The sequence below is a fragment of the Tenrec ecaudatus genome, unplaced genomic scaffold (assembly GCF_050624435.1).
Source record: "Tenrec ecaudatus isolate mTenEca1 unplaced genomic scaffold, mTenEca1.hap1 Scaffold_121, whole genome shotgun sequence".
NCBI classification, from domain to species: domain Eukaryota; kingdom Metazoa; phylum Chordata; class Mammalia; order Afrosoricida; family Tenrecidae; genus Tenrec; species Tenrec ecaudatus.
The window spans coordinates 290722-579079 of record NW_027457771.1 but is presented as its reverse complement, the minus strand read 5'-3'; positions in this window follow the sequence as shown (position 1 = coordinate 579079).

The following is a 288358-nucleotide window of genomic DNA, read 5'->3' as shown; positions in this document are numbered from 1 at the left end:
TCCTGCGTATGCCAGGGAGGCATCTCACTGCAGATCCTGTCCAGAGCCCGGTCCCGAGAGCAGCCCCACAGCCCAGAGGACCCTCTGCATAGCTCACTATCAGGGCCATCCCATCTTGGTGAATGATATAGAGGTGGCTCCTGCTCCTTTAGAGACATGGGTGATCTATGCTATCCCCTAGAGGGGCAAGGCCCATGTTCCTGGAGAAACCCGTACCTTTGGCTAGCAGCCTTGCTGGTCAGAAGCAAAGATCATCTGAGCAGCAGGAGTCCAAAGCCACAGAGCAGCCCTCACTGGACATGGCTGGACACAAGCTGCCCCTCTAGGAGCCTCTGTGTCTTGGAAGGTGAGCATGGGGTAGGGACCACTAGGACAGGACAGCAGAAATTAGAAGCTGCTGTACCGATAACAGAAGGTAGAAACTGTGCTGGAGAGAGAAAAGAATGACATGAAAACCAGGCTCCTACAGCTGGAAGATAAGCTTCTGGCTAGGGAGAAAGAAGCAGACTCGAGAGAGAATAACAGGTTTGCCCTCTATCCATTCTTAAACAAGTGGAACTGAGTCATCTCAGTCCCTGATGACTTGATTGCATAACCCCCTTTCCTCCTAGCAGGCTGGTAGACTCGGCACCAGGAGAATACCACGTAGCCCAGGTGTGCCCAAGCTTACAAGCCCAGTCTGGCCTGTACTCGGGCCGTGGTGTTGCTAGGTGCTGTGTGAATGCGAAAAGAGAAATTTTCCATACAGAAACCCCCAGAACTTCACCAAGAGGACTGCTGTGGCTTAGACTCAGGTTTTCACTATCTCTGTCGGCAGGAAATCTGTGCTTGTCTCACGGGGCCCACGAAAGACTGCCCTGAACCCCATTTCATTCCTTTGGGGTCTCTGAAGGTCTCTGCCTGCCAGCTCCAAGCACCTTCCTTTAGTCCCACTGTGTGTATTTATTGAAAGTGTCCTTGGCGCAGATCTACTGCTTCGTGAATTCTGTGAGAGCCCCAAGAACTGACTGGGACACTCGGATGTTGGCCGCAGAAGCCAATGCCTTCTAGAGAAAGCTGAGCTGAGAGGGAGTTCTTAATTCCACCAGCTGGGCAGGCTGCTTGAAAGGCCACAGGTGGAACTGGCCTTCTCGCTTGAGGACTTTGGCTGGCAAATGCTCTATCTCAAAAGCCTGGGATATAGGAAGGCCTTTCCCAATATTTTCCATAGATGGACCCCTGTCCCTGAGTGGCTTAAAACAACACAGATTTAATATCTTACAGTTCTAGACGCTATAGGTCAGAAATAGGTTAAAATTTAGCTAATTTCTTGACAGCTTAGTTGCATGTTAGCTAGAACTGAGTGCTAAATTGTACTCTAATCGAGGAGTCATCAGGGTTGTGCCCCTTCCAAGGGGTTCTAAGGAGAACCCATGTACTTACTTTTTCCACCTTCTAGAAGCCACTCACATTTCTTGACTCGTGGCCTCTTCCACTTTTCAAAGCGTCCAATGGCTGGCTGAATCTAAGGCTGTGCCTCTTCTGCCTCTTTCATTTAAAAGGACCCTAGTCTGTACAATAGGCCCACTAGAATAGTCCAGAATAATCTCATTATCTCACAGTCAGCTGATCAGCAGACTTAATTTCATCTTCAACTGTAATTCCCCTTAGCCATGTAACATAATATTCACAATCGGGAATTAGAACATGAATAATGTTTTGCCAACTGCCATCGAGTTAATTCTGACTCATATCCACCCCAAAGGGCAGAGTAAAACTGATCCCTAGGGTTTGTGAGGCTATAAATCTTGATAGAAGCAGAAAGCCCCATCGTTCTCCTTTAGAGCAGTGAGTGGGTGGGTCTTTTAGCTGCTGGCTTTCCAGTTAGCAACCTAGAGTGAAATGCAGATGAATACAATACCAACTGCACCACCATGGCTTCCCAGAACAGTCTTTAGGAGGTCATTAATCTGCCAACCACAGCAGTGATCTGGATGTTTTTTATCTCTGATACATTCATGATCACATATCTTTGGTGTATTTAGGTGTGTATTTTTAAAAATATTCTTATGTTATATGCAATAAAAAAGTGTACTGCTATGATTTTATAAGAAATTGATCAGATCGTTTTACCAGCACCCAAAACAAGAAATAGAACCCTCCTGGATTCCCCACACATAGCCAGTATCCTGACTTCTAACTCCTTAATTTTGCCTGTTTTTGCACTTTATATAAAAGAAGCATACCATCCGTCCTTTCTTACCATATGTTGTTTGTGAGATTCTTCCATATTGTTGCTTAGAGCTATAGTTATTTCATTTGCACTTTATTTTTCGTTCTCTTGCCTGCATTTTTCTACTGCTATGAAAGTTCTGGGTCAATGCAATATGTTTGTATGGAATGGAATTTTTTAGATTTTAAGATATAATAATGTTTACCTTTTTATTGACATAAGAAACAATGTGTCTTGTGCAAAACTCAACTACAACTCTTTTTTTAATGAAGTTTTTATTGTGAATTAAGGTTTACAGAGCAGATCATACTTTAACACTCTGCAATTCATACATATTTTGATGCCATTCATTCATTCCAGTCCCCTAAATATGCCCTCCCTTAGTCCACGACTTCCCTGTTTTCTATGTCCTTTTCTCCTCCTTTCCTAGCCTTCTGTCTTTGGTTGAATGCTCCCCATCTCATTTTAACGGTTGACTTTTCTAACACAGTAGTGAGTTGAAGTCCAGACCCAAGGGAGCACGGTCTTAGGGGCCCTACCAGACGCTGTCTGACCAGTAAGCCTGGTTTCTTTTAGCATTTTGATTGACAGGTTCTTCTTCTCTTTCCAGGACTCTCTAGTGTGATTTTATGCAGAGCTGGTGGTGGTGGCGCCAGGTATCACCCCGTTCTTCTGGGCCCAGGATTGTGGAGACCGGTGTTCTCACTGTCCCTTCGACTAAGTGTTTTCCCTGTGTATGTTTAACTGCCACCCCGCTGCTCTGCTCTGGACAGGGAGAGATCAGTCCTTGCACCCTAGACGGCTGCTCAGAGACCTTTAAGACCGCTGCTACTTACCAGATTAGAATGTAGAGCACTGTCTTTGTGAACTATGATATGCTAATGGATCATTTTGTCCCCTGCAACTATTGTGATACCACTCCCCCAAAGCCCAGTACCTTATTCCTTCAGAGTATCTGCTTATATTTAAGAAGTTGTCATAATTTTGTCCTCTGTTCGCCCCACCACATTCATGGATATATTTGCAGTAAAAGTAAATATACAAATACCCTCTTTTAAACACACACACACACACACACATATATATATGTATATATATATATATATATATATATATATATATATATATATATTCATATATATATATATGTTTGTAAAAGTCTCCTATCTGTTCAGCCTGTGTGTATGTCCAAGTACTCACTTGTAGATTCCCCAATCCCCCACTGTTGTAGGACTTTGAATCTAACAGTGTTTGCGTCTGTAGTTTCTCACTCTTGCAAACTACCGGTGTACTCACCTGCCTGCCTCCATCGTTTCTCCTGTGTGTTGCATTCCCCTCCGCCCAGGCTATCACTTGCCTGTGTTCTAGCCGCACCTCCCCCCCCCTCCTTTCCATCCTCTGCAACCATCAAAGAATGTTTTTATTTCCATAAGAAAACTTACTGTTGATTTTTATAGTGGTGGTCTCATACAATATCTGTCCTTTTTGTTTTTGACTAATTCCACTCGGCGTACTGTCCTCCGTGTCCATCCCTCTGTGAGGGCTTTGCAGGTGCATCGTTATTCTTCGACGTTGCATAGCATTTCATTGTGTGTTTATTGCACCCAAGTTTGTTCATCCATTCTTCCACTGCAGGGCATTTAGATTGTTCCTGTTTTTTGCTATTGTGAATAATGCTATCATGAACATGGGTCTGTATCTATTTATTTGTGTCATAGTTTTTATTTCTCGAAGACACATACCAAGTAGAGGGATTGATGTGTCATGGTATTTCTCTTCCCAACTTTCTCAGGGTGCACCATACTGCCTGCCACAGTGGCTGCACCATTTCCCAGTTCCTCCGGCAGTGTATGAAAGTGCCAGTCTTTCCACACCCTCACCATCATTTGTTGTTATCTGTTGTTTTTTTTTTAACCTTCCAGTTAATTTGGGGGGTGAAGTCGTATCTCATTTTGATGTGTATTTCTCTAATGGCTAATGATTAAGAGCATTTCTTCATATATTTTTGCCCCCCTGAATGTCTTCTTTGGTGAAGGATCTGTTCACATCCTTTGACCATTTTTTAAATTAGATTGCCTATCTCTTTCTGTTGAGATACTCAATTTTCTGTAAATTTTAGAGATGAGTCTCTTGTCCAGTATGTCATTGTCCAATATGAAATTCCACAGCCTTTGGCTGCTCTTTTGACTCTTGGTGGAATCTCTTGACACACACAATTGTCTACGTTTTCGGAGCCCCTAGTCATCCATTGTCTTCTGCTCTGAGTGTGTTCTCCATTACTTCTGTGAGGGCAGTTACATACTTGGCTTCACATAGTCTCTTAATTGTTCAGCAGATAGGATGAGCAATCTTCAGTGTATCTGCGCTCCAAGCAGCCAAAAGTAGAATTCCACCTCCACCTAACACAGTGTACACACCTAGAATCAGTCTGTTTCCCATACTAGAGCCAGAGTGACCATTTCAAATTTCATGTCCCATTTATTTGACAGCCCTACTCTAAACCCTTTGCTGCTTTTAAAGTTCCCATGACTTCTTTTTCTCTATTTTTCCCTTAGTGCCCCATGAGATCAAATGAAGTCAGATGAGACATACTTGTGCTTGATACTAGAACATAATGCATAAGATAAGCATGGCAAGGTTATATAGTACCTTGATTACTTAGATTGGGAAAATTAGAATCTAACAAGATGCCAGACAAAGACGTAGTTGGGGGGATAAATATCGACATGTGTTCAGGACAGAAAGTATGGGTTCAAAGCTCATTAGGGATTTTTTTGTTGGTAAAAATACTTGCCTGTCATAAATCACTTGTGTTGTCTTGGCAGAGATTCTTTAAGAATTGTTTGTCAGGAAATAATGTGGCCCAGGGTAGCCTTGGTCATGGAGTAGATAGTGACACCTGCCTTTCTCTGCTGAGGTATTCACTGTGCATCAGGCCGCTCCATAAATCAATATGTATTCTTCCTCAGTTTTTCCTTCCAGTGATGACCTTGGAGTATAGCAGGTGACAGTCTCACTAAAGAGGAAAATGTGTGCATATATTTTAAGCTCTGGTCATTCTTGTTTCTTAGATCCCTGCCGGGATTCACTAGCAGGGAATAGTTTTTGGAATGCCCCAAGGTCTCACATTCAGTATTACGCATTGATACCAACCATGGGCACATGGTTCCCAACTTACTTCTGATTGTCAATTGTGCTTGCAGAGCCGAGCTACAGAGGCTTTCTGAAGAAAACACATCGTTGACAAATGAATTGGGAAGGATTCAGCAAGAACTTAAAGTTGCAGAAAGAACAAATGATGTACAGAGGTAAAGGCTTGTCCAGGTTCAACTTAGGACCTTTGAGCTTGTGACCCAGTTTTCACATAGCAGAATGAGTGGTTTCCTCTCAGTAAAGTGAGTGTAGAAGTTACTGAGATAGAAAGTGGGGCGTATTCTCAAATCAACCTCACTTTCCAGAAAGCCAAGAGTGGATGAACCTAATTGGTCTCTGACCATGACATGACACATATGTAAAGGGCCCTGGCCTACCTCCACATGCAGGCAGCCCCTCTTATACCTGAATGCCTGGTCTCAGACGTAAAAGGTAGAACACGTATGTATGTGGCAGCATTGCCCACCCCACAGTGAGCAGCTGCTACACCCATCCTTCTTACTTCTGCCATCGTGGCATACCACCTTATTCCCTGTATGAAAGTACTCCGCATCACACCTGATGGTGAGGACAGGTGGACATAGTTTAGTACAGTGAAATGATCCTAGGGCCTTCCTAGACAAATACAATATCTATGTTCATGACTCAGTAATAATTTCAGGTGGACTTTTCACCACGGTTTATATTTGTATGTAGATATCGGCATTAGGGGTAGGTCTGGGCCCTAGGACACTGAGGCAGGAACAAGGGACAGGGAGTGGAGTGCTAACACTGGTCAGTGAGTTTTCACTGCTGTAGCCATATCCAAGGGCAGTCTGCCTTTTGATTTTTCTTCCAAATAAGAAGTTCAAGATAAAGTCAACTGACCTGCTGCGAGCATGGAGCATAGTTGATGGAGTAGCCATGACGGTCAGAATATGGATGGCAGGGGAAGGGACCAGCGGGGATTTGCATCATTACAGTTCTGAAATCCAGGAGGTCTTCCCTTGAAACCATTTTCTCCTAAGTTTACTACCAGACTCCATTCCCAGCAGATCGCAGTGAGGGTAAGATGGTTTGTGTTTGTGTTGCTGGGTGGCTAGTTCAATACTTTGCTAAATCCGTAGTAATTTGCTTGACTAAGGATTGCCACGGAGAATGCTCCTTTTGTACAATCTGGCAAAATCTTGCAAGCGAAAACTAAACCCACTCTCATTGAGTCTGTAGAGGGTTTCTAAGACTGAATCGTTAAGGGGTGTGGGAGGCTATACCATTGACCTTGGCAGTTACCAGCACAAACCAAGGTGACACCTGGCTTTGGTTTCACCCTCCCTGCTGAAAATTTTCATTTCCGCCTCAAAAAGAGTCACCTGACGAATCCCATCTGACCCTAGACCAAGGATGGGACCAGCCTTGTTCTCATGTAAAATGCATTGGAAAGGGGATTATTGGAGATGCAGTTAGTTTAAAATTTGGCACCTTGTCTTTTGATCTCTCTTAAGTTCCATTTTTAATTTGTTCCAGTTTTTAATACTTTCTGCTTTCTTTTCTAAAGGTTCTTGTCTGTTTTACTTTGTTATTGTTAGTTGTTTCTGTTGTTTTTAAAGTATGTTTTCCTATAGATGAAGTCCAGAATAGGTGCATCTATACAGACCCTAACTGGATTAATGGTTCTTTGGGAGTTTCACACAGTTGGTTAGAAGGAAATGGGAAGCTAATAACGACGAGTACAAGAATGAAGAAAATGTTCCAAAACTGATTGTGGTGATGATTATACAATCTTGATATGATTGAACTATTGAATTGTATATATGTGAATTATGTATCAATAGAACTTTTTTAAAAATTAAAGAATCGCCTGAGAACTTTGCTAAAATATTGATTGTGATTCAGTATATTTAGGTCAAAAATTCAAATTATCAACAGGGGTTGGAACTGGAATGAATCGGTTTGAAGTCCTAAGGGTAAACTTTCCTAAATTATTCTGGCTTTAGGAGCTTGGGATCAAGATTGAACCATCACCACTATTATCAATCATAGCAGTAGCAGTAGTGTAGAGGGATCTGGGCCGTAGAATATGAGGGGAGGTAGGGGTGGGCCTTTTTGTCCAAGCCATGGTGGACTGTTACTAGAAGAAGAAAACTCATTAATTGGCAATGATATTGTTAATTTTGCTTTTTCAACAGGAAAGAAATTGATATTTTAAAGAAAGAGAAATATCAGGCCTGCCTTGAAATGGAAATGATCAACAGTCAGGTTTAGTATTACCACCTGATGTGAAGCTAATGAACTTTTCTTTCTCTCTTTCTTTCTTTCTTTAAAAACTATTTTCGAATATTATAGAGGACTTTGTTCCTCAACGATTTCAGAATGCAGTAACTACCTCCCTTGTCAAAAATCAGAAAGTTCGTGTGGATACATTACTGCCGTCAGGGACATCCCATTTTGGTGCTGCCAGCCATCCTGATAATTCTTAGAATCACATGTGGCATTTATATCATGTCTTCTTGTCTCTTTCTCTCGGTCTATTCTTTATTTTGGAGACCATGGCACTTTTGAATATTACATGCAATTGTTTTGTTCCGTGTCTTGAAGTTTGGGTTTGTCTAGTCATTGATAATAATTAGATTGAGATGAGGCTTCTTTGGCAGAAGTACAAGAGTAAGAGTTGTGCAGTCATCAGCACCATCAATGTCAGAACTCTTCCTTCTTCCACTCATTGTTAGCTTCCCACTTCCCGCATCCTCCCTGCCATGCCCCTAGCCAACTATCACTCCAGTTACTGTCTCTAGAGATTTACATAGCCTGGATTTCATACACAGAAAATCACACAAAGCACAAACAATGACAAAGCAAAACAGAGAAAAACCTCAGCCAAAAGAAAATATAAAATGTTAGAAACTGCCACCAGTTAGAACCTCCTTGGGAATTCAGCCAGTCTCAGCCAGAATCTTAACAGTGAGACACACTTTCACATAAACTAACAAGTACTAGCAGACCCCTTAAAATCCCCTTTTTTAATTTATCAGAAAACCACTATAACCAGAACACCACTTATGATTATTTCTGTCACCTAAATCCTACTCATGTATTCCTATCTCCTATTCCTTCTACCCAGTCAGCTCTATCATTTCTTCCTCATCTCAACAGAATACATTTCCAGCCCCTATCTGAACTTTCTCCACTAACCCAAAGAGCAAGTCCTGTCCCTCCCTCCTCCACCTACTCACACACAATCCAGAACCTTACATACCATCTACAGTTGGATCACTATGCCATGCAAACAACAGTCAGCAGTAGTAACCACAAAAAATCAAGATAAACAAAAGTCAACAACTGAAGATTACGCAACTTCATTGGAATACACAGAAAGTGAAGACCTTAAATTACCAGAAAGAGAATACAGGTGAATGATGTTTGTGACCATACAAGAGATTTGGGGATCAATTCTGAAAAAAGGAAGAAAGTGTGATACTAAAAACCTCACACCCCAAAGAAACCGAGAAACAAAACAATGAGATAACAGAATTAAAAAACATTGTATGAGAACTGAGCAATACCGGTGTTCATCGCAGCACAGTTTACAATTGCAAGGAGTTGGAAACAACCCAAATTTCCATCAACAGATGAATGGATTAAAAACCTATGGTACAGATGTGCTTTACATAATTGATGTATGTATGGATTGTGCTAAGAGTTGTATGAGCCTCTAATAAAATGATTTAAATAAAAACTATGGTACATACATACACTGGAGTACTACACATCACTAAAAAGCAGTGATGAATGCATGAAGCACCTTGCCACATGGGAAAAACTGGAGAAAATGATGCTAAACAAAGTAAGCCAAGCACAAAACACAAATACAACATGAGTCCGCTGAGGTAAACTTAAAAAAAATATGCAAAAGAGACATAAGGAAAAAGCTACTGTATACAAACATACCTGGGGTGAGGTCCAGGTAGTATGGCAGGGGCCAGACCAAATCCAGGGATACATATGGTAGACAATTAAAAAGGTTGGGGGGTGGGGGATGAAAATGAAATAAATGGGTAGCTGGGGAACAGGGAACTAACCCATCCAAGGGGAGGGTCTTGTTCATATCGTCGCCGGGAAAGAAGGACCAGACTTCTACCCCATGCTCCAAGATGTGAATGCAACATACTGGCATGAAGCAAGGAACCAGTAGAGAGGTCTGAGGGGTTGGCCCCAATCCCAACTACATGGACAGCAGCCCTTGCCCCCAGAAGAAAGTACTTCAGAGGATAGCATTGAAGCTACATCTCCGAGAGAGGGACATGTCTGATCAGAGCAAATCGAAGCAAATGAAGGGGGAGGAAGAGAGACTGGAGCACATCCTGGCCCACCAAGCCTTAAGGACAATATCCCCACTAAGAACAGCCAATGCACAGAGAGGACCATATGGCTGGTCCCACTATGAGACAGGACATCCCCCACTGACCCATAGCCCTATAGGGGACAACACTGGAGACACAGTGTGGGAATTAGACCGATCTGACCCCACCACACTGAGGCAAAACATGAAGGGCATGCAACAGAACAGCAAGGGGAGCAGAGCAAGGAAGTCCCGAGGCATTATCAAAAATAGACTTTGGGTTCAGAGCATGGCACCCCATCAGGCTCAATCAGCAAACACTCGCAAATGTCAACAAACAGACCTTGAACTATTGACAGGCTTTTCTTTTTTGTGTCATTTGTTTTTTGGTGGTGTTGTTTTGTTTTCTTTTGTTGCTTTGTTTTGTTCTGTCTTGTTTTTGTGTATATTATTATCTCTGCAGGTCTATCTAGATAAAATAGGTGGGATAAACAATCTGGAGGAGAAAACAATGGGACTGACAGTTCCGGGGGGACATGAGAGAGGGGAAGGTTGGGGGAAAAGAAGTGGTTAACAAACCAAGGGACAAGAGAACAACAAGTGATCCAAAATCAGTGGTGAGGAGCGTGTAAGAGGCCTGGTAGGGCTTGATCATGGGTAATGTAACCGAGAGGAATTACTGAAACCCTAATGAAGGCTGAACATGAACAAGAGCAAAGTAAAAGGAAATAGAGGAAAGAACTGCAAGGCACATAGCATTTATAGAGCTCTAAATATAGGCATGTACATATGTAAATATATTTATATATGATGATGGAGGAATAGAACTATGCATATATTTATAGGTTTAGTATTAAAGTAGCAGATGGACATTTGGCCCCTACTCAAGTACTCTCTCAATGTAAGAACACTTGTTCTATTAAACTGGCATTCCATGATGCTCACCTTCCAGACACAATCACTGAAGGCAAATGTGGTGAAGAAAGTCAATGGTGTCGGCTATCAAAAGATATAGCATCTAGAGTCTTAAAGGTTTGAAGGTAAACAAGTGGCCTTCTAGGCCAACCAAAGCCCACATGGAAGAAGCACACCAGCCTGTGTGATCATGAAGTGTCAAAGGGATCAGGTATCAGGCATCAAAGAACAAAAAATAATATCATTGTGAATGAGGGGAGTGCAGATTGGGGACCCAAAGCCCATCTGTAGGCAACTGGACACCCCCTTACAGAAGGGTCACGGGGAGGAGATGGGCCAGTCAGGGTGCAGTGTAGCAATGATGAACATACAACTTTCCTCTATTTCTTAAATGTTTCCTCCCCACCACTATCATGATCCCAATTCTATCTTACAAATCTGGCTAGACCGGAGGATGTACACTGGTACAGATAGGAACTGAAAACACAGGGAATCCAGGATAGATGAACCCTTCAGGACCAGTGGTGGGAGTGGCAATACTGGGAGGGTGGAGGGAAGGTGGGGGTAGAAAGAGAGAACCAATTACAATGAGCTACATATAACCCCCTCCCTGGGGGATGTACAACTGAAAAGTGGGTGAAGAGAGACGTTGAACAGTGTAAGACATGACTAATAATAATTTATAAATTATTAAGTGTTCATGAGAAAGGGGGGCAGGGAGGGAGGGTAAAAAATGAGCTCATACCAAGGACTCAAGTAGAAAGCAATGTTTTGAGAATGATGAGGGCAACAAATGTACAAATGTGCTGACACAATGGATGTATGAATGGATTGTGATAAAAGTAGTATGAGCCCCCAATAAAATAATTACCCCCAAAAAAGAACTGAACAATAGAATGGAAGAAAATGAAAATTGAATCTATGAACTTGAAGACAACCATGCAGACTTCAGCAAATGAGAGAAACAAACAAAAAAGTAAAATAATCTGAAGTAAACCTGAGGATGATGTGAGAAACCATGAACAGAAGTAATGAATGTCTTGTTTGGAATACTGGAACGGGAAGAAACAAACAAATCTACATATAAATTAGTAAGAGAATTTGTGGAGGAAATTTTCCCCAGTACTATAAAGGAGGAGATAATATCCATTCAGGAGACAGAGAGAACTCCAAGGAGGTTAGACCCGGGGGGTGGGGGTAGGGGACATGTATAGGAGGGCATCAGGACATATGATAGTCAAAATATTCAACTTCAAGGAAAAGGAGAGAATCTTGAGAGCAGCTAGAGAGGGAAAAAGTCACCTTCAGAGGTAATCAGATTGGAATAAGCTCAGAGCTCTCAGCAGAAAATATGCAGGAAATAAGAAAATGGAGCAACATAGATCAAACTTTCAAAGTAAAAACCTGCCAACCAAAATCCTGTATCCAGCAAAGCGATATATCACATATAAAGAAGAAATAAAGGTATTCCCAAACAAGGGAATAGTTAGAGAATTCATAAAAACAAAACCAGCATTGCCGAAAACACTAACCATATCTCTATGGTCAGAAAATCAACAGCACAAAAACATTATGAGATCGCCACAGTCCGTGCTACTATCCAGAAGTCAACACACTAAAACAACACCCAAAACAGTAGATCTAGACGGGAAACAAGGACATGAATAGATTCCTCCCTCCCAAACACAGATAATACAATATGATAGTAACTCACCTGCATTTGGAATTAATACCAATGAAAATCAATGGGCTAACTACCCCAGTCAAAAGACAGAGTAGCAGACTGGATTAGGAAACAAGATCCATCAATCTGCTGCCTTCAAGAAACACACCTCAAACTCACAGACAAAAACAGACTGAGAGTCAAAAGATGGAGAAAAATTTACTAAACCAATGACAATGAAAGGAAGACCTCACACAAATAGAAAACTACAAGCCAATATCTCTCATGAACATAGATTCTCAACAAAATCCTGGCCAGTAGAATTCAACAACATATCAAAATAATAATAATACTTCATGCCCAAATGGGATTCATACCACCATATAAACAAAATATAGAAGAACCAGATGATCATATTGATGGATGTAGAAAAAGCATTTGACAATATCCAACACCCATTCCTAATAAAAACAATAATTAAATATAAGGAAATTCTTCAATATACTAAAGTCCATATCTTAATATCCAACAGCCAGTATCATACTGGATGGAGAAAAGCTGAAATCATTGCAATTGAAAATGGGAACCAGACAAAGATGCCCATTATCCCCACTTTTATTCAGCATTGTGCTAGATCCTAGCCAGAATCAAAAGGCAACAAGAGATTAAGGGAGTGCAATTGGGCAAAGAGAAATTAAGCTCTAGTTATTTGCAGATGGTATGATTTTATAGAGAGAGAAAAACCCAAGGTCTCCACAAAACCCTGTTGGAAATAATTGGAGCTTGTTTCAAATAAGCACCCATCTAAGTGAGATGTCAGTAAACTCACCTGGAAGAAGCACACGATCATCGATGATCCAAGGATTATCAATTATATAAACCAGATCTGAAGAAGGGAGTGCTGTCAGAGCTGAAATTTGTGACATTCTGGTGTTCACAAAGCTATGGCTGACAGTGGGAGCCCAAAATACATGTTCAGGTTCTCCACAGGGAATAAGCCTCCAGTGGCCCCCCTCTGACTATCACTGAGAGATAGGAATAACCTGGTTATCAGGCAGCTGGTATTGGAAAGACGATTATAGTAAATTAAAATGATAAATAGGGCTTGAATGGTTAAAATCTTGTTATTTGAGCTCCCTTTAGATACACTTTGACTTTTATCTAGTTTTTAATATTTTCTGGGTTTTGCTGTTGTTTTCTAGATTAGGTCTTATCTCTGCTGTATTTTGTTATTTTGGTACCTTTCTTGATTCTCTGTTATGTATCTTTCTGTGTTTGGGGGTTTATCAAACCCAGATTGGGTGAATCTGTAGAGGTAATAACTGGAGTAAGAGTTCTTGGGGTGTATTGATGGGGAGGAAAGAGGTAATGGGGAGCTGACATCACGTAGTATGAAAAGGAAGAAATTGATTATATGCAGTAATTGCACAACGCTGCTTGATCTGATAGAGCTATTGGTATGATGTCTGGATTATGCCCTAATAAAATGATCTGGGAAAAACATAAATTTTAAAAAATCCATTTTCATTTACATCAGGGCTATCACATTTTTAACAAAACTCAAGTGAATATTCCCAAATTAATTAAGTTTTCCCACAAGTTTACAGGAATGCTGCTGCTCCACATAACACAATACTTTTTAGCGTTTTAATGAAGGTCGGGAAGACCTCAAAGATGAATTCAAGGCAAGTCACCTCAGAAGGCTTTGGAGACTCTCTTTCTGGGTTTCAAAGGAATCCTCTTTATATTTTCTCAAGGATGATCACAGAGACTTCTCAGGAAGACATCTGAAGAGAATGGAAAGCTGCGCTGGGGAGGAGGAAGAAGGACAGGAAAATGTACCACGGCGTGTGTTCTGTTACGGCGCCATACCTGCTCCTCCTGGAGGGTAGCAAGGACTGTCTGACGAGCTCCTCATTGGGAACGACCCATCCACCTGACGCAGCCTTATCTGCCTTCCACACTGCTCTGTGTTCCCAAGCTCAGAGGACATTTAAAACGAACATGATTTGCATCCCTTGAACATGACAAAACTCCCATTTGACATGACATAAATTGAAGAGTGAGAATTCTTTGGGAAATGAATAGAAAGATGAAAACACTTCAGAAGCATATAGGCATAGATAAAGATATGACATGAAACAGTAGCTTCATATTTTGATAGTTTTGTTTAATTAAGGTTTCTTTTTTTAATCCTTTTATTGGGGGCTCATACAACTTATCACATTCCATACATACATTCATTGTGTCAAGCACATTCATACATATGTTTCCATAATCATTTTTAACAAGTTTCTATTATACAATGCTTTGATACTTACCCTTGTGTGTGCGTATTAAACCTACAAGATAAAAATGATATGATTCTGCTCATTGCTGAACCATAGGTATTCACACCAACGTGGGAATACCTTGGAACTGTGGTTGATCTCTCCCCTGAAAACTAATTGTTGTGAGAAAAAAAGAAAGGCAATCCAACAAAAATGTAATTTGATTCTTTTAAATTGTAATTTATTGAAAGATGCTCCTGACCAGTGGTTGACAGTAACTGAAATCTCTATGGTGAAAAACTGAGAAATTTTCTAGCAACTGTTGGAACACACGGCCATTTGTGTATACACCAAGAGGACATCTGTCAGACACTCTAATTTCCTGGCCCAGTGGTACTGAGAATATCAACAACTTACTGCCAGATAGATTTGGATATCAGGGACAGGTCAGAGGTCCTTTTGAAGAGATTCATATGCTTTAAGTTTCTTCCTCCCCCCCCCCCCTTAACACGATGTTTTAAATAACTTAGATAAAAGTGGGAGGCCTTCAGAACAGTGGTTTGAATGTTCTTAATGGTCTAGATGTATTCTCACTTCTTCTCAGGAATAAAGCAGAGTTCTCAACTTCAGCATCATTGCTGTGTGAGACTGGATAAGTCTGTATAGGGGCTGTCCTATACACTGTAGGATATTTAGTAGCATTTCTACATGTCAGTAGCCACCCCTACCTACCCCAATTATGACAATGAAAAATGCCTCCAGATGTTGCCACGTCCCACAGTGAGACAAAATTACCCCTCATTAACCACTGAAAGGATCTGCTGGGGCTTCGTTTTTGTTTTCAATCATTGTTTTACCCTTTTTTGCTCTAGAGTCAGAAATACAAGGATCAGTTATCTCAGCTCAACCATAGGATCCTTCACCTGGGTGAGGAGGCCTTTGTCCACAAGGCTCAAAATGAGAAAAACCAAGTACCCGTTCAGTTGCTGACACTGAAGATGGATCGGGCTGGTCACCAGGTGAAAGAGCAGGTGAGTGGGCAGTGCAGAGTGGGAATATGAGAGCAACAACTTAAAGATATGGAGACATACACTGCCCCACACATAGCCAGGAAGCCTGGGGGAAAAGAACATGGAATATCATAGTTTTTTATAAATCTGCTTTATTTAGAAGAGTAGCATAAAGGAATTAAATCTTAAAAAGAGAGTAAATTCCTACAACCTTTCTGAAAAGACAAGTTGAAAATATAGATAGCAAGAGCCTCAAGAATTTCATTATAAGAAGTGAAACTTCACTGTTTGCAAATAATATGATTTTATATATTGAGAATCCTAAAGGGTCCACAAGAGACTAGCTGGAAGTCATAGAAGAGTTTAGTAGAGTAGCAGTATACAAGAGTAACAATTGACTTCTTCTATACCAGGGATGGGGGTACAGAAAAAGATACCAAGGAATCAGTATCCTTTGCAAAAGCTGAAATACCTGGGAATAAACTTAACCAAAAACCAAGACTTGTACGAAGAAAACTATAGAACATTACTATAAGAAGCCAACCGGGATCTACACAAATGGAAGCATATTCCGTGTTTGTGGATCAGAAGACTCAGTATTGTGAGAATGTTGATACTATCTAAAACAATCTACAAATAAAATGCATTGCCGATCCAAATTCTAACATCATTCTTCAAAGAAATGGAAACACTGATTATTAACTCCATATAAAAAGGGAAGAAACCCAGGATAAGCAAAGAACTCCCCAAGAAAAAGAACAAAGCAGGTGATCTCACATTACTTGACCCCAAAACCTACTTATACAGCCACAGTTGTCAAAACAGTCTGATACTGGTATACTGATACATGCTCCCTGTCACTAGCCACCCAGGAAATGCGAGTCAAAATGACCATAAGATCCCACCTAATGCCCATAACTAGCCCAATTAAAAAAAAACCAGAATGTGAAAGGGAGGATAGGGCGGAGGTAGGGGGAGGAATGAGGAGCTGATGCCAAGGGCTCAAGTAGAAAGAAAATATTTTGAAAATGATGATGGCAACAAATGAACAAATGTGCTTGACACAATGGAAGGATTACAATAAGTTGTACAAGTCCCCAATAAAATGATTTTTCAAAAGAAATAGAACAACAAATGTTGGAGAGTGTGTGGTGAGATAGGAACTCTTATCCCCTGCTGGTGGACTGGTAAATATGTACAGGCACTCTGGAAGGCAGTATGGCGATACCTAAAACAGATGGCAGCTGAACTACCATATGATCCAGCAATACCATTGCTGGTATGTACCCCAAAGAAATAAGAAGCAGATCACGGACAGATGTTTCCCTCCCCTATGGTCATCACAGCAGAGTTCATAGTAGCAAAAAGCTGGTGGGTGGGCAGGAAGAAGCTGGAAACAGCCTACATTACCATCAGTACAAGAGTGGATAAAAACTCTGGTACATACATACAATGGAATACATCCCTAAAAACAGCAATGAAACACCTCAAGTTGTAGAGGCATCTGGAAGATATTATGCTGAGTGAAGCTAGTCAAGCACAGAAGGATAAACACTGTGTGAGTCCACGATAATAGGAACATGCAGCAGAACGGGCACAAGTTCAAGTGTGCAGGCCATCCAGTTGTCTGGCTGGGGACCAGGCAGGCCGCTAAAGAGCCACACATCATCTGCTCAAAGTAAGTATCATGTAGGTCACTTGGCCGAAGGTCACCTCATGAGAGCTGGAATCAGATGGATGGGGTGGGGTTGATGCTGGTCCCTGAGAGGTAGCCATGTGGATTTGGGGTGAGGTCTCCCAGAGAGAGAATCAGCCCTGTCAGAGGAATGGGGCTTATTGATGCGAGGGGCAGCACAGGAAAGAAGAAAGGCAATGGTCAAATTTGGGGGAACATAGGTGCATGCCTGTTGAGGGGAGAAGAGGGAGGGCTGACATTGTGGGGGGAGGGGTGTCCAGTGAGGTTGCTCTTGGGAGGACCTGATGCAGAGGGGTTAAGTGGAGAGCAAATGCTTTGAGAGTGATTAGGGCAAAGAATGTATGGATGTGCTTTATACAATTGATGTATGTATATGTATGGATTGTGATAAGAGTTGTATGAGCCCCTAATAAATTGTTTAAAAAATAATAATAAATTTTTTTAAAGTTGTATGAGCCCCTAATAAAATGATTTTTTAAAATACTGTAAAAAAAGAAACCAAACTTGACCAACAGTTACCATGGGTGAAGGGGAAAGATCTGTTGCTTTGGGAGCATTGAGTTTCTGTCACTGTGGTCGATAGTTTGAAAAAGGATAACAATGATAGTTGTACAACATGAAGAATATTATTGAGCCTCTTCTCGCTCTGAATTATACAACTAGAAGTTGTGCAATTGGAAAATATTTCTGTATATTTGTGCCACAGTTAGAAAAAAATAAGTACATGAATTACAATGAGTACAAGGAAGAAGGAAAAGGTTTTGAATTAAATATTGTAACAATTGGACAACTTTTCTTGATCTGATTGAATTGTATGACGTGGGTGAAGTGCTAATACAACTGTTTTAAAAGATGTGATGCAAAACAATAATATGGATTATTCGGGAGAACATGATGCTGAGTGAAATTAGTCAATCACAAGAGACAGATATTGTATGAGACCACTACTGCAAACGGTTTTCATATTGAAAAATAAATAACGAGATAGAAAGAAACTCCATGTGGTTACAGATCAGATCAGGTTTTCTGGGATGTTAGAATTACAGAGTCAGATCATGACCAAGAAAGCCCCATGGAGCACTTCGACTCTGACAAATACATGTGTTGCCGTGAGTTAGAACTAACTCCACAGCATCAGTTTTCGTTATTAACTGCTGTCTCTTGTTCCCATTCAGGATGACGCTTAGGGTTGCCCGTAGGCATGCCCTGTACCCAAGATTAAAGTTTCATGCAGAATAATTTCACTGCCCTTAAAATTCTCTGCTCCACCTGTTTGTTCCTCTATTGTTCCTTGAACTCCTGCTAGTCGCTGACCTTGTTTCTGTCTCTTTAATTTTGCTTTATAATTGGAATCATGCATTATGTAGCTTTTTCAGACTGGTTTCTTGTACTTAATAAGTACTTAAGTTTCCTCCATATTTTTTTCATGGCTTGATGGCTCATTTATTTTTTTTGCTAGATAATATTTCCATGATACAGATATGCTCGTTTGTTTAGCCATTGACCTGTTGAAGGACCTCTTGATTACTTCCAGTTTGGGGCAATAATGAATAAAATTACGATAAATATTTGTATGCAAGCTTTCATGTGGATACAGATTTTCAACTCATTTGAGTAAATACCTAGGAACACAACTGCTAAAACATATGACAGGCCTTTGGAATAGTGGTTACATTACCAGATAAGTATTGGACTGCTGACAGCGAGATTGACAGTTCAAATCCACCAGATGATCCGAGGGAAAAAGATAAGCCTATCTATTCCCATAAAGAACTCCTGTCAGAAACTCTATAGAGGGACGCTGTGAGTCAAATTGGCTTGATGGCATTGTTTTTGTTTTTTTGTAAGCCTATGTAAGAAACTGCCATTGTCGGATTCCTATGCAAAACACTACGCCCTGCGCCACACCTATACTCCTGACAGAGCTTGTTAGCATCCCATGTTCAGACAGAGGCTCGTAGCTAGTAACTTGTAGATGTGTACATTTCGCCCAAATACCATTTTAAATGTCTTGAAGTTAGTTCTTTTAAAACATAATTTTTTGATTGGTAACCTCCTTTTGTCAGGAAATACATGAAAAACAACTTAATACCACAGAAAAGCAAGTGGATAAAGTGGAAATGATCTTAAAGAATATGGAAATGCTTCTACAAGAAAAAGTAGATGAGCAGAAGGACCAGGTGAGTGATAAGTTCTTGTCATTTCCTCACAAACATCTTATATCTGCACACTTCTACCTCCTGGGTATTCACACAGCTGGTGTAGTAAGAGACTGTCTGGTCACAGACTCCGAGAGGCCATGTTCATTAGTTACCCCTCAGACTGAGCCTCTGTCAACACCTTATACTTGAACATAAAGTAATTTGCCACAGGATTCATAATTAATAGCAGTCAATAAAAGATTCTATTATATATATATAACTAGCTTGTTTATTGACTTATTTTCTTTTGGGTATCATTTTAAGGTTTCTTTTTTGAGATGGCCACATAACCTCAGGAAGGTTATGGATTTATTCATGCATCCTTCATTCAGCACATTGCCTACTGAGCACCTACTGTGTAGGAAAGCATTTTTCTAGGTAGACCTGAGATAAATAAGCCCTCATGGAACTTAAATTCTAGAGCTGATGAGAGCTATTAATAAGATTGTAGTTGGCCAAGGGCTTTGAAGAAAACACATTTTCCTGGACTGTAGAGTCAGGGTGTTAGGGGAGACTATACTGCACAGATAAGGTATCTGAGCAGCCCCTTAATCATGACCTAACATATATGAGTGGGTAAAAAAGAAAAACAGGAAAACTCCATTCTGTGGAGCTTTCATAGGATGCATTGTTCCTACTAGCTGAGCATCGAGCAACTTGTTCTGAGTTAGTGCACCCAGCGGCGTCGCCTGGGAAGGTTCTCTGGTCACAGTGAATTTTTTCATGAAAGCAGTTTTGCTCACACCTTGTTTTTTTGTGATGGCTCATTTAAGAGAACTGCGTGTGGCTGTGAAAGTTTGCTTTCTGCTCCAGAAAAATGTCACAGAAACTGTTGTGATGTTGAATACAACTTACAAGGATAGCACTCTGAAAAAAACTCAAGTGTACCAGTAGTTTTCTTATTTCCAAAAAGGTAAAATGTCGATCGATAACAAACCTTATTCTGGATGTCCATCAACTTTCCAAACAGACAAAAATGTCCAAAAAATTCATCCACTTTTGCTTGAAGACCAATGATGGACCATTAAAAAGATGGGGAAGTTATCTGGACTATCTTGGAGCTTAGTTCAGTGAAGTTTAACAGAAGATTTGTGACAGGCCACCAAGAAGGAGTGTCAACTGGAAACAAGTCATTCTTGGAAAGAACAACTCTGAAGTGATCCAGACTTTTCTCAAGGTCATTACTGGTGACAAACAAACTTCAGTCAAGCCAGGGGAAGACACCATCATCACCTTGCCCAAGAAAAACTCGTCAAGTGAAATTAAAGATCAAGATTATGCTCATTTGATTTTTTTGATGTCCATAATATAGTGCATTTAGAGTTCCTTCCACTAGGTCAGACTGTTAATCAAACTTTCTATTTAGAGGTTTTGAAAATATTGTGTAACAATGTGCAACAAAAAAGACCTGATTTGTGGCAGATGGGGGACTGGTTTTACCATCATGACAATGCAACTGCTCACATGCCATCTCAGTGTGCCAATTTTTGACAAGAAACAGCATGCCTCTCTTGTCCCATGCACCTTACCTGACTTCACTCCATGCAACTTCTTTGTGTTTCCACCAATGCAGAGGAACATGAAAGGACAGCTAGTTGATGATATAGAAGAGATGAAGCAAAAAAATGAGAGAGGTGCTGTCAGCCGTCCAAACAGCTGAATTTGAAAAAAAACAATGTTTCCAAGAATGGAAGCGCAGAATTGACAAATGTATTAGGTGTAATGGAGAGTACTTTGAAGGTGATAAGGTTGTTTTGTAAAAAAATTTAAATACAAAGCTTTGAAACAAAATTCCAGGTTTTGGGGGTACCCCATCGTATACCTCAAGTAGAAAACAGATTAGCATTGGGGGAAGCATGTTGCTCACTGGTGGAATATCACATGTGTTGTACTTGAGAATCCTTCCTGACAGGTGCTAAATACCGGTAACATTTCCTGATCACCAGACAGCCATAAATAGGCACCCACACACTTACACTTCCCTGTTCGTGGTTGTGGGAAAATAGTCTCGGCCCTGTAAAAGGTTTTGCTCTACCGAGTGCCAGGCACCATGCCTGTCACTGTTCTACTGTTCCTTTACTTCCTCCTGTCCCTCCCCTACTCCTCTTAAGTCCCCTTTCTCCTCTTCTTTCCATCCTGCCTTGCTCTTTTTTATTCCCCCACTCACTGGGAGCCCTCCTTGCCATAAGTATGTAAGCCCATTGTAAAGAAGCCTGGCCCTCTGGCCTAGCCCTCAGCCCTCCTCTCTGCTCTTTAAATGCCCTTCAAAGACTCTGTGCTCACAACCCTGCTTCTCTCCCTTCCATGCTCCTCTCATGGCTCAGCCACTGTTCGTCCCCCCTGCCTGGGTCTACACCTAATTCGCAGCTCAGCTTTCAGAATGGATATAGACTCCAAGCACTCGTACCCCACTGATCTCACTCTGGTCCACACCCCCTCACTTTATGCCCTCTCTCTGGCCTTCCTGGTTCTGCCTTGCATACCGGCCTTGATTTCTTCTTAGCACAGGCGCTGCAATACCTCTGAGATCTCAGCTCGCCGCGCCTCACACCTTCCCATCTTCTTCAAAGTAAAAGTCAACCTTGTCACGGTGTCCTTTAAGGCTCTCTTAGATTTAGTGTCCACTCCTGCCCTGACTTCCTGTCTATGTTTCCTCAGGAGCACACACCTTCAGCTATGGTGGCTGCCTGCTGCTACCTAGTCACCCGAGGCCCTGACCAGCTGCAAGGTCTTTGTAATCTCTCTTCTTGCTACCTGGTGTTCACATAGCCCCTAGATTCCTAAACTTACTTGGCCTACCACCCCTTTTTACAGGAAAAAAAAATCACTCATTGTCCACCTGACCATTAAAATCTTTTGTACTATTGCCCCTAATTCAGGATACGGTTTGGGTGTCTGCTTGTGTAGCGCCCCTGGATGCTTTGAGGCCCAGACATCGTCACTGGACTGTTTCACTGCTACCCAACGGGCAGTACCGCCCCCTTTGGGAAAAACTGGGATAGTCTCTGGACTCTCATTTTACTCAGAACTCCGTTCACATGTCATCTTACAGGAACAGCCTCGGGGTTTCTGTAGACAAGCAAAACCAGTAAAACATGTATGTAAATATATTGAGAAAATTGTACTTCGTGACTCACACACATGGGGGGGTTAGCACGTCCCATATCCGTGGGTCCAGTGGCAACTTGGAGACCTCTGCTGGTTCATGGGGTAGCAGAGGAACAGATGTCTGCAGGTTTATGAACTAGAACTGCAGGCCAGGCGTTAAGCAAAAACATAACAAAGAATCGAGATGGCTAACCACGATGACAAAATACAACAGAAATAAACCCCCATAGTTTTAACTGTTCGAGATTTTAGCTATTCAAGTCAGAGTTATCATTTTAATTTCCTATAGTCATCTTCAGTACTCTCATCTGGTAACCAGGTTCTTCCCATTCCTCAGTTTCATCGGAAAATCACTGGAGACTTATTCGCTGAGTAGCTCCTGCAAATGTATTTTGGCCTTCCGCTCTCATCCATTCCCTTCTGAAAACCAGAATCTCGCCTGCTAAGCTTTGATACTATTCCCTTCTTCCGATTTGGATTATATCATTTACAATCCATGGATAACAGATGTTGGTGTGCTTCTTCCATGTGGATTAGTTGACATCTCACTTAGATGGCTGCTTGTTTGGAAACAAGCCTTTAAGATCCCAGATGCTGTTCTGTCTGATTAGTGGGGCACCATCTAATTTCTTCACCAATGCTACCCTTAAGGGACCTGATCTCATTCAAGAACTTTTTGAAGCCCCCTTGTATTCTTGACCTTGATAGCTAAAGGTACACTGCTTCTGACAGGTATCAAGAAAAAGACATTGATTAAAGCAATAGCTATGTGCTGTCTTCCAGGAAATGTACTAATGTGTTCAAGCAGTGAAACCACATCTGGATTAGCAGTTACAATCAGAGCCACCACTGGTTAAGTTTATATCAATTCACTGTCACTCTCTTAAGATCCTTTTTTTTTTTTTTTGCACAAGACAGATAGGTAAGTTGAATGAGATTGTGGTGGAAATCATCCCCCTCCATTCTTCAAGTCTTTATGGTGACATTAATCTCTGCAGGTTCTCCAGCAATGTAATACTGCTTTTGGTCTAATATTTCTTTGAGGAAAGTTCTAATGGCTTCCACTTGGCCTTTCTTACTGTAATAACCCTTTCTCCATGTGTCAGGGATCCAAAATTCTGCCAATTGCATATTCTGGACCTGGAGAGATTATTACAGGATTATTTCAGAGACCACTGTACCCACTGTTGGATAGGCATGAGCTGACATTTGGGCCTCCTAGAATGAGTGTCAGTTTAGTGCCATAGGGATCCTTTGAGAAATATTAACTATCTATATTCTGACAGTGTAGTGGATTTCTACCTCAGAGGATTCATAGGAGTTGTGGGCCTATACACTTGCTCATCTTGGAATTGATAGAGCCCTCTAAGCATCCCCTGCATGTGTGGGTATGTCCATCTTGATAAATCTACTCTAACATTCCAATTTACTTCAGCTTTTAGATCCCTTTTCCAGTATATAAAAGCAATTCAACTTCATTCAGTATAGGCCACTTCATAGTCCTCATTGTCGTCCCACAACAATGTAACTACTAGGTACTTTTCTGACGCCGTGAGCTGAAACATCGAATGAAGACTTGCCACTTGGCAGGCTCATAGCACTACACTCAGACTGACACAGTTCCCACACCTAATCCCGAGGCCTTTGTTTCTCCTTGTGTTCAGTAGGAAAAGCAAGCAGTCTCTGTCTGGAGTATGCCATACCTCCTCCTGGGCCACACTTTATGCCTCAAAGAAGTCGTGTCACGGGACAGTGGACTTCACACTAGTTATTGTTCTAAAAGCAAAAAGTGCATCTTGCAAAGCATTTGCCTCATACAAAGATTCCTGGGACACAGCTGTGGGACTATGGTCAGATGAGGATAAGAGGGCTGATTTTACTCTCGAAGGTGATTCAGGCAAAGAAGGTGGGTTAATCCCTTCAGATGGGGGCAGGAGGCTGGTCCTTCTGAAAATAAAAAAAGGTAATTCAACAATAAGGGCTCCATGTCCCTAGCTTGATCCTTTTATTGTCCACATTTTCCCATCTCAATTTTCAGGATCTCACATCTTCCCCGTCAAACCTTTCAACATAAGGGATTCAGTTGATGGTGTAATTAGCTATTCTTCAGCTAGGACTCAGGAATGATGGTGGTGTGTGGGTTACAAACTGGACTGTTAGCTAAAGGTCAGCGATTTTAAAAGCACCAGCCACGCCCCAGGTAAAAGATGAAGTTTGTGCTCCGATAAATATTTATAGCCCCCAGAGCCCTCGAGGACATTCGATTTTGGCTTATGCAGTCACTGTGCATTGCAGCCAACTCAGTGGTAGTGAGGATAAGACTCTGGATGGGTTTTCAGCAATCTCAACACTGCTACAAGAAATAAGACTTTATTTCAAGACCCAAATAGCAACTTTCAGGTCCTTTATGTACTGCTTGAGCCAGGACTTTGAAGCTCTGGACTCATCATTTTCTCTTTCCGCGTTGTGTATCTGAAAGCTGAACCAGCCAGCTTCACTATGCTTGTGGGTGTAACAAAAATGTTGAAAGATAATAATGAAATAGTAGTCACTCACAGCATTGTCTCTCACAGATGTTTGATCTAATGGTGGGGATATTATGCTTGTCTTTATTGCCACCTCATGCCATGGATTACTATGCCTCTTTACTATTGGAAGTAGAGCAATTAGTACTTTTAAATCCAGCCAGACTTGAGAATAAGTTCAGAAAGCATGCTGTAGTGGAGTTAACAAACCCAGGGACAAGAGAACAACAAGTGCTCCAAAATCAGTGACGAGGATGGTGTAAGAGGCCTAGTAGGGCTTGATCAAGGACAATGTAACTGAGAGGAATTACTGAAACTCAAATGAAGGCTGAGCATGATAGTGGGACAAGAGAAAAGTAAATGGAAATAGAGGAAAGAACTACAAGGCAAAGGGCATTTATAGAGGTCTAAGTACAGGTGTGTACATATGTAAATATATTTATATATGATGATGGGGAAATAGATCTATGTGCATATAGTTATAGATTTAGTATTAAGGTAGCAGATGGACATTGGGCCTCCACTCAAGTACTCCCTCAATGTCAGAACACTTTGTTCTATTAAGCTGGTATTCCATGAAGCTCACCTTTCCTGACATGATCGCTGAAGACAAATGGGTACATAAGCAAATGTGGTGAAGAAAGCTGATGGTGCCCAGCTATCAAAAGATATAGCATCTGGGGTCTTAAAGGCTTGAAGGTAAACAATTGGCCATCTAGCTCAGAAGCAACAAAACCCACATAGAGAAAGCACAACAACCTGTGTGATCATGAGGTGTCGAAGGGATCAGATATCAGGCATCAAAGAACAAAAAATCCTATCATGGTGAATGAGGGGAAGTGCAGAGTAGGGACACAAAGCCCATCTTTAGGCAACTGGAGATCCCCTCACAGAAGGATCATGGGGAGGAGACAAGCCAGTCAGGGTGCAGTGTAGCAATGATGAAACATACAACTTTCCTCTAGTTCTTAAATGCTTCCTCTCCCTCCCCCGCCATCATGATCCCAATGCTACCTTACAAATCTGGCCAGAGGATGTAGACTGATACAGATAGGAAATGGAAACACAGGGAATCCAGGATGGATGAACTCCTCAGGACGAGTGGTGATACCGGGAGTGTCAAGGGAATGTAGAATAGAAAGGGGGAACCAGTCACAAGGATTTACATAAAACCCCCTCCCTGGGGGAGAGACAACAGAAAAGTGGGTGAAGGAAGATGTCGGACAGTGTAAGACATGACAAAATAACAATTTATAAATTATCAAAGGTTCATAAGAGAGGGGGACTGGGGAGAGGGGGGAAACAAGGAACTGATGCCAAGGGCTCAAGTAGAAAGCAAATGTTTGAGAATGATGATGGCAACAGATGTACAAATGTGCTTGACACAATGGATGATTGTGTGGATTGTGATAAGAGATGTAAGAGTTCCCAAGGAAAGTATATAACTAAAAAAGAAAGAAAGCATTCTGTGTTGGGCCGGGTTGACTAGAGAAACAAATCCAGAGATACTCATATATGTATAAGAAAAAGTTTTATCTCAAGAAGTAATTATGGATCAATAAAACATTCCATCCCAGTCCAGCTCTTCAGTCTATAAGTCGCTCTTCAGACTCATTAAGTCACATGCAATGATGCAGAATGCAGGACAATCACAGGCCAGTGGGTGTAGTTATGTGGATCCAACTGACCGTATCGTAGTGCTTGCAGCAGCCAGGAAAGTGAAGGCACAGAGAGTGGGGGAGGTGCCCAGGACCCTGCTTATGAGAAAGTCTCGCCCACAGAGAGTCACCATCAGGGTGTGACCTGATTGACAGACTAAACTCTACCCTTACACTTTCATATATCTTCAAGTTGACATGAAATGATGTAACTACCACTTCTTCTTTGAGTTTTGTTCTTCTAGAATCACTCTTGGTGCCAAATAGCTAAGTCTGAGTTCTCGAGACGGGTGCATCAGTGAGATGTACACATACATACATATAAAGAGATTTGCTGCATGGTAGGGGTTTATGCAGTTGTAGAGGTTGGCAAGTCCCAAACCTACCGTTTGTGTCCAGTGGAAGCTAAGGATTTCTGATGACTTGTGGGGTTGTAGGACTGGTGAATCCACGACCTGCTGGTTAGGATGGAGACTTCTTCAGGTTTATAACACAGGAACTGCAGATCAGGCAACTAGAGTGCAGGTCAAGAAAGAGAGCAAACTTTGCCACAACTTCCACTTCGATAAAGGAAGCTGGCCACACTCCCGAGGCAATTTCCCTTTCAACTGATTGGCTGTTCATATCAGATCACAAAAATGAAAGTTGATTCCATTATGAAAAAGCACCTGTCAGACTGATGAGAATCACAGTCTAGTCAAATTGAGGTTTACATTAGTCGTTACAGTTCCCTCAACCAACTAGCTGCCCCCCTCTTGCTCCTTGCTTGGTTTTCTCAGCACTTCCCCCATATGGCATACTAAGTTTGGTTCTCATTAGCATATGTGGTGCACAGCCCAGAGACTACGTTCACCACTGCTTCGCTAGTGCTAGAGCAAGACCTGGCATGTGGGCGCTTACTGACTATGTTCTACAAGTGAAATTTGGTGTTGACTGAACCCCATGCTGGGATTCTTGTGCCCTTGTATTTTGAATGAGGTCATTGCTAGTGTTTCCTGTCATTCACATCTGTGAAACCGTATGGGTTTGGCAGAAAGCTCAGACCCAGGAAACAGCAGTGGGGGTCAGGGCCACAGTGATTCCTAGGGCAAGGGGCAGTAAAGAACCAAAAATTGTTGTCATTCTTTGCAATTCATTATTGTATCGTACAATAGCCTTTCTGAGAACTGTTGATTTGTGACTCTTGGGTCTTCCGGTAAAACTGATTCCCACAATTTCCCTTAAATTTTCTCCAGTACATAATTCATCACACCCTCAGTTGGAGGTCTCACTTCAGGGTAACAAGAAGTGTCATACACGCAATATTTTTGTTATATCCTTAAGAACCTAAAGTTATCATTTCAACGACCGTGGAATGAACAGGGTCGGGAGCATGTACCCCTTCCCTGCACTCACAGTAATGGGTGGCTCTATTCCCTCTCTAGTTTGAAAACAGCGTGAAGTCCAATTTGCTGCTCAAGGAGCTTTATGTGGAGAACGCACACCTGCTAAAAGCCCTCCAGGTTACTGAAGAGAAACAAAGAGGAGCTGAGAAAAACAGCCTCATCTTGGAAGAAAAACTCAGAGCTCTCAACAAATTAATCAGTAAGATTTCTCCGGCATCCCTCTGTGTGTAAAGACTGCTTGCTTTCTTGGAATTCATTCTGAAAAGAAAATCTTAAAACCTGAGCCACTGTGATGCCTTAATCACTTGCAGCTTATTGGCCATGGTCCTCAGAAACAGGGCGACTGTGGTGTCTGGCTCGTTCCAGCAGCATCTGCTCTGTGCCAGATCCTGGGAACATACACGTGTTGGACAAGAGCACATTTTTATAAAACTCCCAATTTTACCACTGGGAAAACATGATGGAAACACTTGGTCAGGCCTGACAGAGAAAGTGGGTTAAGATAATGCAGTTCCAATACTGCATTTTCGACTTAAGCTCTCATTGCCATCGAGTCAATTACAATTCGTAGTGACTTTGGCTTCAAAGATTAAAATGTAAAGTAGGGCTCTAGACAGCTTTATCATATTTTTCCTTTTAAATTTCATTTATGTTTTCTTAAGCAGACACACAACAAAACATACATCACTTCAGCAGTTTTTAATGTATACAGTTTGCTGATACGGATTATATTCCTCCGGTCTGTAGCCATTTTCAGCTTTTTTGAGTTGTTGCTCATCTGTTAGCATAAATTCACTCCCCTTAGAGTTCCAGGGGAGTCCAGGTGGCATGGTGATGACAGCGCTGGGCTGCTAGCCACAAAAGCAGCACTTTAAATCCAACAGACTTGGGAGAAAGACATGGCTGTCTGCTCCCATGAAGAGTTGCGGTCTCAGAAACGCACAGGGGCAGGTCTACTCGGTCCTGTAAGGTCATTGTGAATCAGAATTGATTTCATGGCAGTGTGGTTGGCTTTGTTTTTTGTTTAAAGTCCCAGGCAAATACTTCAAATTGTTTTCCATTTTATTCCACATACATAGTTGTTAAAAGATCATCAAGCTCAAAGCAGACTTTTTTTTTACTAGTTAAGCCAAACTATTACTTGGTTTCAAGAAGACATTATGATACATTTCTGGTTTAAGGCAATAGTTTTAGGAGTTCAGCCACCCTCCATGGCTCCAGAAAGTTGGGAATTGTGAGAATTTTATATTCTTGTCTGTATTTTTGCCCCATTTTGTTCAGGATCCTTCTCTGAACTCTTTGATCAAAATGCTCAGCAGTGGTAGCCAGGCACCATGCAGTTCATTTGGACTCGTGACAAAGGAGGGCATTGTTTATGGAGGCAGCTAATTAGCCATGCATTCCAGAATCCTACTCTATTCGATTCTGTTGTTCCACATGAATCGACACCAACTGTGCCTGACAACTGAAGGAGGAGGTAGAACAGAAGCACCAAACATGTTAATAAGCCAAATAATGGTATGTCCCATGAAACCATTACCCTGAACCTAAGAGCTTTACTGTCTGGTTATTCAGCTCTGTCCTCTGTTACACTTCCCAATGGCTGCTGAGTGCAGACTTTCCAGAAGGGCTTCCCTCTGTAAGCAGAGTGTCCTCTAGACAATAAAGGGGAGGACTCTTGTTCGTTTGGAACCACTTTACCACATGTAAATATTGGTACTGTGGTTACATCTGTAGGCTTGTATTTATTGTACATTAATCTTTTTTTCATTGGAGTGTTTTTGCACTGGGAATTGAACTATATGTTAAAAAAGATAAAAATATAGTTTTATTCCAAAATTGATGGTCATTTGTTTATCTGAATGTACTACTGTAATGTGAAATGAGTCACTGTATTTGCAGTTTTTCAATTAAAAAACTTCAATTTTGTCCTTTGTTCTTCAATTATAAAATATCTCAAATAATTAGAAAATACAGTTTTAGGAGAAAACCCATATACCCATCAACTAGATACATTTAATATAATATTTTGAAATTTTTCTTTTTAAAAGATATAAAATATTTTAGATAGAGGTGAAGGTCGTATTCTATTGATTGCAACCTTTTACTCGTCCTAAAGGCACGCACTATCCCAAAGATGGTAAGTAAGTGTCCTGGTCTCTTTGTACATTTATTATATATGCATTATATAGTCTTGATTAGTGTCCACTCTTTTACTTTTGCATGTATCCATTGCAACGGCTACACAGAAACTCACAGACAAAATGCGTGATGAAAGAATTTAATAACTCAATAAGTTATAGTGCCAAGAGAAATGCTCAGGGTAGGTGTTTAACAGGACACATTACAGAGTTTCAGGTATGCTAATAAACACCCGAAGTGGCATACAACTCTGCTATGAGCCTCAACCCAAAGACATTCAGCTCAGGCTCTGGTCAAACCCAGGTCAGCAAACCCAGGTCTCCGAATTAAGTGCCCAGACTGAAGGACCAGGAAAACGTCAGTCTTCACAACCTAGAAATTGAAAACATTGTTCGGCACCCAGCTACCATGACCAAGTGTTATGAAAAGGATCACAACAGAAGGTTCTGTCTAGAGTGGGGGAGAAGTTAAGAACATAACCCTAAAGGATGCCAGGTTTACTGATCGAACAGAGATAGGCAGGACCTCCAAGATTTGCACTCTTCCCCTGCAGATCGGGAACTGAACTCAAATGGTACATTGACGGTATTGCTGCAATTATTGGGTTGAATCAGAATGCATATGAATTGTGGTAAATGATGTAAAAATATCACCTGATCTTTTGAGGGCAGGCCAGGTATGAGTGATAGGCTTTTTCACTGGGGTCAAGGAGGGGAGCCAAGCCCTTCTTTCAAAAGATATTTTTAATTAAAAGTTTCTTTTTTCATATAACACTGTTTAGGAATGAATAAAATGTAGCACAAAACCTGTCTCTTTCAGCCCTGCCATGTTCCCAAACATGCTCTGCAGTGTTCCCCTTGCTCATATGATGAATATGATTATATCTATCCATACTTGTTTTATGAAAAATGCTCACACTGTACAAGTTGTAAAGCGGTCCTTCAAAAATTAAGGACTGTAAAAATTGTCCTTCAAAAAAAAGTTAAGTATTCCAAGATAAAAGCTGAGCGTTCATAGCTATTAGACTCCCATACAAGAAAACTTAAAGCCAGTCCTCCAACGTGAGAAATGTGAAGGAATGATACTAGAAAGTCACTCAAAGTTGAACACAAAAGGGAAAATGATGAGAACAAATGTACAAATGTGCTTGAAAATTGATATATTTATGGATTGTGATAAGAGTTATACAAGCCCCCAATAAAACTATTTTTTAAGTTGTACGAGCCCCCCAAAAACTGATTTAATAAAAAAGAAAGAGCTAGATCTGGAAATGGTGGAATGTCACCTGGCTTATATTCTTTTCTTATTTTTTGTACAATGACTATATTCCTTTCTCTCTTTTTTAATCATGTTACCACAATCCATATCTACACCCATTGTGTCAAGCACATGTGTACATTTATTTCCATCATCATTCTCAAAATACTTTCTTTCTACTTGAGGCCTTGGTATCAGCTCCTCATTTTTCCCCTCCCTCCCCACCCCCTTCCCTCATGAACCCTTGACAATTTATAAATTACTATTATTTTGTTATGTCTTACACTGTCCAACATCTCCTTTCACCCACTTTTCTGTTGCCTGTTCCTCAGGGAGGGGCTTATATTGTAGATCCTTGTAATCGGTTCCTCCATTCTATCCCACCTTTCCTCCACCCTTGAATTATCGCCACTCTCACCACTAGTCCTGAGGGGTTCATCTGTCCTGGATCCCCTGTGTTTCTTTCTGTACCCGTGTACATCCTCTGGTCTAGCCAGATTTTAAGATAGAATTGGGATCATGATAGTGGTGGGGAGGAAATATTTAAGAACTAGAGGAAAGTTGACTCATCCTTCCCTGTGGTCCCTCTGTGGGGAGATTGTTCCACTATCTACAGATGAGCTTTGGATCTCTGCTCCAGCCCTCTCGTTTTTATTTGTTATGTGTCTGCTGATGCCCAGTTCCTATGACTCCTCATGATCGCACCAGCGATGTGCTTCTTCCATGTGGACTTGTTGCTTCACTGCTGAATGGCAGCTTGTGTGACATCAAGCCTTTTAGACCCCAGACACTATATCTTTTAATAACCGGGCACCATTTGCCCTCTTCACCACATTTGTTTATGCACCTATTTTGTCTTCAGCGATTGTGTCAGGAGGGTAAACATCTCATGCTGCTGACTGGTTAGAACAAAACTTTCTCTTTTTTAAAAAATTTATGTATTGGGGCTCATGCAATTCTTATCACAATCCACACATACATCAATTGTGTAAAGCACACTTATACATTCATTGCCCTCATCATTCTCAAACTTCGCATTCCGCTTTGGTTCCTGGAATAAGCTCCTCATTTTCCTTTTTTCTCTCCCTCTCCCTCCCCGCTCCCCTCTCCCTCATGAACCCTTGATAATTTATAAATTATTATTTTATCTTATCTTACACTGCCAGGCGTCTCCCTTCACCCACTTTCCTGTTGCCCATTCCCCAGAGAGGAGGTTATATATAGATCCCCGTGATTGGTTTCCCCTTTCTACCCCTCCTTCCCTCCCGGTATCACCACTCTCACTGTTGGTCCTGAGGGGGTTCATCTGTCCTAGATTCCCTGTCTCCAAATCCCAACTGTACCGCTGTGCATCCTCTGGTCTAACCAGGTTTGCAAGGTAGAAGTGGGATCATGATAGTTGGGGGGAGGAAGTGTTTAAGAACTAGAGGAAAGTTGTGAGTTTCGTTATTGCTACACTGAAGCCTGAGTGACTCATCTCCCCACTACCGCTCTGCAATGGATGTCCAGTTGTCTACAGATGGGCATTGGGTCCCCATAGAACAAAGTGTTCTTGAATGGAAGGAGGATATGAGTGGATGCCCAAAGTCCATCCCCTACCTCAGGGTATTGCCATATAAATATATGTACATGGGCCAATACCTCTATTTTTGTAGATTAATGTATTTACATATGCACACCACTATGTTTATACCTCTATCCATTGCTTTGCTTCCTTGGTCCTTCCTCTGTTGCCTTTTACCTTCCTCATGTCCCACTGCCACTTTCCCCTTATTTCTGCCTCTTGGTAACCCCCTTAGCTAGTCTGCTGTTGCTCCAACATTACCACCACCCCCACCTTGGATCCCTATATCCTCATTACTGGCTCTGACACCCCAGTTGTTCCCCTGTCCATGGCGCAGCCTGCTCAGCACCCCCTTCCTCCACCACTCTGACCTCCCAGGTCTCCCTGGAACCGTTGGTCCCAATGCTCTCACCTCAAGCATGCCTCCCATACCTATCCTATATAGGTAGGTACACCGACTATGACATAGCCCAAAATGATTTTTTAAAATAAAAATAGTAAATCAATAAGAAAAATTTTTTAAAAAGAGAAAAGAACTATACAAAAATCCTGGGTCTCTTCGCTGGCCTTCAAGACTGTCCAGGAGCTGCCTCTCCCAGCCTGGAGTGCATGTAGACCCTACTATGAAGCACCAAACCATGAGGACAGCATGGTCACATGGAAGGATGCATGAAGAGAGAGAGCTACAGGCTAGGGAGAGGAGCCAGCATGCCACACCCACACAGAGGCAGGCCAGGAGAGAGGAAGAGAAAGAGAGCGGGACTAGACCCCACGCTGGCATGCCAGGCTCGGAGGATGACGTCCCTGGGGGAAGCTAATGGGACACAGAGGGAACTGGACAACTGACAACAGCTGGTGGCATGCTGTCCCCTTGCTGGAGCAGACTGCGACAAAGTATATTTCTTGATCACAATTGAATGTAAACAGAATTTGGTAACACAATGAAACTGAAATACACAATTATATGGAAATTAAACCATTATACAAACAACCAGTGAATATTTAGAGTCAAATGAAAATGAAGATACAACACACGAAAACATTTGAGACTCTGAAACTGTTAGGGTGGGGGAAGGGAAGTATACTTATTACCAATTAAGTGAAGGTTTACAGAGAAGTTCATCAGTTTTACATCGAAAAATTCATACACATTGATTTTGCACATCCACTCCAATACCTTCCATGTGCCATCCTACTTCCCCACTGGGCTTTCTCTTACCATCACTCCTTCTTTAGTAACCCTCTGGACTTTGTCATTGGGTAAATGCTGCCCTTTGGGTTTTAAGCTGTTGATGGTTTTAAAAAAGGTCATTTCAGTTCCACGCCTAGAGGACATTGGCTATATTCTTGGGGTATGCTACTAGATTCCATTCAACCAGTAAACCCAGTCTGTTTTATGATCATGAGTTCTGTTCCACATTTTACCCCCATTCCATTGAGGACCTTCTAATGTGATTGTGTTCAGAGTAATAGGTAGCGGTAGTCAGGCACCATTTAGGTTTTCCAAGCTCAAGATTATAGAGACTAATGTTTGGGTTGTTCATCATTCTATTGTAATAATTGTATTCAACATGTCTTTTGACTTCACTCTTGTTTCCTCCGAGTGCAGAGAGACCAATAGTTACTACTGGCTGCTCATGCACAGTTTTTCTTATTTAAGTCACTTTTTTAAAAAACAAAAATTTCAAAAGAGGACCTGATGCAAGGGGCTTAAGTGGAGAGCAAATGCCTTGAGAATGATTGGGGCAGGGAATGTATGGATGTGCTTTATACAATTGATGTATGTATATGTATGGATTGTGGTAAGAGTTGTTTGAGTCCCTAATAAAATGTAAAAGAAGAAAAGAGAAAAAAATGATTAGGGCAAAGACTGTACAGATGTGCTTTATACAATTGATGTATGTATATGTATGAACTGTGAAAAGAATTGTATCAGCCCCAATAAATTGTTAAAAAATAAATTTAAAAAAATTCCTTTTATTTTTTTTGTACTGTCCGACGTCTCCCTTCACCAACTTTTCTGTTCTGTTTTAATGTAATTTTTATCATTAAACTGTGAGTCTAATGGTAACAAAATAGAACGTGTGTGTCTGTGTTAAAACAGTCATTAAAGAATAGAATTCAGAGACAGAGAATTTTTTTAAGTTTTTAAAAATATTTTCTATTGTTACTTAGGTGAAGGTTTAAAGAGCAGACATCAGTTTTACATTAAATAAGTCGTTAAATCTACCATTGTCTTTTCATTTCCAATATTTTTGCCAATCTCTTGTTTTATATTGTCTTCCCTTCACAAAAATAACACCTGTCTACCCTCTAGCTTCCACAGACAGAGAACTTATTGTTGACAAAGGCCTAAAAAACATTAAATGGGAAGCAGACACCTCTTCAATAAATGCTATTGGAAATACTGGCTATCCACTTGCAGAAGAACAAAAAAAAGACGACTGCCTCACCCATGCACAGAAACAAACTCAAGATGGATCAAATTCCTAAATGTAAAACCCAAAGCTCTCAGGATCAGAAAACTGGGACAAAACTAGGAACCCTAGTGCAGTAGATGGGCTATCAGAAATAACAAAGCTGACACAATCCATAGAAAACAAAATAGTGGGACATATTAAAAAATAAAAAACTTGCATACATTAAAAGACTTCATTGAAAGAGTAAAAAGACCCATAGACTGGGAAAAGATATTTAGTAATGACATAACAAAGGACTAATTACTAAAATCTACAGAATTTACAAGGTGGCAAGAAAAACAAACTAGTAGCCCTATGAAAAAGTGGGCAAAGGACCGGAGCAGATGATTCACAAAGGATGATACGTGAATAACTAATAAACATATGAGTAAGTTCTCTCAGTCATTAGCTATCCAGGAAATGCAAGTCAAAGCAACCATGAGATACCACCTAACACCCATAACTGTAGCCCAGTTAAAGTAAAAAAGCTGAGAACAGCAAATGTTGGAGAGTGTGTGGTGAGATAGGAACTCTTATCCTCTGCTGGTGGACTTGTAAATATGTACAGACACTCAGGAAGGCAATATGGCGATACCTAGAACAGATGGCAACTGAACTACCATATGATCCAGCAATACCATTACTGAACATATACCCCAAAGAAATAAAAAACATCATAAGCAGACATTTGCTCCCCCATGTTCATCACAGCACAGCTCACAATTGCTAGAAGCGGCCTCCATTCCCAACAATGGATAAAAAACCTCTGGTACATAAACATGATGAGTACTGCGCATGCCTGAAGAACAGCAATGAGACCCCTCACGTCGTGGAGGGCTCTGGAAGACATGCTGAGGGAAGCGAGTGAAGCACGAAAGGACAAGCACTGTGTGAGTCCAGAGCAGCAGGAACAAGCAGCAGAAGGGGCGCAAGCTCAAGCGTGCAGGCCATGCAGTCGTCTGGCTGGGGTCAGACAGGCCGCTAACGAGCTGGACCAGTGCCAATGACCTACACATCATCTGCTCCTGGTGAGTATAGTGTAGGTCACTTGGCCGGAGGTCACCTCACGACAGCTGGGATCAAATGGAGGGTGCGAGGGGGTAGTGGCTGTTCGCTGAATAGTAGCCATTTAGATCTGTGGTGAGGTCTCCCAGAGAGGGAGGTAGCCCCGTCGGAGGAATGGGGTTTACTGATGAGAGGTGCCGCACAGGAGATGAAAGGGAATGGTCAAATTTGGGGGTACATAGGTGCATGCCTGTTGAAGGGAGGGGAGGGAGAGCTAACCTCCAGGTGGGGGACAAAAGACTGAGGATGCTCTTGGCAACAATAAATGGGAGGTGTCTTCAGTGGCATGCAATGGGTGGGCAGAACTGGTGTAGGGCATCTGGGGGGGGGTATCCCAGGAAAGCAGACCAGGTGCCATAAAATGCTGGGACAACAAATCCTGGATCTTTGGGGTGCATGCATGCTCCAGAGGCTACATCAGTGAGCCCCATATGGGAATCCCACTGGGTGAACTAGACTCTACCTCAGACACACTTGTAACATGAGGACTTAAGCGGGAAATACATGGTGCCTGAGGAAGCAGAAAACAGCTGTACCAAGAGTGGTGTACTGATGGTTGGTGGACAAATAAGGTCATGTTACATCAACCCCCTTTATGCTGGGTTAAGATATCTAGTATTCTGGAAATCTTGTGACAGCCCCTCTACTGTGTGTTGCATGTGCTTGGGTATATTAAGGTGTGTCTCAGGGGTGCAGCACCATGGGGGTCACTTTCTTGAAGCTGTTATTTGTTTCTGCTTTTTAGTAAATGAGACCCAGAGACTTTGAGAAAGAAAATATAACAATAGTTTGGGGGGGCGAGGATAAAGAGGGTCGGGGGAAGTAAGAGGGAGATGATGTCAAGTAGTCTAGGAGGGAAATGTATGTGTGGAGACTGATTGTGGCAGCAATTTTACAATTCTGTTTGATGTGATTGAACTATGGAATAATATGACATTTGTATTAACTCCTAAGTTAGCAAATTTTTTAAAAAGCATAGATTCAGGAATGGTTTGGGGGCTCACACTTAAAAAGAATTATCATGGCCCTGCTCAGTACTCACCTTCATGAAATGGTCACTGAAGATAAAGGTACTACAGCGAAGTGTCGCAAAAAAGTAGATAGTAGCACTCCCTCAATGTATGAATACTTTCTTTTATTAAATTGGCACTCTGTGATGCTCACCCTCCCGACACAACTGCTGAAGCCAAAGCGGGTGAACAAGTAAATGTGAAGAAAGCTGATGGTGCCCGGCTATCAAAAGAGATAGTGTCTGGGGTCTTAAAGGCTTGAAGATATACAAGCGGCCATCTAGCTCAGAAGCAACAAAGCCCACATGGAAGAACACACCAGCCTGTGTGATTGCATGGTCCCGAAGGGAACAGATATCAAAGAACAAAAACTCAAATCATTGGCTGCACACCTCCATGATACAATCACCGAAGACAAACAGGTGCATAAGCAAATGTGGCGAAGAAAGCTGATGGTGCCCGACTATCGAAAGAGATAGTGTCTGGGGTCTTAAAGGCTTGAAGGTGAACAAGCGGCCATCTAGCTCAGAAGCAATAAAGGCCACATGGAAGAAGCACACCAGCCTGTGCAATCACGAGGTGCCAAAGGGACCAGGTATAAGGCATCATGCAATATATATATATATATATATACACACACACACACACACACACACACACCATAGTGAATGAAGGGGGAAGTGCAGAGTGGAGACCCAAAGCCCACTTGTCGGCCACTGGAGATCCCCTCATAGAGGGGTTTAGGAGAGGAGATGGGTCAGTCAGGGTGCGATGTAGTACCGATGAAGAACACAGCTTTCCCCCAGATCCTGGATGCTTCCTCCCGCCACCTACCATGATCCGAATTCTACCTTGCAGGACTGGATAGGGCAGAGGTTGTACACTGGTGCATATGGGAGCTGGAGGCACAGGGAATCCAGGGTGGATGATACCTTCAGGACTAGGGGTGTGAGGGCCGATGCTGGGAGAGTGGAGGGTGAGTGGGTTGGAAAGGGGGAACTGATTACAAGGATCCACATGTGACCTCCTCCCTGGGAGATGGACGGCAGAGAAGGGGGGGGGGCGGTAGACTCTGGATAGGGCAAGATATGACAAAATAACAATCTATAAATTATCAAGGGCTCATGAGGGATGGAGGAGCGGGGATGGAGGGGGGAAAAAAAGAGAACCTGATGCAGAGGGCTTAAGTGGAGAGCAAATGCTTTGAAAATGATTAGGGCAAATAATGTATAGATGTGCTTTATACAATTGATGTATGTATATGTATGGGTTGTGATAAGAGTTGTATGAACCCCTAATAAAATGTTTTTTTAAAAAGTACTAAATCTAAAAAAAAAAAAGAGTGGCTGAATTACAACACTAACTGAACCCTCTACTTAGAATGATTTCTGATGTTAATAGGAGAGCATGGATTGGGACTAAATGGGAACCTGAAAGTTACGGTGGAGAGGACTGTGCTACGCTGAGTTTTCTAGAGAAATAAATCAAACTACACTCAAATAACTTTATAGCAAAAATCAATTTACATCAGGAAGCCCAGCCCAGTTCAACTCAAGTCCATGGGTCAGATGCTAGATGAAGTCCCCTTTAGACTCACCCAGCTTCCAGCCAATGAAGCAAAGGCAAAGCAGGAATCGGGAAAATCACAGGCCAGTAGGGGCAAGAGCATCTGGATGTAAGGTCAGCAGGAAGAGGGCAGGGCACTGCAGCTCCTATGATCAGCAGGCCGGCTCGGCCATGAATCCTAGAGATGCAGAATCAAGGTAAGCAGGATGGAGGGAGAGGGAAGGAAAGTTGTCCATAGAATCTCTCTAAATTGGGCACCTCCTCCAAGGAGAGGGCCTTATTGAGATTGAACTCTACCCATACTTTCACAGAGATGCATCAAACTGATATAAAATCGAACCATCATAGGGACACACGGAAAGATTATTCTCAGAAATATCAGAACATGGATCCTTGACATGCCATTGAGTTACTTCAGCCAACAACACTACCACTCACATCTGAAGAGTTTAATCCATCATTAGTAAAGCCATTGTCCCCTCCACCTGCACTTGAGCTTAGCCCAACTTTCCCTGCTGATAGGGAACCTCGAGTTGTATCTGGAGCATTCCCTGCAGCAGATGCCTTGCAAGATAATGCTGACACTTGCTGGGAAACACCTTCGACACTCATGCCTGCTTCGACACTGCCTCTAAACTTGTCTCAGTAATCCCAAAGGTGACCTCCAAATATTGATCCAGAAAGAGCTGTGCTATCCTCTTAAAGGACTGCTAGCATTTTCTAGTATGTACAGGCAGAGACCCGAGGAATGTGTGCGGGAGTGAGATGATGATGCAAGGAGCGAACGGTTGCATCAGTCTGAATGTGTTGACGTGGACCAACTAAGCACTGATCCTTCAGTCAGTGTTTCAGCACCAGACGTTAGGACAGAATCTAATAGTTTATCTGTTTGGTTTACTGAAGCAAAGCTTCTGCAGTGGCTTAGAGCAAGTTAAGTTGAAGTACCAGACCTAGCTTGGTATACTTTAGAGGATTAAGGGAATGGGCGTGTTTCAGGGCAGACCCATAGACTCACAAATGGAATGCACTGAGGACACACCTTTTCTCTCAGTGGGAAACAAATTTCTGAAGGGATCATAAGTATCTCTAAAGACTGCTGTGATTGATATTTTATTTTGAGCCAGTTTTGACAGTGGAAAATACCCTAATTAAGACGTTTGCACATAACATGGCTGATTGGGTCCCATGGTAGTAGGCGGTAAGCAGTAGCATTTAACAGAGACAAGGTGGGTGTGGTTGCCAAATGGTTAGCAGAGTCAAAGTAGTAACAGAATAGCCTGATTTGTATGGCATTGGATACCTAAGCAGAGTGTCCCTAGGAGTGAAATAAATGAGAAACCTACCAAATCTATCATTGATCTGTACAAGTTGAAAAATTCTAGGCCAGTTGAATAGCAGTCTAATTCAAATAGCCAGATATAGAGTCGCAAATGCTCGATCAATTCCCAAAAATTGAGCCAGTTCACAAACCCTTCATTTACGGGGAAGCCAGGTCCCTTTGAGGAAGGCACCCACTACACTAATAAAAAAAATGCATAGTTAGCCTTTCTCCCAGGCCTGCCCAGTGGAAACTGCGCCTTTTATAAGTGACAATTCATTGGAGAAAGGAAATAATCAGACGTTGGGGATGGTTACTGGACATTGGCTCCAAACTGACATTAATCTAAGTGACCCTAAATTTTAAGGTCCCACAATCAGACTAGGAGCATATAAAGGTCAAGTTATAATGGAGTCTTAGCTCAGGTTGATCTCACAGGGGATCCAGTATGAGCCCAAACCTATCCTATAGTAATTTCCCTGTTCTAGAACACATAAATGGAATAGACAGACTCACTGACTGCCAGTACCCCATATGGCTACCTGACTCTAGAACATGGACTACTATGGCAGGGGCAGGAGTGGAAGCTAGTAAAGCTACCTCTACTTAGGAAAATGGTAAAGCCAACGCAATTATGTTTTCCTGGAGGGATTGCAAAGATCAGGGTGCAAAGATTGCACCATCAAGGAATTGAAGAATATAGGGCTGGAGACCATTACTTCCGAACTGAGCTGTTGTCTATGGGGGGACTAGCAAACTCTAGACCTATGTGGTTTGTAAGGGTCCAGGTATAAGCTGTGCTTACACACACACAAGCACCAGCAGCGGTTAAGCCAGTTTTTAGTGTGGGGTTTTTTAATCACTTTATTAGGGGCTCTTACATCTCTTTTATAACAATCCATACATCAGTGGAGTCAAGCATATTTGTACATATGTTGCCATCATCATTTTCAAAACATTTTCTTTCTACTTGAGCCCTTGATATCAGCTCCTTTTTTCCCTCCCTCACCCACCCTCCCACCCTCAAGATCCTTGATAAATTATTATCGTTTTCCTATCTTACACCATCTTCTGTCTCCCTTCACCCACATTGCTGTTGTTTGTCCCCCTCAGGGTGTGGGGGTTATGTCTACATCATCATTGTAATCAATTCTCTGTTTCTCCCCCTTCTCCCCCTACATTCCCCCTAAGTGGCCTACGCTGATAGTATTGCTACTCCCATTACTGTTCCTGATGTGTTTATCTGTCCTGGATCCCGTGTGACAAGAGCTCTTATCTGTACCATCTGGTCTAGCTAGATTTGTAAGCTAGAACTGGGATTTGTAAAGTAGAAGTGGGGTCATGATAGGTGGGTGGGGTGGGGTGCGGGAAGCACTAAAGAACTAAAGAAATGTGTGTCTCGTTGGTGCTGTACTGCACTCTGGCTGACTTGTCCCTCCTGTGAGGGATGTCCAATTGTCTACAGATGGGCTTTGAGTCTCCATCCGACTCCCTTCATTCACATCATATGATGGTTTGGGGTCTCCTGATGTCTGATACTGTTAGATTCCTCAGGTGGAAATACCTGGGTCATTGGCTTCCCATGAGAATGAATTCACACCGAAGCCTGGTTTGTGATCCAAGTGAATTTTTATAAAGGATAGAAGTGTAAAGGTGAAACTGAGGTACAGGGAGGAAGACAGACATAACTGACAGGACAAGGAAAGCAGAAACAGAAATAGCTTTATTAGGTGGGGCAGTAGGGCGGCTCCTGCGGCTCCCTGCCGAGGTTTCGTGACCTAGGCGGACAGGTCAGGGAAGTCCCATTCAGCAGCTGGGGGCGAGGGTTTTTACAGGGGTAGTGAGGAATGTATGGCGATTAGCATATGGGGTCTGGAGATCTGGAGAATTGCTTGTCATCTCCTTGCAATTCTGACTTTTCAGGGCCCTCCACTGGGAGGCGTGGTTGACAGTACTGGTTGACTCCATTGACTCAATTAAGCTCACCTGGCCTAGATTGAGGTCCTCCCAAGAGTACTGGCTTCATCTCAACTGCCTGAATTTATTCATGCCATCCAGCCTGGAGCAGCTTCCCACAGTCTGTAAGGGTGGAGGGAGGCCTTGGCAGGTAGAGGTAGAGGTTTCTGCCTCTAGCTCCCTAACACTTTCTGATCCCATCTACACCTTGTGATCACACAGGCTGGGCAACAATTTTATTAAAGCATAGATAGAATCATTTCCAAAGAAAGTATGTGAGTCCTTCTGGCATGGTGAAAAGGATACCTTAAGCATAGATAAAATATGCTTTGCTCCCGGAATGTAGTGGGGGCCCCTTTCACAAATTAAGAAGGGTCATTCATTGTCTAGGGGAAGACTCCTAGTTTCTAAAAGACAGTTTTAAAGGGGAGGAGTTTGCCACTCCACAGATGTACAATTAGCTTTCTAATTAGTTATTTAGACCACCCTTGAGGCTCTTTAAATTGCAATCTCAGCTTTTGTCTCTGGATCAGTGTGCTGTCAGATTTATCTCCAGCAGCACTGCTGTGTGAGGACATTCATTAGGGCCTAGCTTCAAGGTTGACCTGCTTACTAACCTGTTCTCACAAGGTCTTCTGTTAATTCACATATTGCATGCAGAAAATGCCTCTTCTGTCCCTGTCAATTTGGTCAGTGCAAAAAACAGGTGGATCTTTGAGAATGGCAGGGGGTGCCTGGAAACTTATCCAGGTGGTGACTCCAATTGCAGCTGCTGTCCCAGAAATGGTTTTGTTGCTTGAGTAGATTAATATCTCTTCTAGTATCTGATAGCAGCTACTAACTGGGCAAATGTGTTTTTCTCAATTCCAGTTTTAAAGGAGCAGCACAAGCAGTTTGCCTTTAGCTGTTGTGGCAGTTAGATGTTATGTCAACGTGACCCTGTGGGAAACTGTAGCACTAGTCCCACCTATCAAACAGGTTACAGCCTGATGACTCCTCCTAGGGGATATGAACTTTCAAATAAGAAAGACAATGAGAGCAGCAAGAGGAGATAAGCAGCACTTGAGAGGGGATTGAGGGGCAGCTGGGAGGAGGAGGATGACCAAGCAGCACACACTGCAGAGAACAGCGCAAAAGAGTTACTGAAAGGGATAGCACTTCCAGACCACAGGATTGTCACCATAAAGATAGGTAGACACAAATAGACTACAACGAGAGAGCAGAAACACCAGCCAATTAGAACCGCTTAGGGCATCTCCTCGGCCGCCTGAGGGGAGATTCCCGGGTCTTTGAATTGGGAAGCTAGCTGAGGGGGTGGGGGATACGTGCCAGTGGGGTGTGATGGAGCAAAAGGATCATAATTCGAAGTGACCAGACTGGGACCAGGGAAAATAAAAATATAAATTTCTTTGGCTTCCTGCCAAGACCAGAAGACTGCCAGTGGAGATCCCCCATCTAGGACTCACTCCTAGTAGTGGGTACTTCACAGCTTACTGAGCCTCACAGGGCTGAGAACAGGGCAGCTGAAAGCAGGTGTTAAGTGATTAACACCAAGAGCTCCAGCCCCCTCCTGAGGTACCACTCAGCACAACCCCTGATCGGAAGACACCCCAAAGGCCTGGTACCTTAAATAATTGGGCCACTCTGAGGATTTATTTTCATATTACTTGTTACACATACCTGGATTGCATACAACTGACTCATTGACTAAGTATTTGCATCACAAAACAAGAAGCTGGAGCAGGTTTGGCAGGCAGAACAGGTTTTACAAGCCCAGGCAAGGAATTTATATAAGGGAGTTTATATATATCATTTGTATGATATGTTACTTTACGTTTTTTCCTTCCGATCTCATTGGTTTATTTCCTAGACCCCTAACACCCCATCTACCTACTAGTTCGCACCCACAACAGAGACTAAGCTCTGTGTGAAGCTTAGTGTCCCGGACAAACATACATTAACAGCTCTCCTGCATCTTATGCTAGTATGATTTTTCCTATTACTATTATTAAAACTGTCATCTCTTACCCCTTTTCTTTCATTTTCCTTTCTTTAGTCTAAATATCCAAAGTTTTACTTCACAACATCATTAACCTGTCTTTTAGTTTCACTGTACTGATCATCAAAATTTGTCTTACATTTTCAGACTCATAAAACCAAAGACTAATACTACTATCACAATATTTAAAATTGTTTTTGCTCTCAAATACTAGCACCCATTGATCCATCGTTGCAAATGAAGCATTTCAGGCCCAAATACCCCTTCCTTTAACCTACTATATAACACTACCTGATCCTCCACCCTCTTTTTTAACCTACTGCTTCCTTCACTCTCCCAACACTCATAACATTTCCTCCCCAAATTTCATATGACTCCCTTAACACATAAATTAGCAACCTCCCTCAGACACTTAATACAAACTATCCATTAGCCCTCTACTGCACCACCTAATAGAGTTAACCAGTTCCAAATAACATCGCCTACATAACACTCCCAATAGACTCCAAGATGACAAGGAAACAACAGAAGATATTAGTCACACACACACACACACACACACACACACACACACACAACAAGAGAAACATAAACAAATAACCAAATAGCAATCAGACTTAAATGTAATACCTGAAACTGTACAAGTTATGGATTTCCCAGAAAAAGAATGTAAAGAATGATGTTTGTGCTCATGCAACAGCTGAAAGAAGTCTGAAAGGAAAAATAAAACAATAGAAAAGCTATAACCTCATTAGAGAAACAGAAACACAAAAATCAAACACTATAATAGCAGAATTATAAAGCAGCGGTGTCAAACTCAATTAAAAAGCGGGCCATTTGGTGCAACAGGCAAGATTCACATGGGCCACATCACATTTACAAATTTTGTTCAATTTCTATTTTGAAGTGAGGATTCAGGAATATGGATAGGATAATTAAAATACTATAATAGCTTTTATTTAATGTATTTATAAAACTAAAATTATTGTTTTACCCTTAACTTGACAGTGCTTTCCTTCTACTAGTTTTCACTACGTCTTATGTTGTGACCGGAAAATATAACAAGGTAACTAATAAAAAACACCAAGATTTGGGCAGCTGACAAACGTGATGCACAATTGTAATGGTTTCCCTCTAAAAATGTTCACTAGCACTGCTGCTAGGTATGATCATAACAGCACAACCCAGAGTGCTATTTTTCACCTTTTCACTATTGGGATCTCTTTACATTATGTGACACTGAGAATGGCAGACAGATCGCTTCCAATCATCACTGGAACTAGGTCAGTGCATTTATACACATCCACAGGCCCCCCAGAAAGCACTGGGCCACATGTATACTCATCTTCAGATAAAGGGTTAACGAGGGAATTGTGTGTACGGTATTGCCTCGATCTCCCCTAAGTGCTATTTTCTTCATAACAATTTTTTCTATTTTCATTTTATTTCAGAGCATCGCAGGCCACAAAAAAAGCTCCTCAGGGGCTACATGCGGCCGACAGGGCCAGTTTGACACCCCTGCTATAAAGGAAAAGCGGGAGGCTGTAAAAAAAATAGAGATACAGAATTGAAGAGATAGAAACCCAAATTAGTGAACTGAAAGACAAATCTATAGATTCCAATCAAAAGGAAGGACAAATAACCAAAAAATGCAAAAGAGACTGAGAAAAGCTTGATAATAATGTGGGACACCATTAAGAGGAACAACCTGCATCTTGTAAGAATTCCAGAAGAGGAAGAAACAAACAAAGTTACATCCACACAGAGAATAGTCCAAGAGCGCCAGCCAAAGAACTTTGCTCAATGTCTAAAAGAGAAAAAGACGATTGTTTAGGAAGCCAAAAGAACCCCAGCCAGGAGAGATTCTAAAAGGCAAACTCCACGGCATATTGTAGTCAAGATGTCGAACATCAGAACGGAAACAACAAACAATCTAAAAGCACCTAGAGAAAAAGATCAATTACACACAAAGGTTCAGCAACTAAATATGGTGGTATAATACAATTATTTCAAGACAAGAAAAGCCAAAAGCAAGACCACCATTACAAAAAATACTCAATGAAGTACTGTGGCCAAAAAAACCAACAGCAACAACACACAAACCTGAAACCAACATTCAAGACAATTCCTCACAAAAACCAGCACACACAGAACAACACCCAGAGCAAGGGAACGACACAGGAAGAACAAAGAAACTGAACACAATACACATCCAAACACACAACACACGCATATATAAACCAAAATGGTGGAAACAAATACACATACATGTCAATAATTTCACTGAATGTTAATGTACTAAATACACCAGTACAGAGACAGAGAGAAGCTGAATGGATAAGAAAGCAAGCCCCATCAATATGCTGCCTACAAGAAAAACACCTCACAAACAGAGACTTGAAGACATTAAAAATCAGAGGTGGAACAAAAGCATACCCAGCAAACAGCAACAAAACTCAGCAGGGGTAACAATATTAATCTCCAAGAAGATAAACTTCAAGGTAAACAACATAACGAGAAAAGATTGAATACTACATAATGATAAAGGGAAAAATAGCTCAGAAAACCATAACTTTAATAGTCATCTATGCACTCAATGAAATACCTTTGAAATACATCAGATCCTCATAGAATTGAAAAAGGACCAAGACACATCGACAGTAAGAACAGAAGACTTCAATACACCACTCTCAAAGAAAAAAAAATGTCAAGAAAAAAGGCAATGAAGACCAAAAAAAGTTTAATAACACAATCAATAAAAACTATCTTGGATGTATGAGCCCCTAATAAAATGTTTTTTAAAAAAACTATCTTGGAGGGAAGATGGTGACTGAGTAACACATACCAGAGGGACTCCACAGAAATCAACCCAGGAGAGCTACTAAGAGGGAAATTCAACACTGCTGGGTCACAGGAGGCGCATCATAAAGATAAGTAGGCACAGATCCACAAGGTTTGAAGGGACTGGCGGGCCCTCAAAGTTTAGTATTAAGGTAGTAGATAGACATTGGGCCTCCATTCAAGTACTGCCTCAATGCAACACTGTGTTCTATTAAACTGGCATTCCATGATGCTCACCTTCCCAACACAATCGATGAAGACAAATGAGTGCATAAGCAAATGTGGTGAAGAAAACTAATGGTGGCAAAAGATATAGTGTCTAAGGTCTTAAAGGCTCAAGGTAAACAAGCGACCATGTAGCTGAGGAGCAACAAAGCCCACATGGAAGAAGCACACCAGCCTGTGGGATTATGAGGTGTCAAAGGGATGAGGTAGGAGCCATCAAAGAACAAAAAATATTATCATTGTGAACGAGGGGGGTGCAGATTAGGGAACCAAGAGAGACTCATCTGTAGACAACTGGACATCCCCTTACAGAAGGGTTGGGCGAGACAGCCAATCAGGGTGCATTGTAGCAACAATGAAACTTACAACTTTCTTCTAGTTCTTTAATGCTTCCTTCCCCACCACTATCATGATCCCAATTCTAATTTACAAATTGGCTAGATGAGAGGATGTACACTGGTACAGATAGGAACTGGAAAAACAGGGAATCCAGGACAGATGATCCCTTCAGGACCAGTGGCGAGAGTGGGGATACCAGGAGGGTGGAAGGAGGGGGGGGAGGGGAAACCGATTACAAGGATGTACATATAACCTCATCCCTGGGGAATGGACAACAGAAAAGTTGGTGGAGGGCGATGTTGGACAGTGCAAGATATTACAAAATAATACATTGCCAAGGGTTAATGAGAGAGAGGGCAGCGACGGGTGGGGGGGGGGGAATGAGGAGCTGATGCCAAGGGCTTAAGTGGAGAGCAAATGTTTTGAGAATGATGTGGGCAACGAATGTACAAATGTGCTTGACACAATTGATGTGCTATGGATTGTGATAAGAGTTGTATGAGCCCCCAATAAAATGATTTAAAAAAATAAAGATTTATTTGAACATAAAAAATAGATATAACTGATGGCATATATTCAATCTTGTTTTGTTAGGTGCCACCCAGTCAGTTCAGACTCGGTGACCCTATCGACAACATAAGGAAACAGTGCTTGTTTCTTGTGTCATCCTTACACACGTTTTCTCTTTGAGCCTATGATTTCAGTCATGTCAATCCATCTTTTTTGCTGTGCCTTTTCTGTAACAAGCATTCTTTCAGGGACTGGTCTCTCCTGAAAACCTGTCCAATGTCCAACATCTTGCCATCCTTGTATCTAAGGAGCATTGGGGCTGTACTTCTTCCAAGACAGATTTGTTGTTGTTTTTTGGCAGTCCAATTACTTCCAATATTTTTCACAAGCACCATAATTCAAATACATCGATTCTACATTGATCTTCCTTAATCAATGTCCAATTTTTACATGTGAATGAGATGATTAAAAATGCCATGGCCCCCAAAAGACTGGACTGGAAAACGCTCCTAAGGGCCAGCAAACGATCCCTGAACTAACTACAAGCTTTTCTCTTGTGAACTGTTTTGTTCTGTTCTTTGTCAGTGGTTTGTTTTTGTTGTTTTTTTGCCTGGTTGTATACTGTTGCTTTGTTTTCCTCTGTCTTGTTTTCATGCATGTTAGTGTCTCCACAGGTCTGTTTGAATAGGACAGGCTGGATGAACTATCTGGAGGAAAAACAACGGGACCGACAGTTCCGGGGGGACTTGGGGTGGGGGGTAGAGGGGTATAAGGAAGTGGTGTTAACAAACCCAGGGACAAGGGAAAAACATGGGACCCCAAATGGTAGAGAAGGGGGAGTGGCAGGCCTGGTGGGAAATGATCAAGGGTAAGGTTGATTAGAGAAGAGGTATACTCTAGCCCAGGTGGCGATGAAGCATGGTAGTAGGGCAGGAGGAAGGTCAAGGGAGATGGAGGAAAGAGCTAGGAGTCAAAGGGCATTCATGGAGGTCTAGACAAAGACAGGTACATGCAAATATATATAGGAGGATGGGGAAATAGATCTATGTGTCTATATTTATAGGTCAAGTATTAAGGTGGCGGAAGGACCTTGGGCCTCTACTCAAACACTCCCTCAATGTATGAATACCTTCTTTTATTAAATTGGAACTCTATGATGCTCACTCTCCCAACACAACGGCTGGAGCCAAAGTGGGTGAACAAGTAAATGTGGTGAAGAAATCGGATGGTGCCCGGCTATTAAAAGAGATAGTGACTGGGGTCTTAAAGGCTTGAAGATAAACAAGCAGCCATCTAGCTCAGAAGAAACAAAGTCCACATGGAAGAACACACCAGCCTGTGTGATCGAGTGGTCCCAAAGGGATCAGTTACCAGGCATCAAAGAACAAAAAATCATATCATTGACTGCACACCTCCATGATAGGATCGCTGAAGACAAATGGGTGCATAAGCAAATGTGGTGAAGAAAGCTGATGGTGCCCGGCTACCAAAAGAGATAGTGTCTGGGGTCTTAAAGGCTTGAAGGTGAACAAGCGGCCATCTAGCTCAGAAGCAAATAAGCCCACATGGAAGAAGCACATCGGCCAATGCGATCCCGAGGTGCCCAAGGGACCAGGTATAAGGCATCATGCAAAAAAAAAAACATAAGTGTGTGTATGTATGTGTATATATGTGTATATGTATATATGTATGTATATATGTATATATATATCATAATAAATGAAGGGGGAAGTGCAGAGTGGAGACCCAAGGCCCAAGTGTCGACCAATGGAGATCCCCTCATAGAGGGGTTTAGGAGAGGAGATGGGTTAATTAGGGTGTGAGGTAGTATCGATGAAGAACACAGCTTTCCCCCAGATCCTGGATGCTTCCTCCCCCCAACTACCATGATCCGAATTCTACCTTGCAGGGCTGGATAGGACAGAGGCTGTACACGGGTACATATGAGGGTTGGAGGTACAGGGAATCCAGGGTGGATGATACCTTCAGGACCAAGGGTGTGAGGGAAGATGCTGGGAGAGTGGAGGGTGAGTGGGTTGGAAAGGGGGAACTGATTACAAGGATCCACATGTGACCTCTTCCCTGGGAGAGGGACAGCAGAGAAGGGGGGAAGGGAGACTGGATAGGGCAAGATATGACAAAATAACGAGGTATAAATTACCAAGGGCATACGAGGGAGGGGGGAATGGGGACGGAGGGGGGTGGAAAAAAGAGGACCTTATGCAAGGGGCTTAAGTGGAGAGCAAATGCCTTGAGAATGATTGGGGCAGGGAATGTATGGATGTGCTTTATACAATTGATGTATGTATATGTATGGATTGTGGTAAGAGTTGCTTGAGTCCCTAATAAAATGTAAAAGAAGAAAAGAGAAAAAAATGATTAGGGCAAAGACTGTACAGATGTGCTTTATACAATTGATGTATGTATATGTATGAACTGTGAAAAGAATTGTATCAGCCCCAATAAATTTTTAAAATAAAAAAATTTTTAAAAAAAGCAAAAAAAAAGATGTAAGTGTGTGTATGTATGTGTATATATGTGTATATATATGTGTATATATGTATATATATGCCATATTAAATGAAGGGGGAAGTGCAGAGTGGAGACCCAAGGCCCAAGGGTCGGCCAATGGAGATCCCCTCTAGAGGCATTTAGGCGAGGAGATGGGTTAATTAGGGTGTGAGGTAGTACCGATGAAGAACACAGCTTTCCCCCAGATCCTGGATGCTTCCTCACCCCAACTACCATGATCCGAATTCTACCTTGCAGGCCTGGATAGGACAGAGGCTGTACACTGGTACATATGAGGGCTGGAGGCACAGGGAATCCAGGGTGGATGATACCTTCAGGACCAAGGGTGTGAGGGAAGATGCTGGGAGAGTGGAGGGTGAGTGGGTTGGAAAGGGGGAACTGATTACAAGGATCCACATGTGACCTCTTCCCTGGGAGAGGGACAGCAGAGAAGGGGGGAAGGGAGACTGGATAGGGCAAGATATGACAAAATAACGAGGTATAAATTACCAAGGGCATACGAGGGAGGGGGGAATGGGGACGGAGGGGGGTGGAAAAAAGAGGACCTTATGCAAGGGGCTTAAGTGGAGAGCAAATGCCTTGAGAATGATTGGGGCAGGGAATGTATGGATGTGCTTTATACAATTGATGTATGTATATGTATGGATTGTGGTAAGAGTTGCTTGAGTCCCTAATAAAATGTAAAAGAAGAAAAGAGAAAAAAATGATTAGGGCAAAGACTGTACAGATGTGCTTTATACAATTGATGTATGTATATGTATGAACTGTGAAAAGAATTGTATCAGCCCCAATAAATTTTTAAAATAAAAAAATTTTTAAAAAAAGCAAAAAAAAAGATGTAAGTGTGTGTATGTATGTGTATATATGTGTATATATATGTGTATATATGTATATATATGCCATATTAAATGAAGGGGGAAGTGCAGAGTGGAGACCCAAGGCCCAAGGGTCGGCCAATGGAGATCCCCTCTAGAGGCATTTAGGCGAGGAGATGGGTTAATTAGGGTGTGAGGTAGTACCGATGAAGAACACAGCTTTCCCCCAGATCCTGGATGCTTCCTCACCCCAACTACCATGATCCGAATTCTACCTTGCAGGCCTGGATAGGACAGAGGCTGTACACTGGTACATATGAGGGCTGGAGGCACAGGGAATCCAGGGTGGATGATACCTTCAGGACCAAGGGTGTGAGGGAAGATGCTGGGAGAGTGGAGGGTGAGTGGGTTGGAAAGGGGGAACTGATTACAAGCATCCACATGTGACCTCTTCCTTGGGAGAGGGACAGCAGAGAAGTGGGGAAGGGAGACTCCTGATAGGGCAAGATATGAGAACATAACGATGTATAAATTACCAAGGGCACATGAGGGAGGGGAGAAAAGGGAGGGAGTGGGGAAAAAAAAAGAGGACCTGATGCAAGGGGCTTAAGTGGAGAGCAAATGCCTTGAGAATGATTGGGGCAGGGAATGTATGGATGTGCTTTATACAATTGATGTATGTATATGTATGGATGGTGATAAGAGTTGTATGAGTCCCTAATAAAATGTAAAAAAAGAAAAAAAAATGCCACGGCATGGTCAGGCGCAACTTGGTACTCAAAATATTGTTACCCAAATACATGTCTTCTGATTTCTTTGACTGCTGCATCCATGAGCATTGATTGTGGATCCAATCAAGACAAAATCCTTGACAACTTCAACCTTTTCTCCATTTATCATGCTGTTACCTACTGGTCCAGTTGTATTTTGGTTTACCTTATAGAGTAGTAACCCATACTGAAGGCTGCAATCCTTGACCTTCATCAGCAAGTGCTTCCATTTCTCTTCATTTTCAGCAAGCAAGGTTGTGACATCCGCATATTGCAGTTTGTTAATATGCCTTCCTCCGATTCTGGTGTCACATTCTTCATATACTCGAGCTAATCATACAGATTGAGTAAGTATGGTAAGACAATATAAACCTGACTAACACCTTTCATGATTTTAAACTATGCAGTATTCCCATGTTTGATAAATTACAGAATGGAGACATAGGTACATAGGTAGAAATTTTCAATTTCTGTATCACTAGCTTGAATGGTTGGTATGTAAATTTGAATAATCACAATTGTTTGGATTTCCTTATATGAGGATAGATTTTGCATCACAGACAGCATTATTCTCTAGATCTTGAAATGTCCTTTTTGACAATGCATGAAACACTATTCCTCTTGAATCTATCATTCTCAGCAAGCTACATTTAGATTCAGAATGGCCAATGCTAGTCCATTTTGGTTCACTAACACCACGAATATCTATTTCTATCTTCCATTTCATTTTTTACAACTCTCAATTTTCCTAAATCCCTACATTCTAAGTTCCATTACTGTATATACTCAAGTATATGACCTGAATATCTGCTGAAGCACCTAATTTTAACACAAAAATTACATTAAAATGTGCTGAAAAACGTGCCTTACCCACATGGAAGAAGCACACCGGCCAGTGCGATCACGAGGTGCCAAGGGACCAGGTATAAGGCATCATGCAAAAAAAAACAAACTACGATATAAGTGTGTGTATGTATGTGTATATATGTGTATATGTATATGTATATATATGCCATATTAAATGAAGGGGGAAGTGCAGAGTGGAGACCCAAGGCCCAAGTGTCGGCCAATGGAGATCCCCTCATAGAGGCGTTTAGGAGAGGAGATGGGTTAATTAGGGTGCGAGGTAGTACCGATGAAGAACACAGCTTTCCCCCAGATCCTGGATGCTTCCCCCCCCCCAACTACCATGATCCAAATTCTAACTTGCAGGCCTGGATAGGACAGAGGCTGTACACTGGTACATATGAGGGCTGGAGGTACAGGGAATCCAGGGTGGATGATACCTTCAGGACCAAGGGTGTGAGGGACGATGCTGGGAGAGTGGAGGGTGAGTGGGTTGGAAAGGGGGAACTGATTACAAGGATCCACATATGACCTCTTCCCTGGGAGAGGGACAGCAGAGAAGGGGGGAAGGGAGACTCCGGATAGGGCAAGATATGACAAAATAACGATGTATAAATTACCAAGGGCACATGAGGGAGGGGAGAAAGGGGAGGGAGGGGGAAAAAAAAAGAGGACCTGATGCAAGGGGCTTAAGTGGAGAGCAAATGCCTTGAGAATGATTGGGGCAGGGAATGTATGGATGTGCTTTATACAATTGATGTATGTATATGTATGGATGGTGATAAGAGTTGTATGAGTCCCTAATAAAATGTAAAAAAAGAGGAGAAAAAATGATTAGGGCAAAGACTGTACAGATGTGCTTTATACAATTGATTTATGTATATGTATGAACTGTGATAAGAATTGTATGAGCCCCTAATAAATTGTTAAAATTAAAAAACAAAAAACAAAAAACGTGGCTTACACTCAACATATATGGTAATTGGTGTTTTCAGCTATCTCTTCTCCTTTTGAGTCATGTCCCATCAGTAAATGAAGGTCCTGAAGGCTTTACTCATGTAGGGTGTATTCCACCCACATCACAATAGACTCTACTTTGTGAAGGCAGTTCTCCTGGAGTCATACTGAGTGTCTTCTGGACTGAAGGCTCATCTTCTGGCACCATCTCTGACAATGTTGTTTCTACTCTTAAGGTTTTCTGTATCTGATTCACTCTGTTTGTCTCCCTGTGAGACATTCCTGTTGACAAGCCACTGGGAGCTACACTGATGGAGCCAGGGCCCTGGAGATGGAGGAGTCATATGGAGACCCATGACATCGCTCAGATGCTTCCACCACCACTGGATCCGGATTTTTCACCCACTGGCCTGTGATTTTCCTCATTCAACATCATTGCATGTGTTGCTTGAGTCTGAAGAGGAATTTATAGACTGGTATTGGACATATGGACTAATATCAGACTTATGGACTTGATCTGGACTGGGCAGGGATGTTTTCTCAATATACAGTTGCTCTTTTATATAAAGTTCTTTTTTATACACGAGTGTCTCCCTGGATCTCTCTACCTGGACTAACACACACAACCACCACAGTAAACCTGAGTCATGAATATCCCCGGGAGAAGCAGCTAGATTATGGGCCCCAAATGAACTCTAGCTCCAGCCCAAGAATAGTCAGTTCTGAAAACATGGCCCTGCTCAATACTCACTCACATGAAAAGATCACTGAAGAGTGTCCTACGCATTGTGGTGAGAAAGCAGATGGTGCCTGGCTCTCAAGTGGAATCGTGTTTGTGGTTTTAAGGTGTGTATTCAAATAAAAAGCCATCTAAGTAAGGAGTCCACTAAGCCAACATGGAAGAAAACCAGCTCGTATGAGTCAAAGATGACAATAAACTCAAATATGATGAAAGAAGTAATATCAGACCTAAAATTATGAACACCCAATTTGTGGAAGGCTATGGAGGACAGTGGGAGCCCAAAATCCATCTGCAGAATATCAAGACAAATTAAGCCACTGGCAGATCTCTAGTTACAGGCAAAGGTCTGAAATACTTACTACCAAACAAAAATCATTGTCATCCTGATTATGCTGGATCAAACTTGGGATTTGATCAGTTGACCTTCTAGATCCATCCTGAATTTGTTCTAGGTGTAAGGATCTCTTGCTTACTCCATGATAAAAACTTCTTCCCTGGCCTTTAAAATATTGATGGTGGTGGGTTAGGAAAAAAAAAAATGATGGTGGTGCTTTTTATTTGTCTTTATATATTATTGTCTTATCCATATCATTTTATTTTTTGTTATTATTTCTGTTGGATTTACCAGTTGAAGCACAGCAGTGGATAAATATAGTTAACTGATGAAAGGGTTTCTAGGAGATATAGGGGTGGGTGAGCAGGGATTGGGGAGGGTGAGGCTATTTCGGGAGTAAACAATGAAGGTGGGAGGGGGAGTGAGTACTAGGACTCAAGGTGATTACACAACTCAATTTAAAGATGATTTAACCATGGGAGTGGGGGGGTATAGAGAAAATATTCTGAAATTGTGGTAATGATTGTACAATTCTTCTTGATATGACTGAACTATTGAATTGTGTGAATGTGGATTAAAGAGAATTTCAAAACTTAAAGTACAATGCTTTCTGTAATATGAAAATATCTATATACCTACAAGGAAGCCCAATTAGTATGACTATTATTCTAATTTAAGAATAAAGAAATTGAATTCTACCAACTTCAGTCTGAACTGATCACAAATATAATCAAGATGCATTATTGATAATTGGAATGAGAGCTGGAACAAAGAGGGACAATAGTTTGAAACTATGGCTTCAGAGAAACAAAAGTTGCTGATTGCATGATAGAATTTTCTGAGATGGACTTAAATGCAATACCTTTTTCAACAACATAATGTGTACTTGGATAGACAGCATACAGAATGTATAGATAGGTCTCATACTGACTACCTCCATGGGAAGAGATGACAGAGAAGCTCAGTAATAGCAGCCAAAAGGCTGACTGTGAAACAGAACATCAATTGCTCACATAAAAGTTCAGGTTGATGTTGAAAATTAAAACATGCCCACAAAAGCCCCAATATGACCTTGCATATATCCCACCTCAATTTTATAGACACATCAAGAACAGCATTAAATATTAACAACACTGATGACAACTGATATGCTGTGGGATGAAATAAATGACAAGGTTATATAATAAGAAAGCAATATGCCAATAAAAAGAAAATAAAGCAGATATCAGAAGAGACCCTAAAACTTGCAGTTGATCATAGATCAACTGTAATAAATTTAAGAAATGAAGTTCACAGAAAATCACAAAGGGCAGATTAATGAGACAAAGTATCAAATATGCAGACTTGAAGTTAGAAAACCAAAAAGGAAGAACACACTCAACATATCTCATGCTGAAGGACTGAAAAAAAAAAAATCCAAGCATTGAGTTAAACATTAAGGATTCCTATGGGCAAAATATTGAACAAAGCAGGAAGTACCCAAAGATGATGGGAAGAACACTCACTGTACTGAAAAGTACATTCAGCTATTTTAAGAGGTAACTTCTGATCACAAACCAATGGTATTGAAGGAAGAAGTCCAAGCCCTATCAAAGGCATTCGCAAAAAATAAAGTTCCTGCAATTGGTCAATGGAAATGTTTCTTCAGCGAAGTAATATACAGGCTCGTCTATGCCTAAGAAATTTGGCACAAGGTTACAAGGCCAACTGAAAATCTGTGCCTACGTCAAAGAAAGGTGACACAACAGACTGCAGAAGTTATCAAACTTCTTATATTAATATCTGTTAAATCAACTTTTGCTGAAAAAAATTCATCAATGGTTACAATCAACAGAGTGCTGCCAGAAATTCAAGTCAGATTCAGGAGAGGATGTGGAACAAAGGATTTATCATTGATTATATGAGATGGATCTTGGCTGAACAAAGATAACAACTGTTGCTACTTGCGTTGTAAAGGTAACAGGGTACATAGATCATAACTATTGATCACATTTGGAAAAATGGGAATTCCTCAACCCTTGATCATCCCTGTACAAACCAAGTGGTATTTGAGGCATTCATTGGAGTAGAACAATATGGGGCTGTTTAAAAGGAGCTAATATTCATGTCAGAGCTGCTTTCTTTCGCCATATTTAATCAAAATATATGGTGAAGTAATAATCTAAGAACATATGAAGACAGGCCCAGGATTGGAGAGAGTGTTTATTAACAACTTACAATATACAGATGACACCTCAACTGCTACAGGTGAGGACCTGAAACACTTGCTGATGAAGATCAAGGGTTGCAATCTTCAGTATGGAATACAACTCAATGCAAAGGAAACCAAAACCCTTATAATCAGTAGTCAACATTATGGTAAAGACTAATATTATCTAAAATGTCATTCTGCTTGGATTGACAAGCAATGCCCATGGAAGGAGCAGTCAAGAAAACAAACAGTATTGCACTGGACAAATCTGCTGCACAAGACATTTTAGTGTTGAAGAGCAAGGGAGTCACTTTGAGACTGAGACCTGTCTGACCCAAGAGAGTGTGGCATTTGGGCATTAAGACCAGAGAAGAATGGATACATTTGAATCATGGTATTGATGAAGAACAGTGAGAAGACCAGGGACAGGCAGAACAAGTAGTCTAGAACAAATACAGCTAGAATGATCCTTAATGGTAAAGATGACAAGATTTCATTTCACATACTTTGAGCATATTGTCTCAAGATGTTGGACATCAGACTTGTTAAAATAGGGTAGTAAAAAAGATTCTCACAATGGACTGATAAAATGGTTACAAGTTCAAACCTAATTGTGAAGAGGCACAGGACGGTAGTATTTTGCTCTTTTGTACACTGGGTTGCTATGAGGAACCAACTAAATAGCACCTAAAAATGATCAGCTTAATGAGCTTGGTCTTCTCTTGATGAATGTTTCTTCTTGATTACATTTCATTGACCTACCTTCAATGCTACCTACTTCTGTAATCTTTTGGATTTTCATTTGCTGTGTTGGTATAATTTCTAATGTTTCATTTATTTTGTTATTGTAGTCGTCCCTGAATTTTCCCAAAGTTTTGTTTGCCTTGCAATATTCTCTATGTAAAATGCCCAATTATTAACTATTAGGAAGTTCCCATGACATTTCTTCCTTAGAAAGGGTTTCTAGATCTTTATTTTGGTGAATTGTTTCTTTGGGTGAAATGAAATTGAATTCTTCAGTGTACTGTAATGGTACTATTTGTACTTAATTGGTGATTATATGTTGTTAGGTGCTAAGCACCTGTCTCCTTATGGGTGTGACACAGAACGGGAATGACTATAATTCTCTGTTCACTGCGGAGTGCAGTTGAGAACAGATTTAGAAGATGTTGGCCACTATCATTAGTCAAAAAGTGGCCCCCACCTGTAGGTAGAACTCCTATGGTAAATGGGTGGGGGGAGGGGGAGGGCTGGGCACCTGGGCTGCCAGCTATTGATATGGGGCAGTTGTCAGCTCATTGTTCTGATCAAACCCTGTTCACAAAACTTCATAATGTTCAACAGCAATGGGTACAAGAAGAAAATCTTCCAATGTTGATTATAGTGATGATTTCACATTAAACACAAATTTCATAATGGATGTGTTGTAATGTCAGTTGAGAATTTACTAGTCTCGTGTCTTCATATTTAGATTTTATTCAGCTTCTTGTAGTCAGCATTCAAATAATCTCTCTATCCTCTCCTCTAAAACTGAGGGTCCCTGGATTTTCATTCGTGTTTTATTTGGTCTTTCACATATTTCTTGTACAGGATCTTGGTAGTGTGTCTGTTTGGGCCAGGTCCGGACCAGGCAGCCCCTTGCACCAGCCTCTCAAGAAGACAAATGACCTGCTGAACTTCAAAGCAGCTGCCTCCAGCATGTCACAAAGCTTACCCCCGGGCAGAACACAGACTCCCCCCCAGCGTGCCAGGAAGCAAGTTTGCTGAGAACAAGATGATTTATGGACAGGTCATCTCCTGCTCCGAAACTTGCAGCCGCAGTACAAAGAACCTCCCTTCCCCTTACCGGCCCATATGCCTTTAAGCTCATATAATATGTATATATCCTGCCACCCTAGCACCATGCGCGACTTCCTTAACCTATTCTTGTTGGGTTGCGGAATCCATCTGGGAGTTCTTTTCCCTCAATAAAATCTTTCTCTTTCACTCATTTTTGTCTGAACCCTGCCTCTGTTCTGTGACTCTGTCTCAATCTCTCGGTGTCTATTTAATCTTGGCAGAAGTCCTTCTTGATTATCTTTTAGTTCTATTTCCACATGACTTTTTGGAAAAGCTTTACTCACTTACTTAACATTTCATCATTTCATAATTTAAAATATAGTAGAGATGACCAAAACTACAGCCCCAACAAACACTTATGGGGTTGCTGAGTTGAAAATCTTAAACAGCACCCAACATGCACAGCAACAACAATCTAATACTAAGTTTTTATTTAATTAAAGAACACTTCATCATTGTACCTGTTTACAGAATTAGTTTCGCATTCAACAATTCTTAATTTGTTTCTTTTGTGACATTAGTTGTAATCCCTTAAACATCCTTTTTGGGTTCCCATTTCACCCTCTTCCTGCCTTCTGAACTTGGCTTTTAGCAACATTTCTTCTCATATGATTGTCAGTATACTTTGTTCTCATGAGTCCTCACAAGTGTTACTATTTTACAGGTCTGTCCAGTATGGCATAAAAATGATCTCTGGGAATAGGTTCATTTTCAGGTTTGACGGATGTTTAAGGGTTATAGTCTTAGGGGGAGAGGGGATTCTCTACCTGTCTTTATCAGACCAGTGAAGCTGGTCTTTTCTCTCCTACTCTGTTCAGGATCTTCGATTTTTACTAGAGTGGTAGCCAGGAACCTTCCAGTTCTCCTCGTCTTAAGGTTAGAGAGGTTGTGGGATACAGAAAGGTTTTCCCCAGGTTGTCACAACCTTATTATGACACATGGTAAATGACTGTACACTTGGAGGTCAGCTGCTTAGAGGGTATCTTGTCACAGGTGTATCCCCAGTGTTTCCCCCTTCCTATTGTGTGTGTATTCCTAGCTCGTCCCCTTCCTGTCACGCATAAACCTATTGTACAGCCCCTTCCTGTCACGCATATGGTTACCTGTCACTAGGGGGCTTGAATGTCCTCAAAATGTATATACAGCATGATTAGAAATATGATACATTTTCTCTCTGTGTGTGGACCTGGCTGTTGAGATCATGGCCGTCCTGAAGGTGAGCAATTGTATACTTTATTTTGTCTGTTGTCTCTTTAATTTTACCCCTCAATTACACAACTGGACCCGTTTGATTGTGGGAGTTGGTACCCCTCAGGAGGTAGGAGTTCATGTGGTCCAATAGTTCTTTAACCTAATTGTTTGGGTCTTTGATTTCAACTCTTTTCCAAATGGAAAGAGACTAACAGTTGGAACTTAACTGGTCACCACGCAAGCTTATAAGACTCCCTGTAACTGCTACTCATCCAAATAAAATGCAAAACATTCGGTTTAAAGACTGTTACACCAATTGCCCTAGACAGTCTCCAAACTATGGTCTTTACCCTTCCAGTCCAGTGCCTCAGAACTTGAAGGTGTTTTTGGATATGAATAAGTTTTCATAACTTTGTACCCTGTATGCTCTATCACATACGTGGACATATTGACATATTTACAGTACAAATAAGTATATCAAAATAGTCCCTGCCACACAGGTATACTCCCACAGACCACCAGTTCAACTCATATCTACCTATATATATACATACACTTATAAATTATTATTTGCTTTCACTGTTATTTCAAAATGGTGATTGGTATCTTTAAAAGGCATTTGAATCCAAAAACACAAGTAAATAGATAATGAATGATTGACTACAAGCTAAGCAACTCTAAGAATTGCTGGCAGTTCCCAAAAGCTGAGAAAAACGATATACGGACCTCCCTTATTTCAGAGAGAGAACAAGGTGCTGTCAACACTTGCCTTCAGATTTCTGGCCTCCAGAACCGAGAATAAACTTCCCTTTGTTTTAAGCTACCTTGCTTATGGCATTTAGTTGTTGCTGATGCACAAGTTTATTGATAGTCATGTGCCAGGCTAGCCATTACTGTCTGCCTTCGCAAATCAGATGATAAACAATTGTGGTTACACATTAAATATAGCAAGAGGTCTTACACATCATCGTAACTTGCTTGTGTGAAACATTAATAAATATTCAAGAATCTTGGGCTTCTTGGCTTCACCAGGAATGCTACAGCATCCCTGCCGAATGTAAGACCCATGAGGGTCTGCCTTCTTCTTGTACAGCCAAATGCAACTGTGTTTGGGGGGAAAAGAGGAAAAAGACTCAAAGGTAATTAACAAACCACTAATATAAAATGTTATATATATGGATAGAGATTACTGCAAGGATGAGAATTCTTAGGATTCTAATAAATTCTTAGAAATGAGCACTAAAACTATGTAGTCAAGTAATTCTGGTTTTACATAAAGAATGCCTGTAATTTTAACAATTAAACAGTGGTGTCAGGTAGATGGAAAGATGTACAGATGTCTCCAAGAGCTGGACTCTGTCTAAATGTGAAGCTATGACAGCACATGTTCCAGAATTCCTTGTCTGATTAACTGTTCACACTTCCAACGAGGTAAAAAATGCTGAGGGAAAAAAGGGACACAGAAAAGAAATTATTGGAAAATAACCTCTTGGATTATATTTTACATCAATAAAAAACAAACTAATAGCTTATTTTAAAATTCCAACAGTGATAGATCATAATCAACTCAACAGCAACAAGTAGTTAATAAGGAATTAAGTTAAGTTTACTATATTTATTGCTTTATTCAAATTTTGTTAAAGCTATTGGTATTTTAATCAGAATTACTTAAATGAATTGTATAGTTTAAATTAAATTCAATAAGAAACTTGTAAACACAGAAGTGGTTTTTTGCCCAACTTTAATAAACCCTGAATTTTCCAGGAGTGTAACTAGTATATATTTTTTTTAAAAAAAGAAGAACTTATGAATTAAGGACATCAGGTATAATGAATAACTATACAGACAACTTACAACAAAGATACAAGAGATCTAGTAAAACTAGGTAATCTTGGAACCTTGAGCTTCAGAAGAAATTATAGAAAAGTGGACTGAAAACTAACTAGAAGATGAAGGGAAACAAAAGTGGTGCAAGAACAGACAGGTGAATTGTCAGCTAGCCTGACGCATTCCATCCAGACAGAAGCCTGGCACATTGGTAGCTGGCACTAAGAAAGGATCCTCACTTGTTTCCCACACCCTCCCGATATCACAATTGCCAGCCCCTACCTTCACCCATACACCAGACAGAGATATCCTTGTAAGTCCATTTCTGCTTGAAGACAAAGGTATGCCCTCATGGTTTAACATCCCCATGCCTAGAGATGGATTATCACCCCCATGCCCAGAAATGCTTGAGATTCTCCTCATAGCACTAGCAAAAAATACAATGCTGGATCCCTCGCTGCTCTTGGACACGTGGAAAGTTCCCCCATGATTAGCCATTCTGACCCAGCTGCTTCTCTACCAGAAAGATTCCCCTCAGCTATCACCTAAGCTGTAAAAACACCCTACTGGATCAGGTACGTGGACCACAGAAAACAGATAGGCCTGCCAAGCTCCATCTGGAATCAATATTCAACCCCCTAGAGGCTGTGACCTATACAAAAAGGTCCTCACCCCAAGTTTTCTCTTTGTTTTTCCTTTTCCTTCACTTCCTTTTATTTATTTTAATCACTTCTGCACTCTGCTTTCTTCTTTATTTCTGCTTCTACTTCTATTCTTTCCATTTTAATTTACTTTTCCAGTTCCCTTCCTTTCCTTTTTTATGTTTTGATTAGCTTCTCTTTTATTTTTCTCTACCTTGGTTTTTGACACACACACACACACACACACACACACACACTTCTAGTTATTAAATTCCTTTCACTTGCTCTTGTTTGTCCGCTGTCTCTTGCTGGTTTCTTTTTCAAAAATTATTTCTTCGTTGGCAATTTTTTTTGTCCCTTCCTGTTCTACCTGACAGTGGACAGCAATCGCAGGCCTAGCCACCTCTATGACTGTAGTCATACCTATACAATGACAGACACTACATACTCCTGTACCACCTGATCATCTTTACGTAAGTGAGACCACCAAACAAACCATTGCTAACTGTGCTATAATAACAACAAACAGTACCACACACATTCTCAAATTATCCTTTACAACAACCAGTAGATAGGTGGAGTGTCTGCAGTCTCAAATACTAAGATCAATTAAACACAAAAACACTAATACTACAACATCTCAGTGGCAAAGGCAATTTAAGTTTATATGAAGAAACAAGACAGAACAGCTGAAGCACATGACCAATATAGAGCTAGAAGACCTTTTTTCAGGAAGAAAAGGCATTGAAATTACCTGATAAACTATTAAAAATTATACTTTTATACTATCAATGAACCGGGAGAAAGGAAAGATTGCGAAGCTAAAGAAAAACTGAACACACACACACACACACACACACACACACATAGAGTAATTCAGGAAAGCACTAAAATAACACATCAATTGAAACTAGAAACCGTACACCACAGCAAAGAGAAATTCAGAAGATTAATACTAAGATGAGAGAAACAGATAACGCATTAGAAGAGCAAAGGACTTTGCGAGTAGAAGGAGGCAGGGGAAGGGAGTGGTAAGCAAACAACGCCAAAGACAGGGGAACAACTAAGGAATTAAAATCAACAATGAGGAGGACATAGAGATCCTGGTGGTGTTGGGGTAACAGCAATTTAGCTGAGAAGAACTACTAAGGTGGAAGAAGGGTGAGTGTGATGGTGAGGTAGAAGAAAGGTAAAAAGAAACAGGAAAGATCTAGGAAGCAAAGCTATAGATAGAGGTATAAGCATAAGTGTGTACCTATGTAAATACATTAATTCATAAAAATAGAGGTATTGGTCTATGTACATCATATATGGCAAGACATTGATGTAGTAGATGGACGTTAGGTCTCTGCTCAGGGCCTGCCTTCAATACAAGAATACTTTGTTCTAAGAACCTGGCATGTTGTGATGCTCACCCTCCTGGCATGATCGGTGAAGACAAAATGGGTGCACAAGCAAATGTGGTAAAGAAAGCTGATGGATTGCCTGCAACAATGATGCAAAAATAGAGCGATACTAGGGATGGTTCAGGACTGGATGGGGTGTGCTCTCTTGTCTAGAGGGTCACTGTGAGGTGGAGCTGGTTCGACAGCACCCGACCACAACAACAACAGAAAACTAAGACTGGCTCTGACAAGTGTCAGATGCTGCTCACCCAGGCTTGGACATTAACTTTCCATCGCATTAAATGTAATCGCTTGGTGTCAGAGTTGGAGAAGCTGCTATTCATACTCTAGTGATCAAGTGTTATGTGAGAAAATTACTTGTACATTTACTAGTTTGCTATTCATACCTTATTTCAGTTTAGCTTAATAACCCATTCCCTTGTTTTCTTTATCTCTGGGGAAAATAAGTATCACTAATTGGAGCAGGATATGTGAAAGTACTGCAAAAATAAAACACACCATGCTAATATTAAAAAAAAAAAAGAAAGCTGATGGTACCTCTTCTAGCAAAAGATATAGCATCTGGGATCTGAAAGGCTTGAGGTTAAACAAGCAGCTGTCTAGCTGATAAACAAACCCACATGGAAGAAGCACACCAGCCTGTGTGATCATGAGATGGGATCAGGTAACAGGCATCAGAAGACCCAAAACACACACACACACACACCCCAAATCCATCTGTAGATAATGGAACATCTCCTTGCAAAAGGGTCACAAGGGATGAGTCAACTAGGATGCAGTATAACACCAATGAAATATACAATATTCCTCTGGTTCCTTGAGGTTCCTCACCCCCCACTACCATGACTCCAGTCCTGCCTTTCACTGTGGGCTAGACCAGAACATGTACACAGATACAGATAAGGAATAACAATGGAAGTAGTGATACCAGGAGGGCAGGAGAAAGGTGACTCCAATGATTGACACATAACCACACCCCCACCCCAGGGGGACGATCAACAGAAACCAAGGGTGATGGGAGAGAGTGGTTGGTTAAGATATGAAAATAATAATAATTTATAATTTATCAAGGGGTCAAGGTGGGGTGGGGAGGGAGGGGAAAAAGAGGGACTGATATTTTGACCCTGGCCTCTAAACCCCTGATAAGGCCTGACCGTGGCAGCCCGCTCTCTGCTGGCTCCTCTAAGCCCCATGTCCATCACATGGCTGGTTCATTTTCTGTCAGCGCCCACGTAACTGACATATCTCCCCCACTTGCCTGAAAAGACAGCCAGGAGATCACCTCGCTAGGGTTTGGGATCAACGGTGGCCCTCTCTCCTTTGGGGACTGCCTACACCAGCGGAGCTCTTAACACTGGTCTCACTTCATGCCCTGCCTTGCCCTAGGGGCTAACTGACCCTGGGGCACAGCAAGGCCAGTATCATCACAAGGGCATAAGGACTGCACCTCTTGGCCTCCTAGTACAATCCTGCCCCTTGAGAGTCCCTGGCGTCTAATAGTAAGGGCTCAAATAGAAAGTAAATGTTTAGAAAATAATCTTGGCAACATATGTACAAATATGCTTGATACAATTGATGTATTGATTGTTATAAGAGCTCTAAGAGCCCCTTTATTAGTCTAGGTACTTTGGAGAAGTAAATCTACAGCAACTTGTGTATAAGAGAGAGTTGTATGTAAAGGTTAAGTGCGCATCAAGAAAATATCCCAACCCAGTGCTGCCCAAGCCCACAAGTCCAACATTAACCCATTAGTCCAATAACAGTCCACAAAGTCCTGCTCCATCTCACAAAACAGACACAATGATGTCGACTGCAGAGGAAAGCTGAGTCAATGAATATGTAAGCATCTCAGCGCTGGCAGGGGTCTCCACGTGGGTGCTCCAGCACCCAGGGCTGCATCGGGGTACGTTCATGTGGCTTCTCCCTGGGGATGTCTTGCAGGAAGTCTGTCTTGCAAGCTGAAGCAGGGAACTGCGAAAGCAGTTGCACCCTGGTGTGACCACAAAGCAAGAGACCCGAGAACTAGAAAGGTGAGGCTCACTGAGCCATTTATCCCTCTGCCCTTCAATTAACCCCACATGTGTTTATCGGCCAGGTTGGCACAATAAACTAACTGAGTCCCCAGTAGTATGATCTTTTAATTTTAAAAAAGAGCAAATGGACTAGAATTGAATCAGAGAGAGTTCATCAGTGAGATTAAAGAAAATCTCTCAACCTAATTTGGTAAAGGAATAATTTTTAAAATAGACAAGAAAATCTAGAGAAAATCACAGAATTCTGTGGGACAACATCAAGTACATTATGTGTGATTGGACAAAAAAACAGGAAGAAACAAACAAAACAATCAAAAGAGCAGAGAGAAGGAAACTTCCTTAATATATCATGACATGGTAACAAATGTACTCATGAAGCTAAACAAACCAAAAGCAGGGCTGAGAGAAATAAAATAATCATGACATATCATGATGAAAGTTACAAATGACAGGAATCCTGACAGCAATTGAGGAAAAATAAGTTACTTAAAAAGAGGAACTGAAAACAAAAATTGTCTTAGAAAAAGTGCATCCAGAAGGCTCTGTAGCAGAAAATGACGAGACTTGGTTTAATGTACTTTGGACATGTTGTCCAGGGAGACAGACCTTGGAGACGTGTCCCACGCATGATAAAAGTACCGGGTTTTAGAACCGAGGAAAACCTTCAACAAGATGGATTGACACAGTAGCTGCATCACTGGGCTCAAAGATAAGAACAATAGTGAGGACTGCACAGTATGGGGCAGGGTTTTGCTCTATTGTCCATAGGAACACTGAGTTGGAATAACTCCACAGCACCTTCCAATAACAGCAACAACACCACCATCTATCATACACGAACACACTGAAGCAGGAAAAGTAAACATACATATTGAAAAGAGAAACGAGTCATGCAATTAAAAACTCCCAATACATTCAAAGAAGAGTTGACACCAATTTTATTCAAACCATTGTAGGACATAATAAAAATGGAAAGTCCCCAAATTCATTTTATGAAACTTGTAAAATCATTATACCCAAATCAGACAGAAACATAGCCAGGAAAGAAAATAATACAGCAATATCCCTTATGAACATAAATGTAAAAATATCTCAACAAAACCCTACCTAATAAAGCCAACAATAAATATCTCAGTAAAGTAAATCATCATGACCAACATGAATTCATAACAAGGGTGCAATGATGGATACATATTAGAAAAACAATCAATGTTATCCACTATATAAACAAAACAACAGGAAAGAACTTTATAACCATATTAGAAAAATTCAAATCCTACAATCCTGAGAAGAAAATGGGACCGACGGTTCCAGGGGATAATAGAAAGGGAGAGCTAGGGAAGGGGGAGGGGAGCCAACAGACCCACGGACAGGGAACAACAAGAGATCTAAAATTGATGGAGAGGAAGGTGTAGAATGCCTGGTGGGGTTAGATCAAGTGCAATGTAGCTGAAAGAGGAATTACTGAGAGCCAAATGAAGGTCAAACATGATAGTGGGACAGGAGGAAAGTAAAGGGAAATAGAGGAGGAAAGGAGGCAAAAGACATTTTTTTTTACATTTTATTAGGGGCTCATACAACTCTTATCACAATCCATACAAATACATACATAAATTGTATAAAGCACACCCCTACATTCTTTGCCCTAATCATTTTCAAAGCATTTGCTCTCCACTTAAGCCCTTTGCATCAGGTCCTCTTTTTTTCCCCCTCCCTTACCGGTCCCCCCTCCCTCATGAGCCTTTGATAATTTATAGATTGTTATTTTGTCATATCTTTCCCTATCCGGAGGCTCCCTTCCTCCCTTTCTCTGCCGTCCATCTCCCAGGGAGGAGGTTACATGTGGATCCTTGTAATCGGTTCCCCCTTTCCAACCCACTCACCCTCACTCTCCTAGTATCACCCCTCAGACCCCTGGTCCTGAAGGTATCATCCACCCTGGATTCCCTGTGTCTCCAGCTCCCATATGCACCAGTGAACATACAACCTCTACCCTATCCAGTCCTGCAAGGTAGAATTCGGATCATGGTAGTTGGGGGAAGGAAGTATCCAGGATCTGGGGGAAAGCTGTGTTCTTCATCGGTACTACATCGCACCCTGACTGACCCATCTCCTCTCCTAAACCCCTCTATGAGGGGATCTCCAGTGGTTGACAAATGGGCTTTGGGTCTCCACTCTGCACTTCCCCCTTCATTCACTATGGTATATATATATATATATATATATATATATATATATATATATATATATATATATATATATTTTGCATGATGCCTTTGGCACCTGGTGATTGCACAGGCTGGTGTGCTTCTTCCATGTGGGCTTTATTGCTTCTGAGCTAGATGGCCGCTTGTTCACCTTCAAGCCTTTAAGACCCCAGACACTATCTCTTTTGATGGCCGGGTACCATCAGCTTTCTTCGCCACATTTGCTTATGCACCCGTTTGTCATTGGTGATCGTATCATGGAGGTGTGCACCCAATGATATGATTTTTTTGTTCTTTGATACCTGATAACTGATCCCTTCAGGACCACGCGATCACACAGGCTGGTGTGTTCTTCCATGTGGGCTTTGTGCCTTCTGAGTTAGATGGCCGTTTGTTTATCTTCAAGCCTTTAAGACCCCAGACACTATCTCGTTTGATAGCCGGGCACCATCAGCTTTCTTCACTACATTTACTTGTTCACGCACTTTGGCTTCAGCAGTTGTGTAGGGAGGGTGAGCATCGTAGAGTGCCAACTTAATAAAAGAAAGTATTCATGCATTGAGGGAGTGCTTGAGTAGAGGTCCAAGGTCCTTCTGCCACCTTAAAACTAAACCTATAAACACAGAAACATAGATCTATTTCCCCCATCCTCATATATATTTGCATGTACATGTCTTTTTCTAGACCTCTATAAATGCCCTTTGACTCCTAGCTCTTTCCTCCATCTCCCTTGACTTTCCTCCTGCCCTACTACCAAGCTCCATCCCCACCTGGGTTACAGCTATACCTCTTCTTTATGTAACCTTACCCTTGATCATTCCCTACCAGGCCTGCCACTCCCTCCTCACTACCATTTTGGGTCCCATGTTGTTCCCTTGTCCCTGGGTTTGTTAACATCACTTCCTAACCACCCCACTTCCCCTATCCCAAGCCCCCCCCGGAACTGTCGGTCCATTGTTTTTCCTCCAGATAGTTCATCCAGCCTGTCTTATTTAGACAGACCTGTGGAGACAATAACATGCACGAAAATAAGACAGAGGAAAACAAAGCAACAGTATACAACCAGACAACAAAACAACAACAAATCACTGACAAAGAACAAAACAAAACACATCAAGAAAGAAAACTTGTAGTTAGTTCAAGGATCGTTTGTTGGAGGCAAAAGACATTTATAGAGGTGTAAATATACACACATATATAAAAATATACTTATATAATGATAGGGATATGGGTCTATGTTCATATATTTATGTTTAATATCAAGGTTGCAGATGAATATTGGTTCTCTATTCAAGTCCTCCCGCAACGCAAGAACACTTCCTTCCAATAACCTGGCATTCTGTGATGCTCACCTTCCTGACATGATAGCTAAAGTCAAATGGGTGCATTAGCAAATGTGGTGAAGAAAGCTGATGGTGCCTAGCTATGAAAAGATACAGTGTTTGGGGTCTTAAAGGCTTGAAGTTAAACAAGCGGCCATCTAGCAGGGAAGCAATAAAACCCACATGAAAGAAGCACACAGCCTGTGTGATCACAAGGTGTCAACAGGATCAGGTATCAGATGACCCAAAACAAACCATCATATAGATATGAATTGGTGGGGGGGGTTTGGAGTGGAGACCCAAGGCCCATTTGTAAACAATTGGACATCTCCTCACAGAAGGGTCAAGTCAGTCAGGGTGAAGTTTAGCACCAACAAAATACACACTACTCTAGCTCTTTAATTGACCTTGGCACCCCACTATCCTGACCCCAGTTCTAGCTTACAAATCTGGCTTGACAGGAACATGTACCCTAGTACATATCATAGCTCTTGGTACACGGAATCCAGGACAGATAAATCCCTCAGGAACAGTAATGGGAGTAGCAATACCATGAGGGGAAGGGGAAGATGGGAGAGGAAGGGGAGAAAAGGAAAACCAGTCACAATGATCGACATATAAGCCACTCCCCACCTGCAGGGGACAAGCAACAGAGTAAAGGGAGACTGCAGACAGTGTAAAATATGAAAATAATAATAATTTATAATTTAACAAGGAGTCATGAGGGTGAGGGAGGGAGGGAAATAAAACAGGAGCTGATACCAAGGCCTCAATTAGAAAATGTTTTGAAAATAATGGTGACAACATATGTACAAATGTGCTTGATACAATTGATATATGGATTTCTATAAGAGGTGTAAGAGCCCCTAGTAAAATGATATTAAAAAATACATCTACCTCTCCGTCTCTCTGCCACCCCGAGTGTGGTGGTGCTCCGACTTCACCATGTCATCTCATAAGACTTTCAGGATCAAGAGATTCCTGGCCAAGAAACAGAAGCAGAATCTGCCCATTCCCCAATGGATTCGAATGAAAACCGGTAATAAAATCAGGTACAACTCCAAGAGAAGACATTGGAGAAGAACCAAGCTGGGTCTGTAAGGAGCCCCCTGAAGGATGGCACGCATGGCCGCATTTTCCCAGGCTCAAATCATGAATTAAGATTTTTGTCCCCATCTGAGGAATTGAACTTCAATCGGCAAATAATCTGGTTTATTCCTTGTTTTTTTGCTTCCTAATCAAGTTTAACAATAAATAATGTAAGGTTGTTGTTGTGAGAAAAAAATACATGTATACTACTATAATACCTCAAGTAGAAAAAGACAGAAAATGGGGTAAGATGGCCACCATATAACAAGCCCGGGAAGATGTGCTCAGCAACTACCAAAGAGTTTCCACTATGAGAGAGATTCTGCACTTCCTGGTAGCAAGAAATTCAACTTAAAAGCCAAGTTGACCCAAGTTTCTCAAAGTGGAAAGCAGCAAGGCCTGCTGACAGACTCCCCTTTACGGATGAGCAGCAACATGAGTTGCTTCTACAAGCATCGTGATTCTTCGTGGCCCCTGAGAAAAGACAGTCAGCCAGCCAACCCTCTACCTCCCTGGCCTCTAGGGACACAGATAGCTAGCAGATCACTTGGGCAGCTTGGTACACACATGCTCAGTACCCAAGGTACGCTTTGTACCATTTCCCCATCTTCCTCCTCTTTTCCTGCTTTGTTCTACAAGGCATTCCATCCCGTGTGCCAGCACCGTGATACCGCATACATGTACACACAGACTACTAAAAGAGCAGGAATCCCCACCCACAAGGTAGCTTTATTATATATATTTTTGGATTTTGTACTTTTGTTCTATTTTAATACTCTCTCTCTCTCTTTTTTGATCTCCTACTTCCTCTTCTGGAGTGACTCCACCCTCCTGAGAATCCACATTCCTCCCAGGAAGAGACAGGTCTGTGTATCCCAGCATACCCACTCTAGCATGGGCTTTCCAGGACCTCCTAAGTGCACAGATATGCTCACATTCATTCACATTGCCACAATAGCAGAATCTGGTACCCACAACCATACCCAAGTCTTTTTTTTTTTTTTGATCCTTGTACTTCTATCAATTATCTTTCTATTTTCTTGCTGTTCTCTCATTAAATATCTTTCCATGAAACCTATTAATTGAGATTAACTCTCTGCCCGCAAGTGTCAACTCACAGTGATCCTATAGGACAGGGTAAAACTGTCCGGTGAGTTTCTGAGACTGTAACTGTTTATGGGAATAGAAAGTCTCCTTTTTTTGGCGGAGCAGCTGGTGGTTTTAAAATGTTGACCTTTCGGATTACAACTCAATACATAACCATTATGTGACCAGAGCTCCTTATTGTGATTACCCCTCTGAAAATATTTTCCCATTATTTTTGCAAGTCTGTTGGCTTATTCACAGTCACTTATTACTATCATTACTTTATTCTTATCATTACTTTTATTTTATTCTATTTTTCCCAGCCACTATCCCCACTTAGGCACCTTTCCCCTTCTTTTCATTTCACCACTGTATGTTTTCCAGCTCCTATTAGAACTCACCTGTGTCACTAGACAAACTCTACCTCTGTATGACCAGCAGCTCACACACCACAATGCTGAAGAAACAGCACTCAAGCACAGAAAGCTTCCAAATTCAAGAAAAACAAACATGAACAACCAAGTAGCACTCAAACCAATGGAATAGTCTGAAGATGTGATTGTGAACCACCAGTAACAGAATTCAGAAGAATGATGCTTAGGTCAAGAGATCTGGGGAATGTTCATGAGAAAAACAGAAGAAACTGAGAAACTAAAATCCTTAAACCAAAGGATTCTAGAAGACAAGCAATGAGATAACTGAATTAGGCAACATAGTAAAAGGCTAGAGGAATAAAATGGAAAAGGAAAATAAAATAAATGAGCTTGAAGACAATTACCCTCACGACAGTAGACAAGAGAAGCAATCAACAAAAAACCCCGGAAGCATCCAAATAAATCCTGTAGGACACTATCATAAGAACCCATCTAAGAAAAGAAAAAAGAAAAGAAATGCTGGGAAAAGAACACCACCAAAAAAAAAAAATCTACAGAGAATAGTACAAGAAACCATGGAAGAAAATTTCAACATACTATTCAACAAGCTGAGAAGAATGGACAACCAAAGAGAAAACATCAAGACATAAAGAAAAGGAGAGAATCTGAGGGCAGCTAGAGAAAAAGGAAAAGTCATCTACAAAGGAAAGTTGAAAAGGATAAATTCAGACTTCTCAGCAAAAGACCTGCAGGCAAGAAGACAATGGAATGACATATATACAATTGTGACGGGTGGAAGGGGGGGTGGGGCGGAAGGAAGCCAGCCAAGAATATTATACTGAACAAAAATATCCCTCAAATACAAGGGAGAAATAAAGGTTATTTCCTGAGGAGGAAAAAATAAAGGAATTTTGAATTCAACAATTCATTTTCTCAGATCACAATGTTATAAAACTGGAAATCTACAACAGAAAGAAAAGGAACAAAAAGACAAACACATGGAGACTGAACAACATACCATTTCAAAATGACTGGACACTAGAGTAAACGAAAACGAGAAATTAAGAAACTCCTTAAAACAAGCAAACCTATAACACATCATACCAAAAACTCGGATACAACAAATGCAGTTATCTGAAGTCAATTTATAGCAATCAATACACACACGAAATATGAGAGAAATCCAAAACCAATACTAATAAAACACTTCCAAGAAGTAGAAAGAGGGAAACCACATAAGTCCTTCAACAATAAAGGGAAAGAACTAATAAAAATTGAAGCAGAAATAAATGAACTGAAAAATGGGGGGGAAATCAACAAGACAAAAAGTTGGTTATGAAAAGATTAACAAAATCGACAAACTGCTAGAAAACTTAACAAAGGAAAAGAAAGATGCAAATATCTAGAATTTGAGATGAAAAGGGTGCCATCACAAAAGATCCAAATGAAATAAAAAGATACATGTAGAGCAAAAGAAGAATTAGAGGTCACCAAGAGACTTCCAACCAAGAAAGAGTCTAAAGAAGTATGTATGTTGCCTTCACAGGAGAATGCTAGCAAGTATTCAGGGAAGAGCCATAACTAATTCTGTGCAGACTATTCCAAAATATAGAAACTGACAGCAAACTCCCACACGCATTCTATGAAATGAGCATAATCCTCAAAACCTGATCACGATCATTTAGAAAAAATGAAAACAGGAAGTAGATAAGAGTGTCCCTCATCAATATTCTTATTCAACATTGTACTACAATAAACATCTTAGCCAGACAGACAGCAAAAAAATTTTAAAATAAAAGGAATATAATTGGGCAAAAAATAGGTCAAGCTGTCACTATTTGCAGATAGTATGATTTTACATAGTGAGAGCCCCAAGGACTCCACAGAAAGATTGTTGGAAAGTACTAACGAATCTGTTAAAGTAATGGCATACAAGATTAATAAGCAGAAATCAATTTTAATATGCTATTGAAGAGCTCCAAAATAAAAACATCAAGAAAAAAATAAAAAAAGAGAAAACAATATCATTTATAATATCCATACAAAAGATGAATACCTGGGAATAAACTTAACCAAAGAAACAAAAGACCTGTACAAAGGAAACTACAGAAAAATCAAAATGTGAATATTACTGAAAGCAATAAATCTATAGATAGAACACAATTCTGATCAAAATCATTTTCTTGGGGGCTCATACAGCTCTTATCACAATCTATGCATCCATCCATTGTGTCTAGCACATTTGTTCATTGTTGCCATCATCATTTTCAAAACAATTTCATTCTACTTGAGCCCTTGGCATGGGCTCCTCATTTTTCCCTCTTCCCTTCTTCACGAACTCTTAATAATTCATAAATTGTTATTAATTTTTCATGTCTTACACTGTCCGAGGTCTCTCTTTACCCTCTTTTCTACTGCCCATGCCCAAGGAGGGGTTACATTGTGATCAGTGCCCCCTCTTGGTACCACTACTCTCACAGCTGTCTACAAATGGGTTTGGGGTCTCCAGTCCACCCTCCCCCTCAATCACATCAATAAGGCTTTTTGTTCTGGGTCTTTGATGCCAGATACCTGATCCCTTCGACACCTCTTTATCACACAAGCTGGTGTGCTTCTTCCATGTGGGCTTTGTTGCTTCTTAGAGAGAGTCACTTGTTCATCTTCAAGCCTTTAAGACCCCAGATGCTATATCTTTGCATTGCTGGACACCATCACCTTTCTTCATTACATTTGCTTATGCACCCATTTGTCTTCAGCAATTCTGGCGGGAAGGTTATCACAGAATGCCAGGTGACTAGAACAAAGTGTTCTTGCGTTGAGGGAGTACTTGAGTAGAGGCCCACTTAATTGGACCTTTTGGACCTACTTTCTATCCAGCTCTTGGTAATCCAGGGTGTGTGCTACAGACTCGTGGACTTAATATTGTTCTTTTGAGGCACACAATATCTTTCATAGGCCACACCAGAAAGAATCCATGTGGAAGCTACATTCACTGGAGTTTGTAAACTGGGCTTTCATTCAAACTCATCAGGAGCCCTTTGATTTAAGACTGAAATTCATCAGTGTGAGAAGATGATGACTGCTGTCCCAAGTTATGGAATTGGCAGTTATTGGACTTGGGTTTGACTCTCTGGCCTTCAGGGTGCCTAATGAATGGTGATCCAGGAATACCAAATATTTACTACTTTAATGCTCTTCTTATTTTGTTATGACATGTATTAGTCAGGTATGCAAGTTGCTACCTTTTGGAATGAATTTTGTTGAAAGTTTTGTTCCAACATCAACCCTAATTATTTGTGTAAATAGTGTCCAGCCCAGCCTGTGTGATCACGAGGTGTCAATGGGATCAGGTATCAGGCATCAAAAAACAAAAAGTCCTATCACTGTGATGAGTGGGAGTGCGAAATGGGGACACAAAACCCATCTATAGGCAACTGGACATACCCTTACAGAAGGGCCTTGGGGAGGAGACAAACCAGTCAGGGTATAGTATAGTAAAGATAAAACATACAGCTTTCCTCTAGTTCTTTAATGCTTCCTCCCTCCCACTATCATGATCCCAATTCTACCTTACAAATACGGGTAGACCAGAGGATGTACACTGGTACAGACAGGAACTAGAAACAGAGGCAATCCAGGACAGATGACCCTCTGAGGACTAGTAGTGAGAGTGGCGATACCGGGAGGGTGGAGGGAAGGTAGGGTAGAAAGGGGCAAGGGATTATAAAGATCTACATATAAACTCCTCCATGGGGGACAGACAACAGAAAAGTGGGTGAAGGGAGACGTTGGACAGTGTGAGATATGCCAAAATAATAATAATTTAGAAATAATCAAGGGTTCGTGAGGGAGGGTGGGGGAAGGAGGGTGAAAATGAGGAGCTGATACCAAGGGCTCAAGTAGAAAGAAAATGTTTTGAAAATTATATGGCAACAAATGTACAAATGTGCTTGACACAATGTATGTATGGATGAATTGTAATAAGAGCTGTATGAGTCCCCCCAGAAAAGATTTTTTAATAAATTGTTCAGAAACTGGAATTTAATCTATATAAGTCAACAATTCGAGCATGAATTGATGTCTGAAACCAGCCTATACTTCTATATGCTTTTCTCAACCGTGTTTTAAATTCTGTATCATTAGCTAAATGAATAACACTATCGTTACCTTATGTCCCAGGAAGATGGTTTGAAAAGTTTTCGTTATCATAAAATGATAATGTTGTTTCTAAAGTGAACCAGAGATATATATAAACCACAGATATGTGAATGGATTTTGTGCTCCCATTTAAATCTAGCCCCAATCTAAGAACTATGAGTTCTTAGGATGTGGCCCTCTTTAATGCTTAAAGAAGTCATTAAAGATATAGGTGCTATAGAAAAAACAAAACAAAAGAGAATGAAAAAACAACAAACAAAGCCAAAGTAATATACTCATAAAAATTATATCTGTTTGTAATTAATAGATAAAAATTTTACTAGTACATTGCTTAGAACACATGGTAGATAAATGGAATCACAGAATGGAATTTTCCCACTTTTTGCAGTCCATTGTATATTCAATATTTGTAAGTCTTAACATTTACAAAAAGTACAAAACAAGGTGATCTATATTAAACATAATGCCTGTGCTATAAATTGTCATCACAAGGTAATTATTTTACTATTGATTCGAACATTTTCTTCATTCAATACTTTTATTGAAGTTCAAAGTATACATTCTTAAGACAATAAATACCTGGCTGTTTTTTCTTAGTATCACAGAGGTACTATCATCAACTTCAAATTCTCCATAGTCTCTTAGACACCGTACCTGAAAAGAAAATCAGATATTTTATCCAAATTACCTTTTAAAATATGCAGTGATCATAACATGAAGTGGGATTATATAAATGCCCGAACAGTAAAAGTACTGTATTTTATGTGTCTGTTTCCTCCTCTGTGTACTTAGGACCCTTACTATTCCCAGATATTTACTGTGGTCCTAATCCTAAAGATCTCAATTTCCTACGTCACCGGGAAGGGAAAAATAAGCTTTGCAAATGTATACATGGATGGTATTACCAATAAGGAAACCAGGGATTTAGATAAAAGGAGACTACATAGTTGGACGTTTTCCTCTCAAACAATGCACTATATTAATCAGAAGGAATAAAAATGAGGGACATAACAGTGGCAAACAAGAAAGAAAAGAGCATTTTACCTCAACTAGATTGACCAGATCCTTCCCATAATCCATCAGGATAAAAGAACATACATCTAAAAACAAACTGTTTTTCTTTTTAACAATTTATTGGGGCTCATACAATTCTTATCACAGTTCATACATATACATACATCAATTGTAAAAAGCACATCTGTACAGTCTTTGCCCTAATCATATTTTTCTCTTTTCCTTTTTTACATTTTATTAGGGACTCATACAACTCTTATCACAATCCATACATATACATACATCAATTGTATAAAGCACATCCATACATTCCCTGCCCCAATCATTCTCAAGGCATTTGCTCTCCACTTAAGCCCCTTGCATCAGGTCCTCTTTTTTATTTTTTCCCCCTCCCTCCCCTTTCCCCCCTCCCTCGTGTGCACTTGGTAATTTATACATCGTTATTTTGTCATATCTTGCCCTATCCGGAGTCTCCCTTACCCCCCTTCTCTGCTGTCCCTCTCCCAGGGAAGAGGTCACATGTGGATCCTTGTAATCAGTACCCCCTTTCCAACCCACTCACCCTCCACTCTCCCAGCATCGTCCCTCACACCCTTGGTCCTGAAGGTATCATCCACCTTGGATTCCCTGTACCTCCAGCCCTCATATGTACCAGTGTACAGCCTCTGCCCTATCCAGCCCTGCAAGGTAGAATTCGGATCATGGTAGTTGGGGGGAGGAAGCATCCAGGATCTGGAGGAAAGTTGTGTTCTTCATCGGTACTACCTGCACCCTAATTAACCCATCTCCTCTCCTAAACCCCTCTATGAGGGGATCTCCATTGGCCGACACTTGGGCCTTGGGTCTCCACTCTGCACTTCCCCCTTCATTTAATATGGTATATATATACATATATACATATACATATATACATATACACACATGTACACATACATACACACATATCTTTTTTTTTTTGCATGATGCCTTATACCTGGTCCCTTGGCACCTCGCGATCGCACTGGCCGGTGTGCTTATTCCATGTGGGCTTTTTTGCTTCTGAGCTAGATGGCCGCTTTTTCACCTTCAAGCCTTTAAGACCCCAGACACTATCTCTTTTGATAGCCAGGCACCATCAGCTTTCTTCACCACATTTGCTTATGCACCCATTTGTCTTCAGCGATCCTATCATGGAGGTGTGCAGTCAATGATATGATTTTTTGTTCTTTGATGCCTGGTAACTGATCCCTTCGGGACCACTCGATCACACAGGCTGGTGTGTTCTTCCATGTGGACTTTGTTGCTTCTGAGCTAGATGGCCGCTTGTTTATCTTCAAGCCTTTAAGACCCCAGTCACTATCTCTTTTGATAGCCGGGCACCATCAGCTTTCTTCACCATATTTACTTGTTCACCCACTTTGGCTCCAGACGTTGTGTCGGGAGAGTGAGCATCATAGAGTTCCAATTTAATAAAAGGAGATATTCATGCATTGAGGGAGTGAACAAACTGTTTTTCAAAGGAAATCAAGTCTTCCAATCTCTTGTTTCTCAGGAATACTTAAAAATACATTTAAAAGATTCAGTTTCATGCTCTTTCATTTTGCTTACACAGTAACTTAGCAATCAATTAATTTTCATTTAGTATTTTAAAAATAAAACAAAATTTATGGAAGATGGAATGTTAGATTACATTAAGATGCTTGAAATTAAAGTGCCAACATCCAATCATTTTTGACCTATAAAATATAAGCTTAATATAGTTCAGCTCACACATCACTATTACCTTAAAAGTGTGAATCAAAGTTTGTTGCAGAGAGGGCACTATAAGTATTTCCATACTCCTGTCCCTCTATAGCAGTGTTTCCCAAAGTGGGGATACTGCAATGATCCAGGAGGAGTATAAAGCAGATAGCTACACTTTATCCTGGAGTATAGGCTATTGTATAAAAGTTTTTAATTTTACACACACACACACACACACACACACACACACACACACACACCATAGTGAATAAAGGGGTAAGTGCAGCGTGGAGACTCAAAGCCCATTTGTCGGCCACTGGAGATCCCCTCATAGAGGGGTTTAGGAGAGGAGATGGGTCAGTCAGGGTGCGATGCAGTACCGATGAAGAACACAGCTTTCTCCCAGATCCTGGATGCTTCCTCCCCCAACTACCATGATCCGAATTCTACCTTGCAGGACTGGATAGGGCAGAGGTTGTACACTGGTGCATATGGGAGCTGGAGGCACAGGGAATCCAGGGTGGATGATAACTTCAGGACCAATGGTATGAGGGGCAATGCTGGGAGAGTGGAGGGTGAGTGGGTTGGAAAGGGGGAACTGATTACAAGGATCCACATGTGACCTCCTCTCTGGGAGACAGACGGCAGAGAAGGGTGGGGGGGGGTAAGGGAGACTCCGGATAGGGAAAGATATGACAAAATAACAATGTATAAATTACCAAGGGCACATGAGGGAGGGGAGAAAAAAAAGAGGACCTGATGCAAAGGTAAAGTGAAGAGCAAATGCTTTGAGAGTGATTAGGGCAAAGAATGTAGGGATGTGCTTTATACAATTGATGTATGTATATGTGTGGATTGTGATAAGAGTTGTATGAGCCACTAATGAAATGTAAAAAAAGAAAGAAAAAAAAAAAAGAACACAGCTTTCCCCCGGATCCTGGATGCTTCCTCCCCCCAACTACCATGATCCTAATTCTACACTGGTGCATATGGGAGCTGAAAGCACAGGGAATCCAGGGTGGATGATAACTTCAGGACCAATGGTATGAGGGGCAATGCTGGGAGAGTGGAGGGTGAGTGGGTTGGAAAGGGGGAACTGATTACAAGGATCGACATGTGACCTCCTCTCTGGGAGACGGACGGCAGAGAAGGGTGGGGGGCGGGGGGTAAGGGAGACTCCGGATAGGGAAAGATATGACAAAATAACAATCTATAAATTATCAAGGGCTCATGAGGGAGGGGGGGCAAGGGAGGGAGGGGGGAAAAAAAGAGGACCTAATGCAAAGGGCTTAAGTGGAGAGCAAATGCTTTCAAAATGATTAGGGCAAAGAATGTAGGAATGTGCTTTACACAATTGATGTATGTATATGTGTGGATTGTGATAAGAATTGTATGAGCCCCTAATAAAATGTAAAAAAAATGATTAGGGCAAAGAATGTACAGATGTGCTTTATACAATTGATGTACGTGTGTATATATATGGATTGTGATAAGAGTTCTATGAGCCCCTAATAAAACAATTAGGAAAAAAAACAGGCCCAAAGAACAAAAGAAAACTGGGTTAGCAATATATATACATAAATTAAAATATCTATAAAGAGATTCTATCACCGCCCTCTAGTTGATTCTAACTCACAATGACCCTATATTGGTTTTCCAAGGCTGTAAATCCTTACAGAAACTAATAGTCTCATCTTTCTCCTGAGCAACAGTTGGTAAATTTGAACCGTAAGAACCTCAGAACCCTGGTGGTATAGCAGTTAATCACTGGGTTGCAATCTGCATGGTCGACAGTTCAAAACTACCAGTACCAGTAGGAGAAAGCCTGGGCTTTCTACTCAGAAACCCATAGGGGATCCCTAGGAATCAGCATTGACTCCATACCAGAGAGTTTGGTTCTGGAACCTTATGGTTAGCAGTCCAATCAATGCCTATCCTACAATGCCAGCAGGGATCCTAAGAAAGAGATGAAGAGATGTAGTCAATGAATAAGGCCCATCTAGCCATCATCTCTTATGCATTGTATTATCAATTCTAGCCTATATGGCTATGGTTAAAATCCCATTTTGGAGGGATGGTTATGTGGAAAAGCCATCTCAGAAGCAGGAACACAGAGAAATGCTGGACCATCAAGGTGTAAGAGGCCCTAGTGGGACATACTTGAGATCTTTGTCTGAAGTGGTAGAGACTGAGATGGAGGCATCAAAGGCTGCAGCACAGAGACCATGGGACAGAACAGAGGGACTAGGCCAAGACCAGAGGCTGAGGCAAGGCGTCCATGACATAAAACAGAGGAGCAATACTGAGACTATGATACTTTGAGGCAGAGCAGTGGGCTGCCTTTCTGGCCCAAAGAGGCAAAGGGACTATGTGACTGAGAGGCTAAGGACTAAAGACTGACATGACTGCTGGATGACAGGAGAGGTACACTTACTGTTTCCTGATGCTGACTTGTGGTAACTAGTTACCTTCCTTAATAAGCCCACTAAATTGTGAATATTGTCTGTGAGTTCTGTGAGGCCAACTGGGACCGATAATTGAACCCGACAGAAAGGCAGTGTGTGAGGGAGGAGTGGGTGGTGTCAGAATAGATATTGAAGGATGAAGGATGGAGGCATGTCTGAACTCTGCCTCATGGAAACAGTGAAGCCAGAGAAAGTCAAATACGGCCCTCTGATATGTCTTCCTACATTTAAAGAAGCCAATCCAATTACTAGCACTAACAAATAAGAGAAACAACGTTACTGGATAACTCAACAGGATATTTGAGTTGGCAGAAGAACAGAACAGCTTATTGAGTCTGAGGAACAAAAGTAAAGAAACATGATCCCAAGGAACACCATCAAGCAAATCAATGCAAATATTATGGAAGTCCCAGAAGAGGGCAAAGGGTAACTAAATAAAACTTAATAGACAACAGCAGAACATTACCAAAACTTGACAAAGGACAAGAATGTACATATCAATGACACTTAAGAATTTCCAAATCAGAAGAAAGCCTGAGAGATCCACACCAAAATATCTTATCATCAAACTCTTTAAAAAAAAGATAAAATCTTGACAATATCAAATAAAATGAAGTACCAATTTACATATATAGAAACCCTGGAAACCAGGAGGTAATAGAGTCTCATATTTAAAATAATGAAAGAAATGAACAGCCATCCAAGATTCCTATAGCCAGCAAAACTTTCCTTTACAAATGAGGATAAAATTCAAGAAAACAAATAAAACCTGAGGGAATGTTGAGACATTCCTTTAGATTGAAATACAAGGATAGTAGATTGCAAGATGAAGCAATATAGAGAAAAAGGTGTTCGGTTCCTGGATTCAGGTACCTGAAAGAATTCACACAGCAGAAGCAGGTTTGTAATCCAAGTGATTTTATGGGGAAAAGGGAAGTTTCAGGTATTACAGCCTCAAATAATACACATTGTTTTAAGAAAGCATACAAGGATCCGCAGAACTGCACATGGGTTCACTGCTGAATGGGGAAAAAACACATAGAAAGAACAGGAACACATAACCCAGCACGTGGAACCAGGAAATCCCAGGGGCCAAAAGGGCTCCCACCCCCCACTTGTGGAGAATGCTGGAATGGAAGGAAGTCAAGGCAGGGTCTTTATTCCCTCCTCTCCACAACGGCTGGGGGAAGCATGGTTGAAGGTATTGGTTGGTTCCACTGGCTTGAGTTTAGGCCCACCTGTGTGAGGTAATGTAACTGAGCCTAATCTGTGTGCCCTGGTGGACCTCCCCTCGGGGTGGAGGGAGCTCTTGTCTGAGCATGCTCAGTTTGATTGTTCTAAAATTTAATGGATGCCTGATTTCTTCCAATCCTTTTGCTTTAGCCTTATGCAGTTACTGCGGAGACAACCCCCTTGTGGTGCTTATGTAATCTGATGTCAATTTGGGACTTGAGAGGATTAAGAGTGAAGTGGTGGAGTCTAGTTGGTCAATCAGGATAGCCAGTGAGGCCTCTGTGTGGGCATTGCCTTCGCCTGAGAATTCTGGGAACTCCAGTATTTCCTCCTTAAACAGGAGACGCTTCTCTCTCTCAGCTCACTTCCTTGGAGATGCTCTACTGGCAAGACACATGGCACTACGTCCTGGTAGCTGGGAAAGCCACACGGACCTACCCTGATGCAACAGACCTCTGGAGCCAGAGAAGCTACATAGAGAAGAACCCTGCCAGCGCTGAGATGTTTACAATGCTACTGGATCCAAAAACTTTCTACTCGCTGGTTCAAGATCGTCCTGCAATCGGAGTCATTGCATGTTTCGTGAGTCTGACGAGGCCTTTACAGATTGGTATCAGACATATGGGCTAATATTGGGCTCACGGACTTGACCTGGACTGGGCTGGGACGTTTTCGCAATATTCAGTTGTTCTTCTATATAAACCTCTTTCTTATAAACATGAGTTTCTATGAATTTGTTTCTCTTGTCTACCCAGACTAACACTCCCCCTTTATGGCCCCTATTCTGGCTACCTAACATATTTAGCCAACACCTAAGTTGAATGCAAACATTTTTCTTTGGTCTTCTTTATTCAATATTCAAAAGTATACAAAAGAGGATAATAAAGATGGTTCAAAATCCAAAAATTAACTAAGCGCCAAAGTACGTGGTACTACTGGAAGAAATGAGGAGCAAAGAGAGGATAACCCACTTAACAAGTAACAAAATGACAACTATATGACAGGGACTTCAAGTGTGTGCAAATATGGAATTTAAAAACTGAAAAAAGTCCCAGAAACATTTGAAGCTCCTTGGTAAGTACTTCCTTAGTGGTAGTAACTTTCAATATGAAAGTATTAAAATGTCCAGTGTAAAAGCAGAGACCTTGTGATATGCATATGATACAACTTTGCTTATGGAAAGCTAAGAGGATTCAACACATTAATGAAGAACTGAGACTAAAGCTTTCTGTAGGGATTATGGCTCGATGGGGAAAAAAAGCCTCATGCTCGGGCCAATAAACACAATGATAAAAAGAGAAAAAAATAAATTGACACAGATTTCATTTATTTCAATGCATAATCAACATTCATGGAATTAGTGAAGAAATCAAGCCATGAGATAAATGCTGCAAAAGACTTCTTTAAAGTGTTAAAGAGCAGCAGAGTCAGCAAAATGACTGTCAGACAACAAACTCGGACAACTCTCAGCAATTATAGAGAAGGTCCACTAGGAGCGATATCCTAAACTTCATGGAAGAGAATCTCAATATGAAGTACATCCAAGCTTCTTAAACTGAGAGAGCAGTAGCAACTACTAACAGATTCCCCTCTTTGTTATAGGCTGTCCACACGCTGGGGAAGCGTCCCTCCTGCCTGGCATAGCCAATTTTTTCTGGTCCCTGAGCTAACCCAGCTGACCAAGCCTCTTGGCTTGCTGTCCTCTGGTGAAGAACAGCTTTGCAGAGTCAGCTTGGTGCAGACAGTCACTAGCCAAGCTTAACTTTTGCTTTGTTCTACAGTTCCACCAGCCCTTGCTCAACATTCCTCACCTTGCCACCCCCAAGCAGGAAATGTGTTAGCAAAACAACACAATTAGGGGGCAAGGGGGAAAGAGAAGCCTAGCACTTCCCGCACCAATCTCAAAGTAGACTTGAGAGGTTTAATTTAACCCCCCCATTGGGTGAGAAATCCACACACCTGGCCTCTAGACCTGGCAGGAACCCCATCTTATCCCTCAAGGGGTGGAGTCAAGGGACAGAGTTTTTGTGGGTTTTGAACTGCGGACCATGCTGATCGCAACCCAATGTGTAACCACTGTACCACCAGGGGTCCTTTTATCTCAGTAAAACTATGAAAACTAGTCCTCGGTTTATCTGACCCCAGCCATGCTATTTTTTAATCACCTAATATGTATATGAAAGGTGAACAATGAATAAGACAGAGGTGAATTGATAACTATGAATTATGATATCGCAGAAAAGCACTGACAAAACATCAACAGCCAGAAGAGCAAACAAAGCTATGCTGGAAGAGCTACAGCGGGAGTGCCCCTTAAAGAGGCCGACTCCGTGTATATGTCATCTGGATGGCAAGTCCCTGGATGGTCAAAAAGAGGAAGCCTCTCAGTGGTACACATTGACACCATGACTGCAATAATGGGCTCAAACAGCAATGTTTGAGAAGAGGGTGCGGGGCAAGGCAGTGTTTCATTCTGTTGTACATCTAGTTACTATGAATAGGACTTGGTGGCACCTAACAAAACTATATTCATATCTCCTTCTTACATAATAGGAGCATAATCCACACATTCAATAAAATCCATTCTCAAGAGGTAAAACTTACTTCAATATATAAGCTTTGGGGAGGCTTCATATCCTGTGTTATGTCCAAACCTTCATTTCCTCCCAATGACCTCATGTAAGTAGCAAGGGACTTCTTATAACAATTGAACCATTCTATCTGAAAACAGAAAAATGGTCTTTTTACCAAGTGACAAAGAAAACAAGCTTGCCAACATTGTGTAATCGTGACTTCAAACAGCACATACGCCCATGTAGATCATGAGTGTGGCATTCCTGTATTTATATAGCGAACATTAATGGTTGTCTTCTACGAGTCAGGAACTGTCTGTGCACTTAGGATGGAGCATTCAACCAAAACAGACAAAATTCTTGTTATCACATAGCTTACAAACCAGTAGACCTAAGCACAGATCTAAAAAAACCATTCAACCAGAAACAACACTACGAAAAACACATGATTCAGTTATGGTCGCTTTAAATACTGCACGGACTCTTTTTATAAGAATGGAACAACATGCTTGAGCAGACAATGCAAATGTCCCCAAAGAGAAGGAAGGACAAGCAAAATGAGGAGTGCACACAATAGAAGATAGTGAGGCTTACTTTGGAATTCAGTTCTAAGTTGTATCTGACAAGGGTAAACCTTTATCACACGTAAAGTGGCGCAAGAGGTCACATTATTTTACGACTGCATTTGTAGGAAAGTCAGTCATCGGAATTCTATAAATGTAAAAAAGTAGATTAAGAGTTGCCAAAGGGCTGGGGGAAGGAAATAATAATAAAAGGCATTTGTTATTTTTTAAAGTCTATTATGGTTAGGGTGAAAGTTTACAGAGAAAACTCATGTTTTATACAATAATTTATATATATTTTGTTTTGTGACATTAGTTGCAATCTCCTCAGAATCTTATTTATGTATAATTACAGAAAGGTAGGCAAAACAAAGATGTACAGGTTAATGACATTATTAAGAAACAGCCTGGTCAAGGAGTAACACATCCTCAGCCCCAAAATGGAGACTTATCATTTTGTTCCATTCTGAAAATTTTACATTATCACCCAAGAATGCATCCCTAAAACACTAGTTTAGTGCTGTTCATTATTTGTACTTTAAATAGATCCACACAGTATTTATTATTTTGTGACAAATTTCCTTCACTAAACATATTTTGGATTTCTGAAATTCTACTTTAAAGTGATGAAGAGCAAGGATGTCACACTTTGAGGACTGAGCAATGCCATGGGATTTTCCATTGACCTTAGCCATGGGATTTTCCATTGCCTCATAAGCATATGAAAGTTGGACAACAATTAATAAAGACCAAAGAATAGATGCCTTTGAATTAGCATGTTGGCAAAGAGCACCGAAAGTACCATGGACTGCTAACTGAACAAACAAATCTGTCTCGGAAGATCACAGCCAGACTGATCCTTAGAGATGAGTATGGCAAGACTTGTCTCACAAGTTTTGGGCATGTTTTCAGGAGACCAGTCCTTAGAAAACGACACAATACTTGGTACAGTGCAAAGTCAGTGGGAAAAACAAAAACAACTCAAGGAGATGAATTGATACGGTAACTCAACAATGGGTTCAAACATAACAATTGTGAGGATGCAGAGTCCAGTAGTACTTCATGCTGATCTAGACAGGGCCACTATGAGGCGGAACTGACGAGAAGGCACCCACCACTACTATGTTGGTTAGTATTGGGTTATGTGTTGGCTAAAGCCAAGGTCAACAGTTTGACTCAACCAGTTACACCTAGGGAGAAAGGGGATTTCTGCTCCTATAAAGAAATACAGCTTCAGAAACCTAAAGAGCCAGTTCTACTTTGCTCATCCTTAAGGATTGTTAAAAGTCAATGGCAGTGGGTGTTTTACACAATTAATGTATGTATGTATGGATTGTGATAATAGTTGTATGAGCCCCAATAAAATGATTTTTAAAAAAGAAATTATGACATAAGATTATCTCTCTCTAAAGTGTCTTGGAGTCTCTAACTTGTAAACTACTATTTGTCTACCTTCATGGAAAAAAATAATACACTAATCTTTGTTAAAGATGGCATCACCTATCCCTTATCGGTGAGTTCAAAGTGAAATGTTCACATATAGAAACTGAATTTCGGTTTATGCTCTGAGAAGGAAAAGGCAGAGGCAGTGATTCTCTCCATAGACTAGACCTTGTAGAGACTCTATTAACACCGAATTTGGACCCCAGCTATAAGGGATTTCCATTGAACTCAAGGTCAAAATGAAGTCTAAAGTATGGAAATCTAATCTCAAGACTAACATTATAATTCTTAATTATAATTTTCTGGTTCGAAAATCAGCATCTTGAAGTCTTACTTGTGTGCCTTGTCATGACTACCTTGTACTAAACTAAAAAAGTTTATGCACGACAAGTTCATGTATTTATGTTTAAAATAAAATCCTCATCTATTGGTTACTTAAATTTTAAGATAAAATCCTACAAGAACTATTACTCTTAAACACTCTATGTTTTTAAAAAAATACTATAGCTATTGTTATTAGAGAAAGAACATGTTCTGTTCATTTCACCATAATAAAGAGGCACCCCTCAAGTCCACTTAATGTAAGATTCCGGCACAAAGACCATGGAAAAAGAACCTGAAAAATTAACTGGTAACGTAATTATTTAGTAGTTCCCTCAAGAAGCTGAGGTACTTTGTTTCTTTCTCCAGAACATGAACAGAATAAAAATAAAGCATGGAAATGTACTTAGCAATTCAAGATCAGAGGAGGCAATGGTATTAGAGATTAAAACCTGAGCAGACTGCGGATGACAGTGGAAGCCCAAACTCCATTTGCACAGTTCCCACACAGATTAAGCCTCCAGTGAATCTCCTTAGACCATGAACAAAGAATGGAAATAGTCTTGTTATACACTGAGTGCATTGGAAAGTAGATTAACACAGATAATTTTTAACGTTATTGTTTTTCTCTCTTTTGGTCCCTTTTAAATTTGTTCTAGTTTTTATATTTTCTTTTGGATTGAGGGCTGTTTTTTTTGCATATGATTTTCTTTCTTTTTTTTTGGAGTTTTCAGTGGTTTATTGAGCATTCAATATTTTGCCATGATGACTTAGGATAGTTAGGTGTTTTTTTTTTATTTTGTGTTTTACATTTTATTAGGGGCTCATACAACTCTTATCACAATCCATACGCATATGATTTTCTTTAAATAAAATCTAGGATAGGACTTAGTTACTGTGAAGACTATAAATGGATTCAGTTTCTTTGGGTTAGGACAGGGCAGGCTGGGGCAAATGGTGAGTTTAAGACTGAAGAAAATGTTCTAAAATTGATGGAGATCATAACTGCACAGCTCTTTTTAATATATTTAAACCACTGGGTTGTGTGGTATATGAATTATGTCAATTAAACTCAAGTTAAATTTTTTAAATGCAGTTAGCAAGTAAATTGTTTATAAAACTCATGGCAAATTTACTGAATACATGCCGTGGCAATTACATTATATCCTGTCAGCCTGTCAATAAAATTGCAGCTTGATGACCTCATTTTGAGGCATGACAGAAATAAGTAGCTCAATGGAGATCAAACCCAGTCTCTCTGCCTTCCTTTTCTGCGCTGAGACAGTCAGAGAGCTGGAGGAGACCCGTGCCAACACTGAAATGCATACACTGCCACTGGATCCACAAGACCTTCTACCCACTGGCCTGCGATATTCCTGCATTTGGCATCATTACATATACTGTGAATCTAAAGAGGAATTTATCGACTAGTACCGAACATATAGGCTAATATCGGACTTATGTACTTGATCTGAACTGGGCTGAGATGTTTTCTCAATATATAATTGCTCTTTTATATAAAGTTCTTATACACATGAGTGTATGACTGTTCCTCTAGTCAACCCAGACTAACACTTTCTTTCATAAGTGATATACTATACCAAACTCACACAATAACAGCATTGATCACATTCCGTTCTATGCTATGTTCCAAATGGGCAGCCTTAATCATCCTGTAACAACCCTGTTAATACAGCAGTTCTCAACCTGTGGGTTACGACCTCTTTTGGGGTCAAAGGACCCTTTCACAGGAGTCACTTAAGACCATTGGAAAACATGTATTTCCAATGGTCTTAGGAACCAAGTCACTGCTCCTCTATCCATCTCCAGGAGGGTCTGCCCACATACGTGTACGCAGCGTAATGACATAATCGAACAACCCCATCACATTCAACTTGTACAAATAAAGGTGGATGTGACAGGGTTGGCACCACAATGTGTTTATGTGGACAAGTCACACATGCGTAGAGAGCAGCTGCTGTGTTAAAAGCAGCTACTGTGTTAAAAGCAGCGACAGTGTTAAAAGCAGCAGTATTGGTGGTAAATGACACTTCATGAATTATTATTTCTGGGTAAAATCATAAACTACTGCAAAAAATCGATATCTGTACCATGGGAACTTTATCTGGATGCTGATTGGTCTTTTTATATTCAGCTGTGGTTGATGTGAATACTGCTCCTTGTGATAGTAACAGGTATGTAAAAACACAACATAGAGAATGTTAAATCATAGGAAATTTTAATAAACTGTATTGACTAAATTGTGCCATGTATCATCTTTAGTACTATTTTTTTTTAAATAAGAAATTTAAACAAGGCGCTTGACTTGAAGGGAAAACTATCTAGGCTTCATTGAGAGTAATTTACGCCTACTTAAAGACAGATTGCCCTACATGTAATAGCTACATACAAAAATGTTATAAAACTGTCCTTGGTTTTACAATGATAAATGAAAAACATAAAAATTCTTCAATCGAACAAGGCATGCAAGGATTTTTTTCATGTCATTTTTTTTTGTTTTTGTTAAACAGTGAGAGCAAAATAACCTACTGAAATACAAAGAGAGAAGCTGAATGAGCAAGCCACTGATGGAGAAGGGGAGCTTTCACAGAACCAGTGTTTTCCCCATCCCATCTCCACCTGATGTTGATCAAAACATACCATTGGTGATTTAGTAAACGAATAAATAAACAAAGGGAAAAATTTAATATGCTTGTGTACATGCACCAGTTACTTTGTGTACAATAAAGGAATGAGGAAGGGGAAATGAAATAAAGAGAAAACTATACTGTAGTTGTCAGGAGGTGGTGGAATCAAACTGTGGTTTTCTAATCGAGAATGGATTCTTGGTCGGCTGGAAGAGAGTTCTGGAGGAAAGGAGCAGGCTCCCTTAGAAGATGCCTCCTGTCTGCTGCTGGAACACATCAATTGTATCTTCATCCTCCATTTCCAACTGTGCAGGTGTGTCTGTTTCATTGATTGGCTGTCTGTCGAATCAAATCAGATCTGACTCATTGACAAACCCTGTTCACAATAGGCTTCCATTAGCTTACTAAGTGGGTGTGCCTCTGAATCTTAATCTGCACCACAGAACCATCCTGCCCTACCACCTTCAAGTTAATCTGATCATTGTTCTCAGTCTTGACTCCTCCCTTGAGTTTTTTGTTGGCCAGGGTGAATGCTGAAGTCTTCTCAAAAGAGGTACCAGGTCCGCACCAAACGAGCACACAGGCAGCTGCAGGAACAGCAGGAGGAGGTGGCAGTGGTGGAGGAGGGAGAGCCATCTTTTGTATTATTAAAGCTATGGTTATATATTATTTTCATTAGCCAACCATCCCATGACAATGGATCATGTAGAAGAACGTTAAGAAAAGATAGTGAGGATTTTTTATGGTATGGTTTTACTTCAATGACAGCAGGAACTGAGAAACTACAATGTCTTACTTGTTGTGAAGTTCTATTAGTGGAATCTATGAAGCTGAACAAACTAATATGCCATTTTGATAGCAAATATCCGAGCTTTGCTGGCAAGGATACCAACTATTTTAAAAGCAAAGCTGATGATAAACTCAAGAAAGCCAGACTTGACACTGGTGGCAAGTACCACAAACAAAACGTAGCAGTCATTGAAGTTTCATATTTGGTGGCACTCAGAATCACCAGCGCTATGAAACCCTACACCATTGCTGAGGATTCACTGTTGCCAGGGGCCAGTAAATTGTTCGAGTTATGATCAGAGATGAATTTGTTACAAAATTGAGCGCAATTTTCTTATCAAATGACACTGCCTGCAGAAGAATAGCAGACAAGGCTGCTGATATTCTTGATCAGATAATCCAGGAAAGTAAATCTGCTCCACTTCCAATATTTAGCATCCAGCGTGATGAATCTACAGACGTTGCAAACTGTTCACAGTTACTGTTTACCTGAGGCATATTAATGATGGCGACTTTAAATATGAGTTTCTTTTTTTGCAAACCTCTTAAAATGGCAACTACTACACGTGATGTATTTGATAGTTGGTTCATTCTGAAAGAGCATAAGATCTCTTGGGAAAAGGTTTGTGGTGTTTGCAGATGATGCTCCACTATGCTAGGATGTCAATCTGAATTTCAACGTTTGGTACTGAGTCACCGAAAGTCACCGGAACTCACTGTATAACTCCTCAGAAAATATTAGCAACAAATACACGGCCAAAAGAGTTACAAGAAGTAATGAGAAGCATCATAAATTCTGTCAATTTTGTAAAGGCGAGCACTTTAAACAGTCTACTGCTTTCGCAACTGAAGTGAGACGGTTGTCCAGAGGAAAAGTTTTAAAAGGTGTTTTTGAGCATGGTGATGAACTCAAAACGTTTTTTATCAGAAAACATGACCGCAGTTCAAAGCATTTTGCAGCGATAAAAGTGAGATACAGAAAATAGTTTGATTGCCATCTTTGCCATCTTGAATGAGTTACAATTTATTACTGCAAGGACAAAATGCAACATGCCTTGATTTATCTGAAAATATCTGATCATTCCAAAGGAAACATCAGCTTTGGGGGAAAAAATTGGATGAAAATAAAATTTACCAAAAAAATAATAAAAAGAAAATAAAATTTACATGCCTACCCTATCTGTTTTCTTTGAAGAACATGACACTGAACCAGACAAAAGGATTACAATTTCTGTGAAAGAACACTTGCATATGCTTGCAGATGAAATTTCATCGTACTTTCCAAATCTACCCGACACCTCATTTGCACTTGCCAGAAGCCCATTTACAGTCAAAGTTGAAGATGTTCCTGAGATAGCACAAGAGACGTTTATTGAACTAACAGCGATGCAGCGAGAACTGATTTCTCTACAATGCCAGTTACAAAATTCTGGATCAAGTGTTTGCAGTCAGGTCCTGTTCTGTCGGAGACTGTGTTGCACCTTTTTCTTCCATTTCCAACAACTTATCTTTGTGAAACAGGGTTTTCCAGCTTGTTTGTTATCAAGTCTAAATAAAGAAGTAGATTTGTTGTGGAAGATGATCTTGTGTTCTTGCAAAGACTGTCTGGAGAATTTCTGATCTAGTGAGAAAGAAACTATCTCAACCTTCTGGCTTTTTACGCACACTGTCGCAAAATGTAGCAATGTAGTACACTATTGTTATATTAAGACTGTTACTCATGCTACACCATGCTTCAAGACAAAATTTCATTTATTTATAATTAGAAATCAGTATTTCACAAGATATAATTACCTATTTTTGTGATTAATCACTATGCTTTAAATATGTTCAATTTGTAAACTAAAAATATATCCTACATATCAGATGTTTACATTATAATTCACAACAGTAGCAAAATTACAGTTATGAAGTAGCAACAAAAATGATTTTAAGATTGGGGATCACCACAACATGAGGAACTCTATTCAAGGGTCGTGGCATTAGGAAGGTTGAGAACCAAGGCTGTAGTAGGACACACTATGACCCCATTTTGTAAATAAAGGAGTGAACACAGAGCAATGAGGTTACTTGCCCAAGATTAGAAAGCAGTGTCAGGAGTTGAAACCAAGTGTTCTGACTCTAATGTTCTATCTTGAAATACTGGTCTAGCACCCTACCTTCAGTGACAAATACTCATCTTATTCTGAATATTTATTCATGCTGACTAGAAAACTACATATCTCCTAAGAATAATGTCGGCTTTTCAACTCCACTGATGAATCACTAATAAATAAAAGAAACTCCTTTTTTTATTGTTTGTCAGTTTTCCCTGTAGCACTAGAATTACTTACTACTACTCCCTTCCAGGAGGGTACCCCAGTGGCAGTTGCTACATTTGTCACTATTAATGGAAAGGTTGGCAATTTGAATCCACTTAGCTACTCTGTAAGAGAAAAATATGGCAGTTGGTTTCCATAAAGATTGATAGTGTATATGGATTATGTGCCAAATAAGACAGTTCAAAACAAAAATAATGTATAGCCTTATAAACCTCTGAGGCAGTTTTAGTCACAATCGACTTGAGAGTAATGAGTTTGGTTTTATACTTCCCATGCCTATCGCAGTAAGTACTAACTGCTTAAAAAACGCTGAAAACTTACTGCTGAAAAGGTGATCAAATCATGGATCAAATGATAGCAACTCAAAAGATTAGCTAGGAATCTTGGAGTAGTAAGCTTATGCTAGTGAGGAATAACTCAGAAAAGTATGGTAAGAATGGTTGCTTAATTCAAAAAGTATGTGTCAATAAATTATATATACAAACTGCTGAGTTAGTAGTTTATATTTACCTCTACACATTCTCACAAACAAAATATAGAAAATTTACAGAAAACAGAGAAATACCAGTAAACATCATTGTAGAAAAAAAAAAGCCAGGATCTCAGTATTTTCCCAAAATCATTAACTTGAAAAAGTGCTAACTTACTTCTTCAGCAGACATGTGAAATCGTAAAGCATTAGGCAACACACTGCCATATTCCCACCTAAGTGCACGAATCCGTAGTAACCGGTCATACCTAGGACATTGAGAGAGTATTAGCATACAAAGAAGCAGGAAATCAGACACTGTTCTATCAGTAAGGACTCAAGAATCTTATCAACTAAACTGTCATTTGTGGATTTTTTTTTTTTTAAGATTCTGATGCAAATAGATCTACTCTAAGAAGACATCTTTGGGACTACCAGAAATCGGGAATAGGAACTGGGCTGATGCCCCTAGCACTGTTCATTGTCGTAACTGTGATGGTGACACAGCAGTAATGTGGAAAAAGATCAGAAAGGCCCTTATTTCTTAGAGATGTATCCTAAAGTATATAGTGGTAAAATGTTATCTGATGTTTAGTACTTAGTTTTAAGTAGCCTAACATACATATGTCATAAATTATGGAAAATGTATTGTTAAATTTATAAGACAACTCCAGGAGCTTCACTATATTATTCTCTCTGCTTTCAAGAATAGTGCAATCTTTTACAATACAAATTTTAAACTGGAAAAACGAAGTTAAAATGCTTACATTAAATCAAACTTAAAAGAAATAACTCACTGCCACATGGAGTTGTTTGACTCATACTGACACTGTAAGGACAGGATAGAAGCGCACCAGTGAGTTTCCGAGATTGTAACTCTTTTTTAAGAGTAGAAAGCCTCATCTTTTCCCCGCAGAACAGCTGGTGGTTTTGAAATGCTGTTTCTGGTTAACAGTCCAGCGCATAAACACTGAAAACACTCTCACTTCCATCAAGCCAATGCTGACTCATAGCAAACCCCTGTGGGTTTCCGAGATTGTAATTATTTACAGGAATAGAAACACGGCCTTTTCCCCTCGGAACTACTAGTGGTTTTGAACTGTGGACCATGTAGATCACAGCCCAACAAGTAACCATGCTACCAGGGCTCCATGCATAACCACAGAGATAAATAAATCTGAGATCTGTTGCTATCAACCAGAAACTTAATTGAGAAACCCCATGGAAAACTCTTCTTTGTTTCCTGCTACTACAAGTAAAATCACAGCAGCTTACAAGTACGCAATAGTGCAGCGTCGATTTCTTAACAAAGAACAGTGCCGAAATTTGATGGTTGGTATCAAATTGCTTCTTCCGTCTGATTTTGCTTCATTACTAGGAAGAGAATTAAAGAGAAAATGGATAAATACACTGCAGAACAACAAAAATTTTTAAGTTTTATTGACATGTAACAATTCACATCAAACAATTCAATAGTTATTAAGAATTGTACAAAAAACTGTACAATTACCACTACAATCAATTTTAGAACATTTTCTTATTTCTTGTACTCATTGTTATTAGCTTCCTCTTTCCCACCAACCACCCCTACAATCCCCACAAGAAACCATTAAATCCAGTTCCTGGCACTACAGAACCAAAAAATTAACTTTTCCATGATATTTTTCAAAGGACTGATACACGTACACATTTTTACCTATTTGTACGTAACAGTTTACCTAAGCAAATTGTGCTGCTTCTACTTCAGAACTTTTATTTACACATTACAAGATTAAAGTAAGAAAAAGCCAAGTTAACTAACTTGTCAATGCAATGATACTATAATAATTTAATCTCCTTTAACCAGTTGGTATTGTACAGTTTTGCACACTGATTGCTTTCTATTATTTCAAAAGACAAGTGTCCTATTTGTTCACTGAGGTAAGAGAAAACCTGACATCATGGCCCGAAGAAGGTGGTCTTACATGATGTTTCTATTGTATGAGCACTCCGCTTCTAGGAGCACTTCCGAATCCTCACCACACTACTGTAGCTGGACATGGAGTCAGCAGTTTATTCATTCAACAAATATTTGCTATTTCCCCATCTATATTTTTTACTATACTTTAGGGTTTTTTCATATACAGAGGAAGTAGTTTCACCCTATAAAATGCACATCTTCTTAGACACTTGATATGGATCACATTTTAAAACCAGAAGAACAAAAGGAGTAAGTATCTACTTTAGCATTTTAAAGCAATTAGATGAATATAAAAAGGGTCCACCATGCTTTGTTCCACATAATGCACTAGGCCCTGAAAACAGGAAAAATGCACACCCTGTGCTGTTAAGTTTTTATATCTGCTGTCACTCTATGGGTACCAGATTATGGTCTACATTGTACAAACTAAGCACAAATACACCTAATACCAAGTACTTAAAAACATACATCAAATGTCCTAAAAAAAATCACATTTATAGGTGGGTAAATAAAAAGATTTCTTTTGATATATAATTTAACCAGACATTGCTTACAGTGATTGTTTTCTCAGAAGGACATCAGGAAGATGGGGGACAAATTTTTAAAACAAGAATTTACAAGTGTTATGAATACAAGAAAGTAGTTCAAAGTGGAACACATCCTGGCCCACCAAGCCCTGAGGACGATATTTCCACTCAGAGAAGTCAAAGCAGAGAGGACCATATGGCCAGTCCACTATGAGACACGATGTACCTCACTGACCCATAGTGCTACCAGGGGACAACACTGGAAACACAGTGTGGGAACTGTGCCCAATCTGACCCCATCACACTGAGGCAAAACACTAAGAGCCATGCAACAGAACAGCAAAGGAAGCAGAGCAAAGAAGTCTTGAGGGAGTACAAAAAATAGACTTTGGGGCCAGAGTGTGCCACCCCATCAGACTCAACTGGAAAACACTCCTAAAGGTCAACAAACAGACCTTGAACTATTTACAGGCTTTTCTTTTTTTTTTTTGTCTTTTTTTGGTTTTCTTTTGTTGCTTCGTTTTGCTCTGTCTTGTTTTTTGTGCATATTATTATCTCTGCAATTCTATCTAGAAAAAATAGGCGGGATAAACAATCTGAAGGAGAAAACAATGGACTGCTGGTTCTGGGGAGATATGGGAGCAGGGGAGGCGGGGGTGGGGGGAAAGGAAGTGGGTGTTAACAAACCTAGGGACAAGGGAACAATAAGTGATTCAAAATCAATGGCCAGGAGGGTGCAGGAGGCCTGGTAGGGCTTGATCAAGAGCAGTATAACCTAGAGGAATTACTGAAATCCAAATGAAGACTGAGCATGATAGTGGGACAAGAAGAAAGCAAAAGGAAATAGAGGAAAGAATTAGGAGTCAAAGAGTATTTAAAGGTCTAAATACAGGTGTGTACATGCCAATATTTATATATGATGATGGAGAAGTAGATCTAATGTGCATGTATTTATAGGTTTAGTATTAAAGGACATTGGGACTCTACTCAAATACTCCCTCAATGCAAGAACACTTTGTTCTATTAAATTGGCATTCCATGATGCTCACCTTCCCTACATGATTGCTGAAGACAAAACAGGTGCATAAGCAAATGTGAAAAAGAAAGCTGATGGTACCAGCTATCAAAAGATATGGCCTCTGGGATCTTAAAGGCTTGAAGATAGAGACCCACATGGATGAAGCACACTAACCTGTGTGATCACGAGGTATCTATAGGAACAGGTACCAGTCATCAAAGAACAAAAAAAATCATCATTGTGAATGAGGGGGAGTGCGGAGTGGAGACTCAAAGTCCATCTGTAGGCAAGTAGACATCCCTTTACAGCAGGGTCACAGGGAGGAGACGAGCCAGTCAGTGTGCAGTATAACACTGATGAAACACGCAACTTTCCTCTAGTTCTTTAATGCTTCCTCCCCCAATTATCATGATCTCAATTCTACCTTACAAATCCGGGTAGACCAGAGGCTGTACACTGATACAGATAAGAGCCGGAAACACAGGGAATCCAGGGCAGATAAACCCTTCAGGATCAATGAGTGCAGCAATACCAGGAGGGTAAGGGGAAGGTGGGGGAGAAAAGAGGAACCAATGATCCACATATAACCCCCTCCCTGGGGGTGGAAAACAGAAAAGTGGGTGAAGGGAGATATTGGACAGTGTAAGACATGAAAAAATTTTTATAAATTATCAAAGTTTTGTGAGGTAGGGAGGGAGGGAGAAGAAGGGTAAAAAATGAGCGGATACCAAAGACTCAAGAAGAAAGAAAATGTTTTGAGAATGATGATGGCAACAAATGTGCTTGACATAATAGATGGATTTATGGATTGTGCAAAGAGTTAGTTATACAAGCCCCCAATAAAATGATTTAATAAAATAAATAAACCTAACCAAACTCACTACCAAAAAAAAAAAAATTTCCTGTATCCATTGCTGGTAGGAATGTAAAATGGTATCGCTAATGTAGGTAGTAGTGTCGCAGCTCAACAAAAATCTGATCTACTACACCCAGATTTGAAAAGACATGCAAACAGACTTGTACACCAACATTCCTTGCTATACTATTTGCAATGGGTGAAGATAAGAACCACCTAATGCCCATGAATAGGAAAATGTGATATATATGTGTACACACTACTGCTGCTGCTGATGTTGTTACTCAGCCAATCGGAGAAATGAAGAATTGGCACAATCTACAATATGGATGGGACTCGATGTCATTAAACTAGTGAAAGAAGTCAACCACAGCACGGGACTTGGTTTCAATCTCTTGCCACCAAGAACAGTGGCCCAGAACTACCAGTCTGTTTTAATGCTTCTTTGCTTTTTATGGCAGGTGTGGCTCTGCTGTTGTAAATATTATTGGAACGTTTGCCCTATCACCAACTCCTGTTGTTTCTGTAAATAGTGCTCAGTCACTTAAAGGTTTAATTTACACAAGTCAACAATTCATGTATTGCAGTTCACAGCTGGCCCATACTTGTATAATTTCCCTTTCTCGACAATGTTCTAAATTCTGTAACATTGGCTAAACTAATGACACCATCAAAGTGTACCGGCTACACTTTAGACTCCTAAGTGAAACATCAGCAGTTTAAAGTCACCAGCCAAGTCTGTGGGGGAAGGATGAGGCTTTTTACTCCTGTGATGATGTGCAGGCTGGGAGACTCACAGGACAGTTCTACCCTGCCCTATAAAGTTGTCATGAGTCAGCAAGGGGATGATAATTGATAATGTTCTGTAACATAAAATGACAATGATGTCTCTTAGGTGAACCAGAGTCATTTATAAACCATGAGTGGATTTTAGGCTTGTACTTAATTCTAGTCCCAATCTAAGAACAGCTAGTTCTTATGACATGGTCCTGCTTAGTGGTTGCCCTCATGAAGAAATCACTGAAGATATGAGTCTACAGCAAAATGTGGTGAAGAACCTAGATGGTGCCCAGCTATTAGAAAAAACAGTGTTGGGGATTTTAAAGGTTTGTTTTCAAACAAGCAGCCATCTAAGTGGGGTGTCACATGGAAGGAGCACATCAGCCTGTGTGAACATAATCCAAATCTAAAGGCTGGAATGATATCAAAGCTTAAATTGTGAACAATTGGTTTGTAGAAGGCTATGGTTGTCAGTGGAAGCCCAAAATCCATTTAGAGGGTCCACAAAGAGATCAAGCCTCTTGTGAATTCCCTCTCGTTATAGCTGAGGGATGTGAAGAGCTCTATTATCAGACACTGTAAATCAATATGTCAGACATAGATCAAAATGCAGTATATCTTATTTGATTTTCCTTTGGACCCATTTTAAAGCTGTTTCAATTTAAAAAAAAAGTGAAGGGAAAATACTCATGAAGCAAACCCTTGGAGCCTCACTGTGACCATGGACGAGGGGTGGAGGGCCTCGCTAGCATGCAGAGCGCAGTGGATTCCTGCGGATGCGGTTAGGTTCAAACTCAGCACCCCACCATTTGCTCTCCCTTATGAGCCATCTAAATGTGTTCTAGTTCTTAAGATACTTGTAGCTTTCTTTTGACTGAGGTTTTTGTTTTACTTTCATAGTCTTGTTAGTGTTGTTTTTATTGTTTTCACTGTTTTTCTGTATATAAAATCCAAGATAGGTGAATCAGAGGCAGTAACTGGATTCATGGTTCCTTGGGGCAGGGCAGGGGAGGTGGGGAGGAAATGGGGAGCTAATAACAATGAGTCCAAGAATGAAGAAAATATCTAAACCTGATTATGGTGATGATTCTACAACGATATGTGAATTATATACCAATAAACTGTTAAAAAGTCCATCGCAAATTATATAATTAAATGGTTCAATCATATTAAGAAGAGTTGTACAATCATTACCACAATCGAATTTAGAACATTTTCTTCCTTCTTGTACTCACTGTTATTATTGTACTCACTTCCTTCAAACCGCCCCGGCCACAACTCAGGAACCATTAATCAAGATATTGTCTCAATAGATATACCTACCCTAGATTTCATATACACTAAAACATTTAAAAACAGCAAAAAACCTACTAAAAATAACAAAGTAAAACAAAAGTATCCCAACTGAAAAGATAGAAAATATAAAAAACTAAAATCAATTTAAAATGGGTCAAAAAGGAGATCAATGGCTATGGTGCTAAATTTTAAAGGAATTGCATCTGCAATAATCCACTTTCCAATGCACTCTGCATAACAGCAAGGCTAACCACAACACTTGTCTATGCTCAGAGAGGACTCACAGAGCTTTATCCATACGTATTTCCCCTGCACTTTGTTTTTACTGAAGTAAAATGGGTCAAAACAGAGGTCAAATGATATCATGCTTTATTGTAATCATCTCTATAACACTCTCTGTCTGATAGCAAGACTACTGACATCCTTCAACTGAGTCAGAGAGGATTCACCGGAATCTTAAACCACTTGTGTGGAACTTGCAAATGATTTTGGATTTCCACTGTCATCCATATCCTTCTGCAAATCAGGTGTTCACAATTTAAGCTCTAATACTATTCCCTCCTTCATATTTGAGTTTTAATTATTCACACTCCTCTGGTCACAAAGGCTGATGTGCTTCTTCCATGTGGACTTAGGTGACATTTCACTCAGAAGGCTGCTTGTTGAAAAATAAGACCCCCATGCGCCATTCTTTCTAAAAATCATACCATCTAAATTTCTTTACTACACTTTGCTTTAGCATCCATATCTTCAGTGAGCATCAAAAAGGGCCAAGTCACAAGAACTAATTCTCATATTGGGCTAGAATTAAATGCAAGTCTAAATCCCATTCATGTTATCTATGGTTTACGTACATCTCTGGTTAATCTTAAGAGACATCATTGTAATTTTATATTAGAGAACATTATCAATCACCCCCAGGGGCACATGGCAATTCTATTGATAGTGTGAACTTTTTGATTAAAGAATCTATAAACGAATGCTGATCAAAAGGGAAAAATTCAAAATTGAATTTCAAATTACCAAGAACGCTAGACTTTCTAGAGCCACGTAAACTGGAAAAACCCAAGTCCTAAAATAATCCTTAAACCAAAAATATCCTCCAAAGTGGGTCACTCCACAAAGAGGTGGGATATGGGATAAGACCATCCACCTGAGGGTCTACACCAAGACAAGGCTGGGGCAAATCCCCACAGAAATGAAAGAACCTTGCCAGGAAATCAAGTTTAGGCCAGGGGAGAGGAACATCACTGATAGTTCTGTTGGCGAGCATGGTAGGTGATTGGGGAGAAATATCCTCACATTGGGAAGGGGTGCTAAACAATGATTGTAGGGAACCTATAGGGACAGATTTTATGTTCCTGGGTAAACACTACAAATATGTCTCTAGCCAAAGCTCAATAAAACATGCCATGGACTAAACACCAAGATGTCACTGGATGCTGACCTTGTGGTACGGTAAACCTTGTGGTCAGCATGGCATCACTCGGGCTACACAAGCGCTTAACACAGAGGCCAAGCAGAATGAACTGAGCCTGGCCTCAAAGGTGCCTGTACCCTTGGACTGAGGACTGGGGTGCTTAGATAGAAGAGGAAGCAGAGTGGCTGCCCTGGACCTGTGGAAGTGATGGTCATTGGACCTTGGGGGGAACCCCATTTGGTTGGAGTCCATCAAAAGGGACTCAGAATCACCATATATTTAGTACCTTGATGCTCCCCTCTCAGTGATATGACTGGCTTTGATCTGTTGGGCAGGGATTTAAACTTGGAAGAATTGATCCAGGATGTTTCCCCTGGCATCGATCCCCCCTGCTTAGGGTAAACAGAATTCAACTGAATATGAGATCTAACTGTGTGGAGCAACAACTCATGGGTTTCGGCTCAAGTTAGAACTGTACTTGCAGACTCCTCAAACCTACAGCAGAATGATGTGTCATCGGAAAACTTGATGGTGTTGCCAGTGCAATCATCTTATACTCCAGGGGGAATGATTGACAATGTGTTACTTTTCTGTTTCTATGGGTTTTTTTCCCTGCCTTTCATTTGCTTGTTTTGTTTGTGTTTGTCTTTAGTTGTCTGCTAGTTGTTTTGTTGCTGTTGGTGGGGTAGTTGGTCTTACAGGGTATTAATTTGTCATAGTATGGCTGTCAAAGTAAACCCGAGCTATGCATATCCCAGGGACAAGCAGATGGATTCTGGCCCCAATTTAACTTTAGTCCCAATCCAAAGACAGTTAGTTTGGATAACATGGCCTTGCCCACCTCATGTAATGATCACTGAAGATAAGGGTGCTATAACTAAGTGTGGTGAAGAAAACAAATGGTGCTCACTATCAATCGGAATAGTGTGTGGAGTCTTAAATTCAAACAAGTAGTCATCTAAACGAGGAGTGAACTATGTCCACAAAGAAGAAGCACACCAGCTTGCGTGACCCAAAGGCACGCAAAACAAAATTCAAAAATGACAAAGGGAAAAGTATCAGAGCCCAAATTTCGAAGACCCAATTTATAGAATGCTATAGAAGATAGGGGGGCCCCAAACCCATCTGCAGAGTATCTAGTCAGATTAAGCCACCAGCAGATCCCCTCTAGTCACAGGAAAGTGTCTCGAACAGCTTTTCTATCAGATAGAGATCATTGTAAGTGTGATTATGCTGGAATGAACTGGATACATGGTCAGATGACCTCCCTTCTAACCTGAACTTGTTCTTGGTCAGTGGTTTTCAACCTTCCTAATATACATTTACTACAGTCCCTCATATTGTGGTGACCCCCCCAACCATAAAATTATTTTTGTTGCTACTTCATAACTGTAATTTTGCTACTGTTATGAATCGTCATGTAAAACCTGATAAGCAGGAAGTATTTTCATTGTTACAATTTGAACATAATTAAAGCAGAGTGATTAATCACAAAAACATTTTCTATTGTGAAAGACTAATTTCTAACTACAAATGAAATTAATTTTGTTGTAAAGCATAGTGTAGCATGGGTAACAGTTTTCACGCCAGTTACTCGTATGTGGGCATATCTGCATATGGGCAGCCCTGCCTAGAGACAGCTAGAGGAACAGTGTCTTGGTTCCTAAGACCATTGGAAATGTGTTTTCAGGTCTTAGGTGACTCCTGTGAAAGGGTTGTTTGACCCCCAACGGGTCGTAACCAACAGGTTGACAACTGCTGTTTAGGTGAGAGCATTTCTTGCTTGTTCTAAGACAAGGTGGTCTTTTCTTTCTTACTCATTATTTGTAATTTTATCTCTAAAGAATTGATTGTGTTAATGATTATGTAAGTCTTCTTGATATGACTGAACTATTGAATTGTGTGATATATGTGGATTAAGTACCAATAAAACTGTTTTAAAAAAGGCTCAGAAACCCACACAGGCAGTCTATCCTGTCCCATAGAGTCACTATGAGTCGGCATTGACTCAATGGCAGTGAGCTTGGTTTGTTTTTGACCAAATCACAGGGCACTATTACTTTGTCTTACAGCTCAAATTCTTCACTGTGCCAAATCCCAGGCTGAACTTTTACTATCTGTAAATCTAGAAACCTTTTGAGCTTTCTGCAGCACTAGTTCTGTATAAACTCCACTCCAACTATGAATAATCTCTACTGCGCCGATACTCAAACCAAACTCTGCCAGTGAGTTGATTTCCACCCAAAGCAGTTCTGCCCATAGGACAGGGTAGAACTGCCCCTCTGGATTTTTAAGACTGTCACTTTATAGGAGTAGAAAGCTTCATCTTTCCTCCTCAGAGTAGCTGATGGTTCCAAACAGCTGATCTTGCAGTCAGCAGCCCAACATGTAGCTATCATGTTGTCTATTGTCTATACTGCCTACTATATATTGTCTATTCTCTTTACTCAATGCATTAAAACATCTATTAATTTTTTTAAAAAGTAAAATGTATGTATTCCACTTTGTTAGTGCTTTTATTCACTTGTATCTCAATTTGGGTCTATCCTAATTCCGTCATATCAATCAACCAACAAATATGCATTAAAGCACCCAAAATGCAGATATAACAATAAGCAATATTAAGTCCTTTAGAGCTGGGCTAAATTATATAGTTAGAATATAATCAGGTGCACAGAGATTAAAAAAAACCCAAATATGATGCAAAATCAACTAGCTAATATTATTTCTAATTAATTCTTAACTCTGATAACTTAAAAAAAATCTTATGAAAACTTACACATCGGATTGGTTTTGTTCATATAAAGCCTTCATCTCCTCCAGAATTTGTCTGAGTCCATCCTCCTGGAATATATAAACTGCTTTTGATATATATCCATGGATTCCCCAATGCATTCAATTAATCCCCTAAATCTATCTGTACTACATTTATCCTCAATTTATATATATAATTTATTTAAAATCCATAGCCATTGCATAAATTCTGGCTATTTATGTACCTATATCAAAAATAAAGGCTTAATCGAGCATGAAAGTACACATTTTCACTGCAAAAACAACAAATACAAGTTTTAAAATATTTCTCCCAATTTTTTCCCCCAAAGACACAGTTTTGGTTTGTATTGCAAGAAAAGAAAAGCCAAAGGAATTTTTCCTACCATCTACCTTAAGATAGAAATTTTTCACTTAGACAAATAAAATGTTTTAATTCTAAAATTCATAAATGTTAATAAGATAGTTGACCATTTGAAAAGAAGTGACATCACATATTCTTTCAGCCAAAATACAGTCTTGGGTTCAACCAACCCTGTAGCCAATTATATGTTGAAAATATTTGATGATGATGAATAGCCTTGTTTACTCTTGATGTCATTTATTACCCATTTCATCTCCACAATTCTAAAAGTTACAAGTCCTGCTAGTCTTCAATCACTTAAAAAACTCATTTATCAATATCTGTAGAATTGAGTTTCAATCATCCACATTTCTCACCACTAGCTCATCTCTCTGCCTCCATTAGTTCTTCTCTTCTGATGCATTTTCCATATTGCCAATAACCAAAACCACTTCCATTAAGTACATTTTGATTAAATGACCCTATAGGACGGAGAAAATTGCTCCCTATGGTTTACACAGCTGTAAATCTTTACAGAAGCGGCTATCTTTCTCCCTTAGAATGGCTGGTGTGTTTGAATTGCTGACCATTAGGCTAGCAGCCCAATGCATAACTCCAGGCCTCATTTTACTGCCAATAAGTACTCCAAAATATAAAAACATCCCGCCACACCCCTACCTGAAAACCTCTACCTGATTCCAAATGCCTGTGGAATAATGCCGAAGTTTTTCTAATCCTAGAACCCACCATTGACATCTCCATACATAACCTTTCCAGTTGTGATCATGAGTCTTAAGCCATTGTTTATCACCTGCCTGTGTGAGGGCTAATACTTCATACAAGGCTCGAACACCCACTCCCAACCCCCCAGTAGCATTTCTCTTTATGCTCCCATCTACGCAACACCAGTTTCACTTACCACATTGCATTCTATTCACTTGTGTTTCTTGGTCCTCTCACTGACATCTATCTAGTTGCTGCCCTATGATTGTTTACTACGATGCTTAAACGTACAGGCTCTTGAGCCAGACTTCCAGGGTTCAAGCTCTAGCTCTGCTCTTTACTGGCTATATCACCACTGACAAATCTCCTAACTTCAATTCTCCACTCACATGTTTGAGGTGGGGGGAGACAGCTCAGATCTCACACAATGATGAGGAGAGACAATTGCAAGCTAAGTGCTGAACATCATTCCTACTTCCATGTTATTGTAGTGGACAAATAATCATAATAGTAACAATACGACTGTTAGCACTATTATTATTTCTTGTAGAAACAGCATACAGGGACTCAGCCCTGGGTGTGTCAGGTACAGTTCCTCACTACACCAAGAGCTCTGTACCATCATCATGCCCATTTTTGTTGGTGAGAACACTGGACGCACAGAAAGCCTGAGTCCACAGTGATCGAACAGAGTATATGAATCTCAGTCTGGCACCAGAGGCCTACTTCATCATCACATTTTGCTCACTGAGTGCGTGCGCGCACACTAACGCGCATAAAACGCTAGATCCAATAAAAACGACTGGTTCTGTGGGTTTCTGAGGCTGTCAATCTTTAAAAGAACAGAAAGCTTCCAGCTTTCTTCGGCAGAATGGAGGTGGATTCGAATTTACTTTAGTTCGTATTAGGCAACCTTTTACTTGGCTAAGCAAAGGAAAAGCAACAAAGCTAAAAATGAAGCAAAACGGAAGGAAGTAGACTTTGAGGAAGCGCAATTGCTGAGTTGTACAGTAACTTCCTTCTTTCTCCCACAGTAACCTTTTGTTATGCTGTTACTTTCCCTTCGGGAACTTGGCTCACACCCTCAGGGGAATCTGAAGCAAACCGCGAAAAGAGCAGCCCAGGGGAGATCCCGCTCACCCTCCAGCCCCTTTCAGCCAAGCTCCCCGGACCTCCATCCCGCCCTCTGCCGTCCAGCCCGTCATATTAAAGGCGGGCAGCTGCCCTTCTGGCGTGTGGTGCAGTTCGCGGACCACCTCCGTCGCCTTTTCACAGAACATGGCGGGTAGACCTGGTACCGGGACCTCCTTGTCGGCCGCCCACTTGATCAAAGAGTCTGCGGGCTCCCTGCAGCCTAGTTCGCGCCGCGCTTATTAGCGCAGGTCTAGGAAATCGCCTGCGCTTTGGCGGTAAAAATCCCCAACCAATGGGAAGGCAAGGACGCAGGTTGCGTGGCTACGGTGGTTGCAAAGGGACAATTCCATACGCGGTAGAGAAATATGACCGGAAGTGGGGAGGCGGTGACCGGTGCCTTGTTCCGGTGGAACGCGGCCCTCCGGAAAGAGTCCTTGGGGTTCCATTTGACTTTATCCATGAGGTGAGACGAATTTTCCAATACTAATCTGAGCACATAGTTTAGGGAGCAGCATAGCTTGGAATAGATGTACCGCCCACACCCCCCGAAACTTCCTCTTTTCCCTTTTTTAAAAATAAAAATCATTCTATTGAGGGCTCATATAACTATCCATATGTACATACATTGTGTCACGCTCATTTGTACATTTTTGCCATCATTCTCAAAACATTTGCTTTCTCCTTACTCCCTTTATATCAGCTCCTCACTTTTTCCCCTGCTTCATGGAACCTTGATCATTTATCAATTATTTTGTCATGTCTTACAGTGCCCACATCTCCCTTCATCCACTTTTCTGTTGTGCAACTCCATGGAGGGGCTTATATGTAAATCCTTGTAATCAGTCCCCCCCCTTTTTTTTTAAATCATTTTATTGGGGGCTTGTACAACCCTTATCACAATCAATACATCATTCCATTGTGTTTAGGACATTTGTGCATTTGTTGACCTCATCATTCTCAACACATTTCCTTTCTAATTGAGCCCTTGGTATCAGCTCCTCGTTTTTCTATCTCCCTCCCTACCCCCTCCCTCCTAAACCCTTGTTAATATTGATAGGTTTAGAATTAAGGTAGCAGATGGACATTGGACCTCCACTTCTTTTCTCCCTCAATTGCAAGAACACTTTGTTCTATTGAACTGGCATGCCGTGATGCTCACCTTAAAAGCTTGAAAATAAACAATCCGCGATCTAGCTCAGAAACAGCAAAGCCCACGTGGGAGAAGCACACCAGCATGTGTGATCACGAGGTGTTGAAGGGATCAGGCATTAAAGAACAAAAAAAATCACATCATTGTGAATGAGGAAGGGTATGGAGTAGGGACGAGGCCAAAACCCATCTGAAGGAAAGTGGACATCCCCTTACAGAACGGTTGTGGGAAGAGAAGAGGTGTTCAGGGTGCAGTGGAGCAACAATGAAACATACAGCTTTGCTCTAGTTATTTTCTATTTATTTATGTATTTGTTTGTATCATTTTATCAGGAGCTTGCACATCTCTTATCACAACCCATACATACATTGTGTCGAGCACATTTCTACATTTGTTGCCATCATTATTCTCAAAACCTTTGCTTTCTACTTGAGCCCTTGGTATCAACTCCTCATTTTCTCCAACCCTCCCCGCTACCCCCTCCCTCATGAACCCTTGATAATTTATAAATTATTATTTTGTCATATCTTACACTGTCCGACATCTCCCTTCACCCACTTTTCTGTTGTCCTTCCCCCAGGGTGGAGGTTATGTAGGTCCTTGTAATCGGTCCCCCCTTAATACCCCACTTTCCCTCCACCCTCACGGTATAGCCATTCTTAGCACTGGTCCTAAAGAGAGCGTCTGACCTGGATTCCCTGTGTTTCAAGTTCCTATCTGTACCAGTGTACATCCTCTGGTCTAGCCAGATTTGTGCGGCAGAATTGGGATCATGATACAGGAGGGGGTTGGGAGAGGAAGCATTTAGGAATTAGAGGAAAGTTGTATGTTTCATCATTGCTACACTGCACCGACTGGATCATCTCCCGACAACCCTTCTGAAAGGGGATGACCACTTGCCTACACATGGTTCTTGGGTTCCCAATCTTCACTGCCCTCATTCACAATGATATAAATTTTTTGTTCTTTGATGCCTGATACCTGATCCCTTTGAAACATCATGATCACACAGGCTGGTGTGCTTCTTCCATGTTGCCTTTGTTGCTTCTGAGCTAGATGGCTGCTTGTTTACCTTCAAGTCTTTAAGAGCCCAGACGCTATCTCTTTTGACAGCCAGGATTTGTTTCACCACATTTGTTTATGCGCCCATTTGTCTTCAGCAATCATATCGGGAAGGTGAGCACACAATTATATGACTTTTTTTGTTCTTTGATGCCTGATAACTGATCCCTTTGGCACCTCATGATCACACAGGCTGGTGTGCTTCTTCCATGTGGGTTTTCTTGTTTCTGAGCTAGAGAGCTGCTTATTTACTTTGAAGTCTCTAAGACCCTATATCTTTTGATAGCCATTTGTCTTCAGTGATCAGATCATTACACACCTCTTTTTAACAAGTTTAAACTATTGTATTATATGACATCTGAATTATATGTCAATAAAACTGAAAAAATTTTAAAGATTAAAGGAATATATGGAGTCGCTATACTAAAAAGAACTAGTCAATATTGCATCATGTTAAGAGGTATCATATAAGAACCAAAGGTACTGAAAGAAGAAGTCCAAGTTGCACTGAAAGCATTAGTCAAAAACAAGGCTCCAGGAATTGTTGGAAAACCCACTGTAGGCAGTTACATAATCTAATAATAACTTGAGAAAGGGTAAAGTCTAGCCTGTCAATAGGGTCACAGCGAATGAGGCCTCTGTGGGGCCTGGCTTTCTCCAGAGGATTTTGGGTATTCCTGTATTGCTATCTTGTGGTGGAACACACTGTCTCTTTTCTACACAATCCTGTTGACAAACCACATGGAGACACACTGAGAGAGCCAGAGCCCTGGAGCTGGAGGAGCCACATAGTGACCCCTGCCAGCACCAAGATCCTTCACCGCTACTGGATCTACATGACTTTCCACCCACTGGTCTGTGATATTCTTGCATTTGGCATTATTGCATGGCTACATGAGTCTAAAGAGGAATTTATTGACCAGTATTGGACATAGGGGATAATATTGGACTTACGGACTTGATCTGGACTGGGCTGGGATGTTTCTCAATATACAATTGCTCTTTTATACAAAGCTCTTTCTTATACACATGAGTGTCTGTGAATTTGTTTCTCTGGTCTACCTGGACTAACACATTATGCTACCTGGAGTGGTGTACTAGAGAAACAAATCACAAAGATGGAGAGTGGATGCTTGTTTGACGTCTGCTCATGGTAGTACTTTTTTGGCTAGCCAGAGGTTAGATCTGGCCATTCAGTTTGCTGGGTTGTTTTATGGAAAAAATACAGGAAGTTAAACTTTTTATGATTTCCTTTGATTGCTGTCTTTGGTGATTCCTGTACTAACTGGTAAAAATGAATGTGATTAATGTATATTTGGAGCTCAGGGGTAGAAATCCAGATTGGAGACTGGAAAGTCAACTCGGTGCTCCTCAAGGGGACAGGCACTCCCCTCTCTGGATCTCACTTTTAACATCGATACACAAAGGTCGATTCTGTGAGGGTCACAGACTGGGGACTCCCATGGCCAAATGAGGACCTGTGTGGACTCTGGTTGGCCTGCTTATTCACTGCCATCTAGAAGATTCCAACTCACAGTGACCCTGTAAGACCGAGCGGAACTGCCCCTGTGGGTTTCCGAGGCTGAAATTCTATATGGACTAGAAGGTCTCATCTCTGCACAGCCCCCCACCCTATCCCCCAACCCCCGCTCCCCCAGTGTGACTGGTGGTTTCAAACTACTGACCTTCTAGTTAGCTGCCCAACACATAACCCACTGTGCCATCAGGGCTCTTTGGCCTACTTGGCTTCTATCCAATGTTATTGAATCGCCTTTGAAAAAATCAGGAGGTTTTTAAGAAAACAGGAATTTTGACTTTCTCTAGAAAAATCGATCTGGCATCACTGGAACCTAAACTAGAGGATCCACAATTCCACGTGGCTCTGGGAATCTCAACATTTCTTCCTCCTGCTCAAAGTAAAATGGTTTAAGGGGACCTTTCACAGCTGGTGGGCTGGTCTCCTTTCTAGAAAGTTGCCTCTGTAAAGAAAATGCATCTTTCTTCCCTTTTACCTAGTTGGGGGTGGTGAGGGTAGCAGGAGCTATTGGGTTAAGAAAAAACAGTCCAGGTAGCTTCAGTCTGCCCTGCCAGGGCTTTAGAGGCCAAGCCTTTTTTGCTCCAGCTGACTGACCTGCTGTTTCCAGGGCAGCCCCACCATCTGTTCCCAGATGCAGGGAGGGAGCCGACTTTCCTCCATCACACCTGCCCCAAACTCAGGCCCAGAACTACTGTCTAAACACAGAACAACTTTTGTCTGTGGCCAAATGTGGGACCCCAAATTTCTTCCCTCTTTCCCGATACTCCTTCAGTGACTTGATGACCTGGGCCAGGCTGAGATGAATTAGCTTGCTCCTCACAGCTGGCTGCTGGGTTCCAGTCAACTCCCAGAGGCCACTGGCTGTGCCCATCAGTAGAAGTGGGAGTTGAGAACCCTCAGCTCTTGGCTGAGCAGCTCTGTCAGTCTGTAGCTGTTGACTGTAGCTGCTTCTGACAGCCAGTCTAGCTGGTGCTTTAAGTCATTTCAGTCGCTCCACCTCAGCTGTGATTAGTCTAGCCTCTGTAGCCTCAGAGGGAGGAGAAAACAAAACACCTCAATGACTTTGAATCAGAGTGGGTTATCCTCTTTTAAAAGGCAGAAAGTCTGAATTGGAGGATATTTTGGGGGGGTCTCTTTTATGCATTTCACATTTATGAAATAAGAACTAACAGTATTTGTTCCAGTAAGTGGATCAGAACCACCTAAGGGCACACTCCTCCCACCAGGCCACGCCTCACTAAGAATAGAGGTCCATCACTTGTCTGGCATTTTGTGGTACTGTGGTGACTTTTGTTTTGTGAGATACTGGGAGCTATGTGATTGGCATTTCATATACCAGCAGGGTCACCCAAAGAGCTTCCAGACAAAGAACAGACAATGAAGAAGGAATTGGCTGCCTGCACGGGAAGAATGAGCCATTGAAAACCCTATGGATAGCAGCAACACTGTCAGTTACTAGACCCCCCATGAACAACAGAAGAACATTGTCAGAACGTGTGCCAGAAGATGAGCTCTTCAACTTGGAAAGTACTCAAAATACGGCTGAGGAAGAGGAAGAGCTGACTTTTCATAGGCAAGTCGACCATAATGATGCAAATCGAGTATAGCCATCAGGACCTTCATTTGCTGATGGGGCACAACTCAAAATGAGGAGAAACAGTTCAAATCGTCATTAATAATTGAAACTTGGGATGTATGAAATATGAATCTAGGGACATTGGAAGTCATTAAAAATGAAATGGAATACATAAAGATTGATATTGTAAGCATTAGTTAGCTGAAATGGACTGATATTGACCATTTTGAAACAGAAAATCTTACGGTTTACTCTGCTGGAAATGACACAATCAAGAGAAACAACATTGCATTCATCATCAAAAGGACATTTTAAGATCTATTTTAATGTACAATGCTATCTTTGATAGGATGCTATCTATGCCCCTTCAAGGAGAACCAATCAATACAACTATTGTTCAAATTTATGCACCAACCACCCAAAGCTGGTGATGCAGAAATTGAATAATTCTACCACCATATTCAGTCCCAAATTTGTCAGACTTGCTATCAAAATGCTATTGGAATGCAAAAGTTGAAAACAAAGAGGAAGGATCAGTAGTTGAAAAATATGGTCTTGGTGATAGAAACCAAGCTGGAGATCGCATGACAGAGTTTGCAAGACCAATAAATTGCTGATAGCATATACTATATTTTCCAACTTCTGTTCTTTCCTCTTTGGTTCCAACATTTGCACTCCAATCACCAATAATTACCAATTTATCTTGATTGGATGTTAGAATTTTGCATGATTAATGATTTCTTCAAACATTTGATCAACAACAAAAAAGGTGACCATAAATGTGGACTTCTCCAGATGGAATACACGGAAATCAAATTGACTACACCTGTGGGAAGAGACAATAAAAGAAGCTCAATATCAGCAACTGAAACCAGTCCAGGGACTGATTGTGGAACAGATCAGCAATTGTTCATATGTGAGCTCAAGTTGAAGTTCAAGAAAATGCAAACAAGTACACGAGAGTCAATATACAACCTTGATAATAACCAACCAAATTTTGAGAACATCTCTGAATAAAGCACAGTGTAATTATAAAAAAAAATGAAATAAAGAAAAGATACAAGTGCATGTCCAAAGAGACTCTGAAACTTACTCTTAATCAGAGAGTAGCTAAAGCAAAAGGAAGAAATGATGAAGTAAAGAGCTAAATAGAAAATTTCAAAGGACAACTCGAGAATACAAAGTAGGTTACCTAGCAGGCACTTGGACTATGTACGTTTCCTAGCGGGTACTTGGACTATCTATGTTAACTAGCGGGCACTTGGACTATGTAGATTCCCTATCGGGCACTTGGACTATGTAGGTAACCTAGTGGTCACTTGACCTGTCTAGGTTACCTAGCGGGCATTTGGACTATGTAGGTTAACTAGCGAGCTCTTGGACTATCTAGGTTAACTAGCGGGCACTTGGACTATTAGGGTCCCTAGCGGGCATTTGGACTATATAGGTTACCTAGCGGGCACTTGGACTATGTAGGTTAACTAGCGCACACTTCGACTATCTAGGTTAGCTAACGGGCAATTGGACTATCTAGGTTACCTAGCGGGCACTTGGACTATGTAGGTTCCCTAGCGGGCACTTGGACTATTTAGGTTACCTAGCAGGCACTTTGACTATCTAGGTTAACTAACGGGCACTTGGACTATGGAAAGAAGTGCCTAATGATCACCAGGACCCATGGTTAATCCAGGCGTGGTCATCTGATTCCAATCGATCAGACCTAGCTATAAATCACTTACATGTCTGGGTAATTAAAAGCAAATATAAATTTTCAAAAAAAATAACGTTGCATGGGGTAGAAAGAGAATACATAACAACATCAGACATAAATATGCCTCAAGACAAACTCATTGTGCACATCCAGAATACATAATGGCTCTTGCTAAGATGCGTTTCCCACTAGACCCTACCCCAAGCCAGTAAAAGCCAGAAACTCTACAGGAAACTGTGGATTGTACTACTCTGAAATGGGAGCTGTGTCTCTAGACCTAATTTGGGGCTGTTCGTGCTGAGGACTCACCAATACCTGCTGCAGTGACAACAGTCCAGGTGAGAATAAGGAAATCTGGATGACAGCCAGGATATAGGAGCACTGAGACCTCAAATTGCTTCTAGGCGAGCATGGCCTAATGGGCTTCCATTTATGCACCTTTGGCAGGAGGAGTTTGTTCTGGAAAGTAATGGTCTCTAAGGAAGTATTTCTTAAACTTTCACATGCATGCACTTACCCAGGTTCCTGGAAATCGGGCTGGGGGGCAGATTCTGATTTTGTGGGTTCAGGGTGGGGGGTCTAGGATCCAGCAATTCTAGAGGCCCTGGTACTCTTGGGCTGTTAACCACAAGGACAGTAGTCCTAAACCACCAGCCACTCCTTGGGAGAAATATGAGGCTGTAGACTCCGGGCAAGAGTGACAGTCTGGGAAACCCACAAGGGCAGTTCTACCCTGTCCTGTAGGGTCACTATGAGTCAGCATCAACTCGATGGCATTAGCATGGGAGAAGCTAATTCTGATGTTGCTGGTTCCTTGACCTATCATACTTTGAGTGGCAAAGTCCCAAGGGCCTTCCCGGATGTGATGGCCAAAAGCAGTAGTGTTCACCCTTGGTCATACTTTGGAATCCCTTAGGAGCTTTCAAGCCTCCCATTGGCCTGGCGCCATCCCAGACCAATGAAGCAAGACTTAGTGGAAGCAGGATTCAGGTCACGGTCAGTGAGAAAGCCCCCTTGGCAATGCCAACGTACATCCAGTGCAGAGTCGAACTGGTCGACGACTCCACATGACTCCATATACTTTGGTGAAGCCAGCTGTTTGGGCAAGGTTTTCAGAGTTACCACCCATGTAGACTTGTTGGTGATAGTGCATTAAATAGAGCACATGCAGTGCATTGCATGAGTGTCCTATGTCATGCAACCACATCAGGGGTATGTTGAGCCAATTTCTCTGGGAGACCAAGGGTGTTGGCTCCATCCTGAACGTTGGCAGGGTAATGGACTGACACAGAGGAAACTCATTCTCTTTGTGGTGGTGCACTAATGGGTTCTTCACAGAAGGCCAAGTCCATGGCTGCAGATGCTCACGGGGCTGAGGGAGCAGGTCAAATCCTAAGTCCGAGGTGGGTGTTTGCATATTTACATGTCCTCACTGCCATCAAGTCCATTCCAACTCACAGGCCCATGGGACTGAGTAAAATGGCCCCCGTGGGTTTCTGAGACTGTGATTCTTTAGAGGAGTAGAAAATCTCTTTCTCCAGAGGAGCGGTTGGTCATTCAAACTGCTGACCTTGAGATTAACAGTCCAACTCCTGACCACTCTTGCCGTCAGAATTCTATTTATTTACACAAGTATATATATATATCCTTTCCCAAAAGAACTCCACATTTTCAAATCATTCTTGACACTCATGGCCTTTTTTCCTTTATAGCCATGCCTTTGGTTGAAACACAGATATAAGAGAAATATTTATCTACTTATAGGGGTACAAAAGTAGCTTTGGTGGCATAGTGTTTGCATGTTGGGCTGCTAACACCAAAGTCAGCACTTTGAAACCACCAGCCACTCCGTGGGAAGAAGAGTCTGTCTACTCCTATAAAGAGTTACAGTCTCAGAAACTCACAGGGACAGATCTACTCTGCCTCATAGGGTCACTATGAGTCAGCATCACCTCCCTGGCAGTGAGGTAGATTTTGGTTTCATAGAGATACAAGTCAGTCCTGAGCTGCTAAAGACAAGGTTGGCAGTTTGAACCCACCAGCTGCAGAGAAAGAGGAGGCTTTCTATTCCCATAAGGAGCTACAGTTTCAGAAATACCCACAGGGGAAATTTTAACCTCTCCTGTAGGATCAATATGAGTCAGAATCGACTTATCGGTGGTGAACAAGTGGAGGGGACCCTAAACAGGTTCCGGTGGACCTTAAGAGTTCTACTAATTGTGCATGCTCTGTAAAATGTAAACCAAGATTTTACTTTTGCAAACATTATTTTTTCTAAACACGTCTAACTGTGAAACTATACTCGCATGCGGGTCTTTGAACCTGGTCAGTGGTCTGGGGAAGTGAAGGGGCCTGACATCCTTTGTTGTTGTTAGTGCTGTCCAGTCATTCTGACATCACAGGGACCTTCTTTGCAACACAAGGCAGCACTGCCCGGTCCTTTGCCAGCCTCAGGGGTAGTATGTTGGAGCCCATGGTTTCAGCTACCGTGTCCTCCAGTTCACCAAGGAGTTTCTTCTTTGTGCTGCTTACTAAACCCGTTTCTAAGGAGTCCATTCCAACTCACGGTGACGCCGTGTGGGTCAGCACCACGGGACCCCACATAATGCCTTATACCATATATATATATCCATATATATATCTATATATATCTATATATATATATATATATATATATATATATATAGTGCATAATGCCTTATACCTGGTCCCTTTGGCACCTTGTGATCGCACAGGCTGGTGTGCTTATTCCATGTGGGCTTTTTTGCTTCTGAGCCAGATGGCTGTTTGCTCACCTTCAAGCCTTTAAGACCCCAGACACTATCTCTTTTGATAGCCTCTGGCCTTTACTTCGGGGTCTTCGGTCCCTGCAGAGTGGACACATGCCTGCTGTGCGGGTATGGGACGTGTCGGAGCGCAGCCTGGTGGCGGAGCTTCAGGAGCATAAGTATGGCATGGCATGTGTGGCCTTCTCATCCAGTGCCAAGTACATTGTCTCAGTGGGCTACCAGCATGACATGATTGTCAATGTCTGGGCCTGGAAGGTGAGTGGGCTGCTGGCCTCAGGACAGGCGGGGCCGGGAGGGGAGCCAAGAAACTGCTGACCGGTGGCCTTTACTTCCGCCTGCTGGCCTCAGTCCCTTTCTAGAGAACTCTGAGCAGAAAGGAGCAACTGGGTATCTAGGATGCTGAAGAAGGGGCAGAAGGAGAGGTCAAGTTCACAGCTTGTCTAACCTTCAGTGTGTAAGTTTCTTTTCCCTCAGCTCCTAGAAGCAGAGCCTTGATTTCCCTTGACTTTCTCTCCAGAAAAACATTGTAGTGGCTTCCAACAAGGTGTCCAGTCAGGTGACAGCAGTATCCTTCTCTGAGGACTGCAGCTACTTTGTCACTGCAGGCAACCGGCACATCAAGTTCTGGTACCTCGATGACAGCAAGACCTCAAAGGTGAGGCAGCAAGTAGCCACTAGGGTGGGGTCTGCCCAGATATGTTCCACCTGCGCCCCCTTTTGCATGCTCAAAAGCCCCTTGGAAGTCTCAGCTGGGCCAGGTGCTATGTCAATATGCAAGGGAAGCCTTCTCCCTCCCTCCCCAGGGCCTGCTTTCCAGGGGGTAGCCTGCAGGGTGTGTGGGTGGCACCTGTGGTGGGTCTCCACAGGTGAATGCCACTGTACCCCTGCTGGGCCGCTCCGGGCTGCTGGGGGAACCTGCGGAACAACCTGTTCACTGATGTAGCCTGTGGCCGCGGGAAGAAGACTGACAGCACCTTCTGTATCACATCCTCAGGGCAGCTGTGCGAGTTCAGTGACCCGGAGACTGTTGGACAAGTGGGTGGAGCTGAGTGTAAGTGAATGCTTTGTCGGCACCCTCCCGTCTGTCACCTCCGGGCTCCAGGGCACCTGAGTCTGCATGCACGCTGGGGGAGGCCCCAGGCAGAGGAAGGTGTTTGGGAACCTCTCTGCTTGCTCGCCCTCTCTGTCTCTGCCTCTTCCTCTGCTTTCCTCTTCTGCTCAGCACACAGACAGCATCACAGTAAGTGTGCTGGCCCTGTCCGCTGCCTCTGCTGCCTTTCTCTGGGCCGGCCTTTTCTGGGTGTGTCTTTGCCCAAACCTCAGGTGCCTTATAAGGCTTGCTGACTCCTTCCCCCTAATTGCACGGGGCTGTGGGCCCTCTGGTCAGCTGCTTTCAGAGGGAGGGGCATTGAGGGGCTCTGCCCAGGGCAGCTGGCCTGCCTCTTGGCTCATGGCTGTTGAGGTGTCGGGTGAAGGAATGGGCAGACGCCTTTGCTGACTGGGGCTTCTGTGCTCACAGACCACAGTGGCCCACTGCATCTCGGTGAGCCAGGACTACATCTTCTGCGGCTGTGCTGACGGCACCGTGTGCCTTTTCAACCCCTTCAACCTGCACTTCCTCAGCACGCTGCCCCGGCCCCATGCCCTGGGGACAGACATTGCCAGCATCACAGAGGCCAGGTGAGCGGTGTGGGTGGGCCCCTGAGTCCTGTCAGAGCCCCACTCTGTGCCAGGCCGTCCCTGGCATGCTGCAAGGAGAGGAGGGCACACATAGACCTCTGGGAAGACCCTTGCAGTCAAGCACAGGTGGGTCTTTTAGCATTTGTTGCTCACTGTGGGCAACCGTGGTAATCTGAGTCTGCAGTGTGGTAATGCATTGTCCTGTAAACACCACAGCTAGGACAGACGGGCAGTTCCTTAGGGTTTCTGAGAGAGGCTGGAAACCTGACGGAGCAGGCCTTTCTCCCTCAGGGTGGTCCTGGGTAGCAGCTAAGGTAGGAGGGTCTTATTGTAGCCTCGGGCCTTGGGTTGGGTGATTGCAGGAAGTGAAGTTTTGCTCTGGTTTCAGTGCTGTCAGGAAGCGGGGCAGTTCTGCAGTTGGGTATATTAATTTCTCATTCAGGGAAGGAGTGGGCTAAATCTGCAAATGGCAGGAAATGATATATGACCATGACTGGTTTGCACAGTGCCCTTCCTTTTCCTCTGACGTGAGTCTAGAAGGGCCTGACATCTGCTTGGCTGCATCACGGCCACACACCGTCCCCGCCTGATGTTGGGGGCTATGAAATAGCTTGTGTTCTTTTGCAGAGCCCCATGGCAAGGAATGCCAGGCCAGCCGCTGCGTTCTTTCTCCAGTGACTGCTGGCCAACCTGCTCCTCCCTTTAGTGCCCCTTTTCATTAGCGCTAACTCACCAGTTTGCCCTGTCTGCCCTGGACACCCTGACCCCCTCTTTCCTCAGTCGCCTTTTCGCTGGAGTGGCCAATGCGAAGTATCGGGACACCATCACCTTGACCTTTGATCCTGCAAATCAGTGGCTGTCTTGTGTGTACAATGACCATAGTACTTATGTCTGGGATGTGAAGGACCCCAAGAAAGTGGGCAAGGTGTATTCAGCTCTGTATCATTCCTCCTGCGTCTGGAGTGTAGAGGTACGTGGGCCAGGTCTGCTGAGACTGACCGTGTTTCCTGGCCTACCATTAGGAGCTGGGGTTCCTCAAGTGTGGAATTTGTTTCCTCCAGCACCCTTGCTCCCCAAGCTGTGCCCCTGGGTCCCTTCGTATCTGTTAATTGGCTCTGAGGATGGGAGGGGATTTTAGTGCTGACTCATCTCAGACGTTTTTCAGTATGCCCCTGTGCAGTCTTAGCTTGGCCTCTTTGGACATGTTCCTGAACTTGACCAAACCTTAGTTTCTGCAATTGTGAAATGACATACCTGATGCATTTGATTTTTACGAACAGGAGACAATGTAAGTGGGAGATTTAGAATGCCTAGTACTTACTAGGTGCTTGGTTAATGTATATTCCTTTACTTGTTAAAGACAAGAGCTAATCATTATGACTTGCTTGCTATGGGATAAGCCGTTGCCTCCAGGGGACAGGATGGGGGAACTTTAGGCCCCCAAGGACAGAGGTTCAGGAGGGTTTAGCTGAAAAGGGTTGGGGACAAAATTTATTATCTCCAAGGGAAAGATACTAACTTGACAATGAAGAAACGGCAAAACCCACCCTTAGCCAAGTCATTAAGGTTAACATCCCGTGGCAGCAGCATGAATCTGGTGAGAGGGTACACTGAGAGGTTTCAAAATGTTCCCAGAAAATGTTATGACTCTTAAGAACTCCCAATAAAATGTTGAACAACAACAACAAACGTTGATGGAAAGTTTCTTTTAGTTCTGTTTTTCCATGCAGCCTCCTCCTAGCATTGTGTCTGGTATTCTTGACCCAAATGTATAAGGAACTTAGGATAGTCATGAGGAAACATCAGGCAACCTTCATTTGAGGTACACCTGCCAGAGTAACTTATCACACTCTCCCAGGTGTCAGGGTAGGAAAGACAAGCAAAGACTGAAAGCCGTTCTAGACTGGGACAGATGACACCCATGTGCCGTGGGGGCTCCTAGGATCCTGGAGCAGAAGAAGTACATTCGTGGGATAAACAAACAAACTCATTGGCATTGGGTTGATTCCAACTCAGAGCAACCCCCGCTGGTGACATTTAAATAAAGTCTAATAATGTTGTACCAGTGTGACCTCCGTGGTCCTTATCACTGTGTACTGTAGTGCATAAAACATTAATACGAAGGGAGACCAGGTGAGAGAGTTGAATGTGACATATCTTGACTCATTTTTCTAAAGGTTCAACCCAAAAGGTAAAGTAAAACAGCTCTTGATGGAGAGGAAAAGGTGGAAGGGGGTGGGTGATGATTCTTTCCCCCCGCTGCCTGGCACTGAACGGCCTCTCCTCTCTTCTCATTTTGCAGGGTCCACGAATTGCAGTTCCTGAGTGAAATGCTGAAGGTGGAGGCCCATGAGTCAGAGATTCTGTGCCTGGAGTACTCGAAGCCAGACACAGGTACCTGGCCCTGGCCTGGAATGGCCTTGAGTGAGCCCCTCCAGTCTGGCCAGAGCCACTGATACTTGTCCTGCCTCTTGACTATGGGGCTGATCATTCTTTTGGCTACCAAAAGAGTTAGTGATCCTTCTTGATGTCTCTGAAGGCTTCTTGTTGTTTCTGAAGGCTTTGGGGAGGACTGCATCTCAACTCTGCCCGACTCCATGGCTCATGTGGCTTAAGGATGTGGGGCTCAGTTTCTCTGGGTGCTCTTTGCTGGGCACTCATGTTGGGCTGCGATCCACAAGCTCAGCAGTTTGAAACTACCAGCCGCTCTGCAGGAGAAAGGTGGGCCTTTCTACTCCTGTAAACAGTTACAGTCTCAGAAGCCCATAGGGGGTATTCACTATGAGTCAGCATTAACTTGATAGCAGCAGATTTGATTTTTGTAAAGTCTTTTTAAAGCCAACCAAAAGCTGAATCAGTGAAGAAGATCTGCTTTAGACATTGTGCTCTTTTAAAGAATAATCTGTCTGTGATCAGATTGACACAGGAACTTGGAAGGTTAGGTGAAAAGTTTAAGGGGCAGTGAGCTTATGTGTGTAATGGAAATTTGGAATAGGAAAAGGACAGTGAGAATGGCTACATAATTTCAGAAATATAATGAATGTTAGCAAATTGTACATGTAGAAATGATCGAATTGGTATATATTTTTGTGTGCATTGTTTTAGATCAGGGAGAAGACTCGAAGTTCAAATATAATTTACAGAGACCCCCTTGTTAAATCTTGAATGGGACAAAGTCCAGAAAAAACAAATCATCTGGTTGAGGGAGACCGTAAGCATGAGGCCATAATGGGGACTGAAGGATTCACAACAGCTCGGTCACATGGAAAACAAAGGAAGCCCCTTTAAAAGTCAAGTTCCCAGCAGATCAGACCATCACAGTTGGAAATGTGACTACAGAAATGGGAAAGGGACCATGATTGGAGTAAATACATTATTGCAGATTAGAAAAGTTTACAGGACTGGTTCAGGGCCCTCCAACCATCTTGGTCAGGGCATGAACGTGCAACCTCAGTACCCCAATTCCCATCAAGGGCATACTCAGGCAAGTTCTTGAGGGCTAGACTACTCCTCACCAGGCTGGCCAGAGGAGTGGGTGGAAGCAAACAAACTCTGCCTGAGGGCAAAGCATTTTACGTTGCTAGTTCAGAGTCATGGAGCTCTAGTGCCATAGAAGGTTATGGGTTGGGCGGTTAACCACAAGGTTTCACTCTTCAAAACCACCAGCCAGCTCCAGGGAAGAAAGATGAGGCTTTCTACTCCAATAAAAATATATAGTCTGGAGATAAAAAGCCCCAATGTAAGTTAACTGGGTTGATTCCTACTAGAGGGATAATGTGTGTGGGCCAGATGCTTGCAAGGTCCCTCAAGGCAATGCTGCCAGACTGCAGTCTCTGCTCCCTGCTGGTGGAGACAATGGATTGCTTTTCTCTAAAACTTGGAACCATTAGCTTGGTTCCAGTAGGTGGAGTTCACACCCTACTGATAATGGTTCATATGGAGATCCAGAAAACAGGTCAAAGTTAAGCTGCCATTCTAAATGTAGGATCCGCCCATTTTGTCACCTGTATACCCCCAATCCCTCCTCTTCCTATTGCATGTATGCCCCTAGACCACCCCTTCTCACTGCTGTATAACATAGTCCAAGTCCTTCCTGTGATGTATGTCTTTACCCTCCCGTTTCTAATTCCCCTTGTCCTCCTTCCCTTCCCCCTCTCTCCATGTGGACCACCAAGTGGGGCTGAGGTGAGCAATGCTACCATGATATGTGTGTGACTGCATTATTGTAATATCTCTTCTATCTCTCATGCTCCCAATGACTTTAATATTTATATCTCAACCCTTTATGTTTCCAGGGCTTTCAATGACATTAGGCATCTTTTCAATGTTTATGAATCATGCTTATGAACCTCTCTTCTGTTAGTTGTCTATGTGTATGCATTGCCTGTATTAAAAACATATAGAACCGAGCAATTTGTCTGGAAAAATAATTTATAGAAACTTTATGTTAGATTGCCATGCGTTTTGCATAGCCAATTGTTCTTTTAAAACACTTTTCTTGTCATTGTGATACCATGCTAAAAGGTAAAAACATCTGTATATAGTCAAATAGCTTTATCTTTCCTTTAAAGACATGAACCTTCGTGTCTTGCTTAAAGTTTCCACCTCACTAAAGCTAAATTGCTACTCTCGAAAATAAATCCCTCTAAGTTTTTAATGCTTTGAATATTTTATCGCTCTAATCCTCCTGGAGTTTATTTTTGAATGTAGTATGCTCCTTCCTTTGATTTCTTGTAAATTCAGCCAATTCAACCACTCATTAACCAAAGTATTCCTTTACCACTGGATTGTTTTGCCACCTTTGCTTTGCATAGCATATAGTTCTAAATTATATCCCAGACTACTGAATTATTTGCCAGAGTGGCTTTACTAATTGTACACTGGCATCACAATACGCGGGAGCTTCGGAAAGATCGTGGGAGAAAGGAATGAAAAGAGAAGATAATTTCCCATGAATTTTTGAAGCTTCCTCGTACAGGTGCTTTACAGTAAAGTCGACATTAGGGTTTATAATCAATAAAAAATTCAACTGTGATCCAAGAATGAGGGGCGTGACATTTCCTGGTTGAGACAAAAGCGAACAGGCGAGCAGAATACGAAAAGAATTGGTTAACCGATGAAACTGCAGCAAAGTGTTAGCTGTTATCACAAAAATGAACACACAGAATATTCTTGAACTTGGAAGTGGGAACTTCAGCCTTTCAACGGCCATCGACGGTGCGGGGCAACATCCCCGCACTCCTACGCTCAGGAAGGGGGTTCTGGGGTCTGCGGCGCCGCGGGGCACAAGTGGGGCGAAGGGCTGCGAGGGAACGCCGAGGCAGAGGGGTCCCCGCGAGGCGGCTGCGGGCCGCTCCAGAAGGCAGGGGTCCGGGGGCTCTGCGGTCCCTCAGGACCCTCCAGGAGAGGCTCCAGAAAGGCAGCTGGAGGCCCCGGCCGGCCGTGCAGCTCGCTGGGAGGCGCGGGCGCACGTGCTCTGCCGGTCCGGGCGGCGGGGGCGGCTGAACGGGCCCTGGCCATGGGCGGCGGGCGGCGGGCGGGCGCAGTGCGGCGCCGGGCAGGCGGGAGGTGACCGCGCGGGGCGGTCGCGGCGGCTGGGGCTACTGACGGCACACCGGATCCGGAGCGCACTGCGCGGGGCGCCGCACAGGTGAGAGCGGCAGCGGGACCCGGATGCGGCGCGGCTGAGGGCGGCCGAGGGTGGGGGGGGGGGTCGCGGCGGCTAGCTCTTGGAGATCCAGGCCGGAGGCTCCGGCGCCGATGCTGCGCTTCCTGCCGGCTCGAAGAACGAGCCCGAGCCTGGCCGCCCTCGGGATGCCTTGCTGAGGCTCCGCCGGACGTCCCCAACAGGGGGGGGGGGGGCGGGGCGCGTTCGGGCGCCTCCTGAGGGCGCCTCAGCGGAGAGCGGCGTTGGCGCCATGGAGTCTACGCGGGCGGCCCAACCCGCCTGCCACTCAGGTGTCTTTTTGCACGGAAGTGAGTTTTAGGAGCGGGAAACCTGTGGTGGGCGTGACTGACGTGTTTTTAAATCATTTTCTATACATTTAAAGCTGTAAAGGCAAAACTTCATGATCCAATTAATATAGCCAAAAATTCAGGCTTGATAGAAACATTTAGAATCCAGGCACTGGGGGTAAAGTCCCCTTATTCCCATCTGTTATTGGAGGAAGGTATGAGAGAGATTGGATACTGCGGTGGGAAGAAATAGAGCCAAATAGGAATGTCTGCTTCTATAGGGAGAATGTATCAGCCATGCGCTCACTTTAAGGCAGCACAGCTTTAAGGGAGAATCTGTGGAAATGATAGATTACCGCAGGAACATGAACTTGGAGTATATCTCCAACTAACAGAGTGGTGGTCTTCCAGCCATGGAACATTAGTCTCCCAGATTCCCTCTGTACCAGTCAGGGAATAAGTCCCAGTATTATTTCCCTTGGTGCTAGTATCCCACATTTCCCCTCTCTGCATTATGTTTAAGATTCAATAGTGTCACGGAGGCAACATGGTCTCTTTTCATAGCTATTAGCTTCTTATAGAAGTGACATGAGACTGCAAGCATCACAATTATGATAAAAAACACAGTCAGACTGGAACTTAAGCTATGTGAAGTACTTTGCCCCCAAGCTCGCGGGTCCAACCCTTCCATGCTACTCATCAATTGCTTAATCACATCAGAGCCAGGAGAAGCCTCAAGCTTGTCTTTGAATGTATAGAAAATATCCTTTTTAAGCTGATCAATATCTAATGAAATGTTTCCCTTAAACCCTTGCAAATGTTTCCTAATCAAATTCCAATCATGCAATGTCTTATTATAAGGATAAGTGGTTATACAGAAATCAGTTACATTCCAATCACATTATAGCATTGGCAAATTCAAAATCTTGATCTTTCAGCAAAGCAGTCTGCAGTAATATTCCAGTCACATTGTATAAAATGTTCAGTTATGATAGCATCCCAGAGTGTCTCTTAGACAGCGTCAGCAATGGAAGAAATATCTCAGCAGTCAGCAATCGCCATTCTCAGGAATCTTCGAGGTCTTCTTGACGTTTTGAATAACTTCAATAACAGTGACCCGCTTTCTTCTGGGCCTTGCTGGCTGAAGAGAAATCCACCTATCTCCTTTGCCTGTGAAAATATAAAGAAATAGCCCCTCTCTTTGGGGTATCATTAACCTGAAAAAAGGATTTATGATTAATATTGGTTGGCCTCTCCATCTCTTCCTTGTCCATCTTTCTCCAAAGGTGGTTGCGTCCTTTTAAAGGGAGTCCATCAGTTTTATTCTTTAAAAAACATACATGCATAGCCTTTTCTCCAGGTGAATGGACCTGGATCCCAAACACAGTTTCCATCATCCTCAGATTTCTTAGGATCAATTTTCTCTGTAGAATTGAAAACGTGTTTATCTTCCCTAATTTTATTACAAGCTTTTAGTAAGGAGAAAAATTTTTTAGTTAAAATGAGTAAATGAACTTTGTCACACATAAGATTCCTCTTCTCCTCCTTCTGTTTTAACAATTTAAATAGTAAAGCATTGCTAGATCTTGAACCAGTAAAAGTACTAGTTAGATAACCTTCATTGTTATGTAAATACTGGCTCCCATCCCTCAGAGAATTAAGAGAGCTAACTAATTGGGAGAACTTCTTATCATACTTTGAAAGACTGAAAAAATTCTTAATAAATTTGTTCAGCTGATCTTGAAGTAACTTACCAAGCAGACATTTTTTCTCCAGGCTTACCAATAAGGTTATAGGCTCAATTGAGCCGTTTTGCCTTTCAGGCTTCTCACACTGTATGATTTTACCTTGCAATATTCTGTCTTGGTTAACTTCACTCATTCCCTCTATGCTGGCTTTAGGGGAAGTTAATGGGAGGGCCTTAGGCCCCCCTGAATGCCCTAAGGAAATGACCCGGCATCCACAGTTAACAAACCTTTTTCCTTCCATTTCTAATTCCATGTGGGGGCGCTGTTTCTCCACAACAGCAGTCCAGAAGACTGCTTGATTTATAGGGTGGTCAAACTTCTCAAGTACTCTTTCCTGATAGGTATAAATTTTTACTCTAGAAATGCAAGGAAGGGAAAATTGGCTTAAGCGATCCTACATTTTTACAAACCATGGTATATCAGAACTCATTACTGCCTTAATTTCTTCTTCACAATCCTGACCAATAACTCCAGCAACACATTGAGAATTTATTCAAGCTCCTGTGAAGGCTTCTGAGCCATCTCTTGGTTATTCAAACCAACTGCAGTGAGAACAGAGACTAGGTTTTTGCCTCTTTGGCTAGGTCTGTTCTCCTGCTGTGAGGCTGCTAGATAAAGGCGATTTCTCTCAAAGATCTTCTTTGCTCCAGTAGGCAGACACCTTGCCTACCACGCTCTGCTATGAGGGCTCTGCATCAAGCTTCTTCCACTATTTTCCCGCCGGGAAGTCTTTGCTAATGGCGACCCTTCACTGTTGATTTTTGAACGACATTGGCTCGCCCAATGAGTTCCCTTCCTACAATGGAGGCAGAGTTCAGGTTCGTTTAAACCCGATCTCCATGGTCCTGGCCCATGCTCTGACATTGGCCGCAGCCTGCTCTGCCTACACTCTTTTGAAGATGACTTGTCTTCCCACAACTAAAGCACTTTCTTCCAGGTCTGATATAGTTTGCCAATGAAGCTGCCATGAGGTCTGCCTTGTATTCCTCTGCCTCTACATTCCTGCATATCCTAAAATAACCCAGCAAAGTGCCCTGTTCGCTGTAGGGATGCAAGGCATTTTTACAGTGCTTATTAGAGAAATCATAAGATAGCTTGTGCACTAGGTCTCTTACTGCCTGAACATTCTTCACACATTTGGAAATAGCATCTTCCAGTCGGGACACAAAGTCAGCGTAACGCTCATCATTCTGTTGTCTTATAGCCCTGTAACGCGGCATTCTCTCTTCTGATGGAATTATCTTTTCCCAGGCCCTTAAGCAAACCTCATGTATCTGTCCTATTGTCTGTTCAGTAAACTGTAGTTGAGACTCAACTGTAATATAATTTGCATCCCCTAGCAATTGATGAATTCCTATATCTATCCCATCCTCAGCATTCTTCCCAGCTCTTGCAAGGGCTGCTTCCTTCCATAGCATTTGATATCACAAGCATTCTGAAGAGTAAAGACAAATTCTCACTAAAGCTTTCCAATCTGTAGGGGTCCAGCTGTCAGACTCTGCTAGAGCCCTTATCATGCTAATTACAAAATGGGAGTCTGGGCCCTAGTCATTGATTGCCTGCTTGAGATCTTTTAGCAACTTAAAAGGCAAAGGCACTGTGAATTCCTTTTGGTTCTAACAGGATAAGACATCTTGCATTCTAAATCTTCTTCTGCAATCCCTCTTCCTACTCTGGAGAGTAAAGGTGCTTTCCTATACTTTGCTTCTTTACATCTATTCTCTGAGCTACTCTTTTCAATCTGGATATCTTGGAGTTCCACTTCCTGAACTTCACCTTCTGTGCTAGCTCTCCTAGTTTGCATTTCTTTGGAGCTAATCTCTCTACCTTCAGGGCTGGCTTGCTTGATTGTTTTACAATCTCTGGCCTTTCTTACACTAAATTCCAGCAGGAGAGCAGTTGCTTTTACTATGTCCCCTTCTGACTCAGGCTCATTCTTTTAGCTCTGCCTAAAATCTTCTCATCTGCCTGAAACCCGTTCTCACTGCTTCTCATCTGATTTAAATTTGGGCATCTTAGACGTTGCCTGTTCTGCTTCTTGGCTTTCTCTACCTTTGAAAGCAAGGGAGCTTCCTGGGATTGTTTAATAGCCATGCTTTGGATCTTGCAATCCACTGCCTCTAGTACTGTATCACCTTTAAACCTTCGGAGTCTGCAGTCTCGCGAGAGCATACAGGCTTTGGCAATGAGGTTCTGTTCTAGAATTGGAGGCTTTAGATAACAAACCAATCCCTGCCTTTTCAGTTTTTCCTAAAGTTTCATAACCTAAATCATGCTTATTCACAGACACTTTAGCTTGCTTTTCTAGATTTGAATAGACACAAGACTTCTCACTAGACTGTTCATCCTTATTCTCTTCCTCCTGCAAAAGTTTTAAAACCATCTTAACTTGTACCCACAGAGACCACTTCTCCATAGGGATACTCTCCCCATCTCTGTGCTTCCTTTAAGTTGACAATGACCTCCTCCCAGGTCTCTAAATCAAAAGTTCCTTCCTCTGAGAACCATGAATTATACCTTTTTACTACTTTTAGAAAACATTGTATCTTTTTCTTCGTTACTTTTACACCTTGTCTTTTCAGTAAGTAGAGAGCATGGTACCATAAGTTTCAGGTTTACTTTTACCTTGCTCCCATTATCCTCTTTAAAATTCTAATTCACTATTTCCACTACTTCTCTGTCAATCCCCACACCGGATCCTCACTTCACACAATTTTCAAATTCACTCTACATACCAATGGGGCCATATAATTGTTATATGGGATATAACTCATATTGTCCCACGTTGTGCGCCATTTGTCTGGGGAAGCCCGCCTTGTGCTGGGGCTCCAGCCTCCAGCCCAGTCCTTGAGCCTCCTGCCTGGTCTCCATCCCACCTCCCTTCATCCACACTGAGCGTGGACCTGGCTGGTAAGATCATGGCCATCCAGGAGGTGAGCATGCTACCATGAATTGTGTCTGACTGCATTATTGTAATGTCTCTTCTATCGCTCATGCTCCCGGTGACTTTAATATAATATTTATATATCTCAACCATACAATTGTGCTTATTGAACCCAAGATTACTGGTGGGGGGCTGGCACCCCAACTCATACCACAGTACATACCATTTGTCTAGTTCTTCAATGCTTCCTCTCCCGCTCACTCCCTCCAACTATCATGACCTCAGCTCTACCTTACAAAGCCGGCTAGACCAGAGCATGTACACTGGTACAGATAAGAACTCTCAACACACAGAATCCAGGACAGATAAACCCTTCAGGAACAGTAATGGAAGTAGTGATAACATGAGGGTAGGGATGAGATAGAGGGAACTGATAGCAATGATTGATGTATTAACACTCACACCCCAGGGGGACAAGCAACAGAAACATTGGTGAAGTGAGACCTTGGACATTGTAAAATATGAAAGTATAATTTATCAAGGTTTCATGAGGGTGGGAGAGTGGGAGAGAAGGGGGAAAAAGGAGCTGATACCAAGGGGTCAAGTATAAAGAAAATGATGATGGTACCGTAGGTACAAATGTGCTTGATACAATTGATGTATGCATTGTTATAAGTGGTGTAAGAGCCCCCGATAAAATGACTCAATTTTTTAAAAGTGTTTAGGTAGATCTTGATGGAGGATAGATTGAGAAACAATAGTTTCAGAATTTGATAATTTTGCTTAATAATCAAACTGAAAACTCACTGCCATTGCATCTTTTGTGACTCACAGCAACCCTGACTTTCAGCAACCCTATTGGACAGGGTAGAGCAGCCCCTGTGAGTTTCTGAGACTGCAACTCTTTACAGGGGTAGAAAGCCCTAACGTTTCTCTCTCAGAGCGGGTGGTGGTTTTGAACTATGTGGGTAGCAGCCAAGTGAAAACCACTATGCCACCAGGGCTCCCTGTGCCACATAGCGGGAGCTGTTGTTTTCCCAAACATTCACTTGGCTATTTCTTTTATAAGAAGCCAAGTAATTTGGCAGCTTATTTCTGTTCCAGTTTTCTTATATAGAAAATGTGGTGACAGTGTGAACCTGTTTGTTGTAGTTTATGTGAACATAATTGAGTGATCTAGACCAAGTGAGCTAGACCAAGTGAGCTGACTGGTCAAAAATCAGACCTGTGGATTGCCAAATTGGTTCTGCTGAGATTGGGGCTTTCCTGGATCCACAGGCTTCCTCCAAGCTGTGTCCGAGAAGCTCTGCATTTTAGAGCTACATTTTATAGTTGAAAGAGAGGCCTAAGGAGGGAGGGAGTCCTTAAGCTCTAAGACCTTAATGCTGTCATTGCTGTCCTCTTTTAGTGTACCTGCAGTTTCCACACTGCAGTGGGAACCATTGAAACAGCTGTTCTCATTCTCTGAGATGGTGTGCCACCCCACTCCATACCACCACCACCTCATCCCTTTCTCTTATTGTAGAGATAATGCCCCTTCCATATGTATCTCAGATATTCAATTAATGAAGAAAGACAAAAGTAGGAGAAATGATTTAGATGAAGGAGACCATAAGCATGAGGCCATAATGGGGTCCAAAGGCTGTGTGGCCATGTCGCTAATTATAGAAATGGATGAAATCTGCCACAAAAATGTGATTGGAGGCAGAGCAATTCATCACTCTCTCAGGCAGGACTACATAAGTGAGAATGGGGCCATTATGGAGACATGGAGACGATCACAGATTAGAAAGGCTTACTGGATTTGTTCTGGGGCCTTCCGACCACTATAACTCATGACCATAGGGTCTTAGACTTTCCCAATTTCCATTGAGGACCTTCCCAGGGAAGTCCCAGAGGGCAGATTGCTCCTCTCTGCTCTGGCTAGTTGTTGTTGCGTGCCATTGAGGACACTTGGACTCGTCGTGACCTCACATACAACCGAATGAAACACTGTAGGGTCGTGCACCATCCTCACAATTGTTCCTGTGCCTGAACCACCGATGAAGCCACTGAGTCCATCCACTTCTTCGAGGACCTCCTCTGTTTCATGGCTTCTCCACTGTACCAAATAGGATGTCCTTCTCCAGGGACTGGTCTCTCCTGACAACATGTCCAAAGTATGTAAGATGGCGTCTTGCCATCCTTGCCTCTAAGCAGCACTCTGGCCTTATTTCTTCTGATACAGATTGGTCAGTCCTTCAGCAGTCCATGGTACTGTCAGTAGTCTTCTGGTGGACCACAATTCGATGCATCTGTTCTTCTACAGCCTTCCTTATTCAGTGTCTAACTTTCACATGCATATGATGCAATGGAAAATAGCATGGCTTAGGTCATGTGCACCTTAGTCCTCAGAGTAACATCATTGTTCTTCAACACTATAAAGAGGTTTTCTGCAGCAGATTTACCCATTACAATACATCTTTTGATCTCCTGACTGCTGTTTCTATGAACATTGATAGTGGATCTAAGCAAGACAAAATCCTTGACAACTGAAGCCCTTTTCTCTGTTTATCACCTATTGGTCCAGTTTTGGGGATTTTGGTCTTCCTTATATTGAATTGTAACCCATATTGAAGGCTGCAATCCTTGATCTTCAGCAAGTAGTTCAATTCCTCCTCATTTTCAGCAAACAAATGGTGTCATATATGCACACAAGCAGGCTCCCAAAAGTTAGTGGAACAAGGAATCAAAAGAGAATGGAATTTTTCAGGGACTTTTTGAAATACCAGTTTGTGTGTGTGTGTGTGTGTGTGTGTGTGAGAGAGAGAGAGAGAGAGAGAGAGAGAGAGAGAGAGAGAGAGAGAGGAGATGTGGGCATAAAACAAACATCAAGCAACATAAGGGAGAATGCTGTTGGCTGCTGTTGAACTGATTCCGGTGCGCATGCACAGTGACCTGCTGTGTGCACCATAGTGACCCCTCAGAAGCAGATCATCAAGCCTACCTTTCAACTGAAATTCTGAGAATTCACAATTTTCAGAAGTATGTGGATAACAGTGAAAGCCAAAATTCTATTTGCACAGTCCCCACGTGGATTAAGCTTCCAGTGAATTCCTTCAGACCATTGACCAGGGATGTGAACACTCTTGCCACCAGGCAGAGGGCATTGGAAAGTGGATTACCCCTTAGGCAGCCCATGGTGGGGCTTAGAGACTTGCCTAAGTGTATCCTTGAATCGAGGCTGCCATTCTGGGCTGCACAGTCATGAGTCATGCCCCCAAAGCCTTGGTTGTTTGGCCCTGGACCACTCTTGTAAACTGTCCTGTTTAACACAGGTCCCAATCCTTGTCCTATTCTTGCTTCTGTAGTCCCACCTGGAACTGTGATGTTGGGATCTGCCGCCATGTCCTTTCAAGTCTGTGAATCTCAGATAACCCTTACATATCAATAAGACCTCTTGCTAATAGTTTCCCTCCCCTCATCTCGATGGCATGTGTTTGTCCTGTTTAAGATTTAATAAATTATCTTTGAGATTTGGGATATCCTCTTACCCTAAAACACAAGGCATCTCTGGGTGTATTCCAGCTGCCAACTTTTTAGGTAGTAGTCAAGAAGTTAGCTGTTATGTCACCCAGGAAGCTGGGGAAAGGATGATCACCAGAACAAATCCATTATTCCCTCCACTCGCTTCCTAGCCTTTGAATCTCCACCTTGGAGGCAACTATGGCCTTTCTGTTTCTTTTTGATGATCATGTACGCATGTCCAAGTAAAGCTTACTTTTTACTCTTTTGTATCGCCTATTTCATTAAATATTATATTTTGGAGATTCTTCCAAATGGATTCATACAGAATGACCTCATTCATTTAAGAGTGCATGCTGTTACACAATACAGCTATGATAAAATGCATCTAACCAACCTCTCTTTTTTCTCTGTGTATTTTACCAATTTTCCTGTCAAAATTGACCATATCTGAGTTTGCTTTCAGGGACACCTTAAGTCTAGTACCCCTTGAATCCTAGGGCCTGGAGTCCTCCTCCTCTTCAGAACCAATCTCTGTGCAGGTGTGCTGGTATGTGAACTGTGAACCCTCTCCCTAAAATCAAAAAATAAAACCCAAACTCACTGTCATCAAGTCACTGTTGACTTGCAGTGACCCTCTGAGTTTCTGAAACTCTGTCTATGGTAGTAGAAAAACCAGTCTTTCTCAGAGCTGCTGGTAGTTTTGAACTGCCAACCATGTGGATCACAGCATAACTGTTAGGTTTCTCGGGTGGGAAATACCTCAGTTCTTGGCATCACAGGAGAAAGAATTCATGTCGAAGACTGATTGTTGATCCAAATGGGTTTGTATTAAGGAGAGAAGGTGATAGAGGAGAAGAGAAGAGAAAGAGAGGAGAGAGGGGGAAGGGGGAAAGAAAGGATTGAGAGAGAGAGAGAGAGAGAGAGAGAGAGAGAGAGAGAGAGAGAGAGAGAGAAAGAGAGAGAGAGAGAGAGAGACCCCACAGAAAAACAGGGAGGTGGTCTCCAGGTTCGGCCTTTAGTGGCTTCGGCTGGGAGGCGTGGTTGACATTATTGGTTGACCCCATTGGCTGAATTAAGCCCACCTGTCCTGGTTTGCACCCACCTAAGTGCACTGCCTCCCTGCCTCATGTGCCTGAATTTGGAGCCTGCCCAGTAGACACCCTGGTCCCAGCTCTAGCTACCTAACATAAAACTACACCATAACACTACTCCCTCCTAAACAGCATAGCTAAAAATATGAGTTGAGCAGAGAAATTGGTTCTTAAAAGAATGCCTTCGCTTACAACCGATTGTCATTTTAAATTTCACTTGATGGTGTAGAGAGAACCAAGAGATCATTCCATCCCTCAGATTACTTGTAAACTACTGCAGAAACCTCAGGAAAGCCAGCAATTGCCTGCAAGACTGAGGTAAGAATCTCAAGGTTGACTCCCAAAACCATACGCATTGCTATAGAGTTGATTCTGACCCATAGCAACCTTACACAGGACAGGGTAGAACTACCTCTGAGTTTCCAAGTCTGAAACTCTCTATTTTTGTAAATCATTTTATTGGGGGCTCTTACAGGTCTTATAACAATCCATACATCAATTTTGTCAAGCACATTTGTACATATGTTGCAATCATCATTTTCTTTGTATGTGAGCCCTTGGTATCAACTCCTTTTATTTCCCTCCCTCCCAACCCTCCCTACCTCATGAACACTTGATAAATTATTAATTATTATTTTTCATATTGTACAGAATCCGCTGTCTCCATTCACCCAAGTTCTTGTTGTTCATGCCCCCCAGTCACCCCCTGGGGAGCGGCGTGGTTATACAGTGATCATTGCAGTCAGTTCCCCCTTTCACACCCCACCTCTCCCCCACCCTCATGGTATCACTACTCCCATTACTGTTCCTAGGGGGTTTATCTGTCCTGAATTCTGTGTGTCCAGAGCTCTTATCTGCACCAGTGTACATGCTTTGGTCTAGCCGGATTTGTAAGGTAGAACTGGAGTCATGATAGTGGGGTGAGGGCTGGGAGAGTCTGTAACTCTTTATAGGAGTAGAAAGCTTCACAGGAAAGTGAATTTGAGGCTGAGACCTTGGGAAAAGTTTGGTCAAGATAAACAGATGTGGAGTGGTGTAGGGAAGGAAAGATTAAAAATAACCTGGTCCAGGATCCTCACAAATTTTAAGTTCATTTGACGCTCCCTAGGGAGGAAGGAGGAAGAGCTATCAGCAGGCAGGCTGTGTCATGCCTACAGCCTCTACAAAAATGCTTCCTGACTCTTCTCAGAAATTCTGCCAGGTGCTACCAGCCTCCTGAGTCTGAGAATGGTTCCTCTATGTTCTTATGAAGCTGAGGAAGGTTGGCACAAAAATATTTGGGAATCCAAGGAGCATGGTGAGGTCATTTCAGGGGGTCATGAGGAATGACTAGTAGGGATTTCAGCCAAATTAAAGGGCTTAGCAATTTGAATACCAGCTGACTCTGACCTTGATCAAGCCTCTTTACCTTTCTGGGTCAATTAAAAAAATTATTTTTTACCAGGTTTCTACTATATGTCAGATATGGGGAAGCAGTAGACAAACCAATAGAAGCTAGGAAATTTGATCCCACCTGTACAGATGTTGCTTCTAAAGACAGCATTCTTTATGTATGAGTTTGCCAGTAGTAATAATTGTCGTTAATCGTGCACTCTTGCCTGAAGAAAAATCCAAGAATCTGTGTCTTTGTACCTCCCTTTTGACACCCTCAAGGAACCCAGTGGTGCTGTGAGGAAGGCATTGGCCTGCTAACCCAAATACTGGCAGTTCAAACCCACCTGATGCTCCAAAGAAGATGAGACTGTCTGTTCCCCTGAAGATATATCCTTTTGGAAACCCCACAGAGCAACTCTACTCTGTCCTATGAGAGTCAGAATAGACTAGTGAGGACAGTAGATGTGGTTTGGGTTTGGTTTCAACACCTCCTCCCTGATCTACCTCATTACATCACAGTGCCTTAATCAGCTCCCCAAGCTGGTTTGTTTTTATGGCAGATTTTCTTTCTCTCCCCAAGTGCCTGATTGTGGGAAACAGAGGGATTTCTCCCAAGCTGTCTACCCCAAATATATTCCAAACTCAGCTGCTTGCAAATGACTATGCACTTGGAGGTCATCAGGAATAGATCAGGGGTCATTCTCCCTAAGAGTTATCAGCTATCTAGTGCAAGCAGACACCACTGCTTATCCCACAACAAGTAGGATTCACTCCCTTCTGATAAGGATAGTAGTTGTCTGTTTCCTTGTAGGAGACACCAGAGAGGTCAAACCCATCCAAAGATGACCAAGGTTAGGCTGCCATCCTAAAACTAGAATCAGCCCATCTTGTCACATGTATACCCCCCAATCTCTACTCTTGCTATTGCATTTCCATAGACCATCCCCTCTCATTACTGTATCACCTATAGCACATCCCCTTCCTGTGACATGGGTCCTCACCTGTCATTAGGGGGCTTGCATGCCCCCAGAGTTCTGTCTTGGTTAACTTCACTCATTCCCTCTATGCTGGCTTTAGGGGAAGTTAATGGGAGGGCTAGGCCCCCCTGAATGCCCTAAGGAAATGACCCGGCATCCACAGTTAACAAACCTTTTTCCTTCCATTTCTAATTCCATGTGGGGACGCTGTTTCTCCACAACAGCAGTCCAGAAGACTGCTTGATTTATAGGGTGGTCAAACTTCTCAAGTACTCTTTCCTGATAGGTATAAATTTTTACTCTAGAAATGCAAGGAAGGGAAAATTGGCTTAAGCGATCCTACATTTTTACAAACCATGGTATATCAGAACTCATTACTGCCTTAATTTCTTCTTCACAATCCTGACCAATAACTCCAGCAACACATTGAGAATTTATGTTGGACTTTCTTTTTTTTTTTTGGACTTTCTTAATAAACATCCTATAGTTCTTTTAGGTAGTGGACCCCAATTACTGCTCTTCATTTCTGATTCAATCACAGTTTTGGGTTTTTTCTTACAACTCTTATCAACTCCAGTATCAATTTTAATTTCTTGAGTACTAAGGTTAAATCTTCCTGATAGAAACTGTATTAATCTTTCAATAAGAGGTCCCTGCTTTTGAGGATCAAGCTCCTGTGAAGGCTTCTGAGCCATCTCTTGGTTATTCAAACCAACTGCAGTGAGAACAGAGACTAGGTTTTTGCCTCTTTGGCTAGGTCTGTTCTCCTGCTGTGAGGCTGCTAGATAAAGGCGATTTCTCTCAAAGATCTTCTTTGCTCCAGTAGGCAGACACCTTGCCTACCACGCTCTGCTATGAGGGCTCTGCATCAAGCTTCTTCCACTATTTTCCCGCCGGGAAGTCTTTGCTAATGGCGACCCTTCACTGTTGATTTTTGAACGACATTGGCTCGCCCAATGAGTTCCCTTCCTACAATGGAGGCAGAGTTCAGGTTCGTTTAAACCCGATCTCCATGGTCCTGGCCCATGCTCTGACATTGGCCGCAGCCTGCTCTGCCTACACTCTTTTGAAGATGACTTGTCTTCCCACAACTAAAGCACTTTCTTCCAGGTCTGATATAGTTTGCCAATGAAGCTGCCATGAGGTCTGCCTTGTATTCCTCTGCCTCTACATTCCTGCATATCCTAAAATAACCCAGCAAAGTGCCCTGTTCGCTGTAGGGATGCAAGGCATTTTTACAGTGCTTATTAGAGAAATCATAAGATAGCTTGTGCACTAGGTCTCTTACTGCCTGAACATTCTTCACACATTTGGAAATAGCATCTTCCAGTCGGGACACAAAGTCAGCGTAACGCTCATCATTCTGTTGTCTTATAGCCCTGTAACGCGGCGTTCTCTCTTCTGATGGAATTATCTTTTCCCAGGCCCTTAAGCAAACCTCATGTATCTGTCCTATTGTCTGTTCAGTAAACTGTAGTTGAGACTCAACTGTAATATAATTTGCAGCCCCTAGCAATTGATGAATTCCTATATCTATCCCATCCTCAGCATTCTTCCCAGCTCTTGCAAGGGCTGCTTCCTTCCATAGCATTTGATATCACAAGCATTCTGAAGAGTAAAGACAAATTCTCACTAAAGCTTTCCAATCTGTAGGGGTCCAGCTGTCAGACTCTGCTAGAGCCCTTATCATGCTAATTACAAAATGGGAGTCTGGGCCCTAGTCATTGATTGCCTGCTTGAGATCTTTTAGCAACTTAAAAGGCAAAGGCACTGTGAATTCCTTTTGGTTCTAACAGGATAAGACATCTTGCATTCTAAATCTTCTTCTGCAATCCCTCTTCCTACTCTGGAGAGTAAAGGTGCTTTCCTATACTTTGCTTCTTTACATCTATTCTCTGAGCTACTCTTTTCAATCTGTATATCTTGGAGTTCCACTTCCTGAACTTCACCTTCTGTGCTAGCTCTCCTAGTTTGCATTTCTTTGGAGCTAATCTCTCTACCTTCAGGGCTGGCTTGCTTGATTGTTTTACAATCTCTGGCCTTTCTTACACTAAATTCCAGCAGGAGAGCAGTTGCTTTTACTATGTCCCCTTCTGACTCAGGCTCATTCTTTTAGCTCTGCCTAAAATCTTCTCATCTGCCTGAAACCCGTTCTCACTGCTTCTCATCTGATTTAAATTTGGGCATCTTAGACGTTGCCTGTTCTGCTTCTTGGCTTTCTCTACCTTTGAAAGCAAGGGAGCTTCCTGGGATTGTTTAATAGCCATGCTTTGGATCTTGCAATCCACTGCCTCTAGTACTGTATCACCTTTAAACCTTCGGAGTCTGCAGTCTCGCGAGAGCATACAGGCTTTGGCAATGAGGTTCTGTTCTAGAATTGGAGGCTTTAGATAACAAACCAATCCCTGCCTTTTCAGTTTTTCCTAAAGTTTCATAACCTAAATCATGCTTATTCACAGACACTTTAGCTTGCTTTTCTAGATTTGAATAGACACAAGACTTCTCACTAGACTGTTCATCCTTATTCTCTTCCTCCTGCAAAAGTTTTAAAACCATCTTAACTTGTACCCACAGAGACCACTTCTCCATAGGGATACTCTCCCCATCTCTGTGCTTCCTTTAAGTTGACAATGACCTCCTCCCAGGTCTCTAAATCAAAAGTTCCTTCCTCTGAGAACCATGAATTATACCTTTTTACTACTTTTAGAAAACATTGTATCTTTTTCTTCGTTACTTTTACACCTTGTCTTTTCAGTAAGTAGAGAGCATGGTACCATAAGTTTCAGGTTTACTTTTACCTTGCTCCCATTATCCTCTTTAAAATTCTAATTCACTATTTCCACTACTTCTCTGTCAATCCCCACACCGGATCCTCACTTCACACAATTTTCAAATTCACTCTACATACCAATGGGGCCATATAATTGTTATATGGGATATAACTCATATTGTCCCACGTTGTGCGCCATTTGTCTGGGGAAGCCCGCCTTGTGCTGGGGCTCCAGCCTCCAGCCCAGTCCTTGAGCCTCCTGCCTGGTCTCCATCCCACCTCCCTTCGTCCACACTGAGCGTGGACCTGGCTGGTAAGATCATGGCCATCCAGGAGGTGAGCATGCTACCATGAATTGTGTCTGACTGCATTATTGTAATGTCTCTTCTATCGCTCATGCTCCCGGTGACTTTAATATAATATTTATATATCTCAACCATACAATTGTGCTTATTGAACCCAAGATTACTGGTGGGGGGCTGGCACCCCAACTCATACCACAGTACATACCATTTGTCTAGTTCTTCAATGCTTCCTCTCCCGCTCACTCCCTCCAACTATCATGACCTCAGCTCTACCTTACAAAGCCGGCTAGACCAGAGCATGTACACTGGTACAGATAAGAACTCTCAACACACAGAATCCAGGACAGATAAACCCTTCAGGAACAGTAATGGAAGTAGTGATAACATGAGGGTAGGGATGAGATAGAGGGAACTGATAGCAATGATTGATGTATTAACACTCACACCCCAGGGGGACAAGCAACAGAAACATTGGTGAAGTGAGACCTTGGACATTGTAAAATATGAAAGTATAATTTATCAAGGTTTCATGAGGGTGGGAGAGTGGGAGAGAAGGGGGAAAAAGGAGCTGATACCAAGGGGTCAAGTATAAAGAAAATGATGATGGTACCGTAGGTACAAATGTGCTTGATACAATTGATGTATGCATTGTTATAAGTGGTGTAAGAGCCCCCGATAAAATGACTCAATTTTTTAAAAGTGTTTAGGTAGATCTTGATGGAGGATAGATTGAGAAACAATAGTTTCAGAATTTGATAATTTTGCTTAATAATCAAACTGAAAACTCACTGCCATTGCATCTTTTGTGACTCACAGCAACCCTGACTTTCAGCAACCCTATTGGACAGGGTAGAGCAGCCCCTGTGAGTTTCTGAGACTGCAACTCTTTACAGGGGTAGAAAGCCCTAACGTTTCTCTCTCAGAGCGGGTGGTGGTTTTGAACTATGTGGGTAGCAGCCAAGTGAAAACCACTATGCCACCAGGGCTCCCTGTGCCACATAGCGGGAGCTGTTGTTTTCCCAAACATTCACTTGGCTATTTCTTTTATAAGAAGCCAAGTAATTTGGCAGCTTATTTCTGTTCCAGTTTTCTTATATAGAAAATGTGGTGACAGTGTGAACCTGTTTGTTGTAGTTTATGTGAACATAATTGAGTGATCTAGACCAAGTGAGCTAGACCAAGTGAGCTGACTGGTCAAAAATCAGACCTGTGGATTGCCAAATTGGTTCTGCTGAGATTGGGGCTTTCCTGGATCCACAGGCTTCCTCCAAGCTGTGTCCGAGAAGCTCTGCATTTTAGAGCTACATTTTATAGTTGAAAGAGAGGCCTAAGGAGGGAGGGAGTCCTTAAGCTCTAAGACCTTAATGCTGTCATTGCTGTCCTCTTTTAGTGTACCTGCAGTTTCCACACTGCAGTGGGAACCATTGAAACAGCTGTTCTCATTCTCTGAGATGGTGTGCCACCCCACTCCATACCACCACCACCTCATCCCTTTCTCTTATTGTAGAGATAATGCCCCTTCCATATGTATCTCAGATATTCAATTAATGAAGAAAGACAAAAGTAGGAGAAATGATTTAGATGAAGGAGACCATAAGCATGAGGCCATAATGGGGTCCAAAGGCTGTGTGGCCATGTCGCTAATTATAGAAATGGATGAAATCTGCCACAAAAATGTGATTGGAGGCAGAGCAATTCATCACTCTCTCAGGCAGGACTACATAAGTGAGAATGGGGCCATTATGGAGACATGGAGACGATCACAGATTAGAAAGGCTTACTGGATTTGTTCTGGGGCCTTCCGACCACTATAACTCATGACCACAAGGTCTTAGACTTTCCCAATTTCCATTGAGGACCTTCCCAGGGAAGTCCCAGAGGGCAGATTGCTCCTCTCTGCTCTGGCTAGTTGTTGTTGCGTGCCATTGAGGACACTTGGACTCGTCGTGACCTCACATACAACCGAATGAAACACTGTAGGGTCGTGCACCATCCTCACAATTGTTCCTGTGCCTGAACCACCGATGAAGCCACTGAGTCCATCCACTTCTTCGAGGACCTCCTCTGTTTCATGGCTTCTCCACTGTACCAAATAGGATGTCCTTCTCCAGGGACTGGTCTCTCCTGACAACATGTCCAAAGTATGTAAGATGGCGTCTTGCCATCCTTGCCTCTAAGCAGCACTCTGGCCTTATTTCTTCTGATACAGATTGGTCAGTCCTTCAGCAGTCCATGGTACTGTCAGTAGTCTTCTGGTGGACCACAATTCGATGCATCTGTTCTTCTACAGCCTTCCTTATTCAGTGTCTAACTTTCACATGCATATGATGCAATGGAAAATAGCATGGCTTAGGTCATGTGCACCTTAGTCCTCAGAGTAACATCATTGTTCTTCAACACTATAAAGAGGTTTTCTGCAGCAGATTTACCCATTACAATACATCTTTTGATCTCCTGACTGCTGTTTCTATGAACATTGATAGTGGATCTAAGCAAGACAAAATCCTTGACAACTGAAGCCCTTTTCTCTGTTTATCACCTATTGGTCCAGTTTTGGGGATTTTGGTCTTCCTTATATTGAATTGTAACCCATATTGAAGGCTGCAATCCTTGATCTTCAGCAAGTAGTTCAATTCCTCCTCATTTTCAGCAAACAAATGGTGTCATATATGCACACAAGCAGGCTCCCAAAAGTTAGTGGAACAAGGAATCAAAAGAGAATGGAATTTTTCAGGGACTTTTTGAAATACCAGTTTGTGTGTGTGTGTGTGTGTGTGTGTGTGAGAGAGAGAGAGAGAGAGAGAGAGAGAGAGAGAGAGAGAGAGAGAGAGAGAGAGAGAGAGAGAGAGAGAGAGGAGATGTGGGCATAAAACAAACATCAAGCAACATAAGGGAGAATGCTGTTGGCTGCTGTTGAACTGATTCCGGTGCGCATGCACAGTGACCTGCTGTGTGCACCATAGTGACCCCTCAGAAGCAGATCATCAAGCCTACCTTTCAACTGAAATTCTGAGAATTCACAATTTTCAGAAGTATGTGGATAACAGTGAAAGCCAAAATTCTATTTGCACAGTCCCCACGTGGATTAAGCTTCCAGTGAATTCCTTCAGACCATTGACCAGGGATGTGAACACTCTTGCCACCAGGCAGAGGGCATTGGAAAGTGGATTACCCCTTAGGCAGCCCATGGTGGGGCTTAGAGACTTGCCTAAGTGTATCCTTGAATCGAGGCTGCCATTCTGGGCTGCACAGTCATGAGTCATGCCCCCAAAGCCTTGGTTGTTTGGCCCTGGACCACTCTTGTAAACTGTCCTGTTTAACACAGGTCCCAATCCTTGTCCTATTCTTGCTTCTGTAGTCCCACCTGGAACTGTGATGTTGGGATCTGCCGCCATGTCCTTTCAAGTCTGTGAATCTCAGATAACCCTTACATATCAATAAGACCTCTTGCTAATAGTTTCCCTCCCCTCATCTCGATGGCATGTGTTTGTCCTGTTTAAGATTTAATAAATTATCTTTGAGATTTGGGATATCCTCTTACCCTAAAACACAAGGCATCTCTGGGTGTATTCCAGCTGCCAACTTTTTAGGTAGTAGTCAAGAAGTTAGCTGTTATGTCACCCAGGAAGCTGGGGAAAGGATGATCACCAGAACAAATCCATTATTCCCTCCACTCGCTTCCTAGCCTTTGAATCTCCACCTTGGAGGCAACTATGGCCTTTCTGTTTCTTTTTGATGATCATGTACGCATGTCCAAGTAAAGCTTACTTTTTACTCTTTTGTATCGCCTATTTCATTAAATATTATATTTTGGAGATTCTTCCAAATGGATTCATACAGAATGACCTCATTCATTTAAGAGTGCATGCTGTTACACAATACAGCTATGATAAAATGCATCTAACCAACCTCTCTTTTTTCTCTGTGTATTTTACCAATTTTCCTGTCAAAATTGACCATATCTGAGTTTGCTTTCAGGGACACCTTAAGTCTAGTACCCCTTGAATCCTAGGGCCTGGAGTCCTCCTCCTCTTCAGAACCAATCTCTGTGCAGGTGTGCTGGTATGTGAACTGTGAACCCTCTCCCTAAAATCAAAAAATAAAACCCAAACTCACTGTCATCAAGTCACTGTTGACTTGCAGTGACCCTCTGAGTTTCTGAAACTCTGTCTATGGTAGTAGAAAAACCAGTCTTTCTCAGAGCTGCTGGTAGTTTTGAACTGCCAACCATGTGGATCACAGCATAACTGTTAGGTTTCTCGGGTGGGAAATACCTCAGTTCTTGGCATCACAGGAGAAAGAATTCATGTCGAAGACTGATTGTTGATCCAAATGGGTTTGTATTAAGGAGAGAAGGTGATAGAGGAGAAGAGAAGAGAAAGAGAGGAGAGAGGGGGAAGGGGGAAAGAAAGGATTGAGAGAGAGAGAGAGAGAGAGAGAGAGAGAAAGAGAGAGAGAGAGAGAGAGACCCCACAGAAAAACAGGGAGGTGGTCTCCAGGTTCGGCCTTTAGTGGCTTCGGCTGGGAGGCGTGGTTGACATTATTGGTTGACCCCATTGGCTGAATTAAGCCCACCTGTCCTGGTTTGCACCCACCTAAGTGCACTGCCTCCCTGCCTCATGTGCCTGAATTTGGAGCCTGCCCAGTAGACACCCTGGTCCCAGCTCTAGCTACCTAACATAAAACTACACCATAACACTACTCCCTCCTAAACAGCATAGCTAAAAATATGAGTTGAGCAGAGAAATTGGTTCTTAAAAGAATGCCTTCGCTTACAACCGATTGTCATTTTAAATTTCACTTGATGGTGTAGAGAGAACCAAGAGATCATTCCATCCCTCAGATTACTTGTAAACTACTGCAGAAACCTCAGGAAAGCCAGCAATTGCCTGCAAGACTGAGGTAAGAATCTCAAGGTTGACTCCCAAAACCATACGCATTGCTATAGAGTTGATTCTGACCCATAGCAACCTTACACAGGACAGGGTAGAACTACCTCTGAGTTTCCAAGTCTGAAACTCTCTATTTTTGTAAATCATTTTATTGGGGGCTCTTACAGGTCTTATAACAATCCATACATCAATTTTGTCAAGCACATTTGTACATATGTTGCAATCATCATTTTCTTTGTATGTGAGCCCTTGGTATCAACTCCTTTTATTTCCCTCCCTCCCAACCCTCCCTACCTCATGAACACTTGATAAATTATTAATTATTATTTTTCATATTGTACAGAATCCGCTGTCTCCATTCACCCAAGTTCTTGTTGTTCATGCCCCCCAGTCACCCCCTGGGGAGCGGCGTGGTTATACAGTGATCATTGCAGTCAGTTCCCCCTTTCACACCCCACCTCTCCCCCACCCTCATGGTATCACTACTCCCATTACTGTTCCTAGGGGGTTTATCTGTCCTGAATTCTGTGTGTCCAGAGCTCTTATCTGCACCAGTGTACATGCTTTGGTCTAGCCGGATTTGTAAGGTAGAACTGGAGTCATGATAGTGGGGTGAGGGCTGGGAGAGTCTGTAACTCTTTATAGGAGTAGAAAGCTTCACAGGAAAGTGAATTTGAGGCTGAGACCTTGGGAAAAGTTTGGTCAAGATAAACAGATGTGGAGTGGTGTAGGGAAGGAAAGATTAAAAATAACCTGGTCCAGGATCCTCACAAATTTTAAGTTCATTTGACGCTCCCTAGGGAGGAAGGAGGAAGAGCTATCAGCAGGCAGGCTGTGTCATGCCTACAGCCTCTACAAAAATGCTTCCTGACTCTTCTCAGAAATTCTGCCAGGTGCTACCAGCCTCCTGAGTCTGAGAATGGTTCCTCTATGTTCTTATGAAGCTGAGGAAGGTTGGCACAAAAATATTTGGGAATCCAAGGAGCATGGTGAGGTCATTTCAGGGGGTCATGAGGAATGACTAGTAGGGATTTCAGCCAAATTAAAGGGCTTAGCAATTTGAATACCAGCTGACTCTGACCTTGATCAAGCCTCTTTACCTTTCTGGGTCAATTAAAAAAATTATTTTTTACCAGGTTTCTACTATATGTCAGATATGGGGAAGCAGTAGACAAACCAATAGAAGCTAGGAAATTTGATCCCACCTGTACAGATGTTGCTTCTAAAGACAGCATTCTTTATGTATGAGTTTGCCAGTAGTAATAATTGTCGTTAATCGTGCACTCTTGCCTGAAGAAAAATCCAAGAATCTGTGTCTTTGTACCTCCCTTTTGACACCCTCAAGGAACCCAGTGGTGCTGTGAGGAAGGCATTGGCCTGCTAACCCAAATACTGGCAGTTCAAACCCACCTGATGCTCCAAAGAAGATGAGACTGTCTGTTCCCCTGAAGATATATCCTTTTGGAAACCCCACAGAGCAACTCTACTCTGTCCTATGAGAGTCAGAATAGACTAGTGAGGACAGTAGATGTGGTTTGGGTTTGGTTTCAACACCTCCTCCCTGATCTACCTCATTACATCACAGTGCCTTAATCAGCTCCCCAAGCTGGTTTGTTTTTATGGCAGATTTTCTTTCTCTCCCCAAGTGCCTGATTGTGGGAAACAGAGGGATTTCTCCCAAGCTGTCTACCCCAAATATATTCCAAACTCAGCTGCTTGCAAATGACTATGCACTTGGAGGTCATCAGGAATAGATCAGGGGTCATTCTCCCTAAGAGTTATCAGCTATCTAGTGCAAGCAGACACCACTGCTTATCCCACAACAAGTAGGATTCACTCCCTTCTGATAAGGATAGTAGTTGTCTGTTTCCTTGTAGGAGACACCAGAGAGGTCAAACCCATCCAAAGATGACCAAGGTTAGGCTGCCATCCTAAAACTAGAATCAGCCCATCTTGTCACATGTATACCCCCCAATCTCTACTCTTGCTATTGCATTTCCATAGACCATCCCCTCTCATTACTGTATCACCTATAGCACATCCCCTTCCTGTGACATGGGTCCTCACCTGTCATTAGGGGGCTTGCATGCCCCCAGAGTTCTGTCTTGGTTAACTTCACTCATTCCCTCTATGCTGGCTTTAGGGGAAGTTAATGGGAGGGCTAGGCCCCCCTGAATGCCCTAAGGAAATGACCCGGCATCCACAGTTAACAAACCTTTTTCCTTCCATTTCTAATTCCATGTGGGGACGCTGTTTCTCCACAACAGCAGTCCAGAAGACTGCTTGATTTATAGGGTGGTCAAACTTCTCAAGTACTCTTTCCTGATAGGTATAAATTTTTACTCTAGAAATGCAAGGAAGGGAAAATTGGCTTAAGCGATCCTACATTTTTACAAACCATGGTATATCAGAACTCATTACTGCCTTAATTTCTTCTTCACAATCCTGACCAATAACTCCAGCAACACATTGAGAATTTATGTTGGACTTTCTTTTTTTTTTTTTTTTTTTTGGACTTTCTTAATAAACATCCTATAGTTCTTTTAGGTAGTGGACCCCAATTACTGCTCTTCATTTCTGATTCAATCACAGTTTTGGGTTTTTTCTTACAACTCTTATCAACTCCAGTATCAATTTTAATTTCTTGAGTACTAAGGTTAAATCTTCCTGATAGAAACTGTATTAATCTTTCAATAAGAGGTCCCTGCTTTTGAGGATCAAGCTCCTGTGAAGGCTTCTGAGCCATCTCTTGGTTATTCAAACCAACTGCAGTGAGAACAGAGACTAGGTTTTTGCCTCTTTGGCTAGGTCTGTTCTCCTGCTGTGAGGCTGCTAGATAAAGGCGATTTCTCTCAAAGATCTTCTTTGCTCCAGTAGGCAGACACCTTGCCTACCACGCTCTGCTATGAGGGCTCTGCATCAAGCTTCTTCCACTATTTTCCCGCCGGGAAGTCTTTGCTAATGGCGACCCTTCACTGTTGATTTTTGAACGACATTGGCTCGCCCAATGAGTTCCCTTCCTACAATGGAGGCAGAGTTCAGGTTCGTTTAAACCCGATCTCCATGGTCCTGGCCCATGCTCTGACATTGGCCGCAGCCTGCTCTGCCTACACTCTTTTGAAGATGACTTGTCTTCCCACAACTAAAGCACTTTCTTCCAGGTCTGATATAGTTTGCCAATGAAGCTGCCATGAGGTCTGCCTTGTATTCCTCTGCCTCTACATTCCTGCATATCCTAAAATAACCCAGCAAAGTGCCCTGTTCGCTGTAGGGATGCAAGGCATTTTTACAGTGCTTATTAGAGAAATCATAAGATAGCTTGTGCACTAGGTCTCTTACTGCCTGAACATTCTTCACACATTTGGAAATAGCATCTTCCAGTCGGGACACAAAGTCAGCGTAACGCTCATCATTCTGTTGTCTTATAGCCCTGTAACGCGGCGTTCTCTCTTCTGATGGAATTATCTTTTCCCAGGCCCTTAAGCAAACCTCATGTATCTGTCCTATTGTCTGTTCAGTAAACTGTAGTTGAGACTCAACTGTAATATAATTTGCAGCCCCTAGCAATTGATGAATTCCTATATCTATCCCATCCTCAGCATTCTTCCCAGCTCTTGCAAGGGCTGCTTCCTTCCATAGCATTTGATATCACAAGCATTCTGAAGAGTAAAGACAAATTCTCACTAAAGCTTTCCAATCTGTAGGGGTCCAGCTGTCAGACTCTGCTAGAGCCCTTATCATGCTAATTACAAAATGGGAGTCTGGGCCCTAGTCATTGATTGCCTGCTTGAGATCTTTTAGCAACTTAAAAGGCAAAGGCACTGTGAATTCCTTTTGGTTCTAACAGGATAAGACATCTTGCATTCTAAATCTTCTTCTGCAATCCCTCTTCCTACTCTGGAGAGTAAAGGTGCTTTCCTATACTTTGCTTCTTTACATCTATTCTCTGAGCTACTCTTTTCAATCTGGATATCTTGGAGTTCCACTTCCTGAACTTCACCTTCTGTGCTAGCTCTCCTAGTTTGCATTTCTTTGGAGCTAATCTCTCTACCTTCAGGGCTGGCTTGCTTGATTGTTTTACAATCTCTGGCCTATCTTACACTAAATTCCAGCAGGAGAGCAGTTGCTTTTACTATGTCCCCTTCTGACTCAGGCTCATTCTTTTAGCCCTGCCTAAAATCTTCTCATCTGCCTGAAACCCGTTCTCACTGCTTCTCATCTGATTTAAATTTGGGCATCTTAGACGTTGCCTGTTCTGCTTCTTGGCTTTCTCTACCTTTGAAAGCAAGGGAGCTTCCTGGGATTGTTTAATAGCCATGCTTTGGATCTTGCAATCCACTGCCTCTAGTACTGTATCACCTTTAAACCTTCGGAGTCTGCAGTCTCGCGAGAGCATACAGGCTTTGGCAATGAGGTTCTGTTCTAGAATTGGAGGCTTTAGATAACAAACCAATCCCTGCCTTTTCAGTTTTTCCTAAAGTTTCATAACCTAAATCATGCTTATTCACAGACACTTTAGCTTGCTTTTCTAGATTTGAATAGACACAAGACTTCTCACTAGACTGTTCATCCTTATTCTCTTCCTCCTGCAAAAGTTTTAAAACCATCTTAACTTGTACCCACAGAGACCACTTCTCCATAGGGATACTCTCCCCATCTCTGTGCTTCCTTTAAGTTGACAATGACCTCCTCCCAGGTCTCTAAATCAAAAGTTCCTTCCTCTGAGAACCATGAATTATACCTTTTTACTACTTTTAGAAAACATTGTATCTTTTTCTTCGTTACTTTTACACCTTGTCTTTTCAGTAAGTAGAGAGCATGGTACCATAAGTTTCAGGTTTACTTTTACCTTGCTCCCATTATCCTCTTTAAAATTCTAATTCACTATTTCCACTACTTCTCTGTCAATCCCCACACCGGATCCTCACTTCACACAATTTTCAAATTCACTCTACATACCAATGGGGCCATATAATTGTTATATGGGATATAACTCATATTGTCCCACGTTGTGCGCCATTTGTCTGGGGAAGCCCGCCTTGTGCTGGGGCTCCAGCCTCCAGCCCAGTCCTTGAGCCTCCTGCCTGGTCTCCATCCCACCTCCCTTCATCCACACTGAGCGTGGACCTGGCTGGTAAGATCATGGCCATCCAGGAGGTGAGCATGCTACCATGAATTGTGTCTGACTGCATTATTGTAATGTCTCTTCTATCGCTCATGCTCCCGGTGACTTTAATATAATATTTATATATCTCAACCATACAATTGTGCTTATTGAACCCAAGATTACTGGTGGGGGGCTGGCACCCCAACTCATACCACAGTACATACCATTTGTCTAGTTCTTCAATGCTTCCTCTCCCGCTCACTCCCTCCAACTATCATGACCTCAGCTCTACCTTACAAAGCCGGCTAGACCAGAGCATGTACACTGGTACAGATAAGAACTCTCAACACACAGAATCCAGGACAGATAAACCCTTCAGGAACAGTAATGGAAGTAGTGATAACATGAGGGTAGGGATGAGATAGAGGGAACTGATAGCAATGATTGATGTATTAACACTCACACCCCAGGGGGACAAGCAACAGAAACATTGGTGAAGTGAGACCTTGGACATTGTAAAATATGAAAGTATAATTTATCAAGGTTTCATGAGGGTGGGAGAGTGGGAGAGAAGGGGGAAAAAGGAGCTGATACCAAGGGGTCAAGTATAAAGAAAATGATGATGGTACCGTAGGTACAAATGTGCTTGATACAATTGATGTATGCATTGTTATAAGTGGTGTAAGAGCCCCCGATAAAATGACTCAATTTTTTAAAAGTGTTTAGGTAGATCTTGATGGAGGATAGATTGAGAAACAATAGTTTCAGAATTTGATAATTTTGCTTAATAATCAAACTGAAAACTCACTGCCATTGCATCTTTTGTGACTCACAGCAACCCTGACTTTCAGCAACCCTATTGGACAGGGTAGAGCAGCCCCTGTGAGTTTCTGAGACTGCAACTCTTTACAGGGGTAGAAAGCCCTAACGTTTCTCTCTCAGAGCGGGTGGTGGTTTTGAACTATGTGGGTAGCAGCCAAGTGAAAACCACTATGCCACCAGGGCTCCCTGTGCCACATAGCGGGAGCTGTTGTTTTCCCAAACATTCACTTGGCTATTTCTTTTATAAGAAGCCAAGTAATTTGGCAGCTTATTTCTGTTCCAGTTTTCTTATATAGAAAATGTGGTGACAGTGTGAACCTGTTTGTTGTAGTTTATGTGAACATAATTGAGTGATCTAGACCAAGTGAGCTAGACCAAGTGAGCTGACTGGTCAAAAATCAGACCTGTGGATTGCCAAATTGGTTCTGCTGAGATTGGGGCTTTCCTGGATCCACAGGCTTCCTCCAAGCTGTGTCCGAGAAGCTCTGCATTTTAGAGCTACATTTTATAGTTGAAAGAGAGGCCTAAGGAGGGAGGGAGTCCTTAAGCTCTAAGACCTTAATGCTGTCATTGCTGTCCTCTTTTAGTGTACCTGCAGTTTCCACACTGCAGTGGGAACCATTGAAACAGCTGTTCTCATTCTCTGAGATGGTGTGCCACCCCACTCCATACCACCACCACCTCATCCCTTTCTCTTATTGTAGAGATAATGCCCCTTCCATATGTATCTCAGATATTCAATTAATGAAGAAAGACAAAAGTAGGAGAAATGATTTAGATGAAGGAGACCATAAGCATGAGGCCATAATGGGGTCCAAAGGCTGTGTGGCCATGTCGCTAATTATAGAAATGGATGAAATCTGCCACAAAAATGTGATTGGAGGCAGAGCAATTCATCACTCTCTCAGGCAGGACTACATAAGTGAGAATGGGGCCATTATGGAGACATGGAGACGATCACAGATTAGAAAGGCTTACTGGATTTGTTCTGGGGCCTTCCGACCACTATAACTCATGACCACAAGGTCTTAGACTTTCCCAATTTCCATTGAGGACCTTCCCAGGGAAGTCCCAGAGGGCAGATTGCTCCTCTCTGCTCTGGCTAGTTGTTGTTGCGTGCCATTGAGGACACTTGGACTCGTCGTGACCTCACATACAACCGAATGAAACACTGTAGGGTCGTGCACCATCCTCACAATTGTTCCTGTGCCTGAACCACCGATGAAGCCACTGAGTCCATCCACTTCTTCGAGGACCTCCTCTGTTTCATGGCTTCTCCACTGTACCAAATAGGATGTCCTTCTCCAGGGACTGGTCTCTCCTGACAACATGTCCAAAGTATGTAAGATGGCGTCTTGCCATCCTTGCCTCTAAGCAGCACTCTGGCCTTATTTCTTCTGATACAGATTGGTCAGTCCTTCAGCAGTCCATGGTACTGTCAGTAGTCTTCTGGTGGACCACAATTCGATGCATCTGTTCTTCTACAGCCTTCCTTATTCAGTGTCTAACTTTCACATGCATATGATGCAATGGAAAATAGCATGGCTTAGGTCATGTGCACCTTAGTCCTCAGAGTAACATCATTGTTCTTCAACACTATAAAGAGGTTTTCTGCAGCAGATTTACCCATTACAATACATCTTTTGATCTCCTGACTGCTGTTTCTATGAACATTGATAGTGGATCTAAGCAAGACAAAATCCTTGACAACTGAAGCCCTTTTCTCTGTTTATCACCTATTGGTCCAGTTTTGGGGATTTTGGTCTTCCTTATATTGAATTGTAACCCATATTGAAGGCTGCAATCCTTGATCTTCAGCAAGTAGTTCAATTCCTCCTCATTTTCAGCAAACAAATGGTGTCATATATGCACACAAGCAGGCTCCCAAAAGTTAGTGGAACAAGGAATCAAAAGAGAATGGAATTTTTCAGGGACTTTTTGAAATACCAGTTTGTGTGTGTGTGTGTGTGTGTGTGTGAAAGAGAGAGAGAGAGAGAGAGAGAGAGAGAGAGAGAGAGAGAGAGAGAGAGAGAGAGAGAGAGAGGAGATGTGGGCATAAAACAAACATCAAGCAACATAAGGGAGAATGCTGTTGGCTGCTGTTGAACTGATTCCGGTGCGCATGCACAGTGACCTGCTGTGTGCACCATAGTGACCCCTCAGAAGCAGATCATCAAGCCTACCTTTCAACTGAAATTCTGAGAATTCACAATTTTCAGAAGTATGTGGATAACAGTGAAAGCCAAAATTCTATTTGCACAGTCCCCACGTGGATTAAGCTTCCAGTGAATTCCTTCAGACCATTGACCAGGGATGTGAACACTCTTGCCACCAGGCAGAGGGCATTGGAAAGTGGATTACCCCTTAGGCAGCCCATGGTGGGGCTTAGAGACTTGCCTAAGTGTATCCTTGAATCGAGGCTGCCATTCTGGGCTGCACAGTCATGAGTCATGCCCCCAAAGCCTTGGTTGTTTGGCCCTGGACCACTCTTGTAAACTGTCCTGTTTAACACAGGTCCCAATCCTTGTCCTATTCTTGCTTCTGTAGTCCCACCTGGAACTGTGATGTTGGGATCTGCCGCCATGTCCTTTCAAGTCTGTGAATCTCAGATAACCCTTACATATCAATAAGACCTCTTGCTAATAGTTTCCCTCCCCTCATCTCGATGGCATGTGTTTGTCCTGTTTAAGATTTAATAAATTATCTTTGAGATTTGGGATATCCTCTTACCCTAAAACACAAGGCATCTCTGGGTGTATTCCAGCTGCCAACTTTTTAGGTAGTAGTCAAGAAGTTAGCTGTTATGTCACCCAGGAAGCTGGGGAAAGGATGATCACCAGAACAAATCCATTATTCCCTCCACTCGCTTCCTAGCCTTTGAATCTCCACCTTGGAGGCAACTATGGCCTTTCTGTTTCTTTTTGATGATCATGTACGCATGTCCAAGTAAAGCTTACTTTTTACTCTTTTGTATCGCCTATTTCATTAAATATTATATTTTGGAGATTCTTCCAAATGGATTCATACAGAATGACCTCATTCATTTAAGAGTGCATGCTGTTACACAATACAGCTATGATAAAATGCATCTAACCAACCTCTCTTTTTTCTCTGTGTATTTTACCAATTTTCCTGTCAAAATTGACCATATCTGAGTTTGCTTTCAGGGACACCTTAAGTCTAGTACCCCTTGAATCCTAGGGCCTGGAGTCCTCCTCCTCTTCAGAACCAATCTCTGTGCAGGTGTGCTGGTATGTGAACTGTGAACCCTCTCCCTAAAATCAAAAAATAAAACCCAAACTCACTGTCATCAAGTCACTGTTGACTTGCAGTGACCCTCTGAGTTTCTGAAACTCTGTCTATGGTAGTAGAAAAACCAGTCTTTCTCAGAGCTGCTGGTAGTTTTGAACTGCCAACCATGTGGATCACAGCATAACTGTTAGGTTTCTCGGGTGGGAAATACCTCAGTTCTTGGCATCACAGGAGAAAGAATTCATGTCGAAGACTGATTGTTGATCCAAATGGGTTTGTATTAAGGAGAGAAGGTGATAGAGGAGAAGAGAAGAGAAAGAGAGGAGAGAGGGGGAAGGGGGAAAGAAAGGATTGAGAGAGAGAGAGAGAGAGAAAGAGAGAGAGAGAGAGAGACCCCACAGAAAAACAGGGAGGTGGTCTCCAGGTTCGGCCTTTAGTGGCTTCGGCTGGGAGGCGTGGTTGACATTATTGGTTGACCCCATTGGCTGAATTAAGCCCACCTGTCCTGGTTTGCACCCACCTAAGTGCACTGCCTCCCTGCCTCATGTGCCTGAATTTGGAGCCTGCCCAGTAGACACCCTGGTCCCAGCTCTAGCTACCTAACATAAAACTACACCATAACACTACTCCCTCCTAAACAGCATAGCTAAAAATATGAGTTGAGCAGAGAAATTGGTTCTTAAAAGAATGCCTTCGCTTACAACCGATTGTCATTTTAAATTTCACTTGATGGTGTAGAGAGAACCAAGAGATCATTCCATCCCTCAGATTACTTGTAAACTACTGCAGAAACCTCAGGAAAGCCAGCAATTGCCTGCAAGACTGAGGTAAGAATCTCAAGGTTGACTCCCAAAACCATACGCATTGCTATAGAGTTGATTCTGACCCATAGCAACCTTACACAGGACAGGGTAGAACTACCTCTGAGTTTCCAAGTCTGAAACTCTCTATTTTTGTAAATCATTTTATTGGGGGCTCTTACAGGTCTTATAACAATCCATACATCAATTTTGTCAAGCACATTTGTACATATGTTGCAATCATCATTTTCTTTGTATGTGAGCCCTTGGTATCAACTCCTTTTATTTCCCTCCCTCCCAACCCTCCCTACCTCATGAACACTTGATAAATTATTAATTATTATTTTTCATATTGTACAGAATCCGCTGTCTCCATTCACCCAAGTTCTTGTTGTTCATGCCCCCCAGTCACCCCCTGGGGAGCGGCGTGGTTATACAGTGATCATTGCAGTCAGTTCCCCCTTTCACACCCCACCTCTCCCCCACCCTCATGGTATCACTACTCCCATTACTGTTCCTAGGGGGTTTATCTGTCCTGAATTCTGTGTGTCCAGAGCTCTTATCTGCACCAGTGTACATGCTTTGGTCTAGCCGGATTTGTAAGGTAGAACTGGAGTCATGATAGTGGGGTGAGGGCTGGGAGAGTCTGTAACTCTTTATAGGAGTAGAAAGCTTCACAGGAAAGTGAATTTGAGGCTGAGACCTTGGGAAAAGTTTGGTCAAGATAAACAGATGTGGAGTGGTGTAGGGAAGGAAAGATTAAAAATAACCTGGTCCAGGATCCTCACAAATTTTAAGTTCATTTGACGCTCCCTAGGGAGGAAGGAGGAAGAGCTATCAGCAGGCAGGCTGTGTCATGCCTACAGCCTCTACAAAAATGCTTCCTGACTCTTCTCAGAAATTCTGCCAGGTGCTACCAGCCTCCTGAGTCTGAGAATGGTTCCTCTATGTTCTTATGAAGCTGAGGAAGGTTGGCACAAAAATATTTGGGAATCCAAGGAGCATGGTGAGGTCATTTCAGGGGGTCATGAGGAATGACTAGTAGGGATTTCAGCCAAATTAAAGGGCTTAGCAATTTGAATACCAGCTGACTCTGACCTTGATCAAGCCTCTTTACCTTTCTGGGTCAATTAAAAAAATTATTTTTTACCAGGTTTCTACTATATGTCAGATATGGGGAAGCAGTAGACAAACCAATAGAAGCTAGGAAATTTGATCCCACCTGTACAGATGTTGCTTCTAAAGACAGCATTCTTTATGTATGAGTTTGCCAGTAGTAATAATTGTCGTTAATCGTGCACTCTTGCCTGAAGAAAAATCCAAGAATCTGTGTCTTTGTACCTCCCTTTTGACAACCTCAAGGAACCCAGTGGTGCTGTGAGGAAGGCATTCGCCTGCTAACCCAAATACTGGCAGTTCAAACCCACCTGATGCTCCAAAGAAGATGAGACTGTCTGTTCCCCTGAAGATATATCCTTTTGGAAACCCCACAGAGCAACTCTACTCTGTCCTATGAGAGTCAGAATAGACTAGTGAGGACAGTAGATGTGGTTTGGGTTTGGTTTCAACACCTCCTCCCTGATCTACCTCATTACATCACAGTGCCTTAATCAGCTCCCCAAGCTGGTTTGTTTTTATGGCAGATTTTCTTTCTCTCCCCAAGTGCCTGATTGTGGGAAACAGAGGGATTTCTCCCAAGCTGTCTACCCCAAATATATTCCAAACTCAGCTGCTTGCAAATGACTATGCACTTGGAGGTCATCAGGAATAGATCAGGGGTCATTCTCCCTAAGAGTTATCAGCTATCTAGTGCAAGCAGACACCACTGCTTATCCCACAACAAGTAGGATTCACTCCCTTCTGATAAGGATAGTAGTTGTCTGTTTCCTTGTAGGAGACACCAGAGAGGTCAAACCCATCCAAAGATGACCAAGGTTAGGCTGCCATCCTAAAACTAGAATCAGCCCATCTTGTCACATGTATACCCCCCAATCTCTACTCTTGCTATTGCATTTCCATAGACCATCCCCTCTCATTACTGTATCACCTATAGCACATCCCCTTCCTGTGACATGGGTCCTCACCTGTCATTAGGGGGCTTTCATGCCCCCAGAGAATATAAAAACCTGGGTTAGCATCAAATATCTCTCTTTCCACGTAGACCACCAAGCGGGGCTGAGCTGAGTATGCTACTATGAATTGTGTCTGACTCCATTTATTTCAATATTTCTCTTATGCTCTGTAACTTTACTATAATATTTATTTATTATCGCTATACAATTGCGCCCACCGGACTCATAATGATGTGTTAGGGGCTGGATTCCCCTGACACCTGATGCTTATTCTTCTTCTGTCACCTCTGCCCCCCCCCCCCCACCTTTCTTCCCTTCCTTCTCTTCCCACTGTTGGCCACACCATTGCTGTGTGTGTTGCTCGACCTTTTTTGTGCAGGTCTCTGCAGGCAGTTGGGAGAAGAAGGGCAGTGAAAGGGACTGAACATGCCACTATCTGTGGGCAGGACAGGATGTCTGATGCTTTGCTGGCTCTTTGATATGTGAGACCAGCAGCCAAACCTACCCCTTTAAGAGCCTGAAGATGATGACTGAAGGCCTTATGCAAATATTTTTACCTTACTTTTATTGTTCTTTGTGTAAAGTGAGGGGCTGGGCAATATGTTTTTAAGACTCCAAGCTCGAACATTCCAAGAAAGTAAGCATTCAAATGTTAAATGCAGGAATTACAAATACTCCTTGACTGGGATGGGCGTGCTCTGCTCCCTGCTGCTGAAGACAATGGATTAATTCTCCCTCAAGCTTGCAACCAATAGCTTGGTTCCTGTAGGTGGAGTTCACACCCTACTGATATGGTTCATATGGAGATCCAGACCAGTCAAAGTTAAACTGCCATCCTAAATGTAGGATCCGCCCATCTTGTCACAAATATACGCCCAATCCCTCCTCTTCCTATTGCGTGCATGGAAGGCGGGGGTCTGGGGGTCCCGGGGCCCTTCAGGGACCCGCCAGTCATACAGCTCGACGGGAGGCGTGGGCGCGCATGCTCCGACAGTCGGTGCGGCGGCGGGGACGATGACGACGGGGACGAAGGCGGCGCGGCGGCGGGCAGGCGGAGTGCCAAGCCCGGCGGGCGTGAGGTGACGAGCGGGGCGGGCAGCGGCTGGGGCTACTGACGGCTCACCGGATCCGGAGCGCACTGCGCGGGGCGCCGGGCAGGTGAGAGCGGCGGCGCGGGACCCGGATGCGGCGCGGCTGAGGGCGGCCAAGGGCGGTGGTCGCGGCGGCGCCTGGGCCCCGCGCTGGCCGGCGGCGAGTTCCTGGAGGTCCGGGCAGGCGGCTCCGGCGCCCGTGCCGCGCTTCCTGCCGGCTCGGAAGACGCGCGCTGAGCGGCCCACAGGACGCCTTGCTGAGGCGCGGCCGGATGTCCCTGGCGGGCGGGTGGCGCGTTCGGGCGCCTCCTGAGGGCGCCTGAGCGGAGAGCGGCGTTCGCGCCATCGCGTCTACGCGGGCGCCCCGGACCCGCCTGCCACTCAGGTGTCTCTTCACGCAGAAGTGTGTTTTAGGAGCGGGAAACCTGTGGTGGGCTTCACGGACGTGTTTTTAAATCCCAGCGCCGCCGAGGAGCCCTGGGGCCTCACCCCTAATGCCCTACTTTGCCCAAGTGGGTAAGAATGCGTGTCCAAAAGGTTGCCTGGCCAGAGCGCAAGTGCTTGTGAATGGTAGCGACTGGGAAGGCTGCACCTCGCTCCGCTGGCCGAAGCCTGGCTGCTGGGCGGGTCACGTTTATTTCCGAGCTGCTGTGGTGTGGCTGCAAGCTCCGCTGGAGTAGCTCCTAATGTTGGAGCCTGTCGTCGGCGGGTAAAATAGCATCCCGGGGCCCCTTCCTAGAGTGCTTCCTAGCACAAGCACATGGCGACTCGGAATACCTGTCCCAGGTACCTGGGGGCTGAGGCAACCCAGTGAACGTAGGATAATTTACGGGAGGTCCCAAACTTGAAGTGCTTTGCTCTTTAAATAATCTCAAGTGTCACTTTATCACTGGTTGCAGACTATAAACACACCGAAAGTATGAAACACCCACTCCCCGCACCCCCCCCCCCCACCAACTACATTGGTACTTCTAAAGGGAGTGACAAGTGCCTTTGTAAACATCATCTTGGGCTGTTACTGTCTGGTGAAGTCGTCATAATTAAATTAGATGAGTACTTATTTTGAAGCACTGAATGGCTGTTTGGAAGTAGTATTCCTAAAAAAATCATCTCCAGAGAGTCAGAATCGGGGTTTTTTTTCTTCCAAAAGCTGCATTGTAAGGTTTCAGTGGAAAAGCAGAAGTGTTTGAGTGTAATGTAGCTAGCATAGGAGAATAGAATCTTAACCGAGTTTCCCAAGGCAGGTGTGAGCAAATCTAAACCTGAACCGAATTTACTTCTCTAAAGCACAAGTGATACACAAAATCAACAACTCTGCCTTACATCCCTGTTCATGGGGATGTTCTACTGGCAGGGGTGTTATTTAGAAGTGGGGAAAATGGGAGTTTTCATTTATTGTTGCTTTACACCGCTGACCTGTGTTTCTTGGAGACTTATCCATAAAGATTTTAGATCCATCTTGCTATGAATATCAACCAAACCGATTGGGAGTGGGGTGGTGGGCATATGAACCTTGTAGTCTATCCTGTGTTCCTCTTTGTGTTATTCAGACTGTCCTGTAAAAGGTGAAACGCCACAGCGGAAGCATTAATAGGCATTATAAAAGACACTGGTGTCTGAAGTCTGATCTTGGCTCAAGCTCTGGACTGGAGTTTAAACAATGTCACTCCATCTCCCTGTCTTTCTGGATATCTTTTTTTAACATTAATTAATTCAAACTGAAAAGGATACTTAATTAGCTTCCTTTCCTCGGGTCTTGCTCTCTTGGAGTTATTTAAGATTGCTTTCTTTTTTCTTGTTTAATCATTTTATTAGGGGCTCTTACCGCTCTTATCACAATTTCTGATTTCTTTCTTCCACTTTCATATAAGGTATATGAATATAGCGACTTTGTTTGCCTTCTAGAGTATCCCCAGCATCCAGAGTAGTGCCTGAATCATTTAACTAATGTTGAATATGAAATGAATGCCATGTGTAATAACATCTTCTGGTTCCACATATAGCATGTATTGAAAGGTCTCAGATTTGTACAACTGAGGAAATAACCAGGAGACCTAGAGTTAACCTCTTAGGTGTTCTTACTCAGTCTTCATTAACAGCTGCCACTTTTGTCTTCATAAAAGTACTCTATCCATGAAGAAGTTAAGCATTTAGACGCTGTCCTTGATTACAAAAGCAAATGTGAATTTCTCAGTCATGCTCATGTATACTAGATTATTAGCATTTTGGCAGCCAAGGGACCAAACAAGCTTTATCAGTTTAGATTTTTTTGGGCATCAAATTTTGGTCTTGACAGTGGATTGGTTCTAGAGTGTGGTAATTTGATCAACATCACAATCCTATAGGAAAGTTCAGATTTTTGCAGGGGGTAGATTTAGTTCACTTTCATTGTTTCTCTTTTCCATCTAAAAATTACCCACTGTGTGTGTATGTGTGTAACTGTGCTTGTGCACCTATGTATCCTTGGACCCACAGCCATTAAGGTGGCTCTGGTTCATAGCGACCCGATATACGAAGTGCTTCTTTGAGAGCTCTGTTTGGTTATAGTAGAGGCCCTGTGCAGCACAAACATGTACCCACTTAGCTACTACTAACTAGGCTAAGAATGGAAAGATTGGTGGATCAAACCAGTGGGAAGTGACTTGCAGGAAAAGGCCTGGCAGTGTACTTAAAGAGAATACAGTGATTGAGAATCATATGGAGCAAAGTTAGGAAGCTCACTGTGAATCAGAATCGACTTGTGGCGGTGTGACCCACAGGGGCAGTTCTACCCTGCCCAGTAGGGTCATTGTGAGTGGTAGCACTGAATTTGGTTTGTTTTTGATTCAGAGGAAGATTTAAAGAGGCTATCTACTTCCCTTTACAGTTACAATCTCAGAAACTCACAGGGGCAGGAGTTCTGCCTGTACAGGGTCCAAGTGAGTCAGCATGGACTCAATGGCTGTAAGTTTATATTAATTTAAATCAGGATTTTGATCCGATTCAATCATGTCTGAAGAAGCAAAATCAAAAGAGACTCCACATTTTAAAATTTGGATGAAGTAGAAAGAAAACCGGAATGGGAAATCTTGTAGATTTTATCCCTGGATTATAGGATTTGGCAGAGGGTTAGGGAGTCCTTTTAGGAACCTAATTTAGGAGATTGGATGGGTGGTTAATACACATTCAAACTGGTGCAGCTGCCATCTTTGAGCATGGCAGTGCTGTTTCTGATTGCAGGCTAAGAGATGTGGTGGCTAGGCGTTGATTGGGCTGCCCTTGTTTTCTAAGAGGCAGATTAACTTTCCAAAAGAGCATAGACAGTAATTCTTTCCAGTCTGTTTCAGTTTTGCTTCCTTGGTTATAACTGAACTGTGAAGACGGTTTCAAATCCCTGATTAAAAGTGTTATTTTTAAAATTTTTATTATTTTTAAAGTGTTATCGTAAAAAGTGTAATTAATAATCACCGTTTTCATTTTATGATACATATATATTTGTAAACAGGAAGGACTTTTCCAGTCAGTCAGCAACTTTCTCTCTGTCACCACTGTTAGGTTAATTGATCCATTTTTATAGATAAGAGTTAAGTAATAAATTAGGCATTTGATGTTAGTGTACCTTTGTTTGGAAGTATGATCAGCTTTCTCTTTGTTTTGGCCCGACTTTAAAAATAGAACGACTGTTTTAATGAATTTGTATATATATGTAATTAAGGAAAATGATTAATGTATGACATGATGTAGTTACATCTTGTAAGTTGTGTTGCTCATATGTATAGAATTTTCAAATAAAAACGGTCTAACCCAGTGGTTCTCAACCTGTGAGTCACCACCCCTTTCAGTGTTGAACAACACTTTGACAGGGGTTGTCTAAGACCATGGGAAAATACATGCTTCTGATCTGGTGAGAAAAAAGCTATCGCAAGCATCACATTGATGTTGGCCTTTTGTGCATACTTTTGCAAAATGTAGCATTTTATTTTACTTTTGGCACCCATGATATACCATACTTCAAGACAAAAATTCATTTATTTGTCATTAGAAAAAATATTTAGCAATATATAATTACATATTTTTGTGATTAATCACTGCTTTAATTATGTTTAATTTGTCACAATGAAAATATATCCTGAATATCAGATATATACATTATGATTCATCAAAGTATCAAAATTACAATTATGAAGTAGCTACGACAATAATTTTGTGTTTGGGGGGGTCACCACAACACGAGGAACTGTATTAAAGGGTCGCGCATTAGGAAGGTTGAGAACCACTGGTGTAACCAAAGAAGCCAATTCCACCACCACTGAGTCAATTCTGACCCATAGTCATCAAACTGTCAATCTTTGCTGGAGCAGAAAGCCTCATCTTTTTTCTGTGGAGTGGCTGGAGGGTTTGAATTGCTGACCTTGTGCTTTCACCAGCCCAATATTTAACCAGTGTCATGTGGAATCCTTAAGAAAATTCTCAAAGTCCTTACACCCACTCAACACATGTGATTTGTTTGGATGGTGTATTGACAGGCTACTAAACTTGATCTTTAAATTCAGTTGACTATTTGTATCTCAGGGTTTTGCATCATTGTTACATCCAACTCCTGATGGGAAATATTTGGTGGGGGAGAGCAACTGAGTGATGAGTGCTCAAGCAATCCTTCAGAGACTGAGGGAGCACAAAGTATTCCTTATATAGCATGTGTAGTGGTTTAGGTGTTACCATTACTCTAGAGGTGATTTAAAGTACACAGGAGATGTGCATGGGTCGCATGCAAACAATATATCATTTTATGTAAGAGACTTATACCTTCAGATTTTGGTACCTGCTGGGAGTCCTGGTCCCCCTCTCCGTGTATACGGAGGGAAGACTATATTAGGAGTAGAAGAATTTAAACATAAATTTACTTTTGAGTAAATGAGCCAATAGATAGACTATAGATAACACCCCTCTCACTTGAAAAAGGAGATTAAAAAACCTGAGTAGAGCAAGTATTTATATTATTTAGCTTTGTTTTCCATCTTCCCGTGTGAGAAAGAAATGTGATTATTAATACTACATCTTTTATTAAGTTGTACTGAAACTTGTGCCAAGTATGCTCAGAATTCCATGATTTTATGGTCAATAGTTTCATATATCTGAAGGTTGTATTCAGTAGTAAACATAGTACGCACACACACATGCACACGGCTTTTTACCCGTTTGGAAACCTGGGTAGGTATGTAACTTGTTTCAGGAAAGTTTCTGGTGTGTTGATATTAAAGTCACTATGACAGGCTATCCAATCCCACAAATAGGGGATTTGTGATTAATTGCTTCACTGCCAAAGAGTTAAGCGACTCTAGCTGTATAATTATAAATATTATTCTATCATTACTAAACATGGAGATTTAGAACTTCTGAAGTATTCTCCATTTTAAAAGTGAGCTATATATAATGAATTGAAATGAATGAATTGCCTTTGACTACATTCTATTTTGTACTATGGGTGAGATCTGATTTCAGTAAAGGAAAAGGAAAATATTTTCAAAGATCCCAATCTTTATATCATGGGACAATGTCAGTAATACTTAAAAAAAAGTAGCATTTTTTTTCCTGTGTACTTTGTAACATCATGTATGAGGATACGTAGAAAGTGTTGCCTTTAGATCATACACAAAAACATAAAAATGCCTCTGCAATTAGTGGATGATTGCAGACAAGTTCTCTTGGAAATTCACTTGTAAAATAAAACAGAACGAAACAAAACAAAACACAGTTATTCAAAACAGTGGCCTCTGATGGGACCTGCTCAGCCAGTTCAAGGCAGGGGAACTCACAGGGGTCATCTTACTAGACTTTTTTGAAGACACAATGCAGTCACAAAGCTTATTAGGAAGAAGTTTAAGAAAATTTAAAAACTTCATTGATGAGAAAAAGGTCAGAAAAATTTTGCTGTAGAATTGTTTTCCATTCTGACAATGCACCTGCACATTCTTTGAGGGTAACCAATGGCTGTCCTTGGAGGATTTCACTGGGGAGCCTTACACCATCCCCTTCCAGTCTGATTTTTCTCCTTCAAAGTTTATTCTAATTCACCAGACTCAAAGAATATTTAAAAGAATGTGGTGACGGTGTGAACCTGTTTCTTGTAATTTATGTGAACATAATTGAGTGATCTAGACCAAGTGAGCTGACTGGTCAAAAATCAGACCTGTGGATTGCCAAATTGGTTCTGCTGAGATCGGGGCTTTCCTGGATCCACAGGCTTCCTGAAAGTTGTGTCCGAGAACCTTTTCATTTTAGAGCTACATTTTATAGTTGAAAGAGAGGCCTAAGGAGGGAGGGAGTCCTTCAGCTCTAAGACCTTAATGCTGTCGTTGCTGTGCTCTTTTAGTGTACCTGCAGTTTCCACACTGCAGTGGGAACCATTGAAACAGCTGTTTTCATTCTCTGAGATGGTGTGCCACCCCACTCCACACCACCACCACCACCTCATCCCTTTCTCTTATTGTAGAGATAATCCCCCTTCCATATGTATTTCAGATATCCAATTAGTGAAGAAGTCTGGATGAGGGTCTTCAAAAATTTATGAATAATATTTCATTGTCTTTCTATTTCATTTACCACGAACTTTTTGAAGCCATTTTGTTTACTGGTTAAGCATTACTAGATATACATGAGAGAAACAAAATTGTGTCTAATCTTTGGTAAACTCTGCACAGGATCTCTTAAAGGTTTTGAAGAACAAGGATGCTACTTTGACAATTAAGGTGTATCTGACCTAAGCCATGGCATTTTCAGTCATATCGTATACATGTGAAAGCTGGAAAATGAATAAAGGTGACCCTGGAAGAACTAATTATTCTGCTGGCAAAGAATATTGAAAGTATCTTAGGTTGCCAAGGGAACACACAAATCTATCTTGGAGGAAGCACAGCCAGAATACTCCTTCGAGGCAGCAGGGGTAGACGTCTCAGGTACTTTTTAACTCATGGCAAATTATCAGGGGATCTCCCCCACCTTCCCCTCCTGGCATCTCTACTCATTATTGGTCCTGAGGGGTTTATCAGGGTTATTCCCTGTGTTTCCAGCTCTGAGCTGTACCTGTGTACATCCTCTGGTCTTTCCGGATTTGTAAGGTAGAATTGGGATCATGATAGTGCTAGGGAGGAAGCATTAAAAAAACTAGAAGAAAGTTATGTTTCATGATGCTATGCTGCACCTTGACTGGCTCGTCTTTTCCCTGTGACCTTCCAGAAGGGGATGTTCAGTTGCCTACAGACGGATTTTGGGTCCCCAGTCTGCACTCCCCCTCATTCACAGTGATATGGTTCTTTGATGCATGATACTTGACCCTATGGACCCCTTGTGATCACACAGACTGGTGTGCTTCTTCCATGTGGGCTTTGTTGCTTCTCAGTTAGATGGCTGCTTGTTTATATTCAAGTCTTTAAGACCTCAGATGTTATATCTTTTGAGAGCTGGACACCATTAGCTTTCTTCACATTTACTTACGCACCTGCTTTGTGTTCATTGAACATGTCAGGAAGGTGAGCATCATGGAATGCCAGTTTAGTAGAACAAGGTGTTCTTGCATTGCTGGAGTTCTTGAGTTAGAGACCCAATAATGTCCATCTACGTTCACACTAAACCTATAAATATATGCACATAGATCTATTTCCCCATCATCATATATAATTATATCTACATATGTATATGCCTGTATTTAGACCTCTATTTCCTTTTACCTTCCTCTTGTGCTACTTTCATGTTCTGCATTAATTTGGATTTCAGTAATTACTCTTGGTTATATTGCCCTTGATCAAGCCGTACCAGGCCTCCTATACCACACCTTCCTCTCTATTGATTTTTGGATCACTTGTTCCCTAATCCCTGGGGTTGTTGACACGGACTTCCTTTCCCCTGCCTCCCTTTGCCAGCCCCCCTTCTTCCAATGTAGATCCCTTTGTTTTCTTCCCCAGATGGTTTATCTCACCTATCTTATCTAGATAGACCTGAAGAGATAATAATATGCATAAAAAAACCAAGACAGCAAAGCAACAAAACAACGAAAATCAAGCACAAAAAAAGAAAAAAACCTGTAAATAGTTCAGGGTCTGTTTTTTTGACCTTTAGGAGTGTTTTCCAGTCACGTCTGATGGGGTGTCACGCCCTGGCCCCACATTCTATTTTTGGTTTTCCTTAGGGAATTCGTTGCTCTATCCCCCTTGCTATTCTGTTCATGCCCTTAGTGTTTCGCCTCAGTGTGGTGGGGTCAGATTGGTCGCAATTCCCGCACTGTGTCTCCAGTGTTGTCCCCCATAGCACAATGGGTCAGTGAGGGACGTCATGTCTCCTAGTGGGGCAGGCCCTATGGTCGGTCCTCTCTGTGCTTTGGCTGCTCTGAGCCAGAATATCATCCTCAGGCCTTGGTGGACCAGGATGTGTTCCACTCTCTCCTCCTCTTCCTTCATTTGCTCCTGTGTGCTCTGATCAGACATGACCCTCTCCTAGAGCTGTATAGCTTCAGTACTGTCCTCTGAAATGAAATCTTCTGCAGAGAGGGGAGGCTGGCCCCTCAGGCCTCTCTATGATTTTAAGGAGATAAGTGTAGGGATAATGGGAAGTGACTGGGAAAATTTATGCTGTTTTATTTTTAGGGTAATGAAATATGTGAAAGTTTGTAGCGATGGTTATACAACTACAAGTCTTCCTATGCTAAAACCCACCACACATTTAAAACGATGATATAATTTCTTATTTTTTGTGTGCTAGTCCTTTTATGCCCGGTGATATAATTTCGTAAGATAAAATTCACATACCCAAAAAGCCACCCATTCTTTTTTCCACAAGTCACCCATACTTTATGTACTCTGTACTTTTGTCAGATAATAGAATTTGCATACATACTTTCCTACTTTGAGTTTTTTTATTTTCAAAAGAAAATTTCAAAATTGACGTAGTCCTATTTATCTTTCCATTTGCCACTTAAGCTTTTGGTGTCAGGTTTAAAAACAAAGTTCCCTGATTCAAGATTTACTTCTATATTTGTTCCCTTGAGTTATGCTTTTACATTAAGGATTATGGTCCATATTGAGTTAATTTTTCCATGTGGTACAAGAAAAGGGTCACCTCTTATTCTTTTGTGGGTATCAGTTTTCCAACATTATTTGCCTCATCAGTAAATTGACCTGGCAACCTTGTTGTAAATCAGTTGATCATAAATATGTTTTAGTTCGTTGATATTTGTGCATGTTCTATTTTTCAGTTTTACCTTAAGCTACAGTAAATAAACCTATGGTTCAGATGGACTCACTTCAAGCACATTGTCAGTTACTTAAAAAAATTCTGGCCTTTGGAAGGAGAAAGATTTAAAGAGAAAGCTCACAAGGGCAACACAATGGTGCTTTCTAATCAAAACCCAAATGGAGCCCTGGTGGTGCAGTAGTTACTTGTAGGGCTGTGACTCCACAAGGTCTGAAGTTGGAAAGCTGACTCTCTACTCCTGTAAACAGTTAGTCTCAGAAAGGAACAGGGGCAGTTCAACCCTGTCCTATAATGTCATTATGAGTCAGCATTGAATCGATGGTAGTGAGTTGTTGAAGTGAAACCAGAAAACTTAACGGTTGACCACCTAGGCATTAGTGTCAGTCTTCAGACCAAGACATTGCCATTTTCATTACTTAGCAGCAACTTGGTAATTTTACCCATCCGTTTCAATGATGATTGAGGAAGACAGAATGATCATAAAATGGAACGCTGTGAACTGGAAGCCATCGAGCCAGATGAGCCGGCTTCCACAATCTAGTGACCAGCTGTCTCTCATATTTAGCATGTCTTAAATATATTTAAAACAGGCACTGATTCCAACTAATGTCATGGAAAAAATACTTGACTGTTAATTAAAAGGTTGGAGGTTTGAATCCACCCATTGATAACCTTGGAAGAAAGACTTGTTTTCAATCTGATTATGAAAAACTAGATGTAGAAAACCCTGATGATTGTCAACTGGTTTAAACTCAATATGTTAAAAAAATGCATTGTATAAAACTAGAATGAATTTTGCCCAAAATGGTAAAGAAATTGGGTAAAAGATGGTTGTTGTTAGATACCATTCAGTTTGTTCCTACTATAAGTGACCCTGTGTACAAAAGAAGAAAGCAATAACCAACCCAGCACCATCTCTGTTGTTGCTTTCTCCCTTGTTGGAACTATTGTGTCAGTCCACCTTGTTGAGCCTTCTTTTTCTCAGCCCTCTACTTTACCAAGCATCATGATGTCTTTCTCGAGGGACTGCTGTGTCTTGGTGACATATCCAAAGCAAATGAGACAAGAGTCGTGCTACCCTCCCAAATGTATGTTTGAAGAAGTACAGGCTGAATGCTTTGTTAGTTTCTTGCAGTTCGTGGCATAGTCAGTATTCTTCACCAACACCATAATTCATAGAATCAACTTTCCAGTATTTGTCCAGCTTTCATAAGCATGTGAGGTGAATGAAAATAGTGTGACTTAGGTCAGGCACACTCAAGGTGACATCTTTACTGTTTTACACTTTAAAGAGGTACTTTGCAGCAGATTTCCCCAGTGAAAATGGGTCATCTGTTTAGCATTGGTTACTCTGCATATTGAAAGAACTGAAATCTACTTTGTTATACTTTTCAATTCTTACAAAATTTTTCTAAAGATTATCAGGGAATGTGTCTCTTAAATGATAAGTTTTTTATCTTCCAAAGGTTAAAGCTACAAAAAATATATTAGAACTAATAAAGGAATTTATTAGTAAGATCACAGCATGCAATGTCAATGTATTAAAATGTTACTTCTTTAAACTAGCATTTCAATTAGATAATAAAATCATAAATGTAGTTCAATTATTTAAATGTATACCATCGAAGCACTGAGAACTCTTAAACTCCTCAAAGAATACATAGTAAACAATTAATTATGAATATGGTAGCTATATTTAGATTCATTGTAACTCAAATAAAAATTACTCTGTCTTTTGTGTAGAAATTGACAAGTGGACTTAAACTCTTTATGAGGATACAAAGAATCTAGCTTAGCCTAAAACAGTTTTTTAAAAGAACAAGGTTGGAGGCCTTATACAACCTTATTTTATACTTATCATAAAACTACATTAATCATGCACTAGTATAATCCTTAAAGATATACACTGATCCTTAAAAAACAGGGCACTTATGATTTTATACATATATATGAATAAATTTATATAGTGAAAAGGAACACGACAGCACATTATTGCCTATAACAGTACTGAGAGCTCAGTCTGACTCAATTTAGTGTGTCAGTTAATATACTGAAGGTCTTTCAAACTCACCTAACCACTAGCCCCAGGCTAAGGCTGCAGACAATAGGAAGATGAGGTGGTGAGGTGTATTGGAGGCCAATAGTGCAGTGTGTTGAAGCCAAGTCACAAAGGAGCCTCACTGGGTAGTGATTCAAAGTGGCTGGTTGGAGGTGTGGCATCTGTAATGATGGCCAAAAAAGGCGGAATTAGCCTGTAGGAAGCAGACATGGCAAGGTGGAGTGGGGCCATAGTGTGGAACTGCATAGCACAGCAGTGTGGTGCACTCTGGCTTGACAAGGTGGTACGGAGTGCTCCTCAGCCCACAGACAGCACAGAATGCATGATGAGGTGGGGCAGCTGGATTAAGCAAAGAACTGGGCTGACCACCATGGAGGGGGAGAGAGTGACAGGCCTCCAGAGAGCCATGTATCTCCGTCTCACCTCCAAAGAAGGTCATTAGACAGTGACCGGGTTGAATGGCTAAACGCCACCCATATCTTCTTACAGGTACCGGGTCGGCACGAAAAAACAAATTCTTGTTTTTCCACTAGAATTTAAGCAGCTGCTCTAAAGGTCAGTGAAGGAAAGGATAGTCTTTGCAAAGCATACGGTGTTCTAACAACTGGACGTTTGGTGCGGGCAGAATTTCAGGCTTTTTCTCCCACATACATAATAACCATTTCAGTTCATCATATACCTCAATTGTAAATTCTGAAAGTTTTTAATATTTAGAGAAAAATCCCTGCGACCCTGTAACCAGGCAAAAATTTCCTACTTCCAAAAAAGCATAAGTCATAAAAGAAAAATAGGACGTCATCAAAATGAAAAGCTTCAGCTTTTAAGAAGGTATCCATTAGGACCATAATGGATAGGTATATAATGTGAGTTTTTGGAGTACTGTTTTCATTTCATATTTTTCCCTCTTCCAGTGTTTTCCTGAGATAATTTAATTTGTAGCATATGCCACACCGGTCTTCAACATCGAGTCTTAATTTTTTAATGCTGGTGGAATCTTCAATCATTGTATGTTTGTCATGCAATCTATTGTGTTCCAGAAATTTTTATTTAAAGATTTATCTTTGAAGCATTTTAAAAAAGTAGTCTTAATAAAATTTGGTTTCCCTTTGTAATTGTGTTTGCTACAGTGGTATTGCCTGATAAAATATATTTTCTTAGACTGTGACTCATGACAGTACTAGAAAACCCATTGTCCTGTGCTCTGGAGCGCGGGTTGGTGGCCTTGGGTTGTGGATTGCAGCCTAATGGTCACCCAGGATGCCTTTCATTGTTCTCTAGCAATTCGTGACCAACCCAGGGTAGTAGTAGTTTGGTCGGTGGGCTCAGAATAGGGTAGACGCGTTTGCATCATAAGGGTCCTTGCTTTGCAAAACTCAGAAGAGGCCATGTGCAGCAGATGCACCCATTACCACCTTAGTTTGAGTCCAATAAGACCTACCAATCACTTCTGAAAGATGGAATTGTAAGTTCATAGATTTCTCTTTTCCTCAGCCACTGGATTTGTCAGCCTGTATTATGGCGGTAGTAATACTGTCATAATTTTCCAATTGAACTTGGTAGGTTCAATATTTCTTGTTAAAAAATGTGAGTATATTCAGTATTAGAGCATGAATTTTAATAGAAAGTTAAAGAAAAGTTTGGAAATTCTCTGAGAGCATACTGACAGTTCACAATTTCTATGAAATAAAAACAAAGTAAACCTACACATCCAAATGCCTTTGTCGTCCAGGCACTAAAGGCTGTTACTCATCTTGTCCAAGAAGCATTGCTTTAAAAAAAAATATATGAAATAGTACAAAAAAATCAAAACAAGGAAAAAATCACATGTGCATATATACAATTAATATGTATATGCATATCGTTTGATTTTATTTCCATGTGTTTTCATACTATCCGTTTGTATTTTCCCGAGATAATTGAATGTGTAGCATATGTCATACCAGTCTTCAATAGGTAAAGTTTTACTTTTTTTTATGCTCGTCTAATCATCATGCATTATTGTATGTTTGTAATCTTCTTTATTGAGTGACACAAAGTTTTTATTTAGAAAGATCACTTCGAAAGATAAATGGAAAGTGTCCCCGATAAAAGTATTAAAATTGAAAAAAGAAAAACAAAGTGAACATAGTAACAATAAAGTTTTTTTTTTCATTTTTAATTGTGTATATCTTAGTGCTATTCCCTGATGGAATTTTTTTCAGATTGTGTCTGTTGATGGAAATAGAAAGCCCATCCATGTGTATAGTCATTAGTGTTGATGAGAAAAGGTATTTATGATGAAGGAGTTGGTCTTTTAAAATTCTATTATATGATCTGTCAGGGGAAGCCAGCCCCTAACACATCTCTACGGGTCTGGGAGGTGCAATTGTACAGCGATAATAATGCAAGATCATAGTAAAGTTATAGAGAGCATGAGAGATAGAAATATTGAAATGGAATCAGACACAATTCATGTAGCGTGCTCACCTCAGCCCCGCTTGGTGGGCAAGAGCTTTAATGTTAGCCCAGGCTTCAATCTTCTCTGGGGATATGCAAGCCCCCTAATTACAGGTGAGGGCATTCATCACAGGAAGGTAATACAGTAATGACAGGAGGTAGTCTAGGGAAATACACATAATAGGAAGAGGAGGGATTCGGGGTATATATGTGACAAGATGGGCAGATCCTAGATTTAGTGTCAGCTTAACCTTGGTCATCCTTGGATGGGTTTGACCTCTCTGGTGTCTCCTACAAGGAAACAGAAAACTACTATCTTTATCAGAAGGGAGTGGACCCTACTTGTTGTGAGATAAACAGTGGTGTCTGCTTTAGATGGCTGATAGCTCTTAGGGAGAATGACCCCTGATCTCCTGATGACCTCCAAGTGTATATTCACAAGCAGCAAAGTTTGGCATACATTTGGGGGAGTCAGCTTTGGAGAAATCCTTCTGTTTCCCACAATGTCCAACTTTCTTTCTACCAGGTCTTATTTTTCAACAACTCTTCCTTTTAGTTTCTAAGTTTTTAATTTTTTAAATTAAATAATTTTATTGTGTGCTTGTCCAACTCTTATCACAATCCACACATACATCTAGAGTGTCATGCACTTTTATACATTTGTTTCTCTCATCAGTCTCAAAACATTTTTTCTCTACTTGAATCCCTGGTATCCGCGCCTCATTTTTCCTCCCTCCCCCCTCCCCTTGTTAATTTATAAAAAATTATTATTTTGTCATATCTTACACTCTCCAACATGTCTCTTCACCCACTTCTCCGCTGTCCATCCCCCAGGGAGGAGGTTATTTGTAGATGCTGGTAATCTGTTCCCCCTTTCTCCCTCACCTTCTCTACCCTCGTGGTATCGCCAATCTCACCACTGGTCCTGAGGGGTTCATCTGTCCTCGATTTCCTGTGTTGCCTGTTCCTATCTGTACCAGTGTACATCCTCTGGTCCAGCTGGATTTGTAAGGTAGAATTGGGATTATGATAGTGGTGGGGAGGAAGCATTCAAGAACTAGAGGAAAGTTGTATGTTTCATCATACATGTCCAATTTCCCACAGATGGGTTCTGGGTCCCCACTTGATTTTTTTGGTTTTTGATACCTGATCCCTTCAATGCCTCGTGCTCTCACAGGCTGGTGCGCTTCTTCCATGTGGACTTTGTTGTTTCTCAGATGTCCACTTGTTCATTCTGACATAAACTTTTTGGTATAAATCGTTTAAACTTACACTTTAGCCGCATATCATACCATCACTACCGCCATCTTATCGTACTCAGAATAGGAGGACAATTGTAGAGCTTTCTCACAGGGACCCTCAACCCCACCCCCACTTCCTGGCCAGCACTGCCAGGAGGTTCCTTTGGAGCGCACTAGGACAGGACGCCCCTCAAGTGAGATGGGTGCTGTGTGCACGGCGTGGTCGGTCCGGTTGCACTACCAATCACTAGGTCAGCCCGTTGGAAACCACCCATCAACACCCTTGTCGTTGCGCCCACTCAGAAACCTACAAGGGCAGTTGGTTGGTTGGTCCTCCCCCTCCTCTGCTTCCTACCCATACGTAGGTCCGGTCAGGAGGTGGTGATAGGTGGTGATAACTGGGCACCAACCTGGTCTGTCTTTTTCCTGTTCCTGCAGGGATCTGCCAGAAGTGCGGTGGATGGCACTTGGCTGTCGGATAGAGCGTCCGGAAGCGGGACACCGGAGGCGCGTGCACGGAGGGTGGCAGCAGCCATTGTGGTGGCGATTCCTGTCTGGGACAAGCAGCGGTGACGGCAGCGGCGGCGGCAGCATCTGTGGTGAGTGTTCTGGGTCAGGCGGCGGCGGTAGATGATGGCGGTGTTTGACCTGGTCGAAGTTAGGCGACTGTCCTGCCAAGGACGCGCCATTGCCGGCTAGTGATGCACACTCGTCCCGCCACTACCACCCAGCATTCAGTTTCACTTTCTCTCCTGAGCTCTGTTGCCAACGCGATGGGACAAGAGGGCCCTGTGTCGCTGGCCAGAGTTTCAGGATGCCGGCAGCGTTGCCTCAGTCCTCCAGTTGGTGGCCCGAGGTTGTGCCTGCAGCCTTACGGGTTGGTGGGCTTCACTGCCGGTGTCCATCAGGCTTGGTGGACCAGCACAGGGCGCTCTCCCGCTGCTACCTCGCGGACCAGAGCGGTCCCCAAGGAGGCGTCATGAAAAAATAAAAGTTGGCGTGTTGGGAGCGTTGGTCTGCGCGAACTCCTCTGGTCTTGGTGTCACCTCTACCTCTCTGGGCGTGGGCGGAGTCCCGACTGCCTGAAGCTGTGCTTGAATTTTTCCAAGAACCCACTTGGTGCCTGGGAACAGCCCTGGTGGCTCTCATATGGCTAGAAATTCGGTGTTTACTACCTGGGTCTGAACAAGGCCGCATCTCGTTGAGGCCCGCCCAGCTCTATTGCAGGCGGTAATTGAGAGTGTTTCTCAAGTCCCAACTTTGGGTCCTGGGACCTGCCTTGGTGGCTCGTGGTCACCCGGCGAGTGGCAGTTTGCTCCTAGGCGACTCCTTGAGTGCGACGCTCCTCAGGTGGGGCCTGAGATAAATGATTCCACATAGGTCGCCAGCCCCACAGATATGTGGGACCCTCCAGTGTGCAGCGCCTGCTTGGTGGGATGTTGGCCAGAGTGTCCCCGGACCTCTGGGAGTGAATGCTATGGGGTCTCCTGGCTTGCCTTTGGCTGAAACGTGGTTCCTGGCGTGGTATTTCTTTTGCTGAAATTGATCACTTTGGGTCACCGTATGGATGCTGACACGCTCATCATCAGTGACCGTTGTTGAAGATGTTGGTTTGATGTTCTGGATGTGCGTTGGTTCCCTGGGTCGCTCTTTGGTTACCGACGGCCCCTTGGTGCGATCCCTTCGGTTCCCGTGTGAGTCACCTGCTTTGAGACCTGTGCGCTGGTTTTTACGAGTCCAGTTGTGTTCGGTCCTTTGGTGCCTCCTCCAGCCTCCAGTGCCCAGAGGGGGCGGGATCCACAGAGGTTGGGGGTTTGGGTCTTCTGTGCTCCCCGCGTTCTCTCCCCACTGCAGGCATCCCTGGCAGCTGTGCCACGCTTAGCGGAGCGCCTTCCAAGCTCCTTGGACTGTGTCTCTGGTGTCAGGCACTCTACATGTCCTTTTGGCAGCCATTCTTCCTTAGCCCTGGGTGGGTCAGGTGAGGCAGAAACCTGTTCGCTTTCCTTCCTGACCTCACCCAGCACCTGACGGATTTTTTCCCCTCTTTTGCTCTCCTTGGGTGACTTTACTTGAACACCCCATCGAGGTGCCGTCAGCGTATGGGATTTCTCCTCTGGCTCTGTCCGTGGGCCCCTAGACTCTTCCCGCTATCCGCTTTTTGGTTTCGTGGGGAGGGCAGTGTTGCGGAATTCGGTTCTGGCTCTCAGGAGCACCCCTCTTGGCTCACGGCGTGGCTCCCGGGAGTGTGCGTCTGTGATCCCAATCTACCATCTGCGCTCGTTTTCTTGGCACTGGGTCTTCCACGTGGTGGGGATGGTGTGCCCCTCCTGCCACATGTGCACCTGCTCAGGTATGCACGGGGTTGTGTCTGTATTGTCCCTTTGCCTTTGCCCCTGGAGCTCACCAGGTTGTCCCCTCAGGTGCCAGATGCCTAGCCATGTTGTCGCTCGTTTTAGTTGTGCTTGTGTTTGTCTTTGGGTTTAGGGTTGTGTTCTGGGTTACTGTCGTGAGTTAAGGGTTGTGGTTGTTAGTTTTGGGGTTGGGGTTTGTGGTTTCCGTTGAGCTTGTCTTTGTCTTTAGTTTTAGGGTTGTGTTGTGTGAAACTGTTAGGGTTGTGGTTTTTTTGTTTCGGTTGTTTTTGGTTGTGCTTTTGTTTGTCCTTATGTTTAGGGTTGTGCTTAAGGTTCCTGTTGTGTGTTAGGGGTTTGGTTTTGTTAGGTTTGTGGTTTTCGTTGTTTTGGTTGTAATTTGATTGTGCTTGTGTTTGGCTTTATATTTAGTGTGTTGTGCGTTACTGTTGAAGGTTAGGGGTTGGTGCTGTCAGATTTGTGCTTGGGGTTTGTGGTTTTAATTGTGCTTCTGTTAGTCTTAAGGTTTAGGGTTGTCTTTTGGGTTACTGTTGTGGGATATGGGTTGAGGTTGTTAGGTTTGGGGTTGGGGTTTAGGGTTTATGTTTAGTGTTATGGTGATGTGGGTTATGGAATGGGGTTGTTAGTGTTTTAGGTTTAGCATTTAGATTTAGTGTGGTTATGGTCAGGTGGGTTATGAGATGGTGTTGTTAGGTTCTGGGTAAAGGGGGTTTGGGGTTTAGGGAGTTTCGGGTTATGGGTTTTGGTGTTGGGTGTTAGGGTTTAGGGTTTGACTGTTGGGGTTAGGGTTATGGTTGGGGTAGGGTTTAGGGTTGGGGTTGGGTTTAGGGGTCAGGGGTTAGGGGTTGGGGTTAGGGTTTAGGGTTGGGGTTGGGTTTAGGAGTTAGGGTTAGGGTCGAGGTCAGGCTCGGGGTCTAGGTCGGGGTCGGGGTCAGGGGCCAGGGCCAGGGTCAGAGTCAGGGTAAGGGGTCGGGGGTGGGGTTAGGGGTAGGGTTAGGGGTTAGGGGTTAAGGTTGGGGTTGGGGCTAGGGGCTCGGGGTTCGGGGTTCAGGGTTAGGGTTTAGGGTTTAGTGTCGGGGTCGGGGTCAGGGTCAGGGATAGGGTTTGGGTTTGGGTTAGGGAAAATTGATGTGTGACTTGACAGGGCCACTAGTAAGCCAGCATATATAAAAGACTTACTCCCTCCCCCAACAGAATGGGTTCTTTTCCCCAAGATTTCAGGAAACATGCCATGACCAGGAAAGACAACCAGTGCAAGTTCCTAAAGCCACCAAAGTGGAGGCCCTCCCTCCCCTCCCCTTCCCATCCCCGTCGTCTTTATCCCACTTTTCAAGACGACTCAGGAGCAGGAGAGCTGGCTTAAGACCCTTTGTGACCGCTGCCTGCCTATCAGTTCATGGGGGGCCAAAGAGAGAGAAATACCACCCCTTTTAAAGTCACCCCCCAACACGTGCACTAGGGCTGGCATGTCCTCTCCACCCCCCAAGAAGGATCACTGGGCAGCAGCATTCTCTGCTTAAGGCAAGCAGCCCCAACACCTGGGGAAACCCCCCGAGTCCCTCTTTGGGTCTATGTCCCCTTTTATCCCTGGGATTGCATAATTGGAATAAACAAAACCCCCTGTCTGAGAAACCACAAGGTCTGATTTCTTTGCTAGACTAGCTTTTCCACATGCATCAGCCCACCTCAGACAAGTGCCAGCCACTTCTCCAGGTGCTGTTCACAACTTAGGAACGGGAGCCCTTCCAGAGAGAGGCCCAGAAAGCAGTCAATAGACCTGATGGTCAGCCAGCGGGCACATCCCAGTGGAGAGAAACTCTTTTTACCACTCCACGAATAATGTGGGACCCAAACTCCCTGTAAGGCCCCGAAGGCTTAGCCAGGTATCACCAGTTTCTCTTGCAGGGCCTCCGTGGGACAGCTAGGAAACCTATGCATTTATCTAAGGTCAGTGAGACTTTTCAGGCACCTACAAGAGAATGTCTGCCTGCCTGCCTGCCTGCCTGCCTTTTTACAGTGGCTGACGGAAGCCTGCGTTCTTTGTACCCCCAAGGACCCAGAGGCCCCCGAAGGGCCTGCTAGTTAACCTACATAGTCCAAGTGCCCGCTAGGTAACCTGCATAGTGCAAGTGTCCGCTAGTTAACCTACATAGTCAAAGTGACCGCTAGGTAACCTAGATAGTCCAAGTGCCCGTTCGGTAACCTAGATAGTCCAAGTGCCCTTTAGGGAACCTAGATAGTCCAAGTGCCCGCTAGGGAACCTACATAGTCCAATTGCCCGCTCTGGAACATACATTGTCCAAGTGCCCGTTAGTTAACCTAGATAATCCAAGTGCCCGCTAGTTAACCTAGATAGTCTAAGTGCCCGCTAGGGAACCTATATAGTCCAAGTGCTATCTAGGTAACCTAGATAGTCCAAGGGCCCGCTAGTTAACCTAGATAGTCCAAGGGCTCTCTTGTTAACTTTGATAGTCCAAGTGCCCGTTAGTTAACCTAGATCGTCCAAGTGTCCTCTAGTTAACCTACATAGTCCAAGTGCCCGCTAGGTAACCTACATAGTGCAAGTGTCTGCTAGGTAACCTACATAGTCCAAGTGCCCGCTAGTTAACCTACATAGTCCAAGTGCCTGCTAGGTAACCTACATTGTCCAAGTTCCCGCTAGGTAACCAAGATAGTCCAAGTGCCCGTTACCTAACCTAGATTGTCCAAGTGCCCGCTAGGCAACATACGTATTCCGAGTTCCCGTTCGTTAACCTAGAAGTCCAAGTGCCCGCTATGTAACCTAGACAGTCCAAGTGCCCGCTAGGTTACCTGCATAGTCCAAGTGCCCATTCGTTAACCTAGATAGTCCAAGTGCCCGCTAGGGAACCTATATAGTCCAAGTGCTATCTAGGTAACCTAGATAGTCCAAGGGCCCGCTAGTTAACCTAGATAGTCCAAGTGCCTGTTAGGTAACCTACATTGTCCAAGTTCCCGCTAGGTAACCAAGATAGTCCAAGTGCCCGTTACCTAACCTAGATTGTCCAAGTGCCCGCTAGGCAACATACATATTCCAAGTGCCCGTTGGTTAACCTAGAAGTCCAAGTGCCCGCTATGTAACCTAGACAGTCCAAGTGCCCGCTAGGTTACCTGCATAGTCCAAGTGCCCATTCGTTAACCTAGATAGTCCAAGTGCCCGCTAGGGAACCTATATAGTCCAAGTGCTATCTAGGTAACCTAGATAGTCCAAGGGCCCGCTAGTTAACCTAGATAGTCCAAGGGCTCTCTTGTTAACTTTGATAGTCCAAGTGCCCGTTAGTTAACCTAGATCGTCCAAGTGTCCTCTAGTTAACCTACATAGTCCAAGTGCCCGCTAGGTAACCTACATAGTGCAAGTGTCTGCTAGGTAACCTACATAGTCCAAGTGCCCGCTAGTTAACATAGATAGTCCAAGTGCCCGCTAGGGAAGGTACATAGTCCAAGTGCCCGCTAGGTAACCTAGAGAGTGCAAGTGCCCGCTAGTTAACCTACATAGTCCAAGTGCCCGCTAGGTAACCTAGATAGTCCAAGGGCCTGCTAGTTAACCTACATAGTCCAAATGCCCGCTAGGTAACCTACATAGTGCAAGTGTCCGCTAGTTAACCTACATAGTCAAAGTGCCCGCTAGTTAACCTAAATAGTACAAGTGCTCGCTAGGTAACCTACATAGTGCAAGTGTCCGCTAGTTAACCTAGATCGTCAAATTGTCCGCTAGTTAACCTACATAGTCCAAGTTCCCGCTAGGTAACCTAGATAGTCCAAAAGCCCGTTCGTTAACCTAGATAGTCCAAGTGCCCACTAGGGAACCTACATAGTCCAAGCGCCCGCTAGTTAACCTAGATAGTCCAAGTGCCCGTAGGTGTCCTAGATAGTCCCAGTGCCCGCTAGTTAACCTACATAGTCCAAGTGCCTGCTAGGTAAACTACATAGTCCAAGTGCCCATTCGTTAACCTACATAGTCCAAGTGCCCGCTAGGGAACGTACATAGTCCAAGTTCCCACTAGGTAACCTAGACAGTCCAATTGCCCACTAGTTAACCTAGACAGTCCAAGTACCCTATAGGGAACCTACATAGTCCAAGTGCCCGCTAGGGAACCTACATAGTCCAAGTGCTCGCTAGGCATCCTACATAGTCCAAGTGCCTGCTAGGTAAACTACATAGTCCAAGTGCCTGTTCGTTAACCTACATAGTCCAAGTGCCCGCTAGGTAACGTTGATAGCCCAAGTGCCCGCTAGTGAACGTACATAGTCCAAGTGCCCACTAGGTAACCTAGACAGTCCAATTGCCCACTAGTTAACCTAGACAGTCCAAGTACCCTATAGGGAACCTACAAAGTCCAAGTACCCGCTAGGGAACCTACATAGTCCAAGTACTCACTAGGCAACCTACATAGTCCAAGTGCCCGTTAGTTAACCTAGATAGTCCAAGTGCCTGCTAGGTAACCTAAATAATCCTAGTGCCCGCTAGGGAACCTACATAGTCCAAGTGCCCGCTAGGTAACCTAGATAGTCCAATTGCCCGTTAGCTAACCTAGATAGTCGAAGTGTCTGCTAGTTAACCTACATAGTCCAAGTGCCCGTTCGTTAACCTAGATAGTCCAAGTGCCCGCTAGGTAACCTAGACAGTCCAAGTGCCCGCTAGGTTACCTACATAGTCCAAGTGCACGTTCGTTAACCTAGATAGTCCAAGTGCCCGCTGGTATCCTACATAGTCCAAGGGCCCGCTAGATAACCTTGATAGTTCAAGTGCCTTCTAGTTAACCTACGTAGTCCAAGTGCCTGCTAGGTAACCTACATAGTCCAAGTGCCCACTAGGTAACCTAAATAATCCAATTGCCCGCTAGGGAAACTACATAGTTCAAGTGCCCGCTAGATAACCTAGATAGTCCAAGTGCCCGCTAGTAAACCTAGATAGTCCAAGTGCCTGCTAGTAAACCTACATAATCCATGGGCCCACTAGTTAACCTACATAGTGCAAGGGCCCGCTAGTTAACCTAGATCGTGCAAGTGTCCGCTAGTTAACCTACATAGTCCAAGTGCCCGCTAGTTAACCTAGATAGTCCAAGTGCCCCCTAGGGATCCTTCATAATCCAAGTGCCTGCTAGGTAACCTAGATAGTCCAAGTGCCCGCTAGTTAACCTAGATAGTCCTCGTGCCCGTTAGTTAACCTAGATAATTCTGGCGCACAAATCTGGCTAGACCAGAGGATGTACACTGGTACAGATAGGAACTTGAAACACAGGGAATCCAGGTCAGACGCTCTCTTTAGGACCAGTGCTAAGAATGGCTATACCGTGAGGGTGGAGGGAAAGTGGGGTATTAAGGGGGGACCGATTACAAGGACCTACATAACCTCCACCCTGGGGGAAGGACAACAGAAAAGTGGGTGAAGGGAGATGTCGGACAGTGTAAGATATGACAAAATAATAATTTATAAATTATCAAGGGTTCATGAGGGAGGGGGTAGAGGGGAGGGTTGGAGAAAATGAGGAGTTGATACCAAGGGCTCAAGTAGAAAGCAAAGGTTTTGAGAATAATGATGGCAACAAATGTAGAAATGTGCTCGACACAATGTATGTATGGGTTGTGATAAGAGATGTGCAAGCTCCTGATAAAATGATACAAACAAATACATAAATAAATAGAAAATAACTAGAGCAAAGCTGTATGTTTCATTGTTGCTCCACTGCACCCTGAACACCTCTTCTCTTCCCACAACCGTTCTGTAAGGGGATGTCCACTTTCCTTCAGATGGGTTTTGGCCTCGTCCCTACTCCATACCCTTCCTCATTCTCAATGATGTGATTTTTTTTGTTCTTTAATGCCTGATCCCTTCAACACCTCGTGATCACACATGCTGGTGTGCTTCTCCCACGTGGGCTTTGCTGTTTCTGAGCTAGATCGCGGATTGTTTATTTTCAAGCTTTTAAGGTGAGCATCACGGCATGCCAGTTCAATAGAACAAAGTGTTCTTGCAATTGAGGGAGAAAAGAAGTGGAGGTCCAATGTCCATCTGCTACCTTAATTCTAAACCTATCAATATTAACAAGGGTTTAGGAGGGAGGGGGTAGGGAGGGAGATAGAAAAACGAGGAGCTGATACCAAGGGCTCAATTAGAAAGGAAATGTGTTGAGAATGATGAGGTCAACAAATGCACAAATGTCCTAAACACAATGGAATGATGTATTGATTGTGATAAGGGTTGTACAAGCCCCCAATAAAATGATTTAAAAAAAAGGGGGGGCGACTGATTACAAGGATTTACATATAACCCCCTCCATGGAGTTGCACAACAGAAAAGTGGATGAAGGGAGATGTGGGCACTGTAAGACATGACAAAATAATTGATAAATGATCAAGGTTCCATGAAGCAGGGGAAAAAGTGAGGAGCTGATATAAAGGGAGTAAGGAGAAAGCAAATGTTTTGAGAATGATATCAAAAATGTACAAATGAGCGTGACACAATGTATGTACATATGGATAGTTATATGAGCCCTCAATAGAATGATTTTTATTTTTAAAAAAGGGAAAAGAGGAAGTTTCGGGGGGTGTGGGCGGTACATCTATTCCAAGCTATGCTGCTCCCTAAACTATGTGCTCAGATTAGTATTGGAAAATTCGTCTCACCTCATGGATAAAGTCAAATGGAACCCCAAGGACTCTTTCCGGAGGGCCGCGTTCCACCGGAACAAGGCACCGGTCACCGCCTCCCCACTTCCGGTCATATTTCTCTACCGCGTATGGAATTGTCCCTTTGCAACCACCGTAGCCACGCAACCTGCGTCCTTGCCTTCCCATTGGTTGGGGATTTTTACCGCCAAAGCGCAGGCGATTTCCTAGACCTGCGCTAATAAGCGCGGCGCGAACTAGGCTGCAGGGAGCCCGCAGACTCTTTGATCAAGTGGGCGGCCGACAAGGAGGTCCCGGTACCAGGTCTACCCGCCATGTTCTGTGAAAAGGCGACGGAGGTGGTCCGCGAACTGCACCACACGCCAGAAGGGCAGCTGCCCGCCTTTAATATGACGGGCTGGACGGCAGAGGGCGGGATGGAGGTCCGGGGAGCTTGGCTGAAAGGGGCTGGAGGGTGAGCGGGATCTCCCCTGGGCTGCTCTTTTCGCGGTTTGCTTCAGATTCCCCTGAGGGTGTGAGCCAAGTTCCCGAAGGGAAAGTAACAGCATAACAAAAGGTTACTGTGGGAGAAAGAAGGAAGTTACTGTACAACTCAGCAATTGCGCTTCCTCAAAGTCTACTTCCTTCCGTTTTGCTTCATTTTTAGCTTTGTTGCTTTTCCTTTGCTTAGCCAAGTAAAAGGTTGCCTAATACGAACTAAAGTAAATTCGAATCCACCTCCATTCTGCCGAAGAAAGCTGGAAGCTTTCTGTTCTTTTAAAGATTGACAGCCTCAGAAACCCACAGAACCAGTCGTTTTTATTGGATCTAGCGTTTTATGCGCGTTAGTGTGCGCGCACGCACTCAGTGAGCAAAATGTGATGATGAAGTAGGCCTCTGGTGCCAGACTGAGATTCATATACTCTGTTCGATCACTGTGGACTCAGGCTTTCTGTGCGTCCAGTGTTCTCACCAACAAAAATGGGCATGATGATGGTACAGAGCTCTTGGTGTAGTGAGGAACTGTACCTGACACACCCAGGGCTGAGTCCCTGTATGCTGTTTCTACAAGAAATAATAATAGTGCTAACAGTCGTATTGTTACTATTATGATTATTTGTCCACTACAATAACATGGAAGTAGGAATGATGTTCAGCACTTAGCTTGCAATTGTCTCTCCTCATCATTGTGTGAGATCTGAGCTGTCTCCCCCCACCTCAAACATGTGAGTGGAGAATTGAAGTTAGGAGATTTGTCAGTGGTGATATAGCCAGTAAAGAGCAGAGCTAGAGCTTGAACCCTGGAAGTCTGGCTCAAGAGCCTGTACGTTTAAGCATCGTAGTAAACAATCATAGGGCAGCAACTAGATAGATGTCAGTGAGAGGACCAAGAAACACAAGTGAACAGAATGCAATGTGGTAAGTGAAACTGGTGTTGCGTAGATGGGAGCATAAAGAGAAATGCTACTGGGGGGTTGGGAGTGGGTGTTCGAGCCTTGTATGAAGTATTAGCCCTCACACAGGCAGGTGATAAACAATGGCTTAAGACTCATGATCACAACTGGAAAGGTTATGTATGGAGATGTCAATGGTGGGTTCTAGGATTAGAAAAACTTCGGCATTATTCCACAGGCATTTGGAATCAGGTAGAGGTTTTCAGGTAGGGGTGTGGCGGGATGTTTTTATATTTTGGAGTACTTATTGGCAGTAAAATGAGGCCTGGAGTTATGCATTGGGCTGCTAGCCTAATGGTCAGCAATTCAAACACACCAGCCATTCTAAGGGAGAAAGATAGCCGCTTCTGTAAAGATTTACAGCTGTGTAAACCATAGGGAGCAATTTTCTCCGTCCTATAGGGTCATTTAATCAAAATGTACTTAATGGAAGTGGTTTTGGTTATTGGCAATATGGAAAATGCATCAGAAGAGAAGAACTAATGGAGGCAGAGAGATGAGCTAGTGGTGAGAAATGTGGATGATTGAAACTCAATTCTACAGATATTGATAAATGAGTTTTTTAAGTGATTGAAGACTAGCAGGACTTGTAACTTTTAGAATTGTGGAGATGAAATGGGTAATAAATGACATCAAGAGTAAACAAGGCTATTCATCATCATCAAATATTTTCAACATATAATTGGCTACAGGGTTGGTTGAACCCAAGACTGTATTTTGGCTGAAAGAATATGTGATGTCACTTCTTTTCAAATGGTCAACTATCTTATTAACATTTATGAATTTTAGAATTAAAACATTTTATTTGTCTAAGTGAAAAATTTCTATCTTAAGGTAGATGGTAGGAAAAATTCCTTTGGCTTTTCTTTTCTTGCAATACAAACCAAAACTGTGTCTTTGGGGGAAAAAATTGGGAGAAATATTTTAAAACTTGTATTTGTTGTTTTTGCAGTGAAAATGTGTACTTTCATGCTCGATTAAGCCTTTATTTTTGATATAGGTACATAAATAGCCAGAATTTATGCAATGGCTATGGATTTTAAATAAATTATATATATAAATTGAGGATAAATGTAGTACAGATAGATTTAGGGGATTAATTGAATGCATTGGGGAATCCATGGATATATATCAAAAGCAGTTTATATATTCCAGGAGGATGGACTCAGACAAATTCTGGAGGAGATGAAGGCTTTATATGAACAAAACCAATCCGATGTGTAAGTTTTCATAAGATTTTTTTTAAGTTATCAGAGTTAAGAATTAATTAGAAATAATATTAGCTAGTTGATTTTGCATCATATTTGGGTTTTTTTTAATCTCTGTGCACCTGATTATATTCTAACTATATAATTTAGCCCAGCTCTAAAGGACTTAATATTGCTTATTGTTATATCTGCATTTTGGGTGCTTTAATGCATATTTGTTGGTTGATTGATATGACGGAATTAGGATAGACCCAAATTGAGATACAAGTGAATAAAAGCACTAACAAAGTGGAATACATACATTTTACTTTTTAAAAAAATTAATAGATGTTTTAATGCATTGAGTAAAGAGAATAGACAATATATAGTAGGCAGTATAGACAATAGACAACATGATAGCTACATGTTGGGCTGCTGACTGCAAGATCAGCTGTTTGGAACCATCAGCTACTCTGAGGAGGAAAGATGAAGCTTTCTACTCCTATAAAGTGACAGTCTTAAAAATCCAGAGGGGCAGTTCTACCCTGTCCTATGGGCAGAACTGCTTTGGGTGGAAATCAACTCACTGGCAGAGTTTGGTTTGAGTATCGGCGCAGTAGAGATTATTCATAGTTGGAGTGGAGTTTATACAGAACTAGTGCTGCAGAAAGCTCAAAAGGTTTCTAGATTTACAGATAGTAAAAGTTCAGCCTGGGATTTGGCACAGTGAAGAATTTGAGCTGTAAGACAAAGTAATAGTGCCCTGTGATTTGGTCAAAAACAAACCAAGCTCACTGCCATTGAGTCAATGCCGACTCATAGTGACTCTATGGGACAGGATAGACTGCCTGTGTGGGTTTCTGAGCCTTTTTTAAAACAGTTTTATTGGTACTTAATCCACATATATCACACAATTCAATAGTTCAGTCATATCAAGAAGACTTACATAATCATTAACACAATCAATTCTTTAGAGATAAAATTACAAATAATGAGTAAGAAAGAAAAGACCACCTTGTCTTAGAACAAGCAAGAAATGCTCTCACCTAAACAGCAGTTGTCAACCTGTTGGTTACGACCCGTTGGGGGTCAAACAACCCTTTCACAGGAGTCACCTAAGACCTGAAAACACATTTCCAATGGTCTTAGGAACCAAGACACTGTTCCTCTAGCTGTCTCTAGGCAGGGCTGCCCATATGCAGATATGCCCACATACGAGTAACTGGCGTGAAAACTGTTACCCATGCTACACTATGCTTTACAACAAAATTAATTTCATTTGTAGTTAGAAATTAGTCTTTCACAATAGAAAATGTTTTTGTGATTAATCACTCTGCTTTAATTATGTTCAAATTGTAACAATGAAAATACTTCCTGCTTATCAGGTTTTACATGACGATTCATAACAGTAGCAAAATTACAGTTATGAAGTAGCAACAAAAATAATTTTATGGTTGGGGGGGTCACCACAATATGAGGGACTGTAGTAAATGTATATTAGGAAGGTTGAAAACCACTGACCAAGAACAAGTTCAGGTTAGAAGGGAGGTCATCTGACCATGTATCCAGTTCATTCCAGCATAATCACACTTACAATGATCTCTATCTGATAGAAAAGCTGTTCGAGACACTTTCCTGTGACTAGAGGGGATCTGCTGGTGGCTTAATCTGACTAGATACTCTGCAGATGGGTTTGGGGCCCCCCTATCTTCTATAGCATTCTATAAATTGGGTCTTCGAAATTTGGGCTCTGATACTTTTCCCTTTGTCATTTTTGAATTTTGTTTTGCGTGCCTTTGGGTCACGCAAGCTGGTGTGCTTCTTCTTTGTGGACATAGTTCACTCCTCGTTTAGATGACTACTTGTTTGAATTTAAGACTCCACACACTATTCCGATTGATAGTGAGCACCATTTGTTTTCTTCACCACACTTAGCTATAGCACCCTTATCTTCAGTGATCATTACATGAGGTGGGCAAGGCCATGTTATCCAAACTAACTGTCTTTGGATTGGGACTAAAGTTAAATTGGGGCCAGAATCCATCTGCTTGTCCCTGGGATATGCATAGCTCGGGTTTACTTTGACAGCCATACTATGACAAATTAATACCCTGTAAGACCAACTACCCCACCAACAGCAGCAAAACAACTAGCAGACAACTAAAGAGAAACACAAACAAAACAAGCAAATGAAAGGCAGGGAAAAAACCTATAGAAACAGAAAAGTAACACATTGTCAATCATTCCCCCTGGAGTATAAGATGATTGCACTGGCAACACCATCAAGTTTTCCGATGACACATCATTCTGCTGTAGGTTTGAGGAGTCTGCAAGTACAGTTCTAACTTGAGCCGAAACCCATGAGTTGTTGCTCCACACAGTTAGATCTCATATTCAGTTGAATTCTGTTTACCCTAAGCAGGGGGGATCGATGCCAGGGGAAACATCCTGGATCAATTCTTCCAAGTTTAAATCCCTGCCCAACAGATCAAAGCCAGTCATATCACTGAGAGGGGAGCATCAAGGTACTAAATATATGGTGATTCTGAGTCCCTTTTGATGGACTCCAACCAAATGGGGTTCCCCCCAAGGTCCAATGACCATCACTTCCACAGGTCCAGGGCAGCCACTCTGCTTCCTCTTCTATCTAAGCACCCCAGTCCTCAGTCCAAGGGTACAGGCACCTTTGAGGCCAGGCTCAGTTCATTCTGCTGGGCCTCTGTGTTAAGCGCTTGTGTAGCCCGAGTGATGCCATGCTGACCACAAGGTTTACCGTACCACAAGGTCAGCATCCAGTGACATCTTGGTGTTTAGTCCATGGCATGTTTTATTGAGCTTTGGCTAGAGACATATTTGTAGTGTTTACCCAGGAACATAAAATCTGTCCCTATAGGTTCCCTACAATCATTGTTTAGCACCCCTTCCCAATGTGAGGATATTTCTCCCCATTCACCTACCATGCTCGCCAACAGAACTATCAGTGATGTTCCTCTCCCCTGGCCTAAACTTGATTTCCTGGCAAGGTTCTTTCATTTCTGTGGGGATTTGCCCCAGCCTTGTCTTGGTGTAGACCCTCAGGTGGATGGTCTTATCCCATATCCCACCTCTTTGTGGAGTGACCCACTTTGGAGGATATTTTTGGTTTAAGGATTATTTTAGGACTTGGGTTTTTCCAGTTTACGTGGCTCTAGAAAGTCTAGAGTTCTTGGTAATTTGAAATTCAATTTTGAATTTTTCCCTTTTGATCAGCATTCGTTTATAGATTCTTTAATCAAAAAGTTCACACTATCAATAGAATTGCCATGTGCCCCTGGGGGTGATTGATAATGTTCTCTAATATAAAATTACAATGATGTCTCTTAAGATTAACCAGAGATGTACGTAAACCATAGATAACATGAATGGGATTTAGACTTGCATTTAATTCTAGCCCAATATGAGAATTAGTTCTTGTGACTTGGCCCTTTTTGATGCTCACTGAAGATATGGATGCTATAGCAAAGTGTAGTAAAGAAATTTAGATGGTATGATTTTTAGAAAGAATGGCGCATGGGGGTCTTATTTTTCAACAAGCAGCCTTCTGAGTGAAATGTCACCTAAGTCCACATGGAAGAAGCACATCAGCCTTTGTGACCAGAGGAGTGTGAATAATTAAAACTCAAATATGAAGGAGGGAATAGTATTAGAGCTTAAATTGTGAACACCTGATTTGCAGAAGGATATGGATGACAGTGGAAATCCAAAATCATTTGCAAGTTCCACACAAGTGGTTTAAGATTCCGGTGAATCCTCTCTGACTCAGTTGAAGGATGTCAGTAGTCTTGCTATCAGACAGAGAGTGTTATAGAGATGATTACAATAAAGCATGATATCATTTGACCTCTGTTTTGACCCATTTTACTTCAGTAAAAACAAAGTGCAGGGGAAATACGTATGGATAAAGCTCTGTGAGTCCTCTCTGAGCATAGACAAGTGTTGTGGTTAGCCTTGCTGTTATGCAGAGTGCATTGGAAAGTGGATTATTGCAGATGCAATTCCTTTAAAATTTAGCACCATAGCCATTGATCTCCTTTTTGACCCATTTTAAATTGATTTTAGTTTTTTATATTTTCTATCTTTTCAGTTGGGATACTTTTGTTTTACTTTGTTATTTTTAGTAGGTTTTTTGCTGTTTTTAAATGTTTTAGTGTATATGAAATCTAGGGTAGGTATATCTATTGAGACAATATCTTGATTAATGGTTCCTGAGTTGTGGCCGGGGCGGTTTGAAGGAAGTGAGTACAATAATAACAGTGAGTACAAGAAGGAAGAAAATGTTCTAAATTCGATTGTGGTAATGATTGTACAACTCTTCTTAATATGATTGAACCATTTAATTATATAATTTGCGATGGACTTTTTAACAGTTTATTGGTATATAATTCACATATCGTTGTAGAATCATCACCATAATCAGGTTTAGATATTTTCTTCATTCTTGGACTCATTGTTATTAGCTCCCCATTTCCTCCCCACCTCCCCTGCCCTGCCCCAAGGAACCATGAATCCAGTTACTGCCTCTGATTCACCTATCTTGGATTTTATATACAGAAAAACAGTGAAAACAATAAAAACAACACTAACAAGACTATGAAAGTAAAACAAAAACCTCAGTCAAAAGAAAGCTACAAGTATCTTAAGAACTAGAACACATTTAGATGGCTCATAAGGGAGAGCAAATGGTGGGGTGCTGAGTTTGAACCTAACCGCATCCGCAGGAATCCACTGCGCTCTGCATGCTAGCGAGGCCCTCCACCCCTCGTCCATGGTCACAGTGAGGCTCCAAGGGTTTGCTTCATGAGTATTTTCCCTTCACTTTTTTTTTTAAATTGAAACAGCTTTAAAATGGGTCCAAAGGAAAATCAAATAAGATATACTGCATTTTGATCTATGTCTGACATATTGATTTACAGTGTCTGATAATAGAGCTCTTCACATCCCTCAGCTATAACGAGAGGGAATTCACAAGAGGCTTGATCTCTTTGTGGACCCTCTAAATGGATTTTGGGCTTCCACTGACAACCATAGCCTTCTACAAACCAATTGTTCACAATTTAAGCTTTGATATCATTCCAGCCTTTAGATTTGGATTATGTTCACACAGGCTGATGGGCTCCTTCCATGTGACACCCCACTTAGATGGCTGCTTGTTAGAAAACAAACCTTTAAAATCCCCAATACTATTTTTTCTAATAGCTGGGCACCATCTAGGTTCTTCACCACATTTTGCTGTAGACTCATATCTTCAGTGATTTCTTCATGAGGGCAACCACCAAGCAGGACTATGTCATAAGAACTAGCTGTTCTTAGATTGGGACTAGAATTAAGTACAAGCCTAAAATCCACTCATGGTTTATAAATGACTCTGGTTCACCTAAGAGACATCATTGTCATTTTATGTTACAGAACATTATCAATTATCATCCCCTTGCTGACTCATGACAACTTTATAGGGCAGGGTAGAACTGTCCTGTGAGTCTCCCAGCCTGCACATCATCACAGGAGTAAAAAGCCTCATCCTTCCCCCACAGACTTGGCTGGTGACTTTAAACTGCTGATGTTTCACTTAGGAGTCTAATGTGTAGCCGGTACACTTTGATGGTGTCATTAGTTTAGCCAATGTTACAGAATTTAGAACATTGTCGAGAAAGGGAAATTATACAAGTATGGGCCAGCTGTGAACTGCAATACATGAATTGTTGACTTGTGTAAATTAAACCTTTAAGTGACTGAGCACTATTTACAGAAACAACAGGAGTTGGTGATAGGGCAAACGTTCCAATAATATTTACAACAGCAGAGCCACACCTGCCATAAAAAGCAAAGAAGCATTAAAACAGACTGGTAGTTCTGGGCCACTGTTCTTGGTGGCAAGAGATTGAAACCAAGTCCCGTGCTGTGGTTGACTTCTTTCACTAGTTTAATGACATCGAGTCCCATCCATATTGTAGATTGTGCCAATTCTTCATTTCTCCGATTGGCTGAGTAACAACATCAGCAGCAGCAGTAGTGTGTACACATATATATCACATTTTCCTATTCATGGGCATTAGGTGGTTCTTATCTTCACCCATTGCAAATAGTATAGCAAGGAATGTTGGTGTACAAGTCTGTTTGCATGTCTTTTCAAATCTGGGTGTAGTAGATCAGATTTTTGTTGAGCTGCGACACTACTACCTACATTAGCGATACCATTTTACATTCCTACCAGCAATGGATACAGGAAATTTTTTTTTTTTGGTAGTGAGTTTGGTTAGGTTTATTTATTTTATTAAATCATTTTATTGGGGGCTTGTATAACTAACTCTTTGCACAATCCATAAATCCATCTATTATGTCAAGCACATTTGTTGCCATCATCATTCTCAAAACATTTTCTTTCTTCTTGAGTCTTTGGTATCCGCTCATTTTTTACCCTTCTTCTCCCTCCCTCCCTACCTCACAAAACTTTGATAATTTATAAAATTTTTTTCATGTCTTACACTGTCCAATATCTCCCTTCACCCACTTTTCTGTTTTCCACCCCCAGGGAGGGGGTTATATGTGGATCATTGGTTCCTCTTTTCTCCCCCACCTTCCCCTTACCCTCCTGGTATTGCTGCACTCATTGATCCTGAAGGGTTTATCTGCCCTGGATTCCCTGTGTTTCTGGCTCTTATCTGTATCAGTGTACAGCCTCTGGTCTACCCGGATTTGTAAGGTAGAATTGAGATCATGATAATTGGGGGAGGAAGCATTAAAGAACTAGAGGAAAGTTGCGTGTTTCATCAGTGTTATACTGCACACTGACTGGCTCGTCTCCTCCCTGTGACCCTGCTGTAAAGGGATGTCTACTTGCCTACAGATGGACTTTGAGTCTCCACTCCGCACTCCCCCTCATTCACAATGATGATTTTTTTTGTTCTTTGATGACTGGTACCTGTTCCTATAGATACCTCGTGATCACACAGGTTAGTGTGCTTCATCCATGTGGGTCTCTATCTTCAAGCCTTTAAGATCCCAGAGGCCATATCTTTTGATAGCTGGTACCATCAGCTTTCTTTTTCACATTTGCTTATGCACCTGTTTTGTCTTCAGCAATCATGTAGGGAAGGTGAGCATCATGGAATGCCAATTTAATAGAACAAAGTGTTCTTGCATTGAGGGAGTATTTGAGTAGAGTCCCAATGTCCTTTAATACTAAACCTATAAATGCATGCACATTAGATCTACTTCTCCATCATCATATATAAATATTGGCATGTACACACCTGTATTTAGACCTTTAAATACTCTTTGACTCCTAATTCTTTCCTCTATTTCCTTTTGCTTTCTTCTTGTCCCACTATCATGCTCAGTCTTCATTTGGATTTCAGTAATTCCTCTAGGTTATACTGCTCTTGATCAAGCCCTACCAGGCCTCCTGCACCCTCCTGGCCATTGATTTTGAATCACTTATTGTTCCCTTGTCCCTAGGTTTGTTAACACCCACTTCCTTTCCCCCCACCCCCGCCTCCCCTGCTCCCATATCTCCCCAGAACCAGCAGTCCGTTGTTTTCTCCTTCAGATTGTTTATCCCGCCTATTTTTTCTAGATAGAATTGCAGAGATAATAATATGCACAAAAAACAAGACAGAGCAAAACGAAGCAACAAAAGAAAACCAAAAAAAGAAAAAAAAAAAAAAAAGAAAAGCCTGTAAATAGTTCAAGGTCTGTTTGTTGACCTTTAGGAGTGTTTTCCAGTTGAGTCTGATGGGGTGGCACACTCTGGCCCCAAAGTCTATTTTTTGTACTCCCTCAAGACTTCTTTGCTCTGCTTCCTTTGCTGTTCTGTTGCATGGCTCTTAGTGTTTTGCCTCAGTGTGATGGGGTCAGATTGGGCACAGTTCCCACACTGTGTTTCCAGTGTTGTCCCCTGGTAGCACTATGGGTCAGTGAGGTACATCGTGTCTCATAGTGGACTGGCCATATGGTCCTCTCTGTGCTTTGACTTCTCTGAGGGGAAATATCGTCCTCAGGGCTTGGTGGGCCAGGATGTGTTCCACTTTGAACTACTTTCTTGTATTCATAACACTTGTAAATTCTTGTTTTAAAAATTTGTCCCCCATCTTCCTGATGTCCTTCTGAGAAAACAATCACTGTAAGCAATGTCTGGTTAAATTATATATCAAAAGAAATCTTTTTATTTACCCACCTATAAATGTGATTTTTTTTAGGACATTTGATGTATGTTTTTAAGTACTTGGTATTAGGTGTATTTGTGCTTAGTTTGTACAATGTAGACCATAATCTGGTACCCATAGAGTGACAGCAGATAGAAAAACCTAACAGCACAGGGTGTGCATTTTTCCTGTTTTCAGGGCCTAGTGCATTATGTGGAACAAAGCATGGTGGACCCTTTTTATATTCATCTAATTGCTTTAAAATGCTAAAGTAGATACTTACTCCTTTTGTTCTTCTGGTTTTAAAATGTGATCCATATCAAGTGTCTAAGAAGATGTGCATTTTATAGGGTGAAACTACTTCCTCTGTATATGAAAAAACCCTAAAGTATAGTAAAAAAATATAGATGGGGAAATAGCAAATATTTGTTGAATGAATAAACTGCTGACTCCATGTCCAGCTACAGTAGTGTGGTGAGGATTCGGAAGTGCTCCTAGAAGCGGAGTGCTCATACAATAGAAACATCATGTAAGACCACCTTCTTCGGGCCATGATGTCAGGTTTTCTCTTACCTCAGTGAACAAATAGGACACTTGTCTTTTGAAATAATAGAAAGCAATCAGTGTGCAAAACTGTACAATACCAACTGGTTAAAGGAGATTAAATTATTATAGTATCATTGCATTGACAAGTTAGTTAACTTGGCTTTTTCTTACTTTAATCTTGTAATGTGTAAATAAAAGTTCTGAAGTAGAAGCAGCACAATTTGCTTAGGTAAACTGTTACGTACAAATAGGTAAAAATGTGTACGTGTATCAGTCCTTTGAAAAATATCATGGAAAAATTAATTTTTTTGGTTCTGTAGTGCCAGGAACTGGATTTAATGGTTTCTTGTGGGGATTGTAGGGGTGGTTGGTGGGAAACAGGAAGCTAATAACAATGAGTACAAGAAATAAGAAAATGTTCTAAAATTGATTGTAGTGGTAATTGTACAGTTTTTTGTACAATTCTTAATAACTATTGAATTGTTTGATGTGAATTGTTACATGTCAATAAAACTTAAAAATTTTTGTTGTTCTGCAGTGTATTTATCCATTTTCTCTTTAATTCTCTTCCTAGTAATGAAGCAAAATCAGACGGAAGAAGCAATTTGATACCAACCATCAAATTTCGGCACTGTTCTTTGTTAAGAAATCGACGCTGCACTATTGCGTACTTGTAAGCTGCTGTGATTTTACTTGTAGTAGCAGGAAACAAAGAAGAGTTTTCCATGGGGTTTCTCAATTAAGTTTCTGGTTGATAGCAACAGATCTCAGATTTATTTATCTCTGTGGTTATGCATGGAGCCCTGGTAGCATGGTTACTTGTTGGGCTGTGATCTACATGGTCCACAGTTCAAAACCACTAGTAGTTCCGAGGGGAAAAGGCCGTGTTTCTATTCCTGTAAATAATTACAATCTCGGAAACCCACAGGGGTTTGCTATGAGTCAGCATTGGCTTGATGGAAGTGAGAGTGTTTTCAGTGTTTATGCGCTGGACTGTTAACCAGAAACAGCATTTCAAAACCACCAGCTGTTCTGCGGGGAAAAGATGAGGCTTTCTACTCTTAAAAAAGAGTTACAATCTCGGAAACTCACTGGTGCGCTTCTATCCTGTCCTTACAGTGTCAGTATGAGTCAAACAACTCCATGTGGCAGTGAGTTATTTCTTTTAAGTTTGATTTAATGTAAGCATTTTAATTTCGTTTTTCCAGTTTAAAATTTGTATTGTAAAAGATTGCACTATTCTTGAAAGCAGAGAGAATAATATAGTGAAGCTCCTGGAGTTGTCTTATAAATTTAACAATACATTTTCCATAATTTATGACATATGTATGTTAGGCTACTTAAAACTAAGTACTAAACATCAGATAACATTTTACCACTATATACTTTAGGATACATCTCTAAGAAATAAGGGCCTTTCTGATCTTTTTCCACATTACTGCTGTGTCACCATCACAGTTACGACAATGAACAGTGCTAGGGGCATCAGCCCAGTTCCTATTCCCGATTTCTGGTAGTCCCAAAGATGTCTTCTTAGAGTAGATCTATTTGCATCAGAATCTTAAAAAAAAAAAAATCCACAAATGACAGTTTAGTTGATAAGATCCTTGAGTCTTACTGATAGAACAATGTCTGATTTCCTGCTTGTTTGTATGCTAATACTCTCTCAATGTCCTAGGTATGACCGGTTACTGCGGATTCGTGCACTTAGGTGGGAATATGGCAGTGTGTTGCCTAATGCTTTACGATTTCACATGTCTGCTGAAGAAGTAAGTTAGCACTTTTTCAAGTTAATGATTTTGGGAAAATACTGAGATCCTGGCTCTTTTTTTTCTACAATGATGTTTACTGGTATTTCTCTGTTTTCTGTAAATTTTCTATATTTTGTTTGTGAGAATGTGTAGAGGTAAATATAAACTACTAACTCAGCAGTTTGTATATATAATTTATTGACACATACTTTTTGAATTAAGCAACCATTCTTACCATACTTTTCTGAGTTATTCCTCACTAGCATAAGCTTACTACTCCAAGATTCCTAGCTAATCTTTTGAGTTGCTATCATTTGATCCATGATTTGATCACCTTTTCAGCAGTAAGTTTTCAGCGTTTTTTAAGCAGTTAGTACTTACTGCGATAGGCATGGGAAGTATAAAACCAAACTCATTACTCTCAAGTCGATTGTGACTAAAACTGCCTCAGAGGTTTATAAGGCTATACATTATTTTTGTTTTGAACTGTCTTATTTGGCACATAATCCATATACACTATCAATCTTTATGGAAACCAACTGCCATATTTTTCTCTTACAGAGTAGCTAAGTGGATTCAAATTGCCAACCTTTCCATTAATAGTGACAAATGTGGCAACTGCCACTGGGGTACCCTCCTGGAAGGGAGTAGTAGTAAGTAATTCTAGTGCTACAGGGAAAACTGACAAACAATAAAAAAAGAGTTTCTTTTATTTATTAGTGATTCATCAGTGGAGTTGAAAAGCCGACATTATTCTTAGGAGATATGTAGTTTTCTAGTCAGCATGAATAAATATTCAGAATAAGATGAGTATTTGTCACTGAAGGTAGGGTGCTAGACCAGTATTTCAAGATAGAACATTAGAGTCAGAACACTTGGTTTCAACTCCTGACACTGCTTTCTAATCTTGGGCAAGTAACCTCATTGCTCTGTGTTCACTCCTTTATTTACAAAATGGGGTCATAGTGTGTCCTACTACAGCCTTGGTTCTCAACCTTCCTAATGCCACGACCCTTGAATAGAGTTCCTCATGTTGTGGTGATCCCCAATCTTAAAATCATTTTTGTTGCTACTTCATAACTGTAATTTTGCTACTGTTGTGAATTATAATGTAAACATCTGATATGTAGGATATATTTTTAGTTTACAAATTGAACATATTTAAAGCATAGTGATTAATCACAAAAATAGGTAATTATATCTTGTGAAATACTGATTTCTAATTATAAATAAATGAAATTTTGTCTTGAAGCATGGTGTAGCATGAGTAACAGTCTTAATATAACAATAGTGTACTACATTGCTACATTTTGCGACAGTGTGCGTAAAAAGCCAGAAGGTTGAGATAGTTTCTTTCTCACTAGATCAGAAATTCTCCAGACAGTCTTTGCAAGAGCACAAGATCATCTTCCACAACAAATCTACTTCTTTATTTAGACTTGATAACAAACAAGCTGGAAAACCCTGTTTCACAAAGATAAGTTGTTGGAAATGGAAGAAAAAGGTGCAACACAGTCTCCGACAGAACAGGACCTGACTGCAAACACTTGATCCAGAATTTTGTAACTGGCATTGTAGAGAAATCAGTTCTCGCTGCATCGCTGTTAGTTCAATAAACGTCTCTTGTGCTATCTCAGGAACATCTTCAACTTTGACTGCAAATGGGCTTCTGGCAAGTGCAAATGAGGTGTCGGGTAGATTTGGAAAGTACGATGAAATTTCATCTGCAAGCATATGCAAGTGTTCTTTCACAGAAATTGTAATCCTTTTGTCTGGTTCAGTGTCATGTTCTTCAAAGAAAACAGATAGGGTAGGCATGTAAATTTTATTTTCTTTTTATTATTTTTTTGGTAAATTTTATTTTCATCCAATTTTTTCCCCCAAAGCTGATGTTTCCTTTGGAATGATCAGATATTTTCAGATAAATCAAGGCATGTTGCATTTTGTCCTTGCAGTAATAAATTGTAACTCATTCAAGATGGCAAAGATGGCAATCAAACTATTTTCTGTATCTCACTTTTATCGCTGCAAAATGCTTTGAACTGCGGTCATGTTTTCTGATAAAAAACGTTTTGAGTTCATCACCATGCTCAAAAACACCTTTTAAAACTTTTCCTCTGGACAACCGTCTCACTTCAGTTGCGAAAGCAGTAGACTGTTTAAAGTGCTCGCCTTTACAAAATTGACAGAATTTATGATGCTTCTCATTACTTCTTGTAACTCTTTTGGCCATGTATTTGTTGCTAATATTTTCTGATGAGTTATACAGTGAGTTCCGGTGACTTTCGGTGACTCAGTACCAAACGTTGAAATTCAGATTGACATCCTAGCATAGTGGAGCATCATCTGCAAACACCACAAACCTTTTCCCAAGAGATCTTATGCTCTTTCAGAATGAACCAACTATCAAATACATCACGTGTAGTAGTTGCCATTTTAAGAGGTTTGCAAAAAAAGAAACTCATATTTAAAGTCGCCATCATTAATATGCCTCAGGTAAACAGTAACTGTGAACAGTTTGCAACGTCTGTAGATTCATCACGCTGGATGCTAAATATTGGAAGTGGAGCAGATTTACTTTCCTGGATTATCTGATCAAGAATATCAGCAGCCTTGTCTGCTATTCTTCTGCAGGCAGTGTCATTTGATAAGAAAATTGCGCTCAATTTTGTAACAAATTCATCTCTGATCATAACTCGAACAATTTACTGGCCCCTGGCAACAGTGAATCCTCAGCAATGGTGTAGGGTTTCATAGCGCTGGTGATTCTGAGTGCCACCAAATATGAAACTTCAATGACTGCTACGTTTTGTTTGTGGTACTTGCCACCAGTGTCAAGTCTGGCTTTCTTGAGTTTATCATCAGCTTTGCTTTTAAAATAGTTGGTATACTTGCCAGCAAAGCTCGGATATTTGCTATCAAAATGGCATATTAGTTTGTTCAGCTTCATAGATTCAACTAATAGAACTTCACAACAAGTAAGACATTGTAGTTTCTCAGTTCCTGCTGTCATTGAAGTAAAACCATACCATAAAAAATCCTCACTATCTTTTCTTAACGTTCTTCTACATGATCCATTGTCATGGGATGGTTGGCTAATGAAAATAATATATAACCATAGCTTTAATAATACAAAAGATGGCTCTCCCTCCTCCACCACTGCCACCTCCTCCTGCTGTTCCTGCAGCTGCCTGTGTGCTCGTTTGGTGCGGACCTGGTACCTCTTTTGAGAAGACTTCAGCATTCACCCTGGCCAACAAAAAACTCAAGGGAGGAGTCAAGACTGAGAACAATGATCAGATTAACTTGAAGGTGGTAGGGCAGGATGGTTCTGTGGTGCAGTTTAAGATTCAGAGGCACACCCACTTAGTAAGCTAATGGAAGCCTATTGTGAACAGGGTTTGTCAATGAGTCAGATCTGATTTGATTCGACAGACAGCCAATCAATGAAACAGACACACCTGCACAGTTGGAAATGGAGGATGAAGATACAATTGATGTGTTCCAGCAGCAGACAGGAGGCATCTTCTAAGGGAGCCTGCTCCTTTCCTCCAGAACTCTCTTCCAGCCGACCAAGAATCCATTCTCGATTAGAAAACCACAGTTTGATTCCACCACCTCCTGACAACTACAGTATAGTTTTCTCTTTATTTCATTTCCCCTTCCTCATTCCTTTATTGTACACAAAGTAACTGGTGCATGTACACAAGCATATTAAAATTTTCCCTTTGTTTATTTATTCGTTTACTAAATCACCAATGGTATGTTTTGATCAACATCAGGTGGAGATGGGATGGGGAAAACACTGGTTCTGTGAAAGCTCCCCTTCTCCATCAGTGGCTTGCTCATTCAGCTTCTCTCTTTGTATTTCAGTAGGTTATTTTGCTCTCACTGTTTAACAAAAACAAAAAAAATGACATGAAAAAAATCCTTGCATGCCTTGTTCGATTGAAGAATTTTTATGTTTTTCATTTATCATTGTAAAACCAAGGACAGTTTTATAACATTTTTGTATGTAGCTATTACATGTAGGGCAATCTGTCTTTAAGTAGGCGTAAATTACTCTCAATGAAGCCTAGATAGTTTTCCCTTCAAGTCAAGCGCCTTGTTTAAATTTCTTATTTAAAAAAAAATAGTACTAAAGATGATACATGGCACAATTTAGTCAATACAGTTTATTAAAATTTCCTATGATTTAACATTCTCTATGTTGTGTTTTTACATACCTGTTACTATCACAAGGAGCAGTATTCACATCAACCACAGCTGAATATAAAAAGACCAATCAGCATCCAGATAAAGTTCCCATGGTACAGATATCGATTTTTTGCAGTAGTTTATGATTTTACCCAGAAATAATAATTCATGAAGTGTCATTTACCACCAATACTGCTGCTTTTAACACTGTCGCTGCTTTTAACACAGTAGCTGCTTTTAACACAGCAGCTGCTCTCTACGCATGTGTGACTTGTCCACATAAACACATTGTGGTGCCAACCCTGTCACATCCACCTTTATTTGTACAAGTTGAATGTGATGGGGTTGTCTGATTATGTCATTACGCTGCGTACTCGTATGTGGGCAGACCCTCCTGGAGATGGATAGAGGAGCAGTGACTTGGTTCCTAAGACCATTGGAAATACATGTTTTCCAATGGTCTTAAGTGACTCCTGTGAAAGGGTCCTTTGACCCCAAAAGAGGTCGTAACCCACAGGTTGAGAACTGCTGTATTAACAGGGTTGTTACAGGATGATTAAGGCTGCCCATTTGGAACATAGCATAGAACGGAATGTGATCAATGCTGTTATTGTGTGAGTTTGGTATAGTATATCACTTATGAAAGAAAGTGTTAGTCTGGGTTGACTAGAGGAACAGTCATACACTCATGTGTATAAGAACTTTATATAAAAGAGCAATTATATATTGAGAAAACATCTCAGCCCAGTTCAGATCAAGTTCCTAAGTCCGATATTAGCCTATATGTTCGGTACTAGTCGATAAATTCCTCTTTAGATTCACAGTATATGTAATGATGCCAAATGCAGGAATATCGCAGGCCAGTGGGTAGAAGGTCTTGTGGATCCAGTGGCAGTGTATGCATTTCAGTGTTGGCACGGGTCCCCTCCAGCTCTCTGACTGTCTCAGCGCAGAAAAGGAAGGTAGAGAGACTGGGTTTGATCTCCATTGAGCTACTTATTTCTGTCATGCCTCAAAATGAGGTCATCAAGCTGCAATTTTATTGACAGGCTGACAGGATATAATGTAATTGCCACGGCATGTATTCAGTAAATTTGCCATGAGTTTTATAAACAATTTACTTGCTAACTGCATTTAAAAAATTTAACTTGAGTTTAATTGACATAATTCATATACCACACAACCCAGTGGTTTAAATATATTAAAAAGAGCTGTGCAGTTATGATCTCCATCAATTTTAGAACATTTTCTTCAGTCTTAAACTCACCATTTGCCCCAGCCTGCCCTGTCCTAACCCAAAGAAACTTAATCCATTTATAGTCTTCACAGTAACTAAGTCCTATCCTAGATTTTACTTAAAGAAAATCATATGCGTATGGATTGTGATAAGAGTTGTATGAGCCCCTAATAAAATGTAAAACACAAAATAAAAAAAAAACACCTAACTATCCTAAGTCATCATGGCAAAATATTGAATGCTCAATAAACCACTGAAAACTCCAAAAAAAAAAGAAAGAAAATCATATGCAAAAAAAACAGCCCTCAATCCAAAAGAAAATATAAAAACTAGAACAAATTTAAAAGGGACCAAAAGAGAGAAAAACAATAACGTTAAAAATTATCTGTGTTAACCTACTTTCCAATGCACTCAGTGTATAACAAGACTATTTCCATTCTTTGTTCATGGTCTAAGGAGATTCACTGGAGGCTTAATCTGTGTGGGAACTGTGCAAATGGAGTTTTTGGGCTTCCACTGTCATCCGCAGTCTGCTCAGGTTTTAATCTCTAATACCATTGCCTCCTCTGATCTTGGATTGCTAAGTACATTTCCATGCTTTATTTTTATTCTGTTCATGTTCTGGAGAAAGAAACAAAGTGACTCAGCTTCTTGAGGGAACTACTAAATAATTACGTTACCAGTTAATTTTTCAGGTTCTTTTTCCATGGTCTTTGTGCCGGAATCTTACATTAAGTGGACTTGAGGGGTGCCTCTTTATTATGGTGAAATGAACAGAACATGTTCTTTCTCTAATAACAATAGCTATAGTATTTTTTTAAAAACATAGAGTGTTTAAGAGTAATAGTTCTTGTAGGATTTTATCTTAAAATTTAAGTAACCAATAGATGAGGATTTTATTTTAAACATAAATACATGAACTTGTCGTGCATAAACTTTTTTAGTTTAGTACAAGGTAGTCATGACAAGGCACACAAGTAAGACTTCAAGATGCTGATTTTCGAACCAGAAAATTATAATTAACAATTATAATGTTAGTCTTGAGATTAGATTTCCATACTTTAGACTTCATTTTGACCTTGAGTTCAATGGAAATCCCTTATAGCTGGGGTCCAAATTCGGTGTTAATAGAGTCTCTACAAGGTCTAGTCTATGGAGAGAATCACTGCCTCTGCCTTTTCCTTCTCAGAGCATAAACCGAAATTCAGTTTCTATATGTGAACATTTCACTTTGAACTCACCGATAAGGGATAGGTGATGCCATCTTTAACAAAGATTAGTGTATTATTTTTTTCCATGAAGGTAGACAAATAGTAGTTTACAAGTTAGAGACTCCAAGACACTTTAGAGAGAGATAATCTTATGTCATAATTTCTTTTTTAAAAATCATTTTATTGGGGCTCATACAACTATTATCACAATCCATACATACATACATTAATTGTGTAAAACACCCACTGCCATTGACTTTTAACAATCCTTAAGGATGAGCAAAGTAGAACTGGCTCTTTAGGTTTCTGAAGCTGTATTTCTTTATAGGAGCAGAAATCCCCTTTCTCCCTAGGTGTAACTGGTTGAGTCAAACTGTTGACCTTGGCTTTAGCCAACACATAACCCAATACTAACCAACATAGTAGTGGTGGGTGCCTTCTCGTCAGTTCCGCCTCATAGTGGCCCTGTCTAGATCAGCATGAAGTACTACTGGACTCTGCATCCTCACAATTGTTATGTTTGAACCCATTGTTGAGTTACCGTATCAATTCATCTCCTTGAGTTGTTTTTGTTTTTCCCACTGACTTTGCACTGTACCAAGTATTGTGTCGTTTTCTAAGGACTGGTCTCCTGAAAACATGCCCAAAACTTGTGAGACAAGTCTTGCCATACTCATCTCTAAGGATCAGTCTGGCTGTGATCTTCCGAGACAGATTTGTTTGTTCAGTTAGCAGTCCATGGTACTTTCGGTGTTCTTTGCCAACATGCTAATTCAAAGGCATCTATTCTTTGGTCTTTATTAATTGTTGTCCAACTTTCATATGCTTATGAGGCAATGGAAAATCCCATGGCTAAGGTCAATGGAAAATCCCATGGCATTGCTCAGTCCTCAAAGTGTGACATCCTTGCTCTTCATCACTTTAAAGTAGAATTTCAGAAATCCAAAATATGTTTAGTGAAAGAAATTTGTCACAAAATAATAAATACTGTGTGGATCTATTTAAAGTACAAATAATGAACAGCACTAAACTAGTGTTTTAGGGATGCATTCTTGGGTGATAATGTAAAATTTTCAGAATGGAACAAAATGATAAGTCTCCATTTTGGGGCTGAGGATGTGTTACTCCTTGACCAGGCTGTTTCTTAATAATGTCATTAACCTGTACATCTTTGTTTTGCCTACCTTTCTGTAATTATACATAAATAAGATTCTGAGGAGATTGCAACTAATGTCACAAAACAAAATATATATAAATTATTGTATAAAACATGAGTTTTCTCTGTAAACTTTCACCCTAACCATAATAGACTTTAAAAAATAACAAATGCCTTTTATTATTATTTCCTTCCCCCAGCCCTTTGGCAACTCTTAATCTACTTTTTTACATTTATAGAATTCCGATGACTGACTTTCCTACAAATGCAGTCGTAAAATAATGTGACCTCTTGCGCCACTTTACGTGTGATAAAGGTTTACCCTTGTCAGATACAACTTAGAACTGAATTCCAAAGTAAGCCTCACTATCTTCTATTGTGTGCACTCCTCATTTTGCTTGTCCTTCCTTCTCTTTGGGGACATTTGCATTGTCTGCTCAAGCATGTTGTTCCATTCTTATAAAAAGAGTCCGTGCAGTATTTAAAGCGACCATAACTGAATCATGTGTTTTTCGTAGTGTTGTTTCTGGTTGAATGGTTTTTTTAGATCTGTGCTTAGGTCTACTGGTTTGTAAGCTATGTGATAACAAGAATTTTGTCTGTTTTGGTTGAATGCTCCATCCTAAGTGCACAGACAGTTCCTGACTCGTAGAAGACAACCATTAATGTTCGCTATATAAATACAGGAATGCCACACTCATGATCTACATGGGCGTATGTGCTGTTTGAAGTCACGATTACACAATGTTGGCAAGCTTGTTTTCTTTGTCACTTGGTAAAAAGACCATTTTTCTGTTTTCAGATAGAATGGTTCAATTGTTATAAGAAGTCCCTTGCTACTTACATGAGGTCATTGGGAGGAAATGAAGGTTTGGACATAACACAGGATATGAAGCCTCCCCAAAGCTTATATATTGAAGTAAGTTTTACCTCTTGAGAATGGATTTTATTGAATGTGTGGATTATGCTCCTATTATGTAAGAAGGAGATATGAATATAGTTTTGTTAGGTGCCACCAAGTCCTATTCATAGTAACTAGATGTACAACAGAATGAAACACTGCCTTGCCCCGCACCCTCTTCTCAAACATTGCTGTTTGAGCCCATTATTGCAGTCATGGTGTCAATGTGTACCACTGAGAGGCTTCCTCTTTTTGACCATCCAGGGACTTGCCATCCAGATGACATATACACGGAGTCGGCCTCTTTAAGGGGCACTCCCGCTGTAGCTCTTCCAGCATAGCTTTGTTTGCTCTTCTGGCTGTTGATGTTTTGTCAGTGCTTTTCTGCGATATCATAATTCATAGTTATCAATTCACCTCTGTCTTATTCATTGTTCACCTTTCATATACATATTAGGTGATTAAAAAATAGCATGGCTGGGGTCAGATAAACCGAGGACTAGTTTTCATAGTTTTACTGAGATAAAAGGACCCCTGGTGGTACAGTGGTTACACATTGGGTTGCGATCAGCATGGTCCGCAGTTCAAAACCCACAAAAACTCTGTCCCTTGACTCCACCCCTTGAGGGATAAGATGGGGTTCCTGCCAGGTCTAGAGGCCAGGTGTGTGGATTTCTCACCCAATGGGGGGGTTAAATTAAACCTCTCAAGTCTACTTTGAGATTGGTGCGGGAAGTGCTAGGCTTCTCTTTCCCCCTTGCCCCCTAATTGTGTTGTTTTGCTAACACATTTCCTGCTTGGGGGTGGCAAGGTGAGGAATGTTGAGCAAGGGCTGGTGGAACTGTAGAACAAAGCAAAAGTTAAGCTTGGCTAGTGACTGTCTGCACCAAGCTGACTCTGCAAAGCTGTTCTTCACCAGAGGACAGCAAGCCAAGAGGCTTGGTCAGCTGGGTTAGCTCAGGGACCAGAAAAAATTGGCTATGCCAGGCAGGAGGGACGCTTCCCCAGCGTGTGGACAGCCTATAACAAAGAGGGGAATCTGTTAGTAGTTGCTACTGCTCTCTCAGTTTAAGAAGCTTGGATGTACTTCATATTGAGATTCTCTTCCATGAAGTTTAGGATATCGCTCCTAGTGGACCTTCTCTATAATTGCTGAGAGTTGTCCGAGTTTGTTGTCTGACAGTCATTTTGCTGACTCTGCTGCTCTTTAACACTTTAAAGAAGTCTTTTGCAGCATTTATCTCATGGCTTGATTTCTTCACTAATTCCATGAATGTTGATTATGCATTGAAATAAATGAAATCCGTGTCAATTTATTTTTTTCTCTTTTTATCATTGTGTTTATTGGCCCGAGCATGAGGCTTTTTTTTCCCATCGAGCCATAATCCCTACAGAAAGCTTTAGTCTCAGTTCTTCATTAATGTGTTGAATCCTCTTAGCTTTCCATAAGCAAAGTTGTATCATATGCATATCACAAGGTCTCTGCTTTTACACTGGACATTTTAATACTTTCATATTGAAAGTTACTACCACTAAGGAAGTACTTACCAAGGAGCTTCAAATGTTTCTGGGACTTTTTTCAGTTTTTAAATTCCATATTTGCACACACTTGAAGTCCCTGTCATATAGTTGTCATTTTGTTACTTGTTAAGTGGGTTATCCTCTCTTTGCTCCTCATTTCTTCCAGTAGTACCACGTACTTTGGCGCTTAGTTAATTTTTGGATTTTGAACCATCTTTATTATCCTCTTTTGTATACTTTTGAATATTGAATAAAGAAGACCAAAGAAAAATGTTTGCATTCAACTTAGGTGTTGGCTAAATATGTTAGGTAGCCAGAATAGGGGCCATAAAGGGGGAGTGTTAGTCTGGGTAGACAAGAGAAACAAATTCATAGAAACTCATGTTTATAAGAAAGAGGTTTATATAGAAGAACAACTGAATATTGCGAAAACGTCCCAGCCCAGTCCAGGTCAAGTCCGTGAGCCCAATATTAGCCCATATGTCTGATACCAATCTGTAAAGGCCTCGTCAGACTCACGAAACATGCAATGACTCCGATTGCAGGACGATCTTGAACCAGCGAGTAGAAAGTTTTTGGATCCAGTAGCATTGTAAACATCTCAGCGCTGGCAGGGTTCTTCTCTATGTAGCTTCTCTGGCTCCAGAGGTCTGTTGCATCAGGGTAGGTCCGTGTGGCTTTCCCAGCTACCAGGACGTAGTGCCATGTGTCTTGCCAGTAGAGCATCTCCAAGGAAGTGAGCTGAGAGAGAGAAGCGTCTCCTGTTTAAGGAGGAAATACTGGAGTTCCCAGAATTCTCAGGCGAAGGCAATGCCCACACAGAGGCCTCACTGGCTATCCTGATTGACCAACTAGACTCCACCACTTCACTCTTAATCCTCTCGAGTCCCAAATTGACATCAGATTACATAAGCACCACAAGGGGGTTGTCTCCGCACTAACTGCATAAGGCTAAAGCAAAAGGATTGGAAGAAATCAGGCATCCGTTAAATTTTAGAACAATCAAACTGAGCATGCTCAGACAAGAGCTCCCTCCGCCCCGAGGGGAGGTCCACCAGGGCACACAGATTAGGCTCAGTTACATTACCTCACACAGGTGGGCCTAAACTCAAGCCAGTGGAACCAACCAATACCTTCAACCATGCTTCCCCCAGCCGTTGTGGAAAGGAGGGAATAAAGACCCTGCCTTGACTTCCTTCCATTCCAGCATTCTCCACAAGTGGGGGGTGGGAGCCCTTTTGGCCCCTGGGATTTCCTGGTTCCACGTGCTGGGTTATGTGTTCCTGTTCTTTCTATGTGTTTTTTCCCCATTCAGCAGTGAACCCATGTGCAGTTCTGCGGATCCTTGTATGCTTTCTTAAAACAATGTGTATTATTTGAGGCTGTAATACCTGAAACTTCCCTTTTCCCCATAAAATCACTTGGACTACAAACCTGCTTCTGCTGTGTGAATTCTTTCAGGTACCTGAATCCAGGAACCTAACACCTTTTTCTCTATATTGCTTCATCTTGCAATCTACTCTCCTTGTATTTCAATCTAAAGGAATGTCTCAACATTCCCTCAGGTTTTATTTGTTTTCTTGAATTTTATCCTCATTTATAAAGGAAAGTTTTGCTGGCTATAGGAATCTTGGATGGCTGTTCATTTCTTTCATTATTTTAAATATGTGACTCTATTACCTCCTGGTTTCCAGGGTTTCTATATATGTAAATTGGTACTTCATTTTATTTGATATTGTCAAGATTTTATCTTTTTTTTAAAGAGTTTGATGATAAGATATTTTGGTGTGGATCTCTCAGGCTTTCTTCTGATTTGGAAATTCTTAAGTGTCATTGATATGTACATTCTTGTCCTTTGTCAAGTTTTGGTAATGTTCTGCTGTTGTCTATTAAGTTTTATTTAGTTACCCTTTGCCCTCTTCTGGGACTTCCATAATATTTGCATTGATTTGCTTGATGGTGTTCCTTGGGATCATGTTTCTTTACTTTTGTTCCTCAGACTCAATAAGCTGTTCTGTTCTTCTGCCAACTCAAATATCCTGTTGAGTTATCCAGTAACGTTGTTTCTCTTATTTGTTAGTGCTAGTAATTGGATTGGCTTCTTTAAATGTAGGAAGACATATCAGAGGGCCGTATTTGACTTTCTCTGGCTTCACTGTTTCCATGAGGCAGAGTTCAGACATGCCTCCATCCTTCATCCTTCAATATCTATTCTGACACCACCCACTCCTCCCTCACACACTGCCTTTCTGTCGGGTTCAATTATCGGTCCCAGTTGGCCTCACAGAACTCACAGACAATATTCACAATTTAGTGGGCTTATTAAGGAAGGTAACTAGTTACCACAAGTCAGCATCAGGAAACAGTAAGTGTACCTCTCCTGTCATCCAGCAGTCATGTCAGTCTTTAGTCCTTAGCCTCTCAGTCACATAGTCCCTTTGCCTCTTTGGGCCAGAAAGGCAGCCCACTGCTCTGCCTCAAAGTATCATAGTCTCAGTATTGCTCCTCTGTTTTATGTCATGGACGCCTTGCCTCAGCCTCTGGTCTTGGCCTAGTCCCTCTGTTCTGTCCCATGGTCTCTGTGCTGCAGCCTTTGATGCCTCCATCTCAGTCTCTACCACTTCAGACAAAGATCTCAAGTATGTCCCACTAGGGCCTCTTACACCTTGATGGTCCAGCATTTCTCTGTGTTCCTGCTTCTGAGATGGCTTTTCCACATAACCATCCCTCCAAAATGGGATTTTAACCATAGCCATATAGGCTAGAATTGATAATACAATGCATAAGAGATGATGGCTAGATGGGCCTTATTCATTGACTACATCTCTTCATCTCTTTCTTAGGATCCCTGCTGGCATTGTAGGATAGGCATTGATTGGACTGCTAACCATAAGGTTCCAGAACCAAACTCTCTGGTATGGAGTCAATGCTGATTCCTAGGGATCCCCTATGGGTTTCTGAGTAGAAAGCCCAGGCTTTCTCCTACTGGTACTGGTAGTTTTGAACTGTCGACCATGCAGATTGCAACCCAGTGATTAACTGCTGTACCACCAGGGTTCTGAGGTTCTTACGGTTCAAATTTACCAACTGTTGCTCAGGAGAAAGATGAGACTATTAGTTTCTGTAAGGATTTACAGCCTTGGAAAACCAATATAGGGTCATTGTGAGTTAGAATCAACTAGAGGGCGGTGATAGAATCTCTTTATAGATATTTTAATTTATGTATATATATTGCTAACCCAGTTTTCTTTTGTTCTTTGGGCCTGTTTTTTTTCCTAATTGTTTTATTAGGGGCTCATAGAACTCTTATCACAATCCATATATATACGTACATCAATTGTATAAAGCACATCTGTACATTCTTTGCCCTAATCATTTTTTTTACATTTTATTAGGGGCTCATACAATTCTTATCACAATCCACACATATACATACATCAATTGTGTAAAGCACATTCCTACATTCTTTGCCCTAATCATTTTGAAAGCATTTGCTCTTCACTTAAGCCCTTTGCATTAGGTCCTCTTTTTTTCCCCCCTCCCTCCCTTGTCCCCCCTCCCTCATGAGCCCTTGATAATTTATAGATTGGTATTTTGTCATATCTTTCCCTATCCGGAGTCTCCCTTACCCCCCGCCCCCCCACCCTTCTCTGCCGTCCGTCTCCCAGAGAGGAGGTCACATGTCGATCCTTGTAATCAGTTCCCCCTTTCCAACCCACTCACCCTCCACTCTCCCAGCATTGCCCCTCATACCATTGGTCCTGAAGTTATCATCCACCCTGGATTCCCTGTGCTTTCAGCTCCCATATGCACCAGTGTAGAATTAGGATCATGGTAGTTGGGGGGAGGAAGCATCCAGGATCCGGGGGAAAGCTGTGTTCTTTTTTTTTTTCTTTCTTTTTTTACATTTCATTAGTGGCTCATACAACTCTTATCACAATCCACACATATACATATATCAATTGTATAAAGCACATCCCTACATTCTTTGCCCTAATCACTCTCAAAGCATTTGCTCTTCACTTTACCTTTGCATCAGGTCCTCTTTTTTTTCTCCCCTCCCTCATGTGCCCTTGGTAATTTATACATTGTTATTTTGTCATATCTTTCCCTATCCGGAGTCTCCCTTACCCCCCCCCCCCACCCTTCTCTGCCGTCTGTCTCCCAGAGAGGAGGTCACATGTGGATCCTTGTAATCAGTTCCCCCTTTCCAACCCACTCACCCTCCACTCTCCCAGCATTGCCCCTCATACCATTGGTCCTGAAGTTATCATCCACCCTGGATTCCCTGTGCCTCCAGCTCCCATATGCACCAGTGTACAACCTCTGCCCTATCCAGTCCTGCAAGGTAGAATTCGGATCATGGTAGTTGGGGGAGGAAGCATCCAGGATCTGGGAGAAAGCTGTGTTCTTCATCGGTACTGCATCGCACCCTGACTGACCCATCTCCTCTTCTAAACCCCTCTATGAGGGGATCTCCAGTGGCCGACAAATGGGCTTTGAGTCTCCACGCTGCACTTACCCCTTCATTCACTATGGTGTGTGTGTGTGTGTGTGTGTGTGTGTGTGTGTGTGTGTAAAATTAAAAACTTTTATACAATAGCCTATACTCCAGGATAAAGTGTAGCTATCTGCTTTGTACTCCTCGTGGATCATTGCAGTATCCCCACTTTGGGAAACACTGCTATAGATGGACAGGAGTATGGAAATACTTATAGTGCCCTCTCTGCAACAAACTTTGATTCACAGTTTTATGGTAATAGTGATGTGTGAGCTGAACTATATTAAGCTTATATTTTATAGGTCAAAAATGATTGGATGTTGGCACTTTAATTTCAAGCATCTTAATGTAATCTAACATTCCATCTTCCATAAATTTTGTTTTATTTTTAAAATACTAAATGAAAATTAATTGATTGCTAAGTTACTGTGTAAGCAAAATGAAAGAGCATGAAACTGAATCTTTTAAATGTATTTTTAAGTATTCCTGAGAAACAAGAGATTGGAAGACTTGATTTCCTTTGAAAAACAGTTTGTTCACTCCCTCAATGCATGAATATCTCCTTTTATTAAATTGGAACTCTATGATGCTCACTCTCCCGACACAACGTCTGGAGCCAAAGTGGGTGAACAAGTAAATATGGTGAAGAAAGCTGATGGTGCCCGGCTATCAAAAGAGATAGTGACTGGGGTCTTAAAGGCTTGAAGATAAACAAGCGGCCATCTAGCTCAGAAGCAACAAAGTCCACATGGAAGAACACACCAGCCTGTGTGATCGAGTGGTCCCGAAGGGATCAGTTACCAGGCATCAAAGAACAAAAAATCATATCATTGACTGCACACCTCCATGATAGGATCGCTGAAGACAAATGGGTGCATAAGCAAATGTGGTGAAGAAAGCTGATGGTGCCTGGCTATCAAAAGAGATAGTGTCTGGGGTCTTAAAGGCTTGAAGGTGAAAAAGCGGCCATCTAGCTCAGAAGCAAAAAAGCCCACATGGAATAAGCACACCGGCCAGTGCGATCGCGAGTTGCCAAGGGACCAGGTATAAGGCATCATGCAAAAAAAAAAAGATATGTGTGTATGTATGTGTACATGTGTGTATATGTATATATGTATATGTATATATGTATATATACCATATTAAATGAAGGGGGAAGTGCAGAGTGGAGACCCAAGGCCCAAGTGTCGGCCAATGGAGATCCCCTCATAGAGGGGTTCAGGAGAGGAGATGGGTTAATTAGGGTGCAGGTAGTACCGATGAAGAACACAACTTTCCTCCAGATCCTGGATGCTTCCTCCCCCCAACTACCATGATCCGAATTCTACCTTGCAGGGCTGGATAGGGCAGAGGCTGTACACTGGTACATATGAGGGCTGGAGGTACAGGGAATCCAAGGTGGATGATACCTTCAGGACCAAGGGTGTGAGGGACGATGCTGGGAGAGTGGAGGGTGAGTGGGTTGGAAAGGGGGTACTGATTACAAGGATCCACATGTGACCTCTTCCCTGGGAGAGGGACAGCAGAGAAGGGGGGTAAGGGAGACTCCGGATAGGGCAAGATATGACAAAATAACGATGTATAAATTACCAAGTGCACACGAGGGAGGGGGGAAAGGGGAGGGAGGGGGAAAAAATAAAAAAGAGGACCTGATGCAAGGGGCTTAAGTGGAGAGCAAATGCCTTGAGAATGATTGGGGCAGGGAATGTATGGATGTGCTTTATACAATTGATGTATGTATATGTATGGATTGTGATAAGAGTTGTATGAGTCCCTAATAAAATGTAAAAAAGGAAAAGAGAAAAATATGATTAGGGCAAAGACTGTACAGATGTGCTTTATACAATTGATGTATGTATATGTATGAACTGTGATAAGAATTGTATGAGCCCCAATAAATTGTTAAAAAGAAAAACAGTTTGTTTTTAGATGTATGTTCTTTTATCCTGATGGATTATGGGAAGGATCTGGTCAATCTAGTTGAGGTAAAATGCTCTTTTCTTTCTTGTTTGCCACTGTTATGTCCCTCATTTTTATTCCTTCTGATTAATATAGTGCATTGTTTGAGAGGAAAACGTCCAACTATGTAGTCTCCTTTTATCTAAATCCCTGGTTTCCTTATTGGTAATACCATCCATGTATACATTTGCAAAGCTTATTTTTCCCTTCCCGGTGACGTAGGAAATTGAGATCTTTAGGTTTAGGACCACAGTAAATATCTGGGAATAGTAAGGGTCCTAAGTACACAGAGGAGGAAACAGACACATAAAATACAGTACTTTTACTGTTCGGGCATTTATATAATCCCACTTCATGTTATGATCACTGCATATTTTAAAAGGTAATTTGGATAAAATATCTGATTTTCTTTTCAGGTACGGTGTCTAAGAGACTATGGAGAATTTGAAGTTGATGATGGTACCTCTGTGATACTAAGAAAAAACAGCCAGGTATTTATTGTCTTAAGAATGTATACTTTGAACTTCAATAAAAGTATTGAATGAAGAAAATGTTCGAATCAATAGTAAAATAATTACCTTGTGATGACAATTTATAGCACAGGCATTATGTTTAATATAGATCACCTTGTTTTGTACTTTTTGTAAATGTTAAGACTTACAAATATTGAATATACAATGGACTGCAAAAAGTGGGAAAATTCCATTCTGTGATTCCATTTATCTACCATGTGTTCTAAGCAATGTACTAGTAAAATTTTTATCTATTAATTACAAACAGATATAATTTTTATGAGTATATTACTTTGGCTTTGTTTGTTGTTTTTTCATTCTCTTTTGTTTTGTTTTTTCTATAGCACCTATATCTTTAGTGACTTCTTTAAGCATTAAAGAGGGCCACATCCTAAGAACGCATAGTTCTTAGATTGGGGCTAGATTTAAATGGGAGCACAAAATCCATTCACATATCTGTGGTTTATATATGTCTCTGGTTCACTTTAGAAACAACATTATCATTTTATGATAACGAAAACTTTTCAAACCATCTTCCTGGGACATAAGGTAACGATAGTGTTATTCATTTAGCTAATGATACAGAATTTAAAACACGGTTGAGAAAAGCATATAGAAGTATAGGCTGGTTTCAGACATCAATTCATGCTCGAATTGTTGACTTATATAGATTAAATTCAAGTTTCTGAACAATTTATTAAAAAATCTTTTCTGGGGGGACTCATACAGCTCTTATTACAATTCATCCATACATACATTGTGTCAAGCACATTTGTACATTTGTTGCCATATAATTTTCAAAACATTTTCTTTCTACTTGAGCCCTTGGTATCAGCTCCTCATTTTCACCCTCCTTCCCCCACCCTCCCTCACGAACCCTTGATTATTTCTAAATTATTATTATTTTGGCATATCTCACACTGTCCAACGTCTCCCTTCACCCACTTTTCTGTTGTCTGTCCCCCATGGAGGAGTTTATATGTAGATCTTTATAATCCCTTGCCCCTTTCTACCCTACCTTCCCTCCACCCTCCCGGTATCGCCACTCTCACTACTAGTCCTCAGAGGGTCATCTGTCCTGGATTGCCTCTGTTTCTAGTTCCTGTCTGTACCAGTGTACATCCTCTGGTCTACCCGTATTTGTAAGGTAGAATTGGGATCATGATAGTGGGAGGGAGGAAGCAATAAAGAACTAGAGGAAAGCTGTATGTTTTATCTTTACTATACTATACCCTGACTGGTTTGTCTCCTCCCCAAGGCCCTTCTGTAAGGGTATGTCCAGTTGCCTATAGATGGGTTTTGTGTCCCCATTTCGCACTCCCACTCATCACAGTGATAGGACTTTTTGTTTTTTGATGCCTGATACCTGATCCCATTGACACCTCGTGATCACACAGGCTGGGCTGGACACTATTTACACAAATAATTAGGGTTGATGTTGGAACAAAACTTTCAACAAAATTCATTCCAAAAGGTAGCAACTTGCATACCTGACTAATACATGTCATAACAAAATAAGAAGAGCATTAAAGTAGTAAATATTTGGTATTCCTGGATCACCATTCATTAGGCACCCTGAAGGCCAGAGAGTCAAACCCAAGTCCAATAACTGCCAATTCCATAACTTGGGATAGCAGTCATCATCTTCTCACACTGATGAATTTCAGTCTTAAATCAAAGGGCTCCTGATGAGTTTGAATGAAAGCCCAGTTTACAAACTCCAGTGAATGTAGCTTCCACATGGATTCTTTCTGGTGTGGCCTATGAAAGATATTGTGTGCCTCAAAAGAACAATATTAAGTCCACGAGTCTGTAGCACACACCCTGGATTACCAAGAGCTGGATAGAAAGTAGGTCCAAAAGGTCCAATTAAGTGGGCCTCTACTCAAGTACTCCCTCAACGCAAGAACACTTTGTTCTAGTCACCTGGCATTCTGTGATAACCTTCCCGCCAGAATTGCTGAAGACAAATGGGTGCATAAGCAAATGTAATGAAGAAAGGTGATGGTGTCCAGCAATGCAAAGATATAGCATCTGGGGTCTTACAGGCTTGAAGATGAACAAGTGACTCTCTCTAAGAAGCAACAAAGCCCACATGGAAGAAGCACACCAGCTTGTGTGATAAAGAGGTGTCGAAGGGATCAGGTATCTGGCATCAAAGACCCAGAACAAAAAGCCTTATTGATGTGATTGAGGGGGAGGGTGGACTGGAGACCCCAAACCCATTTGTAGACAGCTGTGAGAGTAGTGGTACCAAGAGGGGGCACTGATCACAATGTAACCCCTCCTTGGGCATGGGCAGTAGAAAAGAGGGTAAAGAGAGACCTCGGACAGTGTAAGACATGAAAAATTAATAACAATTTATGAATTATTAAGAGTTCGTGAAGAAGGGAAGAGGGAAAAATGAGGAGCCCATGCCAAGGGCTCAAGTAGAATGAAATTGTTTTGAAAATGATGATGGCAACAATGAACAAATGTGCTAGACACAATGGATGGATGCATAGATTGTGATAAGAGCTGTATGAGCCCCCAAGAAAATGATTTTGATCAGAATTGTGTTCTATCTATAGATTTATTGCTTTCAGTAATATTCACATTTTGATTTTTCTGTAGTTTCCTTTGTACAGGTCTTTTGTTTCTTTGGTTAAGTTTATTCCCAGGTATTCATCTTTTGTATGGATATTATAAATGATATTGTTTTCTCTTTTTTTATTTTTTTTCTTGATGTTTTTATTTTGGAGCTCTTCAATAGCATATTAAAATTGATTTCTGCTTATTAATCTTGTATGCCATTACTTTAACAGATTCGTTAGTACTTTCCAACAATCTTTCTGTGGAGTCCTTGGGGCTCTCACTATGTAAAATCATACTATCTGCAAATAGTGACAGCTTGACCTATTTTTTGCCCAATTATATTCCTTTTATTTTAAAATTTTTTTGCTGTCTGTCTGGCTAAGATGTTTATTGTAGTACAATGTTGAATAAGAATATTGATGAGGGACACTCTTATCTACTTCCTGTTTTCATTTTTTCTAAATGATCGTGATCAGGTTTTGAGGATTATGCTCATTTCATAGAATGCGTGTGGGAGTTTGCTGTCAGTTTCTATATTTTGGAATAGTCTGCACAGAATTAGTTATGGCTCTTCCCTGAATACTTGCTAGCATTCTCCTGTGAAGGCAACATACATACTTCTTTAGACTCTTTCTTGGTTGGAAGTCTCTTGGTGACCTCTAATTCTTCTTTTGCTCTACATGTATCTTTTTATTTCATTTGGATCTTTTGTGATGGCACCCTTTTCATCTCAAATTCTAGATATTTGCATCTTTCTTTTCCTTTGTTAAGTTTTCTAGCAGTTTGTCGATTTTGTTAATCTTTTCATAACCAACTTTTTGTCTTGTTGATTTCCCCCCCATTTTTCAGTTCATTTATTTCTGCTTCAATTTTTATTAGTTCTTTCCCTTTATTGTTGAAGGACTTATGTGGTTTCCCTCTTTCTACTTCTTGGAAGTGTTTTATTAGTATTGGTTTTGGATTTCTCTCATATTTCGTGTGTGTATTGATTGCTATAAATTGACTTCAGATAACTGCATTTGTTGTATCCGAGTTTTTGGTATGATGTGTTACAGGTTTGCTTGTTTTAAGGAGTTTCTTAATTTCTCGTTTTCGTTTACTCTAGTGTCCAGTCATTTTGAAATGGTATGTTGTTCAGTCTCCATGTGTTTGTCTTTTTGTTCCTTTTCTTTCTGTTGTTGATTTCCAGTTTTATAACATTGTGACCTGAGAAAATGAATTGTTGAATTCAAAATTCCTTTATTTTTTCCTCCTCAGGAAATAACCTTTATTTCTCCCTTGTATTTGAGGGATATTTTTGTTCAGTATAATATTCTTGGCTGGCTTCCTTCCGCCCCACCCCCCCTTCCACCCGTCACAATTGTATATATGTCATTCCATTGTCTTCTTGCCTGCAGGTCTTTTGCTGAGAAGTCTGAATTTATCCTTTTCAACTTTCCTTTGTAGATGACTTTTCCTTTTTCTCTAGCTGCCCTCAGATTCTCTCCTTTTCTTTATGTCTTGATGTTTTCTCTTTGGTTGTCCACTCTTCTCAGCTTGTTGAATAGTGTGTTGAAATTTTCTTCCATGGTTTCTTGTACTATTCTCTGTAGATTTTTTTTTTTGGTGGTGTTCTTTTCGCAGCATTTCTTTTCTTTTTTCTTTTCTTAGATGGGTTCTTATGATAGTGTCCTACAGGATTTATTTGGATGCTTCCGGGGTTTTTTGTTGATTGCTTCTCTTGTCTACTGTCGTGAGGGTAATTGTCTTCAAGCTCATTTATTTTATTTTCCTTTTCCATTTTATTCCTCTAGCCTTTTACTATGTTGCCTAATTCAGTTATCTCATTGCTTGTCTTCTAGAATCCTTTGGTTTAAGGATTTTAGTTTCTCAGTTTCTTCTGTTTTTCTCATGAACATTCCCCAGATCTCTTGACCTAAGCATCATTCTTCTGAATTCTGTTACTGGTGGTTCACAATCACATCTTCAGACTATTCCATTGGTTTGAGTGCTACTTGGTTGTTCATGTTTGTTTTTCTTGAATTTGGAAGCTTTCTGTGCTTGAGTGCTGTTTCTTCAGCATTGTGGTGTGTGAGCTGCTGGTCATACAGAGGTAGAGTTTGTCTAGTGACACAGGTGAGTTCTAATAGGAGCTGGAAAACATACAGTGGTGAAATGAAAAGAAGGGGAAAGGTGCCTAAGTGGGGATAGTGGCTGGGAAAAATAGAATAAAATAAAAGTAATGATAAGAATAAAGTAATGATAGTAATAAGTGACTGTGAATAAGCCAACAGACTTGCAAAAATAATGGGAAAATATTTTCAGAGGGGTAATCACAATAAGGAGCTCTGGTCACATAATGGTTATGTATTGAGTTGTAATCCGAAAGGTCAACATTTTAAAACCACCAGCTGCTCCGCCAAAAAAAGGAGACTTTCTATTCCCATAAACAGTTACAGTCTCAGAAACTCACCGGACAGTTTTACCCTGTCCTATAGGATCACTGTGAGTTGACACTTGCGGGCAGAGAGTTAATCTCAATTAATAGGTTTCATGGAAAGATATTTAATGAGAGAACAGCAAGAAAATAGAAAGATAATTGATAGAAGTACAAGGATCAAAAAAAAAAAAAAGACTTGGGTATGGTTGTGGGTACCAGATTCTGCTATTGTGGCAATGTGAATGAATGTGAGCATATCTGTGCACTTAGGAGGTCCTGGAAAGCCCATGCTAGAGTGGGTATGCTGGGATACACAGACCTGTCTCTTCCTGGGAGGAATGTGGATTCTCAGGAGGGTGGAGTCACTCCAGAAGAGGAAGTAGGAGATCAAAAAAGAGAGAGAAAGAGAGTATTAAAATAGAACAAAAGTACAAAATCCAAAAATATATATAATAAAGCTACCTTGTGGGTGGGGATTCCTGCTCTTTTAGTAGTCTGTGTGTACATGTATGCGGTATCACGGTGCTGGCACACGGGATGGAATGCCTTGTAGAACAAAGCAGGAAAAGAGGAGGAAGATGGGGAAATGGTACAAAGCGTACCTTGGGTACTGAGCATGTGTGTACCAAGCTGCCCAAGTGATCTGCTAGCTATCTGTGTCCCTAGAGGCCAGGGAGGTAGAGGGTTGGCTGGCTGACTGTCTTTTCTCAGGGGCCACGAAGAATCATGATGCTTGTAGAAGCAACTCATGTTGCTGCTCATCCGTAAAGGGGAGTCTGTCAGCAGGCCTTGCTGCTTTCCACTTTGAGAAACTTGGGTCAACTTGGCTTTTAAGTTGAATTTCTTGCTACCAGGAAGTGCAGAATCTCTCTCATAGTGGAAACTCTTTGGTAGTTGCTGAGCACATCTTCCCGGGCTTGTTATATGGTGGCCATCTTACCCCATTTTCTGTCTTTTTCTACTTGAGGTATTATAGTAGTATACATGTATTTTTTTTCTCACAACAACAACCTTACATTATTTATTGTTAAACTTGATTAGGAAGCAAAAAAAACAAGGAATAAACCAGATTATTTGCCGATTGAAGTTCAATTCCTCAGATGGGGACAAAAATCTTAATTCATGATTTGAGCCTGGGAAAATGCGGCCATGCATGCCATCCTTCAGGGGGCTCCTTACAGACCCAGCTTGGTTCTTCTCCAATGTCTTCTCTTGGAGTTGTACCTGATTTTATTACCGGTTTTCATTCGAATCCATTGGGGAATGGGCAGATTCTGCTTCTGTTTCTTGGCAAGGAATCTCTTGATCCTGAAAGTCTTATGAGATGACATGGTGAAGTCGGAGCACCACCACACTCGGGGTGGCAGAGAGACGGAGAGGTAGATGTATTTTTTAATATCATTTTACTAGGGGCTCTTACACCTCTTATAGCAATCCATATATCAATTGTATCAAGCACATTTGTACATATGTTGTCACCATTATTTTCAAAACATTTTCTAATTGAGGCCTTGGTATCAGCTCCTGTTTTATTTCCCTCCCTCCCTCCCTCACCCTCATGACTCCTTGTTAAATTATAAATTATTATTATTTTCATATTTTACACTGTCTGCAGTCTCCCTTACTCTGTTGCTTGTCCCCTGCAGGTGGGGAGTGGCTTATATGTCGATCATTGTGACTGGTTTTCCTTTTCTCCCCTTCCTCTCCCATCTTCCCCTTCCCCTCATGGTATTGCTACTCCCATTACTGTTCCTGAGGGATTTATCTGTCCTGGATTCCGTGTACCAAGAGCTCTGATATGTACTAGGGTACATGTTCCTGTCAAGCCAGATTTGTAAGCTAGAACTGGGGTCAGGATAGTGGGGTGCCAAGGTCAATTAAAGAGCTAGAGTAGTGTGTATTTTGTTGGTGCTAAACTTCACCCTGACTGACTTGACCCTTCTGTGAGGAGATGTCCAATTGTTTACAAATGGGCCTTGGGTCTCCACTCCAAACCCCCCCCCCAATTCATATCTATATGATGGTTTGTTTTGGGTCATCTGATACCTGATCCTGTTGACACCTTGTGATCACACAGGCTGTGTGCTTCTTTCATGTGGGTTTTATTGCTTCCCTGCTAGATGGCCGCTTGTTTAACTTCAAGCCTTTAAGACCCCAAACACTGTATCTTTTCATAGCTAGGCACCATCAGCTTTCTTCACCACATTTGCTAATGCACCCATTTGACTTTAGCTATCATGTCAGGAAGGTGAGCATCACAGAATGCCAGGTTATTGGAAGGAAGTGTTCTTGCATTGCGGGAGGACTTGAATAGAGAACCAATATTCATCTGCAACCTTGATATTAAACATAAATATATGAACATAGACCCATATCCCTATCATTATATAAGTATATTTTTATATATGTGTGTATATTTACACCTCTATAAATGTCTTTTGCCTCCAACAAACGATCCTTGAACTAACTACAAGTTTTCTTTCTTGATGTGTTTTGTTTTGTTCTTTGTCAGTGATTTGTTGTTGTTTTGTTGTCTGGTTGTATACTGTTGCTTTGTTTTCCTCTGTCTTATTTTCGTGCATGTTATTGTCTCCACAGGTCTGTCTAAATAAGACAGGCTGGATGAACTATCTGGAGGAAAAACAATGGACCGACAGTTCCGGGGGGGGCTTGGGATAGGGGAAGTGGGGGGGTTAGGAAGTGATGTTAACAAACCCAGGGACAAGGGAACAACATGGGACCCAAAATGGTAGTGAGGAGGGAGTGGCAGGCCTGGTAGGGAATGATCAAGGGTAAGGTTACATAAAGAAGAGGTATAGCTGTAACCCAGGTGGGGATGGAGCTTGGTAGTAGGGCAGGAGGAAAGTCAAGGGAGATGGAGGAAAGAGCTAGGAGTCAAAGGGCATTTATAGAGGTCTAGACAAAGACATGTACATGCAAATATATATATGAGGATGGGGAAATAGATCTATGTTTCTGTATTTATAGGTTTAGTTTTAAGGTGGCAGAAGGACCTTGGACCTCTACTCAAGCACTCCCTCAATGCATGAATACTTTCTTTTATTAAGTTGGCACTCTACGATGCTCACCCTCCCTACACAACTGCTGAAGCCAAAGTGCGTGAACAAGTAAATGTAGTGAAGAAAGCTGATGGTGCCCGGCTATCAAACGAGATAGTGTCTGGGGTCTTAAAGGCTTGAAGATAAACAAGCGGCCATCTAACTCAGAAGGCACAAAGCCCACATGGAAGAACACACCAGCCTGTGTGATCGCGTGGTCCTGAAGGGATCAGTTATCAGGTATCAAAGAACAAAAAAATCATATCATTGGGTGCACACTTCCATGATACGATCACCAATGACAAACGGGTGCATAAGCAAATGTGGCGAAGAAAGCTGATGGTACCCGGCCATCAAAAGAGATAGTGTCTGGGGTCTTAAAGGCTTGAAGGTGAACAAGCGGCCATCTAGCTAGGAAGCAATAAAGCCCACATGGAAGAAGCACACCAGCCTGTGCAATCACGAGGTGCCAAAGGCATCATGCAAAATATATATATATATATATATATATATATATATATATATATATATATATATATATATATATATATATATATATATATACCATAGTGAATGAAGGGGGAAGTGCAGAGTGAAGACCCAGAGCCCATTTGTCAACCACTGGAGATCCCCTCATAGAGGGGTTTAGGAGAGGAGATGGGTCAGTCAGGGTGCGATGTAGTACCGATGAAGAACACAGCTTTCCCCCAGATCCTGGATACTTCCTTCCCCCAACTACCATGATCCGAATTCTACCTTGCAGGACTCGATAGGGCAGAGGTTGTATGTACACTGGTGCATATGGTAGCTGGAGACACAGGGAATCCAGGGTGGATGATACCTTCAGGACCAGGGGTCTGAGGGGTGATACTAGGAGAGTGAGGGTGAGTGGGTTGGAAAGGGGGAACCGATTACAAGGATCCACATGTGACCTCCTCCCTGGGAGATGGACGGCAGAGAAAGGGAGGAAGGGAGCCTCCGGATAGGGAAAGATATGACAAAATAACAATCTATAAATTATCAAAGGCTCATGAGGGAGGGGGGACCGGGGAGGGAGGGGGAAAAAAAAGGACCTGATGCAAAGGGCTTAAGTGGAGGGCAAATGCTTTGAAAATGATTAGGGCAAAGAATGTAGGGGTGTGCTTTATACAATTTATGTATGTATTTGTATGGATTGTGATAAGAGTTGTATGAGCCCCTAATAAAATGTAAAAAAAAATGTCTTTTGCCTCCTTTCCTCCTCTATTTCCCTTTACTTTCCTCCTGTCCCACTATCATGTTTGACCTTCATTTGGCTCTCAGTAATTCCTCTTTCAGCTACATTGCACTTGATCTAACCCCACCAGGCATTCTACACCTTCCTCTCCATCAATTTTAGATCTCTTGTTGTTCCCTGTCCGTGGGTCTGTTGGCTCCCCTCCCCCTTCCCTAGCTCTCCCTTTCTCTTATCCCGTGGAACCGTTGGTCCCATTTTCTTCTCAGGATTGTAGGATTTGAATTTTTCTAATATGGTTATAAAGTTCTTTCCTGTTGTTTTGTTTATATAGTGGATAACATTGATTGTTTTTCTAATATGTAACCATCATTGCACCCTTGTTATGAATTCATGTTGGTCATGATGATTTACTTTACTGAGATATTTATTGTTGGCTTTATTAGGTAGGGTTTTGTTGAGATATTTTTACATTTATGTTCATAAGGGATATTGCTGTATTATTTTCTTTCCTGGCTATGTTTCTGTCTGATTTGGGTATAATGATTTTACAAGTTTCATAAAATGAATTTGGGGACTTTCCATTTTTATTATGTCCTACAATGGTTTGAATAAAATTGGTGTCAACTCTTCTTTGAATGTATTGGGAGTTTTTAATTGCATGACTCGTTTCTCTTTTCAATATGTATGTTTACTTTTCCTGCTTCAGTGTGTTCGTGTATGATAGATGGTGGTGTTGTTGCTGTTATTGGAAGGTGCTGTGGAGTTATTCCAACTCAGTGTTCCTATGGACAATAGAGCAAAACCCTGCCCCATACTGTGCAGTCCTCACTATTGTTCTTATCTTTGAGCCCAGTGATGCAGCTACTGTGTCAATCCATCTTGTTGAAGGTTTTCCTCGGTTCTAAAACCCGGTACTTTTATCATGCGTGGGACACGTCTCCAAGGTCTGTCTCCCTGGACAAAATGTCCAAAGTACATTAAACCAAGTCTCGTCATTTTCTGCTACAGAGCCTTCTGGATGCACTTTTTCTAAGACAATTTTTGTTTTCAGTTCCTCTTTTTAAGTAACTTATTTTTCCTCAATTGCTGTCAGGATTCCTGTCATTTGTAACTTTCATCATGATATGTCATGATTTTTTGTTTGTTTGTTTGTGTTTTTTTTGTTTGTTTTGTTTTGTTTTGTTTTATTTTTTTTTTAACAATTTATTGGGGCTGATACAATTCTTTTCACAGTTCATACATATACATACATCAATTGTATAAAGCACATCTGTACAGTCTTTGCCCTAATCATTTTTTTTCTCTTTTCTTCTTTTACATTTTATTAGGGACTCAAACAACTCTTACCACAATCCATACATATACATACATCAATTGTATAAAGCACATCTATACATTCCCTGCCCAAATCATTCTCAAGGCATTTGCTCTCCACTTAAGCCCCTTGCATCAGGTCCTCTTTTTTTTCCCCCCTCCCTCCCCATTCCCCCCTCCCTCATATGCCCTTGGTAATTTATACATCGTTATTTTGTCATATCTTGCCCTATCCGGAGTCTCCCTTCCCCCCTTCTCTGCTGTCCCTCTCCCAGGGAAGAGGTCACATGTGGATCCTTGTAATCAGTTCCCCCTTTCCAACCCACTCACCCTCCACTCTCCCAGCATCGTCCCTCACACCCTTGGTCCTGAAGGTATCATCCACCCTGGATTCCCTGTACCTCCAACCCTCATATGCACCAGTGTACAGCCTCTGTCCTATCCAGCCCTGCAAGGTAGAATTCGGATCATGGTAGTTGGGGGGAGGAAGCATCCAGGATCTGGGGGAAAGCTGTGTTCTTCATCGATACTACCTCACACCCTAATTAACCCATCTCCTCTCCTAAACCCCTCTATGAGGGGATCTCCATTGGCCGACACTTGGGCCTTGGGTCTCCACTCTGCACTTCCCCCTTCATTTAATATGATATATATATACACATACATATATACATATACACATATATACACATACATACACACACTTTTATCTTTTTTTTTTTTTTGCATGATGCCTTATACCTGGTCCCTTGGGCACCTCGTGATCGCACTGGCTGGTGTGCTTCTTCCATGTGGGCTTATTTGCTTCTGAGCTAGATGGCCGCTTGTTCACCTTCAAGCCTTTAAGACCCCAGACACTATCTCTTTTGATAGCCGGGCACCATGTCATGATTATTTTATTTCAGTCAGCCCTGCTTTTGGTTTGTTTAGCTTCATGAGTACATTTGTTACCATGTCATGATATATTAAGGAAGTTTCCTTCTCTCTGCTCTTTTGATTGTTTTGTTTGTTTCTTCCTGTTTTTTTGTCCAATCACACATAATGTACTTGATGTTGTCCCACAGAATTCTGTGATTTTCTCTAGATTTTCTTGTCTATTTTAAAAATTATTCCTTTACCAAATTAGGTTGAGAGATTTTCTTTAATCTCACTGATGAACTCTCTCTGATTCAATTCTAGTCCATTTGCTCTTTTTTAAAATTAAAAGATCATACTACTGGGGACTCAGTTAGTTTATTGTGCCAACCTGGCCGATAAACACATGTGGGGTTAATTGAAGGGCAGAGGGATAAATGGCTCAGTGAGCCTCACCTTTCTAGTTCTCGGGTCTCTTGCTTTGTGGTCACACCAGGGTGCAACTGCTTTCGCAGTTCCCTGCTTCAGCTTGCAAGACAGACTTCCTGCAAGACATCCCCAGGGAGAAGCCACATGAACGTACCCCGATGCAGCCCTGGGTGCTGGAGCACCCACGTGGAGACCCCTGCCAGCGCTGAGATGCTTACATATTCATTGACTCAGCTTTCCTCTGCAGTCGACATCATTGTGTCTGTTTTGTGAGATGGAGCAGGACTTTGTGGACTGTTATTGGACTAATGGGTTAATGTTGGACTTGTGGGCTTGGGCAGCACTGGGTTGGGATATTTTCTTGATGCGCACTTAACCTTTACATACAACTCTCTCTTATACACAAGTTGCTGTAGATTTACTTCTCCAAAGTACCTAGACTAATAAAGGGGCTCTTAGAGCTCTTATAACAATCAATACATCAATTGTATCAAGCATATTTGTACATATGTTGCCAAGATTATTTTCTAAACATTTACTTTCTATTTGAGCCCTTACTATTAGACCCCAGGGACTCTCAAGGGGCAGGATTGTACTAGGAGGCCAAGAGGTGCAGTCCTTATGCCCTTGTGATGATACTGGCCTTGCTGTGCCCCAGGGTCAGTTAGCCCCTAGGGCAAGGCAGGGCATGAAGTGAGACCAGTGTTAAGAGCTCCGCTGGTGTAGGCAGTCCCCAAAGGAGAGAGGGCCACCGTTGATCCCAAACCCTAGCGAGGTGATCTCCTGGCTGTCTTTTCAGGCAAGTGGGGGAGATATGTCAGTTACGTGGGCGCTGACAGAAAATGAACCAGCCATGTGATGGACATGGGGCTTAGAGGAGCCAGCAGAGAGCAGGCTGCCACGGTCAGGCCTTATCAGGGGTTTAGAGGCCAGGGTCAAAATATCAGTCCCTCTTTTTCCCCTCCCTCCCCACCCCACCTTGACCCCTTGATAAATTATAAATTATTATTATTTTCATATCTTAACCAACCACTCTCTCCCATCACCCTTGGTTTCTGTTGATCGTCCCCCTGGGGTGGGGGTGTGGTTATGTGTCAATCATTGGAGTCACCTTTCTCCTGCCCTCCTGGTATCACTACTTCCATTGTTATTCCTTGATTCAGTGTGTGTCTCGAGCTCTTATCTGTATCTGTGTACATGTTCTGGTCTAGCCCGCAGTGAAAGGCAGGACTGGAGTCATGGTAGTGGGGGGTGAGGAACCTCAAGGAACCAGAGGAATATTGTATATTTCATTGGTGTTATACTGCATCCTAGTTGACTCATCCCTTGTGACCCTTTTGCAAGGAGATGTTCCATTATCTACAGATGGATTTGGGGGGGGTGTGTGGGGTATGTGTGTGTGTGTTTTGCGTCTTCTGATGCCTGTTACCTGATCCCATCTCATGATCACACAGGCTGGTGTGCTTCTTCCATGTGGGTTTGTTTATCAGCTAGACAGCTGCTTGTTTAACCTCAAGCCTTTCAGATCCCAGATGCTATATCTTTTGCTAGAAGAGGTACCATCAGCTTTCTTTTTTTTTTTTAATATTAGCATGGTGTGTTTTATTTTTGCAGTACTTTCACATATCCTGCTCCAATTAGTGATACTTATTTTCCCCAGAGATAAAGAAAACAAGGGAATGGGTTATTAAGCTAAACTGAAATAAGGTATGAATAGCAAACTAGTAAATGTACAAGTAATTTTCTCACATAACACTTGATCACTAGAGTATGAATAGCAGCTTCTCCAACTCTGACACCAAGCGATTACATTTAATGCGATGGAAAGTTAATGTCCAAGCCTGGGTGAGCAGCATCTGACACTTGTCAGAGCCAGTCTTAGTTTTCTGTTGTTGTGGTGGTCGGGTGCTGTCGAACCAGCTCCACCTCACAGTGACCCTCTAGACAAGAGAGCACACCCCATCCAGTATCGCTCTATTTTTGCATCATTGTTGCAGGCAATCCATCAGCTTTCTTTACCACATTTGCTTGTGCACCCATTTTGTCTTCACCGATCATGCCAGGAGGGTGAGCATCACAACATGCCAGGTTCTTAGAACAAAGTATTCTTGTATTGAAGGCAGGCCCTGAGCAGAGACCTAACGTCCATCTACTACATCAATGTCTTGCCATATATGATGTACATAGACCAATACCTCTATTTTTATGAATTAATGTATTTACATAGGTACACACTTATGCTTATACCTCTATCTATAGCTTTGCTTCCTAGATCTTTCCTGTTTCTTTTTACCTTTCTTCTACCTCACCATCACACTCACCCTTCTTCCACCTTAGTAGTTCTTCTCAGCTAAATTGCTGTTACCCCAACACCACCAGGATCTCTATGTCCTCCTCATTGTTGATTTTAATTCCTTAGTTGTTCCCCTGTCTTTGGCGTTGTTTGCTTACCACTCCCTTCCCCTGCCTCCTTCTACTCGCAAAGTCCTTTGCTCTTCTAATGCGTTATCTGTTTTTCTCATCTTAGTATTAATCTTCTGAATTTCTCTTTGCTGTGGTATACGGTTTCTAGTTTCAATTGATGTGTTATTTTAGTGCTTTCCTGAATTACTCTAAAGTGTGTGTGTGTGTGTGTTCAGTTTTTCTTTAGCTTCGCAATCTTTCCTTTCTCCCGGTTCATTGATAGTATAAAAGTATAATTTTTAATAGTTTATCAGGTAATTTCAATGCCTTTTCTTCCTGAAAAAAGGTCTTCTAGCTCTATATTGGTCATGTGCTTCAGCTGTTCTGTCTTGTTTCTTCATATAAACTTAAATTGCCTTTGCCACTGAGATGTTGTAGTATTAGTGTTTTTGTGTTTAATTGATCTTAGTATCTTGAGACTGCAGACACTCCACCTATCTACTGGTTGTTGTAAAGGATAATTTGAGAATGTGTGTGGTACTGTTTGTTGTTATTATAGCACAGTTAGCAATGGTTTGTTTGGTGGTCTCACTTACGTAAAGATGATCAGGTGGTACAGGAGTATGTAGTGTCTGTCACTGTATAGGTATGACTACAGTCATAGAGGTGGCTAGGCCTGCGATTGCTGTCCACTGTCAGGTAGAACAGGAAGGGACAAAAAAAAATTGCCAACGAAGAAATAATTTTTGAAAAAGAAACCAGCAAGAGACAGCGGACAAACAAGAGCAAGTGAAAGGAATTTAATAACTAGAAGTGTGTGTGTGTGTGTGTGTGTGTCAAAAACCAAGGTAGAGAAAAATAAAAGAGAAGCTAATCAAAACATAAAAAAGGAAAGGAAGGGAACTGGAAAAGTAAATTAAAATGGAAAGAATAGAAGTAGAAGCAGAAATAAAGAAGAAAGCAGAGTGCAGAAGTGATTAAAATAAATAAAAGGAAGTGAAGGAAAAGGAAAAACAAAGAGAAAACTTGGGGTGAGGACCTTTTTGTATAGGTCACAGCCTCTAGGGGGTTGAATATTGATTCCAGATGGAGCTTGGCAGGCCTATCTGTTTTCTGTGGTCCACGTACCTGATCCAGTAGGGTGTTTTTACAGCTTAGGTGATAGCTGAGGGGAATCTTTCTGGTAGAGAAGCAGCTGGGTCAGAATGGCTAATCATGGGGGAACTTTCCACGTGTCCAAGAGCAGTGAGGGATCCAGCATTGTATTTTTTGCTAGTGCTATGAGGAGAATCTCAAGCATTTCTGGGCATGGGGGTGATAATCCATCTCTAGGCATGGGGATGTTAAACCATGAGGGCATACCTTTGTCTTCAAGCAGAAATGGACTTACAAGGATATCTCTGTCTGGTGTATGGGTGAAGGTAGGGGCTGGCAATTGTGATATCAGGAGGGTGTGGGAAACAAGTGAGAATCCTTTCTTAGTGCCAGCTACCAATGTGCCAGGCTTCTGTCTGGATGGAATGCGTCAGGCTAGCTGACAATTCACCTGTCTGTTCTTGCACCACTTTTGTTTCCCTTCATCTTCTAGATAGTTTTCAGTCCACTTTTCTATAATTTCTTCTGAAGCTCAAGGTTCCAAGATTACCTAGTTTTACTAGATCTCTTGTATCTTTGTTGTAAGTTGTCTGTATAGTTATTCATTATACCTGATGTCCTTAATTCATAAGTTCTTCTTTTTTTAAAAAAAATATATACTAGTTACACTCCTGGAAAATTCAGGGTTTATTAAAGTTGGGCAAAAAACCACTTCTGTGTTTACAAGTTTCTTATTGAATTTAATTTAAACTATACAATTCATTTAAGTAATTCTGATTAAATTACCAATAGCTTTAACAAAATTTGAATAAAGCAATAAATATAGTAAAGTTAACTTAATTCCTTATTAACTACTTGTTGCTGTTGAGTTGATTATGATCTATCACTGTTGGAATTTTAAAATAAGCTATTAGTTTGTTTTTTATTGATGTGAAATATAATCCAAGAGGTTATTTTCCAATAATTTCTTTTCTGTGTCCCTTTTTTCCCTCAGCATTTTTTACCTCGTTGGAAGTGTGAACAGTTAATCAGACAAGGAATTCTGGAACATGTGCTGTCATAGCTTCACATTTAGACAGAGTCCAGCTCTTGGAGACATCTGTACATCTTTCCATCTACCTGACACCACTGTTTAATTGTTAAAATTACAGGCATTCTTTATGTAAAACCAGAATTACTTGACTACATAGTTTTAGTGCTCATTTCTAAGAATTTATTAGAATCCTAAGAATTCTCATCCTTGCAGTAATCTCTATCCATATATATAACATTTTATATTAGTGGTTTGTTAATTACCTTTGAGTCTTTTTCCTCTTTTCCCCCCAAACACAGTTGCATTTGGCTGTACAAGAAGAAGGCAGACCCTCATGGGTCTTACATTCGGCAGGGATGCTGTAGCATTCCTGGTGAAGCCAAGAAGCCCAAGATTCTTGAATATTTATTAATGTTTCACACAAGCAAGTTACGATGATGTGTAAGACCTCTTGCTATATTTAATGTGTAACCACAATTGTTTATCATCTGATTTGCGAAGGCAGACAGTAATGGCTAGCCTGGCACATGACTATCAATAAACTTGTGCATCAGCAACAACTAAATGCCATAAGCAAGGTAGCTTAAAACAAAGGGAAGTTTATTCTCGGTTCTGGAGGCCAGAAATCTGAAGGCAAGTGTTGACAGCACCTTGTTCTCTCTCTGAAATAAGGGAGGTCCGTATATCGTTTTTCTCAGCTTTTGGGAACTGCCAGCAATTCTTAGAGTTGCTTAGCTTGTAGTCAATCATTCATTATCTATTTACTTGTGTTTTTGGATTCAAATGCCTTTTAAAGATACCAATCACCATTTTGAAATAACAGTGAAAGCAAATAATAATTTATAAGTGTATGTATATATATAGGTAGATATGAGTTGAACCGGTGGTCTGTGGGAGTATACCTGTGTGGCAGGGACTATTTTGATATACTTATTTGTACTGTAAATATGTCAATATGTCCACGTATGTGATAGAGCATACAGGGTACAAAGTTATGAAAACTTATTCATATCCAAAAACACCTTCAAGTTCTGAGGCACTGGACTGGAAGGGTAAAGACCATAGTTTGGAGACTGTCTAGGGCAATTGGTGTAACAGTCTTTAAACCGAATGTTTTGCATTTTATTTGGATGAGTAGCAGTTATAGGGAGTCTTATAAGCTTGCGTGGTGACCAGTTAAGTTCCAACTGTTAGTCTCTTTCCATTTGGAAAAGAGTTGAAATCAAAGACCCAAACAATTAGGTTAAAGAACTATTGGACCACATGAACTCCTACCTCCTGAGGGGTACCAACTCCCACAATCAAACGGGTCCAGTTGTGTAATTGAGGGGTAAAATTAAAGAGACAACAGACAAAATAAAGTATACAATTGCTCACCTTCAGGACGGCCATGATCTCAACAGCCAGGTCCACACACAGAGAGAAAATGTATCATATTTCTAATCATGCTGTATATACATTTTGAGGACATTCAAGCACCCTAGTGACAGGTAACCATATGCGTAACAGGAAGGGGCTGTACAATAGGTTTATGCGTGACAGGAAGGGGACGAGCTAGGAATACACACACAATAGGAAGGGGGAAACACTGGGGATACACCTGTGACAAGATACCCTCTAAGCAGCTGACCTCCAAGTGTACAGTCATTTACCATGTGTCATAATAAGGTTGTGGCAACCTGGGGAAAACCTTTCTGTATCCCACAACCTCTCTAACCTTAAGACGAGGAGAACTGGAAGGTTCCTGGCTACCACTCTAGTAAAAATCGAAGATCCTGAACAGAGTAGGAGAGAAAAGACCAGCTTCACTGGTCTGATAAAGACAGGTAGAGAATCCCCTCTCCCCCTAAGACTATAACCCTTAAACATCCGTCAAACCTGAAAATGAACCTATTCCCAGAGATCATTTTTATGCCATACTGGACAGACCTGTAAAATAGTAACACTTGTGAGGACTCATGAGAACAAAGTATACTGACAATCATATGAGAAGAAATGTTGCTAAAAGCCAAGTTCAGAAGGCAGGAAGAGGGTGAAATGGGAACCCAAAAAGGATGTTTAAGGGATTACAACTAATGTCACAAAAGAAACAAATTAAGAATTGTTGAATGCGAAACTAATTCTGTAAACAGGTACAATGATGAAGTGTTCTTTAATTAAATAAAAACTTAGTATTAGATTGTTGTTGCTGTGCATGTTGGGTGCTGTTTAAGATTTTCAACTCAGCAACCCCATAAGTGTTTGTTGGGGCTGTAGTTTTGGTCATCTCTACTATATTTTAAATTATGAAATGATGAAATGTTAAGTAAGTGAGTAAAGCTTTTCCAAAAAGTCATGTGGAAATAGAACTAAAAGATAATCAAGAAGGACTTCTGCCAAGATTAAATAGACACCGAGAGATTGAGACAGAGTCACAGAACAGAGGCAGGGTTCAGACAAAAATGAGTGAAAGAGAAAGATTTTATTGAGGGAAAAGAACTCCCAGATGGATTCCGCAACCCAACAAGAATAGGTTAAGGAAGTCGCGCATGGTGCTAGGGTGGCAGGATATATACATATTATATGAGCTTAAAGGCATATGGGCCGGTAAGGGGAAGGGAGGTTCTTTGTATTGCGGCTGCAAGTTTCGGAGCAGGAGATGACCTGTCCATAAATCATCTTGTTCTCAGCAAACTTGCTTCCTGGCACGCTGGGGGGGAGTCTGTGTTCTGCCCGGGGGTAAGCTTTGTGACATGCTGGAGGCAGCTGCTTTGAAGTTCAGCAGGTCATTTGTCTTCTTGAGAGGCTGGTGCAAGGGGCTGCCTGGTCCGGACCTGGCCCAAACAGACACACTACCAAGATCCTGTACAAGAAATATGTGAAAGACCAAATAAAACACGAATGAAAATCCAGGGACCCTCAGTTTTAGAGGAGAGGATAGAGAGATTATTTGAATGCTGACTACAAGAAGCTGAATAAAATCTAAATATGAAGACACGAGACTAGTAAATTCTCAACTGACATTACAGCACATCCATTATGAAATTTGTGTTTAATGTGAAATCATCACTATAATCAACATTGGAAGATTTTCTTCTTGTACCCATTGCTGTTGAACATTATGAAGTTTTGTGAACAGGGTTTGATCAGAACAATGAGCTGACAACTGCCCCATATCAATAGCTGGCAGCCCAGGTGCCCAGCCCTCCCCCTCCCCCCACCCATTTACCATAGGAGTTCTACCTACAGGTGGGGGCCACTTTTTGACTAATGATAGTGGCCAACATCTTCTAAATCTGTTCTCAACTGCACTCCGCAGTGAACAGAGAATTATAGTCATTCCCGTTCTGTGTCACACCCATAAGGAGACAGGTGCTTAGCACCTAACAACATATAATCACCAATTAAGTACAAATAGTACCATTACAGTACACTGAAGAAACAATCCGCGATCTAGCTCAGAAACAGCAAAGCCCACGTGGGAGAAGCACACCAGCATGTGTGATCACGAGGTGTTGAAGGGATCAGGCATTAAAGAACAAAAAAAATCACATCATTGTGAATGAGGAAGGGTATGGAGTAGGGACGAGGCCAAAACCCATCTGAAGGAAAGTGGACATCCCCTTACAGAACGGTTGTGGGAAGAGAAGAGGTGTTCAGGGTGCAGTGGAGCAACAATGAAACATACAGCTTTGCTCTAGTTATTTTCTATTTGTTTATGTATTTGTTTGTATCATTTTATCAGGAGCTTGCACATCTCTTATCACAACCCATACATACATTGTGTCGAGCACATTTCTACATTTGTTGCCATCATTATTCTCAAAACCTTTGCTTTCTACTTGAGCCCTTGGTATCAACTCCTCATTTTCTCCAACCCTCCCCGCTACCCCCTCCCTCATGAACCCTTGATAATTTATAAATTATTATTTTGTCATATCTTACACTGTCCGACATCTCCCTTCACCCACTTTTCTGTTGTCCTTCCCCCAGGGTGGAGGTTATGTAGGTCCTTGTAATCGGTCCCCCCTTAATACCCCACTTTCCCTCCACCCTCACGGTATAGCCATTCTTAGCACTGGTCCTAAAGAGAGCGTCTGACCTGGATTCCCTGTGTTTCAAGTTCCTGTCTGTACCAGTGTACATCCTCTGGTCTAGCCAGATTTGTGCGGCAGAATTGGGATCATGATACAGGAGGGGGTTGGGAGAGGAAGCATTTAGGAATTAGAGGAAAGTTGTATGTTTCATCATTGCTACACTGCACCGACTGGATCATCTCCCGACAACCCTTCTGAAAGGGGATGACCACTTGCCTACACATGGTTCTTGGGTTCCCAATCTTCACTGCCCTCATTCACAATGATATAAATTTTTTGTTCTTTGATGCCTGATACCTGATCCCTTTGAAACATCATGATCACACAGGCTGGTGTGCTTCTTCCATGTTGCCTTTGTTGCTTCTGAGCTAGATGGCTGCTTGTTTACCTTCAAGTCTTTAAGAGCCCAGCCGCTATCTCTTTTGACAGCCAGGATTTGTTTCACCACATTTGTTTATGCGCCCATTTGTCTTCAGCAATCATATCGGGAAGGTGAGCACACAATTATATGACTTTTTTTGTTCTTTGATGCCTGATAACTGATCCCTTTGGCACCTCATGATCACACAGGCTGGTGTGCTTCTTCCATGTGGGTTTTCTTGTTTCTGAGCTAGACAGCTGCTTATTTACTTTGAAGTCTCTAAGACCCTATATCTTTTGATAGCCATTTGTCTTCAGTGATCAGATCATTACACACCTCTTTTTAACAAGTTTAAACTATTGTATTATATGACATCTGAATTATATGTCAATAAAACTGAAAAAATTTTAAAGATTAAAGGAATATATGGAGTCGCTATACTAAAAAGAACTAGTCAATATTGCATCATGTTAAGAGGTATCATATAAGAACCAAAGGTACTGAAAGAAGAAGTCCAAGTTGCACTGAAAGCATTAGTCAAAAACAAGGCTCCAGGAATTGTTGGAAAACCCACTGTAGGCAGTTACATAATCTAATAACTTGAGAAAGGGTAAAGTCTAGCCTGTCAATAGGGTCACAGCGAATGAGGCCTCTGTGGGGCCTGGCTTTCTCCAGAGGATTTTGGGTATTCCTGTATTGCTATCTTGTGGTGGAACACACTGTCTCTTTTCTACACAATCCTGTTGACAAACCACATGGAGACACACTGAGAGAGCCAGAGCCCTGGAGCTGGAGGAGCCACATAGTGACCCCTGCCAGCACCAAGATCCTTCACCGCTACTGGATCTACATGACTTTCCACCCACTGGTCTGTGATATTCTTGCATTTGGCATTATTGCATGGCTACATGAGTCTAAAGAGGAATTTATTGACCAGTATTGGACATAGGGGATAATATTGGACTTACGGACTTGATCTGGACTGGGCTGGGATGTTTCTCAATATACAATTGCTCTTTTATACAAAGCTCTTTCTTATACACATGAGTGTCTGTGAATTTGTTTCTCTGGTCTACCTGGACTAACACATTATGCTACCTGGAGTGGTGTACTAGAGAAACAAATCACAAAGATGGAGAGTGGATGCTTGTTTGACGTCTGCTCATGGTAGTACTTTTTTGGCTAGCCAGAGGTTAGATCTGGCCATTCAGTTTGCTGGGTTGTTTTATGGAAAAAATACAGGAAGTTAAACTTTTTATGATTTCCTTTGATTGCTGTCTTTGGTGATTCCTGTACTAACTGGTAAAAATGAATGTGATTAATGTATATTTGGAGCTCAGGGGTAGAAATCCAGATTGGAGACTGGAAAGTCAACTCGGTGCTCCTCAAGGGGACAGGCACTCCCCTCTCTGGATCTCACTTTTAACATCGATACACAAAGGTCGATTCTGTGAGGGTCACAGACTGGGGACTCCCATGGCCAAATGAGGACCTGTGTGGACTCTGGTTGGCCTGCTTATTCACTGCCATCTAGAAGATTCCAACTCACAGTGACCCTGTAAGACCGAGCGGAACTGCCCCTGTGGGTTTCCGAGGCTGAAATTCTATATGGACTAGAAGGTCTCATCTCTGCACAGCCCCCCACCCTATCCCCCAACCCCCGCTCCCCCAGTGTGACTGGTGGTTTCAAACTACTGACCTTCTAGTTAGCTGCCCAACACATAACCCACTGTGCCATCAGGGCTCTTTGGCCTACTTGGCTTCTATCCAATGTTATTGAATCGCCTTTGAAAAAATCAGGAGGTTTTTAAGAAAACAGGAATTTTGACTTTCTCTAGAAAAATCGATCTGGCATCACTGGAACCTAAACTAGAGGATCCACAATTCCACGTGGCTCTGGGAATCTCAACATTTCTTCCTCCTGCTCAAAGTAAAATGGTTTAAGGGGACCTTTCACAGCTGGTGGGCTGGTCTCCTTTCTAGAAAGTTGCCTCTGTAAAGAAAATGCATCTTTCTTCCCTTTTACCTAGTTGGGGGTGGTGAGGGTAGCAGGAGCTATTGGGTTAAGAAAAAACAGTCCAGGTAGCTTCAGTCTGCCCTGCCAGGGCTTTAGAGGCCAAGCCTTTTTTGCTCCAGCTGACTGACCTGCTGTTTCCAGGGCAGCCCCACCATCTGTTCCCAGATGCAGGGAGGGAGCCGACTTTCCTCCATCACACCTGCCCCAAACTCAGGCCCAGAACTACTGTCTAAACACAGAACAACTTTTGTCTGTGGCCAAATGTGGGACCCCAAATTTCTTCCCTCTTTCCCGATACTCCTTCAGTGACTTGATGACCTGGGCCAGGCTGAGATGAATTAGCTTGCTCCTCACAGCTGGCTGCTGGGTTCCAGTCAACTCCCAGAGGCCACTGGCTGTGCCCATCAGTAGAAGTGGGAGTTGAGAACCCTCAGCTCTTGGCTGAGCAGCTCTGTCAGTCTGTAGCTGTTGACTGTAGCTGCTTCTGACAGCCAGTCTAGCTGGTGCTTTAAGTCATTTCAGTCGCTCCACCTCAGCTGTGATTAGTCTAGCCTCTGTAGCCTCAGAGGGAGGGGAAAACAAAACACCTCAATGACTTTGAATCAGAGTGGGTTATCCTCTTTTAAAAGGCAGAAAGTCTGAATTGGAGGATATTTTGGGGGGGTCTCTTTTATGCATTTCACATTTATGAAATAAGAACTAACAGTATTTGTTCCAGTAAGTGGATCAGAACCACCTAAGGGCACACTCCTCCCACCAGGCCACGCCTCACTAAGAATAGAGGTCCATCACTTGTCTGGCATTTTGTGGTACTGTGGTGACTTTTGTTTTGTGAGATACTGGGAGCTATGTGATTGGCATTTCATATACCAGCAGGGTCACCCAAAGAGCTTCCAGACAAAGAACAGACAATGAAGAAGGAATTGGCTGCCTGCATGGGAAGAATGAGCCATTGAAAACCCTATGGATAGCAGCAACACTGTCAGTTACTAGACCCCCCATGAACAACAGAAGAACATTGTCAGAACGTGTGCCAGAAGATGAGCTCTTCAACTTGGAAAGTACTCAAAATACGGCTGAGGAAGAGGAAGAGCTGACTTTTCATAGGCAAGTCGACCATAATGATGCAAATCGAGTATAGCCATCAGGACCTTCATTTGCTGATGGGGCACAACTCAAAATGAGGAGAAACAGTTCAAATCGTCATTAATAATTGAAACTTGGGATGTATGAAATATGAATCTAGGGACATTGGAAGTCATTAAAAATGAAATGGAATACATAAAGATTGATATTGTAAGCATTAGTTAGCTGAAATGGACTGATATTGACCATTTTGAAACAGAAAATCTTACGGTTTACTCTGCTGGAAATGACACAATCAAGAGAAACAACATTGCATTCATCATCAAAAGGACATTTTAAGATCTATTTTAATGTACAATGCTATCTTTGATAGGATGCTATCTATGCCCCTTCAAGGAGAACCAATCAATACAACTATTGTTCAAATTTATGCACCAACCACCCAAAGCTGGTGATGCAGAAATTGAATAATTCTACCACCATATTCAGTCCCAAATTTGTCAGACTTGCTATCAAAATGCTATTGGAATGCAAAAGTTGAAAACAAAGAGGAAGGATCAGTAGTTGAAAAATATGGTCTTGGTGATAGAAACCAAGCTGGAGATCGCATGACAGAGTTTGCAAGACCAATAAATTGCTGATAGCATATACTATATTTTCCAACTTCTGTTCTTTCCTCTTTGGTTCCAACATTTGCACTCCAATCACCAATAATTACCAATTTATCCTGATTGGATGTTAGAATTTTGCATGATTAATGATTTCTTCAAACATTTGATCAACAACAAAAAAGGTGACCATAAATGTGGACTTCTCCAGATGGAATACACGGAAATCAAATTGACTACACCTGTGGGAAGAGACAATAAAAGAAGCTCAATATCAGCAACTGAAACCAGTCCAGGGACTGATTGTGGAACAGATCAGCAATTGTTCATATGTGAGCTCAAGTTGAAGTTCAAGAAAATGCAAACAAGTACACAAGAGTCAATATACAACCTTGATAATAACCAACCAAATTTTGAGAACATCTCTGAATAAAGCACAGTGTCATTATAAAAAAAAGGAAATAAAGAAAAGATACAAGTGCATGTCCAAAGAGACTCTGAAACTTACTCTTAATCAGAGAGTAGCTAAAGCAAAAGGAAGAAATGATGAAGTAAAGAGCTAAATAGAAAATTTCAAAGGACAACTCGAGAATACAAAGTAAAATATTATCACAAAATGTGCAAAAGCCTAGAGTTAGAAAACCAAAACAGAACATATTCAGCATATCTTAAACTGAAAGAACTGAAGAAAAATGTCAAGTCTTGAGGTGCAATATTAAAAAATTCTATGGGCAAAATATTGAATGATGAAGGAAACATCTGAGGAAGATGGAAACAATATGGAGTCACTGTATCAAAAAGAATAGACCAACATTCAACCATTTCAGGAGGTAACATATGAGCAAGAACCAATGGTCAGGAAAGAAGAAATTCAAGATGCATGGAAAGCACTAGCCCAAAACAAGATGCCAGGAATTGCTGGAATATCTATTGAAATGTTTCCACAAGCTGATAAAGCACTGGCAGCACTCACTCATCTATGTCAGGAAATTTGGAATACAGCTACTTGGCTAACGGACTGGAAAAGATCCATATGTGTATACATACCAAAGAAGGGAGACCAACAGAATGGTCAAATTATGTAACACTATCATTGGCATCACATGTGAGTCAAATTGTACTGAAGCTAATACAACAACAGTTGCATTGATTCATTGACAGAAAGTTACCATATTCAGCATTCAAGAGCCATCGTGGCACAGTGGTTACAGGTTGGATTGCAAACCCCAAGGTCAGCAGTTCAAAACCACCAGTCACTCCGTGGGAGAAAGGCAAGGTTTTCTACTCCCATAATGAGTTACAGTCTCAGAAACTCACAGGGGCAGTTAGTTCTACCCTATACTATAGGGTCAGGATGAGTTGTCATCAACTACAAGGCAGTGAGTTTGGTTTCCCAGAGATTTAAGCCAGATTCAGAAGAGGATGTGGAACAAAGGATATCAGATATCAGATGGATCTTGCCTGAAAGCAGTGAATACCCTAAAGATGGTTACTTATGTTTTATTAACACCCAAGCTATCTGACTGTGTGGATCATAAGAAAACATGGATAGTTTTGAGAAGAGAATTCCAGAACACTTATAGAACAAGGGTAGATTGCATGGTTTAAGAACCAAGAAAGGTGTGCATCCTGGTTGCACCCACTTATTATACTTTTTCAATTGTATGGTGAGCAAATAATCAGAGAAGCCAAATTATATGAAGAAGAACACAGAATCAGATTTGGAGGAAATATTATTAACTACCTGCTATATGCAGACGACACAGTTTGGCTTGCTGACAAGGATGGGGGACTTGAAGCACTTGCTGGTGAAGATCAAGGATTGCAGCCTTCAATGTGGGATACAACTCAACACAAAGAAAACCAAAATCCTCACAACTGAACCAATAGGTAACATGATGATAAATCGAGAAAAACCTGAAGTTGTCAAGGATTTTGTCTTGTCTGGATCCACAAGCAATGCTCCTGGAAGCAGCAGTCAAGAGATGAAAAGATACATTGCACTGGGTAGATCTGCTGCATAAGAGCTCTTTAGAATGTTGAAAAGTTAGGATGTTACTTTAAGCAGGAAGTACACCTGATCCAAACCATAGTATTTTCATTTGCCTCATCTGCATGTGAAAAGCTTGCCATTGAGTGAAGAAGACCCAGGTAAACTGTATGAATTTGAACCATGGTACTGGCAAAGAATATTGACAGTACCATGGACTGCCAAAAGAACAAACAAAATCTGTCTTGGAAGTACGGCCAGAATTCCCATTAGAAGTAAGGATGGTGAGACTTTGGACATGTTGTCAGTGGAGACCAGTCCCTGGAGAGGCATCATGCTTAGAAAAATGGAAGGGCTGTGAAAAAAGGTTGAAGGCCCTTGAAGAGCTGGATTGACACAGTGACGACAACAAGAGGACTGAGCATAGGAACACTTGGGTGGATGGAGGAGGAGCTGTTATTGTTACATTCTGCTGTGAATAGGTTTGCCATGGACCAGAACCAACTGGATGGCAAACTAACAACAACAACAACAGGGAGAGACATTAAAAAGCCAAACTCACTGCCATTGAGTTGACCTTGATTCAGAGCAACCCTGGAGGACAGGGTAGGACTGGCACCCGTGAGTTTCCCGAGAGTGTAACTTTTCACAGGAGGGGAAAGCCCCTTTAACCTACTACTTAGCAGCCCAGCCCATCACCAGGGCTCCACAAGGATAGAGAGAAACACTGTTAGGGCTGGATAGGGCAGAGGCTGTACACTGGTACAAATGAGGGCTGGAGGTACAGGGAATCCTTGGTGGACGATACCTTCAGGACCAAGGGTGTGAGGGGCGATGCTGGGAGAGTGGAGGGTGAGTGGGTTGGAAAGGGGGAACTGATTACAGGATCCACATGTGACCTCTTCCCTGGGAGAGGGACAGCAGAGAACCGGGGAAGGGAGACTCCGGATAGGGCAAGATATGACAAAATAACGATGTATAAATTACCAAGGGCACATGAGGGAGGGGGGGAAGGGGAGGGAGGGGAAAAAAAGAGGACCTGATGCAAAGGGCTTAAGTGGAGAGCAAATGCTTTGAGAATGATTGGGGTAGGGAATGTATGGATGTGCTTTATACAATTGATGTATGAATATGTATGGATTGTGATAAGAGTTGTATGAGTCCCTAATAAAATGTAAAAAAGGAAAAGAGGAGAAAAAAATTATTAGGGCAAAGACTGTACAGATGTGCTTTACACAATTGATGTATGTATATGTATGAACTGTGATAAGAGTTGTATGAGCCCCTAATAAATTGTTAAAAAAAATGATCCTCAATTCTATCTGAATCCTTGCCAGAGCTGCAAGTTGCCTTAATAAACACGTGCAAAAAAAGTACCTCTGGCAGCAGACCGCTCAGGTTCAAATCCAGGCTCTCTAACTTATTGACTATGTGACCTTGGGCAAACCTGGACCTCTCTGTGCTTCCAAAGACTCACTTTCCAAAAGGGAAGTCATAAGCCAACTTTTCTTATTCCTCACTGGGTTGCTTTGAAGATGAAATGAGACATCTGTCTAAAAATGCTTCTGACCATCCCTTGGTTCTCAGAGCTCCACAAATGCTATGGATTATTGTTATAAGATTATGAATGATTTTTTCCAAGGGTAGTGCAAAGATTAACATCAGTGCTACTTCTCTCTGACAAAATATAAATCCAAATTTCTAAATAGCAGGGTCTGAACGGATGCGCTGTTAACAGCATCTTGCTTTTCTCCCATCACTTGTCACAGTAAATCTGATAAGAAATGCTGGGCTAGGGCCTGCAGCCAAGCCCCTCACTGGCAGCGTGCAGGACCTCAGGTTGTTGCCAGGCCAAGGGACATCACAATGGCAAGAGGAGACTCCACAAAGGGCCCCTGCTTCCTCCCCCACGCCACCCTTCCCCACATTCAGGGTGAAACATCAAAATACAATTTTTTTTGTCACCTGGTGAAATAATGAGCCCCCATTCCCGTTGCCTTGGTATCATCAGAGTGCAACAGCCACGTGGGGTAATCGCTGTCTCCGTGTTAATGCTGCTCACTTCAAACATTTTCACAGGCCCTGGCGAAATGAAACCCGTGCTTTCTACCTAGGTAGAGTTTGAGGCGATTCAGCCCATTTGCTTCTGCTGAAGAGGCTACCTCAGAAAAACAGGAAATAAAAACATAGAGGGTGCCATTGACATTAGGTTTCTCGTTTTCTTCCTTTCTTCCCTACCTTCCTTTCTTCTTGCCCTTCTCTTTCTCTTTTCTTCCTTCCCTCCCTTTGCTCACGTCTTCCTGCCTGCCTTCACTTTCCATCTTCCCTCCCAAACTCCTCCATTTCTTCTTCGCTCCTCTCTCCCCACCGCCACCTTTCTCCTTTCCTTCCCTGCCTTTTCCCTTAGGCCTCCCAGTTTCCCTCCTTCACTCTCTCCTTTGCTCCTTCCTTCCCCCACCTTGTTTTGATCCAGTGATTTGTACTCCTTTCTTCCTCTCATCCCACCCCTCCCCATTGCTGGAGAAACATCAGTTCCTTGTGGTGCTGGTTTCTTGGCGCCAGACCCTGTTCTTTGGGTGTTCACAGGTCTGTGTCCTGTGTGCAAACATAAGACAGACATATGATCAGGATTGGACAGAAGATGGGATTTGACAGGTGTTCTGTATCCCAAATCTCCAGGAGGCAAAGGTAAAGTCAGGCTCCTGCCTTTAAGGTTATGTCTCCCATTGTAACTGCATCCCACAAAGGCTCCTGCCTCCTGGCCACCTGAGGCCTGCTGCCTGCCTTCCTCTAGCTCCTGGGGAATTGGGGCAGCAGTGGCAAGAACAACAAAAATCCCCAGGACTTGACAAGAAGGGAAGCTGCCTTGCTCGAGAGACGGCCCCCTCACCCACCTGCATGATGTTGAGATACAGGTTCTCATCCCTGTGGCTGGGCAAGAAACACCCCCTCCCCAAACGCAGTGGCTTCAAACAAGGACCATCATCGTGTGGTTGCTGGGAGGCCACTGGGTCGTGCTTGGAGTCTCCCATGAGTTGGCAGTCTCATGGGAGCTGGGGCACTCAGAGGGCTGGCAGCTGAAGCTGGCCGTTAGCTGGGTGCTTAGCTGGGTTGTTGGTTGGAGTGTCTCCACGTGGCCTTTCCAGGCGGCTCAGGCTTCTTTCAGCATAGTGTCCGGGTTCTGAGAAGTGTCCTGAGAGGTAGCACGTGGAGGCTGGACATTCTAAGGGTGAGCACTCAAGAAGAAGTCTTTGAAGGGATTTTTCAGAAGCTGTGAAGCACTTTGTGGGAGGGAAGGGGGTTGCCCAAACTAGATGTCACAATGTCATCTTCTCCATAATCTATTGGTCACAGAGGTCATGAAACATCCCAATTTAAGGGGAAAGTGCATAGACTCTACCTTCCTATAGGTAGCCTGTCAAGGAATTTGGGGGTCACATACGAAGACTGGGAGACCCTGGGTGGCACAAATGGTTAAGGACTCAACGTATCAAGAGGTGGGCAGCTGCACCCCTCAGAAGAAATAACTAATGGCCTGCTTCTAGAAGCCCACAGGCTTGAGAATCCTGTGATGTGTAGTTTCTCCCTGGCACCCAGGGGGTCCTCGGGAACCAGAACCAACATAACAGCAATGGGTTGGGTTTTTGTTGGTTTTGTTTGGGCTAATATTAAAACGATTAGTATGAAATTATATATGTATTGTGTTTAACTCTCAGGACTCTGATTATGCTGAAGTTGAACAAAACCGTCTGCCTCTTCTATGAACGCCAGCCGATGGAGGCAAATGGTGAGGGTCTAGAGGAAGAATGAATGTCCCATTCCCGTCCTTATGTTTCAGTTGTCCTTAAAGGGCACAGGGGACAAACCAGACGTCCTTGATATGATTTTAGCCTAATGATGTGCTAGTATGATGATGAGCAGCCTGAAAAGTGGTTTTAACTAATGTGATCCAATATTTGAAAAGTTGACGATTTCACATCGAATTTTATATTCTCAGCATCTCAGTTACAAACAGAAAATCAGGCCTTAAAATCCTTGCATTTCCCCAAGGCAACAACAGTCTGGAGCTAGAATTTGAATGTCCCCTGTGGATGAGCTGACACGTGCCTGTTAACCACAGTCCCCATCCATCCCTATTGCCCCAACACAGAGGTTGGCTACAAGTATCCTTTATCTATATGGCTAAATAGGTTAGTTGGTTTGGATTGGGTTGCTAGTTTTTCCTGTTTTGTTTTGCTTACTTTTGATTTTTTGGGGGGCTAGGAAATGGTGTGTATTTTGGTACCATGTCTTCCAAAGCGAGAAAACCAAACCCAGTAAGCCAAGAAGGTCAAACAGTCTAGATTAATGATGAAAGGAGGAGCCCTGTTGGTGAGGTAGATTATGAGTTGGACTTCTAACTGCAACATCAGAAGTTCGAAACTCCCCCCACCCCCACTCCACAAGAGAAAGATGAGATTTTCTACTCCTGTAAAGATTTACAGCCTTGGAAACCCACAGGAGCAGTTCTATACTCTGTCCAAAGGGTTGCTATATGTCAGAATTGATTCCAGGGTAGTGAGGTTTTCTTGATTGATATAAATAATTTTTGGTGAGTATTGAAAAAACCAGTCAATATTATTTTTAATACACATCAAAGAAGGTCCACATTAATTGTTCACACAACCCTGCCACCTTCTTTCTTTATTCCCTTGCCTCCCACTCTCCTTTCTTCCTCCCTATGGTCTTTTATCTCATTCATTTTCTTTCACGGGTTAGCCTAGGAGTGGGAAAGTCTGACTAATTCTTAACCAAAAGACTAAATTGGTTTTATTGTTGGTGTTATTACTTGGGTTAAATTTTTTTCTTTTCTCTTCTTCTATTGGTTTGTGTCATGTAACCCAGAAAATGGGGAAACATTTGGAACATCAAAACACTATCCTTTCTCAGTAGACTACAAGCATTAAAGGCAACAGAGATAAATACTCCAATAATAACAATAACATACAAGGATAGCTAGAGAGATAAATAGATAGATAGAAAAACCACAAAATCTGAGCAGTTGTGGGAAGGGGAATGGGAATAGCCCCATGAATAAATATAGGTTTGCCAGAGAATAGTTCTATATACATATTAGCATATACTACAAATATGACCATGAATATAATAGTGCATCCAGGAGGCATAGTTAGGAAATGTCTTAGCTAGAACAAAACCCCTTGAGGGAGCGTGTCCTAAATATCGGGGATCAGGAACATAGCTCTGAGAGACCTCAAGATCAATTGGTACAAACTAGCTCACAAAGACAATGTTCTGTATCCATCAGGGAAGTGACTGGGATCTTCAAAAGCTAGTGAGTAGCAAACTAAAAGTCGGTTCTTGGTTCACCCTATGTGTTGGACAGGGTTCTCTAGAGAGACAAAACCATATTGCTAGTAATTATATATAAATATATTTATAAAGCTAGATATGCAACACAAGAAATGAACCACTAAATTATATACAGATAGATAACACAAGAAACTAACAGTTAAATTATAAAACAGTGAGACACTAGCAGTCCTTTAAGGCTTGAGAGCCGCCAGTTGCCAGTCCCTTTCTGTAGAGAGAGCTGGGCTATATATACCCAGGCAGCAAACAGCAAGGCAAGTCACCAACTGTCACCAACTGTCGGTCCCCAGCTCCAGATACGAACATTCCAATCCTGTGGGATTAAATGGACCTCAACTTACAGCGACAGAGTCCACAAGCTAGGCATCCCACAGGTAGTGTACCCCTTTAAATTGAGGCACAGAACAAGCAAGGCGAGGCTCACGAAGCCATTTATCCCTCTGTCCTTTGATTAATCCTACTTGTGTTTTACGGCCAGGCTGGCACAATAAACTATTGCACCCTGTCTGGAGCGAATAACATTGAAGAAGCTCAAGATGCCTGGCAACAATTAGTCCAAATCAGTAATGGACTATGCGTACCTCAGCCTCTATGATGCTAAGGTCAGAAGAACTAAATGGTACCTGCCTATCACAAACAGCTGCTCTGAAAGGGATCATGGTACATGATCCTAGATAGAGTGGGGAGTAATGTGTAAGAAAACTGAAAGTCATACTACTACTACCAATAGTAATAATAATAATAATGATAAAAGATGAGGTTTATTGGTTAGATAGACTAGTGAGATCCCCACTACTATGGTCCTTCATCACCCTTCAGGTCTGGAACTGAATTCAACCCCCTGAAAAATAACAGGTTTATAAAGTGAACCTTATGAGAAAAGATTGCAGCCCTCAGTATGGATTACAACTCAATGTCAAGAAGACACACATCCTCACAACTTGATCAATAGGTACCATGATAAATGGAGAAGTTTGTTGTTTTTTTTACTTGGTGTTATTTGTTGAAGTTGGCACGGATTTTTTGTCTTGATGAGGTCTATAATCAATGCTCTTGGAAGCTGCAATCATGAGATCAAATGACGCATTCCATATGGATACATTTGGTGCACAATACGTCTGTAGAGTGCTAAAAAGCAAGGATGTTACTTTGAGGACTAAGGTGCACCTTACCCAAGCCATAGTAATTTAAATTGCCTCATAAGTATGTGAAAATCAGACATTGAATAAGGAAGGCTGAAGAAGAATTGATATGTCTGAATTGTGGTGCTGGTGAAGAATATTGAAAGTAACATGGACTGGCAAGGGAACAAACAGATCTGTCTTAGAAGAAGTATGGTCAGAGGGCTCCTTAAAGGCAAGGATGGTGAGACTTCCTCTCACATACTTTGGTCATGTTATTAAGAGAGACTAGTCCCTGGAGAAGGACATCATGCCAGGTGAAGTAGAGGGACAGTGAAAGAGAGGAAGCCCCTTAAGGAGATGGATTGACAGTGACTGAAACAAGGGGCTCAAGCTTGGGAACAATTAGGAGAATTATTCAGGGCTAGGTAGTGTTTCTGTCTGTTTGGCATAGGGTCAATGTGGGTTGCAACTGGCTCAATGGCACTTGATAAGAACAACTACACCAAAATGAATCATAGCACTGAGGAGCACACATTCCTCAGAACCATCAACCATTCAAAAGCAAATAGGCAGTATTTGCCCAAGGCCAAATTCAAAAGGCAGGCAAGGTTAGGGCAGAAGGGTGAATGAAAACAGGAAGCAGAGTTTCAATGGCATGAGTGATATTACATTGCAGGAGATTGTCATCAATGTCACATAACAAAACGTGTATAAATTGTTACGTGCAAAGCTGATTTTCTCTGTAAACCTTAACCCACCTTACAATAAAAACTTTCTTTTTTTAAAACAAAGACACCATCGTTCATATTATAGACACAGCCAAAGAAAGATCTCCTGGACAATCCTAAAAGGATCTCCCAAATGATTTGGGTAGTTAGCCCTCCCCAGGGAGTTCTACCCATTGAAACGCTGGGCGGTTATGGCTGCAATTATATTTCAGGCCAGAAGAGGCAGCAGAGGCCTGGTTGTTCAAATGCTACAAAACTACCAGACAATGGGCAAACAGTTTCTTTCCACGGACGACTAGCGGCTCTGTCATATCCATGTCTGGTGTTCAACACTTGGCGACAGAATCCAGCCCGCTGGGTTTGGGTGGGGTCTGTTTCTCACCCATGCTTGGCTTGGGATTGTTCTATGGCATCCACAAAGTGGAGTCCTTTCCTTTCTGATGTCCCGAGAAAGCTGTTTTCTCCTTTTTCTCTCTCTGGCCCTCTTCCCAAGAACCCTGGGGTTCACTCTGCTTTCCTCTGGTTGATGTTTCTCAGGCAGTTACTTGACCTCGGTTCATCTACTGCAGGTGACCATTAGCAAGTAACTGTACCGTCCTTGGATGGTATTGTTCATGAGCTAGGCTGCGAACTACGGGTTAAAGGTTTGAGTTCACCCAGAGGTGCCTTCCAAGAAGGGCCTGGTGATATGCCTCTGGAAAAAAACCCACCCCAGCCATGGAAAATTCTAGGGACCGGACTTCTCTAAAACACTTGGGCTCTCCATGAGTCCGAGTTGACTCAATGGCAATTGGTTGCTGGTATTCCTGTAAGTAGAAGACAACAATCTTTAAGCAGTCCCTCTTGGATTCATGGGAGGAGGGTGGCTTCCTCTGAGAGAACTTCTCAGGGCTCCAAGGGCTCAATGATCTTACAAAAAATGAGAGAAATGATGAGCCTGATGACAGATGATATTGCTATGCAGGCCTCGTTTCAGGATGCTCAAGTTTCCAGGTCTTTCCCTGACTCACAGTGTAGCCCTGTGAGGTTCCAAATAGAAGGGCACCCTTGCTCCCAGGACCTGGAGCCTTGTAGCTGAGCAGAGCAGTCATGATGAGAAAGAGGACCCAAGGGGGAAGTCAGGGGGCTGCTTCACTTGTCTCAGTGTCATGCAAACAAATGTTTTGGCAGGAAATTTCTCTTCAAGAGTGTTCTGATTTCTTGAAGGAAATCTTTTTCTGAACCATTTCCTCAGGGGAAAACCACTCAACTACCTCGGGAAGGAAGATTTTTCTCCTTCCAAGCTTACCAGGCTGTGCTAACTCACAGAGGAGGTGTGACTAGCAGGCAATGAAACTGATTTCCAGACTCCTATGAAAATCAGCAAGTGCTCGGCTGCTAAGTGAAAGGTCGGCAGTTGGAAAACCCCAGCTGCTCTGCAGGAGAAAGTGGTGGCTGACTGTGTCTGACAAGATGACAGCTTTGGAAACCCAATGGGGCAGTTCTCCTCTGTGTTCTACAGTTGCTTTGAGTTGGAGTGGACTTGACAGTGATAGATCTGATCTTTTTCCCCATGAAAATCAACTTTCACGAATACATGTGCATTCATGGATGTCTGTGTCTGCTTTGGCATGCATGTGCACATATGTGCCTATTTGCACGTGGATGAATACATCTGTGAATGTGGGCGTCTCTATTTACTTTGCCATGTGTGTGCACATGTCTGCCTTTGTCAGTATGCATGCGGGCTCAGGCAGCATAAAGAGATCACAGAGAAACTTGGAGAGAAAGAGAAAAGTAACCTATTTTCTCATGGGTCTCCCATACCTGACGGTCTACTGGCATCCACCGCCACGAAAACCAGAGGTCACTTCATGCCATGTGTCCAGCTGTACATTGCTGGTTGAAGTCAGTCACCAGGGAGGCAAGTGAGACTGGCCTCGCCAACCTACCACCCACCTGCAGGAGTGATTCCCACCATCTGTCCTGGAACCCCTCCCACCTTACTCAGCCTCCCTAGACCTTGAGTGAAAGGCGTTTCCAACGTTTTTACATAAAGATTTCTGAGATTGACTGAAGAAATGATTTCATTTGACAAAACAAGAAGCTTTGAATTTAAAGATTTGAGGCAAGTGCCCTTCAGAGAGGGGCCACAGGACGGGCCATGCTCCCTTCCGGTATGCACAGGGGTTGCTATGAGTTGGAACCAACTTGATGAACACCTGCCAGCAACAACAACAACCAGAAGTTGTCCAAACTTCTGTGGCCTCAACTCGGAAATGAGAATATTATTATTGCCTCCTAGAAAGAACTCAAGGTATGTACAATTGGTTAATAGGCGTTTGGAAAGTGAGTACATTAAGTGGACTGATGACATTGATAAGGCAATAAGAAACTGAGAAGGCTTCACTAACAGGTGCTTTCACATCTGTAACCAGTAGATTCCTTCCTTCTTCATCTCTTGCCATCTTAATCAGCTCCCACACTTTCCAGGCAGCTTGAGGGATTAAATGTTCAGTCTGATCCTATTATAAGCCTCAGCCTCAGAATCAGAGGCTTTACCTGAGGTTTGAGGAGCTATACTGGGAATGAGGGAGAGTAACCTGTCTTTTCTATTGCTCTCCTATCGCTCCCTCTTCCCTAGCCCTTCCCTGTCTCTGGGCCTGCCTTTCCTCCCTAGAGCATTGGCTTCCGGGAGAAGGGGATGGAAACAATGAGCACAATGAGCACATTCCTGACCAGGCCTCTTACCATGCTATGTTCCAACCCTCTCTTGGAAGGGCCTCCACGAAGTCCTCTTATGTCATCTCACAATAACTTGTTAGATACCATTGAGTGAGCTCCTGACTCATAGCAAAAGTACACACAAGAGATTGAAGCACCACCTGGTCCTGCACCGTCCTCACAATGGTCCTTGTGTGTGAGCCCATGGTTGCAGCAGTGTGGAGGAGATCCTGTCCAAGAAGGCTGCCAGTGGGTGGGAGGGGCTGCAGCTTTCAGAGACTTTGGAGGATGCCAAGGTGGATAGTTCACGGCGTATCATATGAGGACAGCCAGCGGGCCTTGGGGGCCCTTCCCATTATCCATAGATATATGAAATAAATGGAGGCCCTCAGCAAGATGGGCTGCAGACACCTCCAGGACTCACTTGATCCTTGGCAAGCTCCCTTAGCCTTAGGACACCACCTGCTGGAACTGTGGCTTTGCTGCCTCTCCTGGCTCTCAACTTCCCTCCTAGAGGACTCCAGCCACCCTTCTCCTTCCAGATCCTTCCAGCAGGAGGCAGATATTGGTCTCTATGCTTTTGCATGTGGCCAGTTTTCTAGGGACAGATCAGCCTCTCCCAAGAATTTGGGTTCACCAGAGTGAGCGTGCCCACAAGTCTGCAGAGCGTACGGCCAGGCCTCTGAAGAGAGAACTGCTGGAAGATTTGCCCCTTTTCAAAAGCGCTAATTCCACAGTTGAGAGCTCGTCTCCTGGGGACTCAGCTTGAGTCACAAGGAGCACATCCCCTTTGACACTGCTGGCAACTCGAGGTGCTGTGGGTCATTTTCTTGCCTTTGAGGAGTGCAAGGGAAATGCTACAATATGTCCCTTCACATGAACCACCAATCCTTATCTGGAGAACTCTCTGAGATGACAGGGATGAGAGGGAGATGTTCCTGGGGCACGCTTTCACCTGCACATCTCTCAGGTGAGTCAAACATTTGACCCCCAAAAGTTGAGTATGATGGTGAGAGTTCAGGCTGGGAGATAGAGTGTCTGGGTTCAAATCAAGAGACTGCACATCTCAACTCCCATGGTTCTCCTGCATAAAACCCAAGCCAAGCAGTTTATCACTTCCCGGCTGAGTATCCTACTGAGGCCAGCTAAACTCATTCTTTGCTGATGACAACGTTGCTTGTACCAAATGGCTTTGCCATGTAGCCCTTAGCAATGGCCAGAAGGGCTGCTCATCAAACCGCAGAGCAGGGCTTCTGGCGCACACGTTAAGAAGGGGGCTATTCACAACAAGGTCAGTAGTTCAGAACCCACTAGCTGTTTCTCTGGAGAAAAACTGTGGCTGTGTGCTTCCATAAAGATGCCCAGCCATGGAACCCCCCTGGAGAGGGCCATGATGAGCTGGAGTGAGCTCTACAGGAGTGGGATTTTTTACTGTGGATGTAATCCCACCTGGGCAGAGATTTTCTTTGTGACTTAAAGAGGCTGTACCTTACACCAATGACTTGGCTGATACAAAAGGATTCAATTCAACACTGAAGCAAACCAACTCCAAGGGAAGAAGGCAGCTGCCATGCAGAGAGCTCCAAGGACCACCAACCATGGAGGTCATTGAAGCCAAAACAAGAATACCGCCCACCAGCCCTCAGCCCCCAGGGGTGGACAAAGAGAGCGTGCCCATCAAGCTGGTGCACTGGCATGATGCTGTCAGCCTCCGGTGCTGTGAGAACATTGACTTTGGTGTGTTAAAGGCACCCACTTGCGGTATGTTTGTGATGTCAGCGTGTGGAAACTATGGCAAGCCCCCCTCCCTGCCTCACAGCAGCAAAGCCTCGGCATTAAAACCCTGTGCCTTCTGTGGCGCTTGCCAGCTGTGAGAGGGCAGGAAATGCCCTTGGCTTTTCTGCTCCTTGTTGCGCCCTCCCTCTGAGGCAGGGAGCAGAGGATTTGAGGTTGGAATCTGTTTTGTTTCATCACTACCCTTTGTCATCTCTCTGAACACTGTCATGTGCTCCTCACCATTGCTTCGCCCTCTCTATCACCACGCCATGTGCTCTTTAAAACATGCACACACACACACACACACACACACACCTAATGTTCACATTTTGAGGCACATTTGTCTTTAATTCACTAATAATAACAATAATTATTCAAAGCCACTTTACCATCTGAAAAGAAATCTCTATGCATACACTTAGATCATGGATGCCAACTGCCTTCTTAACATTTCCCAATGAAATATTCAGCAGCGATTATATTAAGCCTGAAGCTGTTCATCCAGTTTGTGTTAATCAAAACAAAAACAAGAGACGAAGGGATCCAAAAGGACATGTAAGATCATAGACTGAAAGTAGCCCCATCGAGCACCAAAGGCTTGTCCAGAAGGGCAGACCCACAGAGTAAAGCTACATCTCTCTGGAGTTGCTGGCATTTAACTAGATGCAAAATGTCAGCGCAGGAAATGGCTTGCCCAATGCAAATACTAACAAGGGAGGCATGTGTTCCTGTGTAAATGGAGCTTTAGCCAATCAGGGCCTTCAGGATCCAGCTCCCATCGCAGCATCCACGGGAAGCACCAGGGGAATGTTCCGTTTGCTTATTTTCCCTCTCTTTGCTAAGAAGAAAAAGAGCCTTTGTGGCCTAGTGGCTACAAGTTGGGCTGCTAATTGCTATATCAGCAGTTTGAAACTACCAGCTGCTTTGTGGGAGAAAGATAAGGCATTCTGCTCCCATAAAGAGTTCGAGTCTCAGACACTCACAGGGGCAGTTCTACGCTGCCCTATAAGTTGGCTGTGAGTCAGCATGGATTCGATGGCAGTGAGTTTTCTAAGAGTAAGAAGTATCTAGGGGTGTAAACAGTTAATGAGCTCTGCTATTAAGGGAAAAGTTGTCATTCCCAACCCACTTAGAGGAGCTGTGAAAGAGAAGCCTGGCAATCTTCTTCAGAATCCTCGGCCATTGAAAAGTTTATAGAATGTATTGACCTAGGTTGTTAAATAGATCCAGGTATATGGTGGAGCATACAGGGACCAATGTCATAAAACGGGGTGGGGGTGGAAAAAAATCTCTGAGACATGCAAAAACTGTGAGGGAATGAGTTGTTGAGGCTGGGGGATCAGGACCATCGTCTCTGGGATTTTCAAAGTTCCTGAGCAATCAGGAAAGGGGCAACAGTTGGTCTCTCCCCATCCAGAGGACAGCAGAAGAGGAGAACTGATTGGGCACAATGAATCAATGACTAGTGACTCAAGCAACGATCACCCTCCACCACTGGAGACCAGAAGAACTAGATGGTGCCTAGCTCTCACTATCGACTGCTATGAAAGAGATCACATTAGAAGGGCTTGATTAGAGTAGAAGGGAAATGTGGGGCAAAACTCAAAATCATGATTGTCGCGTGCCAGGTCTCACCAGCAAGAAAAGACGCACCACAACAGGATTCTTCCACAAGCATTTAATTTTTCATAATGCGGTAAAAGACCCCGAAACCCCAAACTACTGCTGCTTATATATGCTCTATGGGGACGTGCTGTGCCCTGATTGGTGCATTTGCCAAAACCTCATGCATTGATTGGTGAGTTCGCCAGAACCTTTGTTTGCATACTCCAGGGTGGAGTTATGACTACGTCATCTCAGCATCGCGCATGCGCTAAGTGGTTGTTTATCACTTAGTTGGACCACCGCCCTGACTGCCCGGCGCCATCTAGTAATGGCGGCGAGAGCTGCGGCTACCCACATCACGAGAGCTGTGGCTTCCCACATCTCGCGAGAGCTATGGCTTCCCACATCTCCTCCTTTCTTTTTTATTTTAAGCCTAATCCATCGATCAATTCCAGAGCCTCCAGCAGCTCCAAAAGATCAAGATGGATATAAAGTCCATCGATCCATCCCGGAGCCTCCAGCAGCCCCAGGAGATCAAGATGGATATAAAAACCCAAATCTGGTCACCCTAATGTGTGCAATGAGCAAAGCTCCACATGGTGCAAGGGCTGACCAAGATCCAATTTCTGTCACTCTTTTCAGTGCAATGGGACAATTCCCTTGGGGTGCAGGAGCTGACAACTTATGGGGGTTAATTTTCTCTTAACAAAGAAAGCCAAAGATCATGGGAACCACCGCGCTCAATCGCTAAGAGCGCCTGCGTGATGATGACTTTGTCACGTTTTTGCTGGGCTTTAAGCTTGCAGAGCAACCATAGCAACAACACTCCTCCACAGCACATTATTGCAGCAAATGTAAACACCCCCACCCACTCTTTAAAGTAGGAAAAGGCAGTAGAAAGCCAAGAAGTAAAATCTCCAACAGTTATGGGTTTCATTCTTGTGCCATTAAGAGTCGTAATCTGCATCCGGAGTTGTTCTTGAAGTTCTTCCAGCTCAGCTGTCCATTGTCCTGTAAGATACTGGGATATATTCTTGCTGCTAAAAGAAGACTCATTCAAGAATTTTAAAGGTGTTATGCACAAATTAGGTGTTGAAGAAACACAACTTAATTGCACCATGCTCGTACGAGTATCCACTTGGTGTTGTAATAAATCAACTCTCTGGTTCACTAACAGTAAACCAGACATTAATCGAGCATCCAACATATGGACTGTAGATAAAGCTTCTGATGTAGATTGCGTAATATTGCTAATGACATTTGCTGTCATTACTTGATTAGACATAGCCAATCCTGCTGTAACCGCTGCTGCAGCTGAGATAGTAATAGCTGTAATAATTGCTGCGGTAATGCCAAAATCTATTTTATATCTATAAAGTGTAGCAATAGGAAAAGTATTGGGATCTGCTTCAACCGGTACAGGTATCATAGTGGGAATCTTTACTATCAAGGCAAATGGCTCAGAGCCATTCCAACATTCAGCAAGCCAACACTGACTGCTAAAGCTATTACATGAAGCTTCCCAAAATGTATCATTTGCATGACTAAAGTTGAATGTTAACAGAAAGAAAAATGGGGGCTGGACACAAACAGGTGATGGCTGAAATTGCACTCTTGATATATTAACCATAGTATTTACTTTCAGCCTCTTTGTAGTGGTATTGTATACACCAGTGACATTGTATAAAGTAGCATTAATTCCAAACATTTTTGCAAAAGGAGTTACTATCATAGATGCTCCACGTTGATTATATACCATCCATTCATACCATGGCCAGGTATTATCAGGACCAGTGGTATTAGTATTACTATTCCATTTTGCTTTACCTAAAGTCGGAGTCATATCAAAACCTGGTATAATAGGGTTGCTCCGATAATTTGGAGACTGACATTGAGTAAAAGTAGGCGGAAAACTTTTTTCAGGTGAGCAACTAGGTAATATGACACGTCTGGTCACATTAGGTGGCACTACTGATCCATTAATGGGCCCAGAGGGCCTGGATCCTTCACGAATCACCATAAGTGTTGTTGTATTTACACGTTTTCCTTTCTCAGAGGTGCCACTTCCACCTGTAGCACCTTGTGCAACTTTCATAAGGGTGGATATAATATTATTAAATGTAGAGTCTCCAGAAGGATCCACCCAATTGACTAAAGACCCATTTCTTACATATATACAAGGTGCACTAGTATTGATGGTGGTAAAACACAAACTATATGCCAATGTAAAGTTGCTTGCATTATATACTTTAGGAGGCTCCCCTCTAGGCGTAATACATGGTATTCCCAAATCACATTGCGTTGATAAGAATAAGGGTAATATTGACGCATTCGAGTGTATGGGAATAGGTACAGGCCAAGTTTTAGCTATGGCCCATAAAAAAACTCCTTTAACTATTGGGGTCCATATTACCATCAGTATCAGCAACATTATTAGGTTGATCATCGTCTTCTTCATTCTTCCTGCTTGCACGATCTTCATCCTCCTTAATTAATCTCACCAGTCTCTCTGGCACCCAGATGGGGTTTTCTTCTTTCTGTGGAAAAACACAAATTGCTCCCCTGGACCTGATTAATATGGGGTCCAGGCCATACCATTTGTTGTCTAGGACATTTTTCCATCGGGCCATTTCCTTTGGTGGCTTTGGCCATTGTCCATGTCTGTCTGCAGCTGATTGGCCTTTCTCATCCAGATTTAAAAAAATTTCAGTTTCTCCCTATTGAGTAAGATGCTGGCAGTTGGTTTTTCATATATGTCCCTGATTTCATTGAGAATTTCCCTTCGATTCCTATTTTTTAGTATTTGTATCTAGAATGGCTGTTAGATATTATCAAATACCTTTTCTGAATCAATTGAAATGCTCATGTGGTTGTTTTTCTTTTTTATATGGTAGATCACATTCATTATTTTTCTCATTTCAAACCATCTTTGCATCCCTGGAACCAATCTCACCTGCTGTGGTTCTTTTGCTTAGCTTTTTGATAGATTGTTGGATTCTGTTGGCCAGGATTTTGAGATTTTGCCCCTATATTCATAAGGGATATTGGTTTACAGTTTTGTTTTGTTTGAAATATTTATTTCTGTTGACAAATAAATGAAATTTTGTCTTAAAGCATGGTGCAGCATGGGTAACAATGTTCACTCACGGTACTCACATGTGGGTGTATCTGCATGTGGGAGGACCCACCTAGAGACAGATAGAGGAGCGGTGTCTTGGTTCCTAAGAACATTGGTAACACAGAAAAATATGAGAAAAAAGACAAAAAGGATGGTAATAGAAATAAATTAATAAAAATATTTATTAAAGGCAACAAAAGAGAGACAATGGGAAGAAAACATAAAATTTAAATTTACAAGACATATTTTTGTTTTAAATTCTATACCATTGGCTAAATTAATTACACTATCAATAAAATTGCCTTATGCCCAAGGGGATGATTGATAATGTTCTCTAACAGAAAATAACAATTATATCTCTGAGGTGAACCAGAGCCAGATGAACCATAAATATGTGAATGGATTTTGAGCTTGCACTTAATTCTAGCCTCAATCTAAGTACAATTAGTTCTTATGAAATGGCCCTATTTGATGCTCGTCCTCATGAAGAAATCACTCAAGACATGAATGCTATAGGAAAGTGTAATGAAGAAACTAGATGGTGCCCACCTATCAGAAAAAAATAGCCTCTGGGGTCTTAAAAGCTGGTCTTAAACAGCCATCTAAGTGAGGGATCAACTAAGTCCATGTGGAAGAAGCACACCAGCCTGTAAGATCCTAGGATTTTAACTCATGAAATTCAAATCTGAAGGAGGGAATGATATCAGCTTCAATTATGAACACCTGGTTTTAAGGTTGTGGATAACATTTGCAAGCTCTGGGGAATCCTCTCTGACCAGAGCCATGGGATGTGAACAGCCCTGTTATCAGACAGATAGCATTGTAAAATTGGTTATTGCAGATGTATTTAAGTTAAAATTTATACATCTCCCTTTTGACTCATTTTAAATATATTCCAGTTCTTTTAACCTCTGCTTTCTTTTCTAGAGCTTTTTTTAATCTGTTTTCTTTGTTATTGTTGTTAGGCTTTTAAAAATACATTTTTCTGTATATGAAATCCAGGATAACTAAATCTATATAGACAATGGTTTTGGGGGCTATGGCAGGGGAGGTTGGGGGAAATAACATGAATACAATAAAGAAAAAATGTTCTAAAATTGATTGTGGTGATAATGATTATTACAATTTATCTTAATATAATTGAGCTATTGTATGGCATGTGAGTCATATGCCAATAAAAGTGTTTTTGTAAATGAATTAAAACAATTTTTCCAAGCAGTTCTCAGCCTGCTAATTGTTTCTGTCTTGGAAATTTCAACGACAATATGTTCCAGTGTTTTCTTTTGGGATCTGTGGTGTTTTGGGTTCTCTCTGCTTCCTGGAGAATTATTTTCTCCTCCTCTGTTCTGTTAAGGAAGTATTATTCCGGAATTTCTTATATGGATAGAATCCCACTTCATTCTTATGTTTTCTTCAGATTCTTTTGTTCTTTTAGCTGATTGTATCACTCATAAATTGGAGTTAAGAGATATGCCTTCAAACTCACCAATTCAGCTTTCCATTTCTTCAATTCTCTTACTCTGTTCTTCTAAATTGTTGCCTAATTCTCTTATCTTAATATTTTCTGCATTTCTTTTTAGAGGTTTTTGTTGAAGATATCTAGCTTTTCTATTCTGACCATTGTTCTCGCAAACTCTTTGTTGAAAGTACATGACAACATTTTTCTGAATTCAATTTATGATAGTTTCAGAGCCTGTTCTTTTTAAGAAAATTCCTTGAGATCTGAGTGTTGTTCATTTGTTAATCCTTCTTCTGATGAATCAGGAGTGACTGCTGCCACTGCAGCATCGTGGCCAGGTATTACGGTTGGGAGGGCTGCTAGATTTTGTGGGAGTCGATGACTTTGTTGAGTAGTGCCAGAAATGAATAATAGAAGAGGGACGGGGGAGGGAAAAAAGGCTTTGGGCAGTAAAAGGCTGTACTAAGAAAAGTTGGGAGGGGGAGGAACACTGTACTTGAGTGTATTCTTCCCTAAGGCCTAGAGCTTCTTAACATAGTCCGTCAAAGCACAGGCAATCTTCAGGAAAACCATCATGGTGCCAAGTTTGTCCTTGGGATAGCCTAGGCTGGTCCTTTGGGACCTATGCTCCGGGAACTGTGCAGGCCAGCTTGCTTGGAGAGCTGGAAGCCACATGGGACCTGCGTGCTTATTACACGTGAAGCTTTGGACCCTGCTCACAATGATAGTCTTTGAGGAGTGGAGCTGGGTTGCTGTAGCCAGCAGTGCAGAATGGAGCTACAGATGGGTAGCAGGAGACCACTGGGCGCCTCTTCAGTGGACCTGCTCTTTCCTTCCCTTCTCTGCTTGCTCCCACAGTCTCTGATATATGGAAGCCTCCTTTTACTTCACTTTCAAGCCATTGTCTGAGATCACAGGCCACCTGTCTTTTCTTAGGGCCTAGTCTATCCTGGTTGTTACATAAGGATCTACCTGTGTGTATGTGTTCAGTTGGACATGTTCTAGTCCCCTTTCTTTAATGTTTTTAAAAGTTTCTATAGAACTGGTGTCAGCACTTCTGAATTTTTTATGAAATATCCCAGTGAAGCCATCTTGCCATTGACTTTTCTTTTTATATATATTTTTGGTCTTTTTTGAAGGGGTGGAGCAGGGGGTTAATCACATTCTGAATTGCTTATTTCATAATTACTCGGCTTAAACCTATTTCTATTCATATTAGTTTAGGTATGTCGTATATTTTCAGGAATTTGTCCCATTCATCTGCACTTTCAAATCTGTTGCAGTTCTTTTTCATAGTGTTATGATTCTTTATTCAATGAATATGTTGTGTTGTCTCCAGATTCATTTCTTTTGATTATTTGCCCTCCCCCCCCCCCCCCCCCCAGTATATCCAGTAGTTTGTTTCAGTGATTCTTTTCAAAGAACCAACTTCTGGTTTGATTGATTTTTTTCTGTTGTTTAACTGTATTCTATTTCATTTCTTTCTCACTGGTATTTATTATTCATTTCAGCTAGTATCTTTGGCCTCTTGCTCTTCCTTTCCTTTTTGTTCAAGTTTTCATTTAAACAATTGATTTTCATCCATCTTTTTAAATATGGGCATGTATTGCTATGAATTTCCCTCTGAGAATGGTTTGCGCTGTGTCACAAAGGATTTGGTATGTTGTGCTTTCCTTTATATTTGATACCAAGTATATTTTTATTTCACTTTTAATTTCTTACATAGAGAAATTGTTTTCTAGTCGTACAATATTTAATTTTGGTATAATAATAATTATTCATTTTTATTCTTCCTGTGATTGATTTCTTACTTCATACCATTATGGTCAGAAAGTATGCTTTGTATGATTTTAATGTTTTAAAACTTGAGATTTGTGGCATAATCTGTAGTTGGTTCTGGAAAAATTATCCTGTGAAAATGTCTGCTGATGATGGATGGAGTGTTCTAAGTTAAATTGGCTTATGATTTTCTTTATGTTCTTAATGTCCTTATTGATTCACTTTTTAAATGTTCTGTCGAGAACTGAAATTGAAGGTTTCAAAACTACAAATATTAATAGCGGCACTGTAATTTTTTTCTTTGATATTAGTGTTTGTGTCATGTTTTTGGACAGGTTAGGTGAATATATGCTAATAATTGTTGTATCTTCTTGAAGTATTAGCCCTTTTATTATGTAATAGCCTTTATCCGTATGACCACACTCCTTTTTTTGGGTGCTGGTTGCACGGAACATTTTTTCCATCCTTTATTTTCAGTCAGTTTGTGTCCTAATGTGAATGTGTGTTTTGTGTAGGTAACAAAAGATGAATCATGTTTTTTATCCAGTCTATCACTCTGCCTTTTGTGTAAATATTTTGGCTATTTACATTTTCTTCATTCTTTTAGCTAATTGGGTTTTGAGTTTCTTTTATCTGGTTTCTCTTTTTATCAATTTTCCTGTTATTTTTTTGTATTTAGCATCTTTTGTTATGAGCTTTAATTCCTCTTTACATATTCTCTTAGTGGTTACTACAAATATTATACTATACAACATGCAATTACAGTAACATTTAGCATGCAATCAACAATGAATGTGAAATATTAAGTATTCCTGGTTTACTGTTCCCTCTCCTTTTTCTGTTGGTGAACCTCCAGTGACAGTAATGTACACCCTACATCCAGTAGTCGTAATATGTACTTATTTTCTGAGATCTCTGTCTGACTCCTTCCTCCCCCTTTGTGTACATTTGAGTGTTTGATTAATGTTCTTTCCTTTCCATTTAGAAAACTTCCTTAAGTACATGTAGGGCTGGTCTGGTATTGCCAAATTCCCAAGGCTTCTGGTTATTTGGGACTCTTCTTCCCTGTTTCAAAGAAATGCCTTGGCTTAGTGCTTTTCTGTTGTTTCCTTTTTAATTAAAGTAGGGCGATGCCATCTATCGGTTGGCGTGTGTCACATATTGGTATAAGGAGCCCTGGTGGTGCAGATTGGTGTGATACTGCTAACCACAAGTCAGCAATTCACATCCATCTTTCTCTGTAGGGGAAAGATCAAGCTATTGCTCCCATAAACATGTACGCTCTCAGAACTCTAGGGTAAAAAAAGAAACCAAGAAACCATGGGGAGCAGTTTTACTCTTCCCATAGGGACACGAACAGTCAGAATCAACTTGAAGGCAGTGGGTTTTTACCTGTTGTTATGGAATTAAAGAATTTCCGATTTATTACCAAAGGTTTATAATTCATTACTGTGCTTAGATTTCTGGTGTTCAAATTGTGCCAGACAGGTCAACCTATCTGCTAAGTTTTTGCACTGCACCATCATTGTTTTGGTTGTTTTATTACGTGGTTCCTGAGATACTCCAGATTTACCTTGTACATTGCTGCCATTTACCCCAGAATCAGCCATTTCTCCAATGACTGCCGGTTCATTTGACAAGAGAATGATTCTTGAGGTCGATTAGGTTACCAGATGGGCTCATTGCTACAGGGATATCCTTGCTTGTTGGCTGAACTCAGTGTCTTACACTCATTCTACAGAAGGAGAAATAGCATGACCTTTCCCCCTGCGTAGCGCCCATTCTTTTCCAAATTTTAGCGTAAAGTTTCACTGTAATTTACAATGCATATTGCAAAGCACAACAACCATGCTTCTTCCCTTTGTCGCTGAATTTTCCTCCAATTTAGCTATCATTTTAACTTTCTTTCTCTTTCTCTCAGCTGGTAATCTTTGTTTTCTCGATGAGGCTGCCCTTGGCAAATATAAGATTTTAGTCAGATCGCTTTCAGTGGCAGTTTTTACTGCTATTGTGGACACTACAATGGATTTATCAAATGTTCTTTCTCTTTAAGCATCATTTCAGCTTTTTCTTTTTTTTCCCAACTGTCCATCTTGATTTTCCTGGTGAGGCTGCCTTTGATAAAAGGAAATATAAGATGGTAACCCGCTATCTTTGGTTTGATACTTTTTTCTGCTGTGTATTTTGCTGGACACCATAATGGCTTTCTGTGGCCTCTGTAAGAAACCCAGAGTCCTTTGTTCTTAATGCTGTGATAGACCTTAGTGGACTTGCTACTTCACAAGACTTTCCCCAGATTCCTTATCACCTTCAACATCCACAGCCACCCACTTAAGCAAGTGATAACTTAAAAACAGTAGTCTGACTTCCATCCTTCCAGAGAGCCACCAAGTAGACGTGCTAAGGCCCTGCTGCTCCAGCTCAGGCTCCACACATCTCTACCAGTTGTAATGGACTATGCTCCTAGGTTTTGTGTTACTAAATCTCAAGACAGAGAGACTTCGACTCGTTGTATATCAGGCATCAGCTTTCTCACACTGCTGAGTGGTAGGGATGTGTCTAAAGGAGTCCTAGTGGTACTTAGTGGCTATGTTTGGGTGCTGTTAAAATTTAGGTCAGTCGTTCAAACCCATCAGCCAGTCTGTGGGAGCGAGATGAAGCCGTCTGTTCCTGTAAAGATTTTCCACCTCAAAAACCGAAAGAAGTAGTTCTCTGCCCTATATGGTCGTTGTGAGTCAGAATCAACTTATTATCAGCAGTGGACATTTTCAGAATACCTATTTGGAATATAAGAAGAACCACACAAGAAGCAGGCCACCAGATAAATATGACTGTGGATGCTGCTTCCAAGATCCGTGCTGCCCAGTGGAAAGGGAAATGAGCTGCAAGTGCACACAGTTGACGCATCCCACTGCCGACTGCGAGGCTGGCAGTTTGAGTCCACCCACATTGAAAGGGATATTGAAAGAAAGACCTGGTGATCTACTTCTGAAAAATCACCATCGAAAACCCTGTGAAGCACAGTTCTACCCTGACACCCATGGGATTGGCAGTACTACTCAACCGGGTGCCTAGCAAGACACCATTCTTTGTGGGATTTTTCCTATTTTAATTACCATCCATTGCTTTTTATTTTTTTAATCATTTTACTGAGGGCTCGTACAACATTTATCACAATCCATACGTACATCCATTGTGTCAAGCACATTTGTACATTTCTTGCCATCATCATTCTCAAAATATTTCTTTCTGCTTGAGCCCTTGGTATCAGCTCCTCATTTTTCCCCTCCCTCCTAACCCTTCTCCCTCATGAATCCTTGATAAATTTATAAATTATTATTATTTTGCCATGTCTTACACTGTCCAGCATCTTCCTTCACCCACATTTCTGTTGTCTGTCCCCCAGGGGGTGGTTATATGTAGATCCTTGTGATCAGTTCCTGCTTTCTACCCCTCCGTCCCTCCACCCTCCCTGTTTCGCCGCTCTCACCACTGGTCCTGAGAGGGTCATCTGTCCTGGATTGCCTCTGTTTCCAGTTCCTGTGTGTACCAGTATACATCCTTTGGTCTAGCTGGATTTGTAAGGTAGAATTGGGATGATGATAGTGGGGAGGAGGAAGCATTGAAACTAGAGTAAAGTTGTATGTTTCATCATTGCTACACAGCACCTTGACTTGCTCATCTCCTCCCTGCGACCCTTCTGTGAGGGGATCTCCACTTGCCTACAGATGGGCTTTGGATCCCCACTCTGCACTGCCCCTCATTCACAGTGATAATAATATTTTTGTTCTTTGATGCCTGATACCTGAACCCATCAACATCTCATGATCACACAGGGTAGTGTGCTTCTTCCATGTGGGATTTATTGCTTCTCAGCTAAATGGCCTCTTTATTTTTAAGCCATTAAGACCCTAGGTGCTATATCTTTTGATAGCCAGGCACTACCAGCTTTCTTCACCACATTTGCTTACGCACCTGTGTTGTCTTCAGCGATCGTGTTGGGAAGGTGAGCCTTATGGAATGCCAGTTTAATAGAACAAGTGTTCTTGCATTGAGGGAGTACTTGAGTAGAGGCCCAATGTCCATCTGCTACGTTAATACTATAAATATATGCACATAGATCGATTATTTCCCCATTGTCATATATAAATATGTTTGCATATGTACATGCCTATATTTAGACCTCTATAAATGTCCTTTGCCTTCTAGTTCTTTCCTCTATTTCCTTTTACTTTTATCTTGTCCCACTATCATGCTCAGCCTTCATTTGGGTTTCAGTAATTCCTCTCAGTTACATTACCCTTGAACAAGCCCTACCAGGCCTTTTACACCCTCCTCATCACTGATTTTGGATCACTTGTTATTCCATTGTCCCTGGGATTTATTAACACCACTTCCTTTCCCCCACCTCTCCCTCTACTATGTCCCCTGGAACCTTCGGTCCTGTTGTTTTCTCCTCCAGATTGTTTATCCAGACAGACCTGCAGAGATAATACTATGCACAAACCAAGACAGAGCAAAACAAAGCAACAAAAAAGAAAATAGTTCAAGGTCTATTGACATTTAGGAGTGTTTTCTGGTGGAGTCTGATGGAGTGCCACACCATGGCCCCAAAGTCTATTTTTGGTATTCCCTCGAGACGTCCTTGCTCTGCTCCCCTTGCTGTTCTGTTGCACGCCTTTAGTGTTTTGCCTCGGTGTGGTGGGGTCTGATCAGGCATAATTCCCTCACTGTGTATCCAGTGTTGTCCCCTATAGGGCTATGGGCCAGTGAGGGATGTCATGTCTCATAGTGGGGTTGACCATATGGCCCTCTCTAGCTATTGGCTGCTCTGAGCAGGGATATCATCTTCAAGTCTTGGTGGGCCAGGATGTGCTCCACTCTCTCTTCCTCCCCCCTCATTTGCTCCTGTGTGCTCTGATCAGACATGTCCCTCTCCCTGAGCTGTAGCTTCAGTGCTGCCCCTAAGGTAAATTCTTCAGGGGGCAGGGGCGGTTGTCCACATAGTTGGGATTGGGGCCTGTCTCTCAGACCCCTCTACTGGTTCCCTGCTTCATGCCAGTATGTTGCATTCACATCTTAGAGCACCGCTTTGTAGTCTGGTCCCTCTTTCCCTGAGAAGATATGAATAATACACTCCCCTTGGGGGAGTTAGTGCCCTGTTCCCCAACTACTCATTTGTTTTTGTTTTTTCTCTCTTTCCCCTTCCTTTTTAGTTGTCTACCATATGTATTCCTGGATTTGGTCTGGTCCCTGCCATACTCCCTGAACCTGAACCCAGGAATGTTTATATACAATAGTTTTTTCCCTAAGCCCGTTTTGCACTTTTTTTTTTTTAAGCTTTCCTCATCAGACTCATATAGTACTTCTCATTTTCTGCTTGGCTTACTTCGCTTAGTATAATTTCCTCCAATTCTTTCCAATGTGCTTCATGCATTCATCACTACTTTTTTTCTTATTTTTTTAATCATTTTATTGGGGGCTCATAGAATTCTTATCACAATATGTTCTTGATCCATTGTGTCAAGAACATATGTACATTTGTTGCCATCATCATCCTCAAAACATTTGCCTTCTATTTGAGCCCTTAATATCTGCTGCTTATTTTCCCCCTCCCTCCCCACTGTCCCCTACCTCATGAACCCTTCATCATTAATAAATTATGATTATTTTGTCATATACTACACTGTCCGATGTCTCCCACCGCCTTCTTCTCAACTGTCCCTCCCCCAGGGAGGAGACTATATGTAGATTCTTGTAATCAGTTCCCCCTATCCACCCCACATTCTCTCCACCCTCCAGGCATCGCCACTCTCACCACTGGTCCTGAATGAGTCATCTGTCCTGGATTCCCTGTGTTTCCAGTTGCTATCTGTACCAATGTACATCCTCTGGTCTAGCCAGATTTGTAAGGTAGAATTGGGATCATGATAGTGGAGGAGAGGAAGTATTTAAGAACTAGAGGAAAGTTATATGTTTCATCGCTGCTACCCTGCACTCTGACTGGTTCATCTCTTCCCCACAACCCTTCACTAAGGGGTGTCCGATTGGCTACCAATGGGCTTTGAGTCTCCACTCTGCACTCACCCACATTTTCAATGATATGATCTTTTGTTCCTTGATGCTTGAAACCTGATCCCTTCGACAGCTCGTGGTCACACAGGCTGGTGTGTTTCTTCCATGTGGGCTTTATTGCCTTTGAGCTAGATGACCACTTGTTTATCTTAGAACCTTTAAGAACACAGACGCTATATCTTTTGATAGCTGGGCACCATCACTTTTCTTCACTACATTTGCTTACACACACGTTTGTCTTCATTGATCGTATCAGGGAGGTGGGCACCCATTGATATGATTTTTAGTTCTTTCATGTCTGATAACCAGTCCCTTCTGCACCTTGTGGTCAGACAGGCTGTGTGCTTCTTCCATGTTGGCTTTGATGCTTCTCAGCTAGATGGCCGCTTGTTTATCTTCAACGCTTTAAGATCCCAGACGCTTTGATAGCCACGTACCATCAGCCTTCTTCACCACATTTGCTTATGCACACATTTTTCTTCAGCAATCATGTCGGGAATGTATGCATCCTGGAATGCCAATTTAATAGAACAAAGTGTTCTTGCATTGAGTAAGTGGAGGCCTAATTGTTTTATTAGGAGTTCACACAACTCTTATCACAATTCATACATACATCAGTTGTGTAGAGCACATTTGTACATTCATTGCCCTCATCATTCTCAAAACATTTCCTCTCCACTTAAGCCCTTGGCATCAGGTCCTCATTTTGTCCCCTCCATCCCCGCTTCCCCCTCCCTCATGAACCCTGGATAATTTATAAATTATTATTTTGTCATATCTTGCCTTGTCCGACATCTCCCTTCACCCACTTTTCTGTTGTCCACCCCCTAGTAACAAGGTCAAATGCAGATCCTTGAAATCGATTCCTCCTTTCCAACCTACTCTCCCTCTACGCGTCTAGTAGTGCCACTCTCACCACTGGTCCTGAAGAGCTCATCCACCCTGGTTTCCCTATGTTTCTGGTTCCTATCTGCACCAGTGTACATCCTCTGGTCTAGCCAGACTTGCAAGGTAGAAATCAGATCATGATAGTGCAGGAGGATGAAGCATTTAGGAACTAGAGGAAAGTTGTATTTTTCATTGTTGCTACATCACACCTTGACTGGCTCGCCTCCTCCCCTACACCCCTCTGCAAGGGGATTCCGGTGACTGACAAATGGGCTTTGGATCTCCAATCTGCACCCCGCCCCCCTACCTCATTCACTATGGTAAGATTTTTTGTTCTGATGATGCCTGATACCTGATCCCTTCAACACCTTGTGATCGCACGGGATGGTGTGGTTCTTCCATGTGGGCTTTGTTGCTTCTGAGCTAAGTGGCTGCTTGTTTGCCTTTAAGACACCAGACGCTATGCCTTTTGATATCCAGGCACCATCAGCTTTCTTTGCCACATTTGCTTATGCACCCATTTGTCTTCAGCGATCATATCATGGAGGCAAGCACAAAATGTTATGATTTTTTGTTCTTTGATGCCTGATAACTGATCCCTTTGGCACCTTGTGATCACACAAGCTGGTGTGCGTCTTCCATGTGGGCTTTGTTGCTTCAGAGCTAGATGACCACTTGTTTATCTTCAATCCTTTAAGACCCCAGACGTTATATCTTTTGATAGCCGGGCACCATCAGCTTTATTCACCACATTTGCTTATGCACCTGCTTTGTCTTCAGCAGTTGCGTTGAAAAGGTCAGCATCACAGAATGTCAATTTAATAGAAGAAAGTATTCTTGCATTAAGGGAGTACTTGAGTGGAGGCCCAATGTCCTTCTGCTACCTTAATACTAAACGTATAAATATATGCACATAGATCTATTTACCCATCCTCATATATAAATATATTTGCATATATACATGTCTTTAACTAAACCTCTATAAATGCCCTTTGTCTCCTAGCTCTTTCCTCTATTTCCCTTGACTTTCCTTCTGTCCCACTATCATGCTCAGTCCCGACCAGGGTTTCAGCAAATCCTCTTTGTTACATTACCCTTGATCATGCCCTACCAGGCCTCCCAGCCCCTCCTCACCACTGATTTAGATCACTTGTTCCCTTGTCCCTGGGTTTGTTAACACCACTACCTTTTCCCCCACCTCTCCTATGTCCCTCCTGAACTGTCGGTCCTGTTGTTTTATCCTCCAGATTGTTCATCCAGCCTATCTTATTTAGAAAGACCAGCGGAGATAATAACATGCACAAAAACAAGACATAAAAATACCAAGGAACAATATACAACCAACCAACAACAATAAATCAATGACAAAAAAAACACAAGAAAGAAAAGTTTGTAGTTAGTTCAAGGATTGTGTGTTGGCCTTTAGGAGTGTTTTCCAGTTCAATCAATTGGGGTACCACACCCTAGCCCCAAAGTCCACCTTCATCATTCCCTGAGGACCTCGCCGTTCCATTCCCTTGCTATTCTGTTGCACCCCCTTAGTGTTTTGCCTCGGTGTGGCGGGATCAGATCAGGCGTAGTTCCCACACTGTGTCTCCAGTGTTGTCCCCGGTAGAGCTATGGGTCAGTGAGGGGCGTCATGTCTCATAGTGGGGCTGGCCATGTGGTCCTCTCTGTGGACTGGCTGCTCTAATCGGGATAATCGTCCTCAAGACCTGGTGGGCCAGGATGTGCTCCACTTTCTCCTCCTCCCCCTTCATCATCACCCATGTGCTCCCATCAGATATGTCCCTCTCCTGGAGCTGCAGATTCAATGCCGTCTTTTGAAATAAGTTCTTCTGGTGGGAGGGCCAGGCGTCCTCTTAGTATTTGTCATCACTGCTTTTTAGTGATGTGTAGTACTCCATTGTATGTATATACCACTGTTTTTTAATCCAATCATTTGTTGGTGGAAATTTGGGTTGTTTCCAACTCCTTGCATTCGGATTTGTACCCTTGTGGAACTGCTGTTCAGGTCCTTTGCCCACCTCCTCGGTGGGCAATTAGTTTTTTTTTCTCTTTGGAAACTAGCAGAGTATTGTAGATTTTAGTAATAAGGCCTTTGTCTGATGTGTCAGGCTAAAGATGTTTTCCCAGTCCGAGGGCTCTCTTATTACTCTCTTGGTGAATTATTTTGATGTACACAGATGTTTTATCTTCAGTGTATCCCACATGTCAATTTGTGACTCATGTGCATTTGTGTCCTTCCCTGTTTCTGCTATCCCATGTATTCCCAGTGCCAAAATTCTCAGATTGGTCCCAGTTCCCTTATTGATGGACCTAATAGTTTGGAGTTTTACCTCAAGGTCTGTGATTTACCTTGAGTTTATTCTTGTGCATGGAGTCAGATAAGGGTCATGCTTCATTTTTCTGCAGGTAGATATCCATTTTTTCCAACACCGCTTGTTAAAGAGGGTACCTGCTTTTGATATTTTGGGGGCTTTATCAAAAGTGAGTTGTCTGTATGCTGATGATTTTATTTCTGGGTTTTCAGTTCTTTTCCAGTAGTCTAAGTATCTGTCATTATACCAATACCTCCCAGTTTTGACCATGATGGCATTATAATATGTGCTAAAGTCAGGTAAAGCAAGCTCTCCCACTGTGTCCTTCTTAGGGAGTCTCTGCTAATTCTGGGCTTCTTCCCTCTCCATATGAATTTGGTAATCAGTTTTTCCATTTCTTTCAAGAAAGATGAGGGTAATTCTCTCAGGATTGCATTAAAGTTATATAGTGCCTAGGAGAGAACTGACATCTTTACTATATTGAGTCTTCTGATCGACAAAAATGGGATATTCTCCCATTTGTTGAATCACTCTTGGTTTCTTGCAATAGTGTTCCATAGTTTTCCTCATATAAATCTTTTGTTCTTTTAGTCTGCTATTTCCCTAGATATTTTAATTTGTGCTTGGCTATTGTGATGGGTACCACCTTTTTGACCTCCTCTTCTGTTATTTTAGCTGATATGTATAGCAGTCCAGTGGACTTCTGTTTGTTGATCTTGTATCCTGCCACTCTGCCCCTTTTGGATCTTTTGGGATTTTCCATTTATAAAATCATGTCATCTACATATAACGATAGTTTTACCTCTTCCTTCCCCAGACGAATACCTTTGATGTCTCTCCTTTGCCTTATGCTGCGAGCTAAAACCTCCAGTACGATGTTAAATAAGAGTGGGGACGAGGGGCATCCTTGTCTGGACCCTTTTTCTGTGGAATTGTGTTCCTCTTTTCTGCATTGACTACCATGTTGGCTGTTGGTTCTTCATATATAGCTTGTATTGTCTTGAGGAATTGTCCTTCCATTCCTATCTCCTGACGTGTCTTAAAAAGGAATTGGTGTTGGATGTTGTCGAATGCTTTTTCCACATCTATCAATATTATCATGTGGTTCTTAGAGTTTTTCATGTCAATGTGGCACATGATACTAATGGTCTTTCGTATGTTGAACTATCCCTGGTATGAATCTTGCTTGGTCATGGTGAATTACCATATATACTCGTGTATAAGCTGAATTTTTCAGCACAAAAGATGTGCTGAAAAACTGGGGTTTAACTTATACGAGGTGTAATATCTCACAGGTGATTGTCGTTCCTCCGCTGTTCATTCAAAGCCCCACTGATACTGCAGGGCTTTGAATGTTTGTTACTCACATCTAACCAATCAGAGCCATCCTATGACGTGGAAGGCTCCAATTTGCAGAAGCACCCATAGTGATTCACTTACGCTGGCAGCTGAACTGGTCAGGATGTGTCCGTGGCTGCGCTCCGTCTCTCCCCTCTGGTCTCTGTGTTAATTCACATCCTGCATTTCCCACCCTAGGCTTATACTCAAGTCATCAGTTTTTCTAGTTTCCCAGGTAATAACTAGGTACCTAGGCTTATACTCAGGTCGGCTTATATTCAAGTATATATGGTATTCGTTTTATATACATTTGTATTCTATTGGCAAGTATTTTGTTAACAATTTTTGCATCTGTGTTCATTAAGAATATTGGTCTGTAGTTCTCAATTCTTGTAGGATTCCTGCCCTGTTTGGGTATCATATTTATACTTGCTTCAAGAGGTTGCCGTCTTTTCTATGTTCTGGAAGATTTTGTGTAGGATTGGTGTCATTTCTTCCCTAAATGCTTGGTAGAATTGTCCTGTGAAGCCATCTGGTCCAGGGAATTTGGGGTTGGTAATCCCTTGATATCCTTGTCTATTTCTTCTATTGCTATGGGTCTATTGACATTCTTGATGTTCCTCTGGGAAATTCGAGGGAGGGATTGTTTTTCAAAATTTGACCATGTCTTCCAAGTTGTTGAATTCATTGGAGTACAGTCCTTCGTAATACTCTTTAATTATCATTTTGAATTCATTAGAGTCTGTTGTAATGTCCCCTCTTTCATCCCTCATTCTTGCTATTGAAATTTGTTCCCGTCTTTCTTTGGTTAGGTTTACCCACGATATGTTGATTCTGTTTATCTTTTCAAAGAACCAACTTTTAGCAGCATTAATTTTTTCCATAGTTTTCTTATTTTCCCTCTCCTAAATCTCAGCCCTGATTTTTATTATTTCTTTTCTTTTGCTATTAGCACGATTGTGCTGTTGACTCAGCCCTAGTTGCTGTAAATTTTGTGCCAGCATATCAATCATATGGCTTTCTTCCTTTCTCAGGTGTGCATGTATTGCTATGAAACTTCCTCTGATAACTGCCTTTGCTGTGTCCCATAAGTTTTGGTACGTCTTATTCTCATTCTCATTGGTTTCTAGAAATTTCCTAATTTCATCTATGATCTGAGCCAGTACACACTCCTTTTTCAGTAGAGAGTTATTCATCCTCCAATTGTTTGCCTTGTTTTATTCATCTTCCTTTTGCTGATTTCCAGCCTTATGGCACAGTGGTCAGTGAGAGAAGTCTATATGATATCAATGTGCTTAAATTTATGCAGATTTGACTTATGCCCCAGCATGTGGTCTATCTTCGAATATGTGCTATGTGGGCTTGAAAAGAATGTGAAATATTTTGTATTTTCATGAAAAGCTCTGTAAATATATATCAGGTCAAATTGACTAATTGTAGTGTTTAGATCTCTGGCCTCCTTGTTGAGTTTCTTTCCCTGTGATATTTCTTTCTCAGAGAGTGGTGTATTGAAGTCACCTACTATAATTGTTGAGGCTGTGACTTCCTTTTTCATATTTTGAAGCATTTGTTTGACGTATTCAGCAGGTCTGTCATTTGGGGAATATGTTTACAATGCTTAGTGGTTCTTTGCCTACTGCTCCCTTGAGCATTATATAGTGTTCCTCATCTCTTTTTATGGTTTGCACTTTGAGGTCAGTTTTATCCAAGATTACGATTGCAACCCTTGGTTTTTTTTTAATTGCTGTTTCTTTGGTATGTTTTTCTCCAGCATTTGATTCTCAGCCTAGTTTTGTTTGTAGTCTTGACATGTGTCTCCTGTTGGCAGCAGATTGATTAGTTGTATTTCTAAACTAGTCTAAACTAGTCTGCTAGCCTCAGTCTTTTAATGCCTGAGTTTAGTTCATAGATATTCAGGGGTATTATTTCCATCCGTGGACTCTGTGATGTCATCTTACACCTTTTGTGTTGGGTGTTTTCCCACCTCCCTTTCTTTTTAATGTAGTGTGTGTGTGTGTGTGTGTGTGTGTGTGTGTGTGTTTCATTCTTGACTTCTTTTCACCCTTAATCCAATGCTATCTTGGGGGCTGTTTTCTCTTTGTTTCCCTCTGGGTGAGGTTGTTCTCTGTGGCAGTCTCTTACTTATGCTTGGTGAGTGCTGTTCTTCTGCCTATACTGGATCGACAAGGATCCAGGCTGGGTTTCTTCTAATGTATTCTTTGAGTTTTTCCTTCTCTAACAAGACAATTACTTCTTCATCTATCTTGATCAGTAATTTGGCTGTGTAGAGTATTCTTGGGTTTGCATTATTTTCCTTCAATTTTTGCAATGTTACTCAACAACTCTCTCCTCTTCTTCATAGTGTTCTCTGATACCCTGTTTCCCCGAAAATAAGACAGTGTCTTATATTAATTTTTGCTCCCAAAGATGCACTAGGTCTTATTTTCAGGGGATATCTTATTTTTCCATGGATAAGAATGTGGTACACGTTTATTGTTTATTGTTTTATTAAAAGAGACCTCGTACTACCTGTCTGCTCTGACTGCGCTGCAGCCAATAGTGAGCTGCGTGGTGGTGCCCACCACTATGATCCAGAGTCCAGAGTTACGGTAGCTTCGGGGGTGCTGATTTTTGGGGAGGTCTTATTTTTGGGAGATGCCTTATATTTCAGCCCGAGGCAAAACTGTAAGTAGGTCTTATTTTGGGGGGATGTCTGACTTTTGGGGAAACATGATAGGTCTGAGCATATTCTTATTTGGGAAACTATGTGATTGCTTGTTTTTCCCTAGCTCTTCTCATGATTTTCTCCTTTTCCTCAAAGTTGGATAGTAAGTATGATGTGCCTTGATTTCTTCTTGGGTTTCAATCTGACTGGTGTTCTTTCAGCTTCCTGAATGGTTGCCAGGTTTTCATTCATTAAGCTCGGGAAGTTTTCCTCCAAGAATTTCCTCTCTGTTGCAGTTGACTTCTTTGTGGTGTCTTCCTCTGGTAATCCAATAATTCTAATGTTGTTCCATTTCATAGCATCAGACCTAGCTTTTAGGTTCTCTTCAGCTTCACTAATGATCTTATTAGATTTTTGTTCGCATTTAAAGTCTCCTTGGCTGTCCTCTAGGTCACTGGTGCAATTATCTGCCTCCTCCAGTCGATTCTCGAGGTCTGCGTGTCTGCTACTAGTTTTGTTATCTCTTCCCTGATCTCTTGTATTTCCCTTTGGTGTATGGACTTAATCTCCTCTTTCATTTCATCTTTTTTCTGTATTGTTTTTCTCATATCCTGTATTACAGCAAGAAGTATTCTGAAAAATTCTTTATGTGGCAGATAAATATCTGCTTCTTCTATGCATGTCGTTCGGTTCAGGACATCTCTGCCATTGAAGTTTGTTTCTCATGTTTTTTTGTTGAGGTCATTGGGCCTGATTGCTGTTTGTTTTAGAGGAGCCAGGTGCCATTTTTCAGGGAGTCAAAGAGCACTGGCTCTCTCTGGGAGACTCGTAGGAAAGCTTCTTCGAACTGCTACAGCTAATTTCACTATGGAATTAGCCAACCACTTTATCCTCCTGTGGCTTCACTCTTTCCCTAGTCAACAAGTTGGATGGGCCTCTCCGGAGATGCTGGTTGGGTTGTTGTGGATCCACGAGGATGGTGCTTTACTGGGTGATCTCACAAGAATCCATGATGGTGTGGCCCATGACGGCTTGGGTTGCCACAGGTGGCATGCAAAGGTGCCCGCTGCAACAGGAGTGTCACAGAAATCTGGTTGGTTGCCTGCTTTGGTATAGAGCACCGTGAATGGTGGGCGGAATTTCCCTGATCAGGTAGATCACTGCATAGGTTAGGCAGAGGTTCCCACTGCTCCGTGGAAAGCTGGTGAGTGTTTGATAAGCTTTCTTAGTCTGTGAGGCACTACAGCAGGCGGGAGGAAGCTCCCTCAGTAACGTGGGACCACAGAGGATGGATAGGAGCTCCCCAAGGCACACAGGCAGGATTTCCCCCAAAGAAGGGGTGCCGAATTTCTCCAGCCATGTCTTAAGCACTACAGAGGACCGGCAGGTGGGCTTTTCCAGGGAAGAAGTTGGGCAGGATATCCCCTGTTGGAGTGTGGGTGGGCTTTCCCAGCTTCCGGTTATGCTGCAGAGGGAGGAGCTCGCCCAGCAGGGTTGAGTGCAGGCATTAATGCCCTAGGCTAAGGGTAGTGGTCAGGATGTTGGCAGTGCTGTGTGAGAGAAAGGGGAAGAGAAAAAGAGAAGGAAAAAAACAGCCCACTGAGACAGGGGGATAGGGGGGAATAGAGAGAAGAGAGGGAAACTGAAGCATCAATATAAATGAACCTGATCCTTGACCATGGGGCTGCAGGGGTTTAATCCCTGCCCTGAGATGGTGTCAAACTGTGGCTGTGTTGAGATAAAGCCCCTGTGTTGGCTACAAATGATCCTGGCTCCAGCCAAGACAGTGGCCGGGCCAAGGTAAGGTGACCAGATTTTAACATTGGTATAGCGGGACACCATTGATAAAACTCATATCCTGGTGAAATTGCCACATGGCAGCCGAAAACCGTACATACCCTCACTTGTTGTCCATTCTTTCCAAAAATTGGGACTTTTTAAAAACACCATAGACACGAGAAAAAATGTTTAAAAAGCGGTACGTCTGGTCACCTTAGGCTAAGGTCAAACCCTAGCTGGCCTCCATTGTGGTAAGCCAAAAGACCCAGCTCCTTAAAACCTATTGGATCTCTGCCTACTTATCTTTCTGATGCTCCTTCTGCGACCTGGCGGTGTGGAATTTCCCTCTTAGTGACTCTCCTGCACAGATTTCTGTGGAGTTCCTCTGCTATGTGTTACTCAGTCGCCATCTTCCTGGAAGTCTCTACCATCCATTTCTTAACAGATTTTTGTGAGAACTTTTTTTTCTCTCCCACTTAAAATTAATATACTTTTCCCCTCAAGAGACTGTAATTTACCTTTGTAAATTACAGGAAAAGGGCTTCAAAAATTCATGGAAAATTCCTTTACCTTTTAATCCTATTTCCATGAGTTATTTGTGGCTCACTCATACATGTTATTCCAGTTACTATGGCTCCATAAGAAATTATCGCCAACACTTAATGGCCTAAAATAGCAATTAAATATGCTCATAGATTTTATATTTTGTGGGAAGGAACTCAGACATAGCATAACAAACATGTTTCTTCTCTGCCCTATGATGCCGGGGCCTCAGCTACACACCTTACTGGCTAGACCAGAAATGTCTGAAAGCTCGCTTACCATGTGGCTGCCTGATGGGCCAGTTTGGGCTTCTTCACAGTTCAATGTCTAGTGTCCCTCCAGAGTACGTTTCCTAAAGGAGAAACCAGGTAGAATCATACTCCTATAGTCCCTGGGAGCACTGCTGCCGTATTCATTAGGTCTGAAGAGTCCCAAGTCCCCCATCCCCAGGTGCACAAAAGGGAAAGTGACCACACACCTCACATTCCTTCACGAAGGGATCTAGGGTCCCTGAGTAAACCGCATGGAGTGCATAGCTGACCTCTGGCTACATCAAGGAGAAGAATCCTACGTAGCTCCATCAATCAAGGCTGATTGCCACAAAATAGAGATCAGGCATGGCTCCACCCTCCATCATTCTTTACCCTTTTCTGATAGTAACTGTTTCTTCCACAGCATTCTACTTTTGTGCTGTGTTCTATAATCCATTGCACTGGTCGCACAGAGCTCACAGGCAATACTCACAATTAAGGGAGCTTTTTAGAGAACTTAATGGGTTACTACAAGCCAAGATCAGAAAACACTAAGGATACAGTCATTGGTCCACAGTATCATCTCGCCTCAATCAAGTCTTTCTCTAGTCCTTAGTCTCTGTGTTGCTCTTCAATTCTGTCTCGTGTCTCCTTGCCTCAGCCTCTGACTTTGTCTTGTTCTTTCAGTCTGTCCAGTAATTTCTGTTTCACAGCCTCTGGTTCCTCTTGTCTTTAGACAGAGATCTCATTTGTTCTCCACTGGTAGTTCTTTATCCCTTAAGTTCATGGGATTCCTCTCTGTTCCTGTTCTAAGATAACACATCCCTATGGCCAGGGAAGTGGCAACGAAAATGAACCAGTCCACTCTGTTTTGTGTTAGACATGCCTTTTTGCAAAGTCCCACCTAATCATCAATGGGAATCACAAAGACCTAGACAGAAGAGCCATGCCAAGAGACTTCACACCACGATAGTCCCACAGACAGGCGCTTCTTGCCTTCTTACCCTTAAATCTACAAGTGAGAGCTGTGTCTTGGGAGATTCGCCTCTAAACCCTGGCAACCAAGTGTGCTTTTTACAGTGCATTTCCTCAACTCCTGTGCAGACAGACCACTGCAGCCAGGTGCAGATTCAGGGCAGCCTCCCAGCATTGCCTGTCTGTCCTGCAGCCCCCACTCTATGTGCCTCATTGGGCCTCAGCCATCCATGTGGCCCTTCTGCTCTGCTGGGTGGCATTTTGTTTTAAGATGATGGCAACGCCTTGACAGTCAAAGCTGCAGAACCCTCTGGAGAAAGGACACCAGTGAGTTGCTTTTCTTGCCCACACCCCATCACTGTGGTGGACTTGCACACATTCCTGTTGAGTCAGATGTTGGTGATCTGCATTTCTCCTCCACATTCACTTCACTTAAAAAAAAAATTTAGCCCCTGCTATGATTCTAGTGATAGAAGGCGATGTAGGATTTAAGAAAGCTGAATTATCCCTGTCATGTTTAACTCACTGCATAGTTGGAAACTTATAGTTTGAATGTTACATGTTTGCTGTCAGGAATTGAATTTCCTTTCCACTGGGCATCCTGCAGACCCTGCGGTGCTGCATTGCTCCTTGGGCCTTGCTGTGTAGCATGGGGATTGCAGGGCCATCTCTACTCTGCTTATAGGACCTGCAGGACCGCAATGATGAGTTGCAGGCTGCGCTGGAAGGCCTACAGACATGGATGCACAAGACACAGAGTAGCCCATCTAGTTTCCGGCCAGATGGATGCCTGCCCCCAGCAGATTGCTCCGAAGGTAGAGGATCTTCTTGGGGAAAGGGTGGAGTCCTTGTTCCAGCAAACTGGGCTATCTCTCAGACCTACCCGTAGTTTGTGTCATGGGCCACTTCCAAGCATCATAGGGTATATTGAGGCACAAACACCTGCCCCAGACACACTGGCACCACCCGGCTGAGTTCCTTGTAGCTGGGAATTTATGGAAGGGGATGGGGGCTTTATCAACTGTAATGAAATGGCAGCAGTTATGTGATCTCACAGTGACCTCATGAGAGGCATGTCCATCACTCGTAGATGTTCCAAAGCCACCTCCAGAGTTGTGATTAAGATGAAGGGACTTGGTGGTGAGGTTTCAGCATAGGCTAGAGACAGAGAGAGTGAGGGTATGTGACAGTAAATAAAGGAGCTATATTTCCTTTGCCCAGGTCACAGACCAGTCTCTATACAGATTGTCCTCTGAGCTGTAAGCTGGTTGATGTGAAAACTCTTTTAATAAAAGAGATAAATTATATCTAAAACATATTAATGACTCCCTGATGTTCAGAGAGAGCTTGAGATTTGTCCCCTTGAGTGTCAGAATTCGTCAGAATAGACCTGTGCCAGCGGCGCCTGCGCAGGACACAGGTCAAGCAATGGAAGCAGTTGGGACCTGTGTGCATAGGCGTGCATATCTGCTTAAAAGTAGATATCTCTGGCTTCAGGATCCTCTTAGTGCTGAGGTTTATGACAAATTCCACCTACAGTGTAGACTGTGTTTGATTAATCTCAGCTCCTTCAAAAGACAAGAACAAGGAGGTAACACAGCTGCCCTAGAGTTTTGTCATAGTCCTGTATAGCCAGGGGTTGGTTCTTGGATCAGTGCCCCCAACTGTGCATCAGCAGACACCGTGGCAAGTCTCTCAGCCCTGCTGCCAAAGCTCTGATACACAGTGGTTTTGTGTGCTAAGTTTTGGCCACTCCCTCACCCCAGGGAGATGTGTGGACGCTGACAGGCCACTCCCTCACCCCAGGGAGATCTGTGGACACTGACAGGCCACTCCCTCACCCCAGGGAGATCTGTGGACACTGACCTGTGGATCTTTGGCAGTCGAGCATTTTGCATCCTCCTCCCTCCCAGTTTTGTAGTGCTCTAAAGCTATTTGTTTAATAAAATGTAAATGAATTATAGCTAAAAGAGCCAACCTGGGAACCTTAAGTTTTCTCTGAATGTGGGTACAGCGTCTTTGGACCCCAACATAACCTGCTCACCTGCAAATGGCAGATTGGTGTCTTGAAATCCTGTGAGTCAACAGCCAAAGGCCATTAGACTCATTTGGGAAATGTGGGATGGAGCCTGACACAGCCAGTTGCACCACATCCAGAGATGCCAAGGGTGCTGTGACATCCATTTAAGGCATCCTACGTATTCTTCCACACAACAGACAGGTCAGCCATCCCCAGGGAAATGGACACTGTGTCCCCTCAACTACACAGAATTTATGGCCCTCAGCACGAACCACTGACCCAAAACCTGGGAGACAAGGCCCTGAAGTCTTGGGTCTGCTCGAGACTGGGGACTGCGGCACCAGATCACAGACCTAGGCTTCATGCCATCGCTATTGAAACCTAGCAGTTTCACAATGTGGCCTTTTTATGTACTGTCCTCCCATCCCTCTGATGGAAACCATTTTAGAAGCAGCACCAAGGCTCAGTTGACCCTTCCGATGTTTGTCTGCTGCTGAGAGAATAGTAAGAAGCTGGGTTGCAGTAAGCCTAGTGATGTGGACTGTCCAGCCTCACGGACCTCCTGTCAGCCCAGGTGACTGCGCAAGTTGACAGTTCTCAGTTTCCAAGGCAAAGTAATTCTTTCCAGAGGTTCTCATTCAGGTTTTTGTCTTGTCCCTTATGTCAAAGTTTGTCACCATTTTCAGGGTGACAATGAGAGTAGAGGATGACTTTGCCACATCCCATCCTTGACACTGCAAAATGAAGACTGAGTCATGGCATAAATGCAATTCTGAGTCTCAGACCAGCTCTCTTCCAAGCCCTAGCAACACACGTAGTTCAAAGATGTGCCTTGTGTGCCTGGTGTGCGGAGTGGTGATTCAGGTCGGAAAGCGAGTCCTTGCAGTGCTCTCAAGCACCATTCCTCATTCCACACGTATGGAATGTGCCTGACTGCTTTATTTATTATTATTATTATTATTATTGTATTTTAAAATCATTTTGTTGGGAGATCTTACAAGTATAACATTCCATAGTTAAATCACATCAAACAGTGTTGTACAGTTGCTACCACAATCCGTTTCAAAACATTTTCTTTTTCTTGAACTCCTTGATATCTGCTCCCCATTTATTCCCTCCTTTGCCCACCATACCCCGCCCCAGGAAACCTTACTTTATTTTTTTCCATATCTTGCACATCCAATATATCCACTCACATACAATTCTGTTGTTCGATCCCATTGAGTGGGGTTATTCAGTCATCAGTGCTCTCAGTTCCCTGTTATCTCCTCCCCCCTTCCCGTACCCTCAGGGAACCGTTACTCCATTTATTGTTTCTGAAGGGTTATCTATCTTAGCTTTCATGTATCAAATGATATTAAATATACGATGAACCTACATCAAATCTGATATGATTAAAGAGGCAAAACAAATAAAAACCATAATCATAAGGGGAGGGAATATTAAGGAACTAGAGGATAATTATGTAGTTCATCAGTGCTATACCACACCCTGGATTTATCATCCCTTCCTGTGTCCCTTCTGAGCGTGACTGTCCAATTACCAGAGGGGCTGTGATTTCTGGGTCTCTACTACATCCATGCCCCTTCACATCAATTTGGTTGCTTATCTTTTGAACTTCTGATACCATTTCTCCTCAACACCTCATGATCACACAGGCTGGTGTGCTTCCTTGTGGGCTGTTTCTTACCTGCTAGTTGGGCACTTATTTAACTGCAAAGCATCTAAGACCCCATATGCTATTAATAACCAGGCACCATCAGCTTTTTTCAACCACATTTGCTTATGCACCCATTTTGGCTTCAGCAATCATCTGACCAGTTTATCGAGCAACACACAGACTTACTGCCATCAAGTTGATGCCAACTCATAATGACCCTATAGGACATGGGAGACCTGCCCCTGTGGGTTTCTGAGACTGTAACTCTTGATGGTGGTTTCAAACTGCTGACATTTCAGATCACAGTCCAATGCATAAACACCATGCCACCAGAGCTCCTACATATCCTGAAACCCAGCATTATTTGTGTGATATAATAATGTGGAGGAGGAGGAGGCCAATTTGAAGTCTTTAGCTAATAAACAGGCCATGAGGTGTGTCTGGCCACCTTCACACACAGTGAGGCTCATTCCCAGGCATCACACTGCCCAGAGGCATGTGTCACCAGGTCACCCCACTTCTTCCATCTCCCCACCTCCTCTATGATCCTGGCATCACCAGGGAATAAACTTGAAGTGAAGTACAAGGGGGCCTTACATTCATGGACAATTCCATTATCTTTTTCTTCCGTGTTCTGGAGGTTTTTTGAAGTCCCTTCACACGATATCACTGCCACTTTGTAGGAACTTGAAGGGTGTGATGGGCTGCAGGAGCCTCCTGAGCAATCTGTTCTGGTGAAAGTGTGAAATGGTTCTAAATGAGTGTTTCCTAACGTGGGCAATGCTGCCCCCTGGGGGGCACTGGAATAATCCGTGGGAGCTGCCAAAGCAAATAACCTACACCCTATCCTGGATTAGGGATGGGCTATTGTATAAAAGTTAATTGCCAGAGGGTTGCTGGGTAACTATTTTTCTGAAAATTGGACAGCTGACCAAATAAGTTTGAGATCCTTTATTCTACATGGATACAACATAGCAGATCACCAGTGATGCGTGCTGTTGTACGCCAGTGCGGCAGGACTCCACCATCACTGCCTTTCCCTTGAAAAAGCACATGTAGAATCTGTGCTTTGTTGTCCCTTGGGAATAGGAAAGCTGTAAGAAACCTGTAATGTCCTCACTGAGCTAAGCTGAGATTTCCTCTTCTTCGCAGGCTTTTTCACATGCGTTACAGCTCCTACTCCAGTGAGCCTCGAAACGGAACTCATGATGGAGCAGGTGAAAGAACGTTACCAAGACGTCAAGAGCCAGCTGGAGACGAAGGTAGGTGTGAGGGGTGCCCGAGGGGGAGCCTGGGGCTTCCTTTTGTGCACAGAGAGCCGTGCTTAGTGCTGACCCTTCTCCAGGCAGCTGCCTTGGATTTCTCTGGTTGGTGAGCGGGCACTAAGAAGACAGTTTGAGGGAAATACAAGCAGAAATGACTGTCAGTGCCTGGCCCAAAGTCGCTGGGGGCTGGCATGCTGAGTGCAGCCCTGCCAACTGCTGTGCGGGAATTCACACCACCTACCTCATTCTTAGCATAACTTATCCTTGGCTTTGCCTCTCTTGGGATGCTGCATAGTTTCTCAGCCAGGATTACCCTGGCTCACAAGGTCTTCTCAGATGAAGTTAGCTCCTGCCTCTCCTTAGATGGTGACTAAGAGAATGTCCGCACACAGTTGCCATGTGCCGCGTTCATTCTACTTTCAGGACTCAGAGAGCCAGCCACCCTGTTTCCACCGGGACCTCTGAGCTCCTGGGTGCAAGTTACTTACCTAAACGGAGCTTGCCAGCCAACGGCCAGACAATATCTTCTCCCACGGGAGGTTATCCAACTGGTCCAGACAAGGCTGTGCCTACATCTTGAGCACTGAGTCTTGGGGATGTCACCGCTGCCTTTTCATCCCTGACTTCTGCAGGCCTCAGCTCCTTGGCATGCCCGACAACCTTGCTGTTTCCATGTCATATTGTCAGGGGCTAATGTTTCTCTTTCCAGGTAAACTACAAGCAGGAAATTGAACTAATGAAGAAAAACTTTGAGAAGGAGAAAAGGGAAATGGAGCTTATGTTCAAAAGTGAAGTCAGCATGCTAGAGAGCCAGAGAGCAGACCTGGAGGCGCTCCATGCACAGTCTCAGGATGCCCTTTGCAGCCTGCAGGGGCAGCTGTGGGAGATAAGGAGTGGGGGCCCACATTGCCCCAAGGAGTTGGCCACCTTAGCTCAGTGGCCAGACGAGAAGCTACGCCTGAGACACCAGCACGGACTACCACAAATCAGGTCTGCTGCCCTGTTTTCTTCTGGGTCCTCCTTCAGTCTGAAGTTCTTCCCAAAAACCCACATTAGATATTTAATTCAGGAAATGACTCAACTGCAGTGCATGCTAAGTGGGTAGTTTTTCTCTGGCCACAGAGAGGAAGGTAGGAAAAAATAGGGCTTTGTATGAGTTGTTTTAACTTAAATTAGAAATATATATATTAAAACTTAAGTTATGAAGTAATTTAGTTTGTAGACTACTTTTAACACATTCATATTTATTTTCTGCCTCAGACTTCTCTGTAGCAAAGGAACAAAGTAGCAAAGCATCTTCCTTATTTAATGTCATGTTCTAATTTTCCAGTGCACGCGGTAGCATGTGGGCAAATGGAGAAAAAGGCTAAAAGCTCCTTTGCAATAGGGAGGCCAGTTATCTGCCAGTTATCTAAGCGAAAGGAGCCCTGCTGGGGCTTTGGGTTAGCATCAGGCTGCTAACTACAAGATTGGTGATTCCAACCTCCCAACTGCTTTGAGAGAAAAACAGACTTGCTCCTCCAAGAAGAGGGACCATCTGAGAGCCTCGGCAGCAGTTTGCTCCATCCTGCAGAGCATAGGAGTTAGAATCGGTTTCGTGGCAGCGAGTTGCTGTATCATCACAAAGAAAAGCAATGAAAGATTTCTTTGGAAAACTGAGCGTATCAAGTAGGTTTCACTTAGTGGAATGATAACTGGTTGCTGCCAGCCCATGCCTATTTATCATGACCTCACTCTCCCACAGAGAATCTTGGCCCTCGCCAACTTGGACACCAAGCGGGCTAGAGCCCTGCTGACCAGACCTGCAAAGCCTCCTTGGGAAGCATTCTTAGCTGGGAACATGGCTCGGGTTAGAAGTGGCACTACGATGACCACAGTGGACCAAGCCATCTCCCGTGTCCTGTGACCTGGGGAGGTTGATGATCCCAGAGCCAGTCTACCTTTCTGTCATGGTGCAAGGAAATTGAGGCAGCTTGAGTATGGGCGGTAAAGAAAATCCTGGACTACTGAATTGTACCCTCTTCTGTACCCTGCCTTTCTGTTCCCCAAAAGATGACCACACAGTGGCCTCAGACCTGGGCGTTGCAATAACACATACTGCCCGCTAGGATGATCCAGAGCTTCCTCCTGAGAATTTTGCTTCATAGTATCTGAACCTGTGAACTGTCTGGTAAAGGGCGGGCTACTGTCCAGAACACCTTATAGACCATTGCCACTATTCCCAAGCCCTCTCAGGCTCTAAGAAGCAGCAAAGGGACATGTCTGGTCCCAGGAGTTTCCTTCACTGGCTGGAAGGCTGCTCCCACCCCCATTCCCACCCCATGTCATGATTGTGAGTCGAGCCATATTGCATGACTCTGATGAGCTGAGTTACTCTTGTTCTCCCAGGCTGACTGCTCTCAGCTGGGCCTCACTCCACCTCAGTGTTATTTTCCTGGGGCTTTTAAAGGCCTCTTTCCTAGATGTTTCAAATACTTTTTAGAGTAATTTCGACTAAAGGTACTTTTTTTTTTTTTCACTAAACTTTAGGCCAGTACTGCCCAATACAGCTTTCTGTAGTGATAGACATATCTTGTGTTTGCCTGCCCATTACAGGAGCCACTGGCCACATGGGGTCACTGAAAGTGACTGATGTGACCAAGAATCTGAGCTTTGATTTTATTCCATTTTAATCCGTCTAAATGTAAATTTAGTCCCATTTGACAAGTCGTGTCTGCTGCATTATCAACTAGGTCCTGTGCATGCACTCTCTGAGCGCAGCTGGCACGAGTAGCGAGGAGTTGTGCACTTAGAACGTGCGCTTGGGCAGGCCTTTCTAACCCTGTGATACATGTGACATTCGTGTTTCTGAGCCAGGTCCATGTGAAAGTTTCTGTAGAAAGGGGGCAAAGGCTGAACTGAGCCAGAAACTCCTGTGGATGGAAGCAGTGCACTTGTTACAGCAATGGGACTGTAAAAAGAAAAAGATGCTTCAGAGGCAACTGCAGCTAGTGACAGACATGGGAGCCCAGCTGGACTTGGACAAGGGATAGAGAAGAGAGGCAGAAGGAGATGCTAGCCCAGTGCAAGAAGCAGCAACGCAAGTTGGGTGGGGGGTGGAGGGTGGAGGGTGGCAGGGAGGGCTGATGAGTAAAGAGCAAGCTAAAATTTGCAAAGTGTTTGCACTTGACAAGTTAGAAACCACATATAGGAAGCAATTAAAAGGGCTTTCCCTGGAGGCAGAGGGGCTGAAAGCCTTCTTGAAGGAGGGAAAGGCAACTGCCTCCAGGCCTGCTGAGGTCCACAGAAGTCAGAAAGGAGACGGGACCAGCAGGGTCAGAACGTGGAGAGGCTGAGTTCCTGCGTATGCCAGGGAGGCATCTCACTGCAGATCCTGTCCAGAGCCCGGTCCCGAGAGCAGCCCCACAGCCCAGAGGACCCTCTGCATAGCTCACTATCAGGGCCATCCCATCTTGGTGAATGATATAGAGGTGGCTCCTGCTCCTTTAGAGACATGGGTGATCTATGCTATCCCCTAGAGGGGCAAGGCCCATGTTCCTGGAGAAACCCGTACCTTTGGCTAGCAGCCTTGCTGGTCAGAAGCAAAGATCATCTGAGCAGCAGGAGTCCAAAGCCACAGAGCAGCCCTTACTGGACATGGCTGGACACAAGCTGCCCCTCTAGGAGCCTCTGTGTCTTGGAAGGTGAGCATGGGGTAGGGACCACTAGGACAGGACAGCAGAAATTAGAAGCTGCTGTACCGATAACAGAAGGTAGAAACTGTGCTGGAGAGAGAAAAGAATGACATGAAAACCAGGCTCCTACAGCTGGAAGATAAGCTTCTGGCTAGGGAGAAAGAAGCAGACTCGAGAGAGAATAACAGGTTTGCCCTCTATCCATTCTTAAACAAGTGGAACTGAGTCATCTCAGTCCCTGATGACTTGATTGCATAACCCCCTTTCCTCCTAGCAGGCTGGTAGACTCGGCACCAGGAGAATACCACGTAGCCCAGGTGTGCCCAAGCTTACAAGCCCAGTCTGGCCTGTACTCGGGCCGTGGTGTTGCTAGGTGCTGTGTGAATGCGAAAAGAGAAATTTTCCATACAGAAACCCCCAGAACTTCACCAAGAGGACTGCTGTGGCTTAGACTCAGGTTTTCACTATCTCTGTCGGCAGGAAATCTGTGCTTGTCTCACGGGGCCCACGAAAGACTGCCCTGAACCCCATTTCATTCCTTTGGGGTCTCTGAAGGTCTCTGCCTGCCAGCTCCAAGCACCTTCCTTTAGTCCCACTGTGTGTATTTATTGAAAGTGTCCTTGGCGCAGATCTACTGCTTCGTGAATTCTGTGAGAGCCCCAAGAACTGACTGGGACACTCGGATGTTGGCCGCAGAAGCCAATGCCTTCTAGAGAAAGCTGAGCTGAGAGGGAGTTCTTAATTCCACCAGCTGGGCAGGCTGCTTGAAAGGCCACAGGTGGAACTGGCCTTCTCGCTTGAGGACTTTGGCTGGCAAATGCTCTATCTCAAAAGCCTGGGATATAGGAAGGCCTTTCCCAATATTTTCCATAGATGGACCCCTGTCCCTGAGTGGCTTAAAACAACACAGATTTAATATCTTACAGTTCTAGACGCTACAGGTCAGAAATAGGTTAAAATTTAGCTAATTTCTTGACAGCTTAGTTGCATGTTAGCTAGAACTGAGTGCTAAATTGTACTCTAATCGAGGAGTCATCAGGGTTGTGCCCCTTCCAAGGGGTTCTAAGGAGAACCCATGTACTTACTTTTTCCACCTTCTAGAAGCCACTCACATTTCTTGACTCGTGGCCTCTTCCACTTTTCAAAGCGTCCAATGGCTGGCTGAATCTAAGGCTGTGCCTCTTCTGCCTCTTTCATTTAAAAGGACCCTAGTCTGTACAATAGGCCCACTAGAATAGTCCAGAATAATCTCATTATCTCACAGTCAGCTGATCAGCAGACTTAATTTCATCTTCAACTGTAATTCCCCTTAGCCATGTAACATAATATTCACAATCGGGAATTAGAACATGAATAATGTTTTACCAACTGCCATCGAGTTAATTCTGACTCATATCCACCCCAAAGGGCAGAGTAAAACTGATCCCTAGGGTTTGTGAGGCTATAAATCTTGATAGAAGCAGAAAGCCCCATCGTTCTCCTTTAGAGCAGTGAGTGGGTGGGTCTTTTAGCTGCTGGCTTTCCAGTTAGCAACCTAGAGTGAAATGCAGATGAATACAATACCAACTGCACCACCATGGCTTCCCAGAACAGTCTTTAGGAGGTCATTAATCTGCCAACCACAGCAGTGATCTGGATGTTTTTTATCTCTGATACATTCATGATCACATATCTTTGGTGTATTTAGGTGTGTATTTTTAAAAATATTCTAATGTTATATGCAATAAAAAAGTGTACTGCTATGATTTTATAAGAAATTGATCAGATCGTTTTACCAGCACCCAAAACAAGAAATAGAACCCTCCTGGATTCCCCACACATAGCCAGTATCCTGACTTCTAACTCCTTAATTTTGCCTGTTTTTGCACTTTATATAAAAGAAGCATACCATCCGTCCTTTCTTACCATATGTTGTTTGTGAGATTCTTCCATATTGTTGCTTAGAGCTATAGTTATTTCATTTGCACTTTATTTTTCATTCTCTTGCCTGCATTTTTCTACTGCTATGAAAGTTCTGGGTCAATGCAATATGTTTGTATGGAATGGAATTTTTTAGATTTTAAGATATAATAATGTTTACCTTTTTATTGACATAAGAAACAATGTGTCTTGTGCAAAACTCAACTACAACTCTTTTTTTAATGAAGTTTTTATTGTGAATTAAGGTTTACAGAGCAGATCATACTTTAACACTCTGCAATTCATACATATTTTGATGCCATTCATTCATTCCAGTCCCCTTAATGTGCCCTCCCTTAGTCCACGACTTCCCTGTTTTCTATGTCCTTTTCTCCTCCTTTCCTAGCCTTCTGTCTTTGGGTGAATGCTCCCCATCTCATTTTAACGGTTGACTTTTCTAACACAGTAGTGAGTTGAAGTCCAGACCCAAGGGAGCACGGTCTTAGGGGCCCTACCAGACGCTGTCTGACCAGTAAGCCTGGTTTCTTTTAGGATTTTGATTGACAGGTTCTTCTTCTCTTTCCAGGACTCTCTAGTGTGATTTTATGCAGAGCTGGTGGTGGTGGCGCCAGGTATCACCCCGTTCTTCTGGGCCCAGGATTGTGGAGACCGGTGTTCTCACTGTCCCTTCAACTAAGTGTTTTCCCTGTGTCTGTTTAACTGCCACCCCGCTGCACTGCTCTGGACAGGGAGAGATCAGTCCTTGCACCCTAGACGGCTGCTTGAGACCTTTAAGACCGCTGCTACTTACCAGATTAGAATGTAGAGCACTGTCTTTGTGAACTATGATATGCTAATGGATCATTTTGTCCCCTGTAACTATTGTGATACCACTCCCCCAAAGCCCAGTACCTTATTCCTTCAGAGTATCTGCTTATATTTAAGAAGTTGTCATAATTTTGTCCTCTGTTCGCCCCACCACATTCATGGATATATTTTTGCAGTAAAAGTAAATATACAAATACTCTCTTTTAAACACACACACACACACACACACACACACACACACACACACACACACACATATATATATATGTGTTTGTAAAAGTCTCCTATCTGTTCAGCCTGTGTGTATGTCCAAGTACTCACTTGTAGATTCCCCAATCCCCCACTGTTGTAGGACTTTGAATCTAACAGTGTTTGCGTCTGTAGTTTCTCACTCTTGCAAATTACCGGTGTACTCGCCTGCCTGCCTCCATCGTTTCTCCTGTGTGTTGCATTCCCCTCCGCCCAGGCTATCACTTGCCTGTGTTCTAGCCGCACCTCCCCCCCTCCTTTCCATCCTCTGCAACCATCAAAGAATGTTTTTATTTCCATAAGAAAACTTACTGTTGATTTTTATAGTGGTGGTCTCATACGATATCTGTCCTTTTTGTTTTTGACTAATTCCACTCGGCGTACTGTCCTCCGTGTCCATCCCTCTGTGAGGGCTTTGCAGGTGCATCGTTATTCTTCGACGTTGCATAGCATTTCATTGTGTGTTTATTGCACCCAAGTTTGTTCATCCATTCTTCCACTGCAGGGCATTTAGATTGTTCCTGTTTTTTGCTATTGTGAATAATGCTATGATGAACATGGGTCTGTATCTATTTATTTGTGTCATAGTTTTTATTTCTCGAAGACACATACCAAGTAGAGGGATTGATGTGTCATGGTATTTCTCTTTCCAACTTTCTCAGGGTGCACCATACTGCCTGCCACAGTGGCTGCACCATTTCCCAGTTCCTCCGGCAGTGTATGAAAGTGCCAGTCTTTCCACACCCTCACCATCATTTGTTGTTATCTGTTGTTGTTTTTTTAACCTTCCAGTTAATTTGGGGGGGTGAGGTCGTATCTCATTTTGATGTGTATTTCTCTAATGGCTAATGATTAAGAGCATTTCTTCATATATTTTTGCCCCCCTGAATGTCTTCTTTGGTGAAGGATCTGTTCACATCCTTTGACCATTTTTTAAATTAGATTGCCTATCTCTTTCTGTTGAGATACTCAATTTTCTGTAAATTTTAGAGATGAGTCTCTTGTCCAGTATGTCATTGTCCAATATGAAATTCCACAGCCTTTGGCTGCTCTTTTGACTCTTGGTGGAATCTCTTGACACACACAATTGTCTACGTTTTCGGAGCCCCTAGTCATCCATTGTCTTCTGCTCTGAGTGTGTTCTCCATTACTTCTGTGAGGGCAGTTACATACTTGGCTTCACATAGTCTCTTAATTGTTCAGCAGATAGGATGAGCAATCTTCAGTGTATCTGCGCTCCAAGCAGCCAAAAGTAGAATTCCACCTCCACCTAACACAGTGTACACACCTAGAATCAGTCTGTTTCCCATACTAGAGCCAGAGTGACCATTTCAAATTTCATGTCCCATTTATTTGACAGCCCTACTCTAAACCCTTTGCTGCTTTTAAAGTTCCCATGACTTCTTTTTCTCTATTTTTCCCTTAGTGCCCCATGAGATCAAATGAAGTCAGATGAGACATACTTGTGCTTGATACTAGAACATAATGCATAAGATAAGCATGGCAAGGTTATATAGTACCTTGATTACTTAGATTGGGAAAATTAGAATCTAACAAGATGCCAGACAAAGACGTAGTTGGGGGGATAAATATCGACATGTGTTCAGGACAGAAAGTATGGGTTCAAAGCTCATTAGGGATTTTTTTGTTGGTAAAAATACTTGCCTGTCATAAATCACTTGTGTTGTCTTGGCAGAGATTCTTTAAGAATTGTTTGTCAGGAAATAATGTGGCCCAGGGTAGCCTTGGTCATGGAGTAGATAGTGACACCTGCCTTTCTCTGCTGAGGTATTCACTGTGCATCAGGCCGCTCCATAAATCAATATGTGTTTCTTCCTCAGTTTTTCCTTCCAGTGATGACCTTGGAGTATAGCAGGTGACAGTCTCACTAAAGAGGAAAATGTGTGCATATATTTTAAGCTCTGGTCATTCTTGTTTCTTAGATCCCTGCCGGGATTCACTAGCAGGGAATAGCTTTTGGAATGCCCCAAGGTCTCACATTCAGTATTACGCATTGATACCAACCATGGGCACATGGTTCCCAACTTACTTCTGATTGTCAATTGTGCTTGCAGAGCCGAGCTACAGAGGCTTTCTGAAGAAAACACATCGTTGACAAATGAATTGGGAAGGATTCAGCAAGAACTTAAAGTTGCAGAAAGAACAAATGATGTACAGAGGTAAAGGCTTGTCCAGG